General features: G+C 39.7%; 2 protein-coding genes and 1 long non-coding RNA gene across 11 annotated transcripts; 1 reads left to right on the top strand and 2 right to left on the bottom strand.

Annotated features, from left to right (window-relative positions):
• Nucleotides 1–9001: 9001 nt before the first annotated feature.
• On the bottom strand, nt 9002–9454 carry LOC101113275 (small EDRK-rich factor 2-like). The gene has a single exon (XM_042234219.2). It carries the CDS (start codon nt 9449–9451, stop codon nt 9272–9274), a length of 180 nt encoding a protein of 59 aa, XP_042090153.1. The 5' UTR covers nt 9452–9454; the 3' UTR covers nt 9002–9271.
• Nucleotides 9455–162709: 153255 nt separating this feature from the next.
• On the bottom strand, nt 162710–177309 carry LOC132657986 (uncharacterized). Its single transcript, XR_009596839.1, has 2 exons — nt 177157–177309; nt 162710–176319 (listed from the first exon to the last, which is right to left on the bottom strand). It is a non-coding gene; the product is annotated as an uncharacterized LOC132657986 (long non-coding RNA).
• IL15 (interleukin 15) lies at nt 176821–276753 on the top strand. 9 transcript variants are annotated; one of them, XM_060400594.1, is made up of 8 exons: nt 176821–176924; nt 208432–208556; nt 257894–257992; nt 259167–259264; nt 260561–260645; nt 268570–268614; nt 270562–270699; nt 273701–276753. In XM_060400594.1, the coding sequence occupies exons 3-8, from the start codon at nt 257981–257983 to the stop codon at nt 273806–273808; spliced, it is 486 nt and encodes a 161-aa protein (XP_060256577.1). In that variant the 5' UTR covers nt 176821–176924; nt 208432–208556; nt 257894–257980; the 3' UTR covers nt 273809–276753.
• The last annotated feature ends 11605 nt before the right edge of the window (nt 276754–288358 follow it).

Genomic DNA, 288358 nt, shown 5'->3' with positions numbered 1-288358 from the left:
AGAATACTGGCGTGGGTTGCTGTTTCCTTCTCCAGAGGAATCTCCTGACCCAGGGATCAAACCAGGGCTCCTGCATTGCCAGCAGATTCTTTACTGATTGAGCCACCGGGGAAGCAAAATGAGTGTTTTCTGCCAACTCTTTGTGGCCTCATGGACTGTAGCCCACCGGGCTCTTCTGTCCTTGGGATTTCCCAGGCAAGAATACTGGAGCAGGTTGCTGTTTCCTAGTCCAGAAGATCTTCCTGACCCAGGCACTGGACCCCTGTCTCTGTGTCTCCTGTATTGGCAGGCAGGTTCTTTACTGCTGGTGCCACCGGGAAAGCCCCTGCATATGAATACTTTATTTTCTTCGATACTTTGTCTTAAACAATATAAAACATTGTGGGTTTGGTTAATAAACCATGCCTTGTCCACCTCTCCCCACACCCCCACCTTACAATCTTACTCCTCTTCTTCCCTCCCTGAGAAAATCTTTTCCAGGACTCGCTTGCTGTTTTCTCTCTTTTTTGTGTGTGGGTTTTTTTTAACATATGCAAAATTCATATTGAAATAAGGAAAGAAACAAAAGCACTTCTGCCTCTGTGTGTGTGTGTGTGTGTGTGTGTGTGTTAGTTGCTTTAGTTCAGTTCAGTTCAGTCGCTCAGTCGTGTCTGATTCTTTGCGACCCCATGACTTGCAGCACACCAGGCCTCCCTGTCCATCACCAACTCCCGGAGTTCACTCAAACTCACATCCATCGAGTCCGTGATGCCATCCAGCCATCTCATCCTCTGTTGTCCCCTTCTCCTCCTGCCCCCAATCCCTCCCAGCATCAGGGTCTTTTCCATTGAGTCAGCTCTTTACATGTGGTGGCCAAAGTACTGGACTTTCAGCTTTAGCATCATTCCTTCCAATGAACACCCAGGACTGATCTCCTTTAGAATGGACTGGTTGGATCTCCTTGCAGTCCAAGGGACTCTCAAAGAGTCTTCTCCAACACCACAGTTCAAAACCATCAATTCTTCGGTGCTCAGCTTTCTTCACAGTCCAATTCTCACATCCATACATGACCACTGGAAAAACCATAGCCTTGACTAGAGGGACCTTAGTCGGCAAAGTAATGTCTCTGCTTTTGAATATGCTCTCTAGGTTGGTCGTGTCCAACTCTTTGCAACCCCATAAACCGCAGTCCACCAGGCCCCTCTGTCCATGGGATTCTCTAGGCAAGAACCCTGGAGTGGGTTGCCATTTCCTTCTCCAAAAGAAACTACAGAAAGAAAGGAAGTGAAGTCACTGAGTCGTGTCTGACTCTTTGCGACCTCATGGACTGTCGCGTACCAGGCTCCTCTGGCCATGGACGTTTCCAGGCAAGAGTACTGGAGTGGGTTGCCATTTCCTTCTCCACTACCTTTGTGTAGGGCATTCATATGAGGTTCATTCAGGCTGCCCTAACAGGCACCTTCTGGAGAAGGCAATGGCACCCCACGCCAGTACTCTTGCCTGGAAAATCCCATGGATGGAGGAGCCTGGTGGGCTGCAGTCCATGGGGTCGCTGAGAGTTGGACACGACTCAGTGACTTCACTTTCACTTTTCACTTTCATGCATTGGAGAAGGAAATGGCAACCCACTCCAGTGTTCTTGCCTGGAGAATCCCAGGGATGGCAGAGCCTGCTGGGCTGCCGTCTATGGGGTCGCACAGAGTCAGACAGGACTGAAGCAACTTAGCAGCAGCAGCAGCAGCAACAGGCACCTTCAGCTGAAAGCTAATACTGGGTTCTCCTTTCAAAGGTCTTTGGCACATGCCTGAAGGGCTGGACAATAGTTTAGAAAGCCTATGTCTGGAGTCTCTTCCTTATTACCATTGAAGGCTTTGGTACTCAGAACATTGTTGCAATGTATTTTCATTTTCTTTTCCTTATTTATCTATTATTTCTTTTTAAACAGCTTTAAAAATAAATGCTCCTTTGTAAAAAGTTATTAATTTGTGATTTTGGTGGGGAATTGCTCTGGGTCTTTCTTGCTGTGCTTAGACTTTCTCTAGTTTCGGTGAGCCGGCCTTGCTCTTCGTGCACCCCCTGCACAAACTCACTGCAGTGGCTTCCCTTGTTGGAGAGCACAGGCTCTAGGCACCCCGGCTTCAGTAATTTTGATTCCCAGGTACCAGAGCATGGGCTCAATAGTTAATGATGCACAGTTTCAGTTGCTCCGAGGCCTGTGGAGTCTTCCCAGACCAGGGATCGAACCCATGTCCCCTGCATTGGCAGGCATATTCTTATCCACGGTACCACCAGGGAAGTTCAACTGCTTCTTTTTCTGAGTTGTAAATTACTTTCTCATGTTTGTGTATTCTTAACATGGTTAACCCGGAGAAGGCAATGGCACCCCACTCCAGTGCTCTTGCCTGGAAAATCCCATGGACAGAGGAGCCTGGTAGGCTGCAGTCCATGGGATCACGAAGAGTCAGACACAGCTGAGCGACTTCACTTTCACTTTTCACTTTCATGCACTGGAGAAGGAAATGGCAACCCACTCCAGTGTTCTTGCCTGGAGAATCCCAGGGACAGGGGAGCCTGGTGGGCTGCTGTCTACGGGGTCACACAGAGTTGGACATGACTGAAGCAACTTAGCAGCAGCAGCAGCAGCAACATGGTTAACCAAGAATATTTGAAATTTTTCTGTTTATTTTGGTTCTCTCTGCCTTAGTTCTGATACAAAAGTGTTGTTTGGGCAAGGGAAATGATTAAGAATCCCTTCACTGAAAGACCTTAAACTTTTGGCTGAACTGGCCAGTGTGAAGGTGGAAGCCTGATGATAATAAATCAAAGTGTATTTCCCTCTCTTTTAGTGATATAAAGTGTCATTCTGAGAATATTATGTGTATATTGTATGTGTATATTGTATGTGTATATTGTGAATGTTTTATATATATGCACGTACATACATGTATGTTAACCATCATGGAAAGTAAGCTTGCCTGCATAGTAGTGGGAAGCAAAGAGATTACTTTTACAGAAGCAGCAGTCAAATAACAAGCAACTATCAAATACCCACAGGGAACAAACTAATGAACTATTTATTTGGCCAAAATTGCTTTTGGCGAATACACACAGTGACTGATTTTGTGAGACTATAAATTTTTGGAAACTGTTTGCAAAGCCAGCCAGTTCAGCCAGAAAGATTCAGAGTAGCTGAATTTTGTTTAAGGGAAATTTTACTGAATGTAATCAGATACAAGAAGCTGAAATTAATACCGTAAAATAGTTCCATTTTTCCTAGACCCGTTCATGAAAGTACTTTTCACATGAGAAGAAGGATGATGTTGTTGTGACCCACTAGGGTAAAATTGAGGTCAGTTCCAAGCTCAGAGAGGGTGCTCCAAGCCAGATGCTACTCTTGCTGCTTTTCAGCCAGCCTGGAGGCAGAAAGGATCAATAGCTACTTGGCACACTGATGGGGAGCTCCGAGCTAGAAACGTGACATTCATGGACCGTGTCTCATCCTGTATGTGATGCTTTCTCTGACTAATTCTGTTTGTATTGACCCCACTTTTTTCTGAACCTGGCAGTAAAATTAATAAGTAGTCTTACGATATTTTCCAGTTGTTTAACAAGTATATTTCTCATCCCCTAGTTGATATTGAAATCTCCTAGAGAGCAGTGATTATGTTTTTCACGTCTTCCGCAGCATACAGCACACGCTGGGCAAAGGAAACCAATGTATTTATTTCACTTATTTATTATTTATACTCTGTTCACTTCCCAAAAGGATTGGAGCTAGCTTATCATGTAGACATATAGGACCATTAAAATCATAATTTTAAGAAAGCAAAATAAGAACGATAATGTGTATTGAAATGTTTATATCATAAGCCCATAAGCCCTTGGGCATCTTGCCATGGAATTTAGTGATGAGTCTCTTAGTAAAAGGACTCAAGGGAGCAGGCAATGTCACTAGGTGCCGATTTAATACAGGCAGAAGGGCCAGCAGATCTCCTGTGGTCTCTGAATCCTGTGCAATGGTTCACTCTTGTTATGAGATGAACGTAAGAGGAGCTTTGTAGGTGGAGAAAAATCAGTTTGCCAGTAACGAGTAGTTGACAGGCTACTGGCATTTTAAAAGATGTTTGCTCCTTGGCAGAAAAGCTATGACAAACTTCGACAGTGTATTAAAAAACAGAGACATCACTTTGCCCACAAAGGCCTGTGTAGTCAAAGCTATGGTTTTTCCAGTAGTCATATGTGGATGTGAGAGTTGGACCACAAAGAAGGCTGAGCACTGAAGAATTTATGCTCTTGAACTGTGGAGCCAGAGAAGACTCTTGATAGTCCCTTGGACTGCAAGGAGATCAAACCAGTCATTCCTGCAGGAAATCAACACTGAATATTCACTGGAAGAACTGATGCTGAAGCTGAAGCTCCAATATTTTTTGCCATCTGATTCGAAGAGCTGACTGATTGGAAAAGACCCTTATGCTAGGAAAGACTGAGGGCAGTAGGAAAAGGGGGGCGACAGAAAATGAGGTGGTTGGATGGTATCACTGACTCAATGGACCTGATTTTGAGCAAACTCTGGGAGACAGTGAAGGACAGGGAAGCCTGGCGTGCTGCAGTCCATGGGGTTGCAAATAGTCAGACACGACTGAGCGACTGAACTGCAACAACAAAGAGAAGGGGAAGCCTCAGTTCCAGCTAGCTCACTGTTTCCAGTCATTCATTTATCCTTCTGTCTTTCTATACGTCTGAAATAAGCAGAGAAGTGTGAAGAATTATACAGCCCTCATCACACTAAAAAGTATAGGATTTACCAGGAAAAATGAAATTGTCTCTAGTCTTGAGTTCAAGATCTCTTTATTACAAGTAGAAATGCAACCCATACATTTCTGACGTAGTCTTTATTGTCACTTGTAGAGAGACAATTAAAATGCCCTTTAAGCATAGATCCTGCAAATAATAATTCAGAACATAATGGACAAGTACCGGAACCTGGGTTCTATTTAAGATGCAAAATTGTTCCTTGTGGGACTGAGGTCAGCCTTTCAAATCATAGTTCTGTAGGGAATGGCCATGAAGAAATAAGGCAATCAAAGGAAAGAGTTATCTATCTCTAACTTCTTCTGTACGAGAACCTGGATGACCTCAGAGTTATGGCATCTTTGGGATTACTTCCCTCAAATACAAATTGTAAAAGAATGCAAGCTCTAGATTAATTCAATAAACTTTATTCAATAAAATTATTCAATAAACTGAATAAAGTTTACTGAATAATATGGCTTCCTTGGAAGAAAAGTTATGACCAACCTAGATAGCATATTCAAAAGCAGAGATATTACTTTGCTGACTAAGGTCCGTCTAGTCAAGGCTATGGTTTTTCCAGTGGTCGTCTATGGATGTGAGAGTTGGACTGTGAAGAAAGCTGAGCACCGAAGAATTGATGGTTTTGAACTGTGGTGTTGGAGAAGACTCTTGAGAGTCCCTTGGACTGCAAGGAGATCCAACCAGTCCATTCTAAAGGAGATCAGCCCTGGGATTTCTTTGGAAGGAATGATGCTAAAGCTGAAACTCCAGTACTTTGGCCACCTCATGTGAAGAGTTGACTCATTGGAAAAGACTCTGATGCTGGGAGGGATTGGGGGCAGGAGGAGAAGGGGACGACAGAGGATGAGATGGCTGGATGGCATCACGGACTTGATGGATGTGAGTCTGAGTGAACTCCGGGAGTTGGTGATGAACAGGGAGGCCTGGCGTGCTGCGGTTCATGGGGTCGCAAAGAGTCGGACACGACTGAGCGACTGAACTGAACTGATGGCTAATCTTAGCCATATATTACTGCTAAGATTAAATAGGAGGCAATTCAGAACTTGCGGTACTCAGTAAGTTCTTAAAGTGTGACTGTGTGTGCGTGGGTGCCCAGTGGCGTCCTACTCTTTGTGACTCAAAGGATTGTAGCCCTCCAGGCCCCTCTGTTTCAAACTGGAGTGGGTTGCCGTTTCCTTCTCCAGGGGATCTTCCTGACACAGGGATTGAACTTGCATCTCCCACTGACTGAGCTGCCTGGGAAGCCCTAAAGTGTGAGCACTTACTATTATTGACTTAGATTGGGGTCATCAAACTTTTTTTTTTATAAAGGGCCAGATATTTTAGGCTTCAGGGTCTTAAGTCTCTGTTGGAGCTATTTAACTCTGTTGTTTTAGTAGAAGGAGGGTGTTTTGGGGCAACAGAGAATTCTGCTCTGCATGTATTATTTGTTTTGATGCTGACAGCAATCTTAGGAGGTCTATATAATGCTGTATTGTTTTATATATGAAGACAATGAGTGACAGAAAGCGCCGGAGCAATCCAAAAATTTAGACACTCCTATGGAGCTCACTGAAGTTGGATCTGACTTAATTAACTATTTTCTTTGGTAAATATGTTTCCACATTTATTTTGAGATTAAGAATTGTACCCCTCACTCTAATACTGTTGAGGTCTGGTCAACAATAGCCTTCTCAAACAAAACATGTGTTCGTGGAAGCAAAGCTAATGGCTTGATTTCTTTTTTATTGTGAATAATCTAAGATTTGCCTAATGTATTTGAGATTATGAAGGGTTTGTCATCAGTAGATTGCTTAATTTCGCTTATGAGCTTAAGAGCCTTTTATCAGCTAAATTCCATAAGGGTTTCTGCGTTTTCTGGGTGATAAAATTTTTTAAGTTTCACCTTCCCATCCCTGTTCTGTCCTGCCTGGAATGTTCCTGTATTCATCCATCCAACAGATATGTTTATAAGCTCATGTGAACCACCTGTGAACTTTTAACCAAGGATCAGTCCCTTACCCACAGCCTCTTCTAGACACTACAGTCTCCAGAATATTCCACAGCTCTATGCAGGGTTTCTTTCCTAAGCAAGCCCCCCTGTCCCAGTTACTTCTCTCTTATTTAGCAGAGTCCTTTTCTTCCTCCACACAGCCTCAAACAGGTTTGGGCAAGAATATATACATTCGCATCTCATCATGATAACTTCCTCATTGTAAGAAATGTGAGCCATGCAAATAATTTCTGAAGAAAAGACTGTCAGTTCATACAGCAGAAGGAAAATAAAGTGTTTTTCCAGTGTACCCCAAGGCTAGGATAAGAACTCGGTATGTAGCAGTGATAAAAAGAGACCTTCTGCCATGTTGGAAAAAGAGAGGAACAGACTTTCTACATGCAATGCCCTTTAGAATCAACATTCAACTCTGACTGAGACATCCTCCTACCGTAGTTGTGTGGATGATGTCTTAGAAATAGGTAGAAAGTCCTCGAATAGTTGATCTGTGAAATGGGGTACTACTTGTGATCTCCAAGTTTGCTCTGATATTCTATTATTAAAAATTGTATTTCATAGCCTTCAATATTAGAAATATGCTTAATCAACAGAATGCATTTTTATTAGATGTCTTGTAATTAAAAATGAACAATATGCTTGCAATTTGATCTTGTTTTCTTTTACCTAGTTGAATTCTGTTATCTTAGACACTGAAAAACACTGATCCTGAAAACTGGCTAATTAGACAAGTAGATGAGGCAGTAATTTGTGATAGGCCATTTCTAGCTTTGCAAAATTTGTGATCTATTCAAGAGAATTTCTGCTTCTTTGATTGAATTGGATTCTCTAGCATCATCTACTAGTAAACAAGTAGCTTTCTTTGTTATTATTCTTTTAGTATAATTGATGCTTGGATTTAAGCATATTTGGTGTATTTTAATTTAATTGCATTTGTTATACTTACAAAATTACCTCATTGTTGGCTAGTGAAGGCCTCTTTAAGTTGGCTCTTAGTGGTGTTTGTTAATCACCTTGCTGTCTGTTGTGACAAGATACTTCAGGCTCAGCTTGTGTATTTCCTGTTGTGGACTTAGAATCAGGCACCACCTTAAGGAACCCTGGTTACCTTCAGTTGGAAAACAGTATTTTCAAGACAGTATGCCACTGTCACAATTTCTAGGTCTTTCCAATAGATAGAACTACCACATACTTTAAAAAAAAAAAGTGCTTTAAGGAAAAAAAATCTCATGAAGATGAGTTTCCAATCAAAATTTAAATACAAAGTTTTATTTTTAAATCTGTACTACCTTACATCTGTATTTACTTTCTTCTTCCTCAAGAATCTCATTTTAAAACTGGGAATAGAACTGCCATACAACCCAGCAATCCCACTGCTGGGCATATACCCCAAGAAAATGAGAAATGAAAGAGACACATGTACCCCAATGTTCACTGCAACACTATTTACTATAGCTAGGATGTGGAAGTAACCTAGATGTCCTTTGGCAGTTGAATGGATAAGGCAGTTGTGGTGCGTATACACAATGGAATATTACTCAGCTACAAAGGGGAACGCATCTGAGTCAGTTCTAATGAGGTGGATGAACCTGGAGCCTATTATACAGAGTAAAGTAAGAAGTAAGTCAGGAAGAGAAAGACAAATGCTGTATACTAACGCATATATATGGAGTCTAGAAAGACGGTACTGTCGATCCTACATGCAGGTCAGCAAAGGAGACACAGATGTGAAGAACAGATTTTTGGATTCAGTGGGTGAAGGCGAGGGTGGGATGATTTGAGAGAATAGCTTTGAAACATGTATATTACCATATGTAAAACAGATGACCAGTGCAATTTTAACGTGTGAAGCAGGGCACCCAAAGCTGGCGCTCTGGGACAACCTAGAGGGATAGGATGGGGAGGGAGGTGGGAAAGGGGTTCAAGGTGGGGGGACACATGTGCCCCTGTGGCCGATTCATGCTGATGTATGGCAAAACCCATCACGAGATTGTAAAGTAATTACCCTCCAATTAAAATAAATAAGTTCATTTTAAAAGAAACAATCTCATTTCCAGTGACACTGGGAATGGTTGAATTTGAATATCACAAAATTATTCAGTGGCTTCACCCTCTATCTACACAACCGCACACATATGTGGACACGTAGAAACACAAATGACTCAGAGCTGTAACACTAAGACCACTGCAAATATAGTTTTTTTTCTTTGATTTGAATTACAAAGCTACTTTTAATACTTTGGGGTGAGCCCCACAGGAATAAAAAACACTGGGAAAGGGTAGCCCCCTCACCCCCAGGAGTGGCCCAGGGGGAGAGAGGCTACCTGAGGGGTTGGAAGCACAAAAGGGGCCCGCTGCAGACTCAGGGCAAAGGGAATGCCATCGGTGCTGGGACCTGTGAGCACTATAGGAGAAAACGCAAGCGTGATGGGACTGGCTCCAGGCACACAGGCGAAGGGCAAGAGGGCTGGACATGAAGCCACAAAGCTACCTGGATTTCTCCTTCTTCTCATTTGCCTTTTTCTGCTTCTGCGGCATGATCTCCGAGTCCCTCTGCTTGTGGGCGGCAGCAGAAAGCCGGTCATCTGGGCGCTTTCCCTTAACCGAGTTGCTCTGCTTTTTCATATTCTTCTGGGGGGCGAGCTCGCGCTGGTTACCGCGGGTCATGGCAACCTCAACGGCTCCTGCAAATACAGTTTTAAGTTGAATTTCTGAGATGAGGACTTCTATTTGCCATGAAGTGTTGGGGCCGAGTGCCATGATCTTAGTTTTTTGAATGTTGAGTTTTAAGCCAACTTTTTCACTTTCCTCTTCCACTTTCAAGAACATCACTTCATGGCAAATAGATGGGGAAACAATGGAAACGGTGACAGACTTCATTTTGTGGGCTCCAAAATCACTGCAGGTGGTGACTGCAGCCATGAAATTAAAAGATGCTTACTCCTTGGAAGGAAAGTTATGACCAACCTAGACAGCATATTAAAAAGCAGAGACATTACTTTGTCAACAAACGTCCATCTAGTCAAGGCTATGGTTTTTCCAGTAGTCATGTATGGATGTGAGAGTTGGACTGTGGAGAAGGCTGAGTGCTGAAGAATTGATGCTTTTGAACTGTGGTGTTGGAGAAGACTCTTGAGAGTCCCTTGGACTGCAAGGAGATCCAACCAATCCATTCTGAAGATCAACCCTGGGATTTCTTTGGAAGGAATGATGCTAAAGCTGAAACTCCAGTACTGTGGCCACCTCATGCGAAGAGTTGACTCATTGGAAAAGACTCTGATGCTGGGAGGGATTGGGGGCAGGAGGAGAAGGGGACGACCGAGGATGAGATGGCTGGATGGCATCACTGACTTGATGGACCTGAGTCTGAGTGAACTCCGGGAGTTGGTGATGGACAGGGAGGACTGGCATGCTGCGATTCACGAGGTCGCAAAGAGTCGGACACGACTGAATGACTGAACTGAACTGAACTGAGGGCTACTGTACTGGACAGCACAATCCTATGTCATACTCTGGGGCAGTCTTTCGTATAGGCGAAAATAGCAAGATAGATATAGGTATGCTGCCATTAACTAGGACTGTAAACCTTAATATTAAAATAAAAATTTCCTCTAAAAGGAGGGAGAAACTAGGTTGGAAGGGGGTCAGGGATAGAAGTAATACTTTTGGGATACGCTTTGTTTTATAAGTTGGACTTGGTAAACATATAATGTTTAAAATAATTCTAATTAAAATTTAGGAAGTAAGTCTTACGAAATGGAATGCAGTCTAAGACAAAATAGATGTTGTCCCAGGTGATACAACAGCCACAGAGATAGGAACTATTCCAAACCACTCTGAGTCACAGCACTTTGATTGTACAACTATGTTTTCAGTATTCACAGTTTTGGTGTCAGCACTGACATTGCTGCCATTGGTCATCACTATCAGTACATCTCAAACCATGTGTCTATAATGCCCGATAGGTAAATTTGATAAAGACAGACTCAGCAGGGTGTTTGACATGAAAGAAAAAAGACATGCATATGAAACTGATGAGGATAAGCCAAAACTGTCTTCTGGAATTTGAATGAGACACGTCAGTATGATTTCATGATATTTTCTGTCTTTGAAAAGATGCATATCTATATTATAACATATAATACACTATAATATAAAATTATAATGTATATTAATAATATATCATAACTGTACATATACTATTAATATCTTATACACTATAATGTATAATACATAATATGTACATGTGTGATTATATGTTACACATATTTTATATTATACTTGTGTATTATGTATAATCTATACGTGTGTATGTCCTCCCTGGAGAAATGGCTGCTTCTGGGTTTAGGGTGGGAATATACAAGATGTGTCTAGAATATCTTATGCTGTCAAAAATGGATGTTACTAAACACCACTACAGTTCTTTCAAAAAAAGATGCAAAAGCCAACTTGAAGGCTCCTACTTACCAAAATTGAGATAATAAGGGTAACAAATAGAAAAGATTGAAATACATTAAATATAGTTTATAGTGATATTTTAAAAATCCCTTTGGTTATCATTGGGTGCATACTATGTTGATTCAGTCATTTTCAACTCTTTGAGACACTATGGGCTGTAGCCTGCCAGGCTCCTCTGCCCATGGGATTCTATAGGCAACAATACTGGAGAGGGTAGACATGCACTCCTCCAGGGGATCTTTGCGAACCAGGGATCGAACCCATGTCTCTTACTTCTCCTGCATTAGGAGGCGAGTTGTTTACCACCAGCGCCACCTGATTATCTTTGAAGCTGCTGGTTAGTCACTAAGTTGTGTCTGACTCTTTGCAACCCATGGTCAGTAGCCAGCCAGGCTCCTCTGTCCACGGGGATTTTCCAGGCAAGAATACTGGAGTGGGTTGCCATACCCTCCTCCAGGGGATCTTCCCAACCCAGGGATCAAACCCAGGTATCCTGCTTTGCAGGAAGATTCTTTCCCAGCTGAGCTACCAGGGAAGTCCTGTCATTAAATAGGGGAGAATTTTTTTTTTTAGAAAATGGAGGAATAAATGGAAGGTATCCAAAATGTATCTAACCTTTGCTAATAAAACTATTCCTTGATATAGCTGATGAAGGGAAATTTCTATTTCTAAAAATATACCAATTAAAAAATACAGAACAATTAAATTGGCAAATCATCATTTTCCAACCCTTAAGGATTTAGTTGATTCAGGCAATATTCCTCAATGGCTGCTAAGATGACAAAAAGAATTAAACTTAGATCAGTTCAGTTCAGTTCAGTCACTCAGTTGTGTCCGACTCTTTGTGACGCCATGGACTGCAGCACGCCAGGCCTCCCCATCCATCACCAAGTCCCAGAGTTTACTCAAACTCATGTCCATTGAGTCCATGATGTCATCCAACCATCTCACCCTCTGTCCTCACCCCCTTCTCCTCCTGCCCTCAATCTTTCCCAGCATCAGGGTCTTTTCAAATGAGTAAGCTCTTCTTGTCAAGTGGTCAAAGTATTAGAGTTTCAGCTTCAACATCAGTCCTTCCAATGAATATTCAGGACTGATTTCCTCTAGGATGGACTGGTTGGATCTCCTTGCAGTCCAAGGGACTCTCAAGGGTCTTCTCCAACACCACAGCTCAAAAGCATCAATTCTTCGGTGCTCAGCTTTCTTTATAGTCCAACTCTCACATCCATACACGACTAATGGAAAAACCATAGCCTTGACTAGATGGACCTTTGTTGGCAAAGTAACATCTCTGCTTTTGAATATATTATCTAGGTTGGTCATACCTTTCCTTCCAAGGAGTAAGCGTCTTTTAATTTCATGGCTGCAGTCACCATCTGCAGTGATTTTGGAGCCCAAAATTCAAAGTCTTCCACTGTTTCCACGGTTTCCCCATCTATTTCCCATGAAGTGATGGGCCTGGGTGCCATGATCTTTGTTTTCTGAATGTTGAGCCAACTTTTTCACTCTCCTCTTTTACTCTCATCAAGAGGCTCTTTAGTTCTTCTTCACGTTCTGCCATAAGGGTGGTGTTATCTGCATATCTGAGGTTATTGATATTTCTCCTGACAATCTTGATTCCAGCTGTGCTTCTTCCAGCCCAGTGTTTCTCATGATGTACTCTGCATATAAGTTAAATAAGCAGGGTGACAATATACAGCCTTGACGTATCTTTTTCCTATCTGGAACCAGTCTGTTGTTCCATGTACAGTTCTAACTGCTGCTTTCTGAGCTGCATACAGATTTCTCAAGAGGCTGCTCAGGTGGTCTGGTATGCCCATCTCTTTCAGAATTCCCATCTCTTTCAGAATTTTCAGAACTTAGGTCAGTAAGTATTAAAGTTAAATCAGTAAGTATTTACTTCTGGAAATAACAGCACCACCTATGAAGCCGTTTTGCCAGATAAGAAACAAAACAGCAAAACAGCCTCTGAAACATTCAAGTGCCTAAATCTGACAAATTAGAAGAAAGTGAAGAGCTAGTACCAGGAGAACATGTTAAATGATACCACAGGAAATGAAATCAGTAAAACACTGTGGGAAACATAGGGTATATGTTAAGTTATTGCAAGGAAAAATTATAAGGAAAAAAAAAGAATATTAAATGGACTCAGAAAACATTAGCACATGTGACATATTAACCAGTCCAATATATGGGCTTCTTTTTTTTTTTTTTGACTCCAATATTTCACCTGAATTAGGCAGAGAACTTCATCAGGAAGCAATCAGTGCTGTGCGTGCTAAGTCGCTTTAGCCCTGTCCGACTCTTTGTGACCCCGTTGATTGCAACCCACCAGCCTTCTCTGTCCATGGGGATTCTCATGCAAGAATACTGGAGTGGGTTGCCATGCCCTCCCCCAGGGCACCTTCCAGTCCCAGGGATGGACCCCTCCCCTCTTACGTCTCCTGCATTGGCAGGCAGGTTCTTACCACTAGCGCCACCTGGGAAGCTGTATGGGCTTTGTTTTGATTTTAATTCAAATACACAATATGTTAAAAGATCACAATATGATTTGGAAAATGTGAACATTGGCTATTTGATGGTATTAAGGAAATGTTTCTTTGTGTGTATGTGTATGTTTGATGAAAATATGAGTTTTTGTGAAGGAAGTGTTTGTCATTTAGAGATATGTAAGAAAGAAAGGGAAGAAAGTTAGTTGCACAGTCCTGACTGACTCTTTGCGATCTCATGGACTGTAGCTTGCCAGGCTCCTCTGTCCATGGAATTCTCCAGCAAGAGTACTGGAGTGGGTTGCCATTCCCTTCTCCAGGGGATCTTCCCGACCCAGGCAGGGATCGAACCCAGGTCTCCTGCAGTGCAGGTAGGTTCTTTACCAGCTGAGTGATGAGGGAAGCTCTCAAATACGCAATAGAGATATATACTTGAATATTAATTTTAAATTATATGATGTTAGAAATTGGCCTAGAAATGATCTGGGTGGACAGGTAGGAGGTAGAGATGATGTAAGAATGTCTGTGAGTGACCTGCAACATAGCGAGGGTTCTGAGTGACTTGTTTTATTACCCTTTTTATTTTTGGAATGTGTTTGAAATATTCCATAACAAGAGGTTACAAATACAGAAGAAATCTAATAGCAATTTTTAAAATAAAAGATCCTATTTTATCTTTTGGCCTTTGCCTTAAAATGCAATTAGGAGAGTAAAGATGAATAGAGAAATTGTGGAGATTTCTGTGTTTGCTTTCAGCTCTCCCTTCAACAACCTGCAGATCCACTGTTCTTTTTTTCTCGCAATTAATAAGGACCTGATCTTATTTTCTTCAGTTTAAAGTGCTCTCTGTGGCATTACATGTCTTTAGGAAACCATGGTTAAGTGTTTTCACTGCACATATCATCTGCCTTCCCCAGAGTAAAATAAAGACCCATCTGACTTCTTAGAGGAAATATATTTTGACAAGGTGGGCACAAAAACCATCTTTCCTGTTCTCTTTATCATTCTCTAAATTTCACCCTGTCCTTTTCATTTTCTTAATCACTCATTTTTACCAAGATTTCCAAAGAAGAAATGCCTTATTCTAACAAAGTGACCAAGTTTAGCTTTGGATTGATGATACTTTGCCTTGTTGAATTTCTCAACCAATGTCTATTGTTCAAAGCATTGTAGGGATCCCAGATAGTGTGTTTCATACTTCCCAGCTATCAAGAAACTTATAGTTTAATTGAAGAGATGTGGTAACTAAATAGGCTCACATGCACAAAGAAAAGAAAAAGCAACCAGTTTTATCCTAAAGTGACTATCAGTGACTTTTATACACAGCATACTGACAAAAAAGGAGAAAACAGTGTGAATTTATGTACACAGAGAAGACTTAGGACTTGAGCTGAATTTTTTTAAATGAACAGGATTTATGTGATTGAACTGGGAAAAATAGGGGGGAAAATGTGAGCCAAGACACCTGAGTTGAAATGAACATGGAAGATACGGTCAGAGCTTGTTTAACTGGGATGGATGAGAATTGGAGAACAGAGAGAAATTGGGCTGCAGAGACTGTAGAAGTCAGATTATACTGGGTCAGGAAAAACAGACAAGAGGATATAATGGGTATGGTTGGCAATAACAAGACATTATGAGTTCTCAGACAAGCAGCGTTTTAGAAAGGTCTGGAAATGATGTTGGGTAGGAAGGTATTACTACCTTTAGACTCAGGTAAGTGGCACCCTGCCTGAGTTTCAGAGAATCTCCATACTTGGAAGTGACTTTCACAAAATTTTCTTATTTCCTTTCAGATAACCAGAAGCAGCTGGAGTTGGCAGTGCTCTCAAGCAGGTTTCACTGAATGCAGACCAAGATGCCACAAGTCTGGTACTTCTGTGAAGTCTAAGTATAAAATAATCAAACCTATAGCAGTAAAACATAGAATGCTGGTTGCCATAGGGCGAGGGAAATGGAAAATGGGGATTGTGGTTCAGCAGGCATGAAGTTACAGTTAGACAAAATGAATAAATCTAGAGATCTGCCATGCAACATAGTACCTATAGTTAACAATATGTATTGTGTACTTAAAAAATGAAGAGAGTAGCTCTCATGCCAAGTGTTCTTAATATATACACACATACACACACACACACACACACACACACAGACAGCAAGAGGACGCAGAAATCTTTTGGTGGTAATGGATATGTTTATTTCCTTGTTTGTGGTAATGGTACCATGGGTATATGCATGTGTCCAAACTCATCAAAGGGTATGCATTAAATATATGCAGGTTTTGCATATTAAGTGTATCTCCATAAAACTGAAAACAATTAAAAGTAATCATATTCTAGCAATATATTGGTCATAATCTCCCCAAATCAAGAGAATATGTGGTAGGAAGAGGTGTTATTTTATGTTAATGCTATAAAATGCTAAATGGTAAATCAATATCACCAGGAAATAATTAGCATTTCTATTTTCTTGCATGCTCTGGATAAGACTTACATTCATGAACATCGTCAGTGATGCACAGTAATGACCTATGAAAGTCACTGATACCTGATGTTTACAGGCATCTCGAGTAATAGTGTAACCAGCATTAAATAAAGGGTATTAGGGAAAGTCGGGGGAAAGAAAGTTTGTATTGGTCAACATAAACAAATTCTGAAGAACAGTGGTATTTTGGATAGTAACAGCATTACTTTACTAGCGTGTGAGATGAGTGCAATTGTGTGGTAGTTTGAGCATTCTTTGGCATTGTCTTTCTTTGGGATTGGAATGAAAACTGACATTTTCCAGTCCTGTGGCCACTGCTGAGTTTTCCAAATTGCTAGCATATTGAGTGCAGCACTTTCACAGCATCGTCTTTCAGGATTTGAAATAGCTCAGCTGGAATTCCATCACCTCCACTACTTTTGTTCATAGTGATACTTCCTAAGGCCCACTTGACTTCACATTCCAGGATGTCTGGCTCTAGGTGAGTGATCACACCATCATGATTATCTGGGTCATGCCAGGAGAAATATCAGTAACCTCAGATATGCAGATGACACCACCTTTATGGTAGAAAGTGAAGAGAAACTTAAAGGCCTCTTGATGAAAATGAAAGAGGAGAGTGAAAAAGTTGGCTTAAAGCTCAACATTCATAAAACTAAGATCATGGCATCTGGTCCCATCACTTCATGGGAAGTAGATGGGGAAACAGTGGAAACAGTGTCAACAGTGTCAGACTTTATATTTTTGGGCTCCAAAATCACTGCAGATGGTGATTGCAGCCATGAATTCAAAGACGCTTACTCTCTGGAAGGAAAGTTATAACCGACCTAGATAGCATATTCAAAAGCAGAGACATTACTTTGCCGACTAAGGTCCATCTAGTCAAGGCTATGGTTTGTCCAGTAGTCATGTATGGATGTGAGAGCTGGATGGTGAAGAAAGCTGAGCGCCAAAGAACTGATGCTTTTGAATTGTGTTGTTGGAGAAGACTCTTGAGAGTCCCTTGGACTGCAAGGAGATCCAACCAGTCCATCCTAAAGGAGACCAGTCCTGGGTGTTCATTGGAAGGACTGATGCTGAGGCTGAAACTCCAGTACTTTGGCCACCTCATGTGAAGAGCTGACTCATTGGAAAAGACCCTGATGCTGGGAGGGATTGAGGGAAGGAGAAGAAGGGGATGACAGAGGATGAGATGGCTGGATGGCATCACCGACTCAATGGACATGAGTCTGGGTAAACTCTGGGAGTTGGTGATGGACAGGGAAGCCTGGTGTGCCATGATTCATGGGGTTACAAAGAGTCGGACACGACTGAGCAACTGAACTGAACTGAACAGCATCACTACATTTTTCTTGTGGTGAGAGGTATAAAATTAACCAGGAAAATAAAGAACCTGAAAAGATGTTTCCTGGACTTGAACAGGAAGAGAAGTTTCCTGGACACGGTGAAAAATCTTCACATTCACTGATCATAAAACTAAAAAATATATATATATATATGAGTCCATTCTCTATACATTACTGTAAATCACTACCGATAAACCATCATACCTCACATGGGGCCATGAATTCTAGAATACATTTTTAAATCAATTGGTTTATATAGACAGGGACCCTGCAGAAAGTATTTTGCACAGGATTCTGGACACTATGGTGTGACCTTAGATGCTGTGGTTATTGGAAAGCACGAAAAACAATGAAGAGGAAGGTAGGTTGAAGGTGATTGCAGTGATTCAGGACAGACTAGACTAGGGTGAGGAATGTAAGATGAAGGGAATCAGGGTGAACTGAAAAACATTTTGAAGAAAAAAGCAAGGTTTGATAGTAGATTGATAAAGATAGAACAGAGACTGAATCAAAGACTGCTTCAAGGTGTATATACTGAAAGACTAGAAAAATGTGTTAAAGCTGAAATAACTACTTATCATAGATGAGAAAGACCAGTTTGGGATGTAGATATATGTTGGGACATGTGTCAAGTTTCACATTCAAAAGAATCCTTTGGAGTCGTTATGAAACTCAACAATTCCAAGAAAAATGTGTCTTCTTTCACATGTGCCAAGATAATTGGAATCCACTCTGCAGCAAAATTTTCATATATGATGTCAGAAGTTGTGAGCTTAAAGTTTAGTTCTTCTCTTTGAGAGTGTGATTTAACATTTCTGAACCTTGGCTTTATTTCATAATCATGGGAAAAACGATGTCTCCTTCACAGTGCTACTTTGGGACTGAAAAATGAGAACATATGAGGAGGTGCCTAGCAGTGTGTCTGATGCAGTCAGACTCAATAAATGTTGTTTCAAGTGAAATTAAATGAAATCTACTGAGGCCGGGCTGCTTTGTAGTCCAGCCCATCAGATAACCCCACCATCACCTCACACTGTGGCAGTTCATCTCTCACAGTGCTCCCTTAGGTCTGGGACTCAGGTCTAGGACCACTACCTTTAAGAGTCCAGGATGAAACTTTTTCTTAACTGGAGAGAGTGAGAAATTGAAGGAGGTGAGACCCATCTCCAGGAAAAATGGTGTATCCTTCTACCATACGCCCACCCGCATTTTAGGAGCCTGCTTCCAATACAGCTTGAGATGCAGTCACCAGTAATATCTCATTTGTATTGTATGGTGGGGTGATGTCCTCTTGAAAAATATAAATTAAAACAGGATTCGATGAGGCTTTGAAAAAGGGGATGGAAGCCAAGACAGAGAGAATTTTAAATAGAAGGTTACCTCGGTGATTTATTTGGATAACAATGTTCTTGGCAGCACGCTAGTGGAGAAGAGGAGCACAATCTCTATTCCTCTCTGACTGCCTGGTTTTAACAGCCTTCATTTAACGTGATTAAGTATCTGGTCTGCGCTTGGAGGCACCTAGTGGCCTTCATTTCTCCCCTGGGTCTAAGTATCTCTGACTGTCATTAGGAATTTGAGGAAAGGCAAGCGGCCTCCTTGCCCCCATGCATGAGGGGACAGGGGCCTCAAGCCTGTAGGAATGTCTCTGCGTGTTTAATAGGAAAGAGATTTTACTCTCTGTGTCTTTGAGGTAGATTGCAAATGCTCTTTTTTCCAAATATGAGAAAAAGATGCTCATGGTGACTGACCAAAATGTCAGTCAGTTCTTCCAGTAAAGGATGAAAGTCAGATAATTTGTATAATTTAAAACTTGATTGGAAAACGTTCTTGGAGAATTTGCTTCCAGTAATTTAAAATATGCTCAAAAGGAGAAAGGGGCTCATTTTATCATGGTGAAGAGGAAACACATAAGATGATCACGGCAGAGACAGATAAGGGTGATGCTGACCAGGTCGGCCCCAGGAGCAGGCTGTCTTCAGGTTGACAAAGCAGGCCTGCATTCTGATTGGATGATGGTGACCCCAAGTGGGAGCAGGTGGCCATTCCAGAAAGGTATGCGGGAGCTGACTCGATGACTTTTTCTCCATCATTCCCCATGTTTTCCAGAAGATGCTCATAGAATTCTGAGGTTTACACGTTAGAGGACTGATAGCTTTAGTCTTCATTGCTATTGTTTATTGTTTTCCACTAATGTTGATGCATTTAGAGACTCATGTTTGCCCTCTTGCCTCACAATCATCCTTTATTTCTCCTATTTATTTTCTCTCAATGAAAGTGAGCCCATTCTTGTCATAGTCCATGCTCACGTGGACTTTTTAGAATTCCTTGTATGTTCTTGCTTTCTTCAACCTGAACACTTCTCTTGGAATTACTCACACTCATCTCAAAGGCAATACATATTTGTAGCTGCTTAAATCCCCAGGCTCTCTCAGATTCAAATTCTAACTCTTCTATGTATTGATACGATCTGTGAACCATATGACCAATTGTTTATCCTCTCTAATCCTCAGTTTTCCCAACTTCTTTGAGTTGTTTTAAGAATTAAATGATATGTATTTTTTCAGTCAGTAATATTTATTGAGAACCTTGGACGTGATGTGATAAACAATGACCAGGTCCTGGGACACAAGAGTTAAATCAACAATAGCAACAAAAACATATCTCTCCTGTGAGAGGGAGCTCACATCATCTAGGGAGACAGACAATAATCAAACAAATACAGAAGCCAAATACTTGGATAGGATTCGAGTTCTATGTATAAAAACAAGCAAGGGCCAAGGGATGAAGAGGGGCATGGAATGCTGGTTTCGATTGGGTGATATGAAAGCCTCTGCAGGGTCTGCAAGGATCCATGTAAACATCTGAACAGAGCACGAAGAGAAAAGAAAAAGTGCAAAGACTGTGGGGTGGAAACATGCTTGTCTGTGTTTGTATCTGAGGAAAAGGAGGAGATGGTTGTGAGGTGTAGCTTAGCTAATAATGACTAGTAAACTGTAATTATTTGTAATGATACAGAGAGGTGGGATTTCGTGATAAACAAAAATGATTCTACATACAGATCTTTTTCTTTTAAGCTCTATGTTGTCATTAAGTCATCTTATCTTGTTCTGTTTTGCCTGGCTCTTGTCATATTTGAGTTTCCCTTTCTGACTTTTTATTTTCTTCTGTGTAGCAGCAAGTATAAGCCTGAAGCTTGGGATCCACATACAGTTTGTACATCATCAAGTCTAAGAAGCTCTCTCCCTCCCCGCTCCTCTCACACGTCAATGTGCTATCACTTGACCTGCGCATGTTCTGATCAAGGCACTGAAATGCTGGAAGGTAAGGTCTTCTGTACGTTGTGTTAGTCTGTCTTTTCCTTTACTTTTTAAAAGCTTTTCTCACCAGCCGCAAACTTCTTGAAAGGAGGGACTGTTTCATGTTTCCACTGAATTCCCAACACAGAGTCCAGAGGTTTGCATATGGCAAACACATAGTGCATATTTCATATTTGTTGAGAGGTAGGAAGAGAGGCAGGTGTCTAAGACACTACGGAGACCATCAGTTTTCTGAAAGCCTTTAAAGGCTTTCATGCCCAGCAGAGAGATCTGTTCTCTGGTAGGTAGGAAATTGATGTACTGATTTATTGAGTAAATAAAGTGGATATGTAGGTGGTGGCAAGAGGGCTGAGGGGTGGGAGCAGGTAAATGTGGCTTGTAGCAACCCAGTCTCTGGATGAAGGCAGCAGTTCCAGTCCAGTGGGGTATGTGTGTGTGTGTGTGTGTGTGTGTGTGTGTGTGTGTGTGTGTATCTGTACACACCTGTGCATTATCTAGGTGGATTTTCTCTTGGAATAGATTCAACTTTCCATTGCCTCTATCGTACAGATCCAGGCAGTAGCAACTTTATCTCCAAGTGTGATACTTTCAAGAATCATATTTTTCTTTTTGTGATTCTGTTCTGTAATTTCTAACAAGTGATACTGGTTTTTCACGTGAACTAGTGACCTGTTTCCATCTTTGACACATGTGCTTCTGAATGTAAATATATTTTCACATAAAAAAATGAAATAGAAGGAATTCCCTGGCAGTCCAGTGAATAGGACTCTGTGGTCTCACTGCCAAGGGCTCAGGTTCCATCCCTGGTCCAGGAACTAAAATCCCACAATCTGTGCATGGCATGACCAAGAAAATTAGGATAAAATATTCTAAAAAAACTTTTAATTTTGAGATAATGGTACATTTACATGCGATTTTAAGAAGAATATGGAGATTCCATGTACCTTTTCCTAATGGCAAACCTATAGTACACAGTCTCAGTCAGAATACTGACAATGATACAGTTTAGATATGTACCATTTCCCTTGCTGTTAGGATCAGGTCACCTTTTTTTTTTTTTTTTTTTTTTTTTTTTAGTTTTTTATTTTTTAAGTTTTAAAAACTTTAATTCTTACATGCATTCCCAAACATGAACCCCCTCCCACCTCCCTCCCCATAACATCCTTCTGGGTCATCCCCATGCACCAGCCCCAAGCATGCTGCATCCTGCGTCAGACATAGACTGGCAATTCAATTCACATGATAGTATACATGTTAGAATGTCATTCTCCCAAATCATCCCACCCTCTCCCTCTCCCTCTGAGTCCAAAAGTCCGTTATACACATCTGTGTCTCTTTCCCTGTCTTGCATACAGGGTCGTCATTGCCATCTTCCTAAATCCCATATATATGTGTTAGTATACTGTATTGGTGTTTTTCTTTCTGGCTTACTTCACTCTGTATAATTGGCTCCAGTTTCATCCATCTCATCAGAACTGATTCAAATGAATTCTTTTTAACAGCTGAGTAATACTCCATTGTGTATATGTACCACAGCTTTCTTATCCATTCATCTGCTGATGGACATCTAGGTTGTTTCCATGTCCTGGCTATTATAAACAGTGCTGCGATGAACATTGGGGTACATGTGTCTCTTTCAATTCTGGTTTCCTCGGTGTGTATGCCCAGAAGAGGGATTGCTGGGAATAAAAGCAAAAATAAACAAATGGGATCTAATTAAAATTAAAAGCTTCTGCACAACCAAGGAAAATATAAGCAAGGTGAAAAGACAGCCTTCTGAATGGGAGAAAATAATAGCAAATGAAGCAACTGACAAACAACTAATCTCAAAAATATACAAGCAACTTCTGCAGCTCAACTCCAGAAAAATAAACGACCCTATCAAAAATGGGCCAAAGAACTAAATAGACATTTCTCCAAAGAAGACATACGGATGGCTAACAAACACATGAAAAGATGCTCAACATCACTCATTATTAGAGAAATGCAAATCAAAACCACAATGAGGTACCACTTCACACCAGTCAGAATGGCTGCGATCCAAAAATCTGCAAGCAATAAATGCTGGAGAGGGTGTGGAGAAAAGGGAACCCTCCTACACTGTTGGTGGGAATGCAAACTAGTACAGCCACTATGGAGAACAGTGTGGAGATTCCTTAAAAATTGCAAATAGAACTACCTTATGACCCAGCAATCCCTCTTCTGGGCATACACACCGAGGAAACCAGGTCACCTTTTAAATAGCCACACCTGCCTTCCTTTCCCCCACCTCTTCACCTAGCCTCTGATCACCACTTATCTGTTTTCCGTTTCTACAATTTTGTCATTTAAATAATTTTATATAAATGAAATTATATGGTGTTTAATTGCCATTGTTATTTCACACAATTTCTAAGATAATAGTTAACACAATTAGAAAAGAGAAAGAATTTTAGGGGTAAAATTTAGAAAGTAGGTAAAAATTGGTATTATTATATGCATAGAAGTGATACATGGAAATGCCCAATATTTTAAAGGTGGCAAGTACACGATTAAAATTTGGAAAATTAAACCTTGACTGTTTTTTATTTTTGTGAAACAAAACTACAGTAAGTTTATTACTTAAAATTTCTCCCTAATTCTTAAATATCTTCTATGAAGAGTAAACTATGGCCCATTTTTTTTGTTGTTTTGGCTGCACTTTGTAGCTTGTGGGATACTAGATCTTATTTTCCTAACTAAGCATCCGGTCCCATCACTTCATGGCAAATAGATGGGGAAACAGTGAAAACAGCGAGAGACTTTTTTTCGGGGAGGCTCTAAAATCACTGCAGTTGGTGACTGCAGCCATGTAATTAAAAGACGCTTGCTCCTTGAAAGAAAAGCTATGTCCAACCTCGACAGCATATTAAAAAGCAGAGACGTTACTCTGCCAACAAAAGTCCATCTAGTCAAGGCTATGGTTTTTCCAGTAGTCATGTATGGATGTGAGAGTTGGACCATAAAGAAAACTGAGCACTGAAGAATTGATGCTTTTGAACTGTGGTGTTAGAGAAGACTCTTGAGGGTCCCTTGGACTGCAAGGAGATCCAACCAGTCCATCCTAAAGGAAATCAGTCCTGAATATTCGAAAGGACTGATATTGATGCTGAAACTCCCATACTTTGGTCACCTAATGCAAAGAACTGACTCATTTGAAAAGACCCTGGTGCTGGGAAAGATTGAGGGCAGAAAGAGAAGGGGACTACAGAGAATGAGATGGTTGGATGGCATCATCGACTCACTTGACATGAGTTTAAGAAGCTCTGGGAGTTGGTGATGGACAGGGAGGCCTGGTGTGCTGCAGTCCATGGGGTCGCAAAGAGTCAGGTACAACTGAGTGACTGAACTGAACTGAACTGAACTGAAGGATTGAACCTAGGCCCCAGCAGTGAAAGTGCTGAGTCTCAACCACTGAACCACCAGGGAATTCCCACATGTTTTTTCCAGTTGTTATCTAGATTCCAGGAAGAAGGAAAATAAAGAGCAAAGAGAAAAAAGTTTCTTCTTTCTTTTTTTTTCATAAAGAGGCTTTATATCCTGTAATTTCTACTAGTGCCAATAAAAAATATTACTTTACAAAACTAAAGGTAAAGAGGCTGACAGAAATACAGAGACTGAGACAGGGTGCTAGTCACATCTAGGCTGATGGTCTATTTTGTACCTATGGTTTGTACAGTTTTCTTCTACAAATTGTGCATTTCAAAGAAACTTTGGTCAGTGTTGACCAAATAAATAAACACCAGAATCTGAACTCAGACTGCTGCTGCTGCTAAGTCGCTTCAGTGTCCGACTCTGTGCGACCCCATAGACGGCAGCCCACCAGGCTCCCCCGTCCCTGGGATTCTCCAGGCAAGAACACTGGAGTGGGTTGCCATTTCCTTCTCCAATGCGTGAAACTGAAAAGTGAAAGTGAAGTCACTCAGTCATGTCTGACTCTTCGCGACCCCATGGACTGCAGCCTACCAGGCTTCTCCATCCATGGGATTTTCCAGGCAAGAGTACTGGCGTGGGGTGCCATTGCCTTCTCTGAACTCAGACTAGAACAACTCAAATGCTCACTTGTCAGTCTGAACTACTCAAGGGAGAAGAAAAATCTTGTTTTGATTACCTTCTGAAGGGTTAATATTTTTAATTGAAAACTTCATCTTTGGCTAATTCATCAAGTAAAACTTTTCCTGGGCTTTGAGGTTGTCTGATCTGTGGTATTTTATCAGATATCTTAGATTATAAATTCCTCAAATTGTTTTCATCACACCATCTCTCAAGAAAAGCAGTGCACATGATAAAGAAATTAACCTCATTGCTTGGCAGAGAGTGGTGGAGGGAAGCTAGTCTTAATTTCACAACCTTGGTTTAATTCAGGATACCTACCCAAAGTATCTGTGTAGGCTCTAAAACATATAGCTATGATTTAGAGCATAGTTCTTTTCACATGGATGATTTTATACCCTAGTGGCTCGGAGGTTAAAGCATCTGCCTGGAATGCAGGAGACTCGGGTTCAATCCCCGGGTTGGGAAGATCCCCTGGAGAAGGAAATGGCAACCCACCCCAGTACTCTTGCCTGGAGAATCCCATGGAGGGAGGAGCCTGGTAGGCTACAGTCCACGGGGTCGCAAAGAGTTGGACACGACTGATTGACTTCACTTTCACTTTCATGTATGATAGTTAAGACTCTGAAGACATGACATGTTTAAGAAAGTATCATGACAATAATTAAGATAATTAAAATGAGTTATTTCCATTATCCAGTTGTAGGTACCATACCTTTCTACTACCAATTTATCATTATTTGGCATCAATTACATTATTTTAAAAAGGAAGAGATCCTTACAATTAAGCAAACAAGCTCAGTGTGTAGTGTTTTATGGCACCTTTTCCTGAGTGTGATTATAAAATTACACTACAAAGAAGTTCAAATCTAATCAGAATAAATCAAAAACTTTCCAATGGAGGTCAGAAAAGAATTCTCATATATTCTGGTTCAGTTGTTAACAAAAATGATTTATTCATTTTGGCATATTGACTACATATGTATTTTAATATTACCATTATTATTTGTATTATTGATGACCTTCAAATGAGAGATTGAGTCATAATTAACATGGCTGGGCTGGTAGTCAGTTCAAAACTGACACAATTGCAGGTTGAAATGGCTTTTCCACGCGCAGAACCCAAATATTAAGCACTTAACATGAAGTGGTTTTCTGAGGTGCTGCCTCTTATCTGAAACAAAACATCTAAGATTATAGACATGGGTCAAGCAGTACCATAAGGGCCCAGGGTAAGGGAGAGAACAATTAGAAATTGATGCAAATGAATTGATGCCATTCTGTTCAGTTTCACACATTGCAGAGCATGATAAATATCCAGTTACACAATGCGTCCAACTGGTCCATGCGAAACCCACCCAGTTTCTGTGACAGCTGGCTCTCATTAATGAATCTCAATTTCCACATTTGCTTTGGATCCTCTGCAGGGGTCCCATGCATGTTTGTTTGTCTTGGGAAGGTTTTTGCAGCTCTTTTCCTGAGTGGGATGGCAGGATCTGCAGAGTGTTTAGATGCTAGATGCCAGGATTTCTTGGCCCGTGATTATGGCACAACTTCAGTACATCTTGGTAGGGCCCATTTCATCAAGATTCACCCTCACAGTACTGTGGTAATTCTTGTATTAATCAACACTGGACAGCAGATTGCTTGTTTGTAGCCTTAGCAACATATTTTTGCCTCTTGGTTAAATGAACAGTAGCCAAAGAGGTAAACACTATAGTTATATAGCAAAAGGGTGCTCTGTACATCCAAATTGTTTTCCTAGGCATATTATATAAGTGTTTCATTGAGCAAGTTTTCCTGTAATAGTTACATCAGATAAGTGTTGTTCCAATAACTTGCTTTACTTACTCAAAACAGCACAAGCTTTCTTTTTCCCTACATTGTCTTAGAGCAATATTTTATGTAGCTTGTAGAAGACTTTTGGACAAATCACTTGCTCATCTTATGTATGTTTCAGATCTTTCTAGAATAAAAGCATATACATTTCTAGAGACTAGTTTGTACAGACTGTTCCCAGATTGGCTGAAGAAGTAATATCTTAAATGACATATTTAAGATACTAAATGGTTGCAAAATAAAAATTGGTGGTCTTTGCTACTGCACTTCTACATTCTTTACACTGTATGTTATATGGTTTGTTCATTTATAATTTTTAACCAACGAAAATTAATTCAAGTGATGCATACAGTATTTGGAGTTGAGGATGAGTTGACTAAGTGGTTAAGACCACCTTCATCAAATGTATGCTTGGGGCTTCCCAGGTGGCGCTAGTGGTAAGAACCCACCTGCTAATGCAGGAGACTTAAGAGACATGGGTGGGATCCCTGGGCTGGGAAGATCCCCTGGAGGAGAGCTTGGCAACTCCAGTATTCTTACCTGGCAAATCCCATGGACAGAGGAGCCTGGCAGGCTATAGTTCATAGGGTCACAGAGTTGGACACGACTGAAGTGACTTAGCATGCACATATAATATTTTGAATTATATAGCTAAAACTTCTGTTTAAAGGTGTAACAGTGTGATAGGTTCTACTGAATACCCAAACAGATCCAACCGATCATGATGGGATTATAATAGGCTATCATAATGGCCCTTACTATTCTGACTTGCACAGATTTTTTTTTTTTTCAAATAGAAATTCTCTAGCCAGAAGGAGTCTGTGAAATTGTCTGCTCTTAAAACATCAGCTTTACACAGAGGGATACTAAGATCCAGATAGATTTAGCAGATTATTCAGGATCACCAGCTTGGCAGACATAGAGTCAGAACCAAACCTCTAACTCTAGTTAGAGGGTTCTTGAGCTATTGGGTTAGCCAACTCAGATTTGATTTCTGATCTTAACAACTGACCTAGAATTACTTCATTTCTTCATCCATGAAGAAGTGGAGATAAATGATATATAGGGCACTCTTTAGACTGAGCTAGGACTTCCCTGGTGGCTCAGATGGCAAAGTGTCTGCCTGCAATGCGGGAGACCTGGGTTCAATCCCTGCATTGGGAAGATCTCCTGGAGAAGGAAATGGCAACCCACTCCAGTATTCTTGTCTGGAAAATCCCATGGACGGAGGAATCTGGTAGGCTACAGTCCATGGGGTCACAAAGAGTCAGACACGACTGAGCCACTTCACTTTAGATTGAGCTAATGAGTTGGTATACACTAAGCAGCCAGTACCTTACCTGGAGGAGGCAGAAGGAGAAGGGGACAACAGAGGATGATTGGATGGTATCACCGACTGAATGATATGAGTTTGAGTAAACTCTGGGAGTTGGTGATGGACAGGGAGGCCTGGCGTGCTGCAGTCCATGGGGTCACAGAGTTGGACATGACTGCGTGATTGAACTGAACTGAACTGAACCTTACTTTGACTACTCAGCAAGCCCGACTTCCCTACTTTCTAAGGGTTTTCGTAGAATAACACTGAGAAGCAACTTTTTCCCTCAGCTCTTCTTTTGCTTCCCACTGGTTAATCTTTTATGAGATAGGATTTCTAGCTGTAAATTTATTGGTCTCTCTAAACACCAGAACTTTGAGAATTTGATCTTTTCCCAAGCAATGTAAATCATATTTTTACCACTTGTGTTGAGTGGGATTTATCTACTTCAGACTCTAAAATACAACCTTACGGTGACTTCCAAGAGCTTAATTTTAGACCTGGAACTGAAGTTTAAATTATTTGAGGTGATAACATACTCCTCACAGTCTAGTTTAAAAGTCCTGAGTGCTATTATTTACTCTTTGGCTGTGAATTATGTGAAAGTCTTAGAATCACCAAGATGAAATAAACCAAGAAGGTTTTCTAAAGTGCCATGGTTGTGGTTTTTGTTATTAAGAAAATAGAGATTTTTGTTTTTTTTCAGAGCAGTCAGAAGTTAAAAGCTTTTCCTTTAAATAGCTACCAGGATGGGCAGGGGATATAGCAAAGCCTTGCTAGACAAAGGTGCTGGAGCATCCAGGAGAAAGGAAGCTTTCTAATTAAATAATAGGCCAACTTTAAGGAGCACTGCCTATGTGCCAGGTACTCTGCTAAAGAAGATTGACTTTTAGAGGATTAAATTATATGACTAAAGTCCTACACCAGGTATAAGGCTAAGCTAAGATTAAAAAAGTATTAACATCTGACTCACAAGCCAATGATAATTTCTCTTTGCCAGTTAAGTTTCCAAATCCACCCCTTTGGAGGCTTCCTTCGTGAAATACAAGTTCGTCATTCAATCTGAAATACTCTAGAATCAGAACGAAAAAGTTCTGGTATAGTTAGAATTAAAATGGAAATATTAGTTGCTCTTCATTACCCTTGGCTTATGAGTGTGTCACTGTAAATTCATTGGTCTTGTTCTAAAGAAAAATTAGGTTTTCAGATATGTTTGAGTTCCTAACTGCCCAAAAGTTGGAAGAATAAAGCTGCTGGAATGCGGCTTAGTCAGAATGGGCTGAGGAAGTTCCAATCACTAATGGATTGAGCTATACACATTCACGCCCTAAAGGAGGAAATGTGATGGTATGAGTACAAAATAAATAAATTAAATTAAGTTCTGGGTCAGGTCTGTATTTGCTAGGTCTGTGGTAACAAGTTGCCACAAGCAACAGGAATTTATTGTCTCATAGCTCTGGAGGTTAGAAGCTGGAAAACTGAGGTTTTGATAGAGTGGTTCCTTTGAGGTCAGAGAGAATTTGGTCCGTGCCTTTTCCCCTTGGCTTCGGGTGGTTTGCTGGCAATATGTTCTTTCTTTGGTTTGTGGCAATATAATTCCAGCTTCTCCTTGTGTCTTCACATAGCCCTTCACCTGTGTGTGTTCATTCCTCCTCACATGGTGAGGAGGAATTAGTTTTAAAACTAATTACTTTTGCAATGAACCTAGTCCGAAATTCAGTCACATTCTGAGGTACTGGAGGTTAAGATTCTAACCTCCTCAATATTAGGTTAAGACTAATATTATGTGGGCAGGAATCCCTTAGAAGAAATGGAGTAGCCCTCATAGTCAACAAAAGAGTCCGAAATACAGTACTTGGATGCAGTCTCAAAAACAACAGAATGATCTCTGTTCGTTTCCAAGGCAAACCATTCAATATCACAGTAATCCAAGTCTATGCCCCAACCAGTAATGCTGAAGAAGCGGAAGTTGAACGGTTCTATGAAGACCTACAAGACCTTTTAGAACTAACACCCAAAAAGATGTCCTTTTCATTGACAGGGGACTGGAATGCAAAAGTAAGAAGTCAGGAAACACCTGGAGTAACAGACAAATTTGGCCTTGAAATACAGAATGAAGCAGGGCAAATGCTAACAGAGTTCTGCCAAGAGAACGCACTGGTCATAGCAAACACCCTCTTCCAACAACACAGGAGAAAACTCTACACATGGACATCACCAGATGGGCAACACTGAAATCAGATTGATTATATCCTTTGCAGCCAAAGATGGAGAAGTTCTATACAGTCAGCAAAAACAACCAGGAGCTGACTGTGGCTCAGATCATGAACTCCTTATTGCCAAATTCAGACTTAAATTGAAGAAAGTGGGGAAAACCACTGGATCATTCAGGTATGACCTAAATCAAATCCCTTATGATTATACAGTGGAAGTGAGAAATAGATTTAAGGGTCTAGATCTGATAGACAGAGTGCCTGATGAAATATGGACAGAGGTTCGTGACATTGCACAGGAGACAGGGATCAAGACCATCCCCAAGAAAAAGCAAAAAAGCAAAATGGCTGTCTGAGGAGGCATTACAAATAGCTGTGAAAAGAAGAGAAGTGAAAAGCAAAGGAGAAAAGGAAAGATATTCCCATTTGAAGGCAGAGTTCCAAAGAATAGCAAGGAGAGATAGGAAAGCCTTCCTCAATAGAGGAAAACTATAGAATGGGAAAGACTAGAGATCTCTTCAAGAAAATTAGAGATACCAAGGGAACTTTTCATGCAAAGATGGCCTCAATAAAAGACAGAAATGGTATGGACCTAACAGAAACAGAAGTATTAAGAAGAGGTGGCAAGAATACACAGGAGAACTGTACAAAAAAGATCTTCACGACCCACATAATCATGAAGCTGTGATCATTCCCACTCACCTAGAGCCGGACATCCTGGCATGTGAAGTCAGGTGGGCCTTAGGAAGTACCACTACAAACAAAGTTAGAGGAGGTGATAGAATTCCAGTTGAGCTAATTCAAGTTCTGAAAGATGATGCTGTGAAAGTGCTGCACTCAATATGCCAGCAAATTTGGAAAACTCAGCAGTGGCCACAGGACTGGAAAAGGTCAGTTTTCATTCTAATTCCAAAGAAAGGCAATGCCAAAGAATGCTCAAACTACCGCACAATTGCACTCATCTCATATGCCAGTAAAGTAATGCTCAAAATTCTCCAAGCCATGCTTCAGCAATACGTGAACCATGAAATTCCAGATGTTCAAACTGGTTTTAGCAAAGGCAGAGGAACCAGAGATCAAATTGCCAACATCTGCTGGATCATGGAAAAAGCAAGAGAGTTCCAGAAAAACATCTATTTCTGCTGTATTGACTATGCCAAAGCCTTTGACTGAGTGGATCACAATAAACTGTGGAAAATTCTGAAAGAGATGGGAATTCCAGACCACCTGACCAGCCTCTTGAGAAACCTGCATGCAAGTCAGGAAGCAACAGTTAGAACTGGACATGGAACAACAGACTGTTTCCAAATAGGAAAAGGAGTCTGTCAAGGCTGTATATTGTCACCCTGCTAATTTAACTTATATTCAGGGTACATCATGAGAAATGCTGGAATAGAGAAAGCACAAGCTGGAATCAAGATTACCAGGAGAAATATAAACAACCTCAGATATGCAGATGACAACACCCTTATGGCAAAAAGTGAAGAAGAACTAAAAACCCTCTTGATGAAAGTGAAAAGGAGAGTGAAACAGTTGGCGCAAAGCTCAACATTCAGAAAATGAAGATCATGGCATCCGGTCCCATCACTTCACAGGAAATAGATGGGGAAACAATGGAAACAGTGTCAGACTTTATTTTTCTGGGTTCCAATTCCAAAGAAAGGAAATGCAAAAGAATGCTCAAACTACCACACAATTATACTCATCTCACATGCTAGTAAAGTAATGCTCAAAATTCTCCAAGCTAGGCTTCAGCAATACATGAACCATGAACTCCCTGATGTTCAACCTGGTTTTAGAAAAGTCCGGGGAACCAGAGATCAAATTGCCAACATCCGCTGGATCATGGAAAAAGCAAGAGAGTTCCAGAAAAACATCTATTTCTGCTTTATTCACTGTGCCAAAGACTTTGACTGTGTGGATTACAATAAACTGTGGAAAATTCTGAGAGAAATGGGAATACCAGACCACCTAACCTGCCTCTTGAGAAATCTGTATGCAGGTCAGGAAGCAACAGTTAGAACTGGACATGAAACAGCAGACTAGTTCCAAATAGGAAAAGGGGTACGTCAAGGCTGTATATTGTCACCCTGCTTATTTAACTTCTATGCAGAGTACATCATGAGAAACGCTGGACTGGAAGAAACACAAGCTGGAATCAAGATTGCAGGGAGAAATATCAATAACCTCAGATATACAGATGACACCACCCTTATGGCAGAAAGTGAGGAGGAGCTAAAAAGCCTCTTGATGAAAGTGAAAGAGGAGAGAGAAACAGTTGGCTTAAATCTCAACATTCAGAAAACGAAGATCATGGCATCTGGTCCCATCACTTCATGGGAAATAGATGGGGAAACAGTAGAGACAGTGTCAGACTTTATTTTTTGGGGGCTCCAAAATCACTGCAAATGGTGATTGCAGCCATGAAATTAAAAGAGGCTTACTCCTTGGAAGAAAAGTTATGAGCAACCTAGATAGTATATTAAAAAGCAGAGACATTACTTTTCCAACTAAGGTCTGTCTAGTCAAGGCTATGGTTTTTCCTGTGGTCATGTATGGATGTGAGAGTTGGACTGTGGAGAAGGCTGAGTGCCAAAGAATAGATGCTTTTGAAATGTGGTGTTGGAGAAGACTCTTGAGAGTCCCTTGGACTGCAAGGAGATCCAACCAGTCCACTCTAAAGGAGATCAGCCCTGGGTGTTCTTTTGGAAGGAATGATACTAAAGCTGAAACTCCAGTCCTTTGGCCACTTCATGCGAAGAGCTGACTCATTGGAAAAGACTGATGCTGGGAGGGATTGGGGGCAGGAGGAGAAGGGGACGACCGAGGATGAGATGGCTGGATGCCATCATGGACTTGATGGACGTGAGTCTGAGTGAACTCCAGGAGATGATGATGGACAGGGAGGCCTGGCGTGCTGCGATTCATGGGGTCGCAAAGAGTCGGACACAACTGAGTGACTGAACTGAACTGAAAATCACTGCAGATGGTGATTGCAGCCATGAAATTAAAAGATGCTTGCTCCTTGGAATGAAAGTTATGAGCAACCTAGACAGCATATTAAAAAGCAGAGACTTTACTTTGCCAACAAAGGTCCATCTAGTCAAGGCTATGGTTTTTCCGGTAGTCAGTATGGATGTGAGAGTTGGACTGTGAAGAAAGCTGAGCGCTGAATAATTGATTCTTTTTTTTTTAATTTTTATTTTTACTTCATTTTACTTTACAATACTGTATTGGTTTTGCCATACATTGACATGAATCCACCACGGGTGTACATGTGTTCCCAAACATGAACCCCCTCCCACCTCCCTCCCCATAACATCTCTCTGGGTCATCCCTGTGCACCAGCCCCAAACATGCTGTATCCTGCATCAGACATAGACTGGCGATTCGATTCTTACATGATAGTATACATGTTTCAATGCCATTCTCCCAAATCATCCCACCCTCTCCCTCTCCCTCTGAGTCCAAAAGTCCACTATACACATCTGTGTCTTTTTTCCTGTCTTGCATACAGGGTCATCATTGCCATCTTTCTAAATTCCATATATATGCATTATTATACTGTATTAGTGTTTTTCTTTCTGGCTTACTTCACTCTGTATAATCAGCTCCAGTTTCATCCATCTCATCAGAACTGATTCAAATGTATTCTTTTTAATGGCTGAGTAATACTCCATTGTGTATATGTACCACAGCTTTCTTATCCATTCATCTGCTGCTGGACATCTAGGTTGTTTCCATGTCCTGGCTATTATAAACAGTGCTGCGATGAACATTGGGGTACATGTGTCTCTTTCAATTCTGATTTCCTCGGTGTGTATGCCCAGCAGTGGGATTGCTGGGTCATAAGGCAGTTCTATTTGCAAAGATACTACAAAAAAAGAAAACTACAGGCCAATATCTCTGATGAACATAGATGCAAAAATCCTCAACAAAATTCTAGCAATCAGAATCCAACAACACATTAAAAAGATCATACACCATGACCAAGTGGGCTTTATCCCAGGGATGCAAGGATTCTTCAATATCCGCAAATCAATCAATGTAATTCACTACATTAACAAATTGAAAAATAAAAGCCATATGATTATCTCAATAGATGCAGAGAAGGCCTTTGACAAAATTCAACATCCATTTATGATAAAAACTCTCCAGAAAGCAGGAATAGAAGGAATATACTTCAACATAATAAAAGCTATATATGACAAACCCACAGCAAACATTATCCTCAATGGTGAAAAATGGAAAGCATTTCCCCTAAAGTCAGGAACAGGACAAGGGTGCCCACTTTCACCGCTACTATTCAACATAGTTCTGGCCACAGCAGTCAGAGCAGAAAAAGAAATAAAAGGAATCCAAATGGGAAAAGAAGAAGTAAAACTCTCACTGTTTGCAGATGACATGGTCCTCTACATAGAAAACCCTAAAGACTCCACCACAAAATTACTAGAGCTAATCAATGAATATAGTAAAGTTGCAGGATATAAAATCAACACACAAAAATCCCTTGCATTCCTATACACTAATAATGAGAAAGTAGAAAAGAAATTAAGGAAACAATTTCATTCACCATTGCAATGAAAAAAATAAAATACTTAGGAATATATCTACCTAAAGAAACTAAAGACCTATATATAGAAAACTATAAAACACTGATGAAAGAAATCAAAGAGGACACTAATGGAGAAATATACCATGTTCATGGATCGGAAGAATCAATATAGTGAAAATGAGTATACTACCCAAAGCAATTTACAAATTCAATGCAATCCCTATCAAGCTACCAGCCACATTTTTCACAGAACTAGAACAAATAATTTCAAGATTTGTATGGAAATACAAAAAACCTCGAATAGCCAAAGCAATCTTGAGAAAGAAGACTGGAACTGGAGGAATCAACTTGCCTGACTTCAGGCTCTACTACAAAGCCACAGTCATCAAGACAGTATGGTACTGGCACAAAGACAGACATATAGATCAATGGAACAAAATAGAAAGCCCAGAGCTAAATCCACACACATATGGACACCTTATCTTTGACAAAGGAGGCAAGAATATACATTGGAGTAAAGACAATCTCTTTAACAAGTGGTGCTGGGAAAACTGGTCAACCACTTGTAAAAGAATGAAACCAGATCACTTTCTAACACCACACACAAAAATAAACTCAAAATGGATTAAAGATCTAAATGTAAGACCAGAAACTATAAAACTCCTAGAGGAGAACATAGGCAAAACACTCTCTGACATAAATCACAGCAGGATCCTCTATGATCCACCTCCCAGAATTCTGGAAATAAAAGCAAAAATAAGCAAATGGGATCTAATTAAGATTAAAAGCTTCTGCACAACAAAGGAAAATATAAGCAAGGTGAAAAGACAGCCTTCTGAATGGGAGAAAATAATAGCAAATGAAGCAACTGACAAACAACTAATCTCAAAAATATACAAGCAACTTATGCAGCTCAATTCCAGAAAAATAAACGACCCACTCAAAAAATGGGCCAAAGAACTAAATAGACATTTCTCCAAAGAAGACATACGGATGGCTAACAAACACATGAAAAGATGCTCAACATCACTCATTATTAGAGAAATGCAAATCAAAACCACAATGAGGTACCACTTCACACCAGACAGAATGTCTGCGATCCAAAAATCTGCAAGCAATAAATGCTGGAGAGGGTGTGGAGAAAAGGGAACCCTCCTACACTGTTGGTGGGAATGCAAACTAGTACAGCCACTATGGAGAACAGTGTGGAGATTCCTTAAAAAATTGCAAATAGAACTGAAGAATTGATTCTTTTCAACTGTGGTGTTGAAGAAGACTCTTGAGAGTCCCTTGGACTGCAAGGAGATCCAACCAGTCCATCCTAAAGGAGATCAGTCCTGGGAGTTCACTGGAAGGACTGATGTTGAAGCTGAAACTCCAATACTTTAGCTGCCTGATGTGAAGAACTGACTCATTTGAAAAGACCCTAATGCTGGGAAAGATTGAGGGTAGGAGGAGAAAGAGACGACAGAGGGTGAGATGGTTGGATGGCATCACTAACTCAATGGACATGGGTTTAGGTGAACTCTGGGAGTTGGTGATGGACAGGGAGGCCTGGCGTACTGTGGTTCATGGGGTCGCAAAGAGTCCAACATGACTGAGTAATTTAACAGACTGAATATTAAGTTAAAACTCTAACCTCCAGAATGTTTTTTTTCTATGGGACATAATTCAACCCATAATGAGAATCTAAAAACTGAAAGTGAAATGGTGAGGCTAAACTGCCTGATGAATTTAGGTCATACTAAAAAGAAAACACTGATTATTTGGAATAAAACAAACAGCATGCTTGTCTGCATAATTGGGACGGCCTCTGTCTAGATGATTAATGTGGGTGACGCAGGGCGAGGAAGAGAAAGGGAATAGATAAAGGACGAGTGTGTAAGGGAGAGGGAAAATTGGAGACAAGAAAAATAAAGCGGGTAGGAGGAGAAAGGGGTCATTCAGGACAAGGGAAGGGGGAGCCAGGAGAAAGACCACAGTAGCCAGTGCTTGCTTTTGTAGACGAGCTCTTGTTCTCCTGGTTCTGACAGTAGATCTGGACTGGGCCTGGCTGCAAAGCTGTAATCTATGGAACTGTCTTTGTAATTAGGGCTATTTTATGAGTGTATAATTACTCATATCTTATGTCCACTCACTGAAGAGAAATGTGTCTTTGGAGTCGTTTTAAAATTAGATTGCTTCTGCAGTTTCAAATCTACTGGAGCTTTTAATTTGGACCATTTATTTCCTAGTAAAGAGAATTGGTCTTTTGTTCATACAAGGAACCCATAGCAGAAGTCACAGCGGGCCTATTCCTAAGGTGAATGAGCTCAGTGGGACCTTTGGGACAAGTGATAGCTGGGTGCTGGGTGACTGTTGTTTGTACTGCCTTGGCAATTAGAGATGAAAAATCTCTATTCTTTTGTTTGGCATATCTTTCTGCTAAGGCCAGATTAATTTTAACACATTCCCATGCCTCCCTCCCCCCCACTGCCCCCGCTCAAGACTTTGAATATTTCCTGTTTTAAAGCATCAAGGTCATACAGTCTCTGAAATACTAGGTCTGTCAGTGTACTTAACGGTTATATGGTTAAGACTCTGATGCCGGGAGGGATTGGGGGCAGGAGGAGAAGGGGACGACAGAGGATGAGATGGCTGGATGGCATCACTGACTTGATGGACGTGAGTCTGAGTGAACTCCAGGAGTTGGTGATGGACAGGGAGGCTGGCATGCTGCGATTCATGGGGTCGCAATGAGTCGGACACGACTGAGCGACTGAACTGAACCTGGTGCAAGGGTTTTGCATCTACAATGAGAAAATAGCAAAGGTATATTTATAAATGTTCATAACTTACTGTGGCAAAATATACATCAAACATACCATTTCAACCCTTTTTAAGCATACATTTGGTGGCTTTAAGTACATGCACACGGTTATACAACCATCACCATTATCCATCTCTAGAACTTTGGAACTTTTGTATCTTCCCAAACTGAAACTTCATGCCAAAAAAAAGGACCCACGTGAAGTAGAACAATATAGATTCATTATTTTTGTTCTCTATTAAGGTTGATACAGAGACAGAGCATTTTGTATTGAATTTTGTTTACCAAGGTTGTGTTGTGTGTGTGTGTGTTTTTTTTTTTTCCATAGGGGATCATCTCAGTTGGTTCTTACTGCATCCCTATAAGATAGGCAAAGCAGTTGTTTTTACATCCCTTTCACAGATAAAGAATTGAAGGTTATAAGTGGTGGAGCCAAGACTAAAATTCAGGTCATGTATCTTCTCATCTGTCCGTTTAATATTTACCTTATAGCTGCTTGTGCTCATGTGCTCAGTCGTGTCTGACTCTTTGTGACCCCATGGATTGTAGCCCGCCAGGCTCCTCTGTCCATGGGATTCTCCAGGCAAGAGTACTGGAGTGGGCTGCCATTTCCTCCTCCAGGGGATCTTCATCACCCAGGGATGGAACCCTCATCTCTTGCATCTCCTGTATTGGCAGGCATGTTCTTTACCTCTAGTGCCACCTTAGAATTTAAATTACATAAAAATTATACGAGAAAAATAATTGAGCAAGGTCTTGAAATGTGAGAAAGAGGAATTATCTATGACAAAGCGAGGAAATAATGAAAGTATATACAGTAGAAGGGCTGCTGAAGCCTCTTTACAGTATAGGAGTGAAACATCTGTTCCAGAGAGAACTCCCTGGAAGATGGAGTAAAGATGAGAAACTGGGAGTCAGCCAGAAGCCTTCTTCCTTTCTAATCAGCCCATTGCTGTTTTATTTGCTCCCATATGTGTCGCATTACAGTATTTCCATGGTGATGAATTATGATATTGGAAACATTAACCAAATCGGTCTGTAGGAAGAAGAAGGGCAGGGGACAAAGGCCTCCCTGTTGACCCAAAAATAATCTGTTAATCGCCAAATCTGAAACAGTTAAAAAAAAAAAAAAAGACACTGTAAAAAGGAATTAATGACTGCATCTGATTTAAACAGAAGGAAATACTGATCATTTAGGTCTTAGACTCAATAAACAGGTCAGTTCTCAAATTCAGTAAATTTTACAATTGACTCTCAACTCACTGAACATCATCTTTTCAATTCACTTGAAAAATTTGAGAGAGAGTTCAGTGTTATTTTAAAATGTGGGCTCAGTTGCTAAGTCGTGTCTGATTGTTTGCAACTCCATGGACTGTAGCTACCAGGTTCCTCTGTCCATGGAGTTTTTCAAGCAAAAATACTGGAGTGGGTTGCCATTTCCTTCTCCAGGGGATCTTCCCGACCCAGGATCAAACCTGCGTCTCTTGCATCTCCTGCTTTGGCAGGGGGGTTCTTTACCACTGTGCCGCCTGAGAAGCCCTATTGTTAAGTGACTTAGTGGAGAATAGCATAGAGAGGTTACAAGCCATAAAGAAGAAAATGTAAATTATCAACAGCAACAACCACGAAACACCCTCAGAAGTCTCTGTCCTTTCTTAAGGGTTAACATGCAGCCACTGCTTCCTTGAGTGGGGTAAGCATAATTCAGGTACTAGATCATCGGTTCACAAGGCAGGAATCTCTCTCTGTTTGGAAATCTTTCAGATGACTGAAGTGTTCTTTGCTACTCTGAGCAGATTATCACATGTTTGAAAATATCCAGTGTGATCAAGCTCCATGTCAGGTAATGAAGGCCACTTATTTCTTATTTTCTCTTTGAAGAGTGAAATGATGTCTTGGATCAAACAAGCCTGAGGTTATGAAAGGCTGTCCAACAACATGTACTATTGGATTTCCAAAACCCTCAAGAAACTCACAGTACACAGATGCAGTCATTCATGTATTTATTTAGGTATTCATTCACTTGACAAATATTTACTCAGGCCTTGAGTTGGATGTTGAGATTGCAAATACTGTACAAACCAACAAGAAGAGATTATAATGAAAGTTCTTTGTTCAGACTTCAAGGGCAGTTCAATACAAATATGCCTGCACTCCACAAACACAAGCACATTTACAGACCAGCGCACTGACACAACTTAATCACACCAGACATGGGACTAGATGATGAGCCCACTTAGGAAGCAGTAAAGTGCTCCTCAGTGGCACTTGGCTAGAAGATAAACCATAGCTTGTGGTTCTAAGAATTCAAGATTTTAAGATGAGGGAAGGAAAGAAAAAATAAAAGAACCATAGTGTCACTAGCCATTTACGTTGTCAAGGAAGGATATTAAATATATCTCCAAATGCAAATACAATTTACTGTCACTTATTTGTTTCACAAAAGAATATAACCCCTCCTCCATAAAAAAAAAAAACAACAAGGGAAAAACTAGTTTTCAGAACAAAGTTAGCCATTAAAATTAGATATATTTAGTGCAATTTTAAAATTACTTTGTTTTCTTTTTTTCTTAGTTCTCTCCATGAACACTAGTCTTATTTCACTCTATAAACACTGCTTAAGCACTGGCATGATTTGGAAAACACTGGCAGAAAATGTGAGAACTGTCATCAGCCAAGAGTCCCAAATCAGAACCTAGTCTTAGGTATGTATTGATGCCCAATCTTGGCTGAATTGTTTTCATGGAGCTCAGCTAGAAAATGGGTATTTTAAAGGGATCTATGAGGATTAAGTTATAGAACCCATAAAAAAAGTGTCCGTGCCTTACAAGTGACTCCAAGCCAACACCCCTCTTTATGGTGACATGCCAAAATAGTGTTAGATGACCCAGGCGCCCATGCTTTGGATTCTGTGTCCTCCCATCAAAACCTGAGGCTGAGAGCTTACTCTCCTTCCAAGCTTACAAATCAATTTGTTGCCCTTTCATAGATTCTGGCAGAAGACCTGAGGCTCTTGAATCAGACACAAAGGACAGTTAATTACTCACAGCAAGAGCAGTAACCATTTGTGGAGCATTTGGGAGCATTTGTGACCGTCCTTGAGCCCCAATTCCCACAGAGTGGTGCTAGAAGAGCCAGGAGACTCTTGAAAAACACAGTGGGCTGCCTTCAAGAGAGGAACACTGACTTTAGGGAATTAGAATCTTTTCTAATGGGCAATCAGCCTGCCTGACATTTTCTCTGGAGGGAGATATTCTCTTTATTCCATTAGGTAGTAAACACACTTGTCCTTTGCTAGAGGGTGACTCTGTCTCTACCTTTCAAGGTTGTTTCCCATACAAACATTTCAAAAAGCTAGTCCAGAGCAAAAGGCAGTCAGTGCCTCTGTCCCTAGAGGAGGTATGCTAGAGGTCCATGGAGAGTGGTCTTCCAACACTCTCTACTTTGAACAAATTTTCAAATTTTTTCTAAGATTTTCTTTTACAGCAGGTTTGGATTCACAGCAAAATTGAGAGGAATGTTCAGAGATTTCTTATATATTCCCTACTTTGATACATGAATAGCCTCCATATTATCAGCATCCCCTACTAGAGTAATAATTCTAGAATATACTCTACTATACTAGTATACCCTAGTATATTAGTAATATTCCTAGAGTAATACGTCCATTACAGTTAATGAACCTACAACGACACATCTTAATCATCTGAAGCCCATATTTTACCTTAGAGTTCACTCTTGGTTTAATACATTCTGTGGGTTTGGACAAATGTATAATGACGAGTCTACCATTATAGTATTACATAGAGTAACACACCCTATTTTCAGAAACTGTGATCAATTGGTTGGTCCTCTTCTGTACTTTTGAATTCTTCTCTTAACTAGATATTTCCTATAAACATTTAGAAATTCTTAAATATCCACCTTCCTAAAAAGGAAATAGGCAGGTGGATATCCAATTTTTTAAGCACTATTTATTGGAGAGACTATCCTTTCCCCCAGTGAGTATTCTTGATCAACTGTTAGTGGACTATATATGCACAGGTTTGTTTCTGGGCTCTCACTGACCTATGACTGAGAAGGCAGTGGCAACCCACTCCGGTACTCTTGCCTGGAGAATCCCATGGATGGAGGAGCCTGCTGGCTGCATTCCATGGGGTCACACAGAGTTGGACATGACTGAAGCGACTTAGCAGCAGCAGCAGCAGCAGCAGCAGCAGCAGCAGCAGCAACTGATCTATGAATCGGTTTTTATGTCAGTACCATACTATTTTGATTACTATAGCTTTGTCATATAGCTTGAAATTAGGACATGTGATACTTCTACTTTTGTTGTTTCTCAAGATTGCTGTGATTATTCAGGTCGTTTTTGTGATTCCACACAAATTTTAGGTTTGTCCTATTTATAAGAAAAATGCCATTGAAATTTTGATAAGTGTTGCATTGAATTCTTAGATTGTTTTGGGTAGTATGGGCATTTTAACAATATTAACTCTTCCAATCCATGAGCACAGAGTATCCTTCCATTAATCTGTGTCTTCTTCATTTTCTTTCATCAGTGACTTACAGTTTTCAGAGTATAGGTCTTTCACTTCCTCAGGTAATTTGTTTCTAGGCATTTTATTCATTTTGATGCAACTGTAAGTGAAATTGGTTTCTTAATTCTTTTTCAGATAATTTGTGGTTAGTGTGCAGACATGAAGCTGATTTTTGTATATTGGTTTTATATCTGGAAATTTTACTGAATTTATTAGTTCTGAAGGTTTTTTTGTGAAGTCATTATGTTGTTCCATATGTAAGATTATATCACCTGCAAGCAAAGGGAATTTTACTTCTTCCTCTCTGATTTGGATGCCTTTTGTTTCTTTTCATTGCTCTGGCTAAGACTTGTGGTACTTGTTGAATAGAAGTGGTGAGAGTGGGCACTCTTTTCTTCTTCCTGATCTTAGAAGAAACACTTTTAAGATTTCACCATATTATGTCAGCTGTGAACTTGTCATATATGGCCTTTATTATGCTTAGATACATTCTTTCTATACCCATTTTTTGAAAGTTTTTGTCATAAAAGGATATTGACTTTTGTCAATTTTTTGCATATTATTGAGATGATTGTACAATTTTTATCTTTCATTCAATGAATGTGTTCTATCATGTTTATATGTATGTAGACAGACACACATACATGTGTGTCATGCTCAGTCACTTCAGTCCTGTCTGACTCTTTGTGACCCCATGGACTGTAGCCCGCCAGGCTCCTCTGTCTATGGGATTCTCCAGGCAGGAATACTGGAGTGGGTTGCTAGGGGAATCTTCCCTACCCAGGGACTGAACCACATCTCTTGTACTCTTGCATTGGCAGGCAGCTTCTTTATTATTAGCACCATCTGGGATGCCCCCACCCCAACACACATACATATATTAATACACACACATATATACATATATATATATATATATATATAATGAAATATTATTAACTCACAAAAAGAAAGATAGTCCTGCCATTTGTAAGAATGTGAATGAACCTTGAGGGCATTATGCTAAGTGAAATACATCAGACAAAGAAAGACAAATACTGTATGACCTCAGTTATATGTGAAATCTGAAAAAGCCAGACTCATAGAAACTGAGAGTAGATTGTTGCTTGCCAGAGACTAGAGGGTGGAGGAAACAGGGAGCTGTTGTTGGCCAAAGGGTACAAACTTCTAGTTATAAAACTAGTCAGTTCTGGGGATGCAACTATAGCGTGGTAATTATGGTTAACAATACTGTATTGTATGCTTGAGAGTTGGGAAGAGAGTAAATCTTAATGTTCTTACAAAACAAAACAAAAATGGTAATTCTGTGCGATGACGGATGTGTTAACTGATGCATTATTGTGGAAGTCATTGCACAGCACATGAACATAACAAATAATCACCTTGCACATCTTAAATTTATTCTACATGTGTGTCATTGTTTCTCAATAAAGGTGAGTAAAAAAGGAAAAAAGCAAACTAGCCCACCTTACCCTACTTCTCATCTTCCTCTAGTCACCACTGTATACTCCTGATGTATTAATAGGTTTTATGCTTGCTTCTCCATTTACTCACATACCATCTATTAATTTTTTATTTTGAAATGCAATATAAATGCAGAAGAAATGCACAGATCATGCCTGTACAATTCAATGGGTTCTCATGTAACTTTCACACAAGTTTAGAGACAGAACAACATTGACATCTCTGTGAACCAATAACTCTGGCCCTAGATATGTAACCTAGAGTTCATAAACTAAGACACATGTACAGAAAAGTTTATAGCAACATTAGTTAGTGTTAGAGAAGTTAAATAGCCATTTCAGAATGGGTAAGCCCATTATACTGCTTTATAATCCTACCCAGAAAAACTCACTCCATGCCCTATAAATATCCGTTATCCTTGCTTACAAGGTAATAATCTTGCTACTATTGTCTGGATTTTACTAATATTCCTTAGTGTTTCCTGGTTTTTCAATTTTATTGAAAATAAAACCTAATTTGTACTGTGTCTGCTTCTTTCACTCATCATACTGCTTGTGAGATTTATCAATATGCTTGGGTGTATCTGAAGTTTATTGCTGTAGGTTATTCCTTTTCATTCTTTATAGTATTTTATTGTATGTGTCTTCTACAATTTATTTACCTAGTCTTTTGTAGGCAACTGTTTCTATTTCTATAATAATAAGCAATGTGTTGCTATAAACATTTTTATAAATGTATTCTACTGTATGTACTCTAGGTTATATATCTAGAAGTGGAGCTGATATATTACAGGGTCTATGCATCTTTAATGATAATAGATCATGCCAAATGTTTTACAAAGTGGTTCTTTCGATCTTCACTCCCATCAACAGTGTATTAGGTTTTCTGTTTTGCCACCTTTTATTGTATTAAATAATAAACACTTGATAATATTTACTATGTGCCAGGCAGTATTCTAAACACATTGATTTAAACTGTATAATACAATGAAGATTAAGTAGTATTGCTCTTCCCCTTTTCAGATAATGACACTGAGGCATAGAGAGGTGAAGTGACTTGCCCTGATTTACACATGTGAAAGTGGCAGAGTTCAGCCAAGAGATTGGATTCTTGTAAAAAATATGTATGTATCTATGTATGTATTTAGTCTGTGCTGGGTCTTAGCTGCGGTCCACGGGACCTTCCTTGTGGCCTGTGGACTTCTTAGTTGTGGCGTGTGGTATCTAGTTCCCTGGCCAGGGGTAGAACCTGGGCCCCTGCATTAGGAGCACGGAGTCTTAGCCACTGGACCACCAGGGAAGTCACAAGAGATTAGATTCATAACCATTCTGCTGTGATGCCTCTTTCTCCTCTCATGCTGTTATTTTCGTATGTTTAAATTTTTGCTGACCTCGTGGGTCTGTAATGGAAATTTTAATGGTGATTTTAATTTGCATTATCCTCAGTGTAAATGAGATTGAGCAGCTTTTGGAATCTTTGCTGAGCATTTGGATATTCTCTTTTGAGGATTCTAGGTTTAGGTCTCTCATGCCCAAGTTTTTATTGAATACTTTACTTTTTCTTAATGTATCCTGGATATAGGAATGTATGTATGTGTGTGTGTATATGCATACATGTATATATATACATATATATATATATGTAAATTAAATGTTTTCCTACTTGGAGACTTGCATTTTCACTCTCTTAATTGGTATTCTTAATGAACATAAGTCTTCAATTTTTATGTAATTGAATGTATAAATCATTTCTTCTATGGTTTTGCTTCTTGTGTTCTATATTATAAACTGTACCTATCAAAGTGTTCATCTATAGACTATCCTATATTATTGCCCATACCATTCTCCATGCATTTGGTTTTTTGCTGAGAATTTTAATATATCACAAATTCATATTTGTATATGGTATTGTTAATAATTAACTTTATGAGTCAGTCTGGCTAGGCTATGATGCCCAGCTGTTTGGTAACACTAGTTTAGATACTTCAGTGAAAATATTTTGCAAACGTAATTAACCTTTACAGTCAGTTGGCTTTAAGTAAAGGGTATTATTCTCAATAATGTGGATAGGTCTCATTCAATCCGTTGAAAGCCTTTAAAGAAAAAATTAAAGTTTCCCAGAGAAGAAGGAATTCTGCCTCAAGCCTGTAACATAAAAATCTTCCCTGTGTTTCCAGTCTCTAGCATATCCTATGGATTTCAGACTCAAGACTAGCATCAACTCGAGTTTCCAGCCTGCCACACAGATTTTCCAGACTCCACGATCACATGAGCCTATTTCTTAAAATAAGTATTCTCCTATAGACATATTTCTATTGGTTCTGTTTACCTGGAGAGCCATGGCTGACACAGATTTTGCTATGCACAGCAGTTCTACAGCTGGCCCTGGAGTTTCTGGGGTTGGTTCTCTAATATGATTAGATTTCAAGGCACTAATGACTTAATTGTCACTAGTACAGAGGGCACTGGTAGTTTATGTATGGTGTGGCAGTAAAGAAATATAAAGTATCACTGTGGAATTACCTGTTTGTTCCTAAATGTACTCAACAAAATGGGGACAGGAACAAGATGAGTTCAAGGACTCATAAATTCCCAATTGAAGTGCTTCATAAATTCCCAGGTAGCTCATTTGGTAAAGAATCTGCCTGCAGTGCAGGAGACCCGGGTTTGGTTACTGGGTCAGGAAGATCCCCTGGAGAAGGAAATGGCAACCCACTCCAGTATTCTTGCCTGGACAATCCCATGGACAGAGGAGCCTGGCAGGCTACAGTCCATGGGGTTGCAAGAGTTAGGCACAACGTAGCGACTAAGCCTAAGCCTAATAAATGACCTAAAAGTTTCAAATTCTGCTTTGAAGGAAACCCACAGTCTCATCCTGTGAGTAAGCTGAACTACAAGATACATTGAATTCCCAAGCTTAAAAGATGTTTGCTGTTAAACTAAGGGTATTGATAATGAAGAAATGGAGAAATGGGATTATGAAAACTGGAATGAGACCATATGGACAGATTCTGATGAAACTGAGGAGCATTGAACACTTAAATTCTGATGGATCTTCTTTGCTACTGGAAGCAGCCGTTTTATCCCCATCTGCGAAGGCTAACTATGCTTTGCCTGAGGAACCTCTCCTGAAGCAGTTTCCCTGTAAGATACTGTTGATCCACCTCCAGACCCACCTCCCACCACTGTCTTTGCATCTAGACCTATAAGTAAACTCAAGTCCCAGCAGCTCCCAAAAAAGTTAACACACTGTGTGACCCAGAATTATACTTCAAAAGAACTACTTGCTTTTTCCAATTTATATATGTGTAAATCTGGAAGATATGCGCCCAGTATTTTGGGCCATCTCAAGGTATTCCTTTTTGGTGAAGATAAGATGAAGTACAAGTTGTTGCATCAGGCTGCTCTTACAATCAAAGTGAGAGAGGTATAATGCTTAGGTGTCTCTTTGGATTTTGGATGCAATATATTCCTCATTTGGGTGTGGCATCTACTCATTGACCAAATGAAGAGAAGAATAAGAAGCTGTTGATCAAGTTGCTTTATCCCCTGGGCTACTTGACCCAACAGATTTAATGTTACCCGAAGTGTTATTGGCAGCTAGAGATGCTGTTTGGAGCCTTTGGCAGAATCCTATAGGTGGGCCATAATACAATTTTGGAAAGCCTTGTCATCCTCTTTAGGTACATGCTCTTCTTTTGAGAAAAAAAACCTTTTGGTTTCGTACTGGACTTGGCAGTTGAATGTTGTACCATTGGCCACCGAGTTACTATGTAACCTGAACTGGCCGTGATGAACTACATGACATGGGACCCCATCAAGCCATGAGGCTGGGCATGCACACCAACACTCCTTCTTCAAGTGGAAGTAGTATCTATGAGATTATGCTCAAGCAGGCCCTGAAGGCACAAACAAGTTACCTAAGGAAGTGGTCCAAATGCTTACGGTACCAGCTTCTGCCATATTACCTTCCCTTATCCAGTCTCATCAATAACTTCATGGGACGCCACCTACAATCAGTCGACTAAGGAAGAGAAAACTTGGACCAGGCACCACTCAGAAGCTGATAGCTGCAGTATTATACCTTTTCTTAAGACATCTGTGAAGGACAGTGAAGGGAAATCCTCCCAAGTGAGTAGAACGTCAAGCAATAGACCTGGCTAGTCATTTTGTTTGAAAGGTGAAATGATCAGAAGTGTGCATGTATCCTAACTCATGGGTCGTGACCAATAGTTTGTCTGGACAGTCAGAAAGGAAAATAGTTGGAAGGAAAATGATGGAAAAGTCAGTAACACAGAGATCTGGGGGAAAGGTGTATGGATAGACCTGTCAGAATGGCTGAGACACACGGGAATATTTACATACAGTGTGAGCGTTCACCAAAGCATGAACTCAGCAGAGGAGGATTTTTGTAACCAAGTGGGTGAGGATGACCTTTGAATACCAATCAACTTCTTTCTCAGATGATAAAGAAACTGCTTGCAATGCAGGAGACCCGAGTTCTATCCCTGGGTTGGGAAGATCCTCTGGAGAAGGGAATGGCTACCCACTCCAGTATTCTTGCCTGGAAAATCCCCATGGACAGAGGAGCCTGGCAGGCGACAGTCTATAGGGTCACAGAGAGTCGGACACAACTGAAGTGACTAAGTACACATTTCATGCATGTAGCTTCAAGTTTCTCTTTTGAATAGTGAACATCATTTTTTATAAGTTATCTGATGGAGATACTTGCAATCTTCCTTTTCTTCTATCATTTATGGTATTTATTGCTTGTTATTCTTGTTATTTATTGCTCATGCTAATTTATGTCCTTATATGCTTGTGCATGCATGCTAAGTTGCTTAGTTATCTTTAATTGTATGCTGCTCATTGAAAAAAAATTATTTTATTTATGAGGATTTCCTGAGGCTTGGGATATATACGCTTTCCTCTAGAAATGATTTGCATTTCTTCCTTTCAATTTTTAGGAGTACTGTTAGTTCAATACTGCTTAAATTTATAGCTCACAATTTTTTGGAACACACTGATGATTTAAAAAAAGTAGGTTGGAGATACACCAGTCATGATTATAATATTTCAGGGTAGTTTTCTCTTTTTAAATTGAAGTATATTTGATTTGCAATGTTATATTAGTTTCAAATGTACAACATAGTGATTCAGTGTTTTTATAGCTTATGCTCTATTTAAAGTTATTATAAAATATTGGTTATATTCCTTGTGCTATATATTATATCTTGTATCTTATTTATTTTATACCTTAGAATTTATACCTCATAATATCTTTCCTCTCTCTTGCCTTTTCCTTAGGATAGTTTTCTTAACCTGAAAAAAGGTGTGTTAGTCATTCAGTCATGTTTGACTCTTTGCAACCCCATGGACTGTGGCCTGCTAGGCTCCCCTGTACATGGAACTTTCTAGGCAAGAATACTGGAGTGGTTTGTAATTTCCTTCTCCAGGGGATCTTCCCAACCCAGGGATCGAACCCATATCTCCAGCATTGTAGATGTCCCAGGGTTTGTGGGAGAAGCTAGATATAGCCACTAGGGGATCCACCTTGAAGGTATAGCCACTTGAACGTTCCACCTTGCTCTAAGAATATGTATAGTCCTTGGGGTATGGACTTTGAGGTGGGCAACCTCCTGTTAGATCCTATAAATTTAGCAGTTCCTTAGCTAAGTTCCTGTCTTCTTGCTCTACAAGTTCATCAAGATGATAGCTCAGTTGATTGATTTATTTCATCCTGGATGGATAAAGGGCTTCTGGGCCAAAACAGGCTTTGAGTGCCCTGCTTAATGCGTTCTATGGATTCTTGCTTTCTCAAATGTTTGAGCTGATAATTCTTTACTACATTGTAAGCTCTTCAATATTCAGTTCAGTTCAGTTCAGTTCAGTCACTCAGTCATGTCCGACTCTTTGAGACCCCATGAACCGCAGCACGCCAGGCCTCCCTATCCATCACCAACTCTCAGAGTCCACCCAAACCCATGTCCGTTGAGTCGATGATGCCACCCAACCATCTCATCCTCTGTCATCCCCTTCTCCTCCTGCCTTCAATCTTTCCCAGCATCAGGGTCTTTTCAAATGAGTCAGCTCTTCACATCAGGTGGCCAAAGTATTGGTATTTCAGCTTCAGCATCAGACCTACCAGTGAACACCCGGGACTGATCTCCTTTAGGATGGACTGGTTGGATCTCCTTGCAGTCCAAGGGACTCTCAGGAGTCTTGTCCAACACCACAATTCAAAAGCATCAATTCTTCGGTGCTCAGCTTTCTGATCGTCTGAAAAATCCAAGATAAGGCTAGAAGTAAAATAAGATCAACCATTTTAAATATACTCTAGTATGGCATTGAATTAGTAAAGAGAGTATAAATAGCTCTTTAGAACCAGAAGTCACTGTCCACTTTTTCTAACACTGAACATATAGGTTTGAGTAATTTTTTTCTTTTCTTTTTGGCAAGGTGGTACCTCTTGTGGGATCTCCCGGACCAGGGATTTAATCCAGGAACCCAGGTCCTGTCAGTAAAAGCCTGGGATCCTAACCACTAGACCACCAGGGAACTCTGAATATATAGGTTTGAAATCTTAGTGGCTAGTGAACTCTGCCCCTCTGACGGAAGGACTATTTTCCATGAACTCAGAGTAGGAAAGTCTACCTTAAATGACTGTTACATGGAAATCTGTCTTATTCAGTCCTTTTTCTGTGAGGTGGATAATTTAGTTAAAAACATAATTTCATTTATGCATATTCATGTGTATATACACATACAAACACACACACATACGCACACACGCAAGTGCGCGTGCTGAGTCGCTTCAGTCGTGTCTGCGCAGGGACCGTATCCTGCCAGGCTCCTCTGTCCATGGGATTCTCCAGGCAAGAATCCTAGAGTGGGTTGCCACGCTCTCCTTCAGATACACACACACACACACACACACACACACACACACACACACGGAATATGTGTAGAGTGCTATTGGTAACATGTGGAACATGTCTGACCCTCATAGTTCTGCTCTTTATTCATTTGTACATATTAAGAATTTAGCAGAGAACTACAAAAAGGTAGTAAAATAATTGAAGTGAAAAATTACCAGTCAGGGGAAAACGTTAAGGAAACAAAGAATTATTTGAGGGGAGAGGTGATTGAAGAAAAGACAGCACTCATCTGAGAAGAGACAGCAGTGTGGAGCAAGTAAGCTTGCTTGCTCTCCAGCTTGGCCCTGAATTACAATCATCAGGGACCCATCCTCAGAGCTTCTGACTTAATTGGTCTGGGATATGACTTAAGCATCAAGTTTATGAAAAAATTCTTCATGTGATTCTAAGGTGCAGGAATCATTCACTATAAAATTACTTTAGGAAGCAGATTCCTGTAGAGCAATGACAGAATTTGTAAAACTTAACTGCAGTTATTCTGGTGCCCAGATGTACCATGAGAAGACCCTACTGGAAGATGGACTTTCTACATTTCTACCACAAATGGAACAAAAGAAATAGTGCCTCAATTGCAGCATGAGAAAGTTTAATTTAAAAAAAAAAAAAAGGAAAGAAAATGCCACCTTGGAGTATTCTGGATATTCTGGAATGGCTAGCAGAGGTATATCGAAGCATCTTGTTACTTGATCCCATTCACTTGAGGCTGTTCTGCCTCAGGCTCTAGACTCAGACAAAGCTGGACTTGAATTCCTATCTGGTGTACAAGCTTTGGGAAAACTATACTCTCCATACCTTCATTTCACCATTCAATCAGTCATAAAACAATAACAGACAGGTACTGTACAAGGTACTGGGGACACAGCAGTGAACCAAAGAAAGTGCATCAGATGGGAAAACACACCTGCCTTATCAGGTTATTTGTAAAGATGACATAAGAATTAAATATAAAGTGTTTAGCAGAGTTCCTGGTTATGATTATTATTATTTACGTGGTGTATGATCTCAAAGGGATGAGTAGCACTGGATTGGAGTTAAAATCAAAGGGAATTTTTATTAATAACCTGTAACAAGATTCATTGGAAAAGACTCTGCTGCTGGGAAAGACAGAAGGCAGGAGGAGAAGGGGACAACAGAGGATGAGATGGATGGATGGCATCGTTGACTCAATGGACATGGATTTGAGCAAGCCCCGGGAAATGGTGAAGGACAGGGAAGCCTGGCATGCCACAGCCCATAGGGTCGCAGAGTTGGACACGACTGAGAGACTGAACAACGACAAGGATTGTAAGTTTCCCTATCCTCTGTATTTCAAATAGAGGTTAAAACAAAAAAGCAAGGTAAAGTCCCCCCCCCTCCCTAAAACAACCAAACAAGGACAGCAAACTCCAAAATCTATGCTCTGTCCTGGGACACTGAGCAATCAAACTGGCTCAGAGCCACATTGGAACCCATCCACAGAATGGTCACTGCTGGATACAGTGAATCACTAAAATCCCCAATCTCCTTTCAATTCTTAGAAAAGAGGATGTTATCAATAAAAAGAAATAAAAATGATTGGTGTGAACTATACATCCCCAAAGCCTTAGCATAGAAATATGCAGTAGAATAACTAACGTAGGAACAGTGTGTCTACCTCATTAAAATGTAGGGGGTCCTTCTTAAAAAGGATGTTCTTGGAACAGAGTGAAAAATGGAAGCAGCAAAGCGTTGAAACACCTGTGTTGCTCCTTGAGATGTGAGCAACATGCTTTTAATTGAATGGAGCTTGGGAATTCAAGAGGGTTTCCCTTGTGGCTCAGACAGTAAAGAATCTGCCTGCATTGCAGGAGACTGGGGTTCTATCCCTGTGTTGGAAAGACCCACTTCAGAATTCTTGCCTGGAGAATTCCATGGGAGCGCAAATGTGTTACTGAAAGGCAGCATGTATCTATAGAGAATTTCAGTAGCCCCCGTGGCTGTAAACCCAAACATAAACTATTTGCATGCATGGATATCTATCACATAGTTTGACACTCAAACTTTCATATAAAATCCGTGCTGGAACTACTAAGAAAGTAAAAACATTTGGATTTTCTTTAGGTTATTACAGCTCCTGGCATGCAGTATATTCTTGGCTGTTATTTTTTTTAATTAATTTAGTTTTTATTAAAGGATAATTGCTTTACAGAATTTTGCTGTTTTTTGTCAAACCTCAACATGAATCAGCCATAGAAATGCATATATCCCTTCCCTTTTGAAACTCCCTCTCATCTTCCTCCGTATCTTACCCTCTAGGTTGATACAGAGCCCCTGTTTGAGTTTCCTGAGCCATACAGCAAATTCCCTTTGGCCATCTATTTTACATACGATAATGTAAGTTTCCATGTTACTCTTTCCATACATCTCACCCTCTCCTCCCCTCTCCCCAGGTCCATAAGTCATTCTCTATCTGTTTCTCCATTGTTGCCCTATAAGTAAATTCTTCAGTACCATATTCTAACGTACACATTCAGAACCTAGAAAAATGGCACTGGCTGTCATTTTTTTCCTCTCTCTCTTTGCTGTCTTTGTAATCTCTCCTATGCAGTAGAGGATTCCAGAGAGCACGGGGGTAAATGACTATTACGTTTAACTTCAAAATCAGTCTCAAGGGTTGCTGTGCCGGTAGGTGGTACAGCAGAAAGGGCCAACAGATACTATACCCCTTTATACTATACTATTCTCCTCTTTGTCTCTGAAAGACTTGCTTGTCTACCATCAGTAAGATTGGTTCTTTGCCTGTGTGCATGCTAAGTCACTTCATCCTGTCCAACTCTGTAGCCTGTAGCCTGCCAGGCTCCCCTGTCCTTGGGGATTCTCCAAGCAAGAATTCTTGGGTTTCCATGCCCTCCCCCAGGTGATCTTCCAAACCCAGGCATAGAACCCATGTCTCCTGTGGCTCCCACATTGCTGATGAATTCTTTACTGAACAGTCCTTTTGTTAATCTCATTTGGCTGGAAAGGTGTTGAGAATTCTCAGTCTGAAAACTTTCAGGGCTGTGTTTTACATTGCAGAGATGAGATCTTAGTTTCTAACTCATGCTGATCAGAATAATAAAGATGGTCTGTGTTCAGTTCAGTTCAGTTGCTCAGTCGTGTCCGACTCTTTGCAACCCCACAGAATACAGCACGCCAGGCTTCCCTGTCCATCACCAGCTCTCACAGCCTACTGAAACTCATGTCCATCGCGTTGGTGATGCCATCCAACCATTTCATCCTCTGTTGTCCCCTTCTCCTCCTGCCTTCAATCTTTCCCAGCATCAGAGCCCTTTTCTATTAGTTAGTCAACTCTTTGCATCAGGTGGCTAGAGTATTGGAGTTTCAGCTTCAGCATCAGTCCTTCCAATGAATATTCAGGACTGATTTCCTTTAGGATGGACTGGTTGGATCTCCTTGCAGTCCAAAGGACTCTCAAGAGTCTTCACCAACACCACAGTTCAAAAGCATCAATTCTTCAGCACTTAGCCTTCTTTATAGCCCAACTCTCACGTCCATACATGACTACTGGGAAAACCATAGCTTTGACTAGACAGACCTTTGTTGGTGAAGTAATGTCTCTGCTTTTTAATATGCTGTCTGGGTTGGTCATAACTTCATGGAGCAAGCATCTTTTAATTTCGTGGCTGTAGTCACCATCTGCAATGATTTTGGAGCCCCTCAAAATAAAGTCTCTCACTGTTTCTATTGTTTCCCCATCTATTTGCCATGAAGTGATGGGGATGGATGCCATGGTCTTAGTTTTCTGAATGTTGAGTTTTAAGCCAACTTTTTCACTCTCCTCTTTCACTTTCATCAAGAGGCTCTTTAGTTCTTCACTCTCTACCATCAGGGTGGTGTCATCTGCATATATGAAGTTATTGATACTTCTCCCAGCAATCTTGATTCCAGCTTATGCTTGCATTTCTCATGATGTATTCCACATATAAGTTAAACAAGCAGGATGACAATATACAGCCTTGATGTACTCCTTTCCCAATTTGGAACCAGTCTGTTGTTCATAAAGCCTCTGAAAATCTGTTTTCAAGCTGCTCATGTTATAGCAGCTTTATTTAAAATTGCCAGGATGTGAAAGCACCCTAAGGATCCATTAGCAGATGAACGGTTAAAAAAACGTGTGGTTGTACATACAATGTAATATTACTCAACCACAAAAAAGAACAAAATTTTGCTATTTGCAGCACCTTGGATGGACTGGAAGTTGTGAAATAAGTCAGACAAAGACAAATATTATATGGTATCACTTATATGTGGAATGTAAGAAATATAACTAGCTAGGGAATATAACAAAAAAAGGAGCAGTCTCACAGATGTAGAGAACAAACTAGTGGTTATCAGTGGGAAGAAGGAAGGAGGAACAACATGGGGTAAAAGGTTAAGAGGTACAAGCTATTGGGTATAAGACAGACCATAAGGATGGGAATAGAACTCATGTTTTGTAATAACTGTAAATGCACTGTAACCTTTAAAAATTATATAAAAAATAAAGTGTCGTGTATGGAAAGAAAAAGAAAGCTGCTTATCTAACTCATGGATGTTAGAAATGAAGTGTTTTGGGACTTCCTTAGTGGTCCAGTGGCTAAGAACTCCCAATGCAGGGGACCTGAGTTTGATTCCTGGTCAAAGAACTAGATCCCACATGGTGCAACTAAGACTTAGTGCAACCAAAGAAATAAAAATAGAAAATATATTTTTTTAATAAATTAATTTTTTCAAAGACTGTTCACATCCGGGACAAATTTTGCCGAGTTCAATTTCTTGGAACAGGAATTTCAAATGATAATCAAAGAGGGGAGACTGGTATGTCAATTGAGTAAAATTATATTCAGACCAAATTTCTCTGATATTTAAAAATGAGAAACAAGCACTGACCAAACTTATCTAACATGGAATTACCCAAATGTTTTTGAAATGAAGCCAAGGTTAGATATCTGGCCGCTGTGCATCCGTGCACTCCGTCTGCCCAGGCTCACTGGCAACCTGCTTTATCGCTCTGTGCTTCGCTGAGATAGGTGTCTTCTGAGTGTCTTCCTTCATGAACTGTCATCCTCATTCCCCATGTGAACAAGTCAACTTCTGTTACCTTCCTGTTTCTCACACTTGACCTCCTGACCCTTAACCCAGGTACTCTTTGTCTATTTATATCAACACATGCGACCAGGACAAAAAAATAAAAGGTATTGCTGTTTTTCAAATTAAAAGATGTCCATTTTTCCTCCCATTTTTATCAGCTTCCTTAAAAGTTAATGAGGTAAACTTTTCAGGGCATAATATTGTACACTATGACTATTTATTTCCTCAAACAGTAAGTATTTATTGGAAGTCTTCTTTGGATAGGACATTAGAATACATACTGAATTTAAACTCCTTTGATTTTCCTATTTGGATTTTTAAACTCTGCCACTAGGAAACAAGATTTTGATAAGAAATGCAGAATACACACACACACATGCTCATATTCTCTCTGTGTTCTGTTTTTCTAAAAAATAGAACAAAAATAAATGAAAGCATGTTGACCGTAAAGGGATATACATAAAAATCTGTGCCTCTTCATGGCCTGTTGATACTAACAATGGGAAAAAAATGAGAAAAGAAATGAATTGTTTTGGGCTTGGACCATCTCCCTTTATTTCCCACGCCAGATCCAGCCAACACTCCTTGACTGGAGCTTGGAAGTGAGAAGGAGGAGGCAAGTGGAAGCCTTGGAATTTGGTCCAATTAAAAGTGATAGGTGCAGAGTACCTCTTCACATTAATGGCTGGTTGGTTGCCTTCTTACCCTCATGGACCCCCAGGGAAAGCTCTGAGAACTACATCCAGATGTAGTTGCACCTACTTACCAAATAAGCAGTGAACACAGCTAATGTTCACTGCTTATTTGGTAGTTAAGATAGACGTGCAGTGATTTCATTTTAAGAAACTTGAATTAGCATAACTAATTTAAGGAAGATAGTACCTTTAGCAAGGATTGGGGAAAAAATTTCAAGAGTAGCACAGTAATGATCTAACATATATTGTTATATTGTGCCTATCACTGCTCCCATTCTAGTTGTGACTGCTAATAATATCTAAAAACATTCAGATTAAAATATCTAAAAATATCTAAAAAAAAACAAATCCAGATAACATTGTCTTAATTCTCCAGGGCAAGAGTTGGCATCCTGCAGAACCTTCAAATTTAGCAAAGTGTTGGTTTCCTTCTTTTCTTTACTGTTTGGTCTGCATTCAAAGCCTTTAGATTTATTGAAGAAGAGGCTTCTCATTTTTTTAACTAAATTTTTTCTTTACAGTAAGTCTTTGTTGGTTATATATTTTAAATATTGCTTGTTGTTTTGTTGCTTAGATGCCAGGTCATGTCCAGCTTTTGCGAGCCCATGGACAGTAGCCCTCCAGGCTCCTCTGTCTACGGGATTCTTCCGGCAAGAATACTAGAGTGAGTTTGCCATTTCTTTCTCTAGGAGATCTTTCCAACCCAGGGATCGAACCCACATTTCCTGCATTGGCAGGCAGATTCTTTACTGCTGAGCCACCAGGGAAGCCCTATTTGGAATATAGCACCTCTCATTTTATATTGATGATACTCACCGTTATGTGGTTACAGAAATTAGACATTAAGAGACTTAGATGCTGGTGTGTTACCTTTGGAATGAAGCATAAAATTCATTTCAGCCAACACCCTCGTTTTACAGCGTGTGAAAGGAAGACATGAGGAGAGTGAGTTAGCCAAGAGCAGCCAGCTGCTAATCTCAGAGGAAGCTCTCCCAGCCTCCCTCCAGTGCTCCTAACTCTACAGGGAGCTTCTCTTCTCTCAGCTTCTCGGTGACTCCACCTGTCGCAGAGCCAAAGACTCATCTTCCCCATCTGTGAAGTAGAAATGGCAGCTATTTCGCAGCACTGTTGTAAATAGAAAATAGCTTTGAATGTCCACTGAGTAGTATACTGCCTCACATATCCCATATATTCATTTCTCATCCTGTAGAAGGGATCAACCACATCCACTGCCTCTAAAGCAGAGAGCCTGGGTCAGAGAAGGCCTTTCAGAATTTCTCACAGTTTCATGTCGTGAACAGTTTTTGCTAATGGATCTGATTGATCAGACTAGAATTGAGTTTATTTTGCACTATATGGTAATGAATTGTCATATTTGTCATGTCTTTCCCCTAATTAAAATAAAAAATATTTTTGAGTGTATTCTGAGTGTGGCTGAAAACTCTAAGTGCCTTAATACAGTTTTGGCAGCTTCTCTGATGTAATCAGTTTGATCTTTGGCAGCATAAGGGGAATGGCAGGTTGGGGCACTAGTCTGTAGATACAAGCCCTAGATGTTTGTTCTGGCTACTATAGTGTGACCTTGGCTACATTCTTTACCTGTTTTCGTACTCCATTTCTTTTCTTGTGAAGTGCAGACGAAGATGGATGGTTTCTAAATTCCTTTCTAATTCTAAGATACAGACAAATCTCAGCTAAAGTAATCATAAAAAGAACAAATGTTTGTGGAGCAGTACAGCATTTTCTGCAAAAACAGATTGCCTAATCTGTTTTTTGAATTAAAGTTACTAAAAATCGAAGCAAAAGAGCAGAAAGTCTTAAATTAGTGGCAGAGGGCCTTCTCTGACAATAAAATGTACTTGCTGGAAATTTACAGTGGCTGTGGAATGAAAACAACTATTAAATCAAAATTGACTTAGTACATTCAGAGACACAAGAATAAAACCTATTAACAGCTCAACAGAATTTAATTGAATGCTATGAGTAATGCAAGAGAGGTCCAGGGGTGAATGCAAACACTTATGGATGATTCTGAGTTGCAATATTTGACTTTCTGTGAGAATAAAGAGCTGAGTTCCAGCTGTGTAGGTGCTGAGTTGATTAAAGAAGCTAAATTTACATTGGCGTGGTGGTGTAGATGTATCCTTGTGGTTTTCTCTCCCAGAATGTTCCACACCGCCTACTGCTGTCTGGAGAAGGACAGAATAAGCTCTCATCCAGCACTTGGCTCCCAAGGGCTTCTCCCTACTCAGACCACTGACTGGGTACCTTCGTCTATGTCTGGCTTTGTGATGCCCAGCACATGGAGGAAGGGGGGTAGACCAGAAAGCCCAACTGTGTCAGCTAGGCTTGAGATTTTGGATTCTGACTCTTGCTACTTCAGCAACTCACTTTACTCATTACTCCTCCTTCAACATGAGTTTTGCTATATAGCAACTGTTGTATTGTCCTGACACCTTTTTGACTTAGTCTTTGCTGGGATTTGCATTTCAATTGGAGTTTTTATTCCAGTTTATACCAGGTTTCATGCTTCTGGATCTTGTTTGTGGAATGGATATCCCTGCCTTGTTCCTAAATGATATCCCTATTCTTTGACTGTAGCTCTCTACCCAGTTCCATTTCTTATTTCTCAACACCTATGTGTGTAACCACAATATGGCCAGGCAAAACAGAACAACCCTTCAAATGAATGACAGGTATTTCCAAATAAAACATGAGTAGTCTAAGATCTGTGGTTTCTTTACAAACTAATAAAATGTAAGTGTTCAGATCAGTTGATTCTTAAATCCAACCAAGTTTTTGTCTAGTATATGTCTTCACTTTGCAATCACTTCCCTCTCCAAACTTTTGAAAAGAAATCACACCTTTTAATATGTTGTATATTGCTCAGATAAGCAAATACTTGGTCACTTTCAGAAGTTACTAAAGGTCCATGTTAGCTGCTGTTTCATTCCTCCGTGTGGTTTCCTTTTGCCCTCTGTGGAGAACCCTGGGGGAAATAGCTCTGGAGTGGGACATTGCTCATGTGCATGACTATGATACTTTTACTTTTTAAGGGATCATAAAAGAGTAATATATTGTGATTAGTATTTTTCTTTTACCAGAGTATGGTTGATTTACAATGTTGCACTAGTTTCTGCTATACAACAAAGTAAACCAAGTATCAGTTCAGTTCAGTCGCTCAGTCATGTCCGACTCTTTGCAACCCCATGAACCGCAGCACACCAGGCCTCCCTGTCCATCACCAACTCCCAGAGTTCACTCAAACTCATGTCCATCGAGTCAGTGATGCCATCCAGCCATCTCATTCTCTGTCGTCCCCTTCTCCTCCTGACCCTGATCCCTTCCAGCATCAAAGTCTTTTCCAGTAAGTTAACTCTTCACATCAGGTGGCCAAAGTATTGGAGTTTCAGCCTCAGCATCAGTCCTTCCAATGAACACCCAGGATGGATCACCTTTAGGATTAACTGGTTGGATCTCCTTGCAGTCCAAGGGACTCTCAAAAGTCTTCTCCAACACCACAGTTCAAAAGCATCCATTCTTCCCAACTCAGCTTTCTTCACAGTCCAACTCTCACATCTATACATGACCACTGGAAAAACCATAGCCTTGACTAGATGGACCTTTGTTGGCAAAGTAATGTCTCTGCTTTTCAATAAGCTATCTAGGTTGGTCATAACTTTCCTTCCAAGGAGTAAGCGTCTTTTAATTTCATGGCTGCAATCACCATCTGCAGTGAAACCAGGTATACATATACATATATCCAATCTTTTTTAGATTCTTAACCCTTGTAGGTCATTAGAGAGTATTGAGTAGAGTTTCCTGTGTTATACAGTTAGTATTTTTAAACAACACAGACTATACCCAGTGAATAGTTTTCTAAAGATAGACTGTTTACATTGAGGTAAAATGAACAGATCCACTAATTCCTTGGTGGACCACTCTCTTGTTTAGGAAAGCCACATGCTTCCTCTGAAAAGAAGTGAAGGAGAAATTTTTACTTTTGCATTCCAAATAAAACAAAATGAAATGACAGTTGGATTTTGCTGTGAACCCACAACCTCTGTTTGAGAGTCAAAAAGCAGAATAGCATGTTCTTACATTTGCTGAAACCAGCTTATCCTGCAGACTCTTAACTATACAGTGAGGGTGAGGGCCACCCCTTTCTCACTAATGGGCAAAGTCAGCTCAGGGGCCCTGCAAGAGTCAGATACCCAAAACTTCCTATTTTATGAAGAGTGGTTCAGAATAAGGACCCTGGAAGCTGGTGAGATCCTTTAACTAGTTTGTATGTCTTGGTGTCAAAAACTGTCAGTTGCAATTGAGAGACTGACAATGATGTATGTATACTGTTGATGCTATGTATAAAATAGATAACTAATGAAAACACAAGGAACTCTACTCATTACTCTAAGGTGACCTAAATGGTAAGGGAATCCAAAAAAGGAGAGTGTATGTGTATACATGTGTGTGTGTATAGCTGATTCACTTTGCTATACAACAGAAACTAACACAATATTATAAAGCAACTATACTCCAATAACTGACCTCTTCCAGTCCTGTGGCCACTGCTGAGTTCTCCAAATTTGCTGGCATACTGAGTGCAGCACTTTCACAGCATCATCTTTCAGGATTTGAAATAGCTAAGCTGGAATTCCATCACCTCCACTAGCTCTGTTCGTAGTGATCCTTCCTAGAGCCCACTTGACATTGGACTCGAGGATATCTGGCTCTAGGTGAGTGGTCACGCCATTGTGGTCATCTGGGTCATGAAGATTTTTTTGTATAGATCTTCTGTGTACTCTTGCTCCTTCTGTTTAATATCGTCTTCTTCTGTTAGGTCCATACCATTTCTGTCCTTTATTGTGCCCATCTTTGCATGAAATGTTCCCTTGCTGTCTCTAATTTCTTGAAGAGAGCTCTAGTCTTTCCCATTCTATTGTTTTCCTCTATTACTTTGCACTGATCACTTAGGAAGGCTTTCTTATCTCTCCTTGCTGTTCTTTGGAGCTCTGCTTTCAGGTGGATATATATCTTTTCTTTTCTCCTTGGCCTTTTGCCTCTCTTCTTTTCTAAACTGTTTGTAAGGCCTCCTGAGACAACCATTTTGCTTTTTTTGCATTTCTTTTTCTTGGGGATGGTTTTGATCACCTCCTCCTGTACAATGATACGAACCCCCATCCATAGTTTTTCAGGTACTCTATCAGATCTAATCCCTTGAATTTATCACTTCCACTGTATAATTGTAACTGACAGACTTCATTTTCTTGGGCTCCAAAATCACTGCAGATGGTGACTGCAGTGATGAAATTAAACAATGCTTGCTCCTAGGAAGAAAAGCTATGACCAACCTAGACAGCATATTAAAAAGCAGAGACATTACTTTGTTGACCAAGATCCATCTAGTCAAAGCTATGGTTTTTCCAGTAGTCATGTATGATTGTGAGAGTTGGACCATAAAGAAGGCTGAGCGCTGAAGAATTTATGCTTTTGAGCTATGGTTTTGGAGAAGACTCTTGAGAGTCCCTTGGACTGCAAGGAGATCAAATCAGTCATAAAGGAAATCAGTCCTGAATATTCATTGGAAGGACTGATGCTGAAGCTGAAGCTCCAATATTTTGGCCACCTGATGTGAAGAGTCGGCTAATTAGAAAAGGCTCTGATGCTGGGAAAGATTGAAAGCAGGAGGAGAAGGGGACAACAGAGGATGAGGTGATTGGATAGCAATACTGACTCAATGGACAGGAGTTTGAGCAAGCTCCAGAAGGTAATGAAGGACAGGAGAGTCTGGTGTGCTGCAGTCCATGGGGGTGCAAAAAGTTGGACGCAACTGAGCAACTGAACAATAACAACAAATACTTCAATAAAATTAATTAAAAAAAAAAGAAATGTCAGTTGCTGTAAGGAAGAGTATGAGTATGGTCCTGCCAAGAGATAGAGAAGACCACAAGTGCAGACTTTGAAAACTGCACATTCAGCATTTTAATGTTAAAATCCTGGTTTTATGTTAAAAACTTTTCATGTTAGATAGCAAACATTTTGTTTTAAAATTTGTGTTCACTGCTGTCCCTAAAACACTGTCCTCTTACACAACAAAATCTCACTTTTCTATATATTAAAAGGTATTTCTTTAAAATTCTTCTACCCAGAATATATTCAAGTGTTTTGAGAAGAAACACCCTTTATGGAATGGCAAGAAAATGAATATGTCTGACAACTCCCTTTTGCCCTTTTCCTTATCTCCTTCATTCTGACACATATACCTGTTGAAAATCTTGCTTGCCATGATGGATGATCATTTTAAATGATCTCTTAAAAGATGGAGTTAAAAAATGGTGTCCCCGAGCAGCTATTAACATCTTTCTAAAATTTTACTCTGTCAAACCAAAGGAGCAATATATTTCTCTGCAAATAATTTGTTATGGATTCATGGTAGTATGGCATCTATTCTCAGCTGGACAATCAACATTTCTTCAATAATTCTTTATCTTGTGTTACTTAGATCACAAGTATCCTGATCTTCACTGCCTAGTCCACAGTGACACACTTCTCTCCCTCAATAACATATTTACCCAGTGTACTACTAAAGACACAGAAGAGGCACAAGCCTTAGTTTTCTGAATTCTCCTGACGTTCTTTCTCCAGCTCACTTTGGAACCATTGCTATACATTTCCAACCATCACCTCTATTGAATCGGCCCTGGGAAAAGTCATCAATTCCCTTTAGCTATGCAAAGGCTCCAATTTCCAAAGGGCATTCTTCAGTTTATGGAGAATAAACTCCTGTCCATTGAGTCGGTGATGCCATCCAATCACCTCATCCTCTGTTGTCCGCTTCTCCTCCTGCCTTCAATCTTTCCCAGCATCAGAGCCTTTCTGTTTTCATCTGAAAATGCCTTTCTGTTCCTTGTTCCTGATTGATGGTTTAGCTAAATGTAGAAATCTAGGTTGACAGATACTACTTATTATTTTGAAGATAGTATTTTATTTCTTCTGGTTCCTATTGTTGCTGAAGACAAGCTCACTATCAATCAAGTTGTAACTCCTTTCAAGGTAATCTTTCCTCTTTTAATCTTGCTTTTAAGTCTTGATATTTGGTGTTCTGCCCTTTCATCATGCCACAATTGTGGATTTGTTTCTCTTTATCCATTTTAGTGCTTATTTCATTTCTTTATCAGCTGGTTCAGTGGTAAAGAATCTGCCTGCCAATAGAGGAGATGGAGGTTCAATCCCTGGGTTAGGAAGATGCCCTGGAGAAGGAAATGGCAACCCACTCCAGTATTCTTGGCTTGAAAATCCCATGGACAGAGAAGTCTGGCAGGCTATAGTCCATGGAGTCACAAAGAGCTGGACACAACTTAGCGACTGAACATGCTGCTACTGCTGCTAAGTCGCTTCAGTCGTGTCCGACTCTGTGCGACCCCATAGACGGCAGCCCACCAGGCTCTGCCATCCCTGGGATTCTCCAGGCAAGAACACTGGAGTGGGTTGCCATTTCCTTCTCCAGTGCATGAAAGTGAAAGTGAAGTCGTGTCCAACTCCTAGCGATCCCGTGGACTGCAGCCTACCAGGCTCCTCCATCCCTGAGACCTACCCGGCAAGAGTTACTGGAGTGGGTTGCCATTGCCTTCTCCGTCCAGTTGCGACTGAGCATACACACAAGCATTTCTTTAAGCTGAAAACATTTCTTTTTCTTTTATTCTGGAAAACCCTTGCTATGTAGACTGAATTCATAATATTGAAATCTAGTCCCTAATCTAAGGGTAGGTAAAGGTGGGACCTTTGAAAGGTGGTTAATCAGGACATGAGATGGAAGCCTTCTGATGGAATCAGTCTTTATAAAAGAGACCTCAGAGAGCTCTCTGGCCCCTTCAGCCAGGTACACACACAGCAAGAATTCTGCAGTCCCCCAAATTACCCTCACCTAGCCATGCTGGCACCCCCATCTTGGATTTCCAGTCTTCAGAATTGTGAGAAACAAGCTTCTGGTGTTTATCAGCCACCTGATCGGTGGTATTTTGTTACAGCATCCTGAAAAACCTAAAACAGCTTCTTAGTTAAGTGTACATTTCCATGAGCTTATATATGCCGTCTTATATGTGTCATAACTTCTACTGCGACCAAGGTATAGAACATTTCATCATTCTAGAAAATTCTTCTATACTTAGTTCATTCAATCCTCCCAACCCTTGACCACAGGCAACACTCATTTGCCTATGACCACTTATATACATTGTGTTTTTTTTCTGGAGTTTCATTTAACTTCCTGTCAGTTTTAAAATTCGAAGACTATTTGAGGTAATGAGCATGATCTAAAACAAAACTGCAGTAATAGTTGCAAAAATTATTGCACTGTGTCCTTACAGTGGATGAATTTCCTAATATGTAAATTATATCTAGTAAAGCTATTAACATTGTTATAAAAATTTAATGACTATATCTATTTCCTTTTTAGATATTTTATTTGATTCTATTTAATTGTTTCATACTTACCTTTTGTCCTTAATTTTTTCCTTTCTTTTAACCTTTTTAGGCATTTTTAATAAGTTTTCTTGGTAATCTGTTTCCAATTATTTTATTTGTCCTGTTTCTTAGAGTGATAATTCAGTTGACAACTGACCTATAGACTCTCCATTCTAATGATGCGCTTCAGTATAAAATGTGCAGTTTTTCATTGTTGGCTCTCCTTTAAAAGTTGTTTTAACTGTTGGAGTTGTTAAGTGTCTGACTGGGAGATCCTAATATTTCTGGATCACATTTTTTTTTTTTTTTAATTCTCACCCATGCAGGAAGTATATGTCCAGATGTTCTCAGGACTGACAATTTATCTTTCCTTCATTGCTCTAAGGAACAAACTTCCTTAATTGCTTTCCCATCCCATACAGCCTTTCTGTTTGTTAGATCTAGTTGCTAGATCATGTCTGACTCTTTGCAACTCCGTGGACTGTAGCCCTGCAGGCTCCTCTGTCCATGGGATTTCCCAGGCAAGAATACTGGAGTGGGTTGCCATTTCCTTCTCCAGGGGATCTTCCCAACCCAGGAATCAAATCAGTGTCTCCTGCACTAGCAGGCAGATTTTGTACCACTGTGGCTCCAGAGAAGCTCGTACAGCTTTTAAGGCAGCACTTTGAGGCTCTTCCTGCTTAACACTCTGTCTCTTGGACTGCACGGATATTAAAAACCCAGGTTTCAACCCCAGAGCCAATATGGGTTTGAACACTCATATTCCCAGTGCAATATTAATTTCTACATCCCATAAAGAATTTGAAGTCAATCTTTTTGGTATTTTGGATTTCTTTTCCCTTTTCTTCTTTTGAGCTCAGCTTTGTATTAAAAATATTTTTGATTTTCCATCATCTCTACTTATTTCTAATGTATGAGGGGCTTGAATATATTAGCTGAGTTCACCATGTTGCTGGAATTCCTTACTCTTCAAATAGTATGATTCCCTTTCAATTCTTATTGCACTGATTCCTTAAAACACTGAATGTGACAATTTCTCATTTCAGCAACTTTTTTGTTGTTGTCATCCTAGCATTTTTTTGCCCAGTTTAAAAAAAAAAAACTTTTTATTTTGTATTGGAGTACAGCCAATTAACGATATGATAGTTGTAGATGAACAGCTAAGGAACTCAGCTGTACAAATACATGTATCCATTCTCCCTGAAATTCCTCCCCCCATCCAGGCTGCCACATAGTATCAGCAGAGTTCCCTATGCTATACCTTTGGGAACTAGTATTTCCTTGTCGCTTATCCATTTTAAATATAGCAGTGTGTACATGTCCGTCCCAGACTCCCTAACTGTCCCTTTCACCTGGCGGCCATAAGTTTATTCTGTAAGTCTGTGAGTCTCTTTCTTATTTCAGAGACTTCTTATGCTTTGGCTTTGGTGACACCATAAAGAATTTGCCTGCAATGCGGGAGACCCAGGTTCGATCCCTGGATCAGGAAGATCCCCTGGAGAAGGGAATGGCCACCCACTCCCGTATTCTTGCCTGGAGAATTCCATGGACAGAGGAGCCTGGCGGGTTACAGTCCATGAGGATGCAAAGAGCTACCCACGACTAAGCGATTAAGCATGTGGAAAACTGTTGGGAAAGCATGAGCTTTGTCATCAATTAGGCCAAAATTCAAACACCGAGTCTTTCACCTACATATTGTGTGATCTTTAAAGTTAATATTTTAACTTTTTTTTCTTCCACTTGACTCTTCTATGATTTGAACCACAGTTCAGTTAGGAGAATATATAACTGAGAGTGATGTTTATTAGCACTACAATAAAATTCTTAGTAGCAGTGAGCAGTAGCGCTGGGTCATCTTTTCTTGCCTTTTTTTTAATGTCTTCACCTTGCAATGAGTTATTACGTTTTTAAAGGATAATTAACTTGCAACATTATATTCGTTTCAGAGGTACAGCATAATGAATTGACACTGTATACACTGTGAAATGATCAGCATAGTAAGCCTGAAAGGAAAACCTCTACACAGGACCAGCTACATGATTTTCAAGCATCCAGTGTGAAATGAAAATGTGTGGTCATTGTTCAAAAGACAGGAAAATAATGTCATTAAAGGTCCTAAATACAGAGCTTTTTCTTCTTTTTCTGGGTTTGTCTCAACAGGTCAGGGCTATATATTTTATTTGCTACGTATATATGCATGTGTGTGTGTTAAGTTGCTTCAGTCATGTCTGACTGTTCGCAGTCCCATGGACTGTAACCTGCCAGGCTCCTCTGTCCATAGGATTCTCCAGGCAAGAATACGGGAGTGGGTTGCAGCTTCCTTCTCCAGCGGATCTTCCCAAGCCAAGGATTGAACCTGTGTCTCTCATGTCTCCTGCATCGGCAGGCCGGTTCTTTACCACTAGTGCCACCTGAGAAGCCCCATTTTTATTTGCTCTTTAATGCTGAACTCTTGGCATGGGAATACTCATTGCTTTTTGTTGTTTTCTTTTTCGTTGACCATGCTTCGTGGCACATGAGATCTTAGTTCTCCCACCCCCAGTCGAACCTGCAGACCCTGAATTGGAAGCCCCGAGTCTTAAAAGTGGACTGCCAGGGAAGTCCCTGGAGATACTCATTGGGTACAGGCACTCACAAATGCCTTGTGATTTTGGGTGTGCAGCCCACCAGCGGCAGGGCTTCCTCTCCCCGTATCCACCACTGCACAGCACCACGTCCCAGCTGAAGGCAGGGAGATTGATCTTGCCTTTCTGTGACTTGACACCCCAACTCATGGTGAACTTTCTTGTTGCTGTTCCTCAGTCATGTCTGACTCTTTGCAACCCTCTGGACGACCCCTTGGTGAACTGGAGATAGCTAAAAATAACGTCAGCAGCTGGGTAGTCAGGATGGAGAGGTGGGAAGCTCTCCTTTGCCTAGTGGCCAGCTGAAAGAACATACGGAAGCGTTCTTGCCCATGGCGGGGACTAGCCACTTTCAGGTCCACCCTGAGATGCTGCAGCGCCCCGTCCCATCAGGGTTCTCCCCACATCCGGCTCAGGCCCCGGGAGAAGGCAGAGGGCAGCCGTGACTCCTGGGCAGAACAGGGGAATGAAAGAAATGGGGAGATGGGTGCTGTGGGGCAGGAAGCCAGGGAAGGCAGGAGGCGTGGGAATCAGGGCTGCCTGTGAGCTGAGGCTCCCAGCCCCAATACGTGCTTCATTGTTCTATTGACTTCAGCTACGGAATACAAAGATAAAAGGATTAAGGATTTTCAGATGGTGACCAGAGAGCTTTAAACCCCAGACACAAAGCCCTGCTGAGCCCGAGGCCCTGTGTCACCACACAGGTCTAACCTGCAGGAAGCCCGCCTTGTCTATAAATGAATGTGTCGTCTGTTCATCTGGCCAGTGGGAACTCAGTCTAACTGTCCTGTTGAGCATGTTTCTCAAGCATTTTCCCCCCTAGAACGACGGATGTCTAACTCAGAATCCCCATGTATAAACCACATAAGCCTTAGCTGCTTAATCAGACAATGGCAGGAGATCAAGCTGCACGTCCTCTTCAGCTCCCTCTGATACTACCCATAGTCCTGGGAGCACCGAGGACTCCGTGAAACACAGTTTAAAGTTGTAAGAAAAAAAATTATTTTTTTGTACTCAAGAGTCTAGGAAAATTTTGGCATTTCAAGTTTAATTTACTTTCATTTTCTCTAAAGATTCAGAAGGTAGCTAGCCTACTTTTCATTAGACAAATAATTAGTTTAAATATTTCAAACAGGAAAGAACCCATTTGGCCCTATTTTTAACTATGAGAGTTGAGTATAGCAATACATTTTGTGTCATCGTTTTAAAATCAGGAATTTAACGTGCATTCATTTCCCTTATTACACACATATCTCCTATTTCTATTTTCTATTCTTTTATTACTTATGTCCAAGATTGTACACCTTGATCATGAATTTTCAACAACATCAAATTTTAACTACAGGGATATTTTTGGGTTTTCACTTTAAATTTGGGAATTTTCTGAAGACACTTTAAAATGTTCTTTCCATATTTGAAACTGGTTTCACTGCTCAGTACTAACTCATTTGTAAGTACTTCACCATTTTAGAGACTTTGATCATGATTAAAATCTTGTCCATCACTGAGGTTTTATTTTGTTTCTTTCATTCATGAGAGAAGCATGCGTGCTCTATTTTTTGGCGCTTTGGCACATACAAAAATGTTTCCTGTTACTGTGACTCATGGATGATAATGGCTTGGTTTGGAATTCTGTGTCCCCAATCTTTTCATCTCAGATCTCAATAAATATCCTTCTATCCTCTACTGGAATTTAATATTTGAAAGAACATCCTACACTTTATAGTCTCAGGTGGTGCCAGTGATAAAGAACCTGCCTGCCAATGCAGGAGACACAGGAGACCCGGGTTCAATCCCTGGGTGAGGAAGATTCCCTGGAGGAGGAAATGGCAACCCACTCCCGTATTCTTGCCTGGAGAATCCCATGGACAGAGGAGCCAGGCAGGTTACAGCCCATGGGGTCACAAAAGAGTCAGACACAGCTGAGTGACTGAATACTAAACACACAAAGTATTTATTTCATTTTTCCTGGGACACTAGAGATTCTAGTCTTTCCTGCATAGAAAAGTTTCTTCTTTGATTATAGTGTCTCATATATTTGCTTTGTTTCTTTTTATAGAACATCTTTTTATCAACATAGGAGTTTTTTTCTTTCTCTTCTTTGTATGTTACTTATCATTTTAATTAGTTCTCTTCCTTCTCCAACAGAAATTTTGAAATTTTTTGCTTACTTCGCTGATGCAATTTGTTTGGTTTGATTCTGTTCTAATGACTGCAGTGAGAATTTTAACCCTGTTATTCCGTTTTAAAACTTTTTCAAAGTGTTGTTCTGATTATGTGTTTGTTTTTATCTCACCCTATTCTTACCTCGCTCTTTTCAGTGTTTTCATTCTAATGTGAAGTGAGCTCTAGCTAGGCCTCGGGTTTGCAGACATATTGCTAGCATAGGTTGTCCCTGGCCAACCTTGTTGTCTCTTGTATACTGGCAAAAACCATCCCCTCAACAGAGCACAACCCCAGCTCAACTTCTGATACCTCCGAAACATTCATCTGACACTGAAATGGGACATTCTGCTCTTACTTCTCAGTGTCTTTACTATTAGAGAGATAACATACTGCCTAAGGCAGCCCTCCATGGTTTAATTAGGTGAGTCAGTGAAAAATTGTATTTTCCCTGCCAGCACCACTCCTCCACCCTCCCTGCTTCAATTTATATAACTTTACCTGAAAGGTCAGGACTTCCCGGTGGCTCAGACTTTAAGGAATCCCCTGGTTCGATCCTTGGGTGGGAAAGATCCCCTGGAGGAGGGAACAGCAACCCATGCTAGTATTCTTACCTGGAGAATCCCATGGGCAGAGGAGCCTGGCAGACTATAGTCCATGGGGTCACAAAGAGTTGGACATGACTGAAGCGACTGAACTTGCACGCGTGTACCTGAAATGTCATCTCCCTAGGATGCAGATATCGCCCTGCATTGCTTCCTACCTCTGGCCTTGTTACATAGGAGGCACTGTGTTGGATGAGAGCAATCTCCGCTGTCTCAAAAGACAGTAGAGGATGGTTGCTCAGCTTTCCAATTAATGTAATATCTGTTGCCTTAAAAAATAAGCTGTAAAAAAATGAATCAAAACCTCTTTCTCCCCTTTTCATTTCCAGCTGTCTTTCTAGTTCAGAGAATAGATTGCATGCAGGCCACCGAGAAAGCTTCTTCCACCAATTGCTGCAAGATTTTAAAGTTGTTGAAAATACATATCCATACGCATTTGTCAAATGCGTCTGTTATATGCATTTGAGTCCTGTCCTTGTTTTTTAAGCTATTGTTAATTCTTGCCTTTCATTATAATTCTGCCTGTAATTTATTTGCAAGTTAGGAGATGACCTGTCATGATCTCAGCCCAGAAGTCAGGGTGCTCTGAATGCAGGTGTGATTAACAGGCTAATGAATGTCATGGCCATTTTCTTACTTACAGGGAAACAATTAACAAAACCGAGGTGAAGCAGTGCTCTTGGATGGTAAGAACATCAGTGTCAGAAACTTGAGAGTCATGTCTTTACCACCACTTTTTAATTGTGTGACCTTAAATAAGTCACTTAACCTTTTAGAATCTGTTTACTTTTTTCATAAAGGAGCAATATAAATAATGCTAGTCCTAAGGATCTCACAGGGTATTGTGAGGACCAAATGGGTTACCACTTGTAAAAGCCCTTTGCAGCCATCATCTCTCTAGACCTGATTATTGTTATCACCTCCATAACCTTGGCCCCATCAGTGGCACCTTGAAGCAGCTGAGCTAGTTGAGCTAACAGGTCATAGAAGCGATTCATTAATATTAATTTATGAGTCTTAGACATTACTGAATATACGTTTTAGACATAAAAAATAAATGCTAATTGTGAATGCTCTAGCCTTTACCATTAAAGAAACAGAAAAAAAAACGGATCCCTTTTTGCCAAGTTGTTAAATTTACATGAATTTTGCCTACCACTTCCTGGGGTTCCATAAATAGAAGATTTCTTTCATATTTTCTTCCTTATTATCCATAATTGAAAGTGAAAGTCACTCAGTCATGTCCAACTCTTTGCAACCCCATGGAATTCTCCAGGCCAGAATACTAGAGTGGGTAGATTTTTCGTTCTCCAGGGGATCTTGTCAACCCAAGGATCAAACCCAGGTCTCTCACATTGCAGGCGGATTCTTTACCAGCGGAGCCACAAGGGAAGCCCAAGAATACTGGAGTGGGTAGCCTATCCCTTCTCCAGAGGACCTACCTGCCCCAGGAACTGAACCGCAGTCTCCCGCATTGCAGGCAGATTCTTTACCAAGTGAGCTAGGAGGGAGGCCTTTCCATAAGATTATGTGAATTTTCAGACTGTAAATATACTACCTCTTAGCTGCATAAGGGGAGACCAAATGAGACCAGCATCACAGATAAACCTTTACTGTTATTAAATTAGAACAAAAATGTAGACAATTAACATCAGAAAGCATTGTTTAGAAAAGGACGTAATGAGGGATGGGTCTTTAATTGTCTTTAAGGCTAATTGAAGGCAAGGCTTTCTAAATAGAGTTGTAATTTACAGGTTCATAAATGCCATGGAAGTCTTGTTACTAACATGAAAATTAGCAAACATATAAGAAGAAACTAGTTTGGAATATGGCAGTTCTAGGCACATAGAAATAAAGCACACATCAATTACATATTTTATTTTTAAATTGGTATATAATGCACTCCCCTAAGAGGAGAGCATAATAAAACCTAGGCTTTTAGTCCTAGTTCCAAGTTAGGAAATGGCCAGCCTTCATGGAAGAACAAAAAAGCTAAACATTTTGAAAAAAGCAAGGTCCTGTGTTGGAATATGACAAAACCTGTTTAAGTCTGTAAACCTGTCTTCATTCTTTATGTAATAGGACTTTCCCTTTTACTTTGCAAATAGGAAAACTAAGCTAAAGAGAAACTGAATATCAATGTCCTTATCTTTCGACACTTTGTGTTCATCTTTCATGTCTTTTTTTTCTTCAGTTCAGTTCAGTTGCTCAGTCCTGTCCGACTCTTTGCGACCCCATGAACCGCAGCACACCAGGCCTTCCTGTCTATCACCAACTCCTGGAGTTCACCCAAACCCATGTCCATTGCTTTGGTGATGCCATCCAACCATCTCATCCTCTGTCGTCCCCTTCTCCTTCTGCCCTCAATCTTTCCCAGCATCAGGGTCTTTTCCAATGAGTCAACTCTTCACATCAGGTGGCCAAAGTATTGGAGTTTCAGCTTCAACATCAGTCCTTCCAATGAACACCCAGGACTGATCTCCTTTAAGATGGACTGGTTGGATCTCCTTGCAGTCCAAGGGACTCTCAAGAGTCTTCTTCTCCAACACCACAGTTCAAAAGCATCAATTCTTCGGCACTCAGCTTTCTTCATAGTCCAACTCTCACATCCATACATGACCACTGGAAAACCATAGCCTTGACTAGACGGACTTTTGTTGGTAAAGTAATGTCTCTGCTTTTTAATATGCTGTCTAGGTTGGCCATAACCTTCCTTCTAAGGAGTAAGCGTCTTTTAATTTCATGGCTGCAATCACCATCTGCAGTGATTTTGGAGCCCCAGAAAATAAAGTCAGCCACTGTTTCCCCGTCTATTTGCCATGAAGTGATGGGACCAGATGCCATGATTTTCGTTTTCTGAATGTTGAGCTTTAAGCCAACTTTTTCACTCTCTCTTTCACTTTCATCAAGACGCTCTTTAGTTCCTCTTCCCTTTCTGCCATAAGGGTGGTGTCATCTGCATATCTGAGGTTATTGATATTTCTCCCAGCAATCTTGATTCCAGCTGGTTCTCCCTCCAGCCCAGAGTTGAAATTAATTATGCCTAGAGTTCTATGTCTTATCCAGCATAGACCAACACAGCCTTGGGTATAGTTACTCAGTGTGCACTGCCTCAGCGCTACACTCCTCTGATGATTGCTGCTAACACGTGAAAGGAAGGAAATGGCTAACAGCCCATCTGTGATCTTTCCTCTAACCCCTGCAATTCCTGGAAACATTAACTTAGGAGATTCACAAGAGTATATTGTGAATTCTGGAGTTTCCCCAAGGAAACTCCACGCAGGGATCTACTAGAAGGACTCACAGAACTCAGAATGGCTGTTAGACTCAAGGCTACAGTTTATTTTAGTAGAATCAGCCAAAGAAAGGGGCACAGAGAGCAGGTTCCAGGGTGGACAGTTCCAAGCATGAGCTTCCAGGTCTCCTCCCCCAGGGGAGTCTGTGGACAGGCTGCTTCTCCCAGCAATGATGTGTGAAAATACATACAGAACACTGCCAGGCAGGGGAGCTTCCCAAGTCTTGGGTTTGTTTGCTGCTTTCTCAGCTTTACTGAGATACAGTTGACAAAACTATAAGGAATTTAAAGCATGCTGCTGCTGCTGCTGCTGCTGCTGCTGTCGCTTCAGTCGTGTCTGACTCTGTGACGTTGTCATTATTGGAAGAATTCTTCCCGACTAGTTAATTAACACATCCAATGCCTCAAATTTTTAATATATGTGTTTATTTACGGCTGTGCTGGGTCTTTGTTGCTGTGCCGGCTTTTCTCTGCTTGGGACAAGCGGGGGCTACTCTGTACTTGCGGTGAGTGGGCTTCTCGTTGCAGGGGCTTCTCTTGCTGTGGAGCATGGGCTCTAGGGCTTGTGGATTTCAGTAGTTGTGGCACGCGGGTTCAGTAGTTGCAGCTCCCAGGCTCTTGAGCACAGGCTCAGTAATTGTGGCACATGGGCTTAGTAGCTGCTCAGCAAGAGGGATCTTCCCGGATCAGGGATCTAACCCATGACCCGTGCATTGGCAGGTGGATTCTTTACCACTGAGCCACCGGGGAAGCCCTTACATTTTTGTTTTATGTTTGTTTGTTTGTTTTGGTGAGAACATTTAAGTTCTACTCTCCAAAAATATCAATTATACATGCTGTTATAGGCAGAGGTTGATAAGAGGATATGAACTTATAAGATAAATAATGTCTGAGGATCTAATGTATAATGTAGTGACTGTCACTCATAACATTGTATTGTATGATTGATATTTGGTAAGGGGTTCAGAAAATTTTATGCTCATATAAAGTTGACCACATAGACATGACTCTGCCCCCTCATAGTTCAGGCTGATATCATGTGGCCCAAGGCCCCTGCAATAAATCATATTGTTGGCATAGATCACCAGCAATGGCCTAAGACCTCCAGTTAAACAGGCAGGACTTTCCAAGTTTCCAGGGGCTCAGAGGTTACCTCCTAGGAGCTGGGGGAAAAGGCAAGGTTAATCTTTATATATATATATATATATAACTCTATCTTTATTATATGAGACTATCTGCACTATATCCAACAAAAATCAGAATTGGTTGAAGTTGTTAATGCTGAAATTGTGTGTCCAGTAATTATAGCTGCTACTAATGGAATCAATTGCTTTGGAGCCTGATATAAAAACTCAAGAGACCCAGAGCTGAAGGCTTTTCCAGGCTGAAGTGGTCCTTGTTTAATCAGTCTGTGGTCTTGTGACCACATTCCCAGCTCTCCCAGATGAGGAGAGTTTGGGGATATTTGGAAACTATATCTAGTTGGAACAGTGAGACCCCCTCACCCCCGCCATGCTGTGGCCAATCAGACTCTAGTTTTTCTATCCCATATCCTTTCTTCTAGTTAAGTGCGCTTGGTACTATGGAAAATCTATTGTTTTTCAGGATATTTATTATCATTTCAAACCCGAGACACCTCCTGGTGGTTGAACAAGGTGGGTTTTGAATTATAAAACTGGTATTATTTGAGGCCAACAGTATACCTGAACTCTTTCAATGTTTCCAATTATTTGCTTTAATATCCACAAAACTTTATTAGCAATAAATATACAATCTCTCTTTTGAGACCTTCCTTACCAGTATTTCCATCTCTGACCTGGTGAATGGGTCAAGAAATCTGGAGGTAAACTCAATCAGTGTCACTTGATCCATACTAATCTACCATAAATTTGAGGAGAAGGTTTAGATCTAGGACTTCTCCTTATGAGATTCTCTGGATTTTTTATATAAACCAGCCTATACTAAGGAGAGAAGAGAGAGACTGGCTAAGGTACAAGGTGTTAGAAAGAAAATAAAAGCTAATTGGATAATGGAGCCCACGTTGCGTAGAGGAGACACGTGCAGTGTGAGTCTACCATTGTTCCTTGTGCCCCTATTCACAAATAGTGTTTGTGATGCCCAGTGAGCACAGAATTCTCGTGGAACCACTATGCTTTGGAATTCAGTGAGATTTAGTGAGTACAAGGTAAGCATATGCCATCTATGGCTGGGTGAGCAGTACTCTGACAGCCTTAAGAAACCACGCTTTCTCTTAGAGCCAAAGCTTGCTTGAAAGACAGCGGTAGCATTCTAAGAAACATAAACAGCAAAGGAACCCTGTCACTTCCTTTCTTACTAATATTACTCCCCTGTATTAGCCAACCCCTTATGCTGAAAAGGATGACATAGAAAGGAAAGGCAAGACAGAGCAATTCATATTTCTTAGCTCTCTAGTTCTGTCTTACTCATGAGTAAGCTGAAGATAGTACTAATAGAGTGGGTTTATGTCAAGAAGTAAAATGAAAACTTATGCCTTACTTTTGTGCATTATTTCCATTGCTCTGTTAATAATAAAATACATATACAATAATTTGCTACAAAATACAAATTGGGCAATTTTAATGATTCTGCATCTAAATTATATACTTTTATATTTTTATTTAAAACTAACATTGTACCATATAGAGGCTAATTATTTAAATGATTTTTTATATTCCTAAAAAGGCAGTTAAAAACAAATTAAAAATGCTTTATGGAGGGTTCTGGGAAGATGGCAGAGTGGAAACCAGCAGAAATCTGTTTTCCTATCTAGATAATAATTGCACCACCAGAATCTGTCTGATCTAAATATTTTGGACCTCTGGAGTCCATTGAACATTTGTAAATTTCAGGGGAACCATGGACAGTGAATTGTGATTAATTTCAGTCAATTTCAACTCTTTCAACAATTTCAGCTCTTTGCTACCCATCCCTCACCCCTCAGCCACATGGCGAGCATCTGTGTACATGTTCCTGGAGCAGTTACATAGAGCCTGCAGGTGCCAGGGTGGGCAAAAAGGACCTTGTTCTCCAAATACTGAGGCTCTGATCACTGACTGCTGCTTCTGATTCCAGAGGTACGAAGAAGCTGAGGGTCATTGTTGGTTACACCTCCTCCCATTGTTGCAAGTCTTCCCCCTCTGGTTGAAATCAATTCCAGGAAATTTAAAAGGTCAGTGCCTTTTTTCCTGTTTTCCATTTTCCTTTTCTTTTTTTTCTTTTTTGAGAGCCATATGTTAAAGGCAAAAACAACTGGATGAATGGGGAAAATTAGTAAGTGACTGGGTATGCATAGAGAAAGGCTCAGAAAATACCTAAGAAGGCTCAAGTTTGCACCTCAGGCTTGTCCTTTACATGGGCACAGCCTGTAACAGCAAAAAATAATAATAATAAATAATAAAAATAATACAGTACAACAAATACTGGGGAAGGGGGAGAATTTGATTTCTGAAGTTATCACATTATTATATTCAAATGTCTTGCTTTCAAGAAAAAAAAAATCACAAAGCATACGAAGAACGATAAAGTATGATTCAAAGGGAGAACTGCATTAACAGAAACTGTCTTTGAAAAAGACTGAATGGCAAACCTACTAGACAAAGACTTTCAAACAAATGTCTTAAAGATGCTCAGAGGACATGTCAAGAAAGATGTCAAGAAAATGATGGATGAGCAAAATAGATACATCAACAAAGGGATAGAACATTTCAAAGAAGTTGAAAAGAATTTCTGGATCTGAAAAATACAATAACTGAAATGAAAAAAATTATTAGAAGGATACAAAGGCAGGTTTGAGTAAGCAAAAAGGAGTCAGTGGACTTGAAGACAGGAAAATGGAGATTATTGAATCTGATGAAGAGAAAGAAAAAAGATTGAACTAGGTAAAACAGACCTGTGGGACACCATCAAGATGACCAACATATGGATCGTGAGAGTCCCAGAAGAAGAGAGAGCAGCAGAAAAACCTTAAATTCACATGGACTCCCAAGGGACCCTGAATAACCAAATTGATCAGAAAAGTAACAACAAAGCTGAAACACGCTTCCTGATTTAAAGCTTACTATGAAGCTACAGTAATCAGAATAGTGTAGTATTGGCATAAAAATAGACATACAGACCAATGTGATAGAATAGAAATTCCAGAAATAAACATTCACGTTTATTAGCAAATGACTTTTGACAAGGATGCCAAGACAATTCAATGGAGAGAGGACAGTCTTTTCAACAAATGATGTGAGGAAAATTGAATATCCACATGTGCAAGAATGAAGTTGGACCCTTGCCAAACATCATATACATCAAAAAATTAATTCTCAATGGATCAAAGCTCTAAATATAAAATATAAAACTCTTAGAAGAAAACATCATGACATCGGATTTGGCAATAATTTCTTGGATTTGACACAGGAAAGAAAAGAAAAAATAGATCAGTTGGACTTCATGAAACTATTTAAAAGGTTGTTTATCAAAAAATATAAATAGAATAAAAGGCAAACCACAGAATGGGAGAAAATATGCAAATCATATATCTGATAGGTTAATACCCAGAATGTACAGAGAACTCTTAAAACTCAGCAACAACAGAAACAACCTGATTCAAAAAATGAACAAAGGTCTTGAATAGATATTTTGTCAAAGAAGATATGTAAATGGCCAGTAAGCACATGATAAAGTGCTCAATATCACTAATCATTAGAGAAATGCAAGTTAAAACCACAATGAGATATCACTTCACATCCCTGTTGGGATAGCTACTCAAAAGAAAAAACCAAAACGAAACAGAAAATAATAGGTGTTGGCAAAGATGTGAAGAAATTGGAAGCCTTGTGTATTGTTAGTGAGAATATTAAATGGTATAACCACAGTGGAAAATGGTACAGCAATTCCTCAAAAACTGAAAAATAGAAGATTGCCATACGATCTAGCAATTCCACTTCCGGGTACATAGCCCAGATAATTGAAAGGAGGGTTTTGAAAAAATATGAATATGTGTACCCACATTCATGAAAGAATTAGTCACAATGATTAAAACCTGGAATTGACCCAAGTGTCCATCGACAGATGAATGGATAAGCAGAATGTGGTACACACATACAGTAAAATATTATTCAGCCTTAAAGAGGAAGGAGATTCTGACAGAGCTATAAAATGGGTGGACCTTGAGGATATCATTCCAAGTGAAATCAACAAGTTAAAAAAGACAAATACTACATGACCCTATTAATATGAGGTACTTGTTGTTCAGTTGCTCATTCGTGTCTGACTCTTTGCGCCCCCATGGACTGTGGCACGCCAGGCTTCCCTGTCCATCCTCCCAGAGCTTGCTCAAACTCATGTCTATTGAGTCAGGGATGCCATCCAACCATCTCATCCTCTGTTGTCCCCTTATCCTCCTACCTTCAATCTTTCTCAGAGTCAGGGTCTTTTCCAATAAGTCAGTTCTTAGCATCAGGTAGCCAAAGTATTGAAGCTTCAAATTCAGCAGTAGCCCTTCCAATGGATATTCAGGGTTGATTTCCTTTAGGACTGACTGGTTTGATCTCCTTGCAGTCCAAGGGACTCTCAAGAGTCTTCTCCAGCACTACAGTTTGAAAGCATCAATTCTTCGGCCCTCAGCCTTCTTGAGGGTCCAATTCTCACATCCATACATGACTACTAGAAAACCATAGCTTTGACTATATGGACCTTTGCCAGCAAAGTGATATCTCTGCTGCCTAGGTTTCTCATAGTTTTTCTTCCAAGGAGCAAGTGTCTTTTAATTTCATGGCTGCAGTTATCATCTACAGTGATTTTGGAGCCCAAGAAAAGAAAGTCTCTCACTGTTTCCATTGTATCCCCATATATTTGCCATGAAATGATGGTATTGGATGCCATGATGTTAATGTTTTGAATGTTGAATTTTAGGCCAGCTTTTTCACTCTCCTCTTTCACTTTCATTAAGAAGCTCTATAGTTCCTCTTCGTCATCTGCATGACACCAAACCTAATGGCAGATGCAGGTTATGTATATTTTACCACAAGACCAGGAGCTGACTGTAGCTCAGATCATGAACTCCTTATTGCAAAATTCAGACTTAAATTGAAGAAAGCTGGGGAAACCACTAGACCATTCAGGCATGACCTAAATCAAATCTCTTACAATTATACAGTGGAAGTGAAACATAGATTCTAGGGGTTAGATCTGATAGAGTGCCTGAAAAACTATGAACAGAGGTTCGTAACATTGTACAGGAGGTGGTGATCAAAACCATCCCCAAGTAAAATATATGCAAAATAGTTGTCTGAGGAGGCCTTACAAATAGCTGAGAAAAGAAGAAAAGAGAAAGGCAAAGGAGAAAAGGAAAGATATATCCATCTGAATGCAGAGTTCCAAAGAATAGCAAAGAGAGATAAGAAAGACTTCCTATGTGCTCAGTGCAAAGAAATAGAGGGAAACGATAGAATGGGAAAGACTAGAGTTCTCAAGAAAATTAGAGATACCAAGAGAACATTTCATGCACAAATGGGCACAATAAAGGACACAAATGGTATGGGCCTAAAAGAATATTGATTCTTAATATCAATATTAGAAGAGGTGGCAAGGAATACACAGAACTATACAAAAAAGATGGTGTGATCACTCACCTAGAGCCAGACATCCTGGAATGTGAAGTCAAGTGGGTCTTAGGAAGCATCACTACGAACAAAGCTAGTGGAGGTGATGGAATTCCAGCTGAGCTATTTTCAATCCTAAAAGATGATTCTGCTCAAGTGCTGCACTCAATATGTCAGCAAATTTGGAAAACTCAGCAGTGGCCACAGGACTGGAAAAGGTCAGTTTTCATTCCAATCCCAAAGAAAGGCAATGCAAAGAATGCTCAAACTACTTCACAATTGCACTCATCTCATACGCTAGCAAAGTAATGCTCAATATTCTTGAAACTAGGCTTCAACAGTATGTGAACCAAGAACTTCCAGATGATTCCAAGAACTTCCAAGCTGGATTTAGAAAAGGTAAAGGAACCAGAGATCAAATTGCCAACATCTGTTGGATCATAGAAAAAGCAAGAGAAATCCAGAAAAACATCTACTTCTGCTTCATTGACTATGCTAAAGCCTTTGACTGTGTGGATCACAATAAACTGGAAAATTCTGAAAGAGATGGGAATACAGACCACCTGACCTGCCTCCTGAGAAATCGGTATGCAGGTCAGGAAGCAACAGTTAGAACTGGACATGGAACAACAGACTGGTTCCAAATTGGGAAAGGAGTACGTCAAGGCTGTATAGTGTCACCCTGCTTATTTAACTTATATGCAGAGTACATCTTGCGAAATGCCAGGCTGGATGACACACAAGCTGGAATCAAGATTGTAGGGAGAAACATCAATAGCTTCAGATATGCAGATGACACCACCCTTATGGCGGAAAGCGAAGAGGAACTAAAGAGCCTCTTGATTAAAGTGAAAGAGGAGAGTGAAAAAGCTAGCTTAAAACTCAATATTCAAAAAATGAATCTGGTCCCATCACTTCATGGCAAATAGATGGGGAAACAATGGAAACAGTGAGAGCCTTTCTTTTCTTGGGCTCCAAAATTACTGTAGATACTAAAAATAGAAAGGTTTTTTTTTTTTTTTTTCCTTTTCTTCTGAGGTCTTACTCTTGACTTGTTATAATTAGGTTTTTGGCCAGTTTTAAAAAATTGTGGTTGAGTTCAGTCACTCAGTCATGTCCAATTCTTTGTGGCATTTTATTTCTACTTTTTATCAGGTAGCCCTGCGTTTTAATTTTGTATTGGATTTTGCATATTATGTTAAGCAGTTCTGCAACGAAGGTTTTAGTTAAGCCTTAAAAAATATTGTATGACTGGATCAACTAAAATATAGTCAAATTAGGTGACAGAATCCTTCAAAAAGTTCAAGGAAACAGAAGCAGTGTTACAAAGATACAATGTCATCGGGCTTGCTAGAATCTTACAATGAAATCAGACATGTATGGTGGAGCCTGGACAGGCTCTCCAGCAACTTACATGTCTTAAACACTACTCATTATGCTGATGAAAATTATTTTGGGTTAAATCACATCACATATTTTAGGCTAATTTTAAAACCCTCTGCTATAGATTTTGAGAACAATATATTGAAAGCAACAGTGTCTGGAGTTTGGATTTATAATTAGGACACTTTGAAAGCTACTCAACCAGCCCAAGAGTATAGGTTAAAATTCACTTGTATACACATGCATTCAACACATTGTTCTGACAGGGTGACACCCAGGCCAGTCCCTCCCAGGAGAAATGGTACCCTTCCCTTCCAGCCAAACAGGAGTTGATTATCTCCCATTAGCTTTCCATATATTTAAATCTATCCCTTCTTTAAAATAGAGCTTCCCTGGTGGCTTAGATGGTAAAGAATCCGCCTGCAATGCAGGAGACCTGTGTTCAATCCCTGGGTTGGGAAGATCTCCTGCAGAAGGGAATAGAAACCCACTTCAGTATTCTTGCCTGGATAGTTCCATGGACAGAGGAGGCTGGCAGGCTACAGTCCATAAGTCAGACACGACTGAGCAACTAACACTTTCTTTAAAATAAAAAATAATCCCAACCCCAATCTTTACCTCTCTCTGCTACGTCTACACATACACACACACATGCACAGACACACACATACAAACAGCTGCTTTGATTCCAAGGCATCACTCTTACTACAACCTAACCGTTTAACCTTTGGGTGCCTTCACTGCTTTACCTTTAAAAAGAGGACACTAATATTTATACTTAGAGAATTTTATATTCATCTTCCCCCTTGCAGTTTAAATATTACTTCCGCTGGGAAGCCTTCCCTGGTTTAGTTGTCCTTCCTATTTCCCTGATAATTCTCTTTCTCCCCTTTCTTATCACTCATCCTGCTCCATTATTCCCTTTCTTGTGTATGTACCTAGCACACTGTAAGCTTTGATACCAGAAAATGGACATATATTAATAACAGCTGTCTCTCCGGTGCCTGACAAAATGGTAGCCTAAGTATTGATTTAATACACCTTGTGTTCATTTAGAAATATCTACATGGTTTCCAGCTGAATCTGTTGCTATATAAAGAAAAAGTTTCCACTGGCTGCCAATAATCTTTTATTTTTTTAAAGATGTAGTACTTTCTTAAAGCAATTCACCTCCCTGAATGTGAAAGTGCTTATAAGGCTTAGATATGCCTTCCGGCCAACTTTGGAAAGGACTTTTGCAAAATTATATCTATATATCACCTTCCCATCCATATTCCACCCACCACAATCCCCCCCCTCAAAGAAATACATCACTTTTTTTTCCCCTCTGGACATCTGTGATTGATAGCTATAGCAAGAGATTCTCTGAAGGCTTGGTGGTAGCAGCCAGAATGTCATTCAACCAGGACTGATGAAAGTAAGACTGAATATCCCTGTTTATTGAGTTTAATTGTCCCTGAAAAACCTTCAGATGTTCCCTATGGAAAGATAAAACTACAGGAGTTTCTTCCAGAAACACTTTATTATTTTTTAAATAAGAATTCCCTCATGTAATCAAAATTGCCACAAGTACACATCTATACACCCTACTTAGTGATACAGTCTTTTAAGATACTTTTTGCCCCTATGTGTTCATCTTACAGAAGAGGAAAGTGTGGCTTATCAAGAGGAGTTAACCAAGGTCTAGAAGTTAGTGAGGCGAAGGACCACCTTTCAGATGTCAAGCCCTGGGCCCTTCCACCCTCAGCAAGATGCTTCCAGACTAAAATGCCTTACTCTCTGTCACTTCAAACAGATTTTCCTAAACATGAAATTTGAGACTGAAGAATGGAAATCACCTCAGGATTAAGAGTTTCCATGGGGCTTTCCAACTATTAGAAATCTTGCCCCTTGAGCTCTTGAATTATCTATAAAAGTGCAGGGGAGTTGAAATACAAACCCCACGCAGCTTCATTCTGAGACGCAGACTTGATGATTCACTCAAGTAACTGAAATACACATTGAACGTTAGTTTCAGACTGCTAAAAACAATTTGCATTTTGGAGAACTGAGTGAGTATTCTTTGTGGTCAAAAGCCAGGGCTGATTTTCCTTGGTACCCTTTGTGCCTAAAACAGTGCCTGACAGATAAAAGAGGACCTGCTAGCCGGCTTTGACTTTCATAAGCTCTCTCTGGCAAATCTACCTCCTAAGTAGGTGCAGTGTAGATCGCTGTTCAGTGCATGGACTCTGAAGCCAGGTTATCTCGCTTGAAAGTTCAGACCTGATACTTATACAAGTTCCCTTACTTACTTTCCTATGAGTCTATAAAATGATCTTAATATCAATGTCTGCATCATAGTGTTATATCATTGTGAAGAGTGCTTATAGGTGCTTAGAATTAAGTGGCTAGCACTTAAAAAGCACTGTATGTATTTGCAGTTATTATAACATGAGGCCTAGGGTCATGACTATGGATGTCAAGACCATAGTTTAATTGAAATTACATGTGAAGATTAAGTGGGTTCATAGATACAATGTATACATTTATATAAAGGTATGTATTTGAAGTTTATCAGTATAAAGATTGGAGAAGGACATGGCAACCCACTCCAGTGTTCTTGCCTGGAGAATCCCAGGGATGGAGGAGCCTGGTGGGCTGCCATCTATGGGGTCGCACAGAGTCGGACACGACTGAAGTGACTTAGCTGCAGCAGCAGCAGCAGCAGTATAAAGAGTTTTAATTAAATTACTTGATGATTACCTGTACTTTTTAGAGTCACTTTCCTCCTGTCTCTATAAAAAAAAATAGTAGAAGTTTATAGTTAAATTCTCATAATCTATTGTAATATTTAACTGATCAAGCCAAAGTAAGTATTGGTAAAGCAATATTCTGAAAAAGGAGATGAAGGTTCTTGATTCCTCCAGGCTGTGCATGGATGTTATACAATGATTACAATCGTTAGGGAGAGATGACTTGACCATATATCTCTCCAAAGAACCCTACTACTGCTACTACTACTACTAAGTCGCTTCAGTCATGTCCAACTCTGTGCGACCCCATAGAAGGCAGCCCACCAGGCTCCCTCATCCCTGGGATTCTCCAGGCAAGAACACTGGAGTGGGTTGCCATTTCCTAGGAGAGGATCTTTACTCAAACAGGGAACACTGCTTGACACTGACAGAGCCCTCAGTATGGAATATATGGTAACAAGCTTTTCTGCTTTTCTTATGTTGGTCCTCCATCAGCCGTGTCCTGTAGAGGCATGTTCTGAAACACTGATTCCTCATATCAAGGTTCTTATTTCCAGTTGTGGAAAATTCTTAGGTTATTTTGTGTATAATTGTCCAAAAAGTTCTTTATGTATCAAGCTATTGGCAACTAAGCATCTGGATGTAGTTTGTGTAATAAATTGAGTTCCCAGGGCTGCTCCAGGCTACGGCGCTTCTCACCAGCCTGAAGGCAGTGGGCTTGATGTATGCTGGGCTGATCAGGAAGTCAGTGGCCCAGTCCTTTGCTGGGAAGGGGCTTCCCAACTGAGAGGTAAGCTGAAGCAAACTGCAGGCCCCGTTTGGATAGAAGTGTGGGTGCCAAGATGCACTTAATGTGACTCTATTATACACATGCTCCAGCCGGCAACACTCAGGCTATTAAGTGTTTCACTATTTTACGGTCACTAACAGTGTGCTTCACTTGTCATTTGCAGGAGGAGCATCTCCTTCCCCAAAGATAGATATCAAAGGATGCCCTGTATTCTTAACGTTTTGAGCTTTTCTCCCTTTGGGGAAATTGAAATATAGTTTATAACCTATCATAAATTTTAAAATTCTGAGCAATTCCATAACATACTGAGATTGTCACCGTTTTTATCAACAAGCATGAAGAACACATCAGAGGACAATTAAGAATAAGTAGAATTATTCCCACAGACAAAAATGAGGTCATAGAAAGTCATACGAAGTCAAGGTATTCAGGGAAGAGTAAATACATAGAATCTCAAACAATCCACTAAAAGTGATACATTTTTTTTTCACAGTGGGAAAAAATAGTGTGTAGGTGGAATAATGTCATCCTTTGATATTGAATTAAACTGAATAAGAAGCATGTTTACCGAGTTAATTCATCTAATCACAAATTCTCCATGAGAAGAAATTTTAAAATATTTTATTCTTTATGTGAAAGATGTGTTCCCTCAAATCTTTAATCAAGCACAATAAATCATTTCATCAACATACTGTAACATACGCCATCAAGATATAATGTCATAGATCATTCTACTGACAGGGCACCATAAACCAAAGAGGTGGTAAACATAAATCACACTGTCTTCTATTTTTGCCTTGAAATTAAACATAAATGCTCATAGGAAAGAATGCAAAAAAGAAACCACAATTTGTGGATAAAATGTAAAATGTCATTAAAGACTTTAATTAACGCTAAGTGCTTCATGTGAAATAGAGCCCATCAACATTATTTTTATTCCCCTTTAAAGATTTGCAGCATTAATTGGTGATGATACATTTCAGTTCTGCAGAAATATTCTGCCTTGATTCTAGAGTGAAGATGGTTAAAGGAAGATAATGTGGTATAAATGCATGCCAGGCAATCCTACACAGCGCTGCAAAATTATCCTTCCTCCGAAAGTTAGCTTTGATCACACCATTCCTTTGCTAAGAAATCTTAATGATTTTCCATTTGCCTGAAGAAGTTTTGATGTATAGTTGTTCCGTCACCTTATGCTCCACACTGACTTCATTATTCCCTTAACATCCCCTTCTGTGCCTTTGTCTACACTGTTCTCTCTGCTAACAATTTCTTTCCCCTCTTTACATGCTCACATTCTAGATAGCTTTTTCCCACCAAGCCTTTTGCATGTTAAAACCCTAGATAACTTTTAGGGCTCATTCAAATGCCCAATTTGTTATGAATCTTCTTTCCATACAAAATGCTTCTTCCAAACCTCTGCCCATGTAAATACTTTCTATCCTAAATTATAATTATATTCATATCTGCCTTCACTTCTTTACAAAATCAGAAGCTCCATGACAGCAGGATCCAGAAGACATTAATTTTAAAATGCCTTGGAATATATTTGATGGAGTAGCTGCTAACTGATATTACGCTATGTATCTTTGGGATTAAAAGAAGTTGATTCTCATTTATGAGATTCTTTCCTCTTGTGCTTAATTGCATCTGAGGCTCTTAAGAGATAAGTGAGGGACAAAGAAGGAAATTCTCAAAAGCAGTCAGTTCCCTCCGGTTTTGTTTCTAGAAAAAAATAATGGCCCAGCTTTCTGCCTTTGACCTAACAAGTATCTGACTAGTTGATTACTTACCCACATTTCAAATTTTGTATTAGTCACTTAAACCCCAGAAATAAGTGAGTCAAAGCAAAGCAATATGTCAAATGATTCAGAAACAATAAGAAAATATTCCTTTAAGTGAAAGGGAAATATAAAATGGAAATGAAGCGTATTCATTTATATTCCCAATATGTGACCATATAGTTAAAACATAAGGCCTGCAAATCTGAACAAATTCTCACAGTTCCCATTAAAAAACCTTTTCTCCCTCTATGATGAAAAAATACAGTCACATTTGTATTACAAATATATAAAATTAAAGAGGACCTGATATTTAGATCAGACAGTTGGTAAAAATTCATGCCAAAATAAAACTGGAAACAGTAATTCTATAGCTCCACATTTTGAAGGGAGGTCACATTTTAGAGTTCAGAATAAAAGAAAATCCCAGACTCCCTAAGTAGACATTCTTTTTCTAACTTCCAAAACCATTTGTCAACCTGCTTCATACAGCAGCTTCAATGAATTACAACAGAAAAATTCCATTTCAATTGAAAGCAAAGTGAAAGTAACCAGATAGACCATATCTTGTTTTCAAGTACTCACCTCTCCAGCAGCAGATATTGAGGGGTGGGGGGAAGCTTTCAGTACCTTGACACTGATAAAAGCAGAATTTGTTCTAGTGAGTTTTCCTTCCCTTTCAATCTTTTAGGAGAACGTTTTCGATTATTTTAAACCAGCAGAATAATAAAATCCCCAAAGTTTTACTATCCACCTCTCCCCAGAGTACTATTAAATTAATGTGTGAAAGCCTAGAAAATTTAAGGCATCTGTCTTAGAATTGAATGACTATGAAATTTGGATCCTCTTTGGCACATTAAATACTCAAGTATATCTGTCTGATTCTCACTTTAATAGTAACTCTCGCTTGACCTAAACTCCTAAACCCATGCCCTGTGTCGTATACAATATCTTGGGGAGGACTTCTTAGTAAATTACATTCATGAAATTGGTAATAGTGTATGTTCTAAATTTGGGGTTTTCATATTTTTTCTTTGTTTTATGCTTAAGGCTGCAGGACATGTTTAGTATCAATTCAACCAAATGTCGCCTTTAACTATGTGTTGCCGTCTTACCTCACATAGCTTGTGTTCGTCTGTTAATAATATTTCCATTTATCTATCCATTTTCTATGTAATCCCTGCCTCTGATCCTACTTTAACTTAGTTCAAATAAAATTCTTCCCTCAGGGGTCACAGATGAAGTCCTAAGTCCCAAACACTCTTCTTAGCCGTTCTCCTCGACCTTTCTGCATCACCTGGAACCGATAGCCACTTTCTAGTTCTTGAAACTCTCTCTTCTTCTATGAAACTGAGTACTCCTATGTTTCTGTCATGGTTCTCCTCCTATATCTGATCACTGTTTATAATTTTACTTCACTACAATTTTCAATCTTTAAAATGTTTTTTCTTTTTAAGTGAAGGAGTGAAGTCGCTCAGTCGTGTCCTATTCTTTGTGACCCCATGGGCTGTAGCCTATGAGGCTTCTCTGTCCATGGGATTTTCCAGACAAGAATACTGGAGTGGGTTGCCATTCCTTCTCCAGGGGATCTTCCCAACCCAGGCATTGAACTCAGGTCTCCCGGATTGCAGGCAAACGCTTTACCCTCTGAGCCACCAGGGAAGCCCTTTTCTTTAGGGAAGCCCTTTTCTTTTTAACTGGGCAACCCACTCCAGTACTCTTGCCTGGAAAGTCCCATGGATGGAGGAGCCTGGTGGGTTGCAGTCCATGGGGTCGCTAAGAGTCGGACATGACTGAGTGACTTCACTTTCCCTTTTCACTTTCATGCATTGGAGAAGGCAATGGCAACCCACTCCAGTGTTCTTGCCTGGAGAATCCCAGGGACGGGGGAGCCTGGTGGGCCACCGTCTATGGGGTCGCACAGAGTCAGACATGGCTGAAGCGACTTAGCAGCAGCAGCAGCAACAGAAATATTTTTCCTTTAGAACATTGTGTTGGTTTCAGCTATACAATACAATGAATCGGCTATTGTTATTGTTCAGTCACCAAGTAGTATCTGACTCCTTGCGACCCTGTGGACTGTAGTGTTCCAGGCCTCCCTGTTCTTCAGTATCTTTCAGAGTTTGCTCAAATTTATGTCCACTGAGTTGATATCTAACCCTCTCATCCTCTGCTGCCCCTTCTCCTCCTGCCTTCAATCTTTCCCAGCATCAGGGCCTTTTCCATTGAGTCAGCTCTTAGCATCAGGTGGCCAAAGTATTGGAGTTTCAGCTTCAGCATCAGTCCTTCCAATGAATATTCAGGGTTGATTTCCTTTAGGATTGACTGGTTTGATCTCCTTGCTGTCCAAGTGACTTTGAAGAGTCTTCTCCAGCACCACAGTGTGAAAGCATCAATTATTCAGCGCTCAGCTTTCTTTATGGTCTAACTCTCACATCAATATATGACTACTGGAAAAACCATAGCTTTGAATATCTGGACCTTTGTCAGCTAAGTGACATCTCTGCTTTTTAATATGCTGTCTAGATTTGCCATAGCTTACCTTCCAGGAAGCAAGTGTCTTTTAATTTCATGGATGCAGTCACTGTCCTCAGTGATTTTTGAGCCCAAGAATATAAAATCTGTAATTGTTTCCACCTTTTCCTCCTCTATTTGCTATGAAGTGAAGGGATCAGATGCTGTCATCTTAGCTTTTTGAACACTGAATTTTAAGCCAGCTTTTTCATGCTTCTCTTTCACCCTCATCAAGAGGCTCTTTAGTTCCTCTTAACTTTCTGCCATTAGAGTGGTATCATCTGCATATCTGAGGTTGTTGATATTTCTCCCAGCAATCTTGATTCCAGCCTGTGATTCATCCAGCTAGGCATTTCTCATGATGTTCGCTGCATATAAGTTAAAAAAGCAGGGTGACAATATACTTGTCATACTCCTTTCCAAAATTTGAACCAGTCTGTTGTTTCATGTCCAGTCTAACTATTGCTTCTTGACCTGCATACAGGTTTCTCAGAAGACAGGTAAGGTAGTCTGGTATTCCCATCTCTTTAAGAATTTTCCACAGTTTGTTGTGAACAACACAGTCAAAGGATTTAGTGTAGTCAATGAAGCAGTAGATGTCTTTCTGGAAATCTCTTGCTTTTTCTATGATCCAACAGATGTTGGCAATTTGATCTCTGGCTCCTCTGCCTTTTCTAAACCCAGCTTGTACATTTGGAAATTCTTGGTTCACGTACCGCTGAAGCCTAGCTTGAAGGATTTTGAGCATTACCGTGCTAGCACATGAAATAAACATGATTATATGGTAGTTTGAACATTCTTTGGCATTGCCTTTCTTTGGGATTGGAATGAAAACTGACCTTTTCCAGTCCTGTGAACACTGCTGAGTTTTCCAGATTTGCTGACATGTTGAATGCAACACTTGAACAGAATTCTCTTTTAGTATTTTAAATAGCTCAGCTAGCATTATATTACCTCCATTAGCTTTTGTTCTTAGTAATGCTTCCTAAGGCCCACTTGACTTCACATTCTAGGATTTCTGGCTCGAGGTGAGTGACCACACCATTGTGGTTTTCTGGGTTTTTGTACAGTTCTGTGTATTCTTGCCACTTCTTCTTGATCTCTTTTGCTTCTGTTAAGTCCTTACCATTTCTATTCTTTATCATGCCCATCCTTGCATGAAATGTTTCCGTGATATCTCCAATTTTCTTGGAGAGGTGTCTAGTCTTTCCCATTCTGTTGATTTCCCTCTATTTCTTTGCATTGTTCATTGAAAAAGGTTTTGTTATCTCTCTTTGCTGTTCTCTGGAGCTCTGCATTCAGTTGGTTATATATTTCCCTTTACCTTGCTTTTTGCTTCTCTTCTTTCCTCAGCTATTTGTAAAGCCTCCTCAGACAACCACTCTGCTTTCTTGCGTTTCTTTTGTTTGGGGGGTTTTGGTCACTGCCTCCTGTACAATGTTATGAACCCCTGTCCATAGTCCTTCAGGCACTCTGTCTACCAGGTCTAATCCCTTGAATCTATTCATCACCTCAGTGATATAATCATAAGGGATTTGATTTAGGTCATACCTGAATGACTTACTGGTTTTCCCTACTTTCTTCAGTTTAAGTCTGAATTTTGCAATAAGGAACCCATGATCTGAGCCACAGTCAGCTCCAGGTCTTGTTTTTGCTGACGGTTTAGAGCTTCTCCATCTTCACCTGCAAAAGGATCATCTTTATCAGTGATAGCCCTCAGAGATGAAGGCAATATCTCAGGGCTGTACCAAAATACAGATTCCTGTTTCTAAAGAATCCTGAAAGTGTCCACTTAAATGTTCCGTAGATCTCTCAAGATTAACATGCCCCAAAATATAGCCTCTTCTCTTACAATCCTGTTTTTCCTCATTAGATATTACCAGTTTTATTCATGGCCTCCACCAATTATTTTTATACATTTAAAAAATTGAAGTACAGTTGTTGAACAATAAGTTGTACAATATAGTGATCCACAATTTTTAAAGGTTATACTCCATTTATTGTTATTATAAAATATTGGCTATATTTTCCATGTTGCACAATACATCCTGTAGCTTATTTTACACATAATAGTTGGTACTACTTAATCTCTTACGCCTATATTTTTCTTCCCCTTTTCTTCTCCACTGGCAACCACTAATTTGTTTTCTGTATTTGTGAGCCTGCCTTTCTTTTGTTATTTTCGTTAGTTTTTTGTATCTTTAAATTCCACAAAAGAGTGTTATCATACAGTATTTGTCTTTCTGTCTATCATGCAGTATCTGCCTGACTTATTTCATTTAGCGTGATACCCTCCAAATCCATGCTTGTTGCAGCAAATGGTGAAATATCATTCCTGAGTAGTATTCCATTGTGCATATATCCCGCATATTCCCTATCCATTCATCTGTTGGTGGACACTTTGGTTGTTTCCATATCTTGGCAATTGTAAATAATGCTGCTATGAACATTGGGGTGAATGTATCTTTTCGGTTTTTTGTTTTTATTGAATATATACCCAGGAGTGAAATTGCTGAGTCATACGGTTCTGTTTTAGTTCTCTTTTTAGTTTTTGAGGAACCTCCATTCTGTTTTCCACAGTGGCTGCACCAACTTAGATTCCCACCAACAGTGTGTGAGGGTTCCCTTTTCTTCACATTCTTACCAACATTTGTTATTTTGTTCCTTTTGATGATAGTTATTACAACAAGTGTGAGGTGATATCTCACTGTTATTTTCATTTGTATTTTCCTAATGATTAGCATGTTGAGCATATTTTCCTGTGCCCATCAGCACATCTGCATTTCCCTTTCAGAAAAAAAGTCTATTCAGTTCTTCTGTCCATTTTTTAATCAGGTTTTTTGTTTTTTGATATTGAGTTGTATGATCTGCTTATATATGTTGGATATTGTTAAAATGACCATAGTTCCTAAGACAATCTATAGGTTCAATGCAATCTCTATCAAAATAGCAATGGGATTTTTTCACAGAACTAGAACAGAGAATTTTTAAGTTTGTATGGAAACACAAAAGACCCTGAATAATCAAAGCAGTCATGAGGAAGAACATAGCTGGAGAAATCATACCTACTAACTTCAGACTGTAGTGCAAAGTTACAGTCCTCAAAACAGTATGGTACTAGCACAAATACAGATACATAGTTCAATGGAACAGAATAGAGTCCAGAAATAAACCCAAACATTAATGGTTAACTAGTCTATGACAAAAGAGATAACAATATAGAATGGGGAAAACACAGTCTCTTCAACAAGCTGTGCCAGGAAACTACAGCTACATGTAAAAGAATGAAATGGCAACTTTCTCTAACACCAGAGACAAAAATAAGCTAAAATTGGATTTAAGACCTAAATACAGGATCAGAAACCATACAATTCCTAGAGAAAAGAGGCAGAACACTCTTTGACATACTCATAGCAATATTGTTTTGGATCTGTCTTCTAAAGCAAAGGAAATAAAAGCAAAAATGAACAGATGGGACCTAATTAAACTTAAAAATTTTTGCACAGCAAAGTAAACTATTGACAAAACAAAAAGACAACCTATGGATCAGCAGAAAATATTTGCAAATGATATGACCAATAAGAGCCTCCATCTACTCTTCAACTGAAAGACCTCAGGCTGAGTTTCACTCCTACTCTTTTTGCCTTCCCCCGCTCAGCCCAGTCTGCTCTGTCACAGAGTCTCCAGGATTTATCTTTACAATATTCCTTAGATGTTTACATCTATGGTGCGTCCACTCTTCCAGTCCTGGATCAGATCAGCATCTTTTATCTAGTACCCAAACTACTGTCATATTTCCCCACATACAGATCCTCTGCATTCCATCTTTTTGACTGTTCCAGAATCCTCATTCAAAAACACATAGTTTGTATATATAATTATGACTCATTTGTAGTGTTGTATGTTAGAAACCAGAACATTGTAAAGCAATTATCTTCCAATTTAAAAATTAATTTAAAAAATGTAAATCAATGGGGCAAAATACATGGTTAATAATGATCATTCCTTCTATAAGTTATTTGATCATCTCCTCAGTGTGTAAAGTAGAACTGGGAAATAGACACAGGGCCAGTGGTGAGCTTGAGACACTTCTCAGCTGGTCCCAAGAACCAATGGTATATGTTGCTTCCCAACTCAAAATTCAGTGACTCCTCTGATATACAACATTCATGATGGCAGTAACAATCATAAAATCAGCAAATGCTGCAAATCAGGGACATTTTTAAAGATCTCTTGGTCAAACATGTACCAGCCACCAAGGCAGAGAGAATTTGCATTTATTAAGTGTATGTCCTGAAGGGACAGTGTTATTTGCTGAACAGTCTTTAAATATTTTGCTCTCATAGAAGCTGAAATGATCTTGGAAATGCATGTATCCATGTATTTTTAGGCTAACCTCTGTATTAGATTGCTAAAAAACAATCACTTCTCCTCCTAGGGGACTATTGTCGTTCCCCCACAGCATTGAAGTCAGCCCCAAAATTATGGAGATAGTTAAAAGATCAGTAGTTGTTGGGGGTTAGGGGTTACTATGGATGAATAGGTAGAACACAGAGGATTTTGGGGATAGTGATATTATTCTATAAGCTACTATAATGGTGGATGTATCATTATACATTTATCCAAAACTCATAGAATGCACGACACTGAGAGTGACCCCTAATATACACTGGGAACTTTGGGTAATCATGATCTGTCAAGGTATTTTACAGATGGAAATGAATGTACCTCTGGTGGGAACTGTTGATAGTGAGCAAGAGTGTGCCCTTGTGGGGACTGGAGGTGTTTTTGAAGTCTCTACGCTTTCCACTCAATGTTGCTGTGAACCCAAAGCTCTAGGAAAATGAAGTTTATTTTTTTTTTAAATTTAAACCAAAAAATCACTTGGATACAACTTTTACCTGTCTTCATCTGTTATCCTGGATTTACCTATAACCTGACTATACTCTGCGGGCTTACCTTGATGGCCTTTGGGAAGGAAGCATGGGGTTTCTCATGCCTTGTGAACATGGGTTTGGAGGCAAGATATGCTCTCTTTCTGCTTCTAGAGCTTTACTGTCTTCTCCCTTACCAGACCCCTTCTCTCTTAACGAGCACACTTCCAGATGTGCCTCCTTATTCTCTTAATTTCTGTCATTACTGGAACTCTACTTGCTGAATTAGTGTCTTCTAAAGCCCAGTCTTTCCTTTAGCCCAATTCCCACCATCACTACTGTACATCTAGCTGCACCAACCAGGTAGATATTCAATCCAATACGTGGCCTTCCTCTTTCCTACTTCTGGTACATCTGAGAACTTGTTCTGCCTCCCTTGGAAGACTCAGTCCTCCATAGACGCTCTAGATCTTGGTAACCTTCTCTGTCACCAACCCGAAGACTTCGTCCCATTAGTCATCCCCTCTGTCTTCTGGACCTTCAATGTATTCCTCACTATTGCATTTTTAACATCATCACAAAAACACCTTACTTAATCCTGCATTTCCCTCCAGGCTCCATTCTATTTCTGTTTTCTCCTTCACAATCAAACTTTTTGACTTTTTTTTTTAACAAACTTTATTTTAGTTACTCCCTTCTGTGAAAGCTTTGTATGACTCATTCTGCTACTTGGCATAAAATCCAATCTCCTAACAATGGCTTAAAACATTAGAACTGATCTGTTTACCACCCACCTCCCTATAGGGCCCTCTTCCCTACCTTCTGCATTCAAACCACATTAGCCATCATTTCTCAAGCATGCCAGGCTTATTCCCATCTCAGATCCTTAGCACATGCTCTTACCTTCTGCATAGAAAGAGTTCCTGGCGTTCCATAAATTCCTTTTTAAAAAATTATCTACAGTTTCCATATTCCAGTAAATTGAGACCTCCACCAAGGACCATTCCCATATCACTTACCAGTTAGCAGTGACTGGCAAATAGAAATTGTTTGACAAATGGACAAATGTTTGATCGGTGAGTGAATAGTTGGGATGATTATAGTTCTATCCACTTTACTTAGTTACAACAGTTCAATAGACTTCAGTTCAGTTCAGTTCAGTCACTCAGTCGTGTCTGACTCTTTGAGACCCCATGAATCGCAGCACGCCAGGCCTCCCTATCCATCACCAACTCCCAGAGTTCACTCAAACTCACGTCCATCGAGTTGGTGATGCCATCCAGCCATCTCATCCTCTGTTGTCCCCTTTTCCTCCTGCCCCCAATCCCTCCCAGCATCAGAGTCTTTTCCAATGAGTCAACTCTTCCAGACTTAGATGCACTAATTATTTTATAGTTTACAGGGTGCTATGGAATTATGCAACTAAAAGATGAGTTAGGCATAGACTGTACCCTCCAAGAATAGAACAGCCAGACTAAATAATAATTCTGTAAGTTCTTAATAAATATTTTTAAATGAAGAAGGAAGGAATGAAGATTTGGAGGTAACCACCTGAAAAAATGCTCTATATACTTAGCTATTACAAAAATGACGAGGAAAAAACTACAGTGAGAAACCACTTATGTGTTAGGAGTCCAAATTGAAAAAGTCAGGTTGTAGAGAAATGAAATTTTCATTTATGGCTGATGGGAATGTAAAAATGGTGAACCATTTGTATTATTTTATGTAAAAACCTGTATAGGACTGTTAATAGTGGTATTATTCAACCAAAAAATGGAAACAACCCAAATGTCCATCAAAAGATAAACAGATAAGCAAAATGTGGTGTATCCATAAAAGTAGGAAGTTGGCCAACCCCAAAAAAGAATGAAGTGGTGATACACACTAAATAAGGAATAAACTTAGAAAACATTATGATAGATGAAAGAAGCCAGACACAGATAGCCATGTACATGAAATGATCAGAATAGGCAAATGCATAGAGACAGAAAATAGACTCACATTTGCCAGGGGTTGGGGTTAGAGAAGAATGGGGAATAACTGATGAGTGAGGGGCTTCTTTTAGGGGTGATGAAAATACTTGAAATTAGATGATGATGGTTGCACCGCACTGTGACTATACTAAAAACGACTGAATTGTATGCTGTAAAGGATGAATCATATTGCAGTAACAGCAGTTAACTGGAAGTTCTCTGCGTATGTGCTCAGCTTTGACTAGTGGTTTCTATTGGGCTTCACTGTAGGATGACGAAATGAAGAAAACAGACAATTTTATTAATAGTTTGGCTTCCAACAAATGCTGTGGCTCTTTATTTGGGGCTTAGTTTATTTCCCAAGAAATGGATTTATAATCTACCAGTGTTCATTCTCAGGGCTAGTAGGGAAAGGAAAGGAGTCTGGGGTTTTCAGTATTCAACACTTAACTTGTATTTCATCCACCAGCCTCAGTGTGATATTTCATTGTCCAGCTGTGCGCAGAGTCCCTGAGTGGTAAGTCTTCCTGATTCATCCTCTCAAGAGATGAATTTAGTTTCTGAAGGCATTCTGAAGAGACAGTTTCAAGGAAGCTGGAAGTTGAGGAGAGGAGCTGGAGGTTTAGCAAGTCTTATGTCATATATACATTCCCCCCCGCCCCCCACTTACTCCCCTACATGTTACAGTTACAGGATGGGAGTCAGCCTGCTTCTGTACTTTTGCACTTGTTGATGAAGATGGTAGCATCCTCTGATCTGCTGAGTCGGTAACCACAATTCTCAGTCTACTTATTTGTGCTGCTCTCATCTCTCCACCCTTTCACTCTGTGTGTTAGTTACTCAGATGTGTCTGACTCTTTGCAACACCATGAACTATAGCCTGCCAGGCTTCTCCATTCATGGAATTCTCCAGGCAAGAATACTCGAGTGGATTGCATTCCCTTCTCCAGAGGATCTTCCCAACCCAGGGATTGAACCCTGGTCTGCATCGCAGGCAGATTCTTTACCACTTGAGTACAAGGAAGTCCTCTTTCACTTTGGATTTGTTAATTGATTCACACCCTCTCCCTTCTTTCATCCTTTGATTATCTGGGGCAGACAGAATAATGGTCCACCATTAAGAATTTTATAATCTAATCCTTGGAGTATGTGAATATGCTAGATTATACAGCAAAAGAAATCAAGGTTGCAAACCAGCTGAATTTAAGGTAGGGGGTATTCTGGATTATATGATGGGACAAATGTAATCAAAGGGTCCTTGGAGTGCAAGAGGGAAGCAGCAGAAAAGAGTCAGAGGAACTATGCAAGAATGATCAGAGAGATGCAATGATGCTGTCTTGGAAGGTACAAGAAGGGGGCCATGAGTCAAGGAAGGTGAGTGACCTCTAGATCAGCAACCCCCATCCTTTTTGGCACCAGGTACCAGTTTTGTGAAAGAAAAATTTTCCATGGACCGAGGTGGGAGGGGGATGGTTTTGGGATAATTCTCATGAGCAGCCTGCAACCTAGATCCTTCTCATGCACAGTTCTCAGTAGGGTTCCTACTTCTTTAAGAATATACTGCTGCCACTGATCTTACAGGAGGTGGAACGCAGGTGCTAATGAGAGAGATGGGAGAGCCTGTAAGTACAGATGAAGCTTCTCTTGCCCACTTGCCATTCACCTCCTGCTGTGCGGCCGAGTTCCTCCCAGGCCACGGACTGGGACTGGTACTGGTCTGTAGCCCTGGGAGTTGGGTACCCCTGCTCTAGATCCTCTAGAAGCTGAAAGAGATAAGAAAATAGATTATCCCCTAAAGCCTTCAGAAAGGAAGAAATTTGTGCTTCTTAAGCTGCTAAATTTATGGTAATTTATTCCAACAGCAATGGAAACGAATGCATTATTGTCCTGGGAGTGTGTAATTCCCTCAGTTCTGTCTCGCTGCAGCAAAGATTTGAAATGGTGGACCAGTGTTACAGCTTAGTTACAACTCAGTTTTATTTTGGCAAGCAAAGGATAATACACCCTTGAGGTGTGAGGGCGGGCTGACCCAAAAAGGAGAGGCCTCAGTCCATCTTGGCTTCCTCTTTTTAAACATTTTTGTCTGCTCCCCACTGAGCCTGCCCTATGCAAACAGGGCTAGCAAAGAAGGGAGCATGTTTGTTTCACCTGATGTTCTCACTCCAGTCCGTGGATTTTCTTTTGTTCCATTTTTGCAGGCTTTTCCCTTTCTTTGTCTTTTAGCCACCATTTTGGACTCCTTTTCCTATTCTAACTACCTAATATTATCATTACAGTTGGTTTAGGAAGATATTGCATTTAGCCTTCCATGTTTAATCAGAAATATCTCCCTTTATATTTCACATGCTGAAATGTATTAACTATACTCTAAAACCTTCTTTGCCTTGCAATTCTTTCAGCCTATCTTTTCTATTATTTTGATTTTTTAGCCAGTTAATATGAAATTGTAAGTTTTACCTCCTGTGTGCCAGTACAGTCTAACTTCTGGTTTCAGTTCTAATTGGTTTTTGTGCTAGACTGGTTGCTATTTTCATTATTATACCTGGCTGTACATGACTGAGCAACTTCACTTTCACATTTCACTTTCATGCATTGGAGAAGGAAACGGCAACCCACTCTAATGTTCTTGCCTGGAGAATCCCAGGGACGGGGGAGCCTGGTGGGCTGCCATCTATGGGGTCGCACAGAGTCGGACACAACTGAAGCGACTTAGCAGCAGCAGCATAGTACTCTTGCCTGGAAAATCCCGTGGACAGAGGAGCCTGGTAGGCTGCAGTCCATGGGGTCTTGAGGAGTTGGACATGACTGAGCAACTTCACTTTGACTTTTCACTTGCATGCATTGGAGAAGGAAATGGCAACCCACTCCAGTGTTCTTGCCTGGAGGATCCCAGGGACGGGGGAGCCTGGTGGGCTGCCGTCTATGGGGTCGCACAGAGTCGGACATGACTGAAGCAACTTGGCAGCAGCAGCATAAACCATAACAACCTACCTTTTTTTCTGCTACAGAATTTAGCTTAGAATATTCTTTAGAGAAGGAAATGGCAACCCACGCCAGTATTCTTGCCTGAGAAATCTCATGGACAGAGGAACCTGGCAGGCTACAGTTCATAGGGTCACAAAGAGACAGACATACCGAGCATCTAAGCACTCTTTAGTCAATTCTTGTTTTTATAGCCATTCAGGTGTGCAGTGTGAATTCCTGGGGTGGCCCTTTTCAAAGGTTAGGGAGTCCAACTAAGGCCTTTCTCACTGACTGTAAGCGTCCTCAAAGCTCATAACAGAAACTTTTTCAAATTGGCATCACTAAGCTTGGAACCTTAGCACTCTTTCATTAATATTACAGCAGGATCTTCCTTTTAAAAATGAATTTAATTTGCCTCTATTCAAATCTACACTGAAATGTTTAAAAATGATTCATTCATTTATTTTTTGTCTTTGTGGCTACACGGCTTTTCTTGGTTGAGGTGAGCAGAGCTGCTCTCTGGTTGCGGTGTATGGGCTTCATGTGGGGCTTCTCTTGTTAAAGAGCACGGACCCTAGGTGCTTGGGCTTCAGTAGTTGCAGCAGGAGGGCTTAATAGAGCACAGGCTTAATAGTTGCCGCCCATGAGCTTAGCTGCTCTGAGGCATGTGGGATCTTCCCAGTCCAGGGATCAGACCTCTGTCTCCTGCATTGGTGGGTGGATTCTTTACCACTGAGCCTAGAATTTTGATATGCCTAGAATCACTATTTTTTTAGCATGCTATATCCCTGGTATTATGAACCTGTTTCATAAATAGTCAGTTTGAGACAGTAGAAATAGAATAATAGATGGAAACCAGAAGCAATCAGGTTCCTTGAGTCTAAGTGTTTCTGAATTCTAAAGCTAAACCAGTACAGGGTCATCTCTTCAGGGTACCTCCTGACCAGGAAAAACAAATATTCCAAAGACCAGATCATATGTCTCTAGCTGAGCTATAGCTAAACATGAGCTTTTAATAAATCATTCTTGAGTTAGTCATGATACAGTACTCAAATTTGCTCTTCTGCTTTATAAATCATAGTTTAAAAATTCTTGAATTTTATTTAATTCTGCAATATTTTTGCTTTTCTCTAAATGTCACATAATTTAATCATACTACAAGTTAGTCTGGAACTTAAGAAACACAATTATTTTGATGATAGAGTAGCTTTTGGGAAATAAACCATTCTCAGCATAAAATCTATTAACCCAAATCCTGCTAACCCAAATCCATAATGTTGAACAAAATCCTACTAATAAAGTCACACTTAAAATTTGCTTACATACAGAGAAAAGATAACATCTCAAAATTATAGCTGGAATATTTAAATTTTATGGGAAAATTCAAGAATGCCCAGAGATTCCTGACAAGCATATTTAAACATCTGAGTATTTTCAAGGGCTGATTTCTTAAGAAAAATCTGAGATGAGTGGGTTGGCTTTCAACAGTATCTGTTTTCTTTAACTCCTTTACTCCCTGAAACCAGAACTGATCAGGCAGGTTGGAGCACAAAGTTTCTTTCAACCCTGGCCATGACACATGTAGTGCTGATGACCCTGTATCTTTATTCCAGAAACTCATCTGGAGCTTTTATTATTTTTTTTTTCCAAAATATCTAATGCTAAGAATTTTTTTTTTTTAATTTTAAAATCTTTAATTCTTACATGTGTTCCCAAACTTGACCCCCCCCTCCCACCTCCCTCCCCACAACATCTCTCTGGGTCATCCCCATGCACCAGCCCCAAGCATGCTGCACCCTACGTCAGACATGGACTGGTGATTCAATTCTTACATGATAGTATACATGTTAGAATTCCCATTCTCCCAAATCATCCCACCTCTCCCTCTCCCTCTGAGTCCAGAAGTCCGTTATACACATCTGTGTCTTTTTTCTTGTTTTGCATACAGGGTCGTCATTGCCATCTTCCTAAATTCCATATATGTGTTAGTATACTGTATTGGTGTTTTTCTTTCTGGCTTACTTCACTCTGTATAATCGGCTCCAGTTTCATCCATCTCATCAGAACTGATTCAAATGAATTCTTTTAACTGCTGAGTAATACTCCATTGTATATGTACCACTGCTTTCTTATCCATTCATCTGCTGATGGACATCTAGGTTGTTTCCATGTCCTGGCTATTATAAACAGTGCTGCGATGAACATTGGGGTACATGTGTCTTTCCATTCTGGTTTCCTTGTGTGTATGCCCAGAAGTGGGATTGCTGGGTAGTTCTATTTGCAATTTTTAAGGAATCACACTGTTCTCCATAGTGGCTGTACTAGTTTGCATTCCCACCAACAGTGTAGGAGGGTTCCTTTTCCACACCCTCCAGCATTTATTGCTTGCAGATTTTTGGATCGCAGCCATTCTGACTGGTGTGAAGTGGTACCTCATTGTGGTTTTGATTTGCATTTCTAATAATGAGTGATGTTGAGCATCTTTTCATGTGTTTGTTAGCCATCCGTATGTCTTCTTTGGAGAAATGTCTGTTTAGTTCTTGGCCCATTTTTGATTGGGTCGTTTATTTTCTGGAATTGAGCTGCATAAGTTGCTTGTATATTTTTGAGATTAGTTGTTTGTCAGTTGCTTCATTTGCTATTATTTTCTCCCATTCAGAAGGCTGTCTTTCACCTTGCTTATATTTTCCTTTGTTGTGAAGCTTTAATTTTAATTAGATCCCATTTGTTTATTTTGCTTTTATTTCCAGAATTCTGAGGTGGATCACAGAGGATCCTGCTGTGATTTATGTCAGAGAGTGTTTTGCCTATTCTCTAGGAGTTTTATAGTTTCTGATCTTACATTTAGATCTTTAATCCATTTTGAGTTTATTTTTGTGGGGTGTTAGAAAGTGATCTAGTTTCATTCTTTTACAAGTGGTTGACCAGTTTTCCAGCACCACTTGTTAAAGAGATTGTCTTCGCCTCCTTTGTCAAAGATAAGGTGTCCATGTGTGGATTTATCTCTGGCTTTATTTTTCCATTGATCTATGTCTGTCTTTGTGCCAGTACCATACTGTCTTGATGACTGTGGCTTTGTAGTAGAGCCTGAAGTCAGGCAGGTTGATTCCTCCAGTTCCATTCTTCTTCTCAAGATTGCTTTGCTATTCGAGGTTTTTGTATTTCCATACAAATCTTGAAATTATTTGTTCTAGTTCTGTGAAAATGTGGCTGGTAGCTTGACAGGGATTGCATTGAATTTGTAAATTGCTTTGGGTAGTATACTCATTTTCACTATATTGATTCTTCCGATCCATGAACATGGTATATTTCTCCATCTGGGGAAGGAAATAATCACCCAAGTCCAAGAAACAGAGAGTTCCAAATAGGATAAACCCAAGGCGAAACACCCCAAGACACATATTAATCAAATTAACAAAGATCAAACACAAAGAACAAATATTAAAAGCAGCAAGGAAAACAACAAATAACATACAAGTGATGAAAGACAATAACCTACAGCCCAGATTACTGTACCCAGCAAGGATCTCATTCAAATACGATGGAGAAATCAAAAGCTTTACAGACAAGCAAAAGCTGAGAGAATTCAGCACCACCAAACCAGCTCTCCAACAAATTCTAAAGGATATTCTAGACAGGAAACACGAAAGGGTGTATAAACCCGAACCCAAAACAATAAAGTAAATGGTAACGGGATCATACTTATCAATAATTACCTTAAACGTAAATGGGTTGAACGCCCCAACCAAAAGACAAAGACTGGCCGAATGGATACAAAACAAGACCCCTCTATATGCTGCTTACAAGAGACCCACCTCAAAACAAGGGACATACAGACTGAAAGTGAAGGGCTGGAAAAGATATACCACGCAAATAGAGACCAAAAGAAAGCAGGAGTGGCAATACTCATATCCGATAAAATAGACTTTAAAACAAAGGCTGTGAAAAGAGACAAAGAAGGCCACTACATAATGATCAAAGGAACAATCCAAGAAGAAGATATAACAATTATAAATATATGCACCCAATATAGGAGCACCGCAATATGTAAGACAAATGCTAACAAGTATGAAAGGGAAATCAACAATAACACAATAGTGGAGACTTTAATACCCCACTCACACCTATGGACAGATCAACTAAACAGAAAATTAACAAAGAAACGCAACTTTAAATGATACGATCAGTTAGACCTAATTGATATCTATAGGACATTTCACCCCAAAACAATGAATTTCACCTTTTTTCAAGTGCTCATGGAACCTTCTCCAGGATAGATCACATCCTGGGCCATAAATCTAAACTTGATAAATTCAAAAAAATCGAAATCCTTCCAAGCATCTTTTCTGACCATAATGCATTAAGATTAGATCTCAATTACAGGAGAAAACTATTAAAAATTCCAACATATGGAGGTTGAACAACACACTTCTGAATAACCAACAAATCACAGAAATCAAAAAGAAATCAAAATATGCATAGAAACGAATGAAAATGAAAACACAACAACCCGAAACCTGTGGACACTATAAAAGCAGTGCTAAGAGGAAAGTTCATAGCAATACAGGCATACCTCAAGAAACAAGAAAAAGTCAATAAATAACCTAACTCTGCAACTAAAGCAACTAGAAAAGGAAGAGTTGGAGAACCCCAGAGTTAGTAGAAGGAAAGAAATCTTAAAATTAGGCAGAAATAAATGCAAAAGAAACAAAGAGACCATAGCAAAAAATCAACAAAGCCAAAAGCTGGTTCTTTGAAAGGATAAATAAAATTGACAAACCATTAGCCAGACTCATCAAGAAGCAAAGAGAGAAAAATCAAATCAATAAAATTAGAAATGAAAATGGAGATCACAACAGACAACACAGAAATACAAAGGATCATAAGAGACTACTATCAGCAGTTGTATGCCAATAAAATGGACAACGTGGAAGAAATGGACAAATTCTTAGAAAGTACAATTTTCCAAAACTGAACCAGGAAGAAATAGAAAATCTTAACAGACCCATCACAAGCATGGAAATTGAAACGGTAATCAGAAACCTTCCAGCAAACAAAAGCCCAGGTCCAGACAGCTTCACAGCTGAATTCTACCAAAATTTCGAGAAGAGCTAACACCTATCCTCCTCAAACTCTTCCAGAAATTGCAGAGGAAGGTAAACTCAAACTCATTCTATGAGGCCACCATCACCCTAATACCAAAACCTGACAAAGATGTCACAAAAAAGAAAACTACAGGCCAATATCACTGATGAACATAGATGCAAAATCCTCAACAAAATTCTAGCAATCAGAATCCAACAACACATTAAAAAGATCATACACCATGACCAAGTGGGCTTTATCCCAGGGATGCAAGGATTCTTCAATATCCGCAAATCAATCAATGTAGTTCACCACATTAACAAATTGAAAATAAAAACCATATGATTATCTCAATAGATGCAGAGAAGGCCTTTGACAAAATTCAACATCCATTTATGATAAAAACTCAGAAAGCAGGAATAGAAGGAACATACCTCAACATAATAAAAGCTATATATGACAAACCCACAGCAAACATTATCCTCAATGGTGAAAAATTGAAAGCACTTCCCCTAAAGTCAGGAACAAGACAAGGGTGTCCACTTTCACCGCTACTATTCAACATAGTTCTGGAAGTTTTGGCCACAGCAATCAGAACAGAAAAAGAAATAAAAGGAATCCAAATTGGAAAGAAGAAGTAAAACTCTCACTGTTTGCAGATGACATGATCCTCTACATGGAAAACCCTAAAGACTCCACCAGAAAATTACTAGAGCTAATCAATGAATATAGTAAAGTTGCAGGATATAAAATCAACACACAGAAATCCCTTGCATTCCTATACACGAATAATGAGAAAGTAGAAAAGAAATTAAGGAAACAATTCCATTCACCATTGCAACGAAAAGAATAAAATACTTAGGAATATATCTACCTAAAGAAACTAAAGACCTATATATAGAAAACTATAAAAACACTGATGAAAGAAATCAAAGAGGACACTAATAGATGGAGCTTTTAAAAATATGCCTTTCTAAATATATTGAGTCCAGATTTCATGGAGAGGAGTTCAGATTTCATGGAGGGGAGTTCAGACTTCATAGAGAGTTCAAAAGCTCCTGGTGATTCTGATGCATAGGAGAGAACCACTCCCTTAACAATGGAGGCACCAAAGCTGGAGGAGAAGAAGGATAAGGAAACCTGAGCAAATTTGTTGACAGCTTGCTATGAGCTGGGTACTTAACTATACTGGGCATTTCTATTTCTAAAATAGAAATTGGCTATGATAGAATAAGCATTAAGACTTATGTTTTAATTCTTAAAATAAATCACCTACATTTCAAGTTCAAGTAGCTTGTTTTGTCCAATCTTTTTATATTTGAGCAGTAAGAATTTAAGGTCTTTTAGTTTTATTGATATTTAGTTGACACACATCACTGTATAAGTTTAAAGTATACAGCATAATGGTTGACTTACATCAAAAAATGATTATCACAATAAATTTTGTGAATCTTAATTATCTCATAGGTACATAAGAAAAAAGAAAAGAAAATTTTTCTTGTGATAAGCACTCTTAAGATTTACTTTCTAAACAACTTTCTACATGGGAACTATGGCTTTGGTTATTGTCATTTAGTCAAGCGGTGTTGAACTCTTTTGTGACCCCCATGGATCCCTGCCAGGCTCCTCTGTCCATGGTATTTCCCAGGCTGCCATTTCCTTCTCCAGAGGATCTTCCTGACCATACAACAGTGTTAATTATATTCATCATGTTGTACATTGCATCCCTAGTACTGATATTTTTTTATAGCTGTAAGTCTGTCCTTTCGACTACCTCCACCCAATTTCCCTACCCCCACCCCCCCACATTTGATCTTTTTAAATTTTATTTTTGAAACAAATTTGGATCTTGGATTATTTTGACTATATTTTGCTTTCCTAAAGATGTTTCTTAGCTTTACTCAAAACTGAGATGCTTGAGTGGACAGAGTTTAATAAAACTCTAATAATTAAAAAGTGAGTGCTTAGGAGTGCATTGTTGAAGGTGAAGTTGAAAACTTTTTACTTTACCAAATGCAAACTCTATATCTAATGAGTAAATGCTGGAACTTGAAGACAATCTCCTGGGCCCACATCCTGGGAGTAACTGTGTCAATGTAGGGAAGTAACTTTTATAAACCTCGGTTTCCCCTTCTGTAGGATGGAAATGTCTTACCTTGAGTTTTCCTAGGCGCTGACTTTGAAACTTATTTGAAAAGTAGAGAAAGGAAAAAAAAAATGTAGAGGGAGGAATGAGTAAAAGTGAGACAGGGAGGAGAAGGTAGCCAACAAAATGTGTGTTTGGGGGTGATTAATTTGTGGGACTTGGAGCTGAAGCTCACAAGGGGAAATTTTGGGAATCAGTGCACTTACCCTACAAGGTTGGGGATTATGGCTGTGAGAGGCAAGATACCAGCTCTTGTCAGTTTGGAAGAAGGCTGCTCCATTGGGAGTTAATTCCCTACTAGCCTGTCATACAAGCTAGTACTGTGGGTTTCTGAAGTCAGAGAAAGCCCTTGGGTACTGGTTGAAGAAATACAGTTGCTGGAGATCGGAAGCTGGACAGTGTGCACTGAAGCAGTAGGTAGAAAGGAATAAGGGAGGGACAGCAACAGACCTTATTTCATAGGGCTACTGGCAAGATTGAATGAAGCAACACGCATCAACACAAATATTTACAATATACTCCATACTCAATGTGTCTGTCCCTCAACCTCAGACTGCTTATGAAGCTCTACATACTCATTCTTTTTTTATAATCAAAACATTATTTTTATCTTTCACCATTCGTTCAAACTTTATTAAGTAGCAGCAAACTTCCCCTAAGTGTGGGTAAATCTCCAGCAGGTGCATGGCTGTCCTGATCTTTCTTGAGTGATGGATTGTCCTAGAATCATTTTTGGAGTCATAATTCAGTAATCAGAAAATTAGTAAGATTGCTACATTATACTAATTTTCTTAAACCTTTAGTGGCTGCTTTCTTATAATCATTGCTCTCAACTTAAAAATTTTGTAACAGTGCAGTAAATGAATGATTATTTAAAATATAATCTTTACAAGTCCAATAATAGAACTATTTCCATAATTATACTCTCTTCCTCGTGGCATATTAAAGTGTCAATATAGTCATGAAAATTACGTTTTCCCTCTGTTTGTACTTTCCAAGACCTGGCTGTTTAAGAAAAAAAAAATTGTGTTCTTGCTACTGTCATACAGCAAACTCAATATAACAGCAAAAGAATAAGCTGTGTTCCATTCTGTCTCATATATCTACAAAATTGCCCCCTGAATTCAGACATGCTGTTATTTGAGATAGTTGATGATTTATGAGTCTACAGGATACAGCTGGATTCCCAGGTTACAGTTCAGTTTATGGCAAATCATTGATTTGTAAGGAGAGGTAAAATGATATGAAAGATATTGATAGGGAATACTTGACAGTAAGACACTATTTTAAGTGTCCATCTTGGGCTATCAAGAGTTTTAAAAGACGTCACTGGATCCATTATTACTTGACAAAGCTTTAAAAGCAAAGAATAACAGTCTTTCTTCAGTCCATTGACAAGAAATAGAACTACCTAAAGGCCAAGCTGTTAGATAATGTGGATTTTATGGCATGACTATTTCCGTTATTGGCAGGAGTCTTACTTTGCATGCCCCAAATATGGAAGAAGTTTATCTGGTCTGTGTGCAAATTAAATGAGGATTTCAAAAGAGCTTTAAGTTAGGAAAGCTTCTACTATCATCATCTGTTTCTTGGATTTAAGCAGTGACAATGCCTTTGAAAACTTTTAGATCTCTGCTTCATCTCACTCTGCTGCTGCTAAGTCACTTCAGTCATGTCCGACTCTGTGTGACCCCATAGACAGCAGCCCACCAGGCTCCCCCGTCCCTGGGATTCTCCAGGCAAGAATGCTGGAGTGGGTTGCCATTTCCTTCTCCAATGCATGAAGGTGAAAAGTGAAAATGAAGTTGCTCAGTCGTGTCCAACTCTTCGCAACCCCATGGACTGCAGCCCACCAGGCTCCTCCGTCCATGGGATTTTCCAGGCAAGAGTACTGGAGTGGGGTGCCATGGCCTTCTCCCATCTCACTCTAGGAGCAGCGTTTCCTAATGCTTATTGGTAAATATAGAAAAAAAAATCTCTAGTCCTGGTGAGTTCTGCTCTTTCTATTTCAGTCTTTCTTGCCTCCTTACTAAACCTTTTCAAAAGAAAGTTGGTGATGGTGTTCGATATCTCTTTGGCATCAGGGCTATTGGCCCATGATTCCATGAACAATGAAGAAGAAAATATACGGAATTAGATCCTTTTGTCCCTGTGCCTCTTTCTAGGCAGTCAAATAAATGTACCAACGTGGAGTCAGCAGGTGTCTGTCCCCAATCATAGCCAAATCCATGTCATATTCTGGAAACAATTTCAACATGAAGGCTATTGGTATAAAATTTGGCTTAAAATGCTTGGAAGATCTTTGTAAAAGCTAATGGATGTTACATTTAGTCACATGAATCCTGAATGGGATTGAAGTGTTTAAAAAAGCCTAGGAAAGTGTTTGGAAAATTATCTTCTGTGTTCCTGAAATGACCACAGGGAAAGAAAACGTGTTTTATAAACAAAAGTAACAAATTTTTATAAACAAAATGTACAAATTTGATGATACTATGAGGAAAATACCTCTTGATTATCATTACACAGATTTTTTTTTAATTTTTATTTTTACTTTATTTTACTTTACAATACTGTATTGGTTTTGCCATACATTGACATGAATCCACCACGGGTGTATATGCGTTCCCAAACCCCCCTCCCACCTCCCTCCCCATAACATCTCTCCGGGTCATCCCCGTGCACCAGCCCCAAGCATCCTGTATCCTGCATCGGACATAGACTGGCGATTCGTTTCTTACATGATAGTATACATGTTTTAATGCCATTCTCCCAAATCATCCCACCCTCTCCCTCTCCCTCAGAGTCCAAAAGTCTGCTCTACATCAGATTTGAACACCCAAAGGCAAATCTGCTGCATAACTTAGCCTCTGGCTAATTCACTGCATATACGGGTCTTCATCCATCTCTAATCTAGAGCCTCAGCTCCTTTCCCCTCATCTTACTTGGTTGTACAGAAAATACCTAGATTGCTTCTCTGATGTCCTATGGATAAAGAGCATCAACAAATTCAGTTGTGCTCCTTAATCCTAGTTTTTAATGAGCTCCTAATTTTTTAATGAGAAAGTACTATAATTCGTTTCACAACTATAATTTACATGACCACATAGATTAAGGATGTTGGTGGGGATTGAAAGGGAATGAGAAGGGGCTCCTGAAGCCCAGGGATGAGATTATCAGCTCAAAATGTGTATTAATATAGGTGAAAATAGAGAAGCGTAGACAGATTTGAATATTGGCTTTGTGCTATAATCAGGAGAACTTGGTGAGTGATGGTACATGTTTAATGAGAAAGAGAAGTCACTTTTGCTTCCACTTTTCTGGGATGAACAAGAAATGATACATGACAGAGAAGATAAAATTTTCTCTTGTAGAAATTTCAGAGGAAAAAATAATTGGACACCATTCATATCTTAGGGCTTCTTCAGTCATGCTGGGGATCAAGTAACATGTTATTTATGAGATCAATATATAAGTTGCAGAGCACCATATAAATATATAACTATCCGTGTGAATTATTTTGCCAATTGTGATTAACATTTTGAATAATTTAGGGATTTATAGCTTCCAAAGTGCTTTAGTGTATATTATCTCATCGGACATCTTCTTGGTAGCCACATAAATTTGTCAACTTCTTTTCCACATTGTGCTTTTATTTCAACTGTTCTTTCTGCTAGGAATGCCCCAGTTATACTCTTTTCCTGCCTACTCTACTTATCCTTAATGTTTTGGCTTAACTGTCTTTCTCCTGGTCCTCCAGTCTCCATTGTATCCTCCTGTACAGTGGGTGATAGGCTACCCACTCCAGTATACTTGGTCTTCCCTTGTGGCTTAGCTGGTAAAGAATCCACCTGCCATATAGGAGATGTGGGTTCGATCTCTGGGTTGGGAAGATCCCCTGGAGAAGGGAAAGGCTACTCACTCCAGTATTCTGGCTTGGAGAATTCCATGGACTATAGTCCATGGGGTGGCAAAGAGTTGTCCATGGGGTTGCAAAGAGTTGCACACGACTGAGCGACTTTCACTTTCACTTTCTGATGGGCAGTCAGTTTAATTTAACACACACCTCTAGGAACCTGCTGGGACACTTTGTCAGAATGGAGACTGGTGGGCACCACCATCGGGCTTTCCCTCTCCCCTGCACACAGCACCAGTATCTCCCAGAAGGGAGATGAACCCTGTCCCCTCCAGGCATCTTTGTGATTGCAGCCTAGGGAGACTTGTTGACAGCCTGACCCCAGAGGCTAGCGGTGACCGCCTTCTGGGTCCCATGGGGCTGTTATAATCAGTGTTTTGCCCTGAACACAATCAGAGTAGCAAGAGGAAAAAAGAATGAAAAAAATGAAGAGAGTATAAAGGAGCTTATGGGACAACATCAAATAGACTAACATCTCTATTATAGAGGTCCTAGAGGAGAAGAGGGAGAAAAAGGGGCAGAAACCTTATTTGAAAACATAATAGCTGGAAAGCTTCACTAACCTAGGGAAAGAAATAATGATATTTATAATGCCTGAATCTTATATAATGAATCCTTTAAAAATTAGAAAAATCATTTAGTACTATTAATTAAAGAGAGGAGAGTGAAAGTCGGTCAGTTGTATCTGACTCTTTGTGACCCCATCAACTATACATTCTATGGAATTCTCCAGGCCAGAATACTGGAGTGGGTAGCCTATCTCTTCTCCAGCGAATCTTCCCAAACCAGGATTCAAATGCATCTCCTGCATTGCAGGCAGATTCTTTACTAACTGAGCTATCAGGCAAGCCCAGAGGGGAGAAAGGGGAGTCTTAAAAATATGCTTTATTTTTGATCTTTTAATTCCACTCCTAAAATTTTTTAAGGGAATAATAAGAAATTCACACAAGGATTTGCATACATGTTTTAATGAATTGTTATTTATAATAGTGGAAATTTGGAAACAAATGTGCAAAAGGAAAGTAAAATAAAGTGTGACCATTCAGTTGGTGGACAACTATGAAATTTTAAGAATTCACATTTTTGAAAAATACTGATATGAAAAATGTTCATTGTATAAAGTTAAATGAAAAGCAGATGACAGACCTGTAGGAAATTATCCTAATTTTTAAAAACATACATAAGGGAAAAGATAAGCAGGAAATGTGCCAAAATTAGCTATGAATGGCTCTCTCTCTGTGCTGTTGATTATGAGAAATTTTATTTTTTTCTTCACAGTCTCAGTACTAAGTTATTTAAAATGAACATGTATTATTTTTATAATTAGAAAAAAAAGGCATGCTATATTGGTTTACTACATGCAATGCCCTAAATTAGTATAGAAGAAAAGGAGACGTGATTTTTCTATCCTTGAATAGCTTAAGTTAGAGAAATGAGTGATACATGTATAGGTAGTTGGGCTTCCCAGGTGGCTCAGTGGTAACTAATCCGCTTGCCATTGCAGAAGAAGGGGGTTGGATCTCTGGATTAGGAAGATCCCCTGGAGGAGAAAATAGTAACCCACTCCTGTATTCTGGCCTGGGAAATCCCATGGAGAGAGGTGGGCTATAGTCCATAGGTTGCAGAGTCAGACACTACTGAGCAACTGAGCACGCACACATATGGGAAGTTTATAAACAATAATAATGAATACAAGATTAGAAAAATGGAAAACAAACTCATTTTGCATACCTGCTAGTCTGGCACTGTGCTGCGTGCATTCCCTAACTTTATCACATTTCTGGGTACCAACAGTCCTGTGAGGCTGGTCGTGTTATCTCTAGTTTAGCCAAGAGGAAATCGAAAGTCACTGAAATTAAGTATATTTTCCCAGGTCACCCACAGATATGAAGTGGTAGTTCGAAGATTCAACTCCAGGCTTGAGTCGTTTTTGTAAAAATAGATCATTTCTACCTTGTGTGTACTTCCGTTAGGAAGGCACCAGAACAGATGACCATTATCATTAACCTCCGCATTTCAGTGGAATCCATGAATGCTCACTCATTTTTTTCTTGAGAGACCTAGGGACTGTCCTCAACCAGAAAGGCTCCAGAGTATTTTTTAATTCCTTCAAGGACTAGTTCAGTGACTGTCCTATATGCTCAGTGTGTTATGAGTACAGAATTTTTATATTTCTGATACTTGATTGCCTTAAGAGATGTACCATGAGTCTACAAAGCCGTCAATCTCTTCCGCTAAAGGGGAGTTCTTAAACACCGAAGGGGAGGCAGCAAAGCGTGATTAATGGCTGCAGCTGGATTACTGTTCTGGCCAGTTCTCCTTATCTGCAAGTGCTATAACTTGGCAGAAAGTCGGAAAATGGATGTTTTAATCAATCCTCCATTCACCTGTGACAGATCTCTGTCCAAAAAGGAGTGGACAGTCCCATGTCCCTCCTCTTCTTTATCTATGTTACAGGGGGTTGGGCTCCATTTTCTCTGACATGGGAGAAGAATTTATTCAAAATAATGGTCCTCATTTAGATAGCTCTAGGAGTTAGATCTATCACCATGCCCAGACAGGACAACCAGACCTAATCTCCCCCTCTATTAAACAAATAAAACCTCTCCCTTGTGTCTGCTACTAAAAAATGCCAGTAGCTAGAGATTTATGAGTTTGTCCAAGCCTCCATTGCAGGAAGCCTAGAATTTCTTTCGTTGTTTAACTCAGAACTTTAACCAAGCAAAAGTTCTTGGGAGTAGTGAAGGGGAGAAAAAATGTAGGATGTGTTTTATTTAAGAAAGTGAAGTCGCTCAGTCGTGTTTGACTCTTAGCGACCCCACAGACCGCAGCCTAGCAGGCCCCTCTGTCCATGGGATTTTCTAGGCAAGAGTACTGGAGTGGGGTGCCATTGCCTTCAAAAAATGACATTAAATATTTTATTTCACTTTAGCTTTTAGCCATTAAAATTCAACTTTGTGATCATTAGTCTTACTATTTTAAGTACTATCTTCTTTTTATCTCTACCTTAATGTGATGGTAAATGACTTGGGAAATAGATTTTCTTCACTATCAGAAAAATCGAAATTTCATATGGAATTTTTCAGTCTATCTAGCATCCTGATATGAAACATTAAATTTATTTTCTTATATAATCCTAACCATAATGACATTATTTGAGTGCATGCCTTAAGATCTGAAAAAGAAGTATGATTTCCCTCATGTTCTAAGTGAAGACACTCTGGCTCTAAGAGTTTAAATACATTATTCCAAGTTGTATACTGGTCATTGCTCTGTGCTTGTGTTCAGTCACTAAGTTGTGTCTGACTCTTTATGACTCTATGGACTGTAGCCCACCAAGCTACTCTGTCCATGGGATTTTCCAGGCAAAAATACTGGAGTGGGTTGCCATTTCCTTCTGCAAGGGATCTTCCCAACCCAGAGATCCAACCTGTGTTTCCTGCATCTCCTGCACTGGCAGAATTCTCTACCACTGAGCCACCCCAGGAAAGCCCTTTAGTGGTAATTATTTGACTTCAAATTCTAACCTGAGTCTTTCGACATACGGATTCCATACATTATTATCTTTCCCTGTCATCATACTCACTTTTATGTCAAATATAATTGTTGAAGCACATGAAAATATGTTCATCACTAGTCATTATGGGAATGCAAATTAAAACCACAGTGATACACCACTTCACACCCATTAGAATGGCTATTAAAAAAACAAACACAAAACAGAAAATAACAAGTGTTGACAAAAATGTGAAAAGTTAGAACTCTTATGCATTGCTGCTGGAAATGTAAAATGATACAGCCATTGTGGAAAAACAGAAGAGCAGTTACTCAAAAAGTCAAATCCCAGAATTATTGTAAGATCCAATAATTCCACTTCCGGATATACCCTATGAAGAGCTGAAAGCAAGGACTCAGTTGAAAGCAGGGACTTTATACTAATGTCCATAGAAGCACTATAGGCAAAGGTAAAAACAATCCCTCATCCATCAATAGATAAAAGCTTAAACAAAATGTGCTATATGCATACAATGGAAAATTATTCAACCTTAAAAATTATAGAAGTTATGATACCTGCTACAATATGGGTGAATATTGGAGACATTAAACTAAGTGAAATAAAGCAGACAGAAAATTATAAATATCATGTGATTCCACATAAATAAATACTTTGAATAGGAATAGACAGTATATTAGAGTTACTGTATGCTGGGAATGGTGGTGAAGAAAACAGTGATTACTTGTCTAAGGAGTAGAGAGTTTCTCTTTGGGAAAATGAAAATATTCTGGAAATAAATAGTGGTGATTGGTTGCACAGTATTGTGAACGTAGTCAATGCAACAGAATTGTATATTTTAAAATGGTTAAAATATTATATCAGTTCAGTTCAGTTGCTCAGATGTGTTAGACTCTTTGCGACTCCATGGACTGTAGCACGCCAGGCCTCTGTCTATCACCAACTATTGGAGTCTATCCAAACTCATGCCCATTGAGTCCGTGATGCCATCCAACCATCTCATCCTCTGTCATCCCCTTCTCTCACCTTCAATCTTTCCCAGCATCAGTGTCTTTTCAAATGAGTCAGCTCTTTGTGTCAAGTGGCCAAAATATTAGAGTTTCAGCTTCAACATCAGTCTTTCCAATGAATATTCAGGACTGATCTCCTTTAGGATGGACTGGCTAGATCTCCTGGCAGTCCAAGGGATCCTCAAAAGTCTTCTCCAACACCATAGTTCAAAAGCATCAATTCTTCGACACTCAGCTTTCTTTATAGTCCAACTCTCACATCCAAAATATTATATATTTTACCACAATTAAAACATAATTGTTAAAAATTTTGCAAATTAGGGTTTATGAAGCCATCTCTCTGGTGGATATTGAGCTCATGAAAATAACGTATTCAAAATGTTAGATTATGTTGTGGGAAATTCTGAGAGCTCTATGGAATAAGAAGAAACTGTCTGGACAGAGAGAGATGAGATAAACACAGCAATACAACTGCATATCTCAAGCCTCAAGCATTCCTCAAATTTGAAAATGAAATTTGATCTAGCAGTAATGAGATGGAGGTTATGTATACAGATTTTAGACCATGCAAATCAGAAAGAATTAGATGGGAGCATGGATTTAAAGCCCCTGATTATGTAGCGACTCTGAAAAGGAACTGAACATGTTGGTTTGAGGTTCACATGGTCACCCTGTGTGACGTCCTTGCCTTTTATACCTGCTTTCTGACCCTTGAATAATCATATTATTATCATGAATTGTCACCCTCACGCCTCTGAAATGGCAAATATGCTTCTTTTGATAATTATGCAGTTTATCAACCACAGGAAGATTTACATTAAATAAAGAGATAAGGAAGTATATTAACCAAACATCATCTATATCTTGAGTTCAAGATCTGGAATAAGTTTTTTTTTTAATTTTTTTATGGGGTTAGCTTTAGAGCTCAGCTTTGATGTCTCAAAGATTTATAATGTTTAATTGAATCTGGTAAGTGAAAGGATTTGAGTAGAAATTAAAATGTATAATTTTGAAATTGTGCTTTTAAGCTAAAACTGAGAAGTTGACTAATTTTGTAAAAAATCCAAAACTGGAGATGCACTTTATTTTCAATCATGTCTTATTATATTCACAAGACTGTCTTAAATGTATAGGAAAATTTTCTTTGTGACAGTTTTGATATTGAGCTATTAGGAAGTATATAAAATACTTAAAAATACATATATTAAATTTCTAAACACAGGCTAAAATAGTCTAGAAAATATAATTTATTAAAATTTTCAGTGGAATTAATTATTTAAAGTAATTTAGTCTATTCAATTTGAACTAATTAAACATTCATCAAAGAAAAAGAAAATAATTGCTCTTTACTTACTAGTTTTATAACTAGTAGAATAAGATTTGGTAATTAAATTAAAAGCCTAAAATAAGCTAGTTTCTTTTTATAATTACAATTTTAATAAACGTTCAATTAATTAGAAAGTTAAGTAATTAAACATAGCTTTCACTATGCACAAATGCCCCCTTCAAAACATTTAAAAACTCAGACCAGTAAATCAACTATACTTCAATAAAATAAAGTTACAAAGAATGAATTCACACTGATGATTTTGATGTGAAAATGACACTGAAGCAATGATTCTCAGCTCCTGTGGATACACTTTTGGTTTGGGGTCAACTAAATTGTCAGTAACAAAGTTACTCAAATTACTTGCATTACAGAGGAGAGTGGATTATTGGTTATGCCTGTAATAACACCTACCTGATTCTTTATTTATCTGCATACTTTCTTCAGTGGGAATATTTGTGAATCACAGTGCATTGCACTTTGCTGGAGCAGCCGTGAAGAGATACCCCACGTCCAAGGCAAGAGAAAACCCACTAAGATGGTAGGCGCTAAGAGAGGGCAACAGAGGGCAGACAGACTGAAACCACAATCACAGAAAACTAGTCAATCTAATCACATGGACCACAGCCTTGTCTAACTCAATGAAACTAAGCCATGCCGTGTAGGGCCACCCAAGGTGGATGGGGTGTGGCGGACAGTTCTGACAAAATGTGGTCCATTGGACAAGGGAATGGCAAACCACTTCAGTATTATTGCCTTGAGAACCCCGTGAACAGTATGAAAAAGCAAAAAGATAGGACACTGAAAGATGAACTCCCCAGGTCGGTATGTGCCCAATATGCTACTAGAGCTCAGTGGAGAAATAACTCCAGAAATAATGAAGGGACAGAGTCTAAGCAAAAACAACACCCAGTTGTGGATGTGACTGGTGATGGAAGTAAAGTCTGATGCTGTAAAGAGCAATACTGCATAGGAACCTGGAATGTTAGGTCCATGAATCAAGGCAAATTGGAAGTGGTCAAACAGGAGATGGCAAGAGTTGAACATTCTAGGAATCAGTGAACTAAAATGGACTGGAATGGGTGAATTTAACTCAGATGACCATTATATCTACTACTGCGGGCAGGAATCCCTTAGAAGAAATGGTACCCATCATAGTCAACAGAAGAGTCTGAAATACAGTACTTGGATGCAATCTCAAAAATGACAGAATGATCTCTGTTGGTTTCCAAAGCAAACCATTCAGTATCACAGTAATTCAAGTCTATGCCCCGACCAGTAATGCTGAAGAAGCTGAAGTTGAATGGTACTGTGAAGACCTACAAGACCTTTTAGAACTAACACCCAAAAAAGACGTCCTTTTCATTATAGGGGACTGGAATGCAAAAGTAGGAAGTCAAGAAAGAAGCTGAAGTTGAATGGTACTGTGAAGACCTACAAGACCTTTTAGAACTAACACTCCCCAAAGATGTCTTTTTCATTATAGGGGACTGGAATGCAAAAGTAGGAAGTCAAGAAACACCTAGAGTAAAAGGGAAATTTGGCCTTGGAGTACAGAATGAAGCAGGGCAAAGGCTAATAGAGTTTTGCCAAGAGAACGCACTGGTCATAGCAAACACCCTCTTCCAACAACACAAGAGAAGACTCTTTGTCTTGGACAAAGACATCACCAGATGGCCAACTCCAAAATCAGATTGATTATATTCTTTGCAGCCAAAGATGGAGAAGCTCTATACAATCAGCAAAAACAAGACCATGAGCAGACTGTGACTCACATCATGAACTCCTTATTACCAAATTCAGACTTAAATTGAAGAAAGTGGGGAAAAACACTAGACCATTCAGGTATGACCTAAATCAAACCCCTTACGATTATACAGTGGAAGTGAGAAATAGATTCAAGGGACTAGATCTGATAAACAGATTGCCTGATGAACTATGGACAGAGGTTCGAGACATTGTACAGGAGACAGCGATCAAGACCATCTCCATGGAAAAGAAATGCAAAATACAAAAACAAAAAAGCAAAATGGCTGTCTGGGGAGGCCTTACAAATAGCTGTGAAAAGAAGAGAAGTGAAAAGCAAAGGAGAAAAAGAAAGATATTTCCATTTGAATGCAAAGTTCCAAAGAATAGCAAGGAGAGAGATAAGAAAGCCTTCCTCAGCGATCAGTGCAAAGAAATAGAGGAAAACAATAGAATGGGAAAGACTAGAGATCTCTTCAAGAAAATTAGAGATACCAAGGGAACATTTCAGGCAAAGATGGGCTCAGTAAAGGACAGAAATGGTATGGACCTAACAGAAGCAGAAGATATTAAGAACAGGTGGCAAGAATACACAGAAGAACTGTACAAAAAAGATCTTCATGACCCAGATAATCACGATGGTGTGATCACTCATCTAGAGCCAGACATCCTGGAATGTGAAGTCAAATGGGCCTTAGAAAGCATCACTATGAACAAAGCTAGTGGAGGTGATGGAATACCAGTTGAGTTATTTCAAATCCTGAAAGATGATGCTGTGAAAGTGCTGCACTCAATATGCCAGCAAATTTGGAAAACTCAGCAGTGGCTACAGGACTGGAAAAGGTCAGTTTTCATTCCAATCCCAAAGAAAGGCCATGCCAAAGAATGCTCAAACTACCGCACAATTGCACTCATCTCACATGCTAGTAAAGTAATGCTCAAAATTCTCCAAGCCAGGCTTCAGCAATACGTGAACCATGAAATTCCAGATGTTCAAGCTGGTTTTAGAAAAGGCAGAGGAACCAGAGATCAAATTGCCAACATCCGCTGGATCATCGAAAAAGCAAGAGAGTTCCAGAAAAACATCTATTTCTGCTTTATTCACTATGCCAAATCCTTTGACTCTGTGGACCACAACAAACTGTGGAAAATTCTGAAAGAGATGGGAATACCAGACCACCTGAACTGCCTCTTGAGAAATCTGTATGCAGGTCAGGAAGCAACAATTAGAACTGGACATGGAACATCAGATTGGTTCAAAATAGGAAAAGCAGTACGTCAAGGCTGTATATTGTCACCCTGTTTATTTAACTTATATGTAGAGTACATCATGAGAAACTCTGGGCTGGATGAAGCGTAAACTGGAATCAAGATTGCCAGGAGAAATATCAATAACCTCAGATATGCAGATGACACCACCCTTATGGCAGAAAGTGAAGAACTAGAAAACGAAGATCATAGCATCTGGTCCCATCACTTCATGGCACATAGATGGAGAAATAGTGGAAACAGTGGCTGACTTTATTTTGGGGGGCTCCAAAATCACTGCAGATGGTGACTGCAGCCATGACATTAAAAGACACTTGTTCCTTGGAAGGAAAGTTATGACCAACCTAGATAGTATATTCGAAAGCAGAGACATTACTTTGCCAACAAAGGTCCGTCTAGTCAAGGCTATGTTTTTTCCAGTGGTCATGTATGGATGTGAGAGTTGGACTGTGAAGAAAGCTGAGCACCAAAGAATCGATGCTTTTGAGCTGTGGTGTTGGTGAAGACTCTTTAGAGTCCCTTGAACTGCAAGGAGATACAACCAGTCCATCCTAACGGAAATCAGTCCTGAGAGTTCATTGAATGAACTAATGCTGAAGCCAAACTCCAATACTTTGGTCATCTGATGTGAAGAACTGACTCATTGGAAAAGACCCTGATGCTGGGACAGATTGAGGACAGAAGGAGAAGGAGACAACAGAGGATGAGATGGTTGGATGGCATTACTGACGCAATGGACATGGGTTTGGGTAAAGTCTGGGTTGGTGATGGACAGTGAGGCCTGGCGTGCTGCAGTCCATTGGGTCACAGAGTCAGACACGACTAAGCGACGAACTGAACTGAATTGCATATCTAACTATCATCAATAAAGATTCCCTGCCACCCCAAGGACTGTAAAATGGCTAGGAGACTGAGAAGATCAAGAAAACGTAACGTAAGACAATGGCTCAGTAGCAAAGAATCTGTCTGCCAATGCAGGAGACATAAGAGACGTGGGTTCGATCCCTGGGTTGGGAAGATCCCCTGGAGAAGGAAATGCAACCCACTCCAGTATCCTTGCCTTGGGAAATCCTGTAGACAGAGGTGCCTGGCAGGCTACATTCCAGGGGGTTACAAGAGAGTCAGACATGACTTAGCAACTAAACCACAACAACAAAGTAAGACAAAGGGTTCCTTAGAATGTCCCCTTCTTTTTGATTTCTAGTACAGTACACCATTTCTTGCTAGACACACTTGCAGGAATATTCCTGTGGTTCTGTCTCTCCCACAAAGTATTGAAAGAATAAGACCTAATATATGGAATTTTAAGGCATTGAAATTTTTAACAAAATTTTTCTTGATTCTGGTTGTGTATCACTAAATAGGAGTTTACTAAGTACAAACTGTCTCTACCTCTGAGTATTCATTCTTAAGAAAAGTTATCTTAAGGGTAAACAAAAAGAAAGCACAGAATGGGTCTTATATATAACCTCTAAGCCAAGTGTGCTGATAAATATTTAATAATCCAAGGAAAAACAAAAGCAAAGCAAAATAAAACAAAAAACACTGATATGGAACATTTGCCAATGTCTCTGTTGTAAAGAATCTCACCACGGTCAATTTCAAGCTTTCAACATTAGCTCAAGCATAAGTCATGTCCAGCACATTAGGACCTTTAGCTCTTCTATTCCTGACAACAAACTTCTACAGTTTTCAGCTCATGTTACTTCATGACCATGAATCACAAATGGGTCCCTAATTTGCCAGGCAGACACGCTATACATTCCTACTCAGTTCACACTCCCATTGCTCTCAACAACTATTCTGTGCCTTTTCCTTTCTCCCAAACCCCAAACTATACGTTTCCCATTTTCACTCTCAGCTGATGGCCTTCCTCTGTTCATTAAAAAATGAAAAGTAAAGCAATCAGATAAGAAGAGCTACAGGCTTCCTTCATCCCAAGACCCATCTCGAAGCATCTGAATTCTCTTCCTCCACCTCCCTGTCTGCTCCTGTCTAAAACCAACGCCTGCCTTTGTGGGCCAGAGTCCATCCTCTGTTTTACTCATCACTCCTGTAAATCTCCCCACTCTCTTCTACAGCATCAGTTTCTTGCTTTCTACTAGATCAATGCTATCTGTTGAAGTGTTAAAATTGGCATTATTTTGTTAAAGCTTGTCTCAGCCCCACCGTTGTTTTTTTTTTTTTCTCCCTTTTCTGCAGAATTACTCTTGAAAAGCTGCCTATTCTTATGTCATCAATTTCTCCTCTTGCCACTGTCTCTCAAACCACTCCTGTCAGGCTTTTACAATCATCTCCACACTACCAAGAGTGCTCTTATCACAGCCACTGTAGTGCCCCACTTACACCCTTCAGATCTTTATCATTTCTCTGTGCTGAAGGTCAGCCCCGAAACTCCCAGGATCAACATCTCAGCCTGAGAGTCTTTCCAGATACTCAGATAGTCACATTTATGTGAGAAAGAGGTGAGAAACATCAGGAAATTAACATCCTCCAGATAGCATATTCAAAAGCAGAGACATTACTTTGCCAACTAAGGTCCGTCTGGTCAAGGCTATGGTTTTCCCTGTGGTCATGTATGGATGTGAGAGTTGGACTGTGAAGAATGCTGAGCGCTGAAGAATTGATGCTTTTGAACTGTGGGGTTGGAGAAGACTCTTGAGCATCCCTTGGACTACAAGGAGATCCAACCAGTCCATTCTAAAGATCAACCCTGGGATTTCTTTGGAAGGAATGGTGCTAAAGCTGAAACTCCAGTACTTTGGACACCTCATGCAAAGAGTTGACTCATTGGAAAAGACTTTGATGCTGGGAGGGATTGAGGGCAGGAGGAGAAGGGGATGACAGAGGATGAGGTGGCTGGATGGCATCACTGACTCAATGGACGTGAGTCTGAGTGAACTCCGGGAGTTGGTGATGGACAGGGAGGCCTGGCGTGCTGCGATTCATGGGGTTGCAAAGAGTTGGACACGACTGAGCAACTGAACTGAACTGAACTGAACTGATAGTCCCCTCTCCTCCCCCACAGTATTAACTAATTCTTGGTGATGGTTTGGTGGTTTAGTCGCCAAATCCAGTCAGACTCTTTGGAATACCATGGACTGTAGCCCACCAGGCTCATTTGTCCATGTGATTTCCCAGGCAAGAGTGCTGGAGTGGATTGCCATTTCCTCCTCCAGGGAATGTTCCCGGCCGAGGGATCAAACCCACATCTCCAGCATTGCAGGCAGATTCTTCACCACTGAGCCACCAGGGAAGCCCACGGTGGGTATAAAATACCATAACCTCCTGCCTCTTGGATGGAATAATTCTGAGCTGTGTTTTACACTCTTCCCCCGAGTTTTCTTGTGGAATGGGGCTCCAGTTGTCACATATTGCTCAATAATGCACACTGACTGGCTGCTTTCTCTTCTCTTCTTCACGCCATGTCCCTGCTCCACTATTGGCATTCCTGCACCTCTCAAATAAACTCCGTCCTCTCCGGTTTTTGTTTAGAATCTGCTGCTGAGGAAACCAAAACTAACGCCATCACCAGTGACCTCCACATCACTGAACTGAATGATCAGTTCTCAGGTTTCTTCTTTTGGGGCCTTTCAGTGGGAACTTACATAGTTGATCCCTCCCTGGTGCTCACTAGCTCAACACACCTTTAGATTTTTCTGCTAAATCATACATCACTTCTTCTCAGCCTCTTTTCTTAGTTTTGTCTCTTTCTCACTTCTATGTTTGGAGTGCTACAGGTAAGCAGTCCTGTTCTTTCCTCTGTGAGTGATTCTCCAGGTTTTATAGACCATCTCTATGATTTTTGTCAATCTGCTCCTTTCCCTTTCTGATTCTAATTTATATATTAGTTCCATGATGATGTCATTTTTGTCTTCATTTCCTTCAGTATGCAATTTCTCTTATCATTTTATTCTGTTGTATTATAATCTTGTGTTTGAATTCTTATTTTATTGAATTCATGGTTTTGTTACATATTTCTATAGTGTAAAGCAACTTTGTGAAATTTTCTTCTATTTTTGGTTTTTTTCTCAACCCAGGGATTGAACCTGGGTCTTCTGCATTGCAGGCAGATTCTTTACTATGTGAGCCACCAGGGAAGCCCCATAATGTAAAGCAAGTTTGTGAAATGTTCTTCTATTGTGGTTTTCTTCTAGGTTGACTTATCAGTCTGAATCTAGTAAACTGTTCTCGTCTTTCATCTTTGTCACATTATGCATACATTGGAGCCACAAATTTTCTATTTATCCAGCTCATAGTTAGGTGGCTTTTCTGCACTAAGTCATCATATTAGCTCTGATATAATGCAACTTCCCTTTTGACTCCATAGCTACCAGATATCTTTGTACAGCTTGGTTGTTGCACAGGGCATCTGGTCCAAGAGGCAACTGAGGTTGATTTTATTATTATTATTATTAATATTATATGTTCATGATTGGTTGGGATCAGGTTTATGACTGGATGATCACCACAATTCATGGCGCTGCATCTCCTCATGGGAGCTCTGTTGCCTAATTCGTGTAAGTATGCCTTAGACTGGTCCTGCTAGGTTCTCTTTCCTCTGTAACTGAGACCAGGCTTTTTTGGGTCCCTTCCAAATTGTAGTTTAAAAATCTACTTATTTCATCTTCTATCTACTTTTCTAAAGCTTGAGAGAATAAGGGTGAAAAGAGCTCAGCTCAAGGGATAATGGACATGTCATACCCTGACATCCAAGCTCTACTCGCTTGAGATTTCTCAAATTTCCTGTGCCCAGATTTAGGCCATATACTTGAGGATGGTATATGGAGTGATTTCTGTTCTCATAGGGATTATCCACATGCTGTGAATTTTTTTTCCCACTTCAGGAAGGGGCTCTGCAGCCCTATTAAGTGCAAACTCACCCACATGTTTAAATTAATCCTCCTCAGCAGCCATTTAGTCGACTTTTTACCAGTAGAATAGAAAGACCAGGATTCTCCTCAGTTGCTTTTCTCAAAATGTGGAGGGTCTCACTGAAAATATTCAGAAAGTTTCTTGACTTAGTGATCTAGTTTTTTGGGGAGGTTGCAGTGATTTGTGGCTGAACAGTATTTCCTTACTCTGTGCAGAACCATTTTTTTTTCTTGACTAATCACCTTTAATCATTTAATCATTATTAAAAGCTTTTAATTAAAACAAATGTTTTGTTAACCTCATTAAGGAAGACAAATTCTCTAGCGCACTTTTTAAAAAAAAAATTATTTTAAAACCCAGAACACAGAAGTCAAACTTTAAAAAAGAAAAGTGATTTCAAAAGTAAAACTATGATTGCATTTTAAGATGATTGCTGGTCAGAGCTGTGGTTATTTCAAAGTATTAAAAAATAATGTAAACTTGATCACAGTAAATGATTTGTTTACATAATTAAGCCAAGAAAAGAATTTTCCCCAAAGGTGTAGTTACCCTCTACTATCCAGTGAAATGAAGTGAAAGTCGCTCAGTCTTATCCAACTCTTTGTGACCACGTGGATTATAGAGTCCATGGAATTCTCCAGGCCAGGTCTCCTGCATTGCAGGCGGATTCTTTACCAACTGAGCTTTCAGGGAAGCTCTTCTATTATCAAAACTTCCTACAACTATCTATTCCTCATCTCTCCTTCATAGAAAGGGCCATCATTAAGAAAGGGAGTTAGACACATTTGCTGTAGGAGCTCCATCCAGAATAAATCAACATTTTCACTTCCCTGATGGCTCAAGATGGTAAAGAACCTGCCTGCAATGCAGGAGACCTGAGTTTGATCCCTGAATCAGCAAGGTGTCCTGGAGAGGGCATGGGAACTCACTCTAGTATTCTTGCCTGGAAAATCCCATGGATGGAATAATCCAGTGGGTTCCAGTCCGTGAGGTCTCTACAGTTGGGACACAACTGAGGACTAATACTATTACAGGCCAGAAAAACACAGGGTCTTCTCTTCCTTCTCTTCCTTCTACTTTTCCCCCACAAAAATCATTTCCTTACTATAAAAGATTTACAGCACTCATGAAATGTTTTCTCATCCAACTTTGCATATGGCAACTCCAGAAAGCAGAGCTTGCAGATTTCACTGTTTAAGTACAAGAAGGGACCATTCTGGTGTCAGAATTCTAAAGTATCAACTCAATTGTTTTGCTTGTTAGTTTGATTTCTCCTTTAAAAGTCAGAAGCAATTTAAAAGGTGGAAATAATGCAAAGAAGGCTTAAAGAAAAAAAAAAGTGTCATTAAAACCACTGCTGGGCATACACACCAAAGAAACCAGAATTGAAAGAGACACATGTACCCCAATGTTCATCGCAGTACTGTTTATAATACCAGGACATGGAAGCAACCTAGATGTCCATCAGCAGATGAATGGATAAGAAAGCCGTGGTACATATACACAATGGAGTATTACTCAGCCATGAAAAAGAATACATTTGAATCAGTACTAATGAGGTGGATGAAACTAGAGCCTATTGTACAGAGTGAAGTAAGCCAGAAAGACAAACACCAATACAGTATACTAACACATATATATGGAATTTAGAAAGATGGCAATGATAACCCTGTATGGGAGACAGCAAAACAGACACAGATGTAAAGAACAGACTTTTGGACTCTGTGGGAGAGGGAGAGGGTGGGATGATTTGGGAGAATGGCATTGAAACATGTATACTATCATGTAAGAAACGAATCGCTAGTCTAGGTTTGATACAGGATACAGGATGCTTGGGGCTGGTGCACTGGGATGACCCAGAGAGATGATATGGGGAGGGTGGTAGGAGGGGGGTTCAGGGTTGGGAACTCATGTACACCTGTGGTGGATTCATGTCAATGTATGGCAAAACAAATACAGTATTGTAAAGTAAAAAAATAAAATTTAAATTTAAAAAAATCAATAAAAAACAATTCTAAACAATTATTTAAACTTTAGCATTGAGATCAAATTGCCAAAATCTGCTGGATCATCGAAAAAGCAAGAGAGTTCCAGAATAACATCTATTTCTGCTTTATTGACTATGCCAAAGCCTTTGACTATGTGGATCACAACAAGCTCTGAAAAATTCTTCAAGAGAAGGGAATACCAGACCACCTGACCTGCCTCTTGAGAAATCTGTATGCAGGTCAAGAAGCAACAGTTAGAACTGGACATGGAACAACAGACTGGTTCCAAATAGGGAAAAGAGTACATCAAGGCTGTATATTGTCACCCTGCTTACTTAATTTATATGCAGAGTACATCACGAGAAATGTTGGGCTAGATGAAGCACCAGCTGGAATCAAGATTGCCAGGAAAAATATCAATAACCTCAGATATGTAGATGACACCACCCTTATGGCAGAAAGTGAAGAAGAACTAAAGAGCCTCTTAATGAAAGTGAAAGATGAGAGTGAAAAAGTTCACTTAAAACACAACATTCAGAAAATGAAGATCATGGCATCTGGTCCTATCACTTCATGGCAAATAGATGGGGAAACAGTGATAGACTTCCTTTTCTTGGGCTCCAGAATCACTGCAGATGGTGACTGCAGCCATGAAATTAAAAGACAGTTGCTCTTTGGAAAAAAAGTTATGACCAATCTAGACAGCATATTAAAAAGCAGAGACATTACTTTGCCAACAAAGCTCCATCTAGTCAAAGCTGTGGTTTTTCCTGTAGTCATGTATGGATGTGAGTTGGACTGTGAAGAAGGCTGAGCACCGAAGAATTGATGCTTTTGAACTGTGGTGTTGAAGAAGACTCTTGAGAGTTCCTTGGACTGCAAGGAGATCCAGCCAGTCCATCCTAAAGAAGATCAGTCCTGGGTATTCATTGGAAGGACTGATGTTGAAGCTGAAACTCCAATACTTTGGCCACCTGATGCAAAGAACTGACTCACTGGAAAAGATCCTGATGCTGGGAAAGATTGAAAGCAGGAGGACAAGGGGACGACAGAGGATGAGATGGCTGGATTGCATCACTGACTGAATGGACATGAGTTTGAGTAAACTCCGGGAGTTGGTGATGAACAGGGAGGCCTAGCATGCTGCAGTCTGTGGGGTCAAAAAGAGTCGCACGCAACTGAGGGACTGGACTCAACTGAACTGAAACTTTAGCACCTTTTATAATCCTGTTTTCATTAATCATTGACCAAATGAGAATTATAGTTAATACTCTGACCTGTTTATCTTGAGTGAAAGATAGAGAATCCATTATTTGAAACAACTCTGCTTCTTCCAGAGAGATGGACATGCTGCTGCTGCTAAGTCACTTCAGTCGTGCCTGACTCTGTGCGACCCCATAGACGGCAGCCCACCAGGCTCCCCCATTCCTGGGATTCTCCAGGCAAGATCACTGGAGTGGGTTGCCTTTTCTCTCTCCAATGTATGAAAGTGAAAGTGAAAGGGAAGTCGCTTAGTCGTGTCCGAACCTTAGCATGGACTGCAGCCTACCAGGCTCCTCCATCCATGGGATTTTCCAGGCAAGAGTACTGGAGTGGGGTGCCATTGCCTTCTCCAGAGAGATGGACATAGTATACATTTATTAGTAAAGTATATAGCAAATAGGCCAGACTCTTAGGACAATGTAGATCCATCAAGGCAAAGTTCCTAAGACAGGCTATATGGACTTTTAATGAGTGTTTTTGTTTTATGAAAAGACAATTCTGTGTTGAAATAAGCTGTTTAAAATTTAATAAATTTTAAAAAATAGCAAAGCATCTGATAGTCTTTAAGATGTAAATTTCGAGACATGTTTCACACCTTATCTTATCATGGTGGAGTTCCATATTGTTTGGCTGTAAGGAGTTTGGTTTACTCTTTTACTTGTTTTGTATTCATGATGCAGTCTCCTTCTAGAACATAATTTAGAAAAGATCATCTAAGGGTGGGCTTCCCAGGTGGTGCAGGTAAAGAACCTACTTGCCAATGCAGGAGATCCAAGAGACATGAGTTTGATCCCTTCCCGAGGGCTCAGGAAGATCTCCTGAGGAAGGAAAGAGCAACTCACTCCAGTATTCTTGTCTGAAAAATCCCATGGACAGAGGAGCCTGGTGGGCTATAGTCTATAGGGTTGCAAAGAGTTGGACATGACAGAAACATCTTAGCATACACACAATCTAAGGGTAAGAGGCAAATTTTTGAGTAAGTTAAAAGTTTGTTTTCTGCACTTCCATTTCCTTTTTCTGGCTATGTTATATCATACCTTTGTGTAACCCCAGTTTCAGAAGTTTTTTGTTTTCTTATTTCAAATTATAGAATGCAAGTCTTTCTCTAGTGATGGATCTTAAAGTGAAAGTGAAGTCGCTCAGTCGCTCAGTTGCTCTTTGCGACCCCATGAGTAGCCTACCAGGCTCCTCTGTCAATGGGATTTTCCAGGCAAGAATACTGGAGTGGGTTGCCATCTCCTTCTCCAGGAGATCTTCCTGACCCAGGGACTGAACCCAGGTCTCCGGCATTGTAGGCAGAAGCTTCACCATCTGAGCCACAAGGGAAGTCTGATGGATCTTAAATGAAGGGACAATTGAGATGGGGAGTGTAGAGATGCCCTCAGCAGTACTATCATCCCGTGGGGGGACCTGGAAAGAGTTCAGACAGCATATTGGGCTAAGACTGCTTTTGCCAACTGAAATTGTAGATGAGATAGTAAACAGCTCTCTTCATTAACAATCTGATAATTACTTTATGCTACTTTGAGGTAAAGATCCTGGAAAGTTCAAACAAGTTTGAAAAACTCCCCATGGGTCTCTGAAGTCCTCCCTAGACTGGTGCCATGATACTACATGCACCTGGATGAGTCTGACTTGCTAAACAATATGTTGGTTTCCCTGTGTTGCACCTGAAGATTCCTCTTGTCCATTGGCCCTCTCGCCACTTCTGCTTCCCCTCACCATGTCATTTGGGCACACCCCAGTCTTTGCATGTCACATGCAAGCAGTAAGGAACCACGAGATATGAATCAGACTTGTCTACATCACTTGTCCAGCTGCTCCCATTGCTCCAAACCATACTGGATAACTTCTCCAGGTTAACCACCTCTACCTATTACTCTTGAGAAAGCATACCACTTCTGTTGTACCTATTTTCATGTTTTGAAACCATATACCAGTTCAGTTCAGTTCAGTCGCTCAGTCATGTGCGACTCATTACCACCACATGAATCGCAGCACGCCAGGCCTCCCTGTCCATCACCAACTCCCGGAGTTCACTCAGACTCACGTCCATCGAGTCCGTGACACCATCCAGCCATCTCATCCTCGGTCGTCCCCTTCTCCTCCTGCCCCCAATCCCTCTCAGCATCAGAGTCTTTTCCAATGAGTCAACTCTTTGCATGAGGTGGCCAAAGTACTGGAGCTTCAGCTTTAGCATCATTCCTTTCAAAGAACACCCAGGACTGATCTCCTTTAGGATGGACTGGCTGGATCTCCGTGCAGTCCAAGGGACTCTCAAGAGTCTTCTCCAAACCCACTGTTCAAAAGAATCAATTCTTCAGCACTCAGCTTTCTTCACAGTCCAACTCTCACATCCATACATGACCACAGGAAAAACCATAGCCTTGACTAGACGGACCTTTGTTGGCAAAGTAATGTCTCTGCTTTTGAATATGCTATCTAGGCTGGTCATGACTTTCCTTCCAAGGAGTAAGCGTCTTTTAATTTCATGGCTGCAATCACCATCTGCAGTGATTTTGGAGCCCCCCAAAATAAAGTCTGACACTGTTTCCACTGTTACTCCATCTATTTCCCATGAAATGATAGGGCCAGATACCATGATCTTCGGTTTCTGAATGTTGAGCTTTAAGCCAACTTTTTCACTCTCCTCTTTCACTTTCATCAAGCGGCTTTTTAGTTCCTCTTCACTTTCTGCCATAAGGGTGGTATCTTCTGCATATCTGAGGTTATTGATATTTCTCCTGGCAATCTTGATTCCAGCTTGTGCTTCCTCCAGCCCAGCTTTTCTCATGATGTACTCTGCATAGAAGTTAAATAAGCAGGGTGGCAATATACAGCCTTGACATTCTCCTTTTCCTATTTGGAACCAGTCTGTTGTTCCATGTCCAGTTCTAACTGTTGCTTCCTGACCTGCATATAGGTTTCTCAAGAGGCAGGTCAGGTGGTCTGGTATTCCCATCTCTTTCAGAGTTTTCCACAGTTTATTGTGATCCACACAGTCAAGGGCTTTGGCATAGTCAATAAAGCAGAAATGGATTTTTCTCAAACTCTCTTCCTTTTTCCATGATCCAGGAAATGTTGGCAATTTGATCTCTGGTTCCTCTGCCTTTTCTAAAACCAGCTTGAACATCTGGAAGCTCACGGTTCACGTATTGCTGAAGCCTGGCTTGGAGAATTTTGAGCATTACTTTAAGAGCGTGTGAGATGAGTGCAATTGTGTGGTAGTTTGAGCATTCTTTGGCATGGCCTTTCTTTGGGATTGGAATGAAAACTGACATTTTCCAGCCCTGTGCCCACTGCTGTGTTTTCCAAATTTGCTGGCATATTGAGTGTAGCGCTTTCATAGCATCATCTTTCAGGATTTGAAATAGCTCCACTGGAATTCCATCACCTCCACTAGCTTTGTTATTCATAGTGATGCTTTCTAAGGCCCATTTGACTTCACTTTCCAGGATGTCTGGCTCTAGGTGAGTGATCACACCATCGTGATTATCTTGGTGATGAAGATCTTTTTTTGTACAGTTCTTCCATGTATTCTTGCCGCCTCTTCTTAATATCTTCTGCTTCTGTTAGGTCCATACCATTTCTGTCCTTTACTGAGCCCATCTTTGCATGAAATGTCCCCCAGGTATCTCTTATTTTCTTGAAGAGATCTCTAGTCTTTCCTATTCTGTTGTTTTCCTTTATTTCTTTGCATTGATTGCTGAGGAAGGCTTTCTTATCTCTCCTTGCTATTCTTTTGGAACTCTGCATTCAGAGGCTTATATCTTTCCTTTTCTCCTTTGCTTTTCACTTCTCTTCTTTTCACAGCTATTTGTAAGGCCTCTCCAGACAGCCATTTTGCTTTTTTGCATTTGTTTTCCATGGGGATGGTTTTGATCCCTCTCTCCTGTACAATGTCATGAACCTCCGTCCATAGTTCATCACACACTCTATCAGATCTAGTCCCTTAAATCTATTTCTCACTTCCACTCTATAATCATAAGGGATTTGATTTAGGTCATATCTGAATGGTCTAGTGGTTTCCCCTACTTTCTTCAATTTCTTCAGCTCCCGGTCTTGTTTTGCTGACTGTATAGAGCTTCTCCATCTTCGGTTGCCAAGAATATAATCAACCTGATTTCGGTGTTGACCATTTGGTGATATCCATGTGTAGAGTCTTCTCTTGTGTTGTTGAAAGAGGGTGTTTGCTATGACCAGTGTGTTCTCTTGGCAAAACTCTATTAGCCTTTGCCCTGTTTCATTCCATGTTCCAATGCAAAATTTGCCTGTTACCCCAGGTGTTTCTTGAATTCCTAGTTTTGCATCCCAGTTCCCTATAATGAAAAGGACATCTTTTTTGGGTGTTAGTTCTAAAAGGTCTTGTAGGTCTTCATTAAACCATTCAACTTCAGCCTCTTCAGCATTTCTAGTTGGGGCATAGACTTGAATTATTGTGATATTGAGTGGTTTGCCTTGGAAACAGAGATAATTCTGTAATTTTTGAGACTGCATCCAAGTACTGCATTTTGGACTCTTTTGTTGACCATGATGGCTACTCCATTTCTTCTAAGGGATTCCTGCCCACAGTAGTAGATATAATGGTCATCTGAGTTAAATTCACCCATTCCAATCCATTTTAGTTCTCTGATTCCTAGAATGTTGACGTTTACTCTTGCCATCTCCTGTTTGACTACTTCCAATTTGCCTTGATTCATGGACCTAACATTCCAGGTTCCTATGCAATATTGCTCTTTACAGCATCGGACCTTGCTTCTATCACCAGTCACATCCACAGCTGGGTATTGTTTTTGCTTTGGCTCCATCCTTTCATTCTTTCTGGAGTTATTTCTCCACTGATCTCCAGTAGCATATTGGGCACCTACTGACCTGGGGAGTTCATCTTTCAGTATCCTATCATTTTGCCTTTTCATACTGTTCATGGGGTTTTCAAGGAAAGAATACTGAAGTGGTTTGTCATTCCCTTCTTCAGTGGACCACATTCTGTCAGACCTCTCCAGCATGACCTGCCCATCTTGGGTGGCCCCACAGGGCATGGCTTAGTTTCATTGAGTTAGACAAGGCTGTGGTCCGTGTGATTAGATTGACTAGTTTTCTGTGAGTATGGTTTCAGTGTGTCTGCCCTCTGATGCCCTCTCACAACACCTACCGTCTTACTTGGGTTTCTCTTACCTTGGGCGTGAGGTATCTCTTCACGGCTGCTCCAGCAAAGCACAGCCGCTGCTCCTATCTTGGACGGAGGGTATCTCCTCACTGCCGCCCCTCCTGACCTTGAACATGGAGTAGCTCCTCTCAACCCTCCTGCGCCCGTGCAGCCACCCCTCCTTGGACATGGGGTTGCTCCTCTTGGCCACCGCCCCTGCTTTTACTAAAATACAGCTGTGAAACAAATAATCAAAGAGGCTCTGAGGCACATGGGCTCCCCTGGTGACTTAGTAAAGAATCTGCGTGAGGTGCAGGAGATCCAGGTTGGATCCCTGGGTCAAGAAGATGCCCTGGAGAAGAGAATGGCAACTCCTTCCGGCATTCTTGCCTGGAAATCCTATGGGCAGAGGAATCTGGTGGGCTACAGCCCATGGATATGACTGAGAGACTAACACATGAGTTAGATATTTACTGTTCATATGTCTACAGCAAGCTGGAGATTGGCTAGGCTGCTCTACTGGTGTTGGCTGACCTTACTTGCCTGGGTGGTGGATACCTGGTGGTCACCACTCTAAGCTGTTTTGACTGGTGCAAGGCAACTCAGCTTTGTTCACGTGTTTCTCATCCTCCAATAGGCTGGCCTGAGCATGTGCTCATGGCAATCAGAGAGGCACAAGAGAACAAGCAGGGGCAGGAAGTCTCCTTAAAGTTTAGGCTCTGAACTGGCTTGCTGCTGTGTTTGCCTCAGTCTACTGGCCAAAGCAAGTCAGTGGTTGAGTTCGGATTGGGATTGGCGCCTATACACTATTGATACAATATATAACATAGATCACTGATGAGAACATATAGTATAACAAGGAACTCTGCTTACTGACCTGAATGGGAAGGAAATCCAAAAAGGGGGAGAGGGGCTATGTTTATATGTATGACTGATTCATTTTGTTGTACAGTAGAAACTAACATAACATTGTAAAGCAACTATACTCCAATAAAAATTAAGTTTTTAAAAAAGAAGCATATTGTCCACAAGGTCAGGCATTGCAGTGTTACACAGCGAAAGGTACAGATTCAGGAAGAGATAAGCCAAATGATGCAATTTCCCCCTTCTTGGTACCAGACATATCTGGAGTTAAGTGAGGGCACACCAGGGCGTTGGTGCTTGACTTTCCTGCTTTGCTTCCAATGCCTCCGTTTTACACTGTTCACCAGGACCCTAAGGATCTGGCTTCCTCCGCTTCCTCTTTTGATCTGGATATGTTCTCCCTTAACACAGTAGTGTGTAATCAAGTTCATCAAACAAGCCTCTTTAGTTATGAAAGTGAAATAAAATAACTTAGAAAATTCTTTTCTGACATCTGGCTTGCATGACTAAGGTATTGCTGGAGAGACTGAGAAATTCAGGTTTGAATCGCAAAGGCGACTACTGAACACTTTGCTCTGGTCTGTATCCTTGCTCTTCTTCCCTTGAGAAATAAGCTTTGAGCCTCGCTTTGGAAATTTAAGGCTGCCAGTAAACATGATTTAATGGAGAAATAAAAATGCATCAGTTTAATATTTACAAAATACACTCCCATTAGGTTTTACTTCCAACTTCAGGTACAGATTTTACTTCAGGCTGTGGATTTTATCGCTTGATTCATAGTTTGTTCTGAGTATATTTACATTTTGATACAAGACCTGAGCTATTTCACCTCTCCTCGTTTCCATTTCCTGATCTATAAAAGTAATGCTATAGGAATTGAAATGTATAAGCTTGGGAAAGTTACCTAACTTTTTTGGGGTTTTGTTTCCTCATCTGTGTAACAGTCTGTTGGAAAGCCTGCACAACCCAATATAATTGTTAAAATTCCAAATACCCGTAAGACCTAAGCTCAAGATTCCAATTGTAACAGTGGAATAGTTTTAATATTATACAAATGGGAAGGGAGCTATTTGGAGACAAAGAACTCTATCTAGTTCAGTTCAAATCAGACTGTGGGACCATAATACGACTTCTAAGGTCAGTTCTGCTAGAGGCTGGAGTATTGCCTGTATAAAAAGAAGGATACTAGAAGAATATTGACTTTCTGAGGAAGCAAGTCAAGGATACCTATTTGCACCTAATGCACTAAGTGATTAAAAGAAAGCTGAGAGTCCATTTAGGTGGAGGAGAAGGTCAACTGAGAACATATAAAATAGCAATGAAGGCAGCAAATACCAAATTTATTTATCAGTAATTGCTGTCATTTATTCTATCGGGTTGACCAAAAAGTTCATTCTGGATTTTCCGTACCATCTTCTGGAAAAACCCAAATGAGTGTTTTGGCCAACCCAGTACTTCAGTGGTTTAGTACTGAACCTTCATTTCTCCATGGATCTTCACAAATACTCTGCAAGATAATTATCCCAGCTCCCAGAACTATGACAAGCATCTATCCAAGAGCACATATGTACTGGGGGCATGTAGCTGAAGGTTTTATGGGTCCTGCAGGCTTCTGTACATAGCAAGAACAACTAAGTGGGACGCTGTTTGGGGCAGCAACATCGTATGCGGCACTCTTTCCCCAACCTCTCACATCGCCAGCCTCGTCTGAGAGCCCTAGTGCTATCTGGGTGTGCCCTTTATTCTGTTCTTAAAAAGGTGTCAGTTACAGTGTGTGAAAAAGTTGGAAACAGACTGAGTGACTAACACACACACACACACACACACGAAGTACCCCAAACAATACACGTGCACCTTTCTACTCTGCAATATATTTTGATATTTTTCATTCTTTTTCATTAAAAAAATAACAACTACCTGTCAAATTAATATCTTGTCCTGGTGAGTATGGGGTGAAAGTGAAAGAAAGTGAAAGTGTAGTCACTCAGTCGTGTCCGACTGTTTGCGACCTGCGGATTGTAGCCCACCAAGCCTCTCCGTCCATGGGTTCTTTAGGCAAGAATACTGGAGTGGGTTGCCATTTGAAAAATGCAGATAGAGAGGTACCAAAAGAGAAAGTAATCTCTCTGTACTTAAAGAAAATGGGAAGATAAGAAATAGGAGTAAAGGCGGAAAACGTTCTCAATTCCCCCATCCAGTCTAGGGCACAGTCTCATGCGGGCACGGCCAACTCCCACATGCTCTCATAGGACTAAAAGTGAAAGTCATTCAGTCGTATCCGACTCTTTATGACCCCAGGGACTATACAGTTCATGGAATTCTCCAGACCAGCATACTAGAGTGGGTAGCCTTTCCATTCTCCAGGGGATCTTCCCAACCCAGGGATCGAACCAAGGTCTCCCACATCGCAGGCAGATTGTTTACCAGCTGAGCCACAAGGGAATCCCAGTCAAAGGCCTCGGGGTGGCATAACAAGTGAGCCATAACTCAACTTGACTATTTATATGTTGCCACTGGATAAAATCTTTGAGGTGGCACTGAATTTTGTATCTGTACCCACACAGCAACTTTCCACCCATTTTCATGAAGCCTAGTGGAAAACAACAGATCAGTTGAAAGAAAAGTAAATCCCAATTCCTCTTCACATACAAATGTGAAAGAATTCCCAGTCTTACCATAAAAGTCTCTGTGATTTTTTTTTTTCATTGTTACATAGGCTCATTGACAAGTAAAAAATTCTTAAGATCATTTCATATACAAATGTCGGAAATTGTTAATATAACAATGTTGTAAAAGTCATTAAGTCTTTTTTCCCCCATTAAGGCATAGTATGTATTCTTCAAAACTGATGAACGAAGGAATTTTAGGCCTACAGGCAGGAGACACATCGCTGCATCTCTGTGGCCAGTGTACTCTGGGTATAGCATTTTCTCATTAAACTGTCATGATATTAATCGATGAAATTTTGGAACAGCAAGACTGTGCCCCACATGTGAAGTTGAATGGTGCACTGAAACAATTTTTAGATAATTCCAGTAAAGTGTTCATTTCTACAAATCATACCAACAAAGCATATTTTCTCCACATTATCTTTGCTTTTTATGTAAAACTATCACTTAAACGTTTCCTAAGGGGAAAAATGCAAAACTATCCTTTTTTAAAATGACTATGTTTATGTTTCATACAAATGTCAATTTTTTTAAATAAAGACTGTGAGAGTGTGTTTGCCATAACACCTTATCTTTTTGAAGAATTATAGTTACAAATCTAAAGTAGTATTGAAGTAGTAAAGTCTGTTACAAACAATAGTCTTTTTTCATCTTCCTGAAGAAACACCTGAGACTATCTGGTTGAATGCAACCATAAATACAATACTATAAGCTTTTCTTAGCTAATAATCTTTTTCTAAAATGAGACAACGTATTTGAAATAAAGAGGACTTTTTTTGGGGTGGGGGGAGCTTCTAGAAAAGATTAAGTATTGTTGTAAAGTTTTAATTTTACTCTTTTTACTAGAAAACAATGATTGAGGTTTAATAGTTATTTTAATTTGCTAAGCTTACTGTGTGCTCATAATGAAGTGAGCAACAAAAATTAGAGAAGAGAGGCACAATTTTAAAATGCATTACTTACAGGAATTTCATTAGAAGAAAAACAAGTGATTAAAAAATATCTATACCAGTTTTCAGAACTTGGAGAACCCTGAGCAGCCAACTCACTACCAAGAACATGGAAATGACAGAAACACATGATCCCCTCCTGGTGATTCGACTGTAGGATAAACTCTAAGGACATTAAACTCTGGACATTACCTAAAATCACAGAACTTTCCAGATGGGAGGACTTGAGTGTCTCCTGATGAGATGCCTCCAAATGGTGTCTGTAGACCTGAAAGCCCAGGCTTGGGGGCCAGAAGAACATTGTTAATGCCTGTTGAAGCACTACCCACAAAAAGAAACCTTAGCAGCCTGTGAGTTCCTTGGCCCCAGTGTTAAGTCAGCCCCAGTCACCTGGTTTGTAGGCTTGATCCCCTTTCTCGATTCTGTACTCAAAAAGCCACCTTCTGATTCAGATTTCTTTTTCCATTTTAGGACTGCCTCTAGAAAAAGAGTACACTGGTTCTATAAGTACAACTGTTTCACTGCATGTGAAAATTACATTTCACTTAATAACTGAATAAGTAGCTCTCCTATTGCTATGTCAGTCTTGAGTGTTCCATTCATAGGAGCCTGACACCGAGAAAGAGAGAGAGCTCTAAATTTCTACATAGTTTCACCAAAGCCCAGTGGGTCTTTTGAGATCTTTCCAGACTGATTTCTTGCTCAGAGGCTGCATGAAATTTTGTTTTTAATGGTTATACTATTCAGTATGTGAAGTTGCTCAGTCGTGTCTGACTCTTTGCGACCCCATGGACTGTAGCCGGCCAGGCTCCTCTGTCCATGGGATTTTCCAGGCAAGAATACTGGAGTGGGTTGCCATTTCCTTCTCCAGGGGATCTTCCCAACCCAGGGATTGAACCCAGGTCTCCTGCATTGCAGGCAGATGCTTTAACCTCTGAGCCACCAGAGAAGGCAATCCCAGTATAACACATAGTAACTCTAAGTGTCCCACTTCTAAAAGGAAGATAATAATTCCTCGATGCCTGTATCATCTTGCTAGTAGTTTGCTTAGCAAATACTATTAGACCACTCAGATCCCCTGCCCTCAATTGCTTGGCTAGAAGAGCCTGGAATATAACAGTGAATATTCTAGATAAATGCTTTCCTAGCTTCCTTTGAAATTATACAAATAGAAAGGAAGTAAACCAAATAAATGTAAAGATGAATTAGCCTTAGCAGTTGTGGTAAGCAGAATTCTACATGCCCCGCCCCCTAGGATCCCTGCCCTGTGTATACACACCCACAGAATCCCCTGGACTATAAATATGATGAATTTTACTCCTGTGATGAAGCTACATTAGATGACACAGTTGATGTGGAGAAAGAACTTGTCTTTGTGGGCCTTTTCTAAACGCAGGAGCGTTTAAGTCTAGATCTAGCGGTCAGAGACCAGGAGAGTCAGAGATTTGAAATAGCAGAGGTATTCTCCCACTGTTCTTGAAGAAGTAAATGCCAAGTTTGGGAGAGAACAACATGCCAGGAAGTGGTAGGCTGCCTCTAGGAGCTGAGAATGGCCCTTCGGTCAACATCAGCAGGAAGCAGATTTTTGATTCTAGAACTAGCCAACAACCTGAATGAACTTGAAGTGGATTTTTCCCCAGAGAACTCCAGACAAGAACTCAGCCCAGCCAACATCTTGCTTTCAGCCAGATGGACCCAGATGCTGTTGCAAATATCTAACCCATTGAAATTATGAGATAATGAATTGGGGTTGTTTTTAGCTTCTAACTTTATAGTACCTTGTTATACAGCAATAAAAACTAATTCAGGGGACTTGCCTGGTGGTCCAGGGGTTAAGACTTCATGCTTCCATCACAAGGGGCACAAGTTCAAGCCTTGGGCCTGCATGCCCTGAGGTATGGCCGAAAAACCAGAACAAAAAAACTAACAAGGGAGTCTTGCCATATAATTACGAGATTGAAAACAACTAGAGTTTTCAAATAAGAAAAATCCAGGAAATACTTCAAGGTTCGGACAAATTAAAACAGAAAAGTTTTATTTCACTAACAAACATAGTTAAAAAGCTCTTAAATAAAATACTTAGCTGATTCATCTTGCCTATATATATATTTTCAAGTCATGATCAACTACAGTTATTTTTTAAGGCATAATAAATCACCTCCAAAATGACTAGTAAAAAAAAAAATCTTATATTTCTCTCTGGACTTTGGGGGTAAGAAATTTGGGGAGGACTGAGTAAAGCAGCTCATGCTCAGGGCTTTCTTTGATTGCAGTTTGATGTTGGCTAAGACTGCAGTCTTTTCCTTTGCCTAATAGTTCAAGGGGGTGAACTTTAACTTTATCACGAGGAATTAAAAGAATTTAATTTTTTTAAAATCTGACCAGTCTTTAAAGGCTGGCCAGAAATCCTATTTGATGTCAAAGTTGAGAAATGACTTTATTGTTCCTGTTTCTACTGCCTCTCCCTTAGAAAAAATGCCCACTGTTGTTTCCATAGGTTGGAGTCCAGAGCATTGCAATCTATAATTTAACCTGATATGAAAATTTCACATCTACTTTTTATTACTACCATTACATGAAATATATGCCATGCACTTGTTACAATCTTAGCTATGAAGAATAATGAGATAATATTTCTGCCCTAGAGGAGTTCCTAGCCTCAAGGCAGAGAGAGCTGTATAAAGACCTAACCAGGATTTTACATAATTAGTTCTATAATAATGGTATGAGCAAGCATTATGGCATTATGAAGAAAGCTCAACTGTAAGTACTCAGGAATAGTTATATCTTAGGCAACATGATCGTACTCCTGCTAAAATAGGGCTATTTCATTGGTGAAAGATAACGTAATTGAGAGAAAGTACTGTGATTCATGTATATTGTAACCCAGACACAGAAACTGTCAACACCATTTCTTGCCAATTCAAGACATTTGACCTAGGGCCACGGGAGGAAAAACAAACCATTTTTGGCCTTTCTTGTTTCTTGTTTGCTTGTTTGTTTGTTCCTTTTCTTGGTTATGTTTTGGTTTTGATAATGAAAGATTGCTTCCTAAAGCTCCCTTTTCCATCTTTTCAAGATTAAAAATGCATGCAATTTTGTCTTCAAAAGTTAAATGTTTCCCCTTTTAAATTTTAAAGTTTTCTGTGACCTTTTATTTGTGATTACCTACTTGTTGTGAGACATTGGTAAAATGCTATAGGATCTATTAAGATGGAAAAAAATCATTTCTGGTCTCTTGAGGCCTATATTCTGGTAGGAGAGACTATGGTACAAAAATAATACAATACCTGGTAAAATAAACGCCACCGAAATGTGATGGAAAATGAGGGGCGTGTGCCTGGAGGTTTGATCTTCCTGTTGACTGGTTTTGGGTGTGCCTTTAACCTCAGAAACATGACCGTGAAATGAGGTTGAGGTGTTTAGTATTGCTGTAGCTTCATTGTTAGAGTTTTACAACTGGAAGTAACTCTCTCGGAGAAGTCCAGCTCTTTCTCTCTGGTCACATGGTTCAGCCACAAGATTCTGACACAGGGTTTCATAATGTTTACTCTCTAAGCCTCAAAACCAGGGACTGCAAATTCGCTGCTTGTTGCTAAATTTGGCTCACACTATGTCCTAATGTTATTATTTTTAGCAATATCAGTATTTCAAAATAATTTCTTGGAATTACTTTTGGCAAGGGCATGCCGTCTTTAAACATATATGGATATGTATTTTATATATATATATATATATATATATATATATATATATAACATACATTGTATATGTGCCATATACTACATGAAATGCAGCACTTGAAGTTTCTAGATCCCATTAAGTTCTGTTTAGCTTCTGAGTCTTTGAACTTACAGCTCCCATTTCTTGGGACAAACATTCTCATCTTTTCTTTTTCTAAACCAAGTATTATTTATACCAAGACTTAGCTAAGGAACCACCCACCTAGAAAGTTCAACCAGTTTGGTTTTGTCCTAGCTTCTACTTGTAAGTTCTGTATCCTGAATTTATCTCTAACAAAAACACTTTATATTGTAATCATTCATTTACTTTCAAACAATTTGAGGGCAGGAATTATCTGTTCATCTTGGGCTCTCTAGTACTATGCAGTATCTCTGGCAACAGAAAGATTTAAATAGACCTTTATTGACAAAATGTTTTGTTAAGTGGTGTAGAGATGTTAGAAATGGCATGAGAATTCAAGATTTACTTGTACTTTCTTAGAAACATACTCTAGCATAAGCACATTCTTTGGATGTATTTTAACATTTTGTGCTTTTTTTTGTCTTTAATTCTATTTTAAGATCTTCTAAGGGAAAATAATTAAAAATCTTAAATTACATAGTCAAAATGATATTGAAAAAGGGGGAATATACAAAGAAATTTTACTATCTTAAAAAAGTAGTTTTGAAAGTAGGGCTTAAGTAAAGTTGGATCTAGGCCAAGGGGCAATAAAATATATAAGAAAGCAGAACAAATAAGTCAGTGAAATTTATAGTGAAACCTAAATAATAGCTGACAGCATAATTACAAAGTTTCAGGAAATTGTTAAGTAGTGATCCCCAGAAGAACAAAGGAGAGGCACAGAATTTTCCAGTTTTCAGCAAACCTTGGAACTTGGCAATGATGAAGAGGGAGGGAAGAAGCTGAATACTCTCAAAATCTTGTGGGTATTATGGTGGACCATTGATAGTGACTGATAGAAAATGTGATGATTAAAATGCATGAGTTAAATTTTAAGTGTGATTTTTCTGCTTTTATATAGGGTGTAGAAAGCTGTATGGGACCATCATTCCCACCATGAAGATGAGAAGAAGCTGGATAACCAACAAAAGTCGTAGCTTTGCTGTTTGAGACCATCTGACAGCTAAGATCACAAGGCAATCTAATGATGTGCAGGAAACCCACCCTCCTCCTAGGGAAGAAGAGGTGCATGGTTAACTCACAACTTGGTGAATGAACAATAGCAACAACAATAGTCAACTCCATCTTTTGCAGGGGAGAGAGAGGAGGAAGGAGCTCCCATTAACATAGGTAAGAAGAAAAGAAACTTTCACTGAATATTTAAAAATCTCAATGTGGGCTGCGTGCCAATCTCAGTGACTGGAACCCAGTCACAAAGAGAGTCTGTGTCAGCTCTTTTCCATGGGCCTTCGCTGAATGTTTGTGAAAAGATTAAAGCAGGCATCCCCAACATCTAGGCCATGAGCCAGCACAGGTTCAGGTCCTGTTAACAAACAGGTTGCATAGGAGGAGGTGAGTGGTGAGCTAATAAGCTAAGCTTCATCTATATTTACAACTGTTCTCCATTGCTTTCCCACCACCCCCAGATGTAATCATCTGCTGCTGCTGCTGCTAAGTTGCTTCAGTCGTGTCCAACTCTGTGTGACCCCATAGACGGCAGCCCACCAGGCACCCCCGTCCCTGGGATTCTCCAGGCAAGAACACTGGAGTGGCTTGCCATTTCCTTCTCCAATGCATGAAAGTGAAAAATGAAAGGGAAGTCGCTCAGTCGTGTCCGACTCTTTGCGACCCCAAGAACCGCAGCCTACCACGCTCCTCTGTCCATGGGATTTTCCAGCCAAGAGTACTGGAGTGGGATGCCATCGCCTTCTCTGATGTAATCATCTAGTTGCAGGAAAACAAGCTCAGGGAGCTCACTGATTCTGCAGTATGGTGAGTTGTATAATTATTTAATTATATATCACAATGTAATAATAATAGAAATAAAGTGTACAATAAATATAATATGCTTGAATCATCCTGAAACCACCCTCCAGCTGCGCCAGTCTGTGGAAAAATTGTCTTCCACAAAACCAGTCCCTGGTGCTAAAAAGAAGGGGACCACTGGATTAAAGACAGCAAGAGGGCTGAGGTAGGTCCTTTACAGGTATCCTGGTCATCAGACATAGTAGGAGACAAAAGTTGTCTTCCTAGAGAGCTGGGAGGGTGTTAGGGAACTTAAAATAGAGGAAGTCTTGTTCAGACTTCAGATACAGGAGAGCAGGCCTCACACCTGCCTGGATACACACCTGCCAGCAAGCACAGCAAATCAGGAGGCACTTTAGATAAGAAAGGGAGTGAGTTTGGAATTTTTGAGCTCCTGGAGATCTGGCCAACCCTCCTACCCCCTGCTCCCAGGTCTAACGGAATCCTATGACTCAGACGAAGCAAACAGCATTGTAAAAAGGTTAAAGGAAAACCAGAGCTGCATTTTTGCATATGAGCTACTGATGATGATTTCAGTTTGTGGCCTGGGATGATAAACAGGAGCCTCCAAACCACAGTTTGAAGTCGCACCTGTTGGGCAGACTCACCATCAGTGACCCTATCCAAGCTGGGACTCCAGAGTGCTGTTAATGAGGGGCTTCCTCGTGCTGTTTAAGTCTGGATGCTGATCAGCCAGTTTGGTGATGCATGTGCTATTGCTCTGCTCTGTTGTTTCCATTCCTTTTCTTTTAATGACTGTATACTGAAATTGTCAAATCATATTCTATAAAAGTTGAAATTGTTTAAGTGTGTATGACTAGCAATTTCTTTTGTTGTTGAATCATTTAAACCTAAAACAAAAATAAACACAGCAAAACAAAGGGACATCCCTTACCTCTTCCTGAGGACCAAATATGTGGAGCCTGCTGAAGTCAGGTACAAGACATGGGCACAGAAAGAAACGCTATAGTTACTCTAGTGTTAATCGCTTAGTCTTGTCTGACTCTTTGCAACCCCATGGTTAATAGCCTTCCAGGCTCCTCTGTCCATGGAATTTTCCAGGCAAGAATACTGAAGTGGGTTGCCATTCCCTTCTCCAGGGGATGTTCCCAACCCAGGGTTCGAACCCCGGTCTCTTGCACTGCATCCAGATTCTTTACTGTCTGAGACACCAGGGAAGTCCCATGCTAAATTCAAGGTAGTGGCTTCTATGATTCTAAGGAGCTCTGGAAAGCTGATAGAGACCCATCTCTGGATGTAGTTTTATGGGGCTTTCAAAGGTGGGCACAAGAGAACTGAGATAAACCTTTCAGGCACCCAGATCCCCCACTTCTGCTAAAAAGAGGGCTCTGATCCAGCATCAAATTTGAAGCCTGTTGCAAATAGAGTCTATTGAAAACAACAACAAAGCTTGGGATCAGTCCGAATCTACCTTAGCAGTCTGACATAGATGAGGTCCCCTTTTCTAGGAATAAATATTGTTTAGTCAGTCTCTACTATTTATTTACTCACGATGCCCAGCATTCTACTGAGAAAAACACATTGAGACATGCAAAGAAGCAAGAATTAATGACCAATTATCAAAAAGTAATAGTCACTGAAACCGGGACCAGAGGTGACCAAATATTGAAGTTATCAGACAGGGATGTTAAAATGTAAGTGAAAAATAGTAGTAGAGAGAGATGGCTAACCTGCGGTGGACTGGTGGTGTATTCATTTCCTATTTTTGCTGTAACAAATTACCACAAATGTAATGGCTTAAAAATAGAAATTCATTATCTTCAAGTTCTGACGGTCAGAACATTGAAATGGGGTTTATGGGGTAAAATTGGATATCAGCAGGGCTTCCTTTGATCTAGGAGAGAATAAGTTTCCTTGCTTTTTCCAGCTGCTAAAGGCTGCCTGCATCCCTTGGCTTATGGCCCCTTCCCACATCATCCAAACCAGCATGGCAGCATTTTCAAAGGCTGTCTTTAATTCCAACACTAATTCCCCTGCCTCCCTCTTTCACTTCTTAGAACTTTGTGATCACAATGAGACTACCTGGATAACCCAGGATAATCTCATCCTTAAAGTCAGATGTTTGGCAGTCTTAATCCTAAATGAAATATTAATTCCCCTTTGTCATATCACATACCATTCGCAGGTATTAGGAATCAGGACACAGACATCTTTGCAGGGGACATTATTCTCTCCACTATAGATAGAGAATTTTATGAGAGAGATGGATTACAAAAGTCAAGTGGAAAGCTGAAAAACTATAATAAAAAAAATGAAGATATCTTTGGATGAGCTTATTGGGAGACAAACAACAGATTATATGCTGAATCATAAAGCATATATCAATAAATTTTAAAGTATTAAAATGATATACAATATGTTCACTGATATAATATTATATTAAGAATTAAAAGCAATAACATTTCTACAAGAAAAAGTGGCAGCTATCTCACTGGGAGAAACATTCTACCTATACTTACTGTATTGCCTGAAGCAAAGCCACTGAACTTTCTTGATTCAAGGAGATTCACTTAAATGCCTGGGCCTTGTTCACTTATGACTTGCCCAAGCTGAAATCTGATAGTCCACTGGATTACAGCCACAGTCCAGCTTAGTCCCAGCTAAGGCAAAGGTAGAGGAACCAGAGATCAAATTGCCAACATCCACTGGATCATGGAAAAAGCAAGAGAGTTCCAGAAAAATATCTATTTCTGCTTTATTAACTATGCCAAAGCCTTTGACTCTGTGGATCACAATAAACTGCGGAAAATTCTGAAAGAGATGGGAATACCAGACCACCTAACCTGCCTCTTGAGAAATCTGTATGCAGGTCAGGAAGCAACAGTTAGAACTGGACATGGAACAACAGACTGGTTCCAAATAGGAAAAGGAGTATGTCAAGGCTGTATATTGTCACCCTGCTTATTGAACTTATATGCAGAGTACATCATGAGAAACGCTGGACTGGAAGAAGCACAAGCTGGAATCAAGATTGCCGCAAGAAATATCAATAACCTCAGATATTCAGATGACACCACCCTTATGGCAGAAAGTAAAGAGGAGCTAAAAAGCCTCTTGATGAAAGTGAAAGAGGAGAGTGAAAATGTTGGCTTAAAGCTCAACATTCACAAAACGAAGATCATGGCATCTGGTCCCATCACTTCATGGGAAATAGATGGGGAAACAGTAGAAACAGTGTCAGACTTTATTTTGGGGGGCTCCAAAATCACTGCAGATGGTGACTGCAGCCATGAAATTAAAAGACGCTTACTCCTTGGAAGAAAAGTTATGACCAACCTAGATAGCATATTAAAAAGCAGAGACATTACTTTGCCGACTAAGGTCCGTCTAGTCAAGGTTATGGTTGTTCCTGCGGTCATGTGCGGATGTAAGAGTTGGACTGTGAAGAAGGCTGAGCGCCGAAGAATTGATGCTTTTGAACTGTGTTGTTGGAGAAGACTCTTGAGAGTCCCTTGGACTGCAAGAAGATCCAACCAGTCCATTCTGAAGGAGATCAACCTTGGGATTTCTTTGGAAGGACTGATGCTAAAGCTGAAACTGCAGTACTTTGGACACCTCATGTGAAGAGTTGACTCATTGGAAAAGACTCTGATGCTGGGAGGGATTGGGGGCAGGAGAAGAAGGGGGCGACCAAGGATGAGATGGCTGGATGGCATCACGGACTCGATGGACGTGAGTCTGAGTGAACTCCGGGAGATGGTGATGGACAGGGAGGCCTGGCGTGCTGTGATTCATGGGGTCGTAGAGTCGGACACGACTGAGCGACTGAACTGAAATGAACTGAACTGAACTTGCTCAGCTGAGGACTCCAGGCATTTCACATATCTTTGTCCAATATGACACTCAATAAACCTTATTGTATTTTATTGACTCTGACTTTTGTCAGTAGTTTAGCTGTTTGATCTGCCTTTTAGAAAACCACAGGTGGCAGATTAAAGACAGATCTCTTCAGAGCCAAAAACTAGGAATAAAGTCATGGTTAATGATGATACTGAGCACACTGGTAGATGCCCATAGTAAGGGCCTGTTTTCTGATGAGACTACATGAAATTAAGGTACCAGTTGGGACTTCTCTACTTAGATGCCACCATTGCTGCTGAATTTACCATTGTACCAGACAGAACAACATATGTGCCGTCAGAGACTTGGCACAAAGCAAAGGACTCTCGGGTTTTGATTCAGAGGGCACCACTACCAGACCTGTGCTCCTATCATAAGTTGATCTGTTTGTCTTTCAGTGGAGAAGACTACATCACACCGGGCATTGCCCCTGCTCTTCCCAGATTATATGAGATCTTTGAACCCTTTTAGGGCTGTTGGTAGTGCCTCACTGCTCTTGACACTTTTCAGATGCTAGTGTTATTTTTCCAGTTGGGTCAGTCAATTCTAGCCACATTATTTTGTCCTTTCAAGCTAATCTATGTCATGTTTTTTATTTCTGGGTCACTTACAGTTGGGAGATAACATACCTTTTATCACAAGGGCCACTCAACAAGGGTAATGATCAAGATAGTCAATGGACGTTCCATACTTCCCAGCGTCCAGAGACATCTAGTATATTTGAGTATTGGAATGGCTCCTCAAAAATCATCCCAAAACTATTTCAAAGTCTACCTTTATCATCTCTTCCTTGTTCACAAACCTCAGTGTGGGTAGTGTGGTCCCCAGAATGAGGTAGTTCTCTCTCAGTCACCTTTTGAGGTGAAGTGGGAAACCTAGGACCTACCCAGCCAACTAGAAGACCACACAGGAGGCACTATCAACCTTCTTGACTTGTATAGGTCCCACAGAAGAGGTGGGAGTTCATGAAAACTGATTTTGAATATTCGGGATTCTGCTCTGAACATCCCCAAATATGATGCTTCTTTTTCTTCCTGATAGTAAATCAAGTGTGATACACACATACACACACACACATATATATATTTGACATATACATACATACACACACACACAGTATATCATTGTGGTGGTAAACCAATGAAAAGGGAATTTAAGAGATTCAAACTTGATTCTGCTTTAGACACCTGGATTCACTTGTTGGACTGACAGTGTTTTCGATCCTAAAGATAATGACCACTTGGTTGAGAGTACTGCTCACTGAGCCCACTACCGTGACCCATGCAGGCCACATGGGGCACATAATGGGTTTCTATAAGGTTTATTAAAATACCCTTGTTCCTCTAGCACCCGACCTTCTCTATGGAAAATACAGGTGAGAGTAAGAGATGATTGGGGAGGGAAAAAAAAGTGAAATTATAGCTACCAGAATGGGACATACCAATTTTGTAATGACTGGGGGAGAATAACATTCTCAGCACCTGGGGAAGGAATATTAGATAGATGCAGGTTGGTATGGAGGAAGGCAAGATATTAATAATGCTTCTTTTTTAGAACTACTCTTGGTACTTTCTTCATGAAGGAAAATGCCCTACTCCAGCTCTACCAAACTGTTGCAAATGTCTTGAATTTAACCAACTGCAGAGTCTGCCAACCATTACCAGATAGTTCTGGCCATAATTTGATTGCTATTTCCCTTAACTGTATTATAAAGTATATTAGGAATAGCAGGGAATGATCCCAAGCCCTCTACTTTCCAAGAAAAATGCTTGTCATCACATCTAGATATCTTTCCACTAACTTTCTCAGTCATTTCTGTGGAGCAGACAGATGTTTCCCAGAAGGTGGTGTGGACAAACAGCACAGATTGAGCTGTCTGTCTTTGAGTCTTTAAAAAAAAAAAATTAGGAAATGAGTCAACTATTTAAGCTGAAGTGGGAACCCTAGAACCCAGCAGTCATCCAGAAGACCACACTGGTGGCACCTTCTTGACTTGTATGGGTCCCATTTGGATGGCCCTCAAATTTGAAAACAACCTTGTCTTTCTAGGTAATATATGTGCTCCTGAAATGATATATTGTGTGTCAAGCCAGACATTAACTTGCCTCCATCTTAAAAACTTGAAAATTTGTACCTCAGAATGCATGTAATTAAGGAAATACTATAAGTAGATCACGTATGTCTCAGATGGCTCTCCAAAATGAGCCTATCCTTGGTTATTTGGGAGAGTTTCTCCAAGGGAAAGCTGTCTAGTTATTTATCCCTATGCTGAGAGTCATTCAATTCCAACTTATGTGATATTTGTCCTTGATTTTAACTGAAGTAATCAAGGGTACCACTTTCGATCTGGAAGGGATTCAAGTTTGCCTCAACTCACTGGCCAGGATTATGATGGATGGGTAGAATTACCTTACACCTCTTCCTTGCAGGCTAAGACAGAAGCTATGTAATTGCTAATACATCAAGCCATATCTAGGCCAAGTAGAAATATCAATACAGAAATGCACAACACCACTGGATTTTCAAGGTATGCTCTGATGGTTTCTGGCATTTGTTCAGCTGGCTTGGCTCAAACCATGGGAGGAAGAGCATGGGGGAGGTCAGTACTGTAGGCTGACCTTATCCTGGGGTTTGGAGTTCTGTTGAGAGTAACCTTATGAAATGTTGTACAACACAAATAAATATATTTTGTTCTAACCTTCTTCTAGTCAGATTAATCAGAGTAACAAACAGGGTGTCATACTCACAGGAAAATTTACCAGAAATCAATATGGCATAAAAAGCAGGGGGTCATATGCTTGTGGATAATTCCCTTTAGGTTAAGGGTTCTTGTGTGCTGTGTGACTGGAGACACTGACAATGTTAGTTCCAAACCATCTTTCCAAGAGATGTGTTTATTTGTTCTCTATTTTTCTAAAATTTATTTTATTGAAGAATAATTGATTTACAATGTTGATTGTTTCTACTATACAGCAAAGTGATTCTCACACACACACATATACGCATATATATGTGTGTGTCTGTATATATATATATATATATACATATATATATATATATAACACACATTCTTTTTCATATTCTTTTCCATTTAATTTTAATTTTTTGCAGAACCTCCATACTGTGGCTTCTCCATAGTGGCTGCACCAATTTAAATTCCCACCAACAGTGTGGGCGGGTTCCCTTTTCTCCACATCCTCTTCAGCATCTGTTACTTGTAGACATTTTAATGATGACCATCCTATCAGGTGGTACCTCATTGTAGTTTTAATTTGCATTTCTCTCATAACTAGTGATGATGAGTATCTTTTTCACGCGTCTGTTGGCTATCTGTATGTCTTCTTGGAGAAATGTCTATGAAGGTCTTCTGCCCACTTTTTGTTTGGGTTGTTTGGATTTTTGTTATTGAGTTATATGAGCTCCTGATATATTTTGGAAATTAAGCTCTTGTCAGTCACATCATTTGCAAATATTTTCTCCCAGTTCATAGGCTGTCTTTTTGTTTTGTTTATGGTTTCCTCTGCTTTGCAAAAGCTTCTAAGCTTGATTACGTCCCATTTGTTTATTTTTGCTTTTATTTCTCTTGTCTGGGGAGACTGATCTAGGAAAATATTGGTACAATTTGCACCAGAGAAACGTTTTGTCTATGTTCTCTTCTAGGAGTTTTATGGTATCATGTCTTATATTTAGGTCTTTAAGCCATTTTGAGTTTATTTTTGTGTGTGCTTTGAGGGTGTGTTCCAACATCATTGATTTACATGTGGCTACACAGCCTTCCTTGAAGGAAATAGCAACCCACTCCAGTGTTCTTGCCTGGAGAATCCCAGGGACAGGGGAGCCTGGTGGGCTGCCGTCTATGGGGTCTCACAGAGTCGGATATGACTGAAGCGACTTAGCAGCAGCAGTACACAGCCTTCCTAGCACACTTGCTGAAGAGACTGTCTTTTCTCCATTTTATATTCTTGCCTCCTTTGACGTAGTAGGTGTGTGTATTTTGTTTTAAGTACACTTTATATTTTGAACAGTTTTCAGGGTATGGAAAAATTATACAGCAAGTATAGAAAGTTCCATATATTGCCTACCATCTTCCATTACTAGCCTACCACACATAGCTTCCCCTTTTATTGACAGCTTACATTAGTGTGGTTACACTTATTACTTGTTACAATTGATGAACCAATATTGATGAGTCACTATTAACTAATTAAAGCCCTTAGTCTACATTAGAGTTCACTTTTTTTTTTTAAAAGATTCTTTTATGGGGACTTTGTTTTTTAAGTGTTCATTGAATTTGTTACAGTATTGCTTCTGTTCTATGTGTTTTTTGGGCTTTTTGACCCTGGGGCATGTGGAATCTCAGCTCACTGACCAAGGACTGAATCTGCACACTCAGCATTGTAAAGCAAAGTCTTAACCACTGGACCGCCAGGGAAGTCCCTGAGTTTGCTATATTATACAATTCTGTGGGTTTAGACAAATGTCTAACATCACATATCCATCATTCCAGTATCACAGAGAATGACTTCACTGCCTCAAAAACGTCCTGTGCTCCACTTGTTCGTCCCTGTCCCCTATCCACTAAACCTCTGGCAACCTCTCTTCCTTTCGCTTTCTGTGTACTTTTACCTTTTCCAGAAGGTCATATATCTGGATTCATACAGCATATAACCTTTTCAGGCTGATTTCTATAGCAGTACACATTTGATGTTCCACTATGTCTTACAGATCTTAGTAGCACATTTCTTTTCATCATTGAACAACACTCCATTGTTTGAATGTGTGACTTATTTAATCATTCACCTATTGTAGACATCTTGATTGCGTCCAAATGTTGGCAATTTTGAATACAACTGATATAAACGTTCACGTGTTGGTTTTTGTGTGGACATAATGCTTTGGCCACCTGATGCGAAGAGCCAACTCATTGGAAAAGACTCTGATGCTGGGAAAAACTGAAGGCAAAAGGAGAAGAGGGTGGCAGGGGGTGGGATGGTTAGAGAGCATCACTGATTCAATAGACATGAGTCTGAGCAAACTCTGGGACATAGGGAAGGACAAGGAAGACTGTTGTGATGCAGTCCATGGGGTTGTAGAGTCAGGCATGACTTAGCGACTGAAAAACAACAACAACAAATTTTCAGTTTATTTGGATAAATACCTAGGAGTGCAACATTTGGGTTATATGGTTAGTTTTGTAAGAAATGGTCAAGTTGTCTTGCAAAGTGGTTGAACCATTCAGCAGCCCCACCAGCAATGAGTGAGAGCTCATGTTACTCCATGTCTTTACCAGCATTTGGTGTTGTCAGCATCTGGTCCTGTCACAAACCTATGCGTGCATAATACCCACTTCAGTCCCACCATACCATCTCATAAGGCTCGGAGGCAAGGGGAACTGATGCAAATATACAGATACTCAAACCGCTTATCGTGCCCAAGGTACAGAGTCATTTATCTTTGACTCAGTATTCTCTTGATGTATGCCAGAGTTCATGAAACTATGCCAAGCAAACATTTTAGGTTTCAAAAGGGTAAAATCCCAGACTCTTTATAGTCCTTTTGTTCCATCCACAAAGAAAAACTTATACAAGAATGTTTATTGTAGTTTAATTGATAATAACAGACATTTGGAAATGAACAAAACATCCAACAACAGATCAATGAATAAACGATTTCTGGTATTCCATACTGGAGTGGGTAGCCTGTCCCTTCTCTAGCAGTTCTTCCTGACCCAGGTATTGAACCGAGGTCGCCTGCATTCCAGGCAGATTCTTTACCAACTGAGCTATCAGGGAAGCCCCATACAATGGAATACTATTTAGCAAAATAAAGAAATGAATTGCCGATGCTCACAATAACATGGACAAAAATTTTTGGCAAATGCTGACTAAAATAAGGCAGACATGAAACAGCACATTCCGGATAGTTCCATTTACATGACATTCTGGATATTTCCATTTACATGACATTCTGGAGTAGCATAATTAACTAATGGTTATAGAAATGAGAACCACGCTTGTTTCTGAAAGACTGAGATTGATTGGGATAATGCAAGAGGGAGATTTCTTAGGGGATGGCCATCTTGACAGGAATGTATCTACAACAGTCAAGGTTTATGTGCTTCATACGTTTCCTTGTCCTGAATTTGCCTTTTCTAATGTAATATTTTAAAAGGGACAAATTGTCATTTGCAAAAAAGTGCATTTTCAAAACTGATCAAACTGTACATGCAAGGTCTTTGTACCTCATTTATATGTAAATTATACTTTCAGTTCAGTTCAGTTCAGTTTAGTCGCTCATTCATTCATTTGCGACCCCATGAATCGCAACAAAAATATAGACACTCATGGAATTCCAAAACCAAAGAAAACGAATTCATCAAGTCAACAGAATAACAAAAAGGAGCAAATAAAAGTAGAAAGCATAAAATAGATAAATCAAAATATATCAATAATTGCATCTAATTCCTTTCCAAAGATAGAAGTTTCCAGATTAAGTGACATAAAATCAATTTTAAAAACAAGAATTCAAATTCTAGTCGTTAGGGCTTTGCAAAGAAGCACCCATAAAACAATATGAAACCAATAGTCTCAAAGCTAAAGAATGGATACACACAACCAAGTGAAATAAATGTTTTATGGTACTATCAGGAAACAAATATTCCCAGTCAGACAAAAGAAATTTAACGTGACAGCCTTATATATTGTTATAAAGGTACAACCTACCAGTACATCTCATGAATCTTTTATGCACCTAACATCATAACTTTAAAATAAAGAAAAAACTGTTAGAAATTTAAGTACCTGACAAAGGCATAATCCTAGTTGCACCCTTTAACACAGCACTCTGAAAAACTGGCTGTTGACTGAGAAAAAAAAATATAAATATGTGTAATCTGGCTAATTCTGTTAATAATATTGGACATTAAATCTAAAAAACAGTTTTCTATTATTGATTGAACAGTCACAGTGTTTGGGCCACAAATAAAATTGTAAACATTTCTCCATAAATCTTTACAGGGAAAGTAGCATTCTGCTATACCATTGATAATATTAATACAAGTGGTTATAGCCACTTTGTAAGGCAATTTGGCTGTATCGATCAAGATTTAAAACATGCATATATTTTGTCCCAAAGAACTTTGCTTCTAGGAATATATTCAACAAAACCACTCACCTATGTGCACAAAGATATATGAATGAAGATACTCTATAAGACATCATTGTAATATCAATAAAAATCACAGTTAGGAAATTGATTAAATTATGGTAAATCCAACCATGCAAAACTGAATTAATTTAAAAGATGTATGTATGTGTATATACATACATATGTATATATATGTATTTATAACTGCCTGATGAATGTTAATTTATTACGGTGATCATTTAACAATACACATGTCATAATATATCAAATAATTATATTGTGCATCTTCAATTACTGCAATGTTTATATCAATATAACTCAATAAAACTTGGGAAAAAATAAGTTATATATATGTATATATACATAAATGCCTCAGAAGTTATAAATGAGCAGAAATAAGCAAATGACAGTAGAGAGTAGAATTATATATATGTATATATGTGCGTGTGTGCTCAGTCTCTTCTCGTGTCTGACTCTGCGAACTTAGGCACAGTAGCCTGCCAGGCTCCTCTGTCTATGGAATTTTCCAGCCAGGAATACTGGAGTGGTTTGCCATGCTCTCCTGCTGGGGATCTTCCCAGCCTAGGGATCAAACCCTCATCTCCTACATTGTAGGCAGATTCTTTACTGCTGAGCCACCAGAGAAGCCATATATATATATGTATGTATTATAATATGATCCCACTCTGTGTGTCTTTAAATGCCTAGAATAACGGAAAGATACACCCCACAATGTAGGCAAGGGTGACTTCTGAGGCAGAAAATGGAATTTGGATGTTAAAAGGTGAGAGAGTTTACTAAGTGGGACTTATACATTTTCTTCTATATTTACCACTGTCCCTGGTGGCTCAGATGGTAAAGCCTCTGTCTACAATGCAGGAGACCCGGGTTCAATCCCTGTGTTGGGAAGATCTCCTGGAAGAGAAAATGGCAACCCACTCCAGTATTCTTGCCTGGAAAATCCCTTGGATGGAAGAACCTGGTAGGCTATCGTCCATGGGGTCACAAAGAGTCGAACACGACTGAGCGACTTCACTTTCACTTTGAGTATTTTTATAGCCAAATATTCATTTATTAAATATTCAACAAAATATAATTCTAATTTGATCTGTAAACTACCAGTCATCTGATTTTTAAAAACAACTTGACCCTTGAGTTAAGTAAAGAAAAATAAAATTTTATTTTTTAATTCACTTAAAATATGCTTTTTTTTAAAGAACAAGATTCACTATGATTAACATCTATGCTAAATAAAATGTCTGTCATTATGGAACATTTAACAATAGCTTAATATAATGATCATCTGGTATGCACTCAAGAAAAACTTGTTGAATGAATGAATAAGCCCTTAGAGATTACATGCACAGGAATGACAATGTATACTGTTACTAACGTGCGCATAAAAGGAAATCTACAATAGTTTTTATACTCGTTTCTCATCTCCATGGATTTCCCAAAACTTGTTTGTTACGGACTTTGGAACAAAATAGGAAACCAATGGGAGATTTTTCTTGATGTGAGCAGAAAAGTAAAATGGCCTAGTCCTGAACTGAGCAGATATAGGCAGGGTAGATTTAAGAAGCCATGAAGTCTCTGATACATGCCGTGCTTGGCAGTTTTTATTTTTTATTTTTAATTTTTTTTAATTATTTATTTATTTATTTATTTATTTATTTTAATTTTAAAATCTTTAATTCTTACATGCGTTCCCAAACATGAACCCCCTCCCACCTCCCCTCCCCATAACATCTCTCTGGGTCATCCCCATGCACCAGCCCCAAGCATGCTGCACCCTACATCAGACATGGACTGGCGATTCAATTCTTACATGATAGTATACATGTTAGAATTCCCATTCTCCCTGATCATCCCACCCTCTCCCTCTCCCTCTGAGTCCAAAAGTCCGTTATACACATCTGTGTCTTTTTTCCTGACTTGCATACAGGGTCGTCATTGCCATCTTCCTAAATTCCATATATATGTGTTAGTATACTGTATTGGTGTTTTTCTTTCTGGCTTACTTCACTCTGTGTAATTGGCTCCAGTTTCATCCATCTCATCAGAACTGATTCAAATGAATTCTTTTTAATGGCTGAGTAATACTCCATTGTGTATATGTACCACAGCTTGCTTATCCATTCATCTGCTGATGGACATCTAGGTTGTTTCCATGTCCTGGCTATTATAAACAGTGCTGCGATGAACATTGGGGTACATGTGTCTCTTTCAATTCTGGTTTCCTCGGTGTGTATGCCCAGAAGTGGGATTGCTGGGTCATAAGGGAGTTCTATTTGCAATTTTTTAAGGAATCTCCACACTGTTCTCCATAGTGGCTGTACTAGTTTGCATTCCCACCAACAGTGTAGGAGGGTTCCCTTTTCTCCACACCCTCTCCAGCATTTATTGCTTGCAGATTTTTGGATTGCAGACATTCTGACTGGTGTGAAGTGGTACCTCATTGTGGTTTTGATTTGCATTTCTCTAATAATGAGTGATGTTGAGCATCTTTTCATGTGTTTGTTAGCCATCCGTATGTCTTCTTTGGAGAAATGTCTATCTAGTTCTTTGGCCCATTTTTTGATTGGGTCGTTTATTTTTCTGGAGATAAGCTGCATAAGTTGCTTGTATATTTTTGAGATTAGTTGTTTGTCAGTTGCTTCATTTGCTATTATTTTCTCCCATTCAGAAGGCTGTCTTTTCACCTTGCTTATAGTTTCCAAAAGCATGATTTGGGAGTAGTTTAGTCACTACATCATTTTCTTCTTTATATGTTATGGTTTATTTCTGTCTTTGTTATAGGTATATCTCATCTGTAAGTCTGTGAATATGTTCAGAAGCTGCCACATGTATTAGGTGGAATATTGGGCTAGATCAGAGGCTCCCCAATTTTTTTCAGTTATGGTGGTCTTAGTGTGTCAGTAATTTTTCTGTGTCACCCCTGGACCAAAAGAAGTAACTTACAGAGCCTTTTGTAAGTCACTGGGTCCAAAAAAATTAATAAATAGTTACAATCTCACCACTTAATATCCATTTTTAAAAATAATAAAAATCATTAGAAAAACTGACTGTGTCCCCCTTGCTTTGTAGCAATCCTAGAATCTTGTATACCCACCTAGGTGTAGAAATGTCTTATGTGGGGATGAAGGTATGAAAAGGAATCTCTCCTCCTGACTGAGGTGGAACTAAACAGAACCAAACTGGCATTTCTCTTTCAGCCTGAGCAATGGAGAACACACTGACAATGTTAAGATCTTCTTATGAGGTCAGTGGTTTCCAGCAACCCTACAAGATCAAGGAAATTCTGAAAAAGTCTTGAAAACTAAGGCATTTTATAACAAAATTTTCCTTTCTGGAAGCAGAGCAGAATGTGGAGAGGGAGGGAATGAGAGAGAGAGAGAATCAACCTACACCAATATTACAGGTACACATTCAGGAGTAAAAGAGAAAACTGGTTATACTGGCTTTTCGCATTTTTATCAGTTTGCAGATCATTTGTGATAGTTGTGCTCTGGTTGAACAGCTGAGAGTTTAAGAGTTTCAGTCAAATCATAATTACTAGGTAGGTTTCAGATCTGACTGAAAGAGAAGATTATTAATCAGGTTTGACAGTCTTTGCAGCGGTGAGACATACACTTACCAAAAGAACTGTTCCTATAAACTCTGACTTCATAGACTCTAAAGGGTGACCACAAAGTGCTAGAGCAGAGCTGGTCAGCAGCTCAGCAGCAGCTTCTGTTGATCCTGGAGGGCAGGAACTGTGAAATTATAGTGAAGGGATCAGCCCAAATAGAGAAGACAGGAGACACTTGTAGGACTGTGTGAAAGCACATAAGCACAGAAACCTGGAAAACAATAGTAATAGACCAGGATAAACACGTGTCCTTGGCATGAAGTCACTGGCATGGGAGCCCAGAAAAAGAAAGCAGCTAGGCACCCAAAGGAAAAACAACAGTATCCCGAGAGAAGTAAGACTCTCTAAAATCTTGAAGAATTTATCTATGTATTTTACGTGCATTTCCTCTACCTCTGCTTTCTCATTGGTCTTCTAAAGGGAGATTTTCCCCTCCCTCTCTCCCCACATCTACCATGGGACAACAGAGAAGCAAAAAGAACGGTACAACTCTGCATCTATCAAAACCAGCAAGCATAGCTGGGAAAAAGCAAAATTGAACTTTTAGAAATGAAAACATACAGTCAGTGAAATGAAAGCTAAGTTTACAGAATAATACCTTAAGAGAGAATTAATGAAGCCAGAAGATATTAATTAAGAAGTCATATAATTGGTACCCACAAAATGATGGAAAAGTACAAAAGAGAGATTAAGAGACATGGAAGAGAGGATGAGTGAGTCCAACAATGTATCTAATCAAAGCTCTGAAAAAATACTACATTAAACAGAAGGGATATTTAAATAGGTAATGAATAATAAGAATTTCATGAGTCCTAATGAATTCATTCTGAGGAATACCAACAAATCCCAAATAGAATATATTATCACTTGTAGGTACAAAAGCAAAAACACTGCAGAGCAACAAATAATATAGCAACTTTTTAGAAAAACAGAGAGAAGAGATGGATTATCAACAGAGGAATGGCGACTAGATTAACACTTGACTTCTCAACAGGAGCCAGAAGGCACTAGGATAACATTTTCAAGATGCTGGAAGTTTCTTTCAACCTGGAATCATATGCACCAAAATACACCTTTCAAAGAAAGCCAAATTAGACATTTTTATGTACTAAGCACTCAACCACAACAAATTCTCACCGAAAGAACATCTGAAGGATATACTTCAAAAAGAAGGAAAAAGATGCTAGGTAAAAGGTCTGAGATATATTAAAAACTGGGGCCCAAAGGGAGGTAATTGGAGAGGGTTTCCAGGACACTTCAGCAGTCCTAGTAATATTACTGTTTTGTTATATTGTTACTTACTCTATTATTGTGTTATGTTGCTAACTCTATTATTATGCTGCACCTGTTCTTTTATGTACCAAGTGTTCAACAGTGTTAAAAATTGATAAAAAGCATCATATGGTCCCTCTAAGGGGGAAAAAAAAACCAGTAGCATAAAAGAAGAGGAATATATTATCCTGAAAATTCAGGAAAATTAAATTTCTGGGAAAAGTGATTTATGAGAGGAAGCAAAAGAAACTTTTAGACTTGTCTAAAACAGGATTCAAGAAGTTGTCATTCTAAAGAAATACGAATACCTGCCATATATAAAGAACACGCTGAGGAGACAAGTGGATGCTGTACAAAAATATACAAATGAAGTAAGTATATTCTTATTTAATAAGTTAATTTTATTATAGATGAAAGTGAAGTGAAAGTCACTGTTGTGTCCAACTCTTTGTGACCCCATGGACTTTACAGTCTATGGAATTCTCCAGGCAGAATACTGGAGTGGGTTGCCATGCCCTCCTCCAGGGGGATCGTCCTGACCCAGGGATCGAGCCCAGGTCTCCCACATTGCAGGCGGATTCTTGACCATCTGAGCCACCAGGGAAGCCCACAGAAGAGGAGATTGGGCTTCAAAGAAGCCCTGTGCTAAAAATCACAGACTTGGAATTTGAACTTGGGTTTTTCTCATTCAAATGTTTGAACCTTGATTTTTTTTTCAATGTTATCAAAACACTTAAAATTCAAGTTAACTTACTTTGAGAAGAGTTATTCTTTTACTCATGACAGATAAAACATTAGTGAGGCTAAGACACAGAAAGCAGACTTGTGGTTGCCGAGGGAGAGAGGGGATATGGGTGAGATGGAGCGGCAGTTTGGGATTAGTAGATACAAACTATTTAAAATACAATGGATAAACAACACGGTCCTACTGTATAGCACAAGGAACTATACTAAATATCTTCTAATAACCTCTAATGGAAAAGCATATAAAAATGAATATATATATATATAAGTGAATCACTTTGCTATATAGCAAAACTTAATATACTTCAATGAAAAATTTTTAAACATTAATGAGGCTAAAACAATAGTGAAAATTAATATTCCAAATAACAGTACAGAAAAATTGAATATACATGGACATAAATATATCCTATAGATTAAAAGAGAAAATGAGTAAGAATACCAGTATAATCTATGAGTGTAAATGCATATCTCTAAAATCAACTGAATAACTACTGAACTCAGAATTGCAAAGAAATAAAAGTTGCAAGTATAGTTTAATCTTAAGATACATTTTATATATCATTTAAATATGTCAAAGGAGAAAATGTAACTTATCATTCACATAAGTGAAGTGAAAGTGAAGTCGCTTAGTCATGTCCGACTCTTTGCGACCCCATGGACTGTAGCCTACCAGGCTCCTCCATCCATGAGATTATTACAAGGTAATATCAGCTGTTGCTGCTAAGTCACTTCCATCATGTCCGACTCTGTGCGACCCCATAGACGGCAGCCCACCATGCTTCGCTGTCCCTGGGATTCTCCAGGCAAGAACACTGGAGTGGGTTGCCATGTCCTTCTCCAATGCATGAAAAGTGAAAGTGAAGTCGCTCAGTCATGTCCAACCCTCAGCGACCCCATGGACTTCAGCCTTCCAGGCTCCTCTGTCCATGGGATTTTCCAGGCAAGAATACTGGAGTGGGGTGCCACTGCCTTCTCCACCACAAGATAATATCAGTTGTACCCTTAAAACATTTAGTAACTTTATAATGCCTCTATCTATAGTAAAAGGTTTCCCTGGTGGTTCAGATGGTAAAAATCCACCAGCAATGTGGGAGACCTGGGTTCGATCCCTGGATTGTGAAGATCCTATGGAGGAGGGCATGGCAACCCACTCCAGTATTCTGGCCTGGAGAATTCCATAGACTGTAAAGTCCATGGGGTCACAGAGAGTTGGACACAATAGCGACTTTCACTTCACTTTCATCTGTAATAAAATTAACTTATTAAATAAGAATATACGTACTTCATTTGTATAACAAAGAATTTTTTAAAAATATCAGGCAAATTATACTTAAGGTTAAGATACTAAAATTATTCCAATAAAATAATGAAGCAAGTCACCCATATTTATTTAAAATGATTCTGGAGTTGTCACTAATTCAATAAGTATTGATATGTGTTAAGAAATATAATTTTGGAAAGGGTACAGATTTATGATTATATGCAGATTATTAGTTGTAAAAAAAAAAACCTGATTCAAATAATTAGAATGTTTCGTATTTCTGAATATACAAAAATATTTTGTATTTTTATATATCTGAATATCTGTGCAGAGAAACGGGTGCCTTCTGTGCTCATGATAGGTAAATTTCTGAAAAAATAATCAGTGTTTTAAAGGTTAAGACTTTAACTTTAGAGTTAGAGCTAGAATTCTGTGCTAAACATAACCAGAAGCATGCGAAATATGTGTGTTTAAAGCTGATTACTAAAATGTTAGGGCTTCCCGGGTGGTGCTAGTGGTAAAGAACCTGCCTGCCAATGCAGGAGACGTAAAAGATGTAGGTTCGGTCCCTGGGTTGGGAAGATCCCCTGGAGGACGGCATGACAACCCACTCCAGTGTTCTTCACTGGAGAATCCCTAGGACAGAGGAGCCGGACAGGCTACAGTCTGTATGGTTCCAAAGAGCTGGACACAAATGAAGCAACTTAGCGTGCATGAATGCTATAACGTTAATTATTAACATTGCAAAATTGCGACGTTTCTATGTCCAACTAAAGAATGGTTAAAGCATTGTACTACACATTCATTAAACTTGGGTTTTGAAAGATGTCAAGTGACATGGAATGTAAACATGTTAGGTGCAAAAGGTATACATTATTTTTATACTCTGAAGAATATAATTTGAAAATAAAATTTTAAAAGACCCTCTATATACAGTATGATCACGTTAAAGGAAAAGACTGGTGCTTTGCTTAACATTTCTTAGCTTTTAATGGTAAGATGACAGGTGATTGTCTGTCCTTCTTTAGGTATTATGTATGTATTCTGTTTCTATATTCAAGTCAAATAGGATGTAGGGTGCGGGTGGAGAGAGAAGAAGGGAGGAGAGAGTGGGGATGGGAGTAGAAGGGAGAAGAGGAGAGAAAAATGAATCACTTCACAGACCTGGCTATATTTGATTCCATCATACCATTGGAAAGGAATAAAGTGTTAATGAGGGAAGGTTGCTGGGTGCTAGAAGCAGAGAAAAGGGAGGGCCTGTTGGTGCTGCGGTTCAGGCACTCTCTAGGGAAAAGCATCTTGATAAGATAGCATGGTTATTTCACTGGGCTATTGAGAATCAGGGTGCGTGATATTATAGAATCCTAAGATCCAAAGGCTATTAGGCATCAAATTATGTAACGGAAGTCTGTGCTTAGTCACTTGGTCGTGTCTGACTCTTTGTGACCCCATGGACTGACTATAGCCCAGCAGGCTCCTCTGCCCATGGGGATTCTCCAGGCAAGAACACTGGAGTGAGTTGCCATGCCCTCCTCCTGAGGATCTTCCCAACCCAAGGATTGAACCCAGGTCTCCTTCATTGCAGGCGAATTCTTACCGACTGAGCCACAACAAAAGTCTGGACCATATTACATTTGCTGAATTTATTATGATGGGGCTCCTGACAACCCAACAGCTGGCCTCTCCTTGGGACAGCCTGACTTCAACTTGTTGATGCAAATGAAAACTTTGTCATGTAAATTATCTGGAGTTAATTTTCATACAGCTTGGAAAGTATGATATGCTTGTTCTGTAAATGAAACTGTAGATAAAAATGGACTTGTCCAAGATCATACAGAAATGACATGGTGAATCTGGTATTTGAACCCAGGTAGGTCTCTCTCTCTCTCTCCCTCCGCCCCATGCTCCCTAGTGTAAACTTACACTCTGGCATGTGGAAGACACTCATCTCAAATCCCCAAACTAGCAGCTCAAGGCAGAGATTATTAAACAAACAAGCAACACCCAAGTTCTCTTCAATCTGTCCCAGCTCTAAGACATTAATTTATCTGATTTTTGAGAGGCTAATCATTATGAAGCTGACCACCAACCATTTCAGTGAGGAAACAATATGAGAGCAAACGTGAAATCCACAAACAAGTTTTCTCAAGTGCAAAGGGATATTTAATCTGAATTGAAGTTAATATGGAAAGCTCCTTGATGGGGAACACTCTTGAGGCAGCCTGTGAGAAAAGGTTTGGCTTAATGTGTCAACTATTAACCAGAAAAAGAGCTATAGAAGCACACACCTGAAGGGACAGGAGTAGGAAGCAACAAAACTGGTGTGTTCTTTAGGGTAGATGTAATTGTCAGTTCAGTCAGTTCAGTCGCTCAGTCGTGTCCGACTCTTTGAGACCCCATGACTTGCAGCACACCAGGCCTCCCTGTCCATCACCAACTCCCAGAGTTTACTCAAACCCATATCTATCGAGTCAGTGATGCCATCCAGCTGTCTCATCCTCTGTTGTCCCCTTCTCCTCCTGCCCCTAATCCCTCCCAGCATCAGAGTCTTTTCCAATGAGTCACCTCTTCACATGAGGTGGCCAAAGTACTGGAGTTTCAGCTTTAGCATCATTCCTTCCAAAGAACACCCAGGACTGATCTCCTTTAGAATGGACTGGTTGGATCTCCTTGCAGTCCAAGGGACTCTCAAGAGTCTTCTCCAACACCACAGTTCAAAAGCATCAATTCTTCGGTGCTCAGCTTTCTTCACAGTCCAACTCTCACATCCATACATGACCACAGGAAAAACCATAGCCTTGACTAGATGGACCTTTGTTGGCAAAGTAATGTCTCTGCTTTTTAATATGCTATCTAGGTTGGTCATAACTTTTCTTCCAAGGAGTAAGCGTCTTTTAATTTCATGGCTGCAGTCAAAACTGTAAAGAGAGATGGCACTCAGTAGATCAGTTAATGGGAGACTTTTAAAAATACTGGCCTGAGAAGTTAGCATCTGCTTTTTATAGGCAATTACCTTAAGGTTCAGCTCTGATTGCTGTCCTGTATTGTAAAAATGTGTTTGACATCTTTTTTTTTTTTAACTTTGCACATCAAAATAACACTTTATCGTCTGCTTCTCTCTCTGTTAACTCAAAAAGATTCCCAATAAAAATGAATCTTGTATTGCTTATTTTGAGACATTTTGTTGCAACTCTGTTGTGGATGTGATTGAATTCAGACTATACAACAAGATCAGATGGCTCAGAGACAAAACTGAAAGCTCCATAGGTTCCCAGAAAACAATGCTGTTTTCACAATTTGAAGTAATAAAACAAGATCATTTTAATTGGCTAGTTTTCTTTTCCCTGTGGTGGTTTTGGATTCAATCTCCAAGTGTATGTAAATCTGTGTGTGTTTTATTGAAACATAGTTGGAATTAAGGAAATGGAACTGTATATATTTCTCCAGCTATATGCCCTTTGGCACATTAATCTCTTTGAAACCCAGTTTTACCATATGTAAACTGGAGATGATAATCTCTATCTTGTTGACTTTAGTTTTAGGATTAAAAATGATGCATGATGGTCCAGTACCTAAGACCCTGAGCTCCCACGGCAGGAGGCTGGGATTCAACCCCTGCTCAGAGCACTAGGTCCCACATGTCACAACTAAAGATTCCGAGTGCTTCAACTAACATGTGGCATAGCCAAATACAAATATATATTTTTTAATGATGCATATTAAGCTGCAAAGGTATAGCTAACATAGCATAGGTAGTAAGTAACATAGCAATTGTTAATCATTTATGGGCCAATACTCAACTAGTTTGCAGTATGTTAGAGGTGAAAGTGAAAGTGAAAGTCGCTCAGTCATTTCCAACTGTTTGAGACTCCATGGGCTATACCATTGTTGGACTTCTCCAGGCCAGAATACTGGAGTGGGTGGTCTTTCCCTTCTCCAGGGGATCTTCCCAACCCAGGGATCAAACCCAGGTCTCCAACATTGCAGGCAGATTCTTTACCACCTAAGCCACAAGGGAAGCCCAGGAATACTGGTGTGGGTAGCCTATCCCTTCTCCAGAGAATCTGCCTGACTCAGGAATCAAACTCAGGTCTCCTGCATTGCAGGTGGCTTCTTTACCAACTAAAGCCCCAGAAGGGAAGCCCCAGAAGGTGCTTCTTCTATCAGAGAAGGTGAAGCTTTGCTAATAGAGATTGGTTCAAATAATGGATTTACCACTTAATTTCTGTGAGAGCCTAGACAACTTTATCTTAGATTTTCAGTTTCTAAATGAATAGTGTCCACTTTGGCCAGATAGATTTAAAACTAGGCTCACATTATGGAGCTTAACAATTCAATATTCTCCATATGATATCATGCTGACATCACAACATCTAATCTCAGTGAATGGACATCTGGGAGATAAATTTGTATGACTAATGATACTTGCTTAAATAGATCAGACTTTAAGCCTTCAATTACAGGTTTGCTTTTCTCTCCCCTTTTGAGTGCATAAGAATTAGCATACACCTGACGTCAAAATTCTCAGTAAACTATCATGGGGGGATAAAAGCTAGTCAATTGAAATGACATTGTGATATTACTTCAAAGTCATTATGATAGAAAATTTGAACAGATAGGGTTATCGGCAAGCCACTATTTGTGGTTATGCCAACATACACAAATCAACCACAACATATTGTAAAATTCTCAATGATAGCAATTAGGTCATGTATTTTCCTTTTGGAAAGGAAGAACTATACCTTATATTACTTCTGTATAATCTGTGGCATGTAGCAGATTCTGAGTGCAGAGTTAGCAATAAATAAATGCTCATGAAAGACTGGTTTGGTAACATTAGCATTAGGTCTATCAAAGCTGATTTTGAATATTCAGATCTTAGATTTCCCACAGTAAACTTAGGTATGTTAGTCGCTCAGCTGTGTCCGACTTTCTGCGACCCCATGGACTGTAGCCCGCTAGGCTCTTTTGTCCATGGGATTCTCCAGGCAAGAATATTGGAGTGGGTTGCCATTTCCTTCTCCAGAGGCTCTTCCCCACCCAGGGATCGAACCTGGGTTTCCTACATTGTAGGCGGATTCTCTACCACTGAGCCACCAGGGAAGCACTTAGGTTGTGGATTTTAAAGGGAAGGTTTGTATCTGAGGGGTGAGACCAGCAAATGCAGCAGCAAGGCTTCTAACACAATTTACATACCATCATTATTTATTCATGTAGAGATGAAAGTACCTTCAAATACTATGCATAATTATTCCCAACACTTCTATGTTCACTATGTTTGAGCGTAAAAGTTGATTTTACAAACATAAGATTTTCCTTTGCCTGCACTAGAACATCATTTCTTATTCATGTTTCAGAAAGAACAAAAAATACCAAACCTTCCTTTTTGAAAGCCATTTTTCAAAGAAATGCTCATTCAGTGTTTTTGTAAGTTTCTGCAATCAAATAGTAAGCTATGACATGGTTTCTTGGAATACACCTTATTTTCTGTGTGCTATATCGGACAAGAATTCAAATAGGTATTATATTGCTGCTGCTGCTTAGACGCTAAGTCATGTCTGACTCTTTGTGATCCCATGGACAGTAACCCTCCAGGTTCCTCTGTCCATGGGATTTTCCAGGCAAGGATACTGGAGTGGGTTTCCATTTCATTCTCCAGAGGATCTTCCAGACCTGGTGATCAAACCTGCATCTCTTTGTGTCTCCTGCATTGACAGGCGGATTCTTTACCACTGAGACACCTGGGAAGCCCAGGTATTATATTACACCTACGTAAATTTTACTTTGCTGTTTCAACTACGTAAGAAGGGTTACTTCCATGATTTAATTAACACAGTGTTTATCGACAACACTTTCTTACACTGAACCAGTGCTGGTTTTCGGTGAGTTCTTGTTAGGGACATTACGGAATGTAATCATCATGATTGTCTCTTTTAATTGAAGATCTATAGGTGAGGAATCTTAGTGATAGCCTGGTTGCTTCTTAAGGCATGTAGGGGAGGAAAGACAATTTTCCCTCAACTCTCCAGGTTCTTGGCTGAGACCCATAAGCAGCAGTTTAATAAAATGTATACCTCTTGTATACATGGGAGATACCCAAGAAAACTGGGTAACTCTCTGAAATTGCCCAGCCACCATCTTAAATATCATCTCCAGTTAAAGACAAAAAAATGATGTTCTGGTGTGGTATGGGGGGGGCAGTTATGGGAGGTTACCAGGAAAAGCACAATAAACAAGGGTATGATGCTTATACAGATTTAAGTCCCTGCCTTCTCCAGTCATAAGTGTTTCCAGAGAATTCTTTCTCATCCGCTTCTTGGTATAGAGATGAAGACACCCTTAAAAATCAAGCTTTCTCTTATAAATGTATAGTTCTCTTAGAAAAGGATAACTACTTAGTTTTCAGAGCTTTCCCTATGTCTGCTGTTTCTTATAAATAACCAGCTCAAGATAATCCCTATGCCTGAGGCATATTTGAGGGTGACAGATTCTCATGACCTTCAGGGATCTGTTCTGAGCTCTGCCATTACTTGCATATTTCACAAAGTGTGAATCAACTTTCTAGTTTCTTTCTGCTTTTTTCTTTTGGGGGGCAGTGGCAGCATCTGGGATCTTAGTTCCTGGTTTGGGGGTCAAACCCAGGCCCCCTCAGCTAAAGCACTGAGTTGTAACCACTGGACTACCAGGGAATTCCCATTTTAAGATTTTGTATAACTAAAGCCCATTCATGGGGTCACAAAGAGTTGGACACGACTGAGCGACTGAACTGAACTGAACTGAACCGGAAGCCATTCCTGGCAATAATGTTTCTTAGACTCCTTTAACCAGAGTGAGTTAGGCTTCAGTTTAAATTTCAGATTCTCCAGTCAAATTGTTTATAAGGACTTTTAAATTTGAACAAAAATAAATCAAGTTGTAAATGGGTGTTAGTAGGTGAACAGTCAATTAAGTTGTACAATTATTATAAATACTGGATGTTTATTGCCATAAAGGCATGTATATAACTCCTAAACATTTAAAGCATCACACTAAAGTGTAAGTGAATCAAATGCAGAGCATATCTGGTGGTGAAAATAGTTATTTGGCTGTTACGGCTCCTCTCCTTCAATTAGCATTGATAATGGAGTTTATTCTAGGAGAAAGTGATGTCTCTTCAATACCACTTTTCAAGTGCGTTTTCTGGAAAACAAGTTCTGCTCATTAACTGGGGTTCCACTGCAAAAATGGTTTTTTTAACCAATAAATTTGAGAAATAAGCTATCTCAGACTATTGCAAGAGTACCTAGAAGCTTTAGTATACTGGTAGTCATTGTGGACCTTAAAAGGAGAAAAACAGTTTATAATTTGATGACATCCAATTATTTCACTTTGTTTCATTCATAATACTTTTTGTCTGCTAACAAATCTTTACCTACATCTAGATTGTAAAGCATTTTCTTTTATGCTTTCTTCTGGAAAGTTTATATATTTTTTATCTTTTCCATTTGGGGCTATGAATCATTTGTGTTAATTTTTACAAAATGATGTTGTTATGCTGTTGTTCAGTCGCTCAGTTGCGTCTGACATTTGCGACTCCATGGACTGCAGCACGCCAGACTTCCCTGTCTTTCACTATCTCCTGGAGTTTGCTCAAACTCATTCCATTAAGTCGATGATGCCATTCAAGCATCTCATCCTCTTTCACCCCCTTTTCCTGCCCTCAATCTTTCTTAGCATCAGGGTCTTTTCCAATGAGTCGGCTCTTTGAATCGGGTGGCCAAAGTACGGGAGCTTCAGCTTCAGCAACCGTCCTTCCAATGAATATTCAGGGTTGATTTCCTGTAGGATTGACTGGATTGATCTCCTTGTTGTCCAAGGGACTCTCAAGAGTTTTCTCCAGCACCATAGTTCGAAAGCATCAATTCTTCAGCATTCAACTTTCTTTATAGTCCAACGTGACAACTGGAAAAACCCTGGCTTTGACTAGATGGACCTTTATCAGGAAAGTGATGTCTCTGCTTTTTAATATACTGTCTAGGTTTACCATAACTTTTCTTCCATCTTTTAATTTCATGACTCCAGTACTGTCTGCAGTGATTTTGGAGCCAAGAAAATAACGTTTGTCACTGTCTCCATTTTTTCCCCATCTATTTGCCACCAAGTGATGAAACTGGATGCCATGATCTTAGTTTTGTGAATGTTGAGTTTTAAGCCAGCTTTTTCACTCTCCTTTTTCACCTTCATCAAGAGGCTGTTTATTAGCCATCCGTATGTCTTCTTTGGAGAAATGTCTATTTAGTTCTTTGGCCCATTTTTTGATTGGGTCGTTTATTTTTCTGGAGTTGAGCTGCAGAAGTTGCTTGTATATTTTTGAGATTAGTTGTTTGTCAGTTGCTTCATTTGCTATTATTTTCTCCCATTCAGATGGCTGTCTTTTCACCTTGCTTATATTTTCCTTTGTTGTGAAGAAACTTTTAATTTTAATTAGATCCCATTTGTTTATTTTTGCTTTTATTTCCAGCATTCTGGGAGGTGGATCATAGAGGATCCTGCTATGATTTATGTCTGAGAGTGTTTTGCCTATGTTCTCCTCTAGGAGTTTTATAGTTTCTGATCTTACATTTAGATCTTTAATCCATTTTGAGTTTATTTTTGTGTGCGGTGTTAGAAAGTGATCTAGTTTCATTCTTTTACAAGTGGTTGACCAGTTTTCCCAGCACCACTTGTTAAAGAGATTGTCTTTACTCCATTGTATATTCTTGCCTCCTTTGTCAAAGATAAGGTGTCCATATCTCATTATTAGAGAAATGCAAATCAAAACCACAATGAGGTACCACTTCACACCAGTCAGAATGGCTGCGATCCAAAAATCTGCAAGCAATAAATGCTGGAGAGGGTGTGGAGAAAAGGGAACCCTCCTACACTGTTGGTGGGAATGCAAACTAGTACAGCCACTATGGAGAACAGTGTGGAGATTCCTTAAAAAATTGCAAATAGAACTACCTTATGACCCAGCAATCCCACTTCTGGGCATACACACCGAGGAAACCAGAATTGAAAGAGACACATGTACCCCAATGTTCATTGCAGCACTGTTTATAATAGCCAGGACATGGAAACAACCTAGATGTCCATCAGCAGATGAATGGATAAGAAAGCTGTGGTACATATACACAATGGAGTATTACTCAGCCATTAAAAAGAATTCATTTGAATCAGTTCTGATGAGATGGATGAAACTGGAGCCGATTATACAGAGTGAAGTAAGCCAGAAAGAAAAACACCAATACAGTATACTAACACATATATATGGAATTTAGGAAGATGGCAATGACGACCCTGTATGCAAGACAGGGAAAGAGGCACAGATGTGTATAACGGACTTTTGGACACAGAGGGAGAGGGAGAGGGTGGGATGATTTGGGAGAATGACATTCTAACATGTATACTATCATGTGAATTGAATCGCCAGTCTATGTCTGACGCAGGATGCAGCATGCTTGGGGCTGGTGCATGGGGATGACCCAGAAAGATGTTATGGGGAGGGAGGTGGGAGGGGGGTTCATGTTTGGGAATGCATGTAAGAATTAAAGATTTTAAAATTTAAAAAATAAAAAACTAAAAAAAAAAAAATTAAAAAAAAAAAAAAAGAGGCTGTTTAGTTCCTCTTTACTTTCTGCTATTTCTGAGGTTGTTGATACTTCGCCCAGTAATCTTGATTTCAGCTTGTGATCCATCCATTTCCTATGATGTTCTCCTGCATATAAGTTAAATAACCAGGTGACAATATACAGCCTTGATGTAATTCTTTCCCAATTTGAAACCAGTCCCTTTCTGGATCTAACTGTTGCATCTTGACCTGCATACAAGTTTCTCAGGAGGCATGTAAGCTGGTCTGGTATTCCCATCTCATTAAGAATTTCCCACAGTTTGTTGTGATCCACACAGTAAAAGTCTTTAGCGTAGTCAATGAAGCAGATGTTTTTTCTGGAATTCTCTTGCTTTCTCTATTATCCAATGAATGTTGACAATTTAATCTCTGGTTCCTCTGCCTTTTCTAAATCCAGGTTATACATCTGGAAGTTTTTGGGGCTTGTACTGCTGAAGGCTAGCTTGAAGGATTTTGAGCATTACTTTGCTAGCATGTGAAGTGAGTGCAATCATACAGAGTTTGAACATTCTTTGGCATTGTACTTCTTTGGTATTGGGATGAAAACTGATCTTTTCCATTTCTGTGGCCACTGCTGAGTTTTCCACATTTGTTGGCATATTGAGTGCAGCATTTTAACAGCATCATATTTTAGGATTTGAAATAGCTCAGCTGGAATTCCATCACCTTCACTAGCTTTGTTCACAGTGATGCTTCCTAAGGTCGACTTGACTTCAAACTCCAGGATGTCAGGCTCTCAGTGTGTCACCACACCATCATAGTTTTCTAGGTGATTAAGACACCCCCCCCCTTTTGTTTTTAATAGTTCTTCTGGGTATTCTTGCCACCTCTTCTTAATCTCTTCTGCTTCTGTTAGGTCTTTACTGTTTATGACCTTTATTGTGCCCCTCTTTGCATGAAATGTTCCCTTGATCTCCAATTTTCTTGGAAAGATCTCTAGTTTTTCCCATTCTATTGTTTTCCTCTATTTCTTTACACTGTTCATTTAAGAAGACCTTCTTATCTCTCCTTGCTATTCTCTGGAACTCTGCATTCAGTTGGGTATATCTGTTTTTTCTCTCTTGCTTTTAACTTCTCTTCTTCGTGTATGTATTAAATGCATACATACACTTGTATAGGTATAATACATATGTATATGTGTACATATGTATTTATATATGGAGAAGGCAATGGCACCCCACTCCAGTACTCTTGCCTGGAAAATCCCATGGACAGAGGAGCCTGGTAGGCTGCAGTCCATGGGGTTGCTAAGAGTCGGACACAACTGAGTGACTTCACTTTCACTTTTCACTTTCATGCATTGGAGAAGGAAATGGCAACCCACTCCAGTGTTCTTGCCTGGAGAATCCCAGGGACGGCAAAGCATGGTGGGCTGCCATCTATGGGGTTGCACAGAGTCAGATACCACTGAAGTGACTTAGCAGCAGTAGCAGTATCTATATACATACGTACACACATGTCTATATAGTCTCAAAGTTTTGATTTTAGCAAGAATTTAAAACCAATAAATGACAGATGAAACTATTGTTTTTAACAAAAATAAACTCAAGTATTTATGTAGGGCCTATTTGCTAGCCATATGATCAAAATCAAAATCAATGTCAGTTTAACTTGCTGATGTTGGCTTACTGGTGTTGACTGGTGTTCACACCCTTTCATTAAAATTATGACATATTGTAAAAAGTGCTTCATTTAAATTAGAGGACTAACTCAAGTAATGTGTCTTTTCCATCCTCAGCAAGTATATGTGATGAAAAGGAAATCTCTTTTTATAATTAGTCATTGAAATAAATGTGAAAAAGACCCAGTCATATTGTGTACATTTATAGTACACTCATAAATCTAAGTAAGGTAATTAATGTATTTTGAACTAGATTGTGATTGATAAGATCAGCCTTCGAAGACTGTTCAGAGTAGTAGTATTAGCACATTAAATTATCTCTTGGTTCTATTTAAACCCCTTCTTCTTCTTACTAAATAACAAAACATTTAAGATACTATTTACTTTTAATCATATTAAGTATTATGTCATTATATAATTATCTTAAATTCATTTACAGCTTGACACTAGGTGCCCTTTCTCCTCATTTGCCATGGGCACCCTTTGACTCTGCAGTCCAAACAAAATCACCATCTTTAATGGGCATCTGCCAGAAGGTATCAGCCATTAGTTCTTCTGTTTATGACCTGCAGCAGAGCTCTGCCAGCCTGTTGTCAGTGATTTTATTCAAATAATCTTTTTCATAAAGGAGTTGCAAACTTCATGGCAGTTTCATTACAGAAACACAAGGAGATCAGGAAGCAGAAATTCAAGGGAACTGATGAGTTTCCTCCCTGGTGGCAGCTAAAATTACTCTAGAGCAAACAAAATATAACCGTCAGATACTGTCTGAGAGCAAAGGCTTCTTTTCTCAGAAGCTGTGGAGGCTGGGTCAGTTTAGAGGTGGCAGGGGTTAGAGGTAGACCCAAGCTAGACCACGCAAGATCAGATCCTTGTAGGGGACCACCCAGTTCCATGTGAATTGCTGGCAAACTGTGAAATTTCTTGTGGCCTTGGTTTCTCCATCAATAGCATGATCACGAGGATTTAATGAGCTAATATTTGTCTTAGTAGGCACACTTCTAGGAACTACAGAAATAGTAGCTAGTATTGCTCCACCTCTGAGAAAGCAGTAATTTAAAAAATGCTTAAAAATTTTCTTTAAGAGGAGGAATGTTGTTCTTGGTGCTCAGGACCACCAAAAAGACTGGAAGCAACCTCGAGGTAAGGTTTTAACCAAAATGGCACCTTGAGGGGTCCCAGTCTATGTTTTACATAGACCAGAAGGTCAGCTTTTTCTTGTTCTGTGATCTGCTCCTTAGGAGAACCATAAATAAAGTCATAGTCATGGACTTTGAACACTAAGTCAGATGAGCTAACTTTCAACTGCTTCAACGTAGTCACCAAAGCTACAGGAAACATTTGTTAGCCATGTATTTTAAAGAAAACTAGCCAATTAGGTAATATTGTCTTTTGAATGAAAAATCAGATATTAAAATTTATTCCATTATGATTTTAATATTTTTTAATCCAAAGAAAGATCATTATCATCACTTCTGTGAAATTTAGTTAATTTTTACTTCTTTCCACATGGTACTTTTACTAGTTACCTTTAGGCAATTTCATCAATCTTGGCCTTTGCTTTTAATTTATACAGTGGGGTTTACTTGTTCATTGGTGTGAGCAGTTTTTAATACCCTGCCAAACAGCCTGTGGAAACTGAAAATACAAGTTGCATACATTAGATTTCTCTTTTTGAGGCACTGCAACAAAAACACGCTGAAAACCCAACCTCACTGAATTGCACGGACTTATATAACCAGTTCAAATATACATTTTTGTGTGCAATTGAGAAAACAAATTTGACCTATATGCTCAGGAGGCAAGTATGTAATTGAGCAAAGTTTCTCCTATGGCCATCATCAGTTTCAATTTCAATTTGTCAACCTAAAAAATATTCACAACCTAAAAGTTGATAGTTACGTTTTTTTTCAATGGGAATTTTTAGACCTTTGAGCCTGGGAGACAGCATCTCAAGTGACCCTGAGAGAACTGTGCTGAGGAGGCAAGGGGAGGAGCCAGGTTATATACAAGTTTTGCAACAAAGGGCAGGTAGTCTGAACGTCATATGATTGCTGTTAATTAAAGAAAGCCAGATATCCCAAGTTAAGGAACGTAGAGGTTTCTATGTATGGGAAGATGCAAGAGTCTAAGCTCACTGAAATCATTCCTTTCTTTTGCATCTCAGCTATCTGGGGCCAGTTTCCGGTGTTTTTCACATCCTGAGCTTCCTTTCCTCAAGGCTCACCATAGGGAGTGGCTGTAGTCCCAAGGCTGCTAGCTCTAAGGTATTCTCCTTCCTGAGTGCCCTTAGGGTTCACCAGCTCGCACTGGAGGGTTGCAATCACTGATGATTGTGACATCCTTGTTCACTGATGACGTGACGTGTGTGTGCTCAGTTGTGTCTGACTCCTTATAACCCCATTAACTGTAGATGCCAGGTTTCTCCGTCTCTGGAATTTTCCAGGCAAGAATACTACAGTAGGTTGCCATTTCCTACTCCAAGGGGTCTTCCTGACCCAGGGATCAACCTGCTTACCATGTGTCTCCTGCATTGGCAGGCAGATTCTTTACCACTGAGACATAGGGCAGGAAATATTCCATTTCTCAACTTTCTTGTCATTTGTGTTATTTTATCTCCTGACTAAATGCTTCATATTTCATTCAGTCCATCTTGTTCTAGAGCTTACATGTATTAGAAGCTCAATCAACATCCAGAGACCATTTATACTGATTGTATTTTACAGTTTGGCTACATGAAGAAAATTCCCGTCAGTTTCACAGCACCACGAAAACTTCTCCAGTAGCTCAGAAAATTCATGACGACCACGTATTAAAAGTGTGCTGTCAGACACTGATGTCTCTCAGCCCTGGGGACAGGCAGAGCCACCAGGCTGCTAGTGAGCTCCAGCTAAGAGTAACTTTTTTAAAGTGCTCTTAGGCAGCCAAGTGCAGCCTGTAACGACCTGACCTCTGGTGGCAGTGATATTTCCTTCTGCTAATTGTTGCTGAGTGAGGCCAACAGAGGGGCCTTACTATCTGGACAACTGCTTCAGCTGTCAGCTGCAGATCACACAGCATCTGTAGGGGAGCTGAAGGCGGTATGGGAGTTCATCTTGCAGGAGCCAAGAAAGACTGGAGCAGTTCAAGTCGATGAGCAGACACAGATCCTCTTCTCCGTCATTGATTTCCATATTCACATATACACATGCTTTGCCTTTGGGGCTGCTATGTCTATTGTAACAGAATCCAATCCTGGGCAAGCCTGATCTCAGGATGCATATTTGTTCTGCAAATCAGAGCTTCAGTGTATCGTTAGTCCCTGCATACAAACAAGTTCCATTCCCAGAGCATGTGTCTTAAGTCCAACAAAGTTAGCCTAGGTGCCCAACTAACACAGTCAGTTATACAGTACTGTACCATAATAGGTTTATAACACTTTTCACTCAAATAATACATAACAAATGCAAAAAATAAACATTTTAAATCTTCTAGTACAGAACCTTGAAAAGTACAGTAGCATGTATCAGTACCAACTACATCACCATTACTTTTACCTTGCTTCCGCAGATTCTGGGCTTGAAGTATACTGAGCTACTATACTTTATACAGTACTGTACAGTAAAGTGCAAAAAGCACAGTCACTTGTAGACAATGCACATACATGACAATGTATGCCAGACAAATGAACTAACTCATATGATTGGACATGTGAACGCACATTTGCATCTTTGAAAGTTTGCAACTTGAAAGTTTGTATGTAGGGGACTTAGCGTTGCCATGGCCAAGTGTGATTGGATTTTAAATCACTGGCATTATCATAGGAAAAATCAGTATTACATTGTCTTGAACAGAAAAGAATAATTGCTTTATTTCTTTAAATATAATTTCCAACTATGGTAAAATTTTGAATGATTGTAAAAGAGTATTTACATTTTCATCTCCTTTTGTTGACAGTGACTACCTAGAGCTCAAATTTTTCATAAAAAGTGAAGTGATTCTATATGGAACTTTAGGAACATTTAATATTTAAATTACTTCTAATATGTTTCTATTTTATTTTTAACATGTATGTGATGCAAAAGAATAGTTAAATGCTGTACCAAGCTCCAGGGAGCCTTATTTTTCCTATGACATAACTGAAAAATTTGGGGAAGCACCCTTCCCTTAGGGATTTTCAGTGATTCACAATGTGTGCAAGGTCTCCAAAGTGCCTCCAAAAAACTGAAAGTTTTTCTGCAGGCTTTAAGGCATTAGAATCTTCGCCTCAAGGAACTTGGTTCTTTCAGCAGTAACACCCAACAATAACAACATTTCACATGGTCCTATTATAATGTGTCACACTGGACTATGCGCTAGACTGGGAAAGTGGCTGGCAGACAGGCTCCCTTCAAATTCATTCACCCTCCGTGCCAACTGCCTTGGACAAAGTAGTCGCCCAGATGTCTTCCTTCCATGGTTTCTTTAGCAGAACTTCAGAGCCTTCCTTCTTCCAGCCTACCTACAGGGAGGGTCAAGGTCTGAGGTGGCCGCCCATCCCGACCCAACACATTTTCCCTCTCCTGCAGACGCCTTGGACCTGCGCCGCGCCCAGGCCTCAGTCGCAGCTCGGACAGCCTCGCTTGCCATGGGCCCGTGGATGCGGCAGATGGACCTCGGGTCACTTTCTCGCTCCTTCCAGGCATGTGTCCCACGAGGGAGGGATAGGCCAAGGCCAGGGCCAGCGTCCCAGGAGGCGGGGCTGGAGCGCCTAGCCTGCCCTCCTCCCCGCTGCCCTCCAGGTTCTGCGCCCCCGGGCTTGGCACTGGCGGACGCCTCCCAGGGGGCGTGGAGCCAAGACACCTGGGGCACGCGGCCAAGAGCTGCCGCCGCCCGCCCCTCCCCCAACCCCTGCTGGGGGTGTTTATCTTCGCCGTTCCTCCTCGCTCTTTTCCCTTTCACTTTTCTTTTCGTTGGGGGTTGGGACTCCGTGGGTTCCAGGCGCCCAGGGAAACCCCAGCCCATTTGTTTGTGGCCGCAGAGGCCCGACGCCCGGGAGCCGGGTGACCGCGCCCGCCCCGCTGCACTGCCGGCCGCCCCTGACCCTGCAGCCCGGAGTCGATGGAGGTACAGAGCTTGGCTTCTCCGCTTCGGGAGGGGAGGTGCTGGTGGCTGGAAAGGGCAAGGGAATTTTCCCCGAAAGCCTTCGTCTCGGTCCCCTCCCAGAACTGGCCGGACCCACCCGTCTCCCCGCCGACCAGCTGCCAGCCGGGCCGCCCCGCCCTCTTAACCGGGGAAACACTTGACCGCGACTTCGGTTTTCGGTGGCGCTAGGCGCAGAGGTTTTTCCCCTTCTGACCCTTTATTCCTGTCGCGGGCTCTCCACGCTATCCTCCGCTTCCAGCCGAGCACAGACTGCTAGTCCGCTTTTGGGTCCCGCGCGGATCCCCCGCGGCCCCACGGCGCGCTCCGCTCTTTCCGCGTCGCCGGGTGCCGTGCGCTCCACCTACTCCGCGCTGGGAGGCGGAGAGCAAGGGAAGCGCGCCCGGCTGCCCGCGCCGAGCTGCGGGGTTCCGAGAAAGGGAAGTCACGCCGCACAGAGCGCTGGGTTCTGCACCTCATCCAGCTCAGAAAGTTCAAGTAAGGTACTGCAGTTCCCCGCTTCTTCCCTGCCTCCTCCCAAACCCCCCACCGACTGTTGCCAACTCGCCGACGGGTGCCAACTCCGGTGTGAGCTTGCACGTCTGACTCTATGTTTGTCAGTCAAACTGCCCTCCTCTTTTTTGATCAGGACACTTACCTGCCTTGGAAGAGGAATTTATAGGATGGTTACCTTTTGACAGTCTGGCCTAGCTTTATATTATTTCCGGAAAATCAGTGCTAGAAACTTCAAAGAAACGCAGGAGACTTGTACTGCTGTGAACTGCTTACTCAAAGGGGCTTTAAATGAAAATCTAGTTAATTTTTACAAGTGTTGTTGAGATTTTGCAAGCATATACAACGTATTTGAATTTAGCTTATAATGTATTGAATTTAACTTGATCTGTGCATTTAAATGTTTCTTAACATCGAAGTGTACGTAAACCAAGGTTAATTTTTAAATGATGCTTGTAATAGGTTCTTAAATAGGGTGAATCAGAAGTTTCAAAACTGGAAGTAAAGTGGTTGTCACTAGCGATTTCCATTATGTTTCTAAAAACTACTATCTGATGTTATGACACTGGTGATAGCATCTCCTTGTAACTGATAGGCAGTCTCATTTTGTCTGTGTTTAGTTGACTTGATTGAATAAACAGATGAGATCTAGGTGATTACAGTATCCTGCTCTGCAGAGGTGGATGTTCTATGATAATGCATCAAGGTACAAGATACATTAAACTCCTGTCATTTTATTGGAAAGCAGTGCAGTAGGCATGATAGATAAAAGGGAGCAGATACAAAGAGAAGAACATAAAGATATAGAAAGGAAGGGACTGATGACAAAGCAATAGCCATTTTAGAGTTAAAAAGTGGTGAAAAAAATTAAAATTTTACTTAATAAAGTTAAGAAGTCTGGAAGATTGTGAAGGTTTGTTCTGGTACGCAGGAAAGGCACATCCTTGTATTTCTTCCTCAGTTTTCTCTTCTCAGAGTTTTGATCATACTCAGAATGGCCTTTCCAGCAGGATTGTCTGCTCTAGGACAGGGTGACAGAGGGGTTAAGTTCGGTGCTGGCCTGGACTTCTGGTAGGCAGAATGTTCACCGTTCTTTGCTGCTTTGGAATGGGAACTCCAGAATCTGATTTGAAGCTACAGTTTCTGGAATTAGGAATTTTCCTACAGCTTACTGGTGGGTTTAAGAAAAACAGTTTGATGCTTTTTGTTTTAATCCATGAAATTAATATGTAAATGCTAACAGCTATATCTCAGGACATAATGTTTGTCAGTGAAATACATGTTTATCAATTTCTTTGAAGGAAGGGGGAAAGCAGTGGTCTAAAGTTTGATAATTGAAAAATTTAAATCCTAGAAGGATCTCCATCTCAGGTTTGCTATCAAACCAGGACTTCAGGAAGGCTGTGAATAAAGGGACTTTTTCTGAGGAAAATAGCCATAACTCTAATGATCTTTTTGGATGGATCTCGAACACAGAACAGTTTGAAAAACGTTAAAAACTTACAAAACTGCCTTTTCTTCCTGTCTCCCATTGAGTATACTAAGTTTTATTCATTATGTAACAGTTTCTTTGCAGGTTAGTTAATGATAATGCAGAGAGTCCTGTTCAGGTTTACAACTTGAACTATGGGAAATAATATGAATCATAGCTAACACTTGTTGACTTCTTATTATGTCCCAGACATTGTTCTAAATATGTGTGTATTTAAAAACAATATCATAATAAACTTTTGTGGTGGTAAGGACTGTATTTTATAACTGGAGAAATTGAACCATAGAGTAATTAAATAACTTTCCCAAAGTCACAGAGTGAGAAAGTGGTAGAGATTTAAGAACACCAGTATTTATGAAGGCTATTATTTCCATAGAAATATTTCTCACAATTTGACAGTGACAGTCAGCCATGATTTCATTGCAATGTAGTGTGAGATGATGGAACACTGGTTTTATAGTAACACTTATATGGTACTTTCATACTAACATTATTAATTATATATTTAAAGATTACCTTTAGGAGCAAATAGTAGTCACATCGCATGGATGTCTATATGAGTTTGGTCCTTGAAGAAAATCTTTTCATGGTTCCTGAATGAAAACATTTGTCCATTTCACCTAGTTTTTGCTGATAGAGCTTAACAAATAGTAGGCAAATGTGGATTGATGTATGTCTGTATCTAGCTATCTACCTATATATCCATTCATCCAAGTAGAAGGCTGGGATTGAGGGAGTCTTCAGAAGACACTCACATAACACAGGGGAGGTGGGTGCAGTCAACTGTATGGGAAGACTTCTTTTCAGAAGATATTTATGGTCTGAGGGTTGGCAAGAAGCCAGCTTCTTTCTTTAGCTCAATATTAGCTCTTTTATTTATTGATCCAGTGGTTACAGATTATTGTGTGAGACTATTGAGTTGAGCATTGTTCATATGCTGGCTGGTATCCTATTTTATGGATTGGGTGGAAACATCCCATAGGAAAGATGAGAGAACATTTGTGAGTTTTGCTAGTAGTATTTACTCCTAATTAATGGTGAATTTTACTAAAATAACTGCAGTCAACTTCGTATGTGTTATTACTTACTAACTTGCTGTATGTCAGGGAATGTTACCCTTTTTTTAAGTTATTCAATGCTAGAATCAGAAATAAGAAATAAAATGCTCTTTGACCTCAGCTCAATCCAGTGGTAGTATTTGTACATATTCTATATCTGGAGGCAGAGTATGTATACACATATATTTTCCAGGGTTTTATCCCACTGAAAATCTAGTGGTGCATGGCAGGTCTTTTTTGGAAGAGCAGAGGGCTGTATATGGACCATATGAAAAGGAATTTTAAAAAGTCAGAATGCCTATTAGGTGGCCATGTTCTAAATTGCGTCTTTTCCAAATGCTGAAGGAGAGTGACAGAAAGTGTTTGGTTAAGTAAAGGAAGTGAAACTGAAAATGATTCCAGAAGAGGAAAATATGATGACTCTAAGGTTGGGGGTGGGGATTCTAATGATCTTTGTGACATACCAGCCCAGTGACATAGGCAGTGAAGCCTGCACCGCTGAAGTCTCCTTGCTGGCTCTTTTGCTCATACGCCTTCTGACACAACTTTGGGAGAGGAAATAAGTACATTGGCCCTTGAATGACAGAAGTTTAAACTGTGAGATCCACTTATCTGAGACCTTTTTTGACAGTAAATACCACACTGCTGCGGTATCCATGGTTGGTTGACTCTGTGATGCAGAACTATGGACACTGAGGAACTGCGGTACCCAGGGCTTGCTGTCCGTTACAGCAGATTTTCCATAGAGCGGAGTGTTGGAGCCCCAACCCTGCGCTATTCAAGTGTCGTCTGTATCATTTGCACACTTTTAGCACTGACTGCTAACATTTTCAAATTATTTTCTAATTGAACATTTTAGTTAGATATTTAGCTATATATTTTTCTGACTTGTTTGCTCTCCTTACCCCTTGGCGGGCTTCCCAGATGGCGCAGTGGTAAAGAATTCGCCTGCCAATGCAGGAGACATAGGTTCCATCCCTGGGTCAGGAAGATCCCCTGGAGTAAGAAATGGCAACCTGTTCCAGTACTTTTCCCTGGAAAATTCCATGGACAGAGGAGCCTCGCACGCTACAGTTCATGGAGCCACAAAGAGTCAGATGCAGCTAAGCGCACACACAAATACACCTCAGCACCAAAAAGAAGCATATACTTTGAGATTTCATTTTAAAATAAATATTAATATTTATATTGTGAAAATTATTATTTCTGTTATTTTAAGCATAGTTATTAGTACACAACTAACCAAAATAACCCATTCACTTTTGATAAGTAATTATTGCTGCTGCTGCTGCTGTTAAGTCACTTCAGTCATGTCCGACTCTGTGCAACCCCAGAAACGGCAGCCCACCAGGCTCCCCCGTCCCTGGGATTCTCCAGGCAAGAACACTGGAGTGGGTTGCCATGTCCTTCTCCAATGCATGAAAGTGAAAATGAAAGTGAAGTCGCTCAGTCGTGTCCAACTCTTAGGGACCCCATGGACTGCAGCCCACCAGGCTCCTCCGTCCATGGGATCTTCCAGGCAAGAGTACTGGAGTGGGGTGCCATCGCCTTCTCTCTCTAGTTATTAGCATAGCACTAAACTGTATTAGAAATATATATCAGAGTAGGTGTGGACAGTGTGGATATCACTGCTTTGACTAAAGAAAGTGTCTCGAATAGCAATTTCCCTCTTTCCCCTATGTTTGACACCCTGGACAGGCAAAGCACAAAGTAGAATCCTGAGTGGGGGCGAGGTCCACCTTTCTTTTGTAAAATGGGACAAGCATCATTATGAAAGAGGAAGTGGGAAAAGAGAACTTGCTAGAAATCTGCTTGCTTCAGGCTCATTTCAGGCATATCATTCATAAAAGGGGCTCCTATGGAAGTAGTGGATCTGGAAATTCATTTCTTTAGAACTCTCTGTGGTTGTTCAGACCTTGGAAAGTCATAGAGGTTCCCTGACGAGCTCTGATCTGGTTCAGCCTTGTTCCCAACAGCCCCTTCCCATGCGTTCTGGACTGCCAGGGCTCACTGTGCTTCAAAGCAAGTATCTGTGTGTCCACACCCATGCGTGAGTGCGCCTTGTGGGGCAGACAATAAAAGAGGGAATCTGGCTGCAATAGAGTCTTCCCAATGATAGGACTGAAGAGTAGGTTCTAGTCCGGCTTCGACAGCCTTTGTAGCTTCATTTCCAGTCACCTCGTCTGTGCTCCAGACACACCTGCCATACATATTCCTCATCACTCCGTGTCAGCCAAGTGTCCTGCTCACAAAGCCCCCCTCGCTAACTTTGGCTGCCCCTTTCTACTGCCCAGGAAAAATTATTCTCTCCCTTCTATGAATTTATTTGGTGCTGTCTACATTCCTCTATGGGCTTCCCAGGTGGCACTGGTGTAAAGAACCTGCCTGCCAATGCAGGAGGCATAAGAGATGCAGATTTACTCCCTGGGTTGGGAAGATCCACTGAAGGAGGGCATGGCAACCTACTGCAGTGTTCTTGCCTGGAGAATTCCATGGAGAGAGGAGCCTGGCAGGCCATAGGGTCGCAAAGAATTGAACATAATTGAAGCAACTTAGCAGGCACATGAACATTCCCCTGTAATAGCATTTCTCTCTGTGAATGCATCTTATTATGTGTCTGTCTCTACACTTACATTCTGAGTAAAGACAGGACAGTGTGTACCATGTCCCCAGCCAGGGGTTGGACACATAGTTAGCTTCTATTGACCTCAGTGATCATTGAACAGTTTAACAGCTAAGCAGAGGTATGCAAAACAGGTAGGAAACTTGAGCAACATAGCAAAACACATTGCTGGAACATTATAATACAGGCAGTATTTTAGGAAAATTAGTGTAGGGCAGGCTTTATTGAAGAAAAGAAAGAATTGGAGCTAAGGAAACCAGCCGGAAGTCCATTCAGGGATATATCTTGTTCCTGTCATCTACTCAAGGACCTGCATGTGTCATTTTGCCTGCTAAGTCGCCTCAGTCATGTCCAACTCTTTGGGATCCTTTAGACTCTAGCTCGCCAGGTTCCTCTGTCCATGGGATTTCCCAGGCACAAGAATACTGGAGTAGGCTGCCGTGCCCTTCTCCAGGGGATCTTCCCGACCCAGGGATCGAACCCAAATCTCCTGCATTGCAGGTAGGTTCTTTGCTGTTTGAGCCATCAGATGGTAAAGACTTGGATTCCTGACTTTACCCCCACAATTGCTACACCCATGACAAGTCCATTCTTGTAACTGCACAGATCACCAATCAAACTGTTCACCGTGGAGTATTCCTTTCTTCCCCTTCACACCATTTAATTTAATCTGCTGAATCACTTGGCTGTGCCTTCAAAATAGATCCCACATCTGACCTGCTTACCACCTTCACTGCCCAGGTCCAGGTCACTATTATCCTGTCTCGCGGTACAGTGGCCAGGTGGGTCTCTCTTTTGCAACTCTTGTCTCTCCCCACCCCCCTGCCAAAGTTTCAGTTATCCGTTTTTACTTATGTTTTACTTATCTACAAACAAATGAAAACCAGTCCAGTATGCCGTGGCTTAAAAAAACAATGACATGTTATTTGTCATGATTCCGCGGTTTGGGCTACATGCAGCTCCTCTAAGGCTACCGGGAGCGACACACCCGGGAAGACTTCTTCATCTTCCTGCCACACACCCAGGTGTCCTTCTTTTTGTTTAGCTGGTGGTGCTTTTATGGGGGGTACATTTTTCTCATAAACCTTGGAGGCTTCCCATTTGTCTATTAAGGGTCGGTCCTTTGGAAAAGGCATACCAGGAAGACTCTTGAGACAGCCTGCAGTTGACCTTGACTGTGAGTCAGAATGCTGTAGGAAAAACCTTCAGGGTCTTTGGAAACTGCTTTTCCTTCTGGACAGGGTCTGTGAGGTGTCACCTTAAATCTCTTCTAGGTCGTAATGAGACATCTTCCAGCCACATGCTTGATTTAATCTTTAACCTCAGGGGACACTGTACTAATAGACCCTGGATTTGATCTTTGTCCTAAGACTGCTTCTTTGAGAATCTTGTGTTGCCTCGAGAGGCAAGAAGGACAGTAATTTTTGTTTTCCAACCTAACAAGTCCTAGTTTGAATGATTTCCTCTAAATACAACTTGAACATTTTAGTTCCTCTTTCTCTTCCTGTAATTAATCCTAGGTCACAGAGTAAAGCCGATTATCACATTCAGAAATTTTCTTAGCCAGGTCCACAAGTTTCTATTAGACACATTTTCTTTTGTCCATATTATTGCAGGCAGTTATGAAGCATGGGATCACCTTCTCTCCAGCCTCTGATAATGATTTCATCACACCCTTTCTAGGCTCACTAACAGTGAGTATCCTTGCTACATACTCCTCAGGTGTCTGCTCCTCACCTGAGCTCATATCAATTTCAGTCAATTGTTAATTACTATGTATTTAACTACCCCAAATTTAGTAGTGTAAGATGAAAATTATTTTATATTTTTGAAGTTCCAAGTGTAGAAATTTGGACAGGACCCCACGGCAATGGTTTGTCTCTATGTCAGAATGTCTGTGATCTCAGTTATCATGACTCCAAAGGTCCAGGATTGTCTGAGATTGTACAAGAAATTGGGTCATATGTGGGGCCTCAGTTCTGCCCGTTGCCTGGGTTCCTTTGTTCTTCTCCACTTCACTTTTTCTATGTGACTGGATTGGATTCATTCGCAACATAGTGGTCTCAGGGTTGTCAGACTCCTCATGCAGTATCCAGCTTCTATAAAAGAGGAAGTGGAAACTGCCAAGGCTCGGAAAGCTTAGGTCTGAAATTCCCAGACTGTCCTGTTTGTCTCATTTTATCAGGAAAAGCAAGTCCGTAGGCCACCTCGATTCAAGAGGAGAGGACATAGACTCAGCCTCTTGCTGGGCTGTATGTTACACTTGTTCATAGAAGGAAGGTGTTGATTAGTGGCCATCATCTTGGAAATCATCTGTCACACGTTGTGATCCTGTTAAAGCCTTGATCTGGTTATGCCATTCCTCTATTCAGAACTCTCCATTGCCTTCTCATTTCACTTCAGTAAAAGCCAAATTCTATTACAGTAGTCAGTAAGGCCCTCAGTGATTTGTCCCTCTGTTACCTCATCTTCTCCTCCTCTTTTAGCTCAGAGCTTTGGTAACTCTGACAACCTCCCTTTTTAAAATTTATTTAGTTATTTTCAATAGAAGGATAATTGCTTTACAATATTGTATTGGTTTCTGCCATCTATCAAGATGAATCAGCCATCAGTATACATATGTCCCCTCCCTCTTGAACCTCATTCCCATCTCTCACCCCATCCCACCCCTCTAGGTTGTCACAGAGCCCCAGTTTGAGCTTCCTGAGTCATACAGCAAGTATGGTAATGTGTATGTTTCCATGCTATGCTCTCTATTCGTCTCACCCTCTCCTTCCCCTCCTGTGTCTACAAGTCCATTTTCTATATCTCTGTCTCCGTTGCTGCCTTGCAGATAGGTTCATCAGTCTCATCTTTCTAGATTCCATATATATATGCATTGATATATGGCATTTGTTTCAATTCATCATGTGCACTGCTCTGTTCTTGTCTCCGGGTCTTTGAACTTGCTATTCTTCTGCCTAGAATGCTTCCTCTCAGATGTGGCCTACTCCCTTACCTTGTGCGGGGCTTGGCTCAAATACCCACCTTGCTGGGAGGCTTTCCCTGATGGGTGTACTTCCTGTTGCATTTCCACGCACACTCTCTCTCAGCTCAAACATTTCTCCAGACACCCATAACTACCTGATATACCACCAGGTTTCTGCTACCTTATCCAAAACACTTAGGGTCAGATGTCTTTGGAATTCAGATTTTTTTAAGCTTTTGGAAAGGTAATTGTGATAGACTGAGTTATGTCTGTCCCTCTCCCCACCAAATCCAGGCATAGAGGTTCAGCCTCCAGTGTGATGACATTTGGAGACAGTGCTTTCAGGAGTAATTCAGGGCAAGTGAGGTCAAAAGGGCAGGCCCCTAATGGACTAGAAATGCTGTCTTTGTAAGATGAGGAGGAGACCCCAGGAGCCCACATGTACAGAGGAAAGGCTGTGTGCAGACCTAGTGAGCAGGTGGCTGCCTGCAAGCCAGGAAGAAAGACCTCACCAGAAACCATCCCTTCCAGCACCTTGATCTTGTACGTCCAGCCTCCAGAACTATGAGAAAATAAATTTCTGTTGTGTGACCCACCCAATCTATGGTATTCTGCAATGGCAGTCCTTTGAGCACAGACTAATGTAGTGACATAATGCCTTTGCTATATATCATGTGACGACTATGGTATATAGTAAGCTTATTCAGGAAGCTACTCAAAAGAGAAACAGATACAGATTCTAAATAGTTTTATGCCAGTTCATGTTTTGTTAACCAACAAATTAAGCAAAACCTTCAGTTCTTAGAGTCTTAAATTGAAAATTTAAGATTTTCAGATAAGGGACGATGTTTTATTCAGTCATGTGTGTTAATTCCCACCTTTCCCCATTTGCACATGAACTATAGGAGAGCATTTTTGTTATTTTGTTCATTGGCATATCTCCATCCTCTGCTGCTGCTAAGACGCTTCAGTCGTGTCCGACTCTGTGCGACCCCATAGATGGCAGCCCACCAGGCTCCCCCGTCCCCGGGATTCTCCAGGCAAGAACACTGGAGTGGGTTGCAAATGGTAGTGCCTCATAAATATTTGCTGAATGAATGCCAAAGAATACGATATGTTCAAAGTAATGGGGAATAAAACAAGAGCTATGTCAAGGAAGGTCTAATTTATTCATGTTTTATTTGTTCTTAGAATTTATTTGTAATAATTTTGAGTGCCTACTATGGGCCAGACACTCTTTGAAGCCCTTGACTGGCTTTCATTCAGTTGGAGGTTCAAAGTGCAGGGAGGATCCTGAAGACTTTCAGATTTTAATCTTGGGAGTCAGGAAAAGTAAACACTGTAGGAACTGATTCGGGTTGTGGCTAAAATGTAAGGGGGAGTCAGGGAAATGGATGAGTTTCATTTTGGAAACCTCAAGATTGAGAAAAAGTGGAACAGAAAACCAAAAATGTCCGGTGACTCATTTGAAGTACTGCACTAAAGACTGGGTGGGCTATTAGTCCAAGAGATGTTAGTTTATGAGTTCATTGTCAGGAATTACTGACTGAAGCCAATTGTGGGAATATTTCTCCAGGAGGCAAATGTATGTAGAGGAGACCAGAGGCCCACTGCTGAACTGGCCACTCCAGAAAACGAGATGTTCAGAAAGGATCTTCAAGAAAGGGTTAGTCAATTTCCAGGTCTTCAAAAGAGAATGTTAGGCTTTTCACATCTTCTAACCCTTGCTTGTGTATCATATCCACACTGTCTGCTTCTGTTGTGATGGATTCCATATCCCCCATAGGCCTATTCTTACACACAAATCTTCTCTTTTTCTAATTGAAGTATAATTGACATGTAAATTCTATGAGTTTCAGGTATATGACATATTGATTTGACTTTTGTTTATATGGCAAAATGATCACCACCATAAGTTTAGTTAATGTGTGTCACCATAGAAAGTTATCATTTTTTTTCTTATCATGAGAACTTTTAAGATTTATTCTCTTATCATCTTTCAGTTATGCACTATAGTATTGTTACCCAGGGATTTCCCCAGTGGCTCAGTGATAAAGAATCTGCCTGCAGTGCAGGAGACACAGAGACATGAGTTCTATCCCTGGGTAAGGAAGATCTCTTGGAGATGGGTATGGCAAACCCACTCCAGTATTCCTGCCTGGAGAATGCCATGGACAGAGGAGCCTGGGGGGCTGCAGTCTCACAGAGTTGCAAAAAGTTGGACACGATTGAAACAGACGAGCATGGCACAATTGTCTTATAGTCACCATTCTGCACATTACATCCCCATGACTTACTTATATTCTAACTACAAATTCATGCCTTTTGACACCCTGCACACATTTTGCCTCTACCTCTGGTAACCACTTGTGTGTTCTATGAGTTACTTCATCTAATGTAGTTCTCTCGACAAAACCTTAAGTTTACCTGGTCTCGGTGCATGCATTCTAAGTCGCCTCAGTCATGTCCAACTCTGTGTGACCCTATGAACTGCAACTCGCCAGGCTCCTCTGTCTGTAAAATTCTCCAGGCAAGAATAGGTTGCTTCAGGGGATCTTCCCGACCCAGAGATTAAGCCTGCGTCTTTTATGTCTCCTGCATTGGCTTACCTCCTCTCTAGCCAACTGGAAACACTGATCACATCCTGTTTGTGCTCTCTCCACTGATGGATGCTTCTGTAAGTATCTGCAGTATTTTCTATATTGACTCATGTTCTTATTACCCCTCTCCTCAGATAAATGATACCGGTGGTGCAAAGGATGACAAGAATCATGATGGAGTTGGAAGGGCTAAAGTTTGGAAAACGCTGTGTCCTTATGTGCCAGGCACTTGCCTGGTACATGGTAAAACTCTAATAATGTTATTATTGTTGTCAGTAATCTTTCACATATTGCTGAGGGGTCAGGTAATAATACTAGGTTTTGAGAAAAGGAGTTGGACTGGAAATAAATCATGAATGATCACATAGCTGTTAGAATGTCCCAGCACATGCTTTCATTGTCAGGATCAGGAAGGGAGATATAATTTTCTGAGAGTCTAATTTGGGCCAAACTACAGATAGAATCTTTACATTCATTTTTAGATAATACAGATAAGCTTCTTAGATTAGTACAATGGTTTTTAGAACTGACTAAAAAACTAGGGTTGTTTAATATTTCTTTTTCCAGTTTTATTATCTGACAGGATAATTTTAATCAATTGCAAAGTAAATGCTTCAGTAAATGAAAGGAAGTAGAAGCAAGCCACACCCTATGTTCTATATTCCTTCAAACAGAAATTCTTTTGTTTTCCTAATTCAACAGTATTTGCTAAGTATTTTGGAAAAAAAAATATTCAATAGTACAAAAAAGAGGAGAAAGCTTTTATAAAAATAGTGGTAGCATTAATACTTAATTTATTTGATACTTCTTTCCCTGGGAGGCCAAGAGGACAAATGTGCAGTCATAGCAATACTATTTGTCACTTTAAAATTTGCAGTAATTCTAAATGTGACTTTAAAAACATCTGTATTTCATATTTTTCACTTTACTTCTAGAAATAAAGATCCTCGTGTTCATTGTTTTGTGAAGGACCTCTAAAACTTCAGACATGTGGTTTTATGTTGGCATATTAGACTTAATGTTGATATAGTTCTCTTCTATACTTTGACCTCTCTTAATTTCAGACACACTCCTCAGCCTCTGTAGTTCATAAAGCATTGGCTTGTAGGGATGGTTTTGAATCAGGTAGGATAACAACAGACCAGAAACTCTCCCCAACAATAGCAGATATTTATGATTGATTGAATACTTTCTCTGTGCTTGGCTGTCTACCAAGTGCTGTGAGAGATGAACACATGAACCAAACATGATAACTTTTAGGAACTTATCATCTCGTGGAGCAATGAATATTTGTATATGAAGAGCCAAGTTACCCAGGACACACTGTCCTTTCTCTGAACAATCCATGTTTTCTTTCATTGCTAAATGCACAGACATGCACGTCCCTCATTGAGAATACTTCATCCAACATCTCTTCCTCACCTCTTTGTCCTGAATCACTTACCTGGTCCAGGTGTCTCATTTTGATATTGTTTTCTCTGGGACTATTTCCCCTAAGACTCCAAGATTGGGTTAGGTATCTCCCATTCTTAATTTCATGTAATAAATATTTCAGAACAGTTGGCCCTCTCTATTTGTTGGGTGCCATAACCTCAGGATCAACCAACTGCAGATCAAAAATACTCAAAAAAAAAAAAAAAAAAAAGCTAGAATGTTTGTTCCATAAAGCAACTTGAATTTGTGGCTCGTTGGCAACTATTTACATAACATTCATATTTAGTTAGGTATTACAAGTAATTTATAGGTGATTCAAAGGAGAAGGGAATGGCCACCCACTCTGGTGTCCTGGCCAGGAGAATCCCATGGACAGAGGAGCCTGGTGGGCTGCAGTCCTTGGGGTTGCCAAGAGTCAGGCACGCCTGAGCGACTAACACACTTCAAAGTATACAAGATGTATATAGGTTATAGGCCAATATTCCATCATTTTATATAAGACTGGTATCCATGGGGTTCCTTGGACTAGTCCCTGGTGTATACAGAAACAGGGCTATGGTTAGCATTTATTGTCAGCCACATGCGAAGCCCTTCCACTTGTGTAACCCTCCCAAGCTCCTTAAGGTGTTTACATCTTCACCACTTTTCCAGTGATGCAACTGAAGCCGCAAGAGTTTAGGTGACTTGGCTAGGCTCCACAGAGAGATGGAATTAGACTTTTAACCCAGATATCTCTCCAGAACATTAACTGTTCACCTAGTGGGTGTTGCTTCAGTGTAAAAACTAATGTGAGATATAAAGATGAAATGGGAAGAGATAAAATTATCATTGTTTATAAATGAAAGTTGTGAATATTAACAAACTATTACAAGTAGTAGGCAAGTTCAGCAAGATTGCCAGGCAGAAGAATAATGGAAAATCAGTAGCATTTTTCAACACTAAATAGAATGTTAGCTAACATAAAAAACAATAATCACAGGGCAGATTGACTGAAAACCACAGTCGCAGGAAGCTAATCAATCTGATCACATGGACCACAGCCTTCTCTGACTCAGTGAAACCATGAGCCATGATATGTAGGGCCACTGAAGATGGACGGGTCATGGTGGAGAGTTCTGACAAAACATGGTCCACTGGAGAAGGGAATGGCAAACCACCTCAATATTCTTGCCTTGAGAACCCCATGAACAGTATGAAAAGGGCAAAAGATAGGACACTGAAACATGACCTCGCCAGGTTGGTAGGTGCCCCATACGCTACTGCAGATCAGTGGAGAAATAACTCAAGAAACAGTAAAGAAACGGAGCCAAAGCAACAACAACACTCAGTTGTGGATGTGACTGGTGATGGAAGTGAAGTCCAATGCTGTAAAGAACAATATTGCATAGGAACCTGGAATGTTAGGTCCATGAATCAAGGCAAATTGGAAGTGGTCAAACAGCAGATGGCAAGAGTGAACCTCAACATGTTAGGAAATCAGTGAACTAAAATGGACTGGAATGGGTGAATTTAACTCAGATGACCGTTATATCTACTACTGTGGGCAAGAATCCCTTAGAAGAAATGGAGTAGCCATCATAGTCAACAAAAGTCTGAAATGCAGTACTTGGATGCAATCTAAAAAATGACAGAATAATCTCTGTTCGTTTCCAAGGCAAACCACTCAATATCACAGTAATCCAAGTCTATGCCCCAACCAGTAATGCTGAAGAAGCTGAAGTTGAACAGCTCTATGAAGACCTATAAGACATTCTAGAACTAACACCCAAAAAAGGTGTCCTTTTCATTTTAGGGACTGGAATGCAAAAGGAGGAAATCAAGAAATACCTGGTGTAACAGGCAAATTTGGCCTTGGAGTACAGAATGAAGCAGGACAAAGGCTAATAGAGTTTTGCCAAGAGAATGCACTGGTCATAGCAAACACACTCTTCCAACAACACAAGAGAAGACTCAACACAAGGGCATCACCAGATGGTCAATACCAAAATCAGGTTGATTATATTCTTTGCAGCCAAAGATGGAGAAGCTCTATACAGTCAGCAAAAGCAAGACCAGGAGCTGACTGTGGCTCAGATCATGAGCTCCTTATTGCCAAATTCAGACTTAAATTGAAGAAAGTAGGGAAAACCACTAGACCATTCAGGTATGAGCTAAATCAAATCCCTTACAATTATACAGTGGAAACTAGAAATAGATTCAAAGGATTAGACTGAGAGGTGGAGTGCCTGAACAACTATGGAGGGACGTTTGTGACATTGTACTGGAGGCAGGGATTAAGACCATCCCCAAGAAAAAGGAATGCAAAAATGCAAAATGATTGTCTGAGAAGGCCTTACAAATATCTATGAAAAGAAGAGAAGCAAAAGGCAAAGGAGAAAAGGAAAAGTATACCCCCTTGAATGCAGAGTTCAGTTCCAAAGAATAGCAAGGAGAGATAAGAAAGCCTTCCTCAGTGATTGATTCACCACAAAGAAATAGAGGAAAACAGTTGAATGGGAAAGTCTAGAGATCTCTTCAAGAAAATTAGAGATACCAAGGGAACATTTCATGCAAAGATGGGCTCAGTAAAGGACATAAATGGTATGGACCTAACAGAAGCAGAAGATATTAAGAAGAGGTGGCAAGAATACACAGAAGAACTGTATAAAAAAGATCTTCATGACCTAGATAATCATGATGGTCTGATCACTCACCTAGAGCCAGACATCCTGGCATGTGAAGTCAAGTGGGCCTTAGAAAGCATCACTACGAACAAAGCTAGTGGAGGTGATGGAATTCCAATTGAGCTATTTCAAATTCTGAAAGATGATGCTGTGAAAGTGCTGCACTCAATATGCCAGCAAATTTAGACAACTCAGCAGTGGCCACAGGACTGGAAAATGTCAGTTTTCATTCCAATTCCAAAGAAAGGCAATGCCAAAGAATGCTCAAACTACTGATAATTGCACTCATCTCACATGCTAGCAAAGTAATGCTCAAAATTCTCCAAGCCAGGCTTTTAACAGTACGTGAACTGTAAACTTCCAGATGTTCAAGCTGGATTTAGAAAAGGCAGAGGAACCAGAGATCAAATTGCCAACATCTGTTGGATCATGGAAAAAGCAAGAGAGTTCTAGAAAAACATCTACTTCTGCTTTATTAAGTATGCCAAAGCCTTTGACTGTGTGGATCACAACAAGCTGTGAAAAATTCTGAAGGAGATGGGAATAGCAGCCCACCTTACCTGCCTCCTGAGAAATCTGTATGCAGGTCAGGAAGCAACAGTTAGAATTGGACATGGAACAACAGATTGGCTCCAAATCTTGAAAGAAGTATGTTAAGGCTATATATTGTCAGCCTGTTTATTTAACATATATGCAGAGTACATCATGAGAAATGGTGGGCTGGATGAAGCACAAGCTGGAATCAAGATTGCCAGGAGAAATATCAATAACCTCAAATATACAGATGACACCACCCTTATGGCAGAAAGTGAAGAACTAAAGAACCTCTTGATGAAAGTGAAAGAGGAGAGTGAAAAAGCTGGCTTAAAACTCAGCGTTCAGAAAACTAAGATCACTGGATCTGGTCCCATCACTTCCTGGCAGATAGATGGGGAAACAGTGGAAACAGTGACAGACTTTATTATTTTGGGCTCCAGAATCACCGCAGATGGTGACTGCAGCCATGAAAGTAAAAAGATGTTTGTTCCTTGGAAGAAAAGTTATGACCAACCTATACAGCATATTCAAAAGCAGAGACATTACTTTGCCCACAGAGGTCCATCTAGTCAAAGCTATGGTTTTTCCAGTGGTCATGTATGGATATGAGAGTTGGACTATAGGAAAGCTGAGTGCTGAAGAATTGATGCTTTTGAACTGTGGTGTTGAACTCTTGAGAGTCCCTTGGACTGCAAGGAGATCCAACCAGTGTATCCTAAAGGTAATCGGTCCTGAATATTCATTGGAAGGACTGATGCTGAAGCTGAAACCCCAATACTTGGGCCACCTGATGCAAAGAACTGACTCATTGGTAAAGACCCGGATGTGGGGAAACACTGAAGGCAGGAGGAGAAGGGGATGACAGGATGAGAGGGTTGGATGGCATCACTGACTCAGTGGACAAGAGTTTGAGTAAACTCTGGGAGTTGGTGATGGACAGGGAGGCCTGGCGTGCTACCGTCCATGGGGTCCACAAAGAACTGCACATAACTGAGTGACTGAACTGAACTGAAATGAGCTATAAAATAGGTTTTCATTAGTTATCTATTTTATCTTAAATAAGAGCTTGATAAAATTTGATGGGGTCTTCCAAATAAATACATGAATGGATTAATGATATCCACTAAAAAATCTCTAGTAAACATCACACATATAGAACTTTAAAAAGCATTTTCTTTACTTTTTAGAGATTTCAATGCAACTATTTAATCAGAAACTGAGGACCAAAATAATAGTAACAACTCATTTTCACGGAGTACTCACTATGTGCTAAGCAGTATTTTAAGTGCTTTATATGTTTTGCTTATTTAAATATTAATAGACTCTTAATGCTTTTGAACTGTGGTGTTGGAGAAGACTCTTGAGAGTCCCTTGGACTGCAAGGAGATCCAACCAGCCCATTCTGAAGGAGATCAGCCCTGGGATTTCTTTGGAAGGAATGATGCTAAAGCTGAAACTCCAGTACTTTGGCCACCTCATGCGAAGAGTTGACTCATTGGAAAAGACTCTGATGCTGGGAGGGACTGGGGGCAGAAGGAGAAGGGGACGACTGAGGATGAGATGGCTGGATGGCATCACTGGCTCGATGGACGTGAGTTTGGGTGAACTCCAGAAGTTGGTGATGGACAGGGAGACCTGGCGTGCTGCAATTCATGGGGTCGCAAAGAGTCGGACACGACTGAGCGACTGAACTGAACTGAACTGAACTGAACTGAAGGGCTTCCCAGGTGGTGCTAGTGATAAAGAACCCACCTGCCAATGCAGGAGACATAAAAGATACAGGCTTGATCCCTGGATTGGGACGATCCCCTGGAGAAGGACATGGCAACCAACTTGAGTATTCTTTCCTGGGGAGTCCCAAGGACAGAGGAGCCTGGAGGGCTATACCGTCTCAAAGAGTCAGACACAGCTGAGAAACTTTGGATGCACACACACACAGAGACTCTTCTTTACTTATCTTTGTTTCCTCTGTCTTTTTGCTTCCTCTCAAAATTATTTCACAAATGGTAAATGAAGGGTGAATTTTTCAGAGGTCTCATATGCCTGTGGATATAGTCATTTTGTCTGCACATTTAAATAATGGTTTCCCTGGATATTTAATTCTAGGTGCAAGGCTATTTTCCTTCCACACTGTGGGGACTCTATTATCTTCTTGCATCCGGTGTTTCTTTCAAGAAACCTGATGTCTGTCTGACTTTTGTCTGCTTTCACTGTAATGAATATTTCCAAGGTTTCTCCTTGGCCTGAATATTCTTGAATGCACTAAAATATTCCTGACTCTGAGTTTTTGATTTATCTTCTTTGCTACTCTACTATCCTCTTTATTTTGAGGTCTTATATTTGCGATTTTAGAAACATCTTGATTATTATATTCTTATTTCTGTCCTTTTTTTTTTGTTTGCAGACCACAAGTAGACAGAAGTGGAAATTTCTGCTTTCATCTTCCATGTCATTTGACTCTTCCTTCATTTTCCTTATGTAATTGTTAGGCCCAAATGCCTCTGGGGACAATGCCTGATGTAACTGTGTAGCTCATTCTTTCACCCTGCAGTAGTTTTCATCCTGCATTCAAGCTATTTGGCTAATTCCTTACTTTATCACTTATTTTAAAAATATTTATTATACCCATTTATTTCTTCACAATTTCTTCCTCTTGACTCATGTTTCCAAAACCCTTCTTACTGCTCCAGTATTTATTATTTAAAAAAAATTGTTGGAGTATAGTTGATTTATAATGTTGTATTAGTTTCAGCTGTACAGACAAATGAATCAGTTATGCATATATACGTATTCAATTTTTATATTCTTTTCCCATTTGGGGCATTATAGAGTATTGCATAGAGTTTCTTGTGCAATTCAGTAGGTTCTAATAGTTATCTGTTTTATATATAGGAGTGTGTACAAAGCAACTATACCCCACTTTAAAAAAAAAGATGCATTCTGGGGGAAGGTGAGGGATAAATTGGGAGATTGAGATTGACGGGTACATACTGCAAGGTGTTTATTATTTTTTAAAATTCGTGTTTAAATTCTTAGTTCTTCCACTAGGCTTTCCCCATCTGGCATATATTTTTCCAGTTTTTGTCACTCTTTTATGGAATTCCCACTAATATTGTTCCATGTAATATTATATTTCTTAAATTGTGATCTTTGTTAGCTTAGTATTATCAGCTGAAAGACAAAGCCCTTGGCTCTTGATATAGTTTTCCAAATGTGTTGGGTGGGGCACCCTTCAGGTTGAAGATACTTTGTTGCCATGGTTGCTCAGTTGCTAAGTCATGTCCAACTCTTTGCAACACTGTGGACTGCAGCATGCCAGGCTTCCCTGTCCTTCACTGTCTCCTGGAGCTTACTCAGTTCCATGCCCATTGAATCAGTGGAGCTGTCTAACCATCTCATCCTCTGCTGCCCCTTTCTCCTTTTGCCTGCAGTCTTTCCCAGCATCAGGGTCTTTTCCAATGAGTCGACTCTTCGCATCAGGTGGCAAAAGTATTGGAGCTTCAGCTTCAGCATCAATCCTTCCAATGAATATTCAGGGTTGATTTCCTTTCGGATGAACTGGTTTGATCTCCTTGCTTCCCAAGGAACTCTCGAGAGTTATCTGCAGCACCACAGTTCAGAAGCATCAAGTCTTCTGAAGACTTTTTACTGGATTTAACAATTCCATGGCTCTGTGCTCTTCCGATAACTTGTTTCCCAAGTATCCTTCCCAGTCTTCTGCTGTTGGTGCCCTGCTGTCTGGTAGTTTGATGGAAAGAATTAGTGTTCTAATGATAAGAACAATGTTCATAATGTTCTAATGATGAAAAGAATAGAAGGATGCTAGGAGTCCAGTAAGAGAAAAGATAGTGACCATCACCATTATTTACATGAGTCCAAAGAGAGAGGTTTTATTTCTACAAAGATGGATGTTTGTGATCCCAGCACATGGTTGTGATACTTTTAATGCTGTTTGCTTAGAAGGCTATGTCCTACAGCTGAATGAAGATAATTTTCTATCCTGTAGCTATATTCTATAAAACTTTTTAGTTTCCTTTGTTCACTGAAGTTAATAGTGCAGCCTCTGTTATTTAGGAATAGCTCTGGTGCAAGAAGCAGCCTCCTACATTTACCTGTTTATAATCCTCTGTGATAACAAACAAAAAAGCTCTCAAAAAAATCTAACATTTTAAACTACAAAAATGCAGCCATCTTGGGCATCTTGTACAAGGACACCCAGTAGAAAGGGTCAAACTCTTAAAGACTCTAACAAATATGTAATCCCAGAGAAGGAATTGAGTATTTCAGTCCCATGGAGGCACACTGAATATTTGATGATGTCTATAGCTCCAGGAGTTGCTGATGGACAGGGAAGCCCGGCATGCTGCAGGCTGTGGGGTCACAAAGAGTTGGACACGACTGACTGACCGAACTGAACTAATAGCCTATTTTCTTGGAAGAAAAGCTGAGGAGCTTGGAAGAAGTAAAAAGCAGAGAAAAATGGAAAGCAAAGTTTAGAAAGAATAAAGGAATAGCAGTCTATTCATAGTAGTAGTTTTAGTAGCTATTGAATAAGAATATTTAATGATCTCATGTCTGTGTCTCTAATAAAATCATCTGTAACATTTTATAGATTTAATATATAAGTATTAATAATATGCAATATTTATTTTTCTTTTTCTGACTTACCTCACTCTGCATGATAGTCTCTAGGTCCGCCCACATCCCTGCAAATGATCCAGTTTTGTTCTTTTTCATGGCTGAGTAATATTCCATCGTATATATGTATCAAGGGGGAAAGGGGAGGGTAGGAGGAATTGGGAGATTGAGAATGATGTACATATACTATTTATACCATGTATAAGATAGATAACTAATAAGAACCTACCATATAGCTCAGGAGACTCTACTCAATCCTTTGTGGTGACCTACATGGGCAGGAAATCAAAAAAAGAGAATACATCTGTATGTATAGCTGATTCGCTTTGTTTACAGTAGAAACTAATACAGCATTGTAAAGGAACTGTACTCCAATAAAAATTCATTCAAAAAAAGAATATTTAATGAGACGATGAAAGACGAGGTAGAGAGCTAAAACTGCCTTAAGTCTCCTAATTGGGGGGCAGCCATTCTGTAGGCTGTTCCCAGATAATGACACACAGCTCTAGTGGAAAAGAAGGAACCCACCAGTGTTGAAAAGGTCAGGAAGTTCCACCGTCCAGTCCAGGGAAGAGAAGGCCACAGCCCCATGGACCACATGGAACTTAGGAATGTAAGCATGCTGCCAGTTAAATAAACTTAATTGATAGAAACATCCAGCCACCTAGTTTTGTAAGCACTACTGCTTTGCTCTGTAGACTTGAGAAGCTGAATCTACTTGTCAGGAAGGAACCTACAAGCAATGCCTTAGAAACAAGACCTTTGGGATTACTACAGCAAATCTGTGGCCGTGGTGTTGATTCAGAGATTCAATGCTTAGGATAAATCATTTGACCCATTTCATAAAAAGCCCAATATTTGGAATGAGAAATATCAGAGGCCTAATCAGCAAGAAATATAAAAGCAAAGGAGAATGGTAACCCACTCTCGTGAACTGGAAATGGGTTGCTGAGAAATTATCGGGCTAAAGTACATATGTGGTTAATAAAAGATCAACTTTGACTTAGATTTTTTTTTTCTTAATTTTAAGTGCTGTTTCTGAGGGTTGCAGTGATTCTTCTTTCTGCTTCTATTAGGGATAGGTGAGAAGCAAGAGAAATGTTTGAATCTAGTTATTTGCCAGCGGGAGATGTGCTGTATAATTAAGCTGTCGTTTTCACTGATGGGTTATTAGCAGCAGGTAATAAGAAATGCGCATCAGTATAAATTGTCACACGGCATTTCATGCCACAACAGATGAGCTATGTCTTCCATGGCAGCATCCAGCAACCATGTAGAGATTGGGGCCATTATGGCAGTTATAATTCACAACATACACTTTAATAGTTAAACAATTATCTGTAGTGGCAGTACTGGAAAATTGTTTAGTAATGATTGGCTGACTTTTATGATGAAGAATAATTTTGATATGGATCTTTTTCTATAAATATCTGAAGAAGGAAAAAGAACACTCATTTGAAACACGTACTTGGGATATTTTTGGTTTGGAGCTCATTTATCTTTAACTGCAAATATTTGAAGGATCAGAAAGTCACCAAAATAGCTTTCCATATATAACTTTAGAGAGTTTAAAATTATTACATATTTCATATTTTTATTCTAGGTAGATAGATACTGCAAAATAGGACTAGTTAGGTTCAGTTCAGTCGCTCAGTCGTGCCCGACTCTTTGCGACCCCAAGAATTGCAGCATGCCAGGCCTACCTGTCCATCACCAACTCCCGGAGCTCACTCAGACTCACGTCCATCGAGTCCGTGATGCCATCCAGCCATCTCATCCTCTGTCATCCCCTTCTCCTCCTGCCCCCAATCCCTCCCAGCATCAGTCTTTTCCAATGAGTCAACTCTTCGCATGAGGTGGCCAAAGTACTGGAGCTTCAGCTTTAGCATCATTCCTTCCAAAGAAATCCAAGGGTTGATCTCCTTCAGAATGGACTGGTTGGATCTCCTTGCAGTCCAAGAGACTCTCAAGAGTCTTCTCCAACACCACAGTTCAAAAGCATCAATTCTTCAGCACTCAGCCTTCTTCACAGTCCAACTCTCACATCCATACATGACCACAGGAAAAACCATAGCCTTGACTAGACGGACCTTAGTCGGCAAAGTAATGTCTCTGCTTTTGAATATGCTATCTAGGTTGGTCATAACTTTTCTTCCAAGGAGTAAGCGTCTTTTAATTTCATGGCTGCAGTCACCATCTGCAGTGATTTTGGAGCCCCCCAAAATGAAGTCTGACGCTGTTTCCACTGTTTCCCCATCTATTTCCCATGAAGTGATGGGACCAGTTGCCATGATCTTTGTTTTCTGAATGTTGAGCTTTAAGCCAACTTTTTCACTCTCCTCTTTCACTTTCATCTGGAGGCTTTTTAGCTTCTCTTCACTTTCTGCCGTAAGGGTGGTGTTATCTGCATATCTGAGGTTATTGATATTTCTCCCGGCAATCTTGATTCTAGCTTGTGTTTCTTCCAGTCCAGCGTTTCTCATGATGTACTCTGCATAGAAGTTAAATAAGCAGGGTGACAATATACAGCCTTGACGTACTCCTTTTCCTATTTGGAACCAGTCTGTTGTTCCATGTCCAGTTCTAACTGTTGCTTCCTGACCTGCATACAGATTTCTCAAGAGGCAGGTCAGGTGGTCTTGTATTCCCATCTCTCTCAGAATTTTCCACAGTTTATTGTGATCCACAGAGTCAAAGGCTTTGGCATAGTCAATAAAGCAGAAATAGATGTCTTTCTGGAACTCTCTTGCTTTTCCATGATCCAGCGGATGTTGGCAATTTGATCTCTGGTTCCTCTGCCTTTTCTAAAACCAGCTTGAACATCAGGGAGTTCACAGTTCACGTATTGCTGAAGTCTGGCTTGGAGAATTTTGAGCATTACTCTACTAGAGTGTGAGATGAGTGCAATCGTGCGATAGTTTGAGCATTCTTTGGCATTCCCTTTCTTTGGGATTGGAATGAAAACTGACCTTTTCCAGTCCTGTGGCCACTGCTGAGTTTTCCAAATTTGCTGGCATATTAAGTGCAGCACTTTCATAGCATCATCTTTCAGGATTTGAAACAGCTCAACTGGAATCCTATCACCTCCACTAGCTTTAATAGGACTAAGGACGCCCAAAATCAAGTCTATCTGATTTTCTCTTTGGAAAGCCATGAGTTAACATGGGAATGTCTGGGCTTAAGGGATAAGAGGAAAATACTACTTTGTTCTTGAAGGGCTAAAAGCTAAAGTCTTCTCTCCCATCTTTCTGTTTCCTTTCTCTCGGTATTATTCCTTTGTTATTTTTCTTACTTCTCTCTATTCCCTCATCACAATTCTTATGTTCTTCAAAATTGAGCTCAGGCTTACCCACTATAAAAACTTCATTTGGACTGACCCAGCTTTCTTTTATCCTTTAATTCTGTTATCTTAGACTTTGCTCTACTCATGGAAAAGTTTAATAGACTTCTTTATAAGAATTTTATTTTATTTTTTTCAGGAAATATTATTTTTTAAAAATTTATTCATTTTAATTGGAGGCTGATTACAATATTGTAGTGGCTTTGCCATACTTTGGCATGAATCAGCCACAGGTGTACGTGCGTTCTCCATCCTGAACCCCCCTCCTATCTCCTTCCCCATCCCATCGCTCTGGGTCATCCCAGTGCACCAGCCCCGAGCACCCTGTCTCAAGCATCTAACCTGGACTGGCGATCCATTTCTTTGTGAGAATTTTAAAATCATATCAAGGGGTTTATGTGTTTCTAACTAGACCATTGCAGGCCAAAGTATCAAAATATTTGTTCCCAGAATTTGGCCCAGTGAAGAGCTTGCCCCAGAATGTAAATGCACCACACCACTAACATATATTTAGTTCATCTGACCTTTTTTCTCTAACAAGACTTTTCTGAACAAAGATTTAGTGCATGCTTCAGTTCAGTTCAGTTCAGTTGCTCAGTCGTGTCCGACTCTTTTCGACCCCATGAATCACACCAGGCCTCCCTGTCCATCACTGACTCCTGGAGTTCACTCAAACTCATGTCCGTCAAGTCAGTGATACCATCAAGCCATCTCATCCTCTGTCGTCCCCTTCTCCTCCTGCCCCCAATCCCTCCCAGCATCAGGGTCTTTTCCAATGAGTCAACTCTTCACATGAGGTGGCCAAAGTATTGGGGTTTCAGCTTTAGCATCATTCCTTCCAATGAACACCCAGGACTGATCTCCTTTAGGATGGACTGGTTGGATCTCCTTGCAGTCCAAGGGACTCTCAAGATTCTTCTCCAACACCACAGTTCAAAAGCATGAATTCTTCGGTACTCAGCTTTCTTCACAGTCTAACTCTCACATCCATACATGACCACTGGAGAAACCATAGCCTTGACTAGATGGACCTTTGTTGGCAAAGTAATGTCTCTGCTTTTTAATATGCTATCTAGGTTGGTCATAACTTTCCTTCTAGGGAGTAAGCGTCTTTTAATTTCATGACTGCAATCACCATCTGCAGTGATTTTGGAGCCCCCCAAAATAAAGTCTGACACTGTTTCCCCTGTTTCCCCATCTATTTTCCATTATGTGATGGGACCAGATGCTATGGTCTTCGTTTTCTGAATGTTGAGCTTTAAGCCAACTTTTTCACTCTCCTCTTTCACTTTCATCTGGAGGCTTTTTAATTCTTCTTCACTCTCTGCCATAAGGGTGGTGTCATCTGCATATCTGAGGTTATTGATATTTCTCCCGGCAATCTTGATTCCAGCTTGTGCTTCTTCCAGCCCAGTGTTTCTCATGATGTACTCTGCATAGAAGTTAAATAAGCAGGGTGACAATATACAGCCTTGATGTGCTCCTTTTCCTGTTTGGAACCAGTCTGTTGTTCCATGTCCAGTTCTAACTGTTGCTTCCTGACCTGCATACATATGTCTCAAGAGGCAGGTCAGGTGGTCTGGTAAAACTGGTATTTGAATAGCACTGACCTAGACTGTGAGAATGTTAAAGTCTACTCTGTTAGTTTCCAGTCCTGTGGAAGGGGTGGAAGAGCCTGTTTGGGAGGGACAAAATGACTGGCTCATGGTGAGGTGTAATATTCACAGTAGTGATAGTCACTGAGAGGTAACATTTTATGTGTTCCCCGTGTCCTATGAAATCTGCATGAAAGAGCTCGTTTGAACTTCACAATGACCCAGTGGCATAAGTTTTCTCATTTTCCCTATTCTCCAGATGAGGAAACTGAGGCTCTGAGAGATCAACTTTCCCTAAACTCTACTTCTCAGTTCAGTTCAATTCAGTCGCTCAGTCGTGTCCGACTCTTTGTGACCCCATGAATCGCTGCACGCCAGGCCTCCCTGTCCATCACCAACTCCCGGAGTTCACTCAGACTCACGTCCATCAAGTCAGTGATGCCATCCAGCCATCTCATCCTCTGTCTTCCCCTTCTCCTCCTGCCCCCAATCCCTCCCAGCATCAAAGTCTTTTCCAATGAGTCAACTCTTCGCTTGAGGTGGCCAAAGTATTGGAGTTTCAAGTGTCTAAGTTGGAATTCAACCCATTGATGTCCAAAATCAATTTCTGTACTATACCTCAAACAGTGCTATCCAGAAATTTCTGCAGCAATGAAAATGTTCTCTGTCTGCTGTGTCCAGTATGGTACCCACTAACCATGTGTGACTTTTTGAGCACTTGAAATATTGCTGGCTCAACTAGGGATGTGAATTTCTAGTTGCATTTTATTTTAATTAATTTACATTTATATTTAAATAGCCACATGTGGGTAGTGGCCATTGTATTGGACAGCACTGCTTCAGATACTTTCAAGTGTTGCTGATTATAGGCTTATAAGGGGAAAACCAAACCAGGAAAATACATTCAGAGAATGTGCTAGTCTTTCTCCATTTTTAGAATTTCCCTAGATCTCAAATTAAAAAAAAATTTTTTCAGGAAGGAAGGACTGCGTTAAATCTATTGCTATATAGATACAGTAGGATTCAATTAAAAAGCAAACAAATGATCTACCATCTCCTCTGTTTCAGACAGTCCACTGGGCTTTGGAAATTATGAATAAGTGAATAAAATATGATTCCTGTCTTTAAGGAGCTCACAGTATAAGTAACTTTGTAGAGGATGTTATACATTTTCCAGAGTTTCTTCATATATGATTAGATGAAATATTTAAATATCTGCTATCTAATATTTTGTAGTGTTTTGCTTTTAATTTTTAATAGTTTAATTGTTTGAAGAGGTCGTCTATTTCCATGGTTTAAAATAAAAACATCAAAGTGCTTTTAATTTTCTTCTACAGAAACAGCTAGTGCCATCATTTTCTAATGTATGCCTTTCCAAATATTTTATGCATGCAGAAGAAAATGTACGCTTGTATTTAATCCTTCCCTTTTTAAAGAACAAGTACACACAGTCACCTAACCTTGCTGTTTGGACTAAAAATATATACTTTGGATACTTTTTCTTTCTAGAACTTAAAGAATTTCTTATTTCTTTCTAGGGATTCGTAATATTTCATGAAATGTCATAATTTATATAAACATTCCCCTATTGTTTTCTTTATTGTTCCCCCATTGTTATTTCCATTCTTTTGCCATTACGGGAAGGACTGGCATGAAGAACTTCACCAATTATATTCTCATGTGAGCTAGAGTGAACTGCATTCATGTTTCCCAGAGCATACGCCATAGAGTATGGATCTTAGAAGATGTTCAATATGAGAAGAGAGTTCTGTGGTTAAATAACTTCTGGATATTCATTGAAGATTCACAGTGCACATTGTCAAATTAAAGGAGACCCCCGCCCCCCTCCCAGTCTTAAGTAGGGTTGATCCAAGTGTTTCTCAACCATACATTTTCTGAGCTAAGAGAGTATAACCTTTTTGTAGATTGACTTCCCTGGGAAGCAGACTCTGAGACAGGAATGTACATGCAGGAGCTTCAGGGGGTGTGTCTTCAGGAACACCCGATGGAAATGAGGGGGATGGAGGTAAGCCGGTAAAAGGACAAGTTGGACTGGGGGGCAGTTGGAGCAAAGACCTCAGCCAGTCAGTCCCATAAGGAGTTCTCTGAAGCTTGATGACCCTTCAGGCGTGCTCCGACTCCAGGGAAGGAGGCCAGGTCCCCAGGGAGGAGTCCATTGAGGGCATCTCTGCAGAGACTCAGCTCTGAGCTCTCAGCTAGTGTGACGACTGCCTCCATGTTCTTGACAGTTCTGCCAAGCCTCTTTGCATCTTTTATGGAAAGGGATAACAATCCTGAGACGGCTTTGGTGGTCAGAGGAAGGCATTTCCTCTGAACCTTTCCAGAGGGAACCATTTATCCTCTTTGAAATATGGATGCCTGGATGGAAGTTGTTTGGAGTATCAAACACTCTTTGATTCTATTCCATTTCAGTGTGTACAAACTGAAGGCCAAAGTAAGAGACAAAAATATTTCCCAAATATGCATTTGGCCACAGAGAGGCTAGTGGTCTGGATCAGTCAGCCTTAACTGCAGTGTGGAGATGGAGGACATGCATTGTTACGGCATTTCAAGAGTGTGTAGCATTAGTTGAGGCAGGTTGTTGGGGCAAATGGCAGCAGAGCTGAGTTGAATTTGGTTTTTAAATATTTTCATTACCCCTTCTTAGGTATTTCCTGAAGAAGCTTGCCTCCTATTTTCTAGAAACATTATCCCTTGTTGCTAATAATTGGAACATCAGCCAACAGAGGACATGAAAGGCAGGGATCTATCTAGCTTTAAATCAGAGATGTAGCTGCTTTTATTCATCCTCTATTTTGAAGCTTAAAAGGGTAAACGTGCATGTGTGTGAAGTTACTGCAGCTGCGTCCAACTCTTTGCAACCCTGTGAACTGTAGCCTGCCAGGCTCCTCTGTCCATGGGATTCTCCAGGCAACAATACTAGAGTGGATTGTCATTTACTTCATTAAGGGAATCTTCCTGACCCAGGGATTGAACCGACATCTCTTATGTCTCCTGCATTGGTAGGTGGGTCCTTTATCACTAGCGTTACCTGGGAAGCCCAGGGGGTAGCCAAAAAGTCATAGCAGCTCTCAGGGTCCTTCCTGTTGAGAATCAGATGGGTCTGCGTGCTCATCCTGTGCCTTTCAGCGTATTTGCTGATTTCATTCTCACACATTCTGTGGAATTCTCAGTTGTGGTGCCTATCCAAAAAGCTTATTTCTTGGTTGCAGAGGGAAAATGCCCAAGGAAGAGATCTCTCTTAGGCGTTCCTGATCAAGTTGATGAGTGTTTGTAGAGTGGATGGGAAAACATCCAAGAAAAATCTCAAAGAATAAATTCTTCTGAGATAATAGAGTTCAGTTCAGTTCAGTTTAGTTTAGTCAGTCAGTCATTTCCGACTCTTTGCGACCCCATGGACTGCAGTACACCAGGCTTCCTTGCCCATCGCCAACTCCTGGAGTCTACCCAAACTCATGTCCATTGAGTTGGTGATGCCATCCAACCATCTCATCCTCTGTCATCCCCTTCTCCTCCTGCCCTCAATCTTTCCCAGCATCAGGGTCTTTTCAAATGAGTCAGTTCTTTGTATCAGGTGGCCAAAGTACTGGAGTTTCAGCTTCAACATCAGTCCTTCCAATGAACACCCAGGACTGATCTTCTTTAGGATGGACTGGTTGGATCTCCTTGCAGTCCAAGGGACTCTCAAGAGTCTTCTCCAACACCACAGTTCAAAAGCATCAATTCTTTAGTGCTCAGCTTTCTTTATAGTCCTACTCTCACATCCATACAGACTACTGGAAAAACCATAGCCTTAACTAGACAGACCTTTGTTGGCAAAGTAATGTCTCTGCTTTTTAGTATGCTGTCTAGGTTGGTCATAACTTTCCTTCCGAGGAGCAAGCGTCCTTCAATTTCATGGCTGCAGTCACCATCTGCAGTGATTTTGGAGCCCCTCAAAATAAAGTCAGCCACTGTTTCCACTGTTTCCCCTTCTATTTGCCATGAAGTGATGGGATCAGATGCCATGATCTTCGTTTTCTGAATGTTGAGCTTTAAGCCAACTTTTTCACTCTCCTCTTTTACTTTCATCAAGAGACTCTTTAGTTCTTCTTCATTTTCTGCCATAAGGGTGGTGTCATCTACATATCTGAGGTTATTGGTATTTCTCCTGGCAATTTTGATTCCAGCTTGTGCTTCATCCATCGCATGATGTAGTCTGCATATAACTTAAACAAGCAGGGTGACAATATACAGCCTTGACGTACTCCTTTTCCTATATGGAACCAGTCCATTGCTCCATATCCAGTTCTAACTGTTCCTTCCTGACCTGCATACAGATAATACAAGTAGGAAGAAAAACCAGAACTAAGGAGTTGGCTGGTGTATGAACATGATGCAGAGAAGAAACGAAAGAAAAAAAAAAAAAAAAAAAAACAGAGAGAGAAAGGTTTGTTAGTGGCTGTGTCTTAAGATCAACATTTTTCTCAAAAATCTTTTTTTCTTTCAACAAAAAGCTTCATAAAAATTCTTGTTATTCTTACTGTTATATAATAGTAGTGGATTAGGTGAAAGATTGTTAAAAAAGGAATTTGAAAGGGAATAAACTAGAAAAATGAATTCTAGAAAGTGGGAGAAATGATAGAAAAGGAATTTGCCTTAAAGTGATCCAAAATGCGTTACTCTTTTTTGAACAGCCCTCGCCTCTTCCTTTTTCCTTCTTAGCACGTGGTATCAAAGACCTAGGTATGCTGACTCTTCAGTGTTCCAGATACAGCTTCTTTCGTAACCCGTTTGTAATTATCCATTCACAAAATTGTCAGATCAGGTGGCATCTTGATCACTTCCGATTATTGAATTGTCTAGTCCATTTAAAATTCCAGTCTCATCTCCAGATGATGTTCAGTTAGCTCAAGTTAGGCCTGTGGAACCAGTTGAGGGAAGAGGGTGTGGTCAGCATTTTCATGCTTTCTAACCTCCTTCTGGTTTTAACCGCTGGAAGTTGAGGGCATAAAGGGTGGTGAAGGACAGACATACCAGATGGCTCCTGACTTAACTAGGCTATACTCTGTTAGCTGTTGCTTCCCTTCCTAGCTAACAGGAACAGGTTATTGATATGTTCTGTGTGGAAGGTTCCAGAATTGGGCTTTTCTTGCCCTTTCAGATCCCTCCCCTGAGGGTACAAGATCAAGATGCCAGCTGATTGAGTTCCCTGGGGGAGGCCTCCCTTCCTGGCTTGCAGATGGCTGCCTTCTTGCTGTGTCCTCATGAAGTGTAGAGAGAGAAGGAAACAAGTGTGCTAATACCACTTCTCATAACTCCACATTAATCTCATCATGAGGTTCCCACCCGTACAATCTCATTTAACCCTAGTCACCTTCCAAACCCCATCTGCAAATACTGTTACAATGGGGGCTAGGGCCTCAACACAAGAATTTTGGTGAGACACAGCTCAGTTTATAACACAGTGGCTCTTGTGTATAGTCCCATAGTACTTCCTGTCATGTTGCTGACTGGTGATTCCAATCATTGCCTCTCACTTCCCATGCTAGTATTTTAGTCTTCTGTATATGGACCAGTCATGGGGTCTTGGAGGTGACGGTGTTGAGGTAGGAGAAGTAGAGTAAGGGTTTGCCTGCCTCTGAATTCTCCCTGGAGTAGGTGTCTAGAAACCTACAAAACTCTCTTTAGAATGTAGGGCAGCTTAATGCTTCTTTATCCCCAATATTTGGTTCTCATCACCAATTCCAGGGCAAGAGTAAAAAAATCCTCCTTTTAAATAATGTATGATTATTTCTTTTCCCAAATGAAGCAGCTATTTCAGCATGGATGTGAGTTAAATTATGAGGAAGACTGAAGATTTTAGGGACAATTAATTTTAAAATGTTCCTATTGACTTCTGAAGCTTTCTCCATGAGTCTTCCTGTCTTTTCCAGCATCATCAGATGCAGAAGTAATTATAAATTCAAGGAAGGGAAGATTATTCAGTACATAATTTTTAATCTCTTTATCCTGCCTTTGACTCCTACAGAATCCATTCCTATATATGGTCATGTGGCTCTTCAAAATAATAATGTCTCATCATGTGCCATGTTGGTGATGTCACAGGAAGTCACGAAGTCAATGTTAGCAGATAGCCAGCATATAGGAGGTCATGTAAGTAAGGTTTTAAGAATTACATCATGCAGTATAGACCCATTTATGTAATAATGTAATTAACAATAAAGAAGATGTGGCAATTAGATATTATATTGATATAATATTAGATATTATATATGTACCTGAGATTTTTTTTCTTTTTTTATTATTTTTTTTTTGTCTTTTATTTTTACTTTATTTTACTTTACAATACTGTATGCTTTTGCCATACATTGACATGAATCCCCTTGGGTTTACATGCGTTCCCAAACATGAACCCCCTCCCACCTCCCTCCCCATAACATCTCTCTGGGTCATCACCGTGCACCAGCCCCAAGCATGCTGTATCCTGCGTCGGACATAGACTGGTGATTCGATTCTTACGTGATAGTATACATGTTACAATTCCATTCTCCCAAATCATCCCACCCTCTCCCTCTCCTTCTGAGTCCAAAAGTCCGTTATACACATCTGTGTCTTTTTTGCTGTTTTGCAAAAGCTTCTGCACAACAAAGGAAAATATAAGCAAGGTGAAAAGACAGCCTTCTGAATGGGAGAAAATAATAGCAAATGAAGCAACTGGCAAACAATTAATCTCAAAACTATACAAGCAACTTATGTAGCTCAATTCCAGAAAAGTAAACGACCCAATCAAAAAATGGGCCAAAGAACTAAATAGACATTTCTCCAAAGAAGACATACGGATGGCTAACAAACACATGAAAAGATGCTCAACATCACTCATTATTAGAGAAATGCAAAGCAAAACCACAATGAGGTACCACTTCACACCAGTCAGAATGTCTGCAATCCAAAAATCTGCAAGCAATAAATGTTGGAGAGGGTGTGGAGAAAAGGGAACCCTCCTACACTGTTGGTGGGAATGCAAACTAGTACAGCCACTTTGGAGAACAGTGTGGAGATTCCTTAAAAAATTGCAAATAGATGTACCTGAGATTTTTAAGAAGTGGGCATCTTAGTAAAAACTAAAATGCCATTTGTCGTAGAAGGTTGAAAGCATTTTCTGAGAACAGAGAACATTGCACACAACAGAGGTAGGCAAATTTTCTTCGGAAAAAACCCAGACGGTAAATATTTTAGGTTTTTCCAGCCAAATGATGTCTCTTGCAACTGCTCCACTCTGCCACTATATACTGAAAGTATTGGGAAAGTATAGACATAGATGGGAATGGCTTTATCCTAACAAAACTTAACAAATGGCAAGTGAAATTTGGCCTGTGGGTCAGTTTTCTGACCCTTGGCATATTAGTTGAAGAAATTCTGCCTCTCATTTTTTTCTATTATTAAGTCAATTTAAAAAAAACTAGTGTTCTTATAATTAGATAATAAAGGTAATACAGCGATTCAATCTCTGAATGATTTTACAAAGGTAAGGAGATCAGAGAATAATATAGATTAGAGTTCTAGAGGGACTATTTGAAACTTTTGAAAAGTGAGAGCGATGTAAATCAAGTAGTCTCAAGAACTAAACAAAATAAAGTCACAGAAATGGAAATCCAAGGAACTAGCTTCTTTTTGATAAAGTGAACACATGATTTAATTTTACTTTCAGTTATAATATATAACTCTGTTAGAAAAATTTCTGTACCATGTGTTCAGATCAGAATAGGCAGTAAAGTACAGGGGTTTATGAAAAGTGAAACCCTTTACAAGAATCCTAAGAGGGGAAAAAAGTAATTCCTTTCTTATGCAATCATTTCTGGCATAATAAATAATAAAGTAAGTATAAATTGAAAGAAAAAGAATGAAGAAAATGTCCTTTGTTTATAATTACCTACAAAATAGGCATATCTTCTAACTTCATATGTTTCTTTGAAACTGCTCTGTTTCCTAGAATCTTCATTAGGAATTCCCTAAACTTGAGAAGCAACTTACTGACAGTCTTAGAGATAAACACATTTCATGTGTTGCTACCACTGCAGGCTCAAAGAAGAAGAGGGAGAGTCCTTTGGATGTTGAGGAATAGAACTTGGGACATTGTTGTCACAGCAACATAGCTCTAAATTGTCACTGTTTATGAAAATGAATAGACATGTTATTAAAAAAATTCCATTATGATCAATTCTGGGGCAAAAACCAGGGGACTTTTCATTAAGTGAAATCATACTTGAAATATGTAAGAAAGTAAGCAGGAATATCCCCTCAGTTGTTTTGAAGTCATAACAAAAGTACTTTCAGTTTATTGGAATTTTTTATTCCTAGTTTTTGAGCAGGTGGTTTCTTGAGTATAGGGATTCTTAATAAAAATGCAGAGCAGCTTCCTTTGGGGTCCTTAAAAACAACCCTTTTGATGGTTTGTGGAGGCCTGCAATAGCTGTTCTTATCTGTGGGAGAGCGTCTCAGGATTTTTGTTTTATTTGTTATCTTTCTGATTATCAAAGTAACATGTGCTTGGTATCATAAGAGTGAAGAGTACAGAAAAGCATAAAGTGAGAGAAACATTGCCAGTAATGCAATAACTAAGAGGCAGATTATTACATGATTTTTTCCAGGGCTATTTTTTTCTACATGGTTGATATAAAAAATATTGAAAATTTGCCTTGTACTTTTGTCTGTTCAACAGCAAACTGTGGCATTTCCTTGTGATATTACATAAGTTGATATTATTTTCATGTGTATATAATACTTCAATTTAAATATATCTTAACCTATTATAACGTCATTAACTTGTAGTTATTAAAAGAGAACTTCAGTAAGTATAATTTTTTAATAAATCTGTGACCAGATTTTTGAAATTTTTATTAGGAAAATTTTCTAGGAGAATTCAAATGTTTAAAGTTATAAATGGTACTCCAGACACATTTCAGAAAATATGTACAGATTTACGTCTTCATCATACCATTGTGAGTCTTTTTGACACTACATTCTCTTCATTGCTGACATTTAACAATTTTAAAGCAATCTTTCCTGCTTCCAAGATGAGCAGTGGATTGGACCAAATATAATTCTCATCTTGGAAATCATGTATTAATAGAATGGGACTGGGGAAAGACTCACAAACTAAGTCTAAAGCAAAACTCAGAGATAGTGAAAAAGCTGTAAAATTCGAAGTGAAAAGCTGTAATGTGGGCTGTAGACTAAAGCACCTGAGGCTCGTAACATTTGCAGAGGAAGTTCGGTTGAGAGACTGAGAGAAATGAAGTATGGAGGGGCCGTGTGATGACATTTGTTAGCTATCACCAGTGGGAAAGAAGGAGCCCGGTTCTGTGTGGAGACTGAGCCTGAGCAGGGAGTCGTTGCCAGGAGAAACGGAGAAAGGGTCTTTGTCCCCATGAGCAGCAGATCTCAGAAAGCGCATTTTTCAAAAAGGAAGGAAATGCCTTGGTACGAAGTGGCTGTGTCCCTCAGTGACAGGTGGGGTCGGGTATCAGCTCATATCCTGGATTTCCTGCATGGGGTTTCCTCATGATGGAAATGTCAGCAAGTTAACAGGCTGTCTGGCTAATCTTTGTCCTGTGGGTTGTAGGAGTTAGTAACACATTCTTGCAAATCTTGCCCCTTCCTCTGCCTGGGGGTGACTGCAAAGCTGCCCTTTGTGTGGCTCTGTGCACTTAAGAATGGCCAGCCTTCCTGGGCACTTCCTTCTAGGGGCTTCACCCCTGTCCTGCTGCTTTCCCATTTTTACCTTCTCTTGCTTTCTTGGAAGTGCACTATTTACTAGAATCCTTTTTCTGTGCCTAATGATGATGTCATATCTTTTTTGTTTGCTTGAATTCCATTGGAATTTCTTCAGATTCGTGAATTCTTTAAGAAGTCTATTGTTTATTTTTCACACAGTTGAGAATTGAGAAAATAAACTGAGAGTTTATTATTGATTTCACAGCCAGAATTCTATCAGATAATAAACACTGAATAATTTTAGTTCTTTAAATATAATGACTTGCTTTGTGGTCCAGCACATGGTCGGTCACCTTTGGCACATATTCCAGAAGTAGAAGAGTGACTTTTTCCATTTTGAGGTACAATGCATCATACATGTCAGGTAGACCAAGCTTTTTTTTTTTTTTTTCAGACCTACTCTACCCTTGATGATTTTCTCTCTCTGTTCTGTTAGCTTTTGAGAGAGATATTTTAAAGTCACCCAGATGATGGTGAATTTGCCGTTTTCTCTTTTCTCTAGTTCTTCTAGCTTCACTTTATAAACTTTAAAGCTATAATTTTTAGGAGGCTGCATTTTTTTTAATCATGATATCCCCCTGGTGGATGGACCTTTTACAGGGTATGAAATGCCCGCCTATCTTTCTAGTAAGTGACTGGCCTTCAAGTCTGCTTTATCCAAAATTAGTAGAGCTGCTCCAGCTTATTTTTTTCAGTGTTTGCATGATACATATTTTCCCCTCCATTTCACCCTGGCATTGTCCTTACATTACAGGTGTGCGTCCTGTGACAAGAGGTAGCTGTTTTTGTTTTTAACTTAATCTGGCAATCCTAGTCTTTTACATAGAGTATTTAGCCCATTTTCATTTAATAAAATTACTGATATAGTTGGATTCATATCTACCAGCCTACTATTTGTTTCCACTTGACTCATCTCTTTATGTAGTTTTATCCTTCCTTTCTTGACTTTATATGGATTAATGAATTTTTTGCTATCCTTATTTCCTCTACTAATCTATTAATTAATATTATTTCACTCATTATTTTTCCCTTAAATATTAAATGTATCTTTAAAAGTTGTAGCTCAAGATGTAGTTACCTAGATATTACAGTATGTATCATTTGTATATTATACCCTACCTAATGATTTTTTAAAAGAAGAGAGTACTTCAGTGTGATTTAAACCCTTCCAGAGGAATATAAACTTAGCTTGTTTTAGTGAAGGAAGATTATCATTGACACCTACAACATTTCACAAGAAGAAAACTATTTTCAATTTTATTTATGAATATCAATGAAAAGCTCTTCAGAAAATTATTTGCAGCTCATTAAAGGAATTATGTATTCATGATGAAGTAAAGTTCATTCCAGGGATGAAAGATTATGAAGTCTATTAAAATATTTCATCGTAATAGTTGATCTAAGGGAAAAAATCATATGTTTAATTTCTACCCATTTGATAAAATTTAGCAACCATTCTGGATGTTTTAAAAAAGAGAGATAGCTCAATAAAGAAAGAGTCAAACATTTTATAACCATGACAAAACAATAAACTGTATGTTCACGCATACACATGCACAAACATAATGGCTAAATGCTAGAGGTGTTTCTGTTATTTCTGCTCAAAAAACAAACAAGATAATTGTGTTTACCTATTACCCCTGCTAGTGATGTTGTACCAGAGATATTAGTTAACAAAACCAAAAAAGGCAAAGGAATTTGAGGTATGAAATTTTAAAAAGTGTAAGTAAAGCTATTATTTGTAAATGACTTAATACTTAAAAATAAAAATGAAATCTAGCTGAACATTTTCTATTGCTCAATTGCAGCATCTAAAAGAAAGAGAGAAAAGTAACTCTGACTCATTAAAAGAAATCCTTTGGTTGGCAAAAAATACAAGCCAAAACAAAAGAAAACTCTGGAGAAATTCTAAAGGAGAATGATAAGCTGGGAAAAAATATTTGCCTCTCAAATGACCAGGAGTTTTCTCTCTTAAATATATTTTAGGAATTGTGGGAGTGTAAAGAAATACAAAGCAATAGAACAGTGTGTGTTAGTCCCTAAGTTGTGTCCAACCCTTTGTGACCCCATGGACTGTAGCCCGCAAAGCTCCTCTGTCCATGGGATTCTCCAGGCAAGAATACTAGAGTGGGTTGCCATGCCCTCCTCCAGGGGATCTTCCTGACCTAGGGATCAAACCCAGGTCTCCCACACTGCAGGCAGATTCTTTACCAAATCAGCCAATTAGGCAAAGATAAATGAGCATTAAAAAATACAAATAGTGGGCCTCCCCAGTGGCTCCATGGTAAAGAATCTGCCTGCCAGTGCAAGAGACACAGGTTCGATTCCTAGCTCAAGAAAATCCCACGTACCACAGGACAGCTAAGCCCGTGTGCCACAAGTATTGAGCCTGTGCTCTAAAGCCTATGTGCCGCGGCTACTGAAGCCAAGACACTCTAGAGATTGCGCTCTGCAGCAAGAGAAGCTGCTGCAATGAGAGGCCCATTAACCAACTAGAGTGGCCCCCACTTTCTGCACCTAGAGAAAAGCCCGTTCAACAGCAAAGACCCATTACAGTCAAATAAGTAAGTAATACAAATAGTGTTTTGATTCATAAAAAATATGTTCAACCTCATGTGAAGTGCTGCTTGTTATTTAATTTTATTTGAGGAATGTGGAAATACAAGTATATATTACTAAATTTGCTTGCATTTCATAAGGAAGCTTTTAAGTATTTGCAAGAACTAAAAATGTTTGCCTAAGTCAAGGCAGGAATGTGGAGGGAAAACAGGTGAACAGGGATAGGAATCAGGGTACAGTTTCTAAAATGAATATCTTTTCTTTTTGTTTTGTTTTTCAACTATGTACACTACTTTTATAAAAAAAATATAACAAACTGTAATTTTTTAATTACATAAGTTTCAGCTGTACAACCTTATAATTTGACATCTGCATACATAGTGATCACTTCCTAAAGTCAATAAAATGTAACATTTTCCCCAGATTTGAAAAGTGAGAAATGCATTTGAGTCTAATTTGCTTTCTTGATTACCGTAGATATTGGATTCCATAAAGTGTTCATTTGTTGTTTGTATTTTTACTGCAATGATCTTTGTTATTTATATTTAGAGATATTTTGTTTTTCTTACCAAATTTTATAATCCTTTAAAAATATAAGGAACAAGTACATTTTAGTCTTTTTTTCACTTTTCTTAACTGTTTTCCCTTTCATTTGGTTTATTGTACATTAACTTATAGAAATATTAATTTTTATTTTGTCAACTCTATCAATTTTATTTTGTTGAATTTTGAAAAAATTGCTTTAAATCCTATCCCCAAATCAGGCTTTTATATATTTGTTTCACATCTATTAGGCCTGATTCCTCTTTATTACTTTTCTTTTTTTAAATTTTTTAAAAAATATAAATTTGTTTATTTTAATTGGAGGTTAATTACTTTACTACTTCAAAATTATTCTCACTGTTTTTGCTAGTAGATTTTTCCAAGATGAACATAAAGATTGTAATGTCAATTTCATTTCCTATGAAATAGTTTGGAAACATATCTCTGAATATATAGTGTTTCTATCCAGGAATAAAGTATACTTCTCAAAGTATTTGTCTTTTTTGCTTTTTAATTTAGCTTTATTGATTTTTATATAGTTCTAATATTTATCCTAATTGCATACTTTTGTCAATAATGTGAGTTATATAATTTCCTCTACATATTGTTAAAATATAGAATGGTGAATATGAAAATTATGGTTATTTAGTTATTTATCATTTGTTTTGCTCCAAACCACCTTGAAGAACTTGCCATTTCAGTCTGTGATAGCTCAAGTAATGTATTTAGCTTTGTTGTATTAAATAGTTGTTGAATTTATAAAAGTGATGGTCTTATTTTTTTGAGTAGTTTTAACTAGAATATCTTATTTTTTCTACTTTATTAATCAGAAATTCCCAAAAAAGTTCCAAGAATAGCCACCAGGGTATCTTATTCTTAGTCCGGAATACAGTGGGGACAGAGTTATTTGTTAGTAGGTTAGAAGTTGGTATTAGTTTAAAGAAGACTTGATTATGTTAAGAAGTAACTATTCTATTCCTTTTATTAAGAATTCCTTTTTTTAAGAGAAGATGCTGAATTTTGTGAAATGCATTGTGGGACACTATTAGAATTTGAAGCCCAGCTCTAGCACTTAGGAGCACTATATCAAATGCAGGCTAGCTACTTGCTCCTCGCAGCTTTGTTGTTTGTAAAATGGACACAGCAGGTGTTGTATGGCTTAATTCATACCCTATTTTTTCAGAACACCGCTCTTAGTAAGTCACTCACCTTCAAAAAAAAATGTATTTGCTTCTTCTAGTCAGAAAGATTAAGAAATAAGTTTGTCTTCTGCTTTTCAAGGCTCTGTTTATTCGGGAAGGAAGGGTGGAGTTGAGTTGGATACTAATTTTTGAGATGTTTAAGTTCTCATAAGGTGGAGCATGTTTATTTTTGTCTTGGTGTCCTAATGTACATAACATTCAAGAAGTTGTCAAAATACTCTGACTGGTTAGTCATCTGCCCATATGTATGGAGGGCTAGTCACAATGCATATAAGCCTGAACCTCACTTCCAATCTATTACTATTTCACTGTTAGCAAGCTTACTTATTCATCTTCTGCATGAGTGCTTCAGTCCTTCCTGACTCTTTACTATGCTAGAGACTGTAGCCCGCCAGTCTCTTCTGTCCATGGGTTTCTTCAGACAAGAATACTGGAGTGGGTTGTAATCCCCTCCTCAGGGGATCTTCCTGACCCAGGGATGGGACTTGGTTCTCTTATGTCTCCTGCATTGGCAGGAGGGTTCTTTACCACTAACTAGTGCCACCTGGGAAGCCCCATTTTATCCTCTATCTTGTCTTAATTCTAATTTTCTTATACAGGTGATTATTTTAATATTCTGTGGAAACCTCACCTGAAATCTTAACATTTTTTATGAGGCAGTGGAGATTTCCCACTCCAGTGTTCTTGCCTGGAGAATCCCAGGGAAGGCGGAGCCTGGTGGGCTGCCGTCTATGGGGTCACACAGAGTCAGACACAACTGAAGTGACTTAGCAGCAGCAGCAGTAGTAGTAAACTTACATTCAGTTCAGTTCAGTTCAGTCTCTCAGTCGTGTCCAACTCTTTGTGACCTCATGAATCGCAGCATGCCAGGCCACCCTGTCCATCACCAACTCCCAGAGTTCACACAGACTCATGTCCTTTGAGTCAGTGATGCCATCCAGCCATCTCATCCTGGGTCGTCCCCTTCTCCTCCTGCCCCCAATCCCTCCCAGCATCAGAGTCTTTTCCATTGAGTCAACTCTTCACATGAGGTGGCCAAAGTGGAGTTTCAGCTTAAGCATCATTCCTTCCAAAGAAATTCCAGGGCTGATCTCCTTCAGAATGGACTGGTTGGATCTCCTTGCAGTCCAAGGGACTCTCAAGAGTCTTCTCCAACACCACAGTTCAAAAGCATCAATGCTTCGGCATTCAGCCTTCTTCACAGTCCAACTCTCACATCCATAGACGACCACTGGAAAAACCATAGCCTTGACTAGACGAACCTTAGTCGGTAAAGTAATGTCTCTGCTTTTGAATATACTATCTAGGTTGGTCATAACTTTTCTTCCAAGGAGTAAGCGTCTTTTAATTTCATGGCTGTTACAGAACTATAATTTGTACATTAAAATGTGCAGAAAGGAGGTATACCTTTTATGAATACATATTGTATAATTGTGGTTAAAACACTTTGTGGTTTTATTAAAACTTGTTAAATTATTGATTTTGTGATAGAGGTAATACTTAGTAGTACATATGCCAGGAAATGTAAGCACATCCTTGTTAAGAAGTCTTTTCTTCGGAATGAAGGATCCTTTTTTTAATTTAAAACATTTAAAAATTTTTGTTTGTTTGTTCATTGACTTTTGGCTACCCTGGGTCTTGGTTACTGCCCACAGGCTCCCTCTAGTTGCAGTGAGCAGGGGTTGCTCTCTAGTCGTGGTGGCCTCTTGGAGCACCAGCTCTAGAGTGCTGGCTCAGTAGTTGTGGCTCAGGGGCTTAGTTGCTCCATAGCATGTGGGATCTTCCCAGCCCAGCAATTGAACCCATGTCCCCTGCATTGACCGGTGGATTCTTTACCACTCGATACCAGGGAAATCCAATGGAGGACCTTTTGCAAGTTAGATCCGGCAGATCCTCTGAGCCTCGGCCTACCTATTCAGGCAACACTTTTAAACTATCTCTGCTTTAATTGGCTTATCTTCCTTTATGTCACCTCGCCACTGCCTCTCACATACAAGTAGGGCTCTCTCCTTAGCTATCCTCACCATTCTTTTGTGGGTTTTGACAGAAACTTCTGGATCCCTTCCAGTGAGGAGGCTTGGGTGTGTTAATTCAGTCCTTCCCTCTGCCTAGTTAATCCTCACCTTTATTTTTCTATCACATTTGGCTGCCTGTTTTGTGGGGGGTACCCTTTTTGTTGATATCCATCAGGAATTCCAAAGCATGAGCCAGGACTAAGCCTTGCCATCAAGTGTACCCTCAGCCCACTCCACCAAGGGTGCTGATCCCTCAATGGAGAGTTTATCTCACATCTGTTGTCTCCTCCCTGTTTTAGCTTTCTCTCCCTCCTGGCTGAAACATTCCCTTGGATCACATCTTTCTGACCTTGAGAATTTTCTACCTGTCTCCTTCTACTTCTACTGTAAAAGAAACTCTATTTAGATCCACTTTCCTTTTCAAGGAGCCTCCGGAGAGCCAAGTGGTAGGAATTTTCCAAACAGGAGGTGACATTAGTTTAATTCTGAGAGGAGCATGGTGCAAGGAAGCAAGCCAGCCTTCCTGCTTTCCTGCCCTGGTGCTGACACTTACTAGCTGTGTAACTTTGGACCAGGAAACCCTGTTCCTCAGGTTTCTTAACTTTAGAATTATGATAATAACAATCCTTTCCTTACAAAGTTGTTGCAACAAAAACATTGGTTCATACTATGTAAATGTAATAGCGTAGAACAATAACTAAGTAGTCAGTACTTGATATTTGTTAGTAATTATTCTTTTTTATGATTTTAAATAATAGTTTAAAAATCCTTCTTTTATATATTGGAAGATGGAGAGCATAAGTAGAATACAATAAAGTGAGGAGTCTAACTGAAGGAAGGTAAGTAACTTCTTACTTGTGCGTGCTAAATTGCTCAATCTTGTCTGTCTCTTTGTGACCCATTGTACTGTAGTCCACCAGGCTCCTCTGTCCATGGGATTTTTCAGACAAGAATACTCGAATGGGTTGCCATTTCCTCCTCCAGGGGATCTTCCCAACCAGTGACTGAACCTCATCTCCTGTGTCTCCTGCATTACAGGCATATTCTTTACCACTGAACCATAAGAGAAGCCCAAAATACACAAATGGAGGAGGTGGGGGTTGAACCTGGGGCCTCGTATATGCAAGGCATGCAATATACTACCGAGCTACACCCCCTGCAACTTTTTATTGGCCACCACTTAATTCGAAAATAAAGTTAAAAATGCAGGTGTCTGATTATGTAGGACTTTGAAAATGCTATATAATTTATTTATTATTTTTAAAGAAACATTTCCTTTTATTAAAGAAACTCTTTAAATCATTCAGACTTCTTTGTAAACTCCTCTTATGGCTGTACCTCTGTCCTATAAGATCTCAACTCCTAAATTGGTCCTTTTACCTGGGGTTTATTTTCCTTTTTTTTTTGCTTTTTATTTTATATTGGTGTATAGCCAGTTAACAATGTTGTGATAGTTTCAAGTGAACAGAAAAGGGACCCAGCTATACATATACATGTATCCATTCTCCCCACAAACCTCTCTCCCACCCAGGCTGCCGCAGAACATTGAGCAGAGATCCACGTGCTATACAATGGGTCCTTTGTTGGTTATCTATTTTAAATATATCAGTGTGTACACAACCATCCCAAGCTCCCTCCCTATCCCTGCTGCTGCTGCTAAGTTGCTTCAGTCATGTCCAACTCTGTGCAACCCCATAGACAGCAGCCCACCATAAACTCGAACAATGCCGTATAATTTATACATACAATAGTAAGCAATGGAAAACTTGATACAGTTTAAGTGATCTATGATGATAATAAAGTTGTTGTTTTAAATCAACCCATTAGAGGCACAGACAGCAGAATTAAAGGGTGAAACAGAGATTATCGTTATGGGAATTCAGCCTTAAGGTGATGCAAGTTTCAACTAAGTTGTTGAAAATAGCGGTGGTGACACACAAAAGCATAGAAATGGTTACTGGGGCTCAGGGAGAGGCTCTGGCAACAGGTGCTTCTGAGCCAGGGGTCATGGTCAAAGCAAGTTGAATGAAAAGTTAGCAGAAGGTGTTGTCTTGGCAGAAAAGCTTTGCTTTTAGATTAATGAAGTTTGAAAAAGTGATAGCCTATTTGGGTGCTATCAATACCATTGATAGTGATCAAACTTTTTTGTGTAAAGGGTCAAACAGTAAATATTTTAATTGTTATGGGACAACTATTGTCTCTGTTACATATTCTTCTTTTTTTAATTTCTTTTTTTTTCTCTAATTTTAAAATGTAGAACAGAAGCTTCAACCTGATTTTCCCCATCAAGCCATATTTCCCAAACCCCTGCTATAATTTATTGTCAGAGAACAGAATGATGGCAGACATGTCCGGGCTAGAAATCTAGATTTCCTAATCTTTAGCATATATATGTTTTGAAAAGTCATTACTGAAGTGGGTTGCCATGCCCTCCTCCAGGAGATCTTCCCAACCCAGAGATCAAACCCACATCTCTTCCATCTCCTGCATTGGCAGGCTGGTTCTTTACCCTTAGTGCCACCTGGGAAACCCCAAATTAATATAGACTTTAAAAAATTGTTAGAATTAACATAATAGTTTCTGAAAATTCTTAAGTTCATAATTCTAAAGAAATTAATGTAAAGTTTGGCTTATGTTTGGTTTATGAGAGCATCATGGTAAATGATAGAACAAAACAGCACATAATTGTAGCTAGCTGCACTTGGCATCAAGGATTGGGGATTATTTATGTTTTAGCCATGGGATTAAAGGGTGTAATAATCTTTTAAAACTGACCAAAATAAATGCATTATAAAAAGCATTTAATAAAACAACTTGAGTTCTTTAATTCTATCTAAATTAACCAAAATCAATGGCACAGTTTAAAGAAGCCTCTTAAACTAGCTAAAATTAATGAGTCCATTTATTCCCTCAATTCAAGTAGATCGCAAGAGAATAATTATATTTTCCGACTGAGTTTTATTGATCTTAAGTTTAACTAAGGCATTTTGCTTCTTACAACAGATTTCTAGAGAGATTCAATCTCATCCCATTAGAACCAAGACATTATTTTATTTGTTTTCTTTAACGTGATACCTTATTTCAGATAAACTTTTGAAATTTACAAAGCATTGCTTTCTTATAGATGCAGAATTCGGATTACAGAAAGGAGTTTTAGATAAATTCATTATTGTGTTTAGTTTTAGGTACTAAGTTTTGAGAAAAACACTGATACATTAGGTTTTACTTACAAGGAGACAATCAGGAATAGAAGCTATCTATTACTAACTCAAGTGAAAAATAGCCAAAACACCTAGCAAAGAAAGACTTTGGATGGGCTGTGCATGAGGGTGGCTCCATGTATATCAATTTTTAAAAATATTTATAAGAGTAGAGGAAGTAACGGGTTGATTCATCCATCCATTTATCCAGCCATCCACCCAACCATCCATCCATCCAACCTTTTAAAAATTTCCTTCTTTACGTTTGTCATCTTGCATGTGCTTGAGATTCAAAGATGAGTAAGACATCCCCTACCTAAAGAAGATCACAGATTAGTGAGGATAGTTTTGTGGGCACAGTTTTAGCTAAGTAAACTAGTCAGCCTTTGTTTTCTCTTCTTTAAGTCTGGATATTAATAATAACTAGCTCCTAAGGTTATGGTTAGGGGAAAAACTAGGTTGTGAAATGTACTGCAAAATGCTGTAGAAAGTTAGATGGTTTAACATTATAGGCTGAGATCTATTAACTAGAGATAACTCGTATTTTCTAAATCTTACAATCTGTTGCTAGGTAACAAATTATCCAAAATTAGTGGACTTAAAGCCACAGTGCTTTATTATTTCTTATAATTCTGCTTGTTGACTGGTCAGTTTCTCTGTTGGTCTTGTCTGGACTTACTCAAGATTCCTCACTCACATGTCTGGGCCCATGGGGCTGGCTGTGATCTGAGTTTTTCTCTATATATGATTATTTCATTTAGCAGTCTAGCTGGATTTTCTTTCATGGCAGTGGAAGCATTCAAAGATGGAGAAAACAGAGAGGCACGGCTTCCTACAACCTAGCCCTGGAAATTCCTTTTTATTTTTGCCAATCTTCTCAACCTCAGCAAGTTATAGAGATAGGGCCAGCCCAGGTTAATGGGACAGAAAAGCGATTCCATCCCTCTATGGAAGGAGAAGTAACATTATGTTGCACAAAGGCACAGGGATGAAGGGATTGTTGTGGCCATCTTTGCGATATGGTGAGTTTTCATTTTACCTTTGATAAAATCTTTCTATATACAGAGACTGACAGTTGTATTTTTTTAATTTTGGTAATCATTACTAGTAAATAATTATATGAAATAAGATAAAGGAAGTATTGCAGCTTCTTCTGTCTTATGCATTTATTATGAGTAAAGGTTCTATCTGTATATGGGTAAAATCTACTAATTTGAATTTTACATCCCATTAGTTGATCTTCAGTGGTTTAACCATAGAAATAAGTCCTACCTCTTATGAGCTGTCATTTTTATTCCTTCATAACAAAAAGATAAATATATTTTAATTCAGTTTTCTTTTATTTCAGTGTATAGCCAAGGCTTAGAGATAATAGAGTGGAGATGGGGAGCAATTTTGTTTTATTTTTTAATCTGGTGGTTTTAATGGCTTCCCCCAATGACTTAGCGGGTAAAAGAATCTTCCTGCGATGAAGGAGACTGCGTTTGATCCCTGGGTTGGGAAGGTCACCTGGAGATGGGAATGGTGACCCACTCTTGTATTCTTGCCTGAAAAATCCCGCTGGATAGAGGAATCGAGTGGGCTATAGCCTGAAGGGTCACGAAGAGTCAGACATGACTGAGCAACTGAGCAGAGCTGAGTAGTGTTCATGTCATTTCTGTTTTAATGCCATTTCTAGCTGTCTAGTCTCCTTACTTTTTAAAATTTTTAATTGAGGGATAATTGCTTTGCAATGTTGTGTGGGCTTCTGCCATACATCAGCATGCATCAGCCGTGGGTATGCATGTTTCCCTCTCTGCTAAACCTCCCTCCCACCTCCCATCCCATCCTATCCCTCTTATGATCCTGTGTGTTTCTGCACTGTCTTTTGTAATCTCTTTTTCATTCCTAATTTTGTTGATTAGAGTCTTCTCCCTTTGGTTTTGTTTGTTTGTTTGTTTTTGAGTCTGGCTAATGGTTTGTCAATTTTGTTTATCTTCTCAAGGAACCAGCTTTTAGTTTTATTGATCATTGCTATTGTTTCTTTCATTTCTTTTTCAGTTATTTCTGCTCTTAACTTTATGATTTCTTTCCTTCTACTAACTTTGGAGTTCTTTTGTTCTTTTTGCCAGTTGCTTTAGGTGTAAGGTTAGGTTATCTATCTGATATTTTTCTTGTTTCTTGAGGTTGGATTGTATGGCTATAAACTTCCTTCATAAAACTGAGTTTGCTGTATCCCATAGGTTTTGAATCATTGTGTTTTCATTATCATTTGTTTCTAAAAATTTTTTTATTTCCCATTTTATTTTTTCAGTAACCTGTTGGCTATTTAGAAATGCATTGGTTAATCTCAATTTGTTTTTATTTTATATATATATATATATATATATATATGTATATATATCCCTATAATTGATATCTAGTCTCATAGTGTTGTGGTCAGAAAAGATGCTTGATTTGACTTCAGTTTTTCTTAAATTTACTAAGGCTTGATTTGTGACCCAAAATGTGATCTATCCTAGAGAATGTTGTGTGCACCTGAGAAGAAAATGTATTCTTCTGCATTGGATGGAATGTCCTAAAGATATCTATTAGATCTAATTAGGTGCAATATGTCATTTAAGGCTTGTGTTTCTTTATTTTCTGTTTTGATGATCTGTCCATTGGTGTAAGTGGGGTGTTAAAGTTCTCTGCTATTATTGTGTTACTGTCTATTCCCCCTCTTAAGTCTATTAGAGTTTGCCTTATGTATTGAGGTGCTTGTATATTTGGTTCATAAATGTTTACAATTGTTATGTCTTCTTCTTGTACTGATCCCTTGATCATTATGTAATATCCTTCCTTATCTCTTATAATATTCTTTATTTTAAGGTATATTTTGTCTAATATGAGAATTGCTACTTCTGCTTTCTTTTGATTTTCACTTGCATGGAATATCTCTTTTCATCGTCTCACTTTCAGTTTGTATGTGTCTCTAGTCTGAAATGGGTCTCTTGCAGACAGCATATGTATAAGTCTTGTGTTTGTATCTATTCAGGTAGTGTGTGTCTTTTGGTTGGAGCATTTAATCCATTTACACTTAATGTAATTATTGATATATATGTTCCTATTAGCAGGGAAAACAAATTACATATATTGATTATAGTCTCTCATGATAGGGAATGTCTTTTATTTTTCTTGAAGATAAACGTAATTTCTTATCTTCTGACTTTTAAATATTCTGCTACTTTTGGATAGAATCTTTTGTATATGTTTGTTAGGTCAGACTGGCCTAACATGTAGTTTAAATCAAGGGTTTCCTTATTGATATTTTGTCTGGATGATCTATCCACTGATATCATTGGGATGTTAAGTCCTTTGCTATTATTGTATTTTTTTTTTCCTTTTCTCCCCTTGGGTACATTAATATTTGCTTTATATATTTAGGTGCTTCTATGGACAGAGGAGCTTGGTGGGCTACAGTCCACGGGTCGCAAAGAGTTGGACACGACTGAGCGACTTCACTTTCACTTTATGTTGGTGGATAAATATTTACGAATGTTTTTCCTTCCTCTCGGATTGACCCTTTGTCACTGTGTAAGGTCTTTTCCTTAACTCGTGTCCGTTTGTGTCATTTATATGTGATATCTTGCTCTCATCCTAACAGTGATCTCATAGATCCACTTAATTTTTCATCTTACTAAATGGTTTATCCTCTTTCAAAGCATTCTAGTTTCTTTCTAACTTTATTACATGGTTTATCTTCCTTCAGAGTACTTTCATTTCTTATCCTATTCCTAATATTCCAACATAATTAATTTTCTGCTCTTTTCTCTCAAGCCACATTTCCACTTTCATAACTATGCATTATTTTGACTAGTCAAACCATGTAAGCAAATTGAGCATTCACAAGGCACTTACTCTTTCCTGTTTGGGTCCTAAAATTGAGAGTGTTTTGCTAAAGTTGATATTAGCCTTGTGCAGGTTTCAGGTAATTCTTCAGTTGTTCTTTATTGTAATAATGAGCCAGAACCTAGAGCACTTGTGGCTTTATTTATCAGGACCCTAATCTTGTTTAAAGATATCTTTAAAAATATTATTATTGTTTTTTATGCTCTGCTGAATTGGAGCATGTATAAGATGAAAATACACAAATGAGCCAAAATTATTTTCAAATGTACTTTGTGAGTCATCTGATTAATTTCATGTGTTATCTCACGTGACATATCAATTACACACACCTGTTAAGTCTGTTTAAGGTATTGGCGACTTTGGCAGAAATAATAGCCAAACAACTTTGCAGGGGATTTCAGAATGGTTGACTTCCAAAATGTGACAAATATCTTTGAAATGTCATAAAATATTTAAAAGTACAGTAATTGCTTCTTAATTTCTTATTGCATGCTAATTACTTTGGAGAAGGAAATGGCAACCCACTCCAGTATTCTTGCCTGGAGAATCCCATGGACAGAGGAGCCTGGCGGGCTACAGTCCACGGGGTCACAAAGAGTCGGACACGACTGAGAGACTTCACTTCACTTTCACTTACTTTGCTAGGTTTATCGTGTGCATCATCTCTTTACTCTTCATTACAGCTTCTTATGATTTATATTGTCATCTTTGCTTTTTACAAGCTTTTGGAGGTAAGTAAATTGCCCTATGTAGTAGTTTTCTATGCCGTGTAACAAATCATTCCAAACTTAGTGGCTTAAAATAACATCCATTAATTATATTACAGTTATGTAGATCAGAAGTCCAGACAAGCTTGACTGGGTATTTTACTCAGGGTCTCACAAGGTAGAAATCAAGGTGTTTTCCAGGCTGGGCTTTTTATGTGGAGGCTTTGAAACTCCAGAAACATCGATTGCCAAGCATTTAAGTTAAATTTAATTATTCAGCATAATTCATTGTGAGCATAATTCAGTTCCTGTGGTTGTACGGGTGAAGTCCTTGTCTCCTTGCTGCCTGTCAGCAGGGGCTACACACGAGTCCTAGAAGCCACCAGTATCCCTTCTTACATGACTCCCTTCATCGTGAGACTAGCAAAGGCATGTGTAGTCCTTCTTATGACTTGAATCTCTCTGGCATCCCTTTGTGCCACCATCCAGAAAAAGTTCTGAGTGCATGTGATTAAATTAGTTGTCCTCTTTGCCCACTTCCCCTCATATAATCTCCCTGTCAAGGTCAACTGTGCCATATAACATCTCCATATAACAGGGGTAATATCTCACCATATGCACATTTTAAGGTAGGATTTGGTAGGGGTGCAGGGCGAGGTATATAATTTTGCTTGTCATGCCCTGTTCCTCCAAAATAGCAATTGACTGAGTTGGGCAAGCCTGGATTTGGTTGAACTACAGAACTTTGTCCCCATAGCACATTCATCAGAGGGCCTGATTTTATACACGGGCATTATGGGAACCAACATTATTGCTACATAGCCAGACTGTGTTGGTTCTACATACTGCTGTGAAAAGTACTGCATTAGAGGGTGCCAGCACAAGCTTTACATGAGCACTGGACCTACGAAATAGGATATCCAGATGGCCAAGAGTAACCTAAATTAGGCTTTGTTATGCTCTGCATATTCCCGTGATTTGCACTGGACTTCAGTTTAATCCGCCCTGTTGTATTTCAAGCTGTGGTTTCTGCTTGCACCCTGTCTCCTCTCTGCTTATCTTAGAAATGCACTTTAAAGACTTGATTAACTGAGTCAAACTCATTTCAGTTTCTTTTGGAAATCAGAGTGCAATTGTAGTTTTTCTTTTTTATTCATATTCTTTTCAGAGGTAATTGAAGTAAATGACTATAATTCCTTTAAGAGTGTGCTAACGGAACTGCAAACAATATAAAGTCAATGAAGAAAATTCCCACTCTTGAGGATAGCAAGCTACCATTAACTAGAGACCACATGGAGTAGAATTTTTGATCTGGTGCACACGCACATATACAGCAAATGGTGTTATATTGAATATGGGATATATACTACTTAGGCTATTGAGTGTAACTTTTCTGAGAGTACTATTGATTTCTTTGTTGACTGCTTGTGAATCTTGTTTTTTCTCCCCATTAAGACAATGAGAGAATCTATTTTTTCCACATTTAGAGGCTGATTTAGAGGTTGGATCCAGCCTCACAGTTGTGGGAACCAGCTCAGTTGTATTAGGAGCAGTATAGTTTATGTGTGAAACAGTGTGCATTCTGGATTTTCATAATAGCAATTACTTTAATAATAATTATTTACTCAGTAATTAAGTAATTTGGGACAAGTCAGTAGACATCTCTGGACCTCATTGTCCCAACTATAAAATGAACAACCTACTTTGGCTAGTTCCCAGGTTGCTAGAGACTTTTAATTTATTTTGGTTTGACTACCTAGAGTTTGTTGGATCTCAACAAAACATATGAAGAAAATTTACAGATGAATGTTTGTGACTATTTTTTTTAGTTTAATTAGGTTCCATTTGTTTATTTTTATTTCCATTTCTGTAGGAGGTGGGTGTGTGACTATTATAATAATAAAATTGATTGGAATGTACATGGGGCTTGACAAGTTATAGGACTGTTTTTCTTTCTTCACACAATGAAACTCTTAGCTTCCAGTTTTGATGCTCTGCTCTTCTCAAGTGTTTCATTTTCTTTCTTTTCTTTCTTTCTTTCTTTTTTTTTTTTTTTTTTGCCTTTTCTCCATTTCACCAAGCATATCTTTTATACTGAGTATTTGACTATTTGGTTACAAACTAGGCATGATTATTCTCACTTTGATGAGACAGTCATATTTCTGCTATCTAGGATAAATTACCAAAATATTGAGACACAGGCATCATAATAGCAGACCAGAGCCAGAATAGTTATCACACATTGTCTTAGCAAAGTTGTTTTTGCCTTTCTTTGTGAAATATGTTGTATGAAATACTGGTGTCATTCTGACAGGCTCTCCCCCAAATTGATGGCCCAAGTCGTAGCATCCACAGGACATTTTAAACTGTTAAAGAAAATTAAGTGAATGGTTAAATTAGAAATGGGGTCTGAGCTATAACTTCTCTCCCTAGAGGGGAGGATATTATGAGCAACATGCATCTAGGGAATGATTTTTCTGGTAATAAAGTTTGGAAAATAGCAACCCAAACAGAACAAAACCATTCATGCTGCCATTCAGTATGTAGGGAACAAAAAGACTTTTCACAATGCAAGAACCTTTACTACTATGTGTTTGCAGTGATGCCTTCGTGCAAGGGGAAACAGCTGTTTATCTGTTTTTCTTTTGGTTTTATTTTCTTTTTACTCTGCCATTCTGTCAGCGCGTGGCTTCATAAAGCTGTAGGATTCTGATAGGAAAACTAGTGAGTCCATGTGCTTTGGAAGCCAATGTGTTGATTTTCTAGCTGGATAACAATGTTTTATTATAGCTAGAGGGAGCGTGTGACTACAATCGTTAGAGGCAGGAAGCCTGATGCCACCAGTATCATGTCCAGAGTGAGCTATCTCCTGTTTTATGTGCTTCACTCTACTGAATGAATATTGTATCACTGCTTTTATTTTTTTGTTCTTTGAGTATCAGAGACTTGTCAGATGGTTCTGTTTCTGTCAAATACTTGATGGAAAGTAAAGCTTCCTGCATGGAGATGGCTTTACAACTTGGCTATAAAGGAAATCTCATAAAAGTTGACTGGAAATTGTCTTTATGAATTCTGCCCTCTGTGTTATTACAAAGTACCTAACTCAGCGCTGTGTTTGCCTAGTGTATTTGGACACATCTTTCATCTGACCACCATCTTCTGACAAAACATTTGTCCCACCAGCCTTTCTTTGGGGGCTCAATCAGTTCAGTTCAGTTCAGTTCAGTCAATCAGTCTTGTTCGACTCTTTGCGACCCCATGAATTGCAGCAGGCCAGGCCTCCCTGTCCATCACCAACTCCCAGAGTTTACTCAAACTCATGTCCATCGAGTTGGTGATGCCATCCAGCCATCTCATCCTCTGGCGTCCCCTTCTCCTCCTGCCCCTAATCCCTCCCAGCATCAGAGTCTTTTCCAATGAGTCAACTCTTCGCATGAGGTGGCCAAAGTATTTGAGTTTCAGCTTTAGCGTCAGTCCTTCCAATGAACACCCAGGACTGATCTACTTTAGGAAGGACTGGTTGGATCTTCTTGCAGTCCAAGGGACTCTCAAGAGTCTTCAACACCACAGTTCAAAAGCATCAATTCTTCAGTGCTCAGCTTTCTGCACAGTCCAACTCTCACATCCATACATGACCACTGGAAAAACCATAGCCTTAACTAGATGGACCTTTGTTGCCAAAGTAATGTCTCTGCTTTTCAATATGCTGTCTAGGTTGGTCATAACTTTCCTCCCAAGGAGTCAGCGTCTTTTAATTTCATGGCTGCTGTCACCATCTGCATTGATTTTGGAGCCCCCAAAAATAAAGTCTGACACTGTTTCCACTGTTTCCCCATCTATTTCCCATGAAGTGATGGGAACAGATGCCATGATCTTAGTTTTCTGAATGTTGAGCTTTAAGCCAACTTTTTCACTCTCCTCTTTCACTTTCATCAAGAGGCTTTTTAGCTCCTCTTCACTTTCTGCCATAAGGGTGGTGTCATCTGCATATCTGAGGTTATTGATATTTCTCCCGGCAATCTTGATTCCAGCTTGTGCTTCTTCCAGCCCAGCGTTTCTCCTGATGTACTCTGCATAGAAGTTAAATAAGCAGGGTGACAATATACAGCCTTGACATACACCTTTTCCTATTTGGAACCAGTCTGTTGTTCCATGTCCAGTTCTAACTGCTGCTTCCTGACCTGCATACAGGTTTCTCAAGAGGCAGGTCAGGTGGTCTTGTATTCCCATCTCTTTCAGAATTTTCCACAGTTTATTGTAATTCATAGTCAAAGGCTTTGGCATAGTCACTAAAGCAGAAATAGATGTTTTTCTGGAACTCTCTTCCTTTTTTGATGATCCAGCAGATGTTGGCAATTTGATCTCTGGTTCCTCTGTCTTTTCTAAAACCAGTTTAAACATCTGGCAGTTCACAGTTCATGTATTACTGAAACCTGGCTTGGAGAATTTTGAGCACTACACTAGAGTGTGAGATGGGTGCAATTGTGCGGTAGTTTGAGCATTCTTTGGCATGGCCTTTCTTTGGGATTGGAATGAAAACTGACCTTTTCCAGTCTTGTGGCCACTACTGAGTTTTCCAAATTTGCTGGCATATTGAGTGTAGCACTTTCATAGCATCATCTTTCAGGATTTGAAATAGCTCAATTGGAATTCCATCACCTCCACTAGCTTTGTTCGTAGTGAAGCTTTCTATGGCCCACTTAACTTCACATTCCAGGATGTCTGGTTCTAGGTGAGAGATCAGACCATCATGATTATCTGGGTCATGAAGCTCTTTTTTGTACAGTTCTTCTGTGTATTCTTGCCACCTCTTCTTAATATCTTCTGCTTCTGTTAGGTCCATACCATTTATGTCCTTTATCGAGCCCATCTTTGGATGAAATGTTCCCTTGGTATCTCTAATTTTCTTGAAGAGATCTCTCGTCTTTCCCATTCTGTTGTTTTCCTCTATTTCTTTGCATTGATCTCTGAGGAAGGCTTTCTTATCTCTCCTTGATATTCTTTGGAACTCTGCATTCAGATGCTTATATATATTTCCTCTTGTCCTTTGCTTTTCACTTCTCTTCTTTTCACAGCTATTTGTAAGGCCTCCCCAGACAGCAATTTTGCTTTTTTGCATTTCTTTTTCTTGGGGATGGTCTTGATCCCTGTCTCCTGTACAATGTCATGAACCTCCGTCCATAGTTCATCACACACTCTATCTGATCTAGTCCCTTAAATCTATTTCTCTCTTCCACTGTATATCATAAGGGATTAGATTTAGGTTATACCTGAATGGTTTGGTGGTTTTCCCTACTTTCTTAAATTTAAGTCTGAGTTTGGCAATAAGGAGTTCATGATCTGAGCCACAGTCAGCTCCCGATCTTGTTTTTGCTGACTGAATAGAACTTCTTCTCTTTGGCTGCAAAGAATATAATCAATCTGATTTCAGTGTTGACCATCTGGTGATGTCCATGTGTAGAGTCTTCTCTTACGTTGTTGGAAGAGGGTGTTTGCTATGACCAGTGCATACTCTCGGCAAAACTCTATTAGTCTTTGCCCTGCTTCACTCCATACTCCAAGGCCAAAATGCCTCTTACCCCTGGTGTTTCTTGGAGAAGGCAATGGCACCCCACTCCAGTACTCTTGCCTGGAAAATCCCATGGACAGGGGAGCCGGGTAGGCTGCAGTCCATGGGGTCGTGAACAGTCAGAAACAACTGAGCGACTTCACTTTCACTTTTCACTTTCATGCATTCAAGATGGAAATGGCAACCCACTCCAGTGTTCTTGCCTGGAGAATCCTCAGGACGGGGAAGCCTGGTGGGCCGACGTCTATAGGGTCACACAGAGTTGGACATGACTGAAGTGACTTAGCCGCAGCAGCCAGGTGTTTCTTGACTTCCTACTTTTGCATTCCAGTCCCCTGTAATGAAAAGGACATCTTTTTGGGTGTTAGTTCTAAAAGGTCTTGTAGGTCTTCATAGAACCATTTAACTTCAGCTTCTTCAGCATTACTTGTTGGGGCATAGACTTGGATTACTATGATATTGAATGGTTTGCCTTGGAAACGAACAGAGATTATTCTGTTGTTTTTGAGATTGCATCCAAGTACTGCATTTCAGACTCTTTTGTTGACCATGATGGCTACTCAATTTCTTCTAAGGGATTCCTGCCCACAGTAGTAGATATAATGGTTATTTGAGTTAAATTCACCCATTCCAGTCCATTTTAGTTCGCTGATTCCTAGAATGTCAACGTTCAGTCTTGCCATCTCCTGTTTGACCACTTCCAATTTGCCTTGATTCATGGACCTAACATTCCAGGTTCCTATGCAATATTGCTCTTTACAGCATCAGACCTTGCTTCTATCACCAGTCACATCCACAGCTGGGTATTGTTTTTGCTTTGGCTCCATCCCTTCATTCTTTCTGGAATTATTTCTCCACTGATATCTAGTAGCATATTGGGCACCTACGGACCTGGGGAGTTCCTCTTTTGGTATCCTATCATTTTGCCTTTTCATACTGTTCATGGGGTTTTCAAAGCACAAATACTGAAGTGGTTTGCCATTCCCTTCTCCAGTGTACCACATTCTGTCAGAACTCTACCCCATGACCCGTCCATCTTGGGTGGCCCCACAGGGCATGGCTTAGTTTCATTGAATTAGACAAGGCTGTGGTCCATGTGATCAGATTGACTAGTTGTCTGTGACTGTGGTTTCAGTGTGTCTGCCCTCTGATGCCCTCTCGCCACACCTACCGTCTTCCTTGAGTTTCTCTTACCTTGGATGTGGGGTATCTCTTCATGGCTGCTCTAGCAAAGTGCAGCCGCAGCTCCTTACCTTGGACGAAGGGTATCTCCTCACGGCTGCCCCTCCTGACCTTGAACATGGAGTAGCTCCTCTCAGCCCTCCTGTGCCCACGCAGCTGCCGCTCCTTGGACGGGGGGTTGCTCCTCCCGGCTGCCTCAGGCGTAGGGTGGCTCCTCTCGGCTGCTGCCCCTGACCTTGGGTGAGGGGTAGCTCCTCTCGACCGCCGCCCCTGACCTTGGGTGAGGGGTATCCCCTCTCGGCCATGCCTCTGCGCGGTCAGTCATTGCTGGCGCGCTTCTAGTCTTGTTCAGCTCATCCTTGCTGTGCATTAGAATCAAGCTTTTGTACTTCTTTCCTTGGCTATTTGCACTGTACAGGATCAAACATCATTTATGTTCAGTAATTCACCTCTTTTATTACTCTAGGCATAACTCCTAAGAAGTGCCTCAGACCAAGGAATCCTCACTGAGCATTAATTAAACATCTTGGAGAGGTTTTTTGTTTTGTTTTGTTTTTCCATTGAAATGAGCATACTTTAATGCCAGTTTTTCCTTATTAAAATTTCTCATTCTCCACTTACCCTTTGTGGTGACATTTCTGGTACTCAGCTCAGCCTTAACACCCGCCCAATAATTCTGTGACTCTAAGTGGTCTTGTTTTACCTTAATTAAGCCAAGCCTGAGAGAATGCCTGTTTCTCTCACTGTACGTTTCCTTCTTTCCCCAGAACCCCGCTTGATTGTTGCTCAGAACTCTTACATGAGATGCACTGCGAAACACGGTGCCTTTCCTTCTTCTGTTTTCTTAAGAGTTGGCATGTCTCATTAACCCGAGTTAAAAGAAGAAGACATTTTTTTTAAAGGGTTAATAGAAGTCACAGTAATCTTTTCTTTGCCTGGAAACAGGATATCCAGCATCGCAATGGAATCTAACAATACAGATATTTCTTCACATTTTCCTTTAAAAAAAAAAATGGAAGGGTAGGTGGCAGTCTAGAGGGTCTATTTCCCTGTTCCTTAATGACCCATGGTAGCCCAGATGTTGAAATGCTCTAAGTGGGGAAAGAATTTTCTTTCATCATCTTTTCTGCTAATGGTGTTTATTTGATGTAAATATTCAGTTCAAGCATGATAATGGGTGCCCGAAGGAATCGAAGTGAAAAAACAAGATTTTTAACATATTTTTCATTCCCGTATAATTTATGTTTTATGTGTTTCTGTTGGAAACGGAGAAAGCTTTTTTTTTTTTTTTCCCCAAAGGCAGTTACTCTGCATGGCCTTTTACCCTATTATGGGGCTTTCTTTCTTTTCAGATAATAATCCACAGACTCTTCAGGAGCTCAAGTTAAGTCATTAGTTTCTTGACAAGAGATCATTAGTGCAGAGCCTAATCTCCATTGGTTGTACAAAACTCCCTGACATCAAGTGATCCATTTTGTTGTTTCTGAGGCCAAGAATTACTATTTCCTCTTGGCATCATGCAGATTGTGTATTTCAATAGAATTCACAAATTTACAGCTCATATTGAAGTAATTTATGCTGAAGACTAATTTCTCTATACAGTTGTTCAATTTTTTTAAACACTTCTTTTCCACTGCTGCTTTCTGAATTTTTGTTCTGAACTCTTCTTAATATTTTTTGGACATGCATCCAGAATGCAGAATCTTTGTTCCCCCACCGGGGACAGAACCCATGCATCCTGCAGTGGAAAGACAGAATCCGAACCACCAGACCACAGGGAAGTCCCTAATTTTTTTAAATTAAGAAAGAGAAGTCGCTTCAGTCATGTCTGACTCTTTGCAACCCCATGGACTGTACCCACCAGGCTCCTCCATCCATGGGATTCTCCAGGCAAAAATACTGGAGTGGGTTGCCATTTCCTTCTCCAGGGGATCTTCCCGACCCAGGGATCAAACCTGGGTCCCCCACGTTGGAGGCAGACACTTTAACCTCTGAGCCACCGGGGAAGCCAACATTAGATACGTTAGATATATTTGAATGGTATGTTCTGCTACAGAGATTATTAATGTTAACACTTTGTTCTTTTAATGTACTTTCTATCTTCAGGGATAGTTTGTGACATACTATGAGTGTTTTCTTCTTTCTATATTTACTTCTTTCGTTTTATTTTTTGGCTGTACGGGGTCTTCGTTGCTCTCCGTGGGCTCTGTCTAGTTGTGTTGATGGGAGGCTACTCTTCGTTTGGGTGTGTGGGCTTCTCGCTGCCGTGGCTTCTCTTGTGGAATGCAGTCTCTGGGCACTCGGGCTGGGTAGTTGTGGCATGCAGGCTCTAGAGCGCAGGCTCAGTGGTTGTGGCACAGGGGTTTATTTGCTCCGTGGCATATAGAATCTTCCTGAACCAGGGACTGAACCCATGTGTCCTGCATTGGCAGGTGGGTTCTTATCCGCTGGGCTACCAGGGAAGACCACTGTGAGCTTTTTCTGAACACTTACTAATGTTAACAATAAAGACAGGTTCAACTATTATCTTTCTATGTAGGTGACTACAACCGTAGTATCCAGCTTTGTTCTCCTTCTCTATACTTTCCTCTTAAATTCAGATCCATAAGAAATGTTAACAACAAGGTGAACTTGAGTTAGTGAAATCTGAGTTTTCTGTCAAGTCTAACCTCGGAAAATATTGATAATTGAATTCCACAAAAATTTTGATTTTATCTAATTACAAGCTTTTCCCCATCAAACTTTTGATCAAAACCATTTAAGGTATAAGGTACTAGCTAGAATTTTCCATCAGAAGGCCAGTGCTATATACCTCCCCATAGCTACAACACCCTTACATAATAGTCACATCAAAAATATATATAAGATTTATAGAAGTGGAGACTTTTATCAGATTCTATGAAATGGGAAAGATATGTGTGTGTTCATGTGGCATGCACACACACACACGCACATAGATAGACATACAACGGCAAGCCAACACTGGGAAGTTCCCCGGACAGTTAAGGAATAGTGAGAGACGCTGTGATGTCATAGATAAAGTGTAGGAACCTGGTATAATTTATTTAACAACTTATGGCTCACTTTTATCCTATCTATATATTAGGACAGCATTCTCAAGTTTGGGGCTTCCCTGGTGGCTCAGAGGTTAAAGCGTGGGAATGTGGGAAACCTGGGTTCGATCCCTGGATCGGGAAGATCCCCTGGAGAAGGAAATGGCAACCCACTCCAGTATTCTTGCCTGGAGAATCCCATGGGCGGAGGAGCCTGGTGGGCTACAGCCCACGGGGTTGCAAAGAGTCGGACACGACTGAGCGACTTCACTTTCTCAAGTTTACTTCCACTTTCAGTCATTGAAATAATATTTGTTTGCCAGCGGAGAAGGTGGTGCTGAAGGGGAGGAATAAGGTTTTTGGCTGGAGATGGGGTGGTACAAATTTTCTGGGAAAGAAAAAAACATTGTTTACTTTTCACTTTTATCAATAGTTAGAGTTCTAAAGAGGGCCATAACCAAATGTACTCTGAAGGGATTTATAGAGAGATTGAATGAAGGTAGGCCAGTCAAAATGCAGAAACACCATGCATACTTGATAAGTCTAATGATGTATATATAATATTTATGTATATTACGAGAGACAATAGTCACAACCCAGATGGAAGTTCCTATTGGGCATATGTGCTGGAGAGACTGGAGAATTTTATGCTGGGATCTCAACTAGTTATGACCCAGTCCTCTATTTACCCTTCTAATAATTAACGTGTGGTTCAGCATGCCATCACCTACAAATTTCACTCTTAAATAATCAATAGTCTCTATTTTCCTGGAACAAAAGGGTGATTGTTGATGACCAGGAAACAAAAGCTAATTTTTTTAAAGTAGAAGAGCTATCACTCAGATTAAGGTAATAGTTTGTCTAATAAGTAAACACTTGGTTGAGTATCATACTAGCTGATGTTAAAAAATGATGAATGATTTTTTTTTCTCTTCAGTTATGGGTTTAATTACTGACTAATTCTTGTAAAGTATGATTGTTAGGTAACTTCACTGTCTTAAGAATCTGAAGTTGTATTCTGTTGTCCAGAACAAATATCTGATTCTTCACCTTGACTTGGAAGGTCATATGTAGTCTCACTCCAATTCACCTATTCAAATGTATTTCCTTTGACTTCCTTCCTTACTTTCCAGTTGGTGACTCCTCTTGAGTTTTTTCATCCTTGGATGGTATAATTTATGCTGGGGCTATATTAGCTGGAATAGCCTCCTTCTTCCTATTCAAATCATATTCACTCTTCAGTACTAACCTCAATTGCCCCCAACCATCCAAAAACCTCCATTTGCAGCAGCCTTTCTCCTGTCTTATTTATTATTCATATATTCATGTATTCATAATCCACAAATACTTATTGAGTACTGCCTATGTTATAGGTACTTTCCTCACCTAAACGTGAATTTTTATTGCATGTATAGTTATATCCAAGTAGTTATACTGAGTTTGTGGTTTAATGTTTATTTTACGTCTGCTCTAAACCTGAACCCACAGTAACAATAATTATGTCTTTTTTTAAAAAAGGAAATCATAATATAGTGTAAGATATGACCAGGCAAAGAATTACAAGGATGGTTCTGTCTTCTGTTGGCTACTTAGTTCTTGGGTAATTGAAATCAGTGGACATTTATTAAAACTTCCATCGTGTTAACTGCAATGCTAGGCACTGTAGGAGATAAACGAATGTATTTTATGTATGTACTATGTATGTGCATTTTTAAAAAATCACTTTGCAGAGCCAACAAATTTAGAAAAAAAGGTATTCTGAAACTTTTAGAGGATTTGATGTTTTAGCTTCATATGATTTCATCCAATTTTTGGATATGTGTTTATATGCATTTTTCTGAGGAGAGAGTGCATAGCTTTTAGATGTTAAAGGTGTCATTGATCATTTAAAAAAAGAGAGATTCAAGAGCTCATGTTTTCAATTTGTATGAAACAAGCACCCAACTAAAGAACAGAGGCTTTGGAAGAACAACAATACTCTAAGCTGGGTTTTTGTCTGCATACACTCAGATTTCCTCTTTTATGTGATAATGATTCTTAATGTTTTCTATAGGGAGAATAGAAGGAAAAGTTATTATTTCCTGTGGCAGAGTAGATTGAAAAAAAAATTTTTTTTTTGGTTGATGGTTTAGGAAGTATTCCTTTACCTTCAGAATGCATTACCAGAAGTAGTGCATTTTTAACCTCCTCCGAAGGCAATGGCACCCCACTCTAGTACTCTTGCCTGGAAAATCCATGTACAGAGGAGCTCAGCTTTCTTTATAGTCCAATTCTTACAGCCATACATGACTCTGGAAAAACCATCGCTTTGACTAGATGGATTTTTGTTGGTAAAGTAATGTCTCTGCTTTTTAATATGCTGTCTAGGTTGGTCATAACTTTCCTTCCAAGGAGTAAGCGTCTTTTAATTTCATGGCTGCAGTCACCATCTGCAGTGATTTTGGAGCCCCCCAAAATAATAGAGTCTGTCACTGCTTCCACTGTTTCCCCATCTATTTGCCATGAAGTGATGGGACCAGATGTCATGATCTTAGCTTTCTGAATGTTGAGTTTTAAGCCAGCTTTTTCACTCTCCTCTTTCGCTTTCATCAAGAGGCTCTTTAGTTCCTCTTCACTTTCTGCCATAAGGGTGGTGTCATCTGCATATCTGAGGTTATTGATATTCCTTCCAGCAGTCTTGATTCCAGCTTATGCTTCATCCAGCCCAGCTTTTCTCATGATGTACTCTGCATATGTTAAATAAACAGGGTGACAATATACAGCCTTGATGTACTCCTTTCCTGGTTTGGAACCAGTCTGTTGTTCCATGTCCAGTTCTAACTGTTGCTTCATTAGCACATATCTGGATAGAGCATCTGGGTTTCCTAGGTGGCGCTAGTGGTAAAGAACTCGCCTGCCAGAGCAGAAAACATAAGAGACATGGGTTTGATCCTTGGGTCTGGAAGATCCCCTGGAGGAGGGCATAGCAATACACTTCAATATTCTTACCTGGAGAATCCCAAGAACAGAGGAGCCTGGCAGACTACAGTCTTTAGGGAGGCAAAGAGTCAGACATGACTGATGGGACTTAGCATGCAATATACACAAATATAAAGTAGCTGAAAGCCCTGGGGAGTCAAGGCACCAGGCTTGGTGTTCAGGTCCTTGAGAGTCACAGATAAGGTTTAGATTCCCCATGAGGTCTGCTGGGGTTAGGTTGTCACTGGAGTCAAGGTAGATTGAGGGGAGTGCTGGCAGCCTGCCTACTGATAGGACCTGCTGTTAACCTGAGATGCCAACTAGGAGGCAGAATGTGACACAAGGCTGGGGTCACCCTCCATGCCTCCACTACAGGGCTGGGGCTCTTCCTTCCTCGCCATTTAAGATAGGAGCATTGGAACCTCAGAGCTACTAATTACATGATAAATCTACCTCATTCTAAGTGCTCAGAAAGTTAGAACTTAACCATTATTATTTAGTCTTTTGTCCCTAATAATGTTTCAGTCAGTCTCTGGGAATTTTGCAATGAATGTCTTTTAAAAATCTTATATATTACTTTAAATGTCCCAGAGTAATTCTCTTTCTACACTTTATGCCAAACAGGGTGGGATTCCAGGTGACCTAACCTTTTACTAAGACAGATTTTAAAATGGCTTGTTCCAAGGAATATTTATGTTTGAAACTTCAGGATCATATTAAAATCAAATCACATGGAGATAGAAGGGCTGTCTTTCCTTCATTCTCAAGAATCATCTGCAGTGGGTGCTGTGCTGTGGCTGTATTTTCCTTAAGGAGTGATGACTTTGCTGTCCGCTTGGTTGGGAGTGCCGGTTGCTGGACAGTCTTCTCTGGGAGAACCTCTCGTTGCCCAGGTCACAGCCACCCCCGGGGCATTGTGTGCCCAGTGTTCTTTGCAGAGAGGGGAGTCTTACAAAAGCCCTGTTTTCTCCAAGATCGACCACGTCAAGGGCCATCCCAGCTTCAGTGCACCACAGAGCCGAGAGAGAGACTGGGCCTTACTGGGCTTTATTTCTCCTTCCTTACCCCACTGGGAGTGATCCCAAAGACACTTCTCAATATACATCCTGCACATAAATCTGTTTCAGAGTCTCCGGATTCCCAGAGAACTTGCCTTGAGATGCCGTCATTGTCTTTAAGAAGCACCTATCTTTTTACTAGAGAAGGCAATGGCACCCCACTCCAGTACTCTCGCCTGGAAAATCAGCTTTTCTCGAGATGAAATTAGAGATCACTTATAAGATGGGACCCTACTTCAGAAATGTTTGAATTGAAAAAATGTGCTTTGTACATTCAAACAAATTGTGCTGAGTCCATAGGAGAGCTGTAATTGCTGGCTGTGTGATCATGTTTTTGTTGTTCAGTTGCTAAGTTGCGTCCAACTCTGTTGTGACCCCATGGACTAGCCTGCAAGCCTCCTCGGTCCATGGAATTTCTCAGGTAAGAATCCTGGAGTGGGTTGCCATTTCCTTCTCCAGGGGATCTTCTCTACCCAGAGACTGGACCTGCGTCTCCTGCATTAGCAGGGGAGTTCTTTACCACTGAGCCACCAGGGAAGCCCAGGATCATGCTGTGGTTGTTGTTTAGTTGCTCAGCCAGGTCCTATTCTTTGCAGCCCCATGGACTGCAGCACGCCAGGCTTCCCTGTCCATCACCATCTCCTGGAGCTTGCTCAAACTCATGTCCATCCAACCATTTCATCCTCTGTCATCCCCTTCTCCTCCTGCCCTCAGTCTTTCCCAGCATCAGGGTCTTTTCTAATGAGTCAGCTCTACACATCAGGTGGCCGAAGTATTGGAGTTTCAGCATCAGTCCTTCCAATGAATATTCAAGATTGATTTCCTGTAGGATTGACTTGTTGAATCTCCTTGCAGTCCAAGGGACTCTCAAGAGTCATCAGTTCTTTGGCACTCAACCTTCTTTATGGTCAAATTCTCACATCCATACATGACTACTGGAAAAATCATAGCTTTGACTATATGGATCTTTGTTTGCAAAGTAATGTCTCTGCTTTTTTTTTTTTTTAAATATTCTGTCTAGGTTGGTCATAGCTTTTCTTGAAAGCATCTTTTAATTTCACGGCTGCAGTGACCATCTGCAGTGATTTTGGAACCCAAGTAAATAAAGTCTGTCACTGTTTCCATTGTCCCATGATCATGTTAGCTGTGACTAACCCCAAGCAATTAGAAGCCTTTCACCAAAGCTATCATCTGAAGAAAGTTTAAAGATTATTCTTCCCATTTCTCACTGCAGTTTTCTCTTTATATGCTCTCCTAGCTTGATCTGAATTCATGGTTTTAAGCCCATGCATTATATCTTCAGCGCTGCCATGTCTTAAGATTCTAATTTGTATATCATCTGTCTTTGATGATGTGCAAACCATTATCTTTGCTATTCCACCACCCTCCCAAGCTTCACCCTGAGTGAATCATCTTCCCTTCCAGCCAACCCTGTCTTATGTCCAGTCTCAATTAGTAGCTCCACTACTCTGACATTCCAAACCCAAAACCTGTGAGTCATTCAAGCCTCTTCCTGCTTTTTCCCTCTACATACCAGACAGTCAATGCAACCTGCCAATTTTTCTGGGAAATGTTACTGCAATAAGTAACACTGTTGCTGCTGCTAAGTCACTTCAGTTGTGTCCGACTCTGTGAGACCCCATAGACGGCAGCCCACCAGGCTCCCCCATCCCTGGGATTCTCCAGGCAAGAACACTGGAGTGGGTTGCCACTTCCCTCTCCAGTGCATGAAAGTGAAAAGTGAAAGCGAAGTCACCCAGTTGTGTCCGACTCCTTGTGACCCCATGGACTGCAGCCCACCAGGCTCCCCCGTCCATGGGATTTTCCAGGCAAGAGTACTGGAGTGGGTTGCCATTGCCTTCTCCAAGTAACACTGTTCAGTTCAGTTCAGTTCAGTTCAGTTGCTCAGTCATGTCCGACTCTTTGCTGTTACTACTTTGGAATTCCTATTACTACTTCTTCAGACGTGAACTATGTTCGGTAGCACATGAACTATCCACTGTAATAATGTTGATTTGTTTTGCTACCTTCAGGCTTGCTTCCTTTAAATATATTCTCTTCAGGGTGGTCAAGATATCTAAATCAAATGCAAATTTTGATTGTGCCTTGCACTTCTGAATACAGTGAGCAGCAAGTTCTATCAAGCAAGGTTTTCCATGACAACTCATTTATCCTTGATCATACCACTTTCATAACACTTTTGGGCTTCCCTTGTGGCTCAACTGGTTAAGAATCCGCCTGCAATAGGGAGGCCTGCGTTCAATCCCTGGGTTGGGAAGATCCCCTGGAGAAGGGAAAGGCTGCCCACTCCAGTATTCTGGCCTGGAGAATTCCCCAGGCCAGAATAGTATAGTCCATGGGGCCTCAAAGAGTCAACTGAGCGACTTTCAATTATTCCACTTTTACCCCCTTTCTCCACCTTGATGTGCTGGTAAAATTGAAGTGCTTGGAGTTTACCTGAATGCTTCACAGTATTTCTTGCCTCCATGCCTTCCCCCACTATTTTCCTCTGCTTGAAAAGCCCTTTTCCCCTTTCTAAGATTGGCTAACTTTAATTTCCCTTTAAGGTAATCAGTTTTTGTCATCTCCTCTAGGATGCTTTCTCTACCTACAGACCTGGACATCCAAACTGGTTTAGCATTTATACTATTGGGCTTCCCTAGTGGCTCAGTGCTAAAGAATCTGCTTGCCAATGCAAAAGACATGATTTTGACCCCTGGGTGGGGAAGATCCCCTGGAGAAGGAAATGGCAACCCACTTCGGTATTCTCGTCTGGAGAATCCCATGGACAGAGGAGCCTGGCGGCTACAGTTCATGGAGTTGCCAAAGAGTCAGACAGGACTTAGTGACTAAATGACACCAAGGAAAGTATGTTTGCTTTCTGTGATTTCTTCACAGACAGGGACTGTGGTTATTCACCTTTGTAATCCTAATGCCAAGCACACAGAGAATGCTCAGTAAATGTCTGGTGAACAGAACTGGAGAGTGAAGACAGCAGCTCTCTGGTTCCCTTTATATCTACTTATTTAAAGAGTCTGCCTGCAATACAGGAGGCCTGGGTTCTATCCCTGGGTCGGGAAGATCCCCTGAAGAAGGGAATGGCAACTCACTCCAGTATTCTTGCCTGGGAGATCCCACGGGCAGAGAAGCCAGGCAGGCTACAGTCATTGGAATCGCAAAGAGTCAGACACGACTGGGTGACTAACACACACTTTATTGTTTATTTAGTGTATTATCAACATTCCCAGTATTCTTTTTGTGGTCTTTGTCCTGAAATCCAGTTCTCGCTCTCTTCCTAACATCTTGATAAAATTGGATGCTTAACAGCTGTGGGACTTAATCTTTTCAAGACGGAACTCCTGACTTTTCTCTTAAATCACCGCTCCCTGACTCCCTCAGCTGAATAAACAGTGAACTGGCTCTTGCCATTTCAGGCCCACATCTTCGTTGTCATCCTTGACACTTCTTTTTCTTTTATAACTAACATCCAATTCAGCAGAAAATCCTGTATCTTCAAAATATACATTCTCTCTCTCTCCATTACTGTCATCCTGGACTACTGTAGCAATATTACAATCATTTCCCCAAGCCTGTGCTTACCCAAGCAAAGTCTTTCTCAATATGGTAGCCAGAGTGTAGCTTTAACAATCTAAACCAGAGCAGAAAGGCCAATCCTGCAGCCTCAGCAAATAAATGGTTAGGAACAAAAAGAGATGAGGTGGAGATTAAAGAAGACTTAAAAGACAAAGAACTAGGGGAGTGAAAAAGGAAAGAACTCATTCCCATTAAAAGCAGAATAGTGGTTACATTTAGCAGAAGGCAGGAGATTGTGTTTGAGTAGAGAAATGTAAAAGGTTCCTTCCTCTGTTTGGAAAGACTGGCTGAAAGGTACACAAGAATCTTTTCTGTTATGATTACAACCATTCTGTGACTCTGAAATTATTTTAAAATTAAAAAAAATTTTAATTGTAAAAATAAATAAATAATAAAAATCTAAACCAGCTTACATCCTTCTTGTGCTCAATATGTTTCAAAGAGATTTTCCAGTGAAAGCTCAAGACCTTACCCAAGTCCATACCTCTTGCTCCTGTCCCCTACTCTCGTCTCACCTCACTTCCTAAATTTCTGGCTGAATTACAGCCTCTTTGGGTCCAGTGGTTAAGATTCTATGCTCCCACTGCAGCGAGGGGGTGGGGGTGGGGCGGCGGGTAGGGGGACAGTTTCAATCCCTGGTCTGGGAATTAAAATCCCACATGCCATGCAGCAAGGTCAAAAGGATTAAAAATAGAGCCTCCTTGCCTTTCCCAGCAAGCTTTTCCCATACAAGGGTCTTTGTATTCCTTGTTGCCTCTGCCTGGAAAACTGTTTCCTCAGACACTGTCTCACTCTCTTCCTTTAGGACTTTGCTTCAATTTCAGTTCAGTTCAGTTCAGTTGCTCAGTCGTGTCTGACTCTTTGCGACCCCATGAATCGTAGCACGCCAGGCCTCCCTGTCCATCACCAACCCCCAGAGTTCACTCAAACTCACGTGCATCGAGTCAGTGATGCCATCCAGCCATCTCATCCTCTCGTCCCCTTCTCCTGCTGCCCCCAATCCCTCCCAGCATCAGAGTCTTTTCCAGTGAGTCAACTCTTTGCATGAGGTGGCCAAAGTACTGGAGTTTCGGCTTTAGTATCATTTCTTCCAAAGAACTCCCAGGACTGATCTCCTTTAGAATGGACTGGTTGGATCTCCTTGCAGTCCAAGGGACTCTCAAGAGTCTTCTCCAACACCACCATTCAAAAGCATCAATTCTTCGTTGCTCAGCTTTCTTCACAGTCCAACTCTCACATCCATACATGACCACTGGAAAAACCATAGCCTTGACTAGATGGACAGATGTCACCTATTAGTGAGGTCTTTCTTGCCCATCTCTTGTAAAATAGAGGTTAACCTCACAAGTACTGTATTTATTGTTTTCCATGGTAGTTGTGTTTTGTCAGTCATATATATATATATATATATATTTTTTTTTTTTTCACTTCTTTAGTTATGTCCTGACTTCCTGGGTTGTTTCTTTTTTTTTTTTTCCTTTTTTCAGTGCTGTGTCCTTAGGATAATGACTGACACATAGTAGGGGCTTAATATATTTTTGATGAATGTGTGAGTGAATGAAGGAACCAGGAATAAACTCCAATTATGTTTCTGCTTACCATGTGTAATGCTGGGCAGATGATTTCACTTCTTTGAGGTTTACTCCCTTCCTTTTGTGAACGGAGGCTGATAATAATGGTGCCTGCCATATTTTTCTCAAAGGTTGTTGATGAGATGCCGTCTAAATTCATAGATGATGTTGTGAGTCCTTACTATGCCTTGTGCACGATATAAATTTTAATCTTCACAGTAATCTTCACATATCATAAGAGATATGTTCTATGATCATCTCCATTTTGATGATTTGGGGGGAAAAAAAGGAACTAAGGCATATGCATGTCTTGAAGTCACCTAGCGTATAAATGAGAGGATTCAAACCCGTATAGTTGTGACCATGTCAGTGTTGACTGGCAGCCCTGAGTGTGTGTCTCCTCATTCAGGGCCTGTACTTTGTGTAAATGACCCCAGATAGGAATCTTACAGGTTTGTATTAGACACTGTTTTTCAGTTGGATCTTATTCTGATATTTTAAAAATTTTGTGCTGAATTTTCTTAAATTATTTTTTCCATCTACAAAGGCAACCATGTGACTTTTCTCTGTTTATCTGTTAATGTAGTGAACACACAACTAAGGGCTTCCCAGGTGGCGCCCTGGGAAAGAACCCGTGGTCAAGAACTCGTCTGCCAAGGCAGGAGATATAAGAGACGCAGGTACTGGAGGAGGGCATGGCAACCCATTCAAGCATTCTTTCCTAGAGAATCCCACAGAGAGGAGCCAGGCTGGCAACAGTCCACAGGGTTGCAAAAAGTCAGACATGACTGAAGCAGCTTAGCACACGTGCATGCCCACAAGTAAACTTCCTGATGCTGACCATCTTTTCAAGAACAAACTTCTCTACTTAGTAAAATTTAATGTTTTGGAAATTAGTATCTGTGTTCCAATAAGAGATTGCTATATGATTTTCTTTCCTAGGTTATCATTACATAGTTTTGATGTAGATTTTGGTGCCCATGAATTAGAATAATACTGTAAATACTGTAAGGATCTGTAAATTTCCTGAATTTTTGGTAAAAGCCTTCCTAAAGAATTCAGAGTCTTTTAATACATGTCTGTGTTAGTCGCTCAGTAGTGTCCAACTCTGCAATCCCATTGATTGTGGCCCGCCAGGCTCCTCTGTCGATTGGATTCTGCAGGCAAGAACACTGGAGTGGGTTGCCATTCCCTTCTCAAGGGGCTCTTCCCAACGCGGAGATTGAACCTGGGTTTCCTGAATTGCAGGTAGATTCCTTAGTAATCTGAGCCAACAGAAAGCCCCCTTTATTACATGTATTTTGATTAATCTTTAATTAAGTTTTCCTTATTTTCATGAGTCCATTTTGATAATTTTCTTAGAAATCAGTGTTCACATAGATTTGCATGAACATATAATTTGCAAAAATTATACTACTAATTGCCTTTTTGTATTTTAATACATATATTTGTAATCTGACATTTTGCTTTTTAGTTTTGATCAGATTTATTTTTCAAAGATACATCTCTTAGTTATACTAATTACCTTTTTCTACTTTATTACTCTTTTTATCTTTAGTAATACTTAATTCTCCTTTTAAAATTATTTTATACATTCTTGAGATTAATAAATAGTAAAGTATTTCAATCTACTTATTTTCTGTGAGAATCTATAGAATTCTATATGTTATGCTTTTGCCATAATGTTTTCTAATGACATGTAATTTTCAAATTGATTTTCTTTTATACCAGCTCTATTTAAAAGGGTAATTTACATTTTCAAGTGTATACATTTTCTATTTTCTATTTTTATTGCTTTTTAATTCAACAGCATTGATATTAATTCAACATTATTCAATTCAATCATCCAATATTATTGATATTATTGATTTGTGTTTATAGCATGTGGCGTATAGAATCTGATTTCAGATTTTTGTGTAATTTTTTTGAGACATTAAGTTTAGCACATTGATGCTTTAGGAATATGTCATAAGCAACCTCTTAGGAATGTCCTATGTATTTATTTTCTATGTGCTATGTCTATGAGGTAGAATATTTCATCTATCTATAGTTAATCTAATATACATACACCCTACATAAAACATTGTTCATTGTGTTTTAAAATTTACCACAGGCAGTGGTGTGCTAGAGCCAGCTCTAATTGGCTTGTGAGAGCCAATGGTTAAATATGCAGAAATTTTGTGAACCAGTTGTTAAAACACTGTGACTTGAAATCAGTATGGTGAGACACTTACATAACAGAAATTGGCAAATGCTACAAGGTGATGGTGGTGGTGGTGTTTTGAGAATTAGCTAACTCACATACCCAAACCACAGCCCTACTCATTTTTTTATGTTTAAATTTCTGAGCAGAGTTTAAGATTTTTAAATAATTCCTTGTTTTTCTATTAGATTTTCCTTTATATAATTTGAAGCTATATTGTTATATATTTGAAACTATATTCTTAGAAGCATAAAGCTTCATGGTTATTATATCCTCTTACAGATAGTAACTTTCATCCATATCCATTATCTTTGTATTGCTTAGAATTCTAATTGAATTTCTGCCTTGAATTCTAATTTTATGGTATTATTATTACTATACTCATATTTGCTTAGCATAGTTTTTCTTGTACTTTCATTTTCAAGCTTTTCGTAACATTTTATTTTTGTTTAATTTTTTACAAATACCATATTAAAAAAACATTATCTGTTATCTTTCTGCCTCTCTATTTTTAAAACTCAATCTAAGCGTCTTTTAGTAATCAAATGTAGTTTTTGATCACATCGTTTCATGTATGGGTGAATGTACTTGTATATTTAGATTTACTACTGCTACATTACTTTTTATGTGTGAACTTCTTATTGTGATTTCTTTGTTTAATTTTCTCCTTTTATGCTTACCATTACCTTCTGTTAGTTTGCTTAGGTTTTCTTTGCCTCATTTTACTTTATTTTATTTTTAAGCTTGAAAATTACAGTATATCCAGGATATTCTTTTTCTGTATTGAACTTTTGATTTCCGCATAAAGTAATAATCTTAGCATGAGTTTTCCTCTTTTCTCACAATATTTACCACATGGAATTTACCTGTGATTTTCCTTCCACACTGCTATCTGGAAAAGTACATATTAGGTCAGGAGTTGCCTGGTGTAGAGGTTGGGACTGGTGTGACTGTAAAGGGGCATGGGAGAAATTTTGATGATTATAGCTGTTTTCTGTTGTTGTGGAGCAATTTCATGGCTATATACAGTTATCAAAACTCTGCATATCATATACCTAAAATTGGTATGTTTTATCACCTTGAAATTATATCAATAAAATTGATTTTAAATGTATAGTGGGGAGTGTCAGAAAGAACCAGAAATCATTAGCAAGATGTAGAGAAGGCCCAATTAAAGATTGCATCTCAAAAATGTATCAGGGAACATTTTTTCCAACAATACTATGTAGCTTGGAATTGGACACTGGCAAAATAAAAGTATCAGAAAGGTGAAATGTGGAGAAAACTCGGTGGAGGAAGATTTAGATTCTCTTTAGGATAGTATCACAGTGGCCGACTGGGACACCTGCTGGATAGGGAAGCAAGTGCAGGTTAAGAGTCTGATAAAGTTCTGAGTGTGTGTGTGTGTGTGTGTGTGTGTGTGTGTGTGTGTGTGTGTGTGAGATGGGGGCTGTGTAATTGTAAAGAAGTTAAAAATAAAATCCAACAAATGTGACCTGTGCTCGTTATGTACCTAGTATGCTTTTTTGTTTTGGAGTTCAGTAATGAACACGATACACAAGGTTACTACCACAAGAATCTCACATTTTTGCAAAATTAAATGAATGAATGAGATTTATTAAAAAAAAAAAACTTTAAAAAATGTGGCTGTTATTTATACCCAAGTGTGAATATTACATGTGTTGGGCTCCATGATTTCTTATATCCCATATTTTTCTTTTTCTTGGATAACTTTTTTTTTTAGTTTCCTAGAATGTATTTTCACATTATTATTTCATAGACGTTCAGTGGATTTTAAATTTTCTGAGGTCTGGTAGGAAGAATGTTCTTTATCCTCTTTCTCAAATACTAATGTTCTTCTGTACTATGGTTTCATCTTCACCAGTTTTTGGAAAAAAAGTGCTTTTGGAAACTAAGCTAGAGGAATAGATCTTATTGACCATTTCTGGACAGTAGGTTAAGTATTAAAGTCGTGCTGCTCTGCAGAAGCTGTCTACTTACACCTGCCCTAGAGTTAGCCTTTCTCAAAAACATTTACCCAAAACATTTTTCAACAACACTTACACCAAATGATAAAAAACGCACACGAACATATTGCTGTGTAGAACTATTATCAAAGAGTGGTAAGAGCATCGTTTGTATATGCCCTTTAGCTACATATATGCTTCATGGTCTGGAGAAGGAAATGGCTACCCACCCCAGTGTTCTTGCCTGCAGACTTCCATGGGCAGTGGAGCTTGGTGGGCTACAGCCCATAGGGTCGCAGAGAGTCAGACACGACTGAACATCTACCGTGCATGCACACAGACATGCATCATTGTTGTCTTTGATGATAAACTACCTTAGGTGTTTCTATATTCACTTTCTGTAATACCGTCTCTCTAGTTAAGGCCTTTTGAGTTGTCCTGGTAACTAAGGTGTCCAAACTTCATAACTACCTTTGTCCTTGACAGTGTGATATTTAAATGGCTGTGATTTGTTTGGAAGCATTTCAGTATAGTTAAGCAATTTGTCTTAAGCATTCCAAGAACTTCGTGTTGTTTTATTTAAAATATATGTGTATATTATTTTATAGGTCTTATATGAAATAGCATTTTTTAAATACTAAAATAATCTTACTTAATCATTTATTTTTGTTGTTTTGATAAACTGTTGTGATTCATAGGCCTTAATAACATATTGTGTGGAGTCATGAAAATTAAATGGCAACTTCAAATCTTGTTTTTATTTTTATTTATTTATTTAATTTTAATTGGAGGCTAATTACTTTATAATATTGTGGTGGTTTTTGCCATATATTCACATGAATCAGCCATGGGTGTACATGTGTTCCCCATCCTGACCTCCCCATCCCACCCCTCAGGGTCATCCCAGTGCACCAATTCTTGTTTTTAAATGGAAGTGATTTTTAAAAGTCACAGTAGTAACTCATGGTAACATAGTTCACATTGGATTTTTTTAGCCTTAATATTGAACACAGATTGTGTGTTTAAGAAATTTCTTATTTGAAAATTTCATAGTATTGGTGTCAGTTGAAATCAGCTTGAAAGAAGTTACTGAAAAATGCAAGTACCCTTAATGACAGGACAATTTAAGATGTTAAAGATATCACTTTCTCAACTCTACTGAAATTGGGAAGGTGGTGGCACCCCACTCTAGTCCTCTTGTCTGGAAAATCCCATGGACGGAGGAGCCTGGGAGGCTGCAGTCCATGGATTCGCAAAGAGTCGGACACGACTGAGTGACTTCACTTTCACTTTTCACTCTCATGCATTGGAGAGGGAAATAACCCACTCCAGTGTTCTTGCCTGGAGAATCCCAGGGACGGGGGAGCCTGGTGGGCTGCCGTCTATGGGGTCGCACAGAGTCAGACACGACTAAAGCGACTTAGCAGCAGCAGCAGCAGCAGCAGCAGGAAATCCCTAAGTGTCAGAGGCTGGCCTGTGGGTCAAATCCATCAACAGTCTATTTTGGTAAGTAAAGTTGTATTGGATATACCCATTCATTCATGCATTGTATATGGCTGTTTTCACATTGTGTCAGCCTTAGATAGTTGAAACAGAGACTACAGGATTTACAAAGCGTGAAGTTTACTATCTGACCCCTTACAGAGAGTGTTTACTGACTCCTGCTTTAAACAATAGTGACAGTCTTGTTTACAGTTTCCTCCCATTACTTTCACACTTTCGGACACGACTGAGTGACTTCACTTTGTTATCAAATGACTCACTTTCCTCTGAGTACACAAGTCCCTGAAGGCTCTTTTCTCCACCTAAAGTCTTGTTTCTTTTTGCTCATATCTAAAATCTATCTGTTCTTCAAGATATGATTCAATTGAAGTGTTTAGTTCCAAAGTCTTGTCCAACTCTTTGTGACCCTATGGACTGTAACCCACTAGGCTCCTCTGTCCATGGGGTTTCCCAGGCAAGAATACTGGAGTGGGTTGCCATTTTCTTCTCCAGGGGATATTCCCCACCCAGGGATCAAACCCACATCTCCTGCTTGGCAAGCAGATTCTTTACCACTGAGCCATCAGGAAAGCCCCATGATTCCATTAACCCTTCCTTTATGAAGCTCCACAATTACAATTTTTAAAAAAAGTGATATTACCTACACACATGTCTTTTATACTCCTTTACGTATACCCTAAAATCCCTTGCCTTTCTCTTGGTTGTACTTGCTTGACATATGCTACTGCTGCTGCTGCTAAGTGGCTTCAGTCGTGTCTGACTCTGCAACCCCATAGGCGGCAGCCTACCAGGCTCCCCCGTCCCTGGGATTCTCCAGGTAAGAACACTGGAGTGGGTTGCCATTTCCTTCTCCAACACATGAAAGTGAAAAGTGAAAGTGAACTCCCTCAGTCATGTCCGACTCCTAGTGACCCCACGGACTGCAGCCCACCAGGCTCCTCCAGCCATGGGATTTTCCAGGCAAGAGTACTGGAGTAGGGTGCCATTGCCTTCTCCATTGACATATGCAACCATGACTAAATCCGTTTCTCTACCTACTCCAAGCCTAGCTATTCTATGTATGTAGTAATGTGGCTGTAGGAAACACAAGCATGCTGACTCATCTTACTTTCTGGCCATTCATGGCCATGAACTTTCATTAGGCTAGTGAAAGTGAAGTCACTCAGTCATACCCGACTCTTTGTGACCCCATGGATAGTAGCCTGCACCAAGCTCCTCTGTCTATGGGATTTTCAAGGCAAGAGTACTGGAGGGGGTTACCATTTCCTTCTTCAGGGAATCTTCCCAACCCAGGGATCGAACCCGGGTCTCTCACATTGTAGACAGACGCTTTACCATCAGAGCCACCAGGGAAGTCCATTAGGCTAGGCTCTTGTAAAATACTTAACATCTATGCACTGTCCTCTATACCTTGATAGCTCTTTCATGTATTCTCCGGCCTTCAACCCATAACACCTCCTTCCCAGGCTGTCTGTTGATGACTTTAGTCCTACTTAACAGAAAATCAAAGCAATGTCAAGAAATTTCAGCACCACGCCCACCTGCCTCTCAGCCTGTGCCTCTAGGCTTCCTTCTTCTCAGCCTTCCTTCCCAAGATCATATTGAAAAGTGACCAATTTTGGACCTCCTTGTGTATAAAATACTCTTTTGATGTTCTGAGCACTCAGTTTCAACGTGAGGAGGGTGGATTTGCCCTGTGACTAACAGGCAATCCTCAGACACCAGTAGGGTGATGTCCAAGAATTCAACTCGATTCAGATACTTTTTACCCAAATGAGGAGTCAGATCCCACAGGTTGATGGTTCAGCCATCCAGACTGGCCCCCTCCCAGCCTTCCATCATGAGCTTTCAGTTGCCTGTGGAAAGTCTAAGTTGTTATCTATGCTTCTGACCAACCGGCTATAAATCAGAGGTCCCCAACACCCCCAGTTTATTGGTTTTTAATAAATGAATAACTCAGGAATAGGTAGATGGAAGGAAGAGCTGCACAGGACAAGGTGTGAAGCAAGGGCACAGAGCTCCATGCCCTCTCCTAGCACCTCCGCATGGCCCCCAAAACCCTGAAGCTCTCCAGACCCGTATGGTTTTTTTATGTACATTTCATTACATAGACATGACCGATTAAATTGCTGATCCTTGGTGACTGAACTCAATCTCCAGTTCCTCTCTTCTCTCCTCTCCTGAGGTGGGGGCAGAAATAGGACTGAAAGTTTCAACCCTCTAATCACATAGTTGCTGCTACTGCTGCTGCCAAGTCACTTCAGTCATGTCCAACTCTGTGTGACCCCCTAGACGGCAGCCCACCAGGCTCCCCCGTCCCTGGGATTCTCCAGGCAAGGACACTGGAGTGGGTTGCCATTTCCTTCTCCAATGCATGAAAGTGAAAAGTGAGAGTGAAGTTGCTCAGTCGTGTCCAACTCAGAGACCCCATGGACTGCGGCCCACCTGGCTCCTCTGTCCATGGGATTTTCCAGGCAAGAGTGCTGGAGTGGGGTGCCATTGCCTTCTCCGATCACATAGTTGGTTCTCACAGTTGGTTTCTCCCTGAAACCAGCCCACATCCTTGGATGGACTCCCAAAATCACCTGATAATCATAATAAAAGATCTCATCACTCTCAAAGACTCCTTATCACCCTCATCACTGAAAATTCCCAGGGTTTTAGGAGCTGTGGGCCAGAAATGAGAATGAAGACCAAATACATATTATAAATCACGATACCCCAGATATCATCCTCACTTGCCTATTCAAGAATATCACTGTAACAATCGTTCCCCTCTCTTGTGTGTGTGTTAATCGCTCAGTTGTATCCAAGTCTTTGGGACTGCATGTACTATATAGCCTGTCAGGCTCCTCTGTCCATGGGATTCTCTGGGCAAGAATACTGGAGTGGGTAGCCATTCCCTCCTCCAGGGGATCTTCCTGACCCAGGGATTGAACCCCGGTCTCCTGCATTGCAGGCAGATTCTTTACCCTCCGAGCCACCAGGGAAGCCCTGTTTAAGAGTGTCCCTCTGACAATTGTTCCCCTCTCTTCCATAATCAGTTTTTACCGCAGCATACAAATGTGCTGTTATTTCCCTCATTTTCTACCACCTATTATCACCTTTTGGAGCAATATTCTTTAAAACATTGTCTGCGCTTCAGTTCAGTTCAGTTCAGTCACTCAGTCGTGTCCGACTCTTTGCGACCCCATGGATTGTCTGCACTAGCAATTTAGAATCCTTTCGCTTTCTCTGCTGCTCATTTCACGTAGGCTTCTGCCTCCATTACTCCCCTCTAAGTGCTCTTTTGTGTCACCCATGACCTTCATGTTGCTAAGCACTCAGTCTGTGTCTTCCTTGACCTGTCAGCACATCTGACATGCTCTTCATTTCCTTTTCCTGAATGTACTTTTCTCACTTGACTTCTAGAATATCACCCTTCTTAAAGTTGCAACCTTATCCTTCTTACCTGTTTCCTTTTTCCTGTATCATTTAGCCACTCTTTAATGAAATATATAATCCATTTACTTATGTATACTATATATAGTCCATCTTTCTTCCTGAAACCAAGGTGCTTCTGTGTTCACTGATTTGCTTTGTGAACAGGTATGCCTCAGTCATACCAAAACATCCAGCAAATAGTAAGTACTCAATAAATGCACACTAAATGGTTAAGGACAGCCATGTAATCTTACATTTTTTTATATTCCACATAAGCATGCAACCTTGGTCTGCCCTTGGTTTTAGTTTTTTTTTGAGTGACTAGCTGAATATGTGTACCAAATAAACCAATACTTATAGCCTTTCTCTTCTTGCAGAGTCTATTTAAGTTTATTTTAAATGTGTGACTAGGCAGGTAAATAATTAAACAGAATAAAGCAAAAGAAAACTGCAGTATGCTCGATTGTTTGTCCTCACTGGGAAAAACTACTATTGGCATAGAATAGGGGCTTCCCCGGTGGTACTGGTGGTAGAGAAACCACTTGCCAATGCAGGAGACTTAAGAAACGTGGGTTCAGTCCTTGGGTTGAGAAGATGCCCTGGAGGGAGGGGCAACCCACTCTAGTATTCTTGCCTGGAGAATCCCATGGACAGAGAGCCTGGCAAGCTATAGCCTGTAGGGTCACTAAGAGTCGGACACAACTGAAGCACCTTAGCATGCAGAATATTTACAATTGTTTTCACAAGTCACTCCAGAATTAAAGCTGCTGGAGCCACCCCGTTGTGTGGATTGTCCGCTTTTCACGATGTCTAACTCTTAGGCAGTGAAATAGATAGTATTGCTGCCATAAGTTCAGGGAGTGCCCTGCAGTAAGACCCTGTCACAGGAATCAAAAAAAAATCAGCTTAAACTCTGACACCTCTTTGAGAGTAGGGCTTGGATTTAGTCTGTTTCATTCCTGGATCTAGGTACGCAGGTGAATGAAGGGCACGTCAAAGATGCTGATTGCTAGGGCCTTTCATGGCCATATGCCAACTGTGTGCCAGGATTAAACCCTGCTTCCACAGTTCCCCGCAAATATGACATTATAAGGAAGTGGACAATTTATTGCATCACTACGCTTCTATTCTCAGAAAGTAATTAACCTGGTTTCAGCCACTTTTGTCTAACAGGTACTTTGTGGGGGTCAAATGAGATGATGTTTGTGAAAGGACTTGAGTTTCGTTTCACGTCACAACAGTTTGAAACACAATTTGTTTGTTTTTTATTGAAGTACAGTTAATTTATAACATCTTGCTAATTTCTGCTGTATAGCAGAGTGATTCAGTTACACACACACACACGTATATAAACAAGCACATATGTCCTTTTTTATATTCTTTTCCATTATGGTTTACCTGAAGATACTGGATATAGTTCCCTGTGCTATACAGTAGGACTTTGGGATGTTTACACATTCTCTGTACACTATTTTGCATCTATTAATTCCAAACTCCCAGTCCATCCCTCTCCCACCTTCCTCCCCCTTGGCAACCACAAATGAAAGACCTGTTTGTAAACTATCAGAGAGCAATGGCTTTTTATGATTCACATGGGATGGATCAGCTGCTTTTTACAGTAAGGACCTCCCCTTCTCAACCAGAGTTTATTATTTCTTGCATCTCTCTTCTACTTGTGCAGCCTGGATTTTGAGGTAGAATTTTGATAGCCACATGTATGACATTTATCTGAAGCAAGTCACTTAACCTCTCAGAACCGCAATTTCTTCACTGTAAAATAAGAGTTATATATCTCATATAAAGATATTGCCAGGATTGAATATGATAATGTATGTGAAATAATTTTGTAGACTTAAAAGCGTTTGGTAAACAATTCTTACTCTAATTAGTATTGCCATCGTGAGTGATGATTATATTAAATGTTAACACTGAGTCTTACTCAAAGAGAAAGTTACAGAGTATTTTACCTTTTTGGATCTTCTTTACTCTCCTGGATTACACACACTCTCATTCTTAGCAAAGTTATTGATCCACAGAAGTATGGAATGTCAAAACTTCCAAAAATGTTATGAAAATCTGTCTTTCTGTCAGCCAGAAAACCACATCAGTTCTTTTGCCAAATTAACAAAGCAGTAAAAATATCCTCAAGTAACACTGGTTTTTATTATCATTGTTTGTTAGACGTCTTTGAGGTCATTTCCTACTTATTCTACCATACTTTGCATGGAGCATTCTGACTAACGCTGTTAGTTGTCCTTGACTTATAGCAGCTGCTAGTGGGTGGGCAGGACAGTGAAAGTCTGACTGGTAAGATTTTAACATCCTGCGTGTGTGGAGACGCACTGAAGCAAAAGCCCAGGATTGAAATACTCATTGCTTACTCAAGCAGCTTCATGAGGCCTCATTAACAATTGTATCACCCTTTGCACTGCTTGGTCCCAGCTCAGTAAATCCTGTTTCTTGAACAATGTGGAGTGGGGGATCCTACAACTAAAAAGGGAGTAGGGAATTTAAAAGAGTTTGAGTGAAATGGTGAAGATAATTTTCAAGTTTTGCAAATAATTTGGAGCAGTGAGATAACATAGACAAAGAGAATGATTAAGATGAGAGTAACAGAGGTTGCTTTAATTACACTGATTAATGAGTGGTTTAGATTATGTGCAATAGGAAGATTAGGCTTAATATTTTGTTGTGGAATATATGGCGTTTTTATTGGAAATACACTTACACTCTTTTTTAATACTTAGTTGAATTCTAGTTTTTCTTTTAAAGAGTTATACATCATATAAGGTAATCATTTTTATATTTCAAAAACATCTGAAAATAAAATAATTATTTCAATCTACAAAACTTAATTGCAGTGAATACTTATGTTGAGAGACATGGCAGATTTTGGTTTTTGAAGGAAAGTCAACAAATACGTACTATTTTAGAATGATGGCCAAAATAGTTGTTTAAATTTTATATATTTTGGTTTTATTTTTTTTTAAATGAAGTGGAATTGGATATGGGAATGTGTAATCTTCATATACTTCATCACTTTGAATTAAAGAAAACAGGATTTTGTTACTTATGAAATTCTCAAGTGAGTTTCAGTTAACAGTGATATAAAGACTGAAGACATCTATTCAGTGTCTATAGAAGTAGCTACTTCTGTTGTAAATTATATTAATAGCCAGTAGTTTATATAAATTAAGGTATTTGGCTGCTTCAACTTTTCATTAATATGTCTTTGGAATTCAGTCAATTCAAGAATCTAATATAGTGGAAAGGACTTGGGCTTTGTAATCAGACAAACCTGGTCTCAAATCATGGCTGTCTCATACTTCCTGTGGGGCTTGGGCAGCTCACCCCAAAGTTGCTAACCCTCCATCATAGGATTGTTCTGATGATTAAATGAGGTACACATTTCTAAGTGACTAATCGAGTGACTGTGAAAAAGCTGATGCTCAATAACTGTTAATTCTCTTCCCTTTCTTTGCCCCTACTAGTCCACTTGTGTTTTTAATGGATCGTCTTTACTCTGGGTTGTATTGTAGGAAGTATTCTGGATGGATGGCTGCTGGAAACCCATTGCCATAGCCAGCTCTTCTTCAATACTGAAAGATTTACTCTGGCATTGAGTAATGAGAATTTTGGTAAGAAAAATTAGATGAAGATAGTATATGGACTTTTCTTAAAAGGTCACTAGTGTCTCAGATACTTCATAATAATTTATATGGCTCTTCTCTGGAGATTTCGGGATGTCACAGATGTCTGTTGACATTTGGGTTATTCTTATTTTGAAAGTAAATAAACTAGGTTTTTAAAGTCTATTAGCACCTTGATGTGCTCTTGTTCTTCACTTATCTCACTCTATTTTGTTCTTTAAATGGCTAATCAATAAGTTGTGTAATTCATTCTTTCAGTGTGAATAACGTGGAGCACAGATTCTTAGAGGTTAAGTCAACACTGCTCTTTGCGGACTTCCCTGGCAGTTCAGTGGTTAAGTCTCTGCCTTCCAGTGCAGGGGGCTGTGAGTTTGACCCCTGGTTAGGGGGCTGAGATCTCACGATGCTGCATGGCCAAAAAATAGAAAAAGCATTGCTCTCTGAAACTATAAAGATTTTGACCACATGAAAGAGGCAGGCAGAAATATCAAAACTCCAGGAAGTTCTGAGATAAGTAATCTTCCTAAATCACCCAGAAAATTTATTATATATCAGCTCTTAAGATAGCATAGAGTATCTTTGGTTGGTTCCATTTCTATTCAGTTTGTCTCCAAATGATATTAATATGTAATTAATTTTCATATTGTTATATGAAATTAATATATAACTAGCATACCTATATTAGTAATTCATATAACTAACATGAAATATGTTGGACAATTAAAAAGGAAGTAAGAAAAAAAGAAGAAAAAAGAAAATAAGGATGAGAAGGAAGTTAAGGATAATAGAAACAAATTACATTACCATATAGGTAAATTAGTAAATATACATATTTTCAATGCATCATTATTATTGAAGTGCATCTGGAGAAACCAGAGAGATGTTATGGGGAGGGAGGTGGGAGGGAGGTTCATGTTTGGGAACGCATGTAAGAATTAAAGATTTTAAAATTTAAAAAAAAAAAAGAACTTTGCATGTAGGAGACAAAGTTGAAGGTAGGGGAGAAAGCAAAAAGGATACATTCTAATTTCATTAATTCCAATAGGGAATTCTGAAAGTTTGATATATTTACATTTTGGAACCTAAAAATATGATAAGGTATTGTTTTGAATCTCATTTTTTCACTGAGTTTAACCACTTTGTCTATAATTTTATTTTTCAGAAACTGTATTTGAGAAGTACTTCCATCCAATGCTACTTGTGTTTACTTCTGAACAGTCATTTTTTAACAGAGGCTGGCATTCATGTCTTCATTTTGGGGTAATTTTATTTTTCAGCATAGAATCATCATGTTAATAACCAGCATCATTGTTCTTCAATATCTTCTCTATTAAATTGGTTCATGTTCATTGTTTAAATCTTTAGGTTCTTAGTATGTGGGGTATGAGAGCAGATTATGGAGATTCAGAGGAGGTTTGGTAAACATCCTACAGAGAATTTCTATATTCTTATAAAATTCCAAATGAGTATTACATCCTGCAAATAAATTGGACTTCTTGGTATCTGACTAAACTTGGGAGGAAACTCTTTATTACCATCCTGTGTGATTTTGACACCAGTACGAAAATAGATATTGAGGGCTTACCAATGTTACTTTTTTATCTACCCCTGGCATTGACTCTTGCTATCCTTTGAGCCCTATCTTAGTTCAGTTTGAAACATTTGTTTCTTCATTTAGGCCTTTTGATTTTCCTCTTAATAAACATTCATATTTTCCCATGCCTATTAACTGTTTCCTTCTCTGTTAGAGGAAAACTAATATACTGCACTCACCCAACTTGTAGTTTTGTGATCTGAATTACAATTCAGTTTTATTCTGCTAATGCCTTCATGCTATGGGGAACCATAGATTTGTGCAGGTAACTCCTCCTCTCAAAAACAGAATAGTTTTGACTTGCACGCTTCTTTCCTGGATCCATCAGGGAGCAACTATTTTTCCTGAAGCTATAAGAACTATTCTGCAGTTACTTGGTCAGTGTGTGTATCTTTTGTCCTGATATTAAATTCCATTTTGCAAAACTAAGTAAGTTGTATGATCTAGTTTTGTGACTAGGCCCGAGTCCATAATGTTTATGGAGAAAGCTGCTATAAGGTGCATGTAAGGGGCATATTACTGTCCCTTACTGTCAAAATCCTTACATGAAAAAGGTGAGGTGATTGCTTATTTAATGATTTTACCCATTTATTAGACTTAAAAGTCTGATGGGACCTCTACTTAAAGGAAAGTAATAATTCATTCAAAAACATATTCTGGGCACTGCCACATATCAAGCAATGTTTTTATTTTGATGTGATAAATTGCACCAGCTTATCTATAAAGTATCCCTCTGAATTAGATTTTTCTGTAATCCAGGTTGGTCATCAAGCTAGAGTAAAGCACCAAAATTGTATTCTATGTTCAGTGTTTATATTCATCTACGAGGCACAAAGGCAAAGATAGCACTCATTTTTTCACTTGTTGGAATGAAAAGGTCTTGATTGCTCTTTTGCCTGTAGTATTCATCAAGAGAGTGTTGTGTTCATTCACAATGCTTTGCTCTTTGGTTTTGCTTTCAGCTGTATCAGTGCAGGTCTTCCCAAAACAGAAGCAAACTGGCAGTCTGTAATACATGATTTGAAAACAATTGAGCATCTTATTCAAGTAAGTACTCATTTTTCCATAAAATATTTCGTATAATTGCTATGGAGTCTGTTTCTCTCTGTGTTTTGCTGTCAGTCTTAATGAAATCTCACATAAAACAATAATGTTTCAGTAGAATTGGTATGCCTCATAGAACCTCCAATGAAATCTTCTATTTAGAATTTTCAGATAGCAATTACCTTTAAACCTCAGTTTATGAATGGCCTAGCTTGAAGAGCTCTATGTGACCACAGGCCAGAGAGACTCCCTTTTCCTGTCAGATATATAACAGATATATCCTCCAGATATGAAACAGACTGGAGAAGCTCGTTAGCAGAAAAACCAGGTGACTTGGTGACCCTTATACGGGAAATAGGCTGACCCAGGGAAGGACTCTCTGTTCCATGGGCTAGAAAACCCCCTCTGGAGACACCGGTTCTTCTGGCAGAAACTGTAGAGGAGAGAAATAGGGGCTGTATTGTTGTATGGGCAACACAACAGGACCAGTGAGCATCCCAGGGGCAGCAGGTATACCAAACCTTCCAAATTTGCCCCACAAAGATTCTGAAAACTAAACCATCGTTGGAATCACAGCATACAAACTAAGTCAGCCCCTCTGTGCTAAGCCTACACAGAGTGGCTGCACGCTAAACTACAGGACTTACATAGGACCAGGGTCTTCTCACATAATATCCTAAATACCAGAATATATTGAAAACTCAGTTTTCAAACCAAAAAGCAGGAAAATCACAACTTGAATGAGAAGAAAGTCTGAAACAGACTCTGAAACCGAGATGGATTAGATGTTGGAATTATTTGACAAGAATTTCAAAGCAGCCATCGTGAAGATGTGCCAGCAAGCAACTGTGGATATCCTTGGAACAACTGAAAAAAAAAACAAAAAACAACTCAGAAAGTCTTAGCGAAGAAATGCAATATGTAAAAGCACACCAAATGGAAATGACAGAGCTGAAAAATACAATAGCTGAGATATAAAACAGACTGAAAAGGCTCATTAGCAGAATGAATATGACAGAGGAAAGACAGTCAACTCGAGGGTAGAATAGAGAGAAAACAGATTGGAAAAAAGTAAATAAAGCCTCAGGGATTTGGGGGACAATAAAAGATCCAGCCTTCCTGGCATTATCATCCTAGAAGGAGAGGAGAAAAAGAATACTAACAAAAAGACATAGATCAGCCAAATCATTGACAAAATACAAACTGACTTTGTGCTGTCTACAAGGAAATAGATAGGTTGAAATTAAGAAAGAGAAAAGAATATGTCGTGTTGTAGTAGACTGAATAGTGTCCACCCCTAAATTCACGTTCACCTAGACCACGGAAGTCTTTGCAAATATACTCAGTTAGGGTGAGATTACAGTGAGGTGAGGTGGGCCCTAAATCCTTGACTATTGTCTTTATAAGACGAGAACAGGATACATAGACACAGGGAAGAAGGCCCTGTGAGAACCGGCAGCCACAGCCAAACAAGACTGGAATGACTGGCGTGATGCAGCAAGGGTTTGGGAGTCAGAGGGAGTGACAGTTCTCTAGTACCTTCAGAGGGAACAGGCTCAGCTGAATCCCTGGCTTTGAACTGAAAGAGCATGAATTGTTACTTGAAGGCCCTCACTTTGTGGTTCCCTGCTACAGCAGCTCTAGGAAACTGAGGCGCACACACATAGTCATTCACACAATAATTTTAAAAATCAGAAATGGCTTTATTCATATCAGATAATGCAAACTTAATAGCAGATAAAATTACTAGAGCCAGGAGAGACATTACACCTTGGTAAAAAAAGAGATTAATCACCAGGAAAACATAATGATCTTAAATGTGTACCCACCAAACAGCAGCGCCTCCAAATGTAAGAAGCAAAAACAAATAATAGATCCAAAAGGAGAAGCAGATGATTCCATAAATATAGTTGATTTTAGCACTTCCTCAGCGACAAATTGAACTACTAGACAGAAAATCAGGAAAGACAGAGAACTGGACAGCACAGTCTACCAACAATATCTGATGTCATGGATAGAACATTTCACACAACAACAGCTACTAAACATTCTTCTCAGGCACCACTCACCGAGACTGGATGTATCCTGAGCCGTGAAATAAACTTGAACACATTTATCAGAACTGAAACCATGCAGCATATGTTGTCCAACCACAGTGAACTCAAGTAGAAGCTGATTACATAAATACAACCGAAAAATCTCTAAATACTTGGAAGTTAAATTATACACTTAGAAACATTCCATGGGTCAAAGAGCAAGTCTCAAAAGATATTAAAATATAGAACTGAATGAAGAAAAAAATGCACCATAGGAAGATCTGGGGGATTTAGCTAAAGCATTACTGAGTGGAAAACTGATAAAATTAAATGATTACATTAGAAAAGAGGAAAGATCTCAGATCACCAGTCTAAATTAGTGCCTCAAGAAACTGGGGAAAGAAGAGCGAAATAAATCTAACCCATGCAGAAGGAAGGAAGTAATAAAGACAAAAACAAAAAGTAATGAAATTCAAGTTAGGAAAGCAATAGGGAAAAATCAACTCAATATAAAGCTCATTACTTGTGGAAAAAAAATCAATAAAATCAATAAACTTTTAGAAATCTTGACAAAGATAAGAGATGGCAGATACCATTAACATCAGGACTAAAATTGGGGTCTTACTACAGAACCTACAAACATTAAAAGGATACTAAAGAAAAACCATGAACAACTTGATTCTCATAAATTTGATAATTTAGAGGAAATGGACAATTTTCTCATAAACCACAACCTATCTAAATGTAGCCAAGATGAAATAGATAATGTGAACTCTCCTATAACTACTAAATATTTGAATTCATAAGCTCCCCAAATAGAATCTCCAGATCAGCTGGTTTCAGTGGAGATCCACATACAGCTGTGTAAAAGTAGTAAATGGGGTTAACAAACTAGTTCATCCATACAGTGCAGCGTTACTCAGTAGATAAAAAGAAATGAGCTACTTAGCCATGAAAAGGTAAAGAGGATCCTTAAAACCCATTTGCTAAGTGAAAGAAGCCAATCAAAATAGGCTACATACTGTATGTGATTCCAACTATATGATATTCTGGAAAAGGTTGGATACAATAAAATCATCAGTGATTACCAGTGGTTAGGAAAAAGGGATGGATGAAAGTCTGGAGAACAGGTGATTTTTAGGGCAGTGGAACTATTTTGTATGTAACTATAATGATCCATGCATGTCATGACACATTTTCAATAACTATAGGTGTATAATACCAACAGTGAACCCTAATGTAATCTATGGAGTTTAGCTGAAAAAGTATCAATATTGACTCATCAGGTGTAATAGATGTACCATCCTAATATAAGATATTAATAATAGGGGCAACTTGGGAAGGGGCCTGGGGCCATATGGGAACTTTTCTGGCCATGTCCTGCAAACCCACAACCACTTAAAAAATAAAGTCTATTAACTTTTTCAATAAGCCAGTTTCAAAAGGTTACCTACTGTATGATTCCATTTATATAATATTCTTGAAATGATATCGTAGGAATGAAGAGCAGAGAAGTGGTTGACAGGTATATAGGAGGATGGTGGAGGGGAATACGAATGTTTCGGGAGGAAGGTGATTTTAGCTATAAAAGAGTAATGAAATCTTCCTTATGGTAATGGATTGTTCTGTATCTTCAATATGGCAGTGGTTACATGAATTTGCACATTTGATAAGATGGTAAAGAACTATACACATACACACAAAAACTGGTGAAATCTGAACAAAGTCGGTGGCTGTATCCATGTCAATCTCCTCATTACGATCTTGTACCATGTTATGCAGGGCAAAATGTGGTCTACTGGAAAAGGGAATGGCAAGCCACTTCACTATTCTTGCTTTGAGAACCCCATGAATGGTACGAAAAGGCAAAAAGATAGGACACTGAAAGATGAATTCCCCAGGTCAGTAGGTGCCTGATTAGCTACTGGAAATCAGTGGAGAAATGACTTCAGAAAGAATGAAGAGATGGAGCAAAAGCAAAAACAGCACCCAGTTGTGAATGTGACTGGTGATGGAAGTGAAGTCTGATGCTGTAAAGAACAGTATTGCATAGGAACCTGAATGTTAGATCCATGAATCAAGACAAATTGGAAGTGGTCAAACAAGGAGATGGCAAGAGGGAGCATCGATAATTTAGGAAGCAATGGACTAAAATGGACTGAAACGGGTGAATTGAACTCAGATGACCGTTATATCTACTACTATGGGCAAGAATCCCTTAGAAGAAATGGAGTAGCCATCATAGTCAACAAAAGAGTCCAAAATGCAGTACTTGGATGCAATCTAAAAAATGACAGAATAATCTCTGTTCGTTTCCAAGGCAAACCATTCAGTATCACAGTAATCCAAGTCTATACCCCAACCAGTAACACTGAAGAAGCTGAAGTTGAACAGTTCTATGAAGACCTATAAGACCTTCTAGAGCTAACACCCCCCAAAAGATGTCCTTTTCTTTATAGGGGACTGGAATGCAAAAGTAGGAAGTCAAGAGATACCTGGGGTAACAGGCAAATTTGGCCTTGGAATACAAAATGAAGCAGGTCAGAGGCTAACAGAGTTTTGCCAAGAGAATGCACTGGTCATAGGAAACACCCTCTTCCAAGAACACAAAAGAAGACTACACATGGACATCACCAGATGGTCAATATCAAAATCAGATTGATTATATTCTTTGCAGCCAAAGATGGAGAAGCTCTATACAGTCGGCAAAAGCAAGACCGGGAGCTGACTGTGGCTCAGATCATGAACTCCTTATTGCCAAATTCAGACTTAAATTGAAGAAAGTAGGGAAAACCACTAGACCATTCAGGTATGACCTAAATCAAATCCCTTACAATTTTACAGTAGAAGTTAGAAATAGATTAAAGGAATTAGATCTGAGAGACAGAGTGCCTGAAGAACTATGGACCAAGGTTTGTGACATTGTACAGGAGACAGGGATCAAGACCATCCCCAAGAAAAAGAAATGCAAAAAGGCAAAATGGTTATCTGAAGAGGCCTTACAAATAGCTGAGAAAAGAAGAGAAGGTAAAGGCAAAGGAGAAAAGAAAAGATACATCCATTTGAATGCAGAGTTCCAAAGAATAACAAGGAGAGATAAAAAAGCCTTCTTCAGTGGTCATTGAAAAGAAATAGGGGAAAACAATAGAATGGGAAAGACTAGAGATCTCTTCAAGAAAATTAGAGATACTAAGCAAACATTTCATGCAAAGATGAGCTCAATAAAGGACAGAAATGGTATGGACCTAACAGAAGCAGAAGATATTAAGAAGAGGTGGCAAAAATACACAAAAGAACTGTACAAAAAGATCTTCATGACCCAGATAATCATGATGGTGTGATCACTCACCTAGAGCCAGACATCCTGAATGTGAAGTCAAGTGGGCTTTAAGAAGCATCACTACGAACAAAGCTAGTGGAGGTATTGGAATTCCAGTTGAGCTATTTTTCAAATCCTAAAAGATGGTGCTGTGTAACTGCTACACTCAGTAAACCAGCAAATTTGGAATACTCAGCAGTGGTCACAGGCCAAAGGTCATTCAAGTTTTCATTCAACTCCAAAGAAAGGCAATGCCAAAGAATGCTCAAACTACCGCACAATTGCACTCATCTCACACACTAGCAAAGGAACGCTGAAAATTCTCCAAGCCAGGCTTTAGCAGTATCTGTACTGTGAACTTCCAGATGTTCAGGCTGGTTTTAGAAAAGGCAGAGGAACCAGAGATCAAATTGCCAACATCCACTGGATCATGGAAAAAGTAAGAGAGTTCCAGACAAACATCTCTTTCTGCTTTATTGACTACGCCAAAGCCTTTGATTGTGCGGATCACAACAAACTATGGGAAATTCTTCAGTTTAGTTCAGTTCAGTTGCTCAGTCGTGTGCGACTCTTTGCGACCCCATGAATTGCAGCACGCCAGGCCTCCCTGTCCATCACCAACTCCCGGAGTTCACTCAGACTCATGTCCATCGAGTCAGTGATGCCATCCAGCCATCTCATCCTCGGTCGCCCCCTTCTCCTCCTGCCCCCAATCCCTCCCAGCATCAGAGTCTTTTTCAATGAGTCAACTCTTAACATGAGGTGGCCAAAGTACTGGAGTTTCAGCTTTAGCATCATTCCTTCCAGAGAAATCCCAGGGCTGATCTCCTTTAGAATGAACTGGTTGGATCTCCTTGCAGTCCAAGGGACTCGCAAGAGTCTTCTCCAACACCACAGTTCAAAAGCATCAATTCTTCGGCGCTCTTCACAGTCCAACTCTCACATCCATACACGACCACAGGAAAAACCATAGGCTTGACTAGACGGACCTTAGTCGGCAAAGTAATGTCTCTGCTTTTGAATATACTCTCTAGGTTGGTCATAATTTTTCTTCCAAGGAGTAAGCATCTTTTAATTTCATGGCTGCAATCACCATCTGCAGTGATTTTGGAGTCCCAAAAAATAAAGTCTGACACTGTTTCCACTATTTCCCCATCTATTTCCCATGAAGTGATAGGACCAGATGCCATGATCTTCATTTTCTGAATGTTGAGCTTTAGGCCAACTTTTTGACTCTCCACTTTCACTTTCATCAAGAGGCTTTTTAATTCCTTTTCATTTTCTGCCATAAGGGTGGTGTCATCTGCATGTCTGAGGTTATTGCTATTTCTCCCAGCACTTGAAATTCTTCAAGTGATGAGAACACCAGACCACCTGACCTGCCTCCTGAGAAATCTGTATGCAGGCTTAAGCACCAGTTAGAACTGGACATGGAACAACAGACTGGTTCCAAATTGGGAAAGGAGTATGTAAAGGCTGTATATTGTCACCCTGCTAATTTAATTTATATCCAGAGTACATCATAAAAAATACAGGCTATTTGAAGCACAAGCTGGAATCAAGATTGCCGGGAGAAATATCAATAACCTCAGATATGCAGATGACACCACCTTTATGGCAGAAAGTGAAGAATAACTGAAGAGCTTTGATGAAAGTAAAAGAGGAGAGTCAAAAAGTTGGCTCAAAAATCGAAGTTCAGAAAACTAAGATCATGGCATCAGGTCCCATCAGTTCATGGCAAATAGGTGGGAAAATTAGGGAAACCGTGACAGACACTGTTTCGGGAGGCTCCAAAATCACTGCAGATGGTGACTGCAATCATGAAATTAAAAGACGGTTGCTCCTTGGACTAAAAACTATGACCAACCTAGACAGCATATTAAAAAGCAGAGACATTACTTTGCCAACAAAAGTCTGTCTAGTCAAGGCTATGGTGTTTCCAGTGGTCATGTATGGATGTGAGAGTTGGACTGTGAAGAAAGCTGAGCGCCGAAGAATTGACGCTTTTGAAATGTGGAGTTGGAGAAGCCTCTTAGTCTCTTGGACTGCAGGGAGATCCAAACAGTCCATCCTAAAGGAAATCAGACCTGAATGTTCATTGGAAGACTGATATGGAAGCTGGAACTCCAATACTTTGGGCACCTGATGTGAAAGACTGACTCATTTCAAAAGACGTGGTGATGGGAGGGATTGAGGGCAGGAGGAGAAGGCGATGACAGAGGGTGAGATGGCTAGATGGCATCACTGACTTGATGGACATGAGTTTGAGCAAGCTCTGGGAGTTGATGATGGACAGGGAGGCCTGGCGTGCTGCAGTCCATGGGGTCTTAAAGAGTCGGACACGACTGAGCGACTGAACTGAACTGATGGTGCATGACGTCATCACTGGGGGAAGTGGTGAAGGGGCACACAAGATCTTGCTGTATTTTTCTTATAACGTCACATGAATAAAATTATCTCAAAATAAAGACTTTAATTTAAAAAGTTTAATTTAATGTTTTCAGTAGGTTGTTCCCATCGTATCTAAAGCAGGGAATAGCTTCTCATGTTGCTTCTTTTTGTTTCTTTTCAGTCTATGCATATGGATGCCACTTTATATACTGAAAGTGATGCTCATGTGAGTATATTTTGTTTTCAACATTGCTGTCTTTTCCAGTGTTCAAAGGCTTGGAAATATATTTTTATAAATTTACTGGAACATGTATAGTTTTAAATCTAATGTTTGCGGTGTTCATATGATCAATGAATTTTATATGCAATTGTTGAGATTATAGCACTTTAGGGAGAAAGAGCTACATAGATGCTATTTACACTGTAGCATCTTTGTCAAATCAAGACATGAATACGCCTTTTTCTGTCAATGTCAAACAAAACATAGTATATATATTCTGTCATGCAAGTAAAACATAATGCAATTGATGCAAGAATCAAGTTGGTCAATTTTAAAATATCCAACATATCAATTTTATCCAGTGCTATCACTTTTAATCATATTTTTTACAAATTGTTTAAGTATATTCCTGTTCTACATTTTGCCTGAATCTCTACAGTAGTCAGAAAAGGATTCGGCCTGGTTATTCTTTATGTGAGAAAAGAAACAAACAAAACCCATAAAATCTATCAGAATTCAAAAATGATCTTAAATCACTTCATTAATATGCTGACATTGCTTAAGGCATATAGAATTTCTGTTGAGTTGGTGGTCCATTCTCTCTGAATTGGTTACTAAAACCAAGACACAAATCCCTGACATCTTTTCATGGAAAACCAACTCTGAGTTGTGTGTATTCACCACAGTGAGTCTTCTATTATTCCTTAATTAGAACTTCTCCGAAATAGAAAGTTTACCCTACCGAGACTTTTTAAGCATTGGAAAGAAGCCACAGCCAGAAATTAGGGGAGAGGGGCACAGGTATCTACCAACCCTTGGATACAGTGCTGCTGCACTAGAAACAGTCTCCTCTTTTGGCTTCGACGTGTTTTCCATTTTCCTTTGCATTTTCTTCAAAGTAGAAAGCAGTCAGTTAACCGCCAACATTCAGAATCCTGAGGCTGCTGTTTTTGTAAGAAGATAACCTTGCTGCTCCTGGGGTTGTAGCTAGCAAGAAGCTGAGACCGAAATTTAGATTTAAACCCTGACTCAGTCACTTTCTAGCTTTGTTGCCTCGGAAGACACTAAATACTTCTGAACCTCAGTTTTATTATTTATATTTTAGTTGTTATTTATTTTATTGACATGGCAACAGTATTTACCATTTCAATCCAGAGCAGTGGCTATGGGAAGGTAAGGAGTATTTCCAGTGCCAGCCAGGTGGCTGTGTCCTTTCCTTCCTTCCCGCCTTCATTCATTCAGTAAGCACTTCCCAAGTGCCTGCAGAGCTCCAGGCACTACTCATGGCATTGAAAACAAGAAATCAGACAGTCTCTATCAAATCCCCCACATGCTCATTAAATACTTTGGTTTGAAGTTTAGGTTTTTGTTAAAGTAGTCCTCTTGAGAAATGTATTTTTATGAGACCTGAAAAGTACCTTTCTGATTTGGCCAGCCTGCGCATAGGCCATACTCCTGCTTTGATTGTTCTAAGAAATTTCTTGGAATCCTGTGTGCCACTGGAACTTGCAGGAATAGTATGATTAGCAGCTACCAAATTTAAAATGTTAACCATACAGTCTGATTCAAAAAAAAATCTTCCATATGCACCGTCTATATTCATGTTTTGAGAGTTCCAGGTCAATATTATCACCCCTGTAGACAGAGGAAATGTGCTTAGTGGGGAAAAGTGGCGTATTATTTCTACATTGTCTAGTTTCATGTTCTTTCTTCTGCACAGTATCCCCATCTTTCCTGACTGTTTTTTGCTCTCAGTTTGTTTTTGTTTTGATTTCAAAGCCAAAAGAGAAAAATAAGTGAAGCTGTTTCCTATGTAAAACGTCTTACGAATATTGTATTTCTTTATAAAATAGTTGGATTGACTTTTTACAAAATCAGAATTGCATCTGTGTGAAACTGAAATAATGGGAAAATAATTGTTTTCAAAAATGATTCTTTGTAATTCTGTTTTAGCCCAATTGCAAGGTAACAGCGTTGCAGTGCTTTCTCCTCGAGCTACGCGTTATTTTACACGAGTCCAAAAATGCCGCCATTTATGAAATAATAGAAAATCTTACCATGCTAGCAGACAGAAATTTATCTTCTATTGAGGTGAGTTATCCAGTAGTTGTCCAGAGTTGCATCAGATGCTCTTGGATTGACTGGGGGCAGTCATTAGCTGGATGGGAATGGACATGGAGACCCTTGGAGGAAGCACTTGGGAAAAGGAGTTAATTCCAGCAGAATGGCTGCCAGAAGCTGCACCACCACTCCTGTGCACACAATCCTAAACTTTTCCTTGATTTATTCATTCAACAAACATTTCCTACATGCTCCGCAGTGTGTGCTTCAGTGCACACAGGCGTGTGCTGAAATGTGTTGAAATGACAAAGGTTAACTAGACAAAGAGGTCACTGACCTCATGGTGTCGATCACCTGATATAGTTACATAATTGTTAAGCATGTGTGTGTGTCCGTGTGTGTGTGTTAGTCACTCTGTCCTAGCCAACTGTTTTTGACCCTGTGGACTATAAGCCACCAGGCTCCTCTGTCCATGGAATTCTGCAGGCAAGAATACTGGAGTGAATTGCCATTTCCTTCTCCAGGGGATCTTCCCAACCCAGGGATCAAACCTGGATCTCCTGCATACAGGCAGATTCTTTATGTCTGAGCCAACAGGGAAGGTTCTTTATGTCTGATGCCCAACTGTTGAGCATCCATAGAGTAATACTTGTGTTATTACTCTGTGCCAGATGCTGTTCTTCCAGGGTCAGATGGTAACTCGTTGAATTCTCTCAGTCAATCTGTGAGATATGGTTATCATTGTTTCTGTTTTGAGGTTTAAAAAATTGGGGCTCTGGGAGCTTGCATCTCTCTCTCCAGTTTATACAGTTAGTAAAATGAGGAGCCAGGAATCCCCGAGCAATTTCTCTCCAGAGTCTACCTTCTTATCTACTCAAAGGATAAATGTTGCAAAAAAATAATCATAAAAATCTGAATACTTGGAGTGTAAGGTATACTCCTAGGTAGCAAGAGCAGTATCGGGCTCCTGGAGCGCAAATGCCAGGGACCCCTGTGCGAGGCTGGAGCATCAGCTGTGCAAGGCCCTGAAGTACAGACGATTATGGCTTGCATGGCGAAACACTAGTGGCCAAAGGAAGGTGGACAGAAAAAGTTTCATAAACAAACAAAGCCATCATCATAATTTGTCCACTTAACAAATACGCTTTGGGACCCATTGTAGGCCCTCATGATAACAGAAGTTAAAACAAACATACTGTTCCTGCCCTTACAAAAGGAGGAAACACGTAGTAATCAATAAGCAAATAAATAGTAGGTCAGGTGTTTATTAATAACTGTAGTGGCCGCAAAAGAGGCAGATAAGGACACTGAGGCTCTAGAGAAGGTTTGCTTACAAAGCTGACAGTTGGCAAAAACATGAGAGAGAATGAGCTTCAAGGATGCCATGGGGAAGTATGTTCAGTCAGAGGCAACTGAAAGAGCAGAGACCCTGAGCTAGGGTGGCTGGACACCGCTGATTTTCCCTCAAGTACCAAGCTGCTTTAGGTCTCTACTTCAATGTCACCATCTCACAGCAATGTCACTTCCTCACAACTGCAATCCCGCCCCCACCTCAGCATGCCTCACCCCCCTCTCTATATGTCCCACCGTCTTAGATACTATATATTTTACTTGCTGGATATTGTCTGATTTTTCCTACTAGAATTGCAGCTTCAGAGGGGCAGGTGTTTTGTTTCCATTTTTTTTGTTTGTTTGTTTTTAATGCTGTATCCCAAATCCTAGAACAATGCTTGACATGTACTAGAATGCTGATCTATTTCTGAAATGAATATATTAATGCTTAAAATACTCTTGTGATATGTTATCTCTCTGTTATTGGTGGAAAGGCTGAGCCATGCAACAGATAATTCATAGCAAATGTCAATGGGGAACTCTTTAATGTGCATTTTTATAGTCCCCCTCATCATGGCATAGTGTGGCCCAAATGCACAGTCAGAAGACCTGGATGTGGAGAATTTCACTGATTGTGTCAACTAAATGAGTCATTTACTATCTCTGCCTTCCTATCTGACATGATTACTTTCAGAATCAAATAGGACAGCATTATATGGAATATGACAGCACCTGGCAGAGGGTATGTGCTTGATAAACGTTGGTGAATTTGAATTTTAAATGCTTAATGGATGGAAAATTCTCATTTTGATTTTTCCTGAAACCGCTTTCACAGTTCAGATGATCCCGGGAAAGTTTGTTTTGTAGATTGCTACACTTGTAGAAACTGTGTTTAAAGTACAATAATTTATGGTATTCGTAAAAATAGTTCAAATAACCAATAATAATTGGCTGAATATCATGTGCCAGGCCCTGTGCTAAGCAACAATACATAGCCTTGACTTCCTGGAAAAGCCTAGAGCAAACAGTGGTCTGAGAAGCATAAAGCTCCTTAATATCAGCCTAACACATGATGTGATGTGAGAGAGAGCCTCAGTACAGAGTTCTGAGGATGAAGAGATGGGACATTTAGTCCAGCCTCGGGAGCTCCCAGGTTCAGAAAAGCCTTCCCAGTAGAGACAGCACCTGAGTGATCTTAAGTGTGAGTGGTTGTAGCTAAAATAGAAGTGTGGAAGGAAGAGAGAAAAGCAAAGACAGCAAAATACCTAATAGGTTGATGTATGTATGGGACCAAAAGGCATGAGCCCAGTGTTCCTAGGGCTGAGTCTTTGAGCTGTGGGAAAAGTGAAAGAAATGGGTAAGGAACAGCTCAAGGAGAGCCGGCATGCCGTGCAGGGGACCAGGGACTTCATGCTAGGACAGACGACCAGAAACTACTGCAGGCCTCTAAGCAAGAAGTTTGTGGTTCAATAGATCTTTTTTAAAATTGTATTTTTCACTGTCCTTAATTCACTCTAGGGAAAAATCAGTCCTTATCAAATCTCTCCAGTTCTCTTTTCCCTTAGTTCTTCCTAATATGGTAATTAATCTGCCAAATATTTTATGTCTGGACACCTCACCATGTGGTTCAAATGATATGATATTCACAGGCAAGGCACATTTTAGATTTTCCAATCTAATCCTTTCTTTTTATTTGCAGAATAAAACAGAATTGGGATGCAAAGAATGTGAGGAACTGGAGGAAAAAAGTATCAAAGAATTTTTGAAGAGTTTTGTACATATTGTGCAAATGTTCAACACTTCTTGATTGCAGCTGATCCTCTTCCACATTTCTATTATTAACAAACATCTTTCCATGGCGTAGAGGCAACAAAGCACTCAGCATTTCAAATGTGCTGCCAGAACAAATTCTCCTGGCAAGACGATGCTCAGGATCTTGGTTGGGATGGATTCATAACGGTAAAAGTTGAAACATAGCAGTGAGATCACATTGTCTGCCAAGGACGGACTTATTTTGTTCATTTATTTTTAATTTATTACTGAAGTTGTACATATCTGTAGCATAATGTAAAATGTTGAATAAAATTGTGTACATATTTTATCCTTTGAAATTGCACTGATATTTTACATCTTATAAGAAAATAGAGGGTGTTTGGTTCAAGGGTGACAGTCAAATTATTTAACAAGCTGTACCACTTGGTACTATGGCTCTAGGCATAGAGGATGCCTTAACCAATGTGGAAATTGACTACCAACCTTCAATTACTTCTTCAGGTGTAGCACTTGAAAGGAGAATTGACTACCAACAAGAAAGGAGGAACTCGGTAGAAACCAATAATTTCATTATTGATATACAAGGCCCTTCTTCTTGCTGTTGTTGTTGTTTAGTCGCAAAGTCGTGTCCAACATTTTTTGCGACTTCATAGACTTTAGCCCTAGAACATGGCATCCAGTCCCATCACTTCATGGCAAATAGAAGGGGAAAAAGTATAAGTAGTGACAGATTTTATATTCTTGGACTCCAGAATCCCTCCAGACAGTGACTGCAGCCATAAAATTAGAAGACACTTGCTCCTTGGAAGAAAAACTATGACAAACCTAGACAGCGTAATAAAAAGCAGAGACATTACTTTGCCAACAAAGGTCCGTAGAGTTTAAAGCTATGGTTTTTCCAGTAGTCATGTATGGATGTGAGAGTTGGACCATAAAGAAGTCTGATCACTGAAGAATTGATGCTTTCAAACTGTTGTGATAGAGAAAACTCTGAGAGTGCTTTTGACAGCAAGGAGATCAAACCAGTCAATCCTACAGGAAGTGAGCCCTGAATATTCATTGGAAGGACTGATGCTGAAGCTGAAGCTCCAGTACTTTGGCCACCTGATGCGAAGAGCTAACTCATCGGAAAAGACCTTGATGCTGGGAAGGATTGAAGGCACGAGGAGAAGAAGGCAGCAGGGGACGAGATGGTCAGATAGCATCACCAACTAAATGGACATGAATTTGAGCAAACTTCAGGAGATGGTGAGGGACAAGGAAGCCTAGCGTGCTGCGGTTCATGGGGTTGCAAAGAGTCAGAGACATGACTTAGCGACTGAACAACAACACACTGTAGCCTGCCAGTTTCCTCTGTCCAGGGGATTTTCCAGGCAGCAATACTGGAGTGGGCTGCCAGTTCCTTCTCTAGGGAATCTTCCTGACCCAGGGGTTGAGCCTGCATCTGCTGCACTGCAGGTGGATTCTTTACCACTGAGCCACCACTAAAGCTCTGATTATTATGAAGAGAGTTTGCAAGTGCCTGGCAGGGACTATGCATCAGTCCATCTATAATAAACCTTTACTGTGGCTATAATAAACCTTTACTGATAGGTGAAATTGTGTATCAAAAGCTAATGGTTGCAACAATGTTTATATTTCATTCTTCCCTCATGTACAAGTATTTTACTTTCCTACATTGTTTTTGTCATGTTTGGATAATAAAAAACTGCTGATGAGAGCTAACATGATGTGGCATGAAATAATTGTTTCTATTATTTTTTAGTATACTGTCTATAATTTTCAAACTCTCTTGAAACTGAACTGACTGAAATGAAATATGCTCATCTCATCACAGATTTCTTGCCCCTAGTTCACTTCTGGCAGACTTCACTGAGAGATCAAAGAGTAGGAATTTATCTTAAGAATTTGATTTCTTTCCATGTCATAGTGCAAACCATTTCTCTATTGAATCATTCTTTAGTAGTCTAATACCCCATCCATGCTCTTGTATCTCATTCTTTCAGTCAATGTATGCTTAATATTTTCTTTCGAGATAGTTTTGGAGAAATCTGTATTCCATTTGACCTTCAAAGAGTCATGTATTGGCTCTCAGTCTGTCCCTTGACCTAAATCCAGACAAATAATATTTGGCAGCCATTGAGCTTTTGGCATTTTTTTTTTTTTTAGTTTCATCTGAAAAGGAATTTTTTTTGACAGGGAAATTGTTTTATTTATTGTATCAAAGGTATTAAGCATAAATTTTAAAAGTTGAAATACAGATGTTTGGATATTCATTAAAGATCAAATTATTTAATATGTTAAGGAAGTTTTACCATGTTCATTAAACCCAGTGCCTTATAGGAATTCTGTTTTTAGTTGAGTCTCCGTTGAAGTGAATAATAATGTCTAAAACATGATAGTATATTTCTCTGAGATGAAAATATTCTACATGGAATGATGACATTTGTAAAACAGAGCCATGATCATGCCTCCACTGTTTTATTTTGGGTCTTTTGTGTCTCCATACAAGATTTAAGAGTTTTATTTTGGGTCTTGTGGTACATTTTGGTCTGTAACTTGGATAAAGATAGAAGGTGTGTTTATCAAATCTGTGGAATATGCAATGAAGATTTACAGTTCCCTCAGGCTAGAAGGGAGTGCCAGTGTAACAAGATGAAAATTAATAAGGATATACAAAGAGTTCTGTACTTGGGCCACAATAATGAACTGCAGGAGTAAAGAATAGGAGGATGCAGCTGGATTCAGCCAAAAAGATTTTAGGGTTTTTATGCACTAATAACTCAGTGTAAGTTGACAGTTTGATATGACTATCAAAAAGGTGATTGCAATTGTTAGCTACTTTAATATAAATATGTATTTTTGAAGTGTACCTGATGATATCAAAATCACCTGGAAGGCTTTTTTTTGTGTTTTTGTTTGGGTTTGGTTTTTTTTTTTACAGTTGTATTGAGAAATAAATTGGCATATATCACTATAGAAGTTCAGTCGTGAATTTTGATTTACATTTATTGTAAAATGATTAATGTGATAGGTTTAGCTAACATCACCTTCTCCTACAGATACAATAAAGAGAAAAAAAGGAAAAACCAGGGAAAAAATTTTCTCCTTGAGATGAGAACTTACAGGATTTACTCTCAACAACTCTCCTGTATAACATACAGCAATGTCAGCTATCGGAATTATGTTGTCCATTACATCCCTAGTAATTATTCATCTTGTAACCGGAAGTTTGTATCTTTTGACCACTTTCCTCCTATTTCCCCTCCTTGCACTCTGCCTCTGGTAACCATGAGTCTGATCTCTCTCTCTCTCTCCTTTTTTTAAAATTTTGTTTTGCTTTAAGATTTCACAAATAAGTGAGATTATACAGTATTTGTCTTTCTCTGTGTGACTTATTTCACTAAGCATAATGTCTTCAGGTTCTACTCATGTTGTCACAAATGGTGGAATTTCCTAATTTTTATGGCTAAATAATATCCTTTCTCTCTCTGTTTCTCTCTCTTCATCCATATCCTAGGTTGTTTCCATATCTTGGTTATTGTAAATAACACTAGTATGAACATAGGGGCACATATATATTTGCAAGCTAGTCTTTTTGTTTCCTTTGGATATGTTTTCAGAAGTAGAATTGCTGGATCATATGGCAGTTCTCCTATTTTTAACGTTTTGAGAAACCTCCATACTTTTCTCCACAGTGGTTGCACCAGCTTAGAATCCCACTAACAATGCACAGATTTCCCTTTTCTCTGCATCCTTACCAACACTTGATATTTGTCTTTTTATAGAAATCATTCTAATAGATGTGGATATAATTTCTTATGGTTTTAATTGGTGTCCCTGATGATTAGTGATTTGAGCATCTTTGTTGGTTTTGTACATCATCTTTGGAGAAATGTTTATTCAGGTCCTTATCCCATTTATTGTGTTTGTTTTTTACTGAGTTGGATGAGTTCTTTATGTATTTTGGATATGAACCCTCTTTCAGATATACAGTTTGCAAATATTTTCCCCAGTTCTATAGGTTGCTTTTTCAGTGTGTTGATAGTTTCTTTTAGTGTGCAGATGCTTTTTACTTGGACATAGTCCCAACTTTTAATTTTTTAATTTTTTATTGCTTGTCCATTATGTGCCATATCCAGAGAATCATTACCAAACCCATGGAAAGTAGCTTTTGTTCATATGTTTCCTTCTGAAAGTTTTACTATTTCATATCTTACATAGAAGTTTTAGATTCATTCTATTTCATTTTTGTAAGTGGTGTAAAATAGGGGTCCAGTTTTGTTCTTCTACATGTGAATATCCAGCTATCCCAGCACCATTTACTGAAAAAATCTTCTTTTCTCCATTGAGTATTCTTGGCTCCCTTATCAAATATTAGTTGACTATGTATGCCTGGTTGTATTTCTGGGTTCTCAATTCTGTTTCTTTGGCCTATTGTTTTTAATCCCAGTATTCTTTTATTTTGATGACTATTGTTTTATAGTACAACTTGAAATCAGGAAGTGTGATGCCTTTTGCTTTGTTTTTCTCTGAATTTCTTTGACTATTTGGGAAATTCTGTGATTCCATATAAATTGTAGGAGTGTTTTTTCTATTTCTATTTTTAAAAAAGGCCACTGAAATCTTGAGAGGGATTGTATTGAGTCTATAGATAGCTTTTGGTAGTATTGCCATTAAAAAATATTCTTCTAGTTCATGACTATAGGATACCTTTCCACGAATTTGTTTCTTCTTCAGTTTCTTTCAGCAGTGTCGTATAGTTTACAGAGTACTTTCACCTCTTCAGTTGCATTTATTACTAAGTATTTTGTGTTTATTGTGAATGAGACTGATTTCTTTCTTTTTCAGAAAATCTGTTGTTAGTGTGCAGAATGCTACTGATTTTTTTCACAGTCTATCATTCTGTCATTTTTGAGACTGCACCCAAGAACTGCATTTCAGAATCTTTTATTGACTATAAGGGCTACTCCATTTCTTCTAAGGGATTCTTCCCCATAGTAGTAGATATATAGATATACAGTCATCTGAATTAAATTTGCCCATTCCCGTCCATTTTAAAAGTTCACTGATACCTAAAATGTCGATGTTCACTCTTGCCATTTCCTGCTTGACCATGTCCAATTTACCTTGATTCATGGACCTAATATTCCAGGTTCCTGCGCAATATTGTTCTTTACAACATAGTGAAGGTGATGGAATTCCAGCTGAGTTATTTAAAATTCTAAAATGCCAGCAAATTTGTAAATCTTAGCAATGGCCTGAGGACTGGAAAAGGTCAGTTTTCATTCCAATCTCAAAGAAGAGCACTGCCAAAGAATGTTCAGACTACCTTACAATTACACTCATTTCACATCCTTGCAAGGCTTCAGCAGTACATGAACTGAGAACTTCTAGATGTACAACCTGGATTTAGGAAAGGCAGACGAAATTGCCAACATCAGTTTGATCATAGAAAAAGCAAGGGAATTCCAGAAAAAAAAAAAAATCTACTTCTGCTTCATTGACCACAGTAAAACCTTTCACTGTGTGGATCACAACCAACTGTGGAAGATTCCTAAAGAGATGGGAATACAAGTCCACTGTACCTGCATTCTGAGAAATCTGTATGCTGGTCGAGAAGCAACTGTTAGAACCAGACATGGAATGACAAACTGGTTCAAAATTGGGAAGGGACAATGTCAAGGCTATATATTGTCACTTTGTTTATGTAACTTATTTGCAGTGTACATAATGCAAAATTCTGGGTTGGATGAATCACAAACTGGAATCAAGACTGCTAGGAGACTGATATAGTTGATTCATGGTGATATTTGGAAAACAATACAATTCTGTAAAGCAATTATCCTCCAATTAAAAAAATAAATTTAAAATTAAAAAAATATTGTAATGAAAAATATCAACAACCTCAGATGTGCAGATAATAACAATCTAATTGTAGAAAGTGAAGAGGAACTAAAGACTCTCTTGGTGAGGGTGAAAGAGGAGAGTAAAAAAGTTGGCTTAAAATTCAGCATTCAAAACTAAGATCATGGCATCTGGTCCAATCACTTCATGGCAAATAGATGGGGAAAAAGTGGAAACAGTGATCTATTTTATTTCCTTGGGCTCCAAAATCACTGTAGACAATGACTGCAGCTATGAAATTATAAGTCACTTGCTCCTTGGAAGAAAAGCTATGACAAACCTAGACAGTGTATTAAAAAACAGAGATATCACTTTGCCAACAAAGATCCATATAGTCAAAGCTATGATTTTTCCAGTGGTCATGTGCAAATGTGAGAGCTGGGCCATAAAGAAAGCTGAGTGCCAAAGCTGAGTGCTTTCAAACAGTGGTGCTGTAAAAGACTCTTGAGAGTCCCTTGGATAGCAAGATCAAACCAGTCAATCCTATAGGAAATCAACCCAGAATATTCACTAAAAGGAATGATGCTGAAGCTGAAGCTCCAATACTTTGGCCACCTGATACAAGGAGCCAATTCATTGCAAAGACCCTAATGCCAGGAAAGATTGAGGGCAGGAGGAGAAGAGGGCAACAGAGGAGGAGACAGACTCCTCCTCTGCCACTTGGATGGCATCAAACTCATTGGACATGAGTTTAAGCAAACTCCAGGAGACAGTGAAGGACAGGGAAGCCTGGCGTGCTACAGTTCATGGGGTGACAAAGAGTCGGACACGACTTAGCCACTGAACTATAACAACAAATCCTTTATCGATATATTAAAATTTCGGTGGATGTAGAATAGCTTAATTAACTGGAGTGGTTCCAGTCCCCTAAACAGTTTAATAAAAATTTTATACATGCATAAAAGGAAAATTTTACAATTCAGATGTAAACTGCTATCCTAAAATTAAAATTAAGTTGAATCTAGATGTGAATATTATGAGAAGTGGGCTTCCCAGGGGGCTCAGTGGTAAAGAATCTGCTTACCAAGCAGGAGACACATATTTGATCCCTGGGTTGGAAAGATCCCCTGGAGAAGGAAACGGCTACCCATAGTCTTGTCTGGAAAATCCCATAGACAGAGGAGCCTGGCAAGGCTACAGTTCACAGAGTCTTAAAAGAGTCGAACATGACTTAGTAAATAAACAACAACACAGAATCATGGGAAGTGATACCAATGGTATGGGAATACAATTTTGTGACAGTAAACTAATGTTTTCTCTTCAAAAAATTTCCATTAAAAATAAGGATGAGTGAGCTTGTGTCCTTTGTAGAAACTTATTATACGATTTACTAAGTTTATATTAAGGTCCTACAAAAAAAATGACGCATATGGGATGATTTTTTATTTGAATTTTTGTTTCTTATACCAGACTTCATCAGGATGAAGTCGTATTTATTTCTTTGATTAATGATAAGTCAAACTTCTAATTTGAGTATCAATTTATACTCAAGCTGGCAACTGAAGAATGAAACAGCTATCTAGACAACAAGGCAAAATTGATTTTTATCCATCCTCTTTGTATTCCAGTAAATGTTTTCCAAATGTGCTTTTCTGTTTCCAGCAAACTAAAGAGTATAATTTTATTTCTCTCAGCCATTAATTATTTACTTCTAAGAGTGAAGAAGCACAAGAGTGCTTTTTTTTTTTTTAATTTTGTATCCTGGAACTTTACTGAAGTCATTGATTAGATCTAACAGCTTTTTTGGTTGAGTTTGTGGGATTTTTCTGTATATAAAAATCATGTCATCTGCAAACGTAGACAGTTTTACTACTTGCTTTACAAATCCAAGGGGCTCCCCATGGCTCAGATGGTAAAGAGTCTTCCGGCAATTCGGGAGACCCGAATTCAATCCGTTGGTCAAGAAGATCCCCTGGAGAAGGAAATGACAACCCACTCCAGTATTCTTGCCTGGAAAAACCTGTGGACGGAAGAGCCTGGCGGACTACAGTCCATCAGGTCACAAAGCGTTGGACACAACTGAGCGACTTCACTTTTACAATGCTGATAACTTTTTCTTTCTTGTCTTATTCCTCTAGGCAGGGCTTCTAGTACTCTGTTGAATAGGAGTGGCAATGTGGGCACCCTGTCTTATTCCTAATTTTAGAGGAAAAGCTTTCACCCTTTTACCATTGAGTCTGATGTTAACTGGGGACTTGTCACATATAGCCTTTATTATGTTGAGATATGTTCCTCCCATGCATAATTTGTTAAGAGGTTTTTTTTTTTAAATCATGAATGAATGAATTAACTTTTGAAACCAATTTCCAACATTTATTAAAATTGCCATATGGTTAGTTTATTTCATTCTATTAATGTGCTATATCACATTGATTTATTTGTGTATGTGTATGTTAAATCACAGCTATTTGTAAGGCCTCCCCAGACAGCCATTTTGCTTTTTTGCATTTCTTTTCCATGGGGATGGTCTTGATCCCTGTCTCCTGTACAACATCATGAACCTCCATCCATAGTTCATCAGGCACTTTCTCTGTCAGATCTAATCCCTTAAATCTATCTCTCACTTCCACTGTATAATCATAAAGGATTTGATTTACATCATACCTGAATGGTCTAGTGGTTTTCCCTACTTTCTTCAATTTAAGTCTGAATTTGGCAATGAGTTCATGATCTGAGCCACCGTCAGCTCCCGGTCTTGTTTTTGCTGACTGTATAGAGCTTCTCCATCTTTGGCTGCAAATAATATAATCAATCTGATTTCAGTGTTGACCATCTGGTGATGTCCATGTGTAGAGTCTTCTCTTGTATTGTTGGAAGAGGGTGTTTGTTATGACCAGGGCATTCTCTTGGCAAAACTCTGTTAGCCTTTGCACTGCTTCATTCCATATTCCAAGGCAGATGACACCACCCTCATGGCAGAAAGTGAAGAGGAACTAAAAAGCCTCTTAATGAAAGTGAAAGAGGAGAGTGAAAAAGGTGGCTTAAAGCTCAACATTCAGAAAACGAAGATCATGGCATCTGGTCCCATCCCTTCATGGGAAATAGATGGGGAAACAGTGGAAACAGTGTCAGACTTTATTTTGGGGGGCTCCAAAATCACTGCAGACGGTGACTGCAGCCATAAAATTAAAAGACGCTTACTCCTTGAAAGGAAAGTTATGACCAACCTACATAGCATATTCCAAAGCAGAGATTACCTTGCCAACAAAGGTCCATCTAGTCAAGGCTATGGTTTTTCTAGTAGTCATGTATGGATCTGAGAGTTGGACTGTGAAGAAAGCTGAGCGCTGAAGAATTGATGCTTTTGAACTGTGGTGTTGGAGAAGACTCTTGAGAGTCGCTTGGACTGCAAGGAGATCCAACCAGTCCATTCTAAAGGAGATCAGTCCTGGGTGTTCATTGGAAGGACTGATGCTAAAGCTGAAACTCCAATACTTTGGCCACCTCATGTGGAAACTCCAATACTTTGGCCACCTCATTGGAAAAGACTCTGATGCTGGGAGGGATTGGGGGCAGGAGAAGAAGGGGACGACAGAGGATGAGATGGCTGGATGGCATCACTGACTCAATGGACACAAGTCTAAGTGAACTCTGGGAGTTGGTGATGGACAGGGAAGCCTGGTGTGCTGCGATCATGGGGTTGCAAAGAGTTGGACACGACTGAGCGATTGAACTGAACTGAACTGAACTGAACTGCAACTTCCTTAAGAGGATTATTCTGAATTGTTTGTTAATTCATAGATCTTCATTTCTTTAGGGTTTATTGAAGCTTTAATAGTTTCCTTTGGAAGTGTCATATTTACCTGATTTTTCATGGTCTTTGATTCTTTAAGTTAGTGTCTGTGCATTCAGTAATATGGCTCCTTTTCCAGACTGCACTGGTTGCTTTCACAGAGATAGTTCTTCAACAACCAGCTCAAATTGGGTTTCTGGATGTGTCTGCTGCTAATGTCCTTAAGCAGGTAGGAGCTGCTTTTATGGTCTATTTTGGAGCAAGGCGACTTTGAGTGTGGGGCTTGATGGGATGTGATACTGGCTGAGAACAGTTGGTCAGGACTACTCACTTGGTTTCCTACCAAGTTGAGGCTGTAGAATGGGCTCTGCAGTTGCCTACATTCTCTAGTCAGACTTACTAGACGGTCCAGAATGGGTACTGTTGTCAGTAGTACATGAGGTTATGAATTAGTTTCCGTACCCTCACAGCAGAATGGGACCCAAGGCCTGCACAGCTCATTGCTTGAGGGCTGAAATCAAGCCAAAGTGTGCGCTGAATTCCCTAATCAGGTGAGGCCACTCGTTTCGCTCTGCAGACTGGGGAAGCCAAGGGCTGTGCTCTCTGCTCAAGTGCCACTGTACGCAGGCTGTTGAAAGGGCTCTGCGCTTCCCTGTGTGCCCCGGTCAGGGCTTCTTGGCAGGATAGGCTGAAGGCTGTATTCAGCAATGAGTAGAGCTGTGCATTAGAATCCTTGCCAGGATGCAGTGGGAGAATCAGCACTAAAGTCAGTAAAGCTCTTTTCTGTTTAACTCAAGCTAACCCACACCCCCAAGTTTATCTACAGAGTAGGGACACTGGCTTTTTCGGCAAAGTCAGCTCTGCCCACCTGTCTCTTGGCTCAAATGCCACTGGTCTGCACAATCGGTTGTGTCCAGCCCTTCTGGTCAGGCGGGATCAGAAGACATGCTCCACGGCGGGTGGATATCTCAGCTCCCTGGCCTGAATGAAAGGGGAGGGCTTGCTCCAGTCTACTCTCAATACGATGAAAAATTCTTAAGGTTTTATCTTTTTCCCTAGCCTTTTTACTGATGGAAAATAGAAAAATGTGCCATTTTTAACTGCAAGTTCCCAGTCAAGGTTAGCCTCCTTTCACTGCTTGTTGGGATGGAGGAAGGAAAACCATAATGGTGGTCACATTTCCAGTAGCAGTTTACAGTGACCAGGCATCTATTCTGGTTATATAAGCACAGAGTGGGTTTAAAATTTGGCATTTTCCAGCACTCAAAATTAGATTTCCTCCCACATTAGTTACTTAATACGGATCACTGAAGTTAATCTTAAGAAACTCAAAGCATATATGTGCAACTTCTTGAAACATTCTTAGCCAACTTAAGAAAGAAAGCAGTCACATAAAACAATCTAAATTTTATTTCTCATGCTTGTATTCTTACCAAACTAGTCTTTCATTTGTGTTTCAAAAATTTCCTTTCTTGAGCCATTCTCCTTAATTAACCAGCCCAATGCTATTTGCCTAGACTGGAATGCAATGTTTAGGTCTCGTCTGCCTTAAATGCTGAAGGTATTTGTCTTATGTTACATATAATAAGGAAAGCACAAATTCATAGACCTAGGATCTCAAATAGTAAAGGCAAGTCTAATAAAAATCAGGTTTGCAGCCCAAAGTCATATTGATAAGTTACATTCTTGCCTTTTCTTAATTTCAGATAAAGAAAACGATATATGAGAGAATATTATTTGTATACTCTTCCTGGCAATAAGCAAAAAGGACTAGAAGGCAGAGGACAAGGAATACAAACAGAACCAATATATAATCTGTGATTCCAGAGGTTTTAAAGCCCAATCACAAGTTTAGTTTTATAGGCTCTCATTCTTTATCTTCAAGAATCTGTGCGATTGTTTTATTTTGCTGCTGTTGCTATTGTTATGTTGTGAGAAAGACTTATATGTTTTGATGTGTTACGGTTTCTGTCCATCAAAGTCAATGGCTTCTAAGTTGAAACTGACATATGATATAAAAATCAAGGAATGTGATTGATCCCTCTCCTCTTTCCACACACACAAATAGACTGAAAATGCATTTTCCCCTTCATCTGCATTGTATCAGGCTTAGTATAAGCTCTCTGTATTCATATGTGAGTCACGATTAACATATGCATGTCATGTATAAATATTTTGCCCAGAAGAAATCCCATTTCCATAGAGATATGGTTCAATGCTTCTGAATATCTGATGACTAAATTTCATCTTCACTGAGGAATTTATTATGCAAGGTAAACTTTAGCTTTATTGAAAATTCCCCTAATTGTATAATCACTCTGATGCAACAAAGAAGAAAAATTAATGAATCATTAATAAAGAGTCACAATTTTGTCCTATATTTTACTTTAATCCTGGATTTCAAACTAAGTTAACTGTTGGAGAAATTAAAAAGAAAATTGCTACACAGAAGCAGAGTTGAAAATTGTACCTTTAATTTTTACAAATTGTATCAACACTCCCCAAAAGTGATCATCAGAGAATCCCTTGTCAGTCTCTAGGCACTTTGTCCTCATCATCGTTATCATTAAGGAGTTCATTCCATCAATCATCTTGTAACTCCACTTATGGAAAACCTACTGTGTGTGGACTTTATGATGGGTTCTGCAGTTACATCTGTGAATAAGATGGACATTATCTCTGTTTTCATGGAGTTTACATTCCAACAGGAAATTCATATTGTCAAATTAATCACTCAAGTGTTTATTCAGGTATTTTGAGTTCTAGCAAGGGAACCAGTTGGACATATGAAGAGAAAAGCAGTTGTATTCAAGATGTCAGAGAGCTTCTTTGAAACAGTGATATCTGAGCTCTGCTATGAATTATAAAGAATCAATCAGATCAAATCAAAACCACAGTGAGGTACCATTTCACACCAGTCAGAATGGCTGCGATCCAAAAGTCTACAAGAAACAAATGCTGGAGAGGGTGTGGAGAAAAGGGAACCCTCTTACACTGTTGGTGGGAATGCAAACTAGTACAGCCACTATGGAGAACAGTGTGGAGATTCCTTAAAAAACTGCAAATAGAACTACCTTATGACCCAGCAATCCCACTGCTGGGCATACACACCGAGGAAACCAGAATTGAAAGAGACACGTGTACCCCAATGTTCATCGCAGCACTGTTTATAATAGCCAGGACATGGAAACAACCTAGATGTCCATCAGCAGATGAATAGATAAGAAACCTGTGGTACATATACACAATGGAGTATTATTCAGCCATGAAAAAGAATACATTTGAATCAGTTCTAATGAGGTGGATGAAACTGGAGCTGATTATACAGAGTGAAGTAAGCCAGAAAGAAAAACACCAATGCAGTATACTAACGCATATATATGGAATTTAAAAAGATGGTAACGATAACCCTGTATGCGAGACAGCAAAAGAGACACAGATGTATAGAACAGTCTTTTGGACTCTGTGGGAGAGGGAGAGGGTGGGATGATTTGGGAGAATGGCATTGAAACATATATAATATCATTTAAGAAATGAATCACCAATCTAGGTTCGATGCAGGATACAGGATGCTTGGGGCTGGTGCACTGGGATGACCCAGAGGGATCATGTGGGAAGGGGGAGGGATGTGGGAAGGGGGAGGGATGTGGGAAGGGGGAGGGATGTGGGAGGGGGGTTCAGGATTGGGAACACGTGTACACCCGTGGAAGATTCATGTTGATGTATGGCAAAACCAATACAATATTGTAAAGTAATTAGCCTCCAATTAAAATAAATAAATTTAAATTAAAAAGAATTTTTAAGTCAAAAAAAAAAAGAATCAATCAGAGAAACAGTCTGACCAACCTTCATTCAGGAAGGATGATGGCATGTTCAAAGAGCAGAATAAAGGCCAGATGGCTTAGGGTCAGAGAAAGCACTGAGAGAAGCTGGTAAGATAAGTATCAACTGGTCTCATAGGCTCTGATAAAGTTTTTCATTATACTCCAAAAAAAGGGGATTCTTATTCTGACACATGTGAAAAATATACGAGGCATTGTTTCTGCCTTTGAAAGAAGAGTCAGAGTCAAAATTGCCTTACCACTAAATTCCAGCATAATAAAATTATTTCTAATACCATCATCTTATATGGGCCTCAGGACTGCAGTCATTTAATGAATTGTTCACAATACCTGATAGAAATCAACTTTAGCAAATAATTGTTCACTGACCAAACAACAAAGCTGTTTGCAGTACCTCTGACCTGAGAGGCCAGTGTCATGAGGATTAGCACCTAAGTCTATCTAGCATTGGGATCCCAGGACAGTCAGTATTGATGTGTGGTCCAAATATGAACACCGGGAAGGCTTCTCGAAAGAAGGACATTCTACATCATTTTTTAATGAAAACTATTTGAGGGAATGGAGCCCATTCATTATCATTAAGAAAAATAGGGTAGAGGAAGGCACCAGGATATAAAGAGAGCACTCAATAGGGCACAGTTAAAATGAGAAGTAGAAAGAAGCAAGAGCAGCAGGACCAGCTGGAGAGAGAGGAATCTTTGAACACACAATTTCAGCAACGCAATAAGGGACTCGTGGGATCAGTCTGTACAGGGTCTTGGAAGAGACAAAAGCTGATTTTTTTTAAAAGGAGATAATATGAAAGAAGCAACATTTCTGAATCTTAGTGACAGTTAAGAGCCTAAAGGTAAGCCAAGAATGTCAGTACAGTGATTGTTCCACATGACAAGTATCATCTTTTCAAGGGTTTTAAACCACGGTCATCAGCCAGGTTCAGTTTTCTGAGTTGATTTAATAAAGTCAAAGACCCCTCACCCCAGTGGTCTATGGGTTCTGTTCTCTTAAGGACACACGGATGCTACTGGAAATAATATGATCCTCTTACACTTCCGTGGTGCTTTCCGTGGTTCAGTTCAGTCGCTCAGTCAAGTCCGACTCTTTG

The sequence above is a fragment of the Ovis aries genome, chromosome 17 (assembly GCF_016772045.2).
Source record: "Ovis aries strain OAR_USU_Benz2616 breed Rambouillet chromosome 17, ARS-UI_Ramb_v3.0, whole genome shotgun sequence".
In the NCBI taxonomy this organism is placed as follows: Eukaryota; Metazoa; Chordata; class Mammalia; order Artiodactyla; family Bovidae; genus Ovis; species Ovis aries.
This window is presented reverse-complemented; position numbering and strand designations above follow the sequence as displayed.

What these genes read in the sequence shown, in the direction of transcription:
- IL15 (XM_060400592.1), top strand. An exon ending in ATTCATGTCTTCATTTTGGG is followed by an intron (nt 259,265 to 260,560) that starts GTAATTTTATTT and finishes TTTTGCTTTCAG; the next exon opens with CTGTATCAGTGCAGGTCTTC. An exon ending in CAATTGAGCATCTTATTCAA is followed by an intron (nt 260,646 to 268,569) that starts GTAAGTACTCAT and finishes GTTTCTTTTCAG; the next exon opens with TCTATGCATATGGATGCCAC.
- LOC101113275 (XM_042234219.2), bottom strand. Translation starts at nt 9,451, where the DNA reads ATGACCCGCGGTAACCAGCGCGAGCTCGCCCCCCAGAAGAATATGAAA.